Source organism: Stigmatopora argus, chromosome 4, assembly GCF_051989625.1.
Source record: "Stigmatopora argus isolate UIUO_Sarg chromosome 4, RoL_Sarg_1.0, whole genome shotgun sequence".
Lineage (NCBI taxonomy): Eukaryota > Metazoa > Chordata > Actinopteri > Syngnathiformes > Syngnathidae > Stigmatopora > Stigmatopora argus.
In genome coordinates this window covers 11,300,973-11,515,706 of record NC_135390.1, presented here as the reverse complement: position 1 = coordinate 11,515,706, position 214,734 = coordinate 11,300,973, and the positions used below count along the sequence as shown (strand labels likewise).

General features: G+C 37.5%; 1 protein-coding gene across 3 annotated transcripts; it reads left to right on the top strand.

Annotated features, from left to right (window-relative positions):
* The first annotated feature begins 50,834 nt into the window (after positions 1-50,834).
* LOC144072859 (CUB and sushi domain-containing protein 3-like) lies at positions 50,835-206,800 on the top strand. Of its 3 annotated transcripts, XM_077598220.1 has the most exons (70): positions 50,835-51,407; positions 69,695-69,917; positions 76,657-76,769; positions 79,644-79,838; positions 85,287-85,515; positions 90,650-90,762; positions 91,665-91,742; positions 92,461-92,545; positions 93,577-93,701; positions 94,095-94,216; positions 96,854-96,957; positions 97,162-97,274; positions 97,543-97,725; positions 98,245-98,571; positions 99,121-99,315; positions 99,407-99,545; positions 99,749-99,936; positions 101,406-101,594; positions 104,780-104,896; positions 105,771-105,986; positions 107,171-107,359; positions 107,983-108,152; positions 108,937-109,093; positions 110,953-111,144; positions 111,394-111,520; positions 112,205-112,407; positions 113,445-113,636; positions 114,267-114,405; positions 115,619-115,806; positions 116,103-116,297; positions 118,437-118,553; positions 127,066-127,179; positions 127,689-127,784; positions 128,141-128,344; positions 133,350-133,474; positions 133,589-133,685; positions 134,627-134,731; positions 141,132-141,250; positions 142,951-143,020; positions 144,238-144,354; positions 144,863-145,072; positions 145,694-145,882; positions 146,910-147,087; positions 150,135-150,280; positions 150,612-150,692; positions 151,059-151,172; positions 154,874-155,062; positions 155,269-155,415; positions 156,470-156,658; positions 158,126-158,311; positions 158,544-158,738; positions 160,076-160,249; positions 161,348-161,521; positions 161,839-162,012; positions 164,309-164,494; positions 165,230-165,403; positions 171,134-171,316; positions 174,347-174,523; positions 177,874-178,056; positions 184,275-184,448; positions 189,603-189,776; positions 190,414-190,487; positions 191,157-191,268; positions 195,994-196,173; positions 196,902-196,967; positions 200,136-200,294; positions 200,870-200,982; positions 201,778-201,865; positions 203,447-203,588; positions 204,052-206,800. In XM_077598220.1, the coding sequence occupies exons 1-70, from the start codon at positions 51,245-51,247 to the stop codon at positions 204,209-204,211; spliced, it is 10,824 nt and encodes a 3,607-aa protein (XP_077454346.1). In that variant the 5' UTR covers positions 50,835-51,244; the 3' UTR covers positions 204,212-206,800. The 3 variants fall into 3 exon arrangements, with proteins under 3 accessions (XP_077454346.1, XP_077454345.1, XP_077454344.1); XM_077598219.1 differs by lacking the exons at positions 50,835-51,407; positions 69,695-69,917; positions 76,657-76,769; ... (7 more) ...; positions 96,854-96,957; positions 97,162-97,274 and having other exon boundaries at positions 97,547-97,725; positions 141,138-141,250; positions 155,269-155,427; XM_077598218.1 differs by lacking the exons at positions 50,835-51,407; positions 69,695-69,917; positions 76,657-76,769; ... (7 more) ...; positions 96,854-96,957; positions 97,162-97,274 and having other exon boundaries at positions 97,547-97,725; positions 155,269-155,427.
* The last annotated feature ends 7,934 nt before the right edge of the window (positions 206,801-214,734 follow it).

Here is a 214,734-nt window from a genome sequence, read left to right as displayed (position 1 = left end):
GCAGCACGGACTGAATCATGTTGTCATGACAGGACTCAAGGATGCTAGGGGAGGTGCTTTTGAGTCCAAGTGGTGAATTAGACCCCTGCCACATAAATCACGGCATAAACCTCCGACAACTCGAGGAAGCAAAAGACGATTGACCTTTTGCAAGTTCATCACAAGCCTTGAACAAGAACCACACACGGGTCCCTTCTGGGATTAGACTCCCATTAATAATAAATAAACGGTGTAATGAAATCACATTACATCTACCGCTATTCCTTATTGCAAGCGATAATTACATTTACCATTCCATCATTATTACCCACAGCAGTAGAAATACCAAGTCTCTTCTATTAATTTAAATTAATAATATAAAAGGGAAGTGAAGCTACTCAAGTGATGTCGGCAACACAGGTTGAAAGGAATGTGACATTTGTTGCTCACTTATGATACTTCATTAAGAATTAATGGAGTATTAGACAGTTGAATTGTTATGCTACTTATTGATGATGGATCATCACTGCAGTCATGATTATTTAATCGCAATCAGTCTTGTGACTAAATACCCATAACGGATGCTTCAAAACAGGAAGAGGCTGCTTATGTCCTTGTAGAGTACCTCAATGTGGTTCAAAGCTTGTCATTTGTCTGTATTTACTTATTGTCATTAAAGTAATTGTAAATATGGTATAAGTTCCATCTACCAGCATTAGTGATTCTGAAGGCCTTGGAAAGTTGAGCTTGTTATAGAAACTTATACAGTAAATGCTGAAATTATATACAACAAACATACTGGAAGCACTGACACTAAACCATATTTATTTATTTTGCTATAATGGTAAAGTTTTTGATGAACCTGCTGACTAACTAATACAAAATAGACAAAGATATCAAATTTTGTGATCCTGTGCACACATGCCAACTTTATGACAGGACATCCAACATATAACACAATATTTAGAATTACTGCAGAAAACGCTTATCTCTTTATAGGTGTGAATGTGTCAGCCTTTTGTGCGGATACACAAGTGAAGGTTTGTGGAGCTGCACTTGTTAAAAGGTAGGGCGAAAAAGCCGCAGCAGCTGTGGTTTGCGATTCCCTCTCCCACGCTAACCTGCTAAATTGCCCGTGACATGACTGTGAGTCAGTGAAAATGAGAATAACATATTCAGATGCTCAACCTAGTGAGGCAATACTTTCTGTGATGTCATGTCTTATTCTGCATTTGTAAAGATTACCCATAAACTGCTTGTTTGAACTGAGCATTTGAAGCAAGTGGCGCCTTTTTCTCTTGCCTTTGCTGCAAAAGGGAGAAATCCTTAATTAGGATTATGGGATTTGTCAAATTCCCGAGGAGGAGCCTGAAAGATGTCAGAGGGATATAAGTTTGGTCTCATTTAATCATCGAGCGTGGCCTGCCTGGCTCTGACCCCAGTAGTCATTTATTAGGGCTCCAATGCAAACAGCAGATCTTTCAGTGTGCCTGCCACTACCTTGCCAACGGTGATAGAGGGATTCGAATGGCTGAATATAATGAAACCAGTTATTTCCCTGTCAGCTCTAAACGTGTTTCTCTTTCTTCGCTTTCACATATCGCCATTTATATTGCCATGGCAACTAGATTCTGTGTGGAATACTTATCTTCAGGATGTAAAGTCGTTGTAAAGATAGTGTTATGGATTCTCAAAAGGGAAGAAAAGCGAGGTCTTTTTTTCCGTACAGAAAGCAATGCGTGGGGAATTTATGGGATTATTATGTACACGAATCCAAACAAGCCTGGGAAGTTACTGCAGTCATCCTGTGAAAACACTCCACTTGAGGTTGCCTGCGTCTGCCTTATCTCTCCTTTCCTCCTCTGAGGTCAACAGATCTGCTCTGTGATTGGCAAGTGTATAGATCGAGGGTCGTGTTCTCGTTGCAATTCATCTTTGGCTGCCACCCAGTTCGATGGCTGTCACACTGCAGACGCACAAATCCCACAGGCCGTTATGAGGCAGGTTTAATCCTCACAACAGCGGCAAGGGAAGCCATTCAGGAAGGTTTTCCAGGCGTGACACTTTGTCTGTCACATGCATCCGTGGGCTTTAGGTAAGGCTACAGTGTATTGTTGTGATCCTACTCCATCATTAATGTCTGCTCCCATCTCAAAAGGGGCAAGACAAATGTACTGGATGTCCTCCTCCCGCAGATCAATCACATGTTGCTCGTAATCTGTTCCCTCTACTCTGTTGATCGTCACATTCAGTCTTCCTTGTTAAAGGCAATGTCATTAATCATTTTTTTTATTGATGACTTCATTATGCAAGTAGCAACAAATGTAAAAATGTGTCGGTTGGTCCATTTCTTTACTTACAGCTGTTGGGTTTCAAGGTTATTTTCTGGCAGGAATAAAGGGAGCCCATTGGTTATTTATGAATCTGCTTTGTGTAAACAAACTGACAAGGGCTCATCAATTCTCTAACTCATACCCATGTTGTCAGAACGATTTATTGCGGCGTGTCTTTGTTTTAACAGGTTGTTCTCAGAGATGGCTGAGATTTAAAAAGTGTGTATACGGCGTTCATACCTTTAAACTCAATACGGAAGCAAAGAGAGGAAATGGCTTGCTTAGCTCAGCAGTAAAACAGAGAAAGGCAAAGACCCTTCCCCGATGAATGGCTTTCTCATCATTAATCTATAGGAAACCTTTGTACCAGATGTTAAATATAAAATATATAATCCAGAATGTCTAATCATGATTATGTATACGGCTCTAAATCAGAAGTAGTCAAACTATTCCATAAAGGGAACAGGTTTTCATCAAGATGAAGAGGGCATCTTTTCACCAATCTGATGTCTTGCAACTGTAATCAGTTGATTGCAGTCAGGTTGCTGCTTGTTTCAGCAGAAACTTCACTTCACTCCCTGTGCTGGATCAGTTTGAACAAAAACATGCATCCACAGCACCCCTTGATCACTTGTAAGGACACCTCTGCCCTAAATAATCATTGAACATTAAATTTACTCCTGTTTTAATTGAAAGCCTATCACATGAGTGTCAAGTAAAACACAGTAAAATGATAATTATTATAACATCATGAAATAAATAACTAAAGCATAGTATTTTTGTAAGTAAAATTGAATGATCAGTCATGAAATCCTCTGATTTAAGGATGTAGAGCCGCTCCATGCTTGGACAAACAAAACCACACCACCCAATCGTCTTAAATTTGAGATGCAATCACTTCTTCAATACCCTTAAATAGATCTTAACAGGAACTGTTAGGAGTGTGCTTCCCGTATATTGTGGTAGAAGCAGTTATCCCACTTCTTTAAATGTCCACCCTGGTCTGCCAAACCAAAGGTACTGTCTGTGATATCCACACAATGTTGCTAAGTCTGGGGCCTGTCAACCAAGACGACCCAACATAATTCAGAGGCTTTAAAAACTCTGCGTGGATACCATCCACCTCTTAGTCTTACATCTCCAGAGATGGGAGAGGTTGTAAAGAGTCCCTAGAATCTGCTTCTAAATGGAAAACATGTTGGCAGAGTTGAGGAGGTCTTCAAAGTAGTATTCGGCCCACTGACTCACAATATCCAGAGTTGAGATCAAACAACAATACACTACATATGGGGCACTGCTTTCCAGTCCTGAAAAGCTCGAACCTGCTTCCCACGCAGTGTTTTTCTTTTTTGGGAGCAAATCTATTTATGTTTTATGGACACTCTGTGACTACCACTTCCTTGTTTATGTTGTTTTTATAGGCTTACCACTCTATTCAGATATGCAAGTAGGATTATCAATCATAACCGCTTTCCATTCTTATTTATTTAGCCTCATCTTAATATCTTCTAAATGAAATAAATGCAAAATCGGGTAATTTATTCTCATTCATGATCAACTCTCCTCTGTTCCTTGAATTTTGGAGATGCTTGCCTTGCCCCAGGTTTAGTGATTGATGAGAGCTTTATGACCTGCAATAGACAGAGCCACAATTAAAGCTTATCTTATCTCTCAGACAAGGATCTTGCAGTTAAATGCTGAGAGCAGTTTCCTGTTTGATGTTCTGTCACACCCTCCTTGCCTTGGTCTCTCCGGCTCGTGTCCTTAGACTGATTCATGTGCATTTGACAATTTTGAGCTGGCTGATAAACAACAATATTCAGATTCCCTCATCATTCATCTCCACTCAATATAGGTCCAATGTGAATTTTAGTTGCAATCACACCAAAGCCTCATATAGGTAATCTACCTAAATTTTGGGTCCTGGACAATGTCACATACATTTATGCTATAGTCTCCGTCACGGTTAGTGACAATATCCTTTGTTTTAATCCACTCGGAATTCAGTTTTTAGATTAAACGTCTCCGAAACCCTCCTTATCGATATGAGTTCTGAACAAACAAAATAATTTATTCATTATTAAATTAATTGTTTGGTCTCCAACTTTTTTTTTTATACATGGACTCTCTTGTGGCAGGAAACAAGTCCACCCTTAGGAATAAACAGCATACATATAAGATTTCTTTGGCAGATTGCAGGCCAAACAAATGTGACTTGAAAAGGGAAAGTCTTGTGATTTATTTATGTACAATATTCTATATCATCCACATTTGAGCCTGACTTGTTTACGAAAGGAATGCTGTTTCCATTGTTAAATCTTGTATGTGCCTCTAATACAATTTAATGAAATATTCATATTTTGCTTTAAAAAAAACTGAGCCACATGAGAGGGATAAACGAGCCGCACGCAGCATGCTCACCCCGGGCATAGCACTCCCGATAAAATACACACATATTTATCAAACAGTATTATCAATTGAGTTTAGACAAACAGTCATCACATGGTTGATCATTTATTTTAAATTGATTGTCGTGTATTTGGCCTGTCGACTGACTGGCGACCAGTCTAGGGTGTTACACATTGATGAATATTGATGGCACACCTCTCCAAACAAGTTGTATTGCTTCTTTTAAACTACAAATATGCATCTTCAATATAAAATACAAAATCTGAATGAAATCAACACATTAGTTATGAATCATTGTTTTTCTTTATTTTGTGAAATGCCGCACAAAATGTCAATTTACAGTAATTGTTGCTTATTAATAGCATTGTGGTATTATTTCTTAAGAAATCCAACGAGGAACAGCCAGAGAGCAAATTTAGCTCATACAAGGAGTGGGGAAATTTAGGTGATGTCATATAATTCAAGTTAAAACCTACAAAAAAACATCCTGGAAAAAAAATCCAGAGAAAATAATGGGTTTCTGGCTATTTCTCAGAGAATCAGCGCTCAGTACTTCTAGTAAGTTTGTGCATGTTATTAGTATTTATCTTCAAACATTCTTTATGTTTTGAGAAGCAAATGAACAAAATTAATGGAGAGTCTAGCTTTTATATGCTAATCTTTAAAAATAATAATAGTCCTGAGCCTGTTTTTGAACACATGAACATAATTAGGCTTTATGTTTTCTGACAAAGTGTTCCAGTGGTGAGGGAAGTAAACTTGAAAAGACCTTTCTGTGAGTTTGTCGTGACTCATGGAACAACGAGCCGGAAAGGGGCGGGGACCACAAGGGTTTTGAAGGTAAAAGGAATTCTGTAAGAGTGATTCATGTGCATTTGACGATTTAAAACCAACAGCTAAATCTCAAATATTTCTATGAAGTAACTGAAAAAAAAGCCTTGAAAATTTGAAACGTTTTGACAGTTTTTAACGTACTGGGCATTCTCTTCAGTTTCATTAGTGTTGAGTACCTTTTGCCTTGTGGATGCTCAGTATATAAATTTTTGCAAGTTAGTTGATAAAGACTGAAGGCTGTCTGTTCAGGCACTTGGTTCCTATGGAAACCAGTCAAAAATATACACTTTAAAAGACCATATGAAAGCGCTCCTTGAACAAAAATGTCTTTTATGACTACAAATCCTCACGAGGCTTGAATGTATACCATTTTTCATGTAAACGCTTGTTAAACGTTTGCTCGTTTTAGTTGCGCCTCTCAGTTCAAATGTAAACCCAACACTTTGGGCCTGAATGATCCTTTTTCTTACTGCTCATACATTCTACGTTTATGAGCTTTTATTCAGAAAAGAATCTTCAACAGTACTTCCATCAGAAGCAAAAACAAATAGCACAGTTGGTTTCCTACATTCCGAGTGCATTGATGTTGAAAAAATGCAATTTTTGCCAACTGAACTGTTCCCAAATATGCTTCACAGTGTTAGCGCAGGTACAAACTGACAAAGAGGCACACCGCGGCTGTCACTGACCTTTTACCAGTGTGAAAGCCTTATTTTTCACTCGACAAGACAGCTTAGTAGCCTGCATCAAATCTAGCCTTTTTTTATTTTTTTATTTATTACAAGATTTGTTTTAGTTTGGCTTCCTTTGCTTTTCCAATCTCGTTTTGAAGATACAAAATGATGATGTTTGGGCCCTGAAGCTTGCAATTTGATGTCCATGAATTTCCTTTGAAGGAAGCAGCAAGCTCACTGACATTCAATCACATTATTTTGGCACAATGATTTGCTGCGTCCACCTGTGACCTGAACCACACAACATAGTGCATGACAAGCACGCTATCAATCAAACTCCCGAAACAATCACATACACTCAATCACGCTTTTTTTTTGCTGCACAGTGCCTAGCTACACCCTTATGATCAAGATGGTCTTGGATTTATGTGCAAAGGAAGAAATTATTGAATCACAGTGTGTTTCAGTGTGGACTACAGTGTATTTATATCATGTGTGTTAACAGCATTCAATCTGTAAAGGTTGCAGAGAGTAATTTACTTTGTGTTTCATCCAAGTTACTATATTAGAATAAGAGATCATTTAAAATGTTTTTTTTTTTATTACTACCTAAAGGTAAAAATTTCAATTTATTTTAAGTTATTATATTAATCACAATTAATTGACATTAATTGACATAAACTGTGCCATTACAGGCCGCTAATATGAACATTATGAAATTGCCCAAATGCATGTGCCTGTCAATCCAAGAAAGCTATTGGCAATGTTGATAATAATTCAATTTGTCTCAAGACCCCTGCGAGGTGATGCTGCACTGCTTGTCGATGCGGCTGCTGGTGGACTATTATTGCTGCCGTTAAAGTACGAACCATCTTACAGCAGTCATAATAGTCTTGTGGGCTGTCAATGACCTGCAGGCAGACGATTTAGAGAAAACAGGTAGATGCTCAAATGCAGCAACCGCAGAACCCAAGGCCAAACAGGAGTAAATTTTCTTCAAATGTCAGCATTTTGCTGAAAGTATCCCCCAGGCTCATCTTGAATACAGTCTGAAACGATTTTCACGGCTGGAATTGGTCATTCTTTGACTGGCAGACATCTGAAAAAGGTTCAGGGAAGCCTTTTGTACCATTTTTACTCTGTATTTGGCCTTGTAACTCATTCGGTTAAAAAATGTTTGCTTTTAAAAGCCCACTTAACTGTTTACTAAGTACATATTAAATGCAGCAGTGCAAACATTGGACAAAATGCTCAGGAAGCAACGGACATAGACAATTATGTTTTGGATTGAATAATTTGAGATTTGCTTTCTTTTTTTTATGATGCTTTAACAATTTCAGCATCACAAAATTAGCCTTAACAGGAAAGTTTTTTAGTAATCAGCCCGAGTTTTGACTTTGATTTATTCTTCTTCCTAGTGTCTGCTGTGCAACAGTCAACATAATGACTGCAGGCCTGCTTAAATGTTTCATGTTTGAATGTTTATCGAGTACTTTGAGTAAAACTGATCGCATTTCTGCCCATGATTGATTGGTTTAAGGTTTCTGGCAATTGTTTTGGTTCAGGACAGCTCGGCGATTGGCACAGTAGTACAACTCATCAGGCACACAGCCACTTTTGACCCACATGGGCTTACTTTGGTCGCCAGCTCCGTGTCACAGTGCCATTTATTTCTAACAACCACATTTACCACTTTAGCCATGGCTGTATATTGTTAGCAACTTTGTGCTGCTGCACAGTAATTGTCCATCTATCTTAACTAAGTACGGAGCCTAGAAGTTAAGAATACTGCAGAACTGAACTGATAAAAACGAATGTAGCTTTTCTTTTACTAGTGTTGCAGCACTGAAGTGAGAAAAAAGTGACTTCTCATTAAGATCTGTTCTTAAACAGGGGTCTGACAGAAAGAACCCCCTCATTCACACACCCACAGGGATGAAATGTACTTCTTTCTGAAGCAATCTTCTTTGGCGATTCATTGATTAATTTACTTTCAGTACCGTCTAACCTCTCGAGAGTCGTCAAGTGCTGATATTCCTGCTAGCAACTATACTTTAATATCCTTCTCTGCAACAACTGTAATAAAAGATTAGCCATACGTGAATAAAACATTTCTGTTTCTCTTAAAATTATTTTACAGAGGATGACAAGAAGGGTGTAATCGTGAATAATTTAGGTTGAGGCAGAGATTCAAAATTTGTTCACTCACTTAAAGACTGTAAAACCCATTTTGATGATTTGCTTCTAAATATATGAGATTTGCTGAGAACATTTGAGAGTGCAAGCTCTGTGTTTTGAGGCAGAAATGTTGTTTGTCTGGATTTTTGCCAGGAATGTTTTAGTCTGGTTTAAAATTTGTCACAGCTGATGCTAGACAAATACGTATTGACACTTACGTGTTGACCGCAGTAATCAAATCTAGTCATCTTTGAGGTCAATTTGATGTCAATAGTCTTTCATTGCGTTTTTCAAAATCTCTTTTTTTGCTATTTTAAATCCAACAATAGTTTCAGCCATACATATTTGACTCGCTCCAGTTTCTGATATACTGAATAAATCAATTTGTTGTTCCAGAGCGTGGTTAAAAGCATAAAAAGCAGAATGAATTGTTTCCTAAAGAGATCTTGATTATAGATTCATTCACTTTTATATTTTTCAGCTTGACTGCTGATTACGTTGAACTTTGGGAATGAGTACAAACAGGAGTGGCTGTATCTTTTATAAAGCTCTTTGCAAAACTGTCGGTGCACTTTTTTTGTGGGTAGCATATGGTTACAAAAGGCGACCATGGGGATGGTAGATTATGATGGTGATGAAATGCACAATGGAAACAATTCTGACCACCCTCTGCTCAGTGAAATTTTTAGTTATAAAAAGGACCCCAATCTCAATCTACCCCGTATTTGTTGCCAGCTAATCGCAGGGCACAAGGACACGAACAAGCATTCACGCCCACACTCATACCCGACACAATCTCACAACTGTGAGGCGGACGTGCTAATCACTCGCCCACCGTCCTGCCTACAAATCCATAAAATTTGTATTATTAGAATTGCTTTCCTTTGTTGATGGACTGATTCACATCTCTCAGTTCTAACTCCTATGAAGTAAGAAGAGTTGCATCAATTTAAGTAACTAAATATAGTTTTCCTTATCCTAAAATAAGAACATCCTACACAAAGTTTTAACGCTAAAGTACATCAGCTTTATAAGTCTGAGGTTGGGGGTTTAAATCTGGGCTTTGGTCTTCCTGTGTGGAGGTTGGATTTTTTCCCTCTGGTTTTCCTCCCACATTTTTTTTTTAAAAAAGGACATCATTTCTAATTTTTCCTTGGATGTAAAAGGTTACTTTGTACTTTATATGCAGTCTCAGGTGTACTGTGCCTTTTACCAAAAGCCAGCTGATAAAGGATACAGTTCACCCGTGACTGTTGTAAGGATGAGCGGTATGGAAAATGAATGTCGGTTCAGAATGATAAAATGGTGCTTTAAACTATGCATGCACAGTTCATAAACCTTTGACCTTGAATTGAATTAATTTAATAACTAATTTAAAATCCATCATGGGCAGTCCTCTTTGACTAAAAACATTTACATTTGCAGAGAAGAGAGCATTCCATCCACATTGACAGTAAGTCGAAAGTCAGGAATAAGACGGACAACTACAGTCTTGTCAACGTAACCTTGCAAACAGACAGACAAAATTCGACTCAGAACTGTAAAACAGAACGCGCTAACCAGTTGTGCACCCAGCCGTCGTTAGTAATAGTGTGAAAAATTTAATTGGGTTTCTGTGGGGGAGTATTTGTGAACGTGTTTGCCGGTAAACATTCCTGAATTGAACAACATTTGGCTCTGACTACCGTCATTTTCCCCTTGATATTATATGAAATAACAGGACTTGCTGAAGAAAAAAGGAGATTCTTATTTTCCCTTAGATTCTACGCTCTGACACCAACTGCACAACTTAATGGGATACTTACTTGTCATTGCTAAATGTTGCCTCAGTTACTTGATTATTTCAATTTTAAACGGCCGATCTGGTATCTGATTCATCACGCATTATGCGTTTAATCTCAAAGTGATGAAGGTCACGGTTCACCATACATATTCTGATATTTAAAATGTTCTTTTTTAATGTGAGATGTAGATAATATATTATCAATCAATATTTGATTCGTTTTTATGAGTATTTTTTTCTTTTATATCAGCACTGCCAAAGGTCTTGGCTCAGTTGCTAGCTCTTTGTCTCTTTGAAATAAAATAACAAGTCAATATAGGCAGAGTAAACATATTACTATTGAATCCTAGTGCGAATGTTCACCCATGGTTAGTACTGCTCCACCCTGAAGCTACTGAGATGCACCAGCTCAATAAGCAGATATAATCCCATTTGAGCTTTTACCAGAGATCATAAAATTGAAGTGCCAAGTAATTACTCAGAGTTATGATGGCAGTTGTGATAAACATGCGTATTGCTCACTAAAAAGGAAGAAAGGTGGGAACCATCATTATACAGCAGGGAAATTTCACCAAAACAACCTATATCAAGTCCTGCTGTCTGTAATTTACTTAACGTGTATACTAACTATCGAGGGCGCATCTAGAATTACCTCGCACTGGCAGTTGGGCTCAAATGACCTCGTTTGCACATATTATTGTGTTCATAACTGGCACAAATGATGCATTAAAATGCTTCGATCAACATGAAGCAGACCTGATGCCATTGGCAGACTTTGCCTTCGGCAACCGAGACTGTGTGCCGCTGATAAAAGGCAGACAAAAAGAAAAACGACGACGTCTCGGAATAGAAATTAGGGGCCTCGTTGAGATGCCTGAATGAAGTCCCTTTAGGACCAAATGGTAAGTGTAAAGCTTCAGTGAAAGGACATTAACACACATTCCTTCATTACTTTCAGTAGAATGATGCGCTTCTATCCTACCCAACTCTATCCATATACACCCATGAGAAAACACAATGACAGCGCTTGAATGGTTTCATAACCATCGATTCAAATGCATCCCTGTTGCGACGACAATTTGTTTGATAAACAGTAGCGAGCTGGGTATTTCATCTATTTTTCATTGTATACAGAAAAGAGTGTTAATATGCGCACTCAGTCACTGCTGCCAAAATGAACAAGCAGCTCTTATGACAACCTAAAAGAGCTTACTCACTGTACACAAATATGAAATGGGTACAGTGATGAGAACTATATATATATATATATATATATATATATATATATATATATATATATATATATACACACATGTATATATATGTGTGTGTATATATGTATATATATACATGTATATATATGTATATATGTATATATATATATATATATATATATATATATATATATATATATATATATATATATATATATATATATATATATATATATATATATATAGTTCTCATCACTGTACCCATTTCATATTTGTGTACATTGAGTAAGCTCTTTTAGGTTGTCATAAGAGCTGCTTGTTCATTTTGGCAGCAGTGACTGAGTGTGCATATTAACAGTCTTTTCTGTATACAATGAAAACTAGATTAAATATCATATATCATATATCAGGTCGGTCCACCTGTGGGGAGTTTGCATGTTCTCCTGGGCCTGTGTGGGTTTCCCCTGGGTACTTTCCACCCACATTCCAAACACATGAATGGTAGGCTGGTTGGACACTAAATTGCCCCTAGGTATGAGTGTGAGCGTGAATGGTTGTCCAATTCAGGGTGTCCCCTGCCTCAGCTGGGATAGGCTCCAGCACCCCCCGCGACCCTAGTGAGGATAATGTGGTTCAGTAAGTGAACGCATTTAACATTATTTCCACTTAAGTTTAAATGTAAACAAATAAATATTCATACCATAAATGTGCTACATCAGGGATGTCTTACCTTTTTTTCTCTGAGGGTTACTTTCAGTAAATTTATAGGATGCAAGGGCTAACTTGACTTCCTTCCACTTTCATTTGAGGGACACAACCAAGTTAAAAAAAAATGGTTTCAAAAATGTATTTATTTTGTGTTCAATCATTGGCTGCCATTGACGGTGATAGATGTCCAATTTATTTTGACCATTCAATTACATTGGATGAACTATATTGCCTTCACTATGTTTGTGAATATTTATAGATATGTATATAGATGTGTGTGTATATATACATATAAATATGTATATATATATAAATATGTATGTGTGAGTTATTAGTGAGCAAGTGAGCTCAAGAAGAAAAAGTGAACCCTTCAATTCCACAAAGACCTTTCATATATACCATGAGTTTAATTTCAATTAAAAAAAACTTGTTCTCGAATCACACTCCACATGCAGATGACAAAATTTCAATAGTCTTTTATAGGTGGGCTTGTGTGCTGTTGCAAACTGCATGCAGTGAAAGGTAAAGCAAATGTTAGGGGCTGCATGCAGGATAAAAAGAAATTCCTGCTGTGATAATCAAGGAAATTCTTAAATGCAAAAATGTAATTCCCAGTCCAACACACTTCCTTGGACAGCCATGTTTCTAAGCAGGAAGCAGGAAGCAGGATTGATTGCACACCAATTTCACCTGATGTTGTGCAAAGAGAAAAAAAAACAGCAGGTGGAACTAAGAAGCGATTAGGAAGACAAATCTTCCAAACAATGCTTTCTTAGTTGTTGACTTTGGACTACCATCTTTTTCCTTGCTGACTGATTTTGTTCACAATTAGATTTTACCACTTTTTTCACCACTAGAGACATTACTTTTCTACAGGACATGCAACTTGCTCAACTATCTTATCCAGGTCTCAGAGGAGCTTCCACTAAAATGTTTGTTTTGCTGCAGGTAAGATGCTACTTCTGCTTTATCCTGTCACCAAAGTCATTGCATTTGAACTGTGACCAGATCCTCAGTTTATTCATTGAATTTATTGTTATTATTTTATGGTTCATGATATGAGCACAGTAATGTGAAGAGATTGCTTGTGGAATGGCTTGTACTTGTATTGAGCGTCCACTGCATATACAATGGGCCAACACCCAATCATTTTAGCATAAAACTGATCAGATATACTTGAAGTTGTATGCATATAAAACTGTTTTTATCATTGATAAGATACGAGAGAAAACTTTAAATATTCATTTATTTGTTTTGATATGTCATTGTTTGTGACATCATGCCTCTTTGTCGCTCCAAGGTTTTCCCTCGTTATAAAAGAGTTTCTGGGCCAGCTGGATAATCAGTGTTGTTTTATTTATTTTTATTCTGCAGCGCTCACAAATCCTCTTTGTCGTCACATTGTTGTCCAGCCTCTAAATGGAGTCTTGGATGCACTGTTGGGGCAATAAAAACAAGAAGAATTTGTGTTTTATGGGTTATAAGTACATTAATTACCAGAGATGTATTTTTATCAGCTAAAACGCCATTGCCTGCGACAAATTATTTTCTTATGTCATAAATATAACCTCTGTTTATACCAAGAGACCGTGCGCTTAAACTCAGTTTTCACAATTGACAGTATTATATTATATTCCTACCACTGCTTGTTCATATCAGCTATCTTAGAAAAAGTCATCATATAGACTAATCAACTGGTTCAACAACTTTTCTCTGTTTTTATATATAATTTATGATGACTATATTGACAAAAATGCAATGACTGCCCACCCACCACACAGCTTTTTTTTTATTTTTTAAAACAATCCTTTCTAGTTTTCCGTGATCTAAAAGAGTTTCAAATCCACACATTCAAAGAAACTTGATAGCAGTGTGTGAATATGGGAGATTTATTTTTATTTTTTAAATCTATTTATTGTTTTATGAAGGTTAGGTAAGTGGTTAGCACATTTGTCTCGCAATTCTGAGATTGAGGTTCAATGCCCGGTGGGTTCCAACCTTCCTGTGTGTTTCCCCATGCCTCCCTGGGTTTTCTCTGGGTACTCCGCTTTCCTCCCATATCCCCAAAACATGTATGATAGGCTGATTGTTGTTCGCCTTAATGTACAATTCAATTTCGGGTGTCCCCCCCCTACTGCCCACAGTTGGCTGGGCATACACTCCAGCACTACTACGACCATTGTGAGAATAAGTGCCACGAAATATGAATGAATTAGTAAATAATTATAAGGAGCTTTTAAGATACCACAACATTAGATGACTACGTGATCATTGGCCTTTGAGGGTTGATGTCCTTGAATGCAGAACTCTGAGAACAGCCATTTTCTCGAATACTAGTAACCTTTTAAATCTTGTCCTCTTTGTGACATCCTTTTGAGGAACAGTTAAATCGGCCGTGATAATAGGTTGAAAGGGGGTTGCAACTTGAAAGTAGGGTGACATTACTGGACTAATGGCATTTTTCAGTAGATTGGTCACACAAAACCTAGCTGTTGTCAACGTCAAATTGTCCTTTAGTAGTAAAGCTATGTCCTTAATAACATGTTGCATCATATCCCCGTGTGTATGTGTGATGGTCAGGAATGTGTATATCTCCTGAATCCCCATGGAAATACTATAAATTCATATCGATTTCTTATAGAACAGTTATACGATCTTGTGCTGATGGTGCAACCTTGAAGGATGCTTCTGTCAACACCCAAGATGCCCCACACGACAATTAGAATATGTTATCAAGAAATATAATTCATTCGGCTCATCTAATACTCTACAAAACAATGTATTTATAGTTTGAGATTTAACACCACTGGAGTTCCCTTCCATTAGCAGATTATTGTATTATTGTTATTATTATTATCATTTCATTTTCTGAACCGCTTTTATCCTCATTTGGGTTGCAATTTTTTTAAATTATCATAATAATTCTTATTATTCCTTTTTAAAATGTTTTTAATGTCACATCAGGTTCATCAGACAATTTTCAACAAATGTCCATAACATCTTTTTTCATTCAATTTTATTTTGGTTTATTCCTAGTCGTTAAACACAGTAGGATGGTCGTTCATGCTTGACGGGCTCAGATTAGAAAAGTTTTAATTTAGCCTATTCACTCTGATTGGCTGTTGGTGAGTGGATGAGTCAGTGGAGAAGTGTTTAGAACACACAAAGTGGACAGTTATTTGCAGAATAAGTTATGGTGTGATGTCACACACCATTACCAATTTTAAATTTGATTTATGTACAGAATTTGGCCACCTGTGCTGGTACTCCAGGATTTGTATTTACATTCTGAACATAGAAAACATGATATTTGGCATAAGGTTACCTTAACATTAGTCGTTTGGGGTTGAGGATGCCTTGGAACTGGTGGCAAATACGATGAAAGTGTAGAAATATTTTAGTACAATACCTTCCTAATCGAGCCACCAGCTGAAGTGACAGTGCTGAGCCTTTAACAAGTGAGCAAATCACTTTTAAATCCTTCTTTTCTGAAATGAACCAGACAACATTTGAGGCACAATTGTACAATATGAGTAATCTAATCCTCTCACTCTAACCAACACCTCAATACCTTCCTTGTGTTATCATCCAAAGCTAAAAATCTTTAATGATAGCCTGCCACAGTCCCACTTTAAATCCTGCTGAGCTGGTTTGGTCTTTCAGCTCTGATGATGAGCAATCAATATTTCTCCAGACTTGTTTCCTATCAAGCGACATCCTGTGCAAGATCCCACATTTTAGGTCACGTTTTACTCTTGCACGGCATCGACATGAGTCGCAAATAATAGCGGCCTCCTCAAGTAATGAAATGCGTCTAGTGTATTTCCAGTTGGACTCTTATGAAGGGGTCAGGATGGAAAACTAGAGAGGACCTGTGTGACTTGACGGTCCCAGACACAGATGGAAAAGATGAGAGGCAAGCAGAGGTGCAGCTGAGCCCTCCTAACACGGCGAATCCTAAGAACGGGAATTAGGCTGTGCACTGATGACACTCACTCGCACTTATGACCAAGATTAAAAACATTTCTCCCTCTTCTATCGAAACATTTTGCGATGTTGTGCCAACAGTATCTCCAGCAGCGTTGCAATGGTGCCCTTTTGATCGTTACCCAAATGCCCAAAGCCATTAGAAATGGAGGAAAGAAATGTGACTCAAAGCTAAGCTTGTCAAAATAATGGGAATGTTCTAATTAAATCGAGGTTTATTAAGTGCATCTTCCATCTGTTCAGGCACAAATCTTTTTGGCTGGCTTTCTTTTTTTGTGGCCCCGGGCCAAAATTACTGCACCAGTTGGGAAAATCTCTTTATAGATGGTTAAACTTCCATATGTCCACAGTCAAAGGTCAGAAGGTTAACCCAGGCAGTTTTTTTTTTAGACTGATGGATTGGTTGGTGGATACGATGAAAAGCATTTGATTGTTTTCTTTTTTTTTTGCATTATCAGTAGTCTTGCTTGACAGAATGAGATGGAATCTAAATTAACAATTAATTTGGGATGCATTAAAAATGTTCGGAGTTAATGAAATCATTGCTCTTTTACTGAGAAATGTTTTATCATTTTCCACAAATTTGCAGGACGGCGATCAGAGCGCTGACTGTCGTGGGCGGAAAGATGTTCGTGTGTTAAACCTAATTTGAAGTCATTTGGATCCTTTCGTAAATCACTGCTTTTGTGTGGCAATGGTACTCTTCTCAAGACAGTTCACATAACATACAGTAAGTACTATTTAACAATACACCTCCACCATAGCTCAGTTTAATTTTTAATTGTCAGTCAATAGAATTGTGCAAAAAGGAATTTAAACTAAGCTTTGCAGGAACTTTCCCTATCTTGACAAAGGTTTGTATAAATGATGTTTGATTTTTCACTAAATGTTATCCTTTCGTCTGAGCCACTGTTTGAGGTCTAATTTGTTAGCTAGCTCATTGTTGGATATCAATAGTCATTTTCCCATATTTTGTCTTCTTTTACAGTGCACTTGCAAATACTTATTATTGGTATTTAAATATTTTTTGCGTGTGTGTATAGAGAGAGATATATAGATGGAAATAAGGTTACCCCCCTGCTGTTTTTATGATGCTGATGTTCCTACTTGAAATATGCTATTTATGTAATTTCCAGCAGAAGGCACCTATTCGCCTAATGATAATTTGGAGTTAAGCTATCAAGTTGTTTTACGATACCCACCATTGCTTGGATTTTATGACATTCTCCTGTAGTACATCTCACAAAAATAGTACATTAAATCGCTCAAGTGTGTTTTGTGTGTAATGGTGTAAGTCACTCTCAGTAATGATGTTTATCACCACTGTCATAATGGACAAAAATTGAGTATAGACCCTGGTTTAAGATTTTGTTTTGTTTTTCTTGTGCTGAATATAGTGGAAACAAGTCCTTACACTGTCTTCAACTTATTGTCTGCGAGCTTAAGTAAGGGCAGAAAGGGTAGTAATCTTGTGCAGAGAATCACAGGGGGCGCACAATAGTATCATCAACGTCTGCTTTATTCTGTAAAGGGGAGAGCAGTGTGACAACACAAGGAACACGCTGTTCAAGCTCTATAGTCACAGGAAATGGAAACGGAGATGGGAATATAACACTGACAGTGGGAGCTATGTTTACATGCCAGTAAATAACGCTTTCATCGGAATCTTGGCTCTAACTTATATTAAGCAGCAACAAGCATTGTACTTCTTGGACTGGAAAGACTCCTGGCGAATGACTGCAGGCTCAGAACAGAAATTGAATACACCTTTCAAAATAGATAACCACCTTCATGACTAGATATTTGGGTCACAAATGGTTAATCCGGGGTTGGTTTTTATTTTTTTAAAGTCAGATCATGAACATACTAATTGGGTTTTACATGGCCATCTATAGTCTGGTTATTGTCAGCGACTTGCTTATGAAAGTGTTATTGACAGCATAGTAACGTCATGCTCAAATACGTATTTAGAGGCACTTGGATGCTTGAAAATCACACTTCAATATTTCTTGCCTTATCAACTTTACTAGATTAATAACAAGACTTAGTTTATCGAGTTCTTTCCTATTGTTGCCCACTAGACTTGTTTCATCCCGTGTGGTAAAACTAACAGGAAGACAACATCACACTTTCTGCAAAGCTGTAAGGGTTGTCATGGTAACAGAAAACCAGGCCTCTTTGGCTGGATTGCGTAGGTCCGTTCACGTTAAACTATGAAATGAAAACAGAGTCAAAGTGAAAAAAAATTATCCTGTATCTATCCTTCTGTTTCATCTTACATTTCGCCTACACTTACATTGAAGTGTATCGTGTTGTATCAAGTGAACTTCTTGTGTAAAAAAAAAAAATACTTTGCTCCCTTGGGATGTGCATAGTGCAATGTGTTAAACTAAAGGGGTACTCAAAGTGGTCTTCTAAAACATGTTGCACATTGGCTTTTCCTTTCGTCTTTTTCGTGGCTGTTTGCCTTGTTTCAATTCTATCTGCGTCAAGTCCAGCCTCCAAAGCAATCATCACTGCCATTTCATTTTTGTGTCATCTCTTTTGTTCTATCTTTTCCTTTTTTTCACACCATAATCCACATGAGCTGTCATTTATTTTCTTGCTCTAGCCACCCCTCTGCTTTGCCGTCCCTCCACATCCTTCACTGAACTCTCAGGTGTGTCTGTTCATGCCTGTCAATCTGTCACTTTATCAAGCCCCGAGAACCCACCCAGCACTTCTCTTTATAAATAGTGCACTGTCCTACACAGAGAGTGACACCATGAATCTAAATTATGGATGCGATGTAAATAATTCAATTTTACATTTCAAACCTTTACAGAATGTGTAGAACAAGCCTCTATGGAAAACTGTCAAACTAAAGATGTTTTTCAAACATATCATATTTGTACACATCTACTCTAGTAATTTTCTCGGAAAAAAAACCCTCTTGCACTCTTGCACTGAAAGTGGTTTTGCTGCGAGTTCCTTTCAATGGCCATAAGGACCGAATATTTAATTGTATATGCATAACAAACACACATTTGTACAATGTCAGATGTGTATAACAGCTTATTCTGAGTTAGTAGAAGAAGAAAAAATTCTATTTTTTAAATGTTGAACAACATTTCCTCAGTGAAATCAAATCAATCTGTGAAAGTGGGCCTTTAAGTGTTAAAATATCCCTGCTAGCAGCCCCCCCTGAAAGAGAATTCCCCTGACAGTCCATTCAAGGAGTTCATTGATAGTCATCGCATCTGGTCCCCGTTAACATTTGTTCTGTCACTGAGTAAATCTACAGTATATCAGCATGTCATATTCACACAGTGGGGCTTAAGTGCCACCAAATAGACTGAAACGTTCTAAATTGGTCATTATGAATGTACACAGTCAGCCAACAAGATGATTGTTGGCTAAATAATTGTCCCACAGTTGAATAATGCTTCTTCTCCATTTGCTGAATAAGAACAAACAATAAATAATCCTTGGAAACATTTGTTACTGGTTGTTCTACAAATTTAATCTCTGTCCCTGACCTTTTGAAAGAGCAATTGTGATACGCTTTCCACCATTACATGTCCCGGCCAGCGGCAATGTAACCAAGCGTGGCATCGTGGAATGTGTTATATAAAAGTGTTCAGGTCAAAACTAATCTAATATTTTAGATTGCTTTTAATTATCTAGCAGTTAATTTTGGCCCAAAACTTTAAGGAACAAATTGAGATCACAGGGGGCAAGGTAAGAAAAATGGAATGTAATTGATTGGCACCCAGTCAAGGGTGCACCTAAGCGCTTGGTTAGAATCTCGTGTGACAGCAAAATCGTTTCACTTTGACGGAACGTTTTGTGCGGAGTATGAATTGTTGGTGTGGACAAATTCAGAATTGAAGAACATCAGAAGACGAAGTCACCATGTCCAGCGGATTGTTTTAAAACTTATATGTAGCAAATCAAAACCAAGCATCTGTTATGACTTGCTTTGCATTGCTAGCGGTTAACTGTTGTTTTCACGTATTGTACCGAGAAATATTTGGATTGATTGAGGTTCCACTCTATCACAGATTGTATAAATGGCCCCAACTGTCTCCACAGCAAGGCTGACTAATTACTAGTTTATTGTTCGGTGTTGACTTTGTACTCCTTCAAGCAAAAGCTTTGCCATTACAGCCGTCTAAATCAATGATGCCAGTCCACACAGATGGCCTGCTTGGTGCAGTTTGTGCATTCTGGCTCGTGCCTTTGTTCAGTCTTGGGGTGCATAACAAGCAGATAGTTACTGGGGCAGCTGGAGACCTTAACCTGATGGTTCATATAAACAACTGCCTTTCATGTTAAATATTTTAGGCAGCAGTAAGATTTGAATCGTCAGTCCCCTTCCATCACTTATTCATTTGAGCTGTTATTTATTGAGTGTGATAAATGACTGTTTTGAGTGTTTATGGAGATTTATTCAACCTGTTAACACTTCTTTTTTTGAGTCCTTGAAAGGGCTGTCACACTTGGATTGTTTGATGTTACACCACTCACATGTAGGTTATTGTTCAGACTAGAAAAATAAGAGCAGTCGAGAGCTTTACCTATTTGAAATATACCATAGGAGAAGGCTTTGGTACTATATTTGGCAGTGTGCGCTACTTTCTTCACCATGCAATTGTGAGTTTTTAAGTCGCTAATAAACTTCCTTTTTTTACGTAACAAACTAACACTTGTCAGCACTGATTTACAATCAACTGGAGAGAAAAAAACTAATTAAAGTCTTGTATTACCGCAGACTCCTGTTGACATCAAGCAGCAATTTACCACTTGGAAGAAACACTCGGAGCAATCTTGTATTGATGAGTTGTTGAGCTCAAGGCATGCCGATGATCTGACTCGAGGCAGAATAAATAACGCCCTATGTTCTGTGCATCCACTTAAACAAAACGTGATGCTTTCAAATGAGTAACATGTTGGAGGCAAAACAGCATTTCAAGATGTGTATCTGATACCAGCTTCTCATGAGATGTGGGGACCACAATCACAAAAGGTTTTGGATACTTTGTGGCAAATACAGCAATCTAGGAGGGTGAATTGGCAGCTTTACGAGAGTGTCGCTGAGCTGACTGCTAAACAAGATTTATTGTTGTCCAAAAGAAAAAGTCAGGACTGTGGTGAGGTGAGACAAGATGGGACAAGGCATATGGAGGAGGAGCAAGAGCAATTGAAGGAGGCAAAATGGCTGGAAGGGTGGAGGGGCTTTGGCTTTTCTGAGACTGTGGTTTGGGCATGATATTCTAAGGAAAGTTGGTAGCTCAGTGCGTGCGAAAGGAGCACCTTTTGAAAATCAAGTGGCCGCTCCATTCCCTTGAATAACAGCATGGGTTGCTATGGCTGTCTGTTCTGGTGCTCTGAAAACTCCAATGTTATGCGCTGTAATGGGATTGTGCCACTGCGGATTGCATGTGAACAGGTGGGGTCCTTGAGTCTTCCTGCCATCAGGTTGCAGCTAGAGACTGGATTGAACTGGTTGTGTAAAGGCAAGGTTTGGTATTATGCTTTGTACTTTTAGTCTGGTAGTTGCCATAATTATGCCCACACCTAATTTATTTGGTTTCTTCATTCTACCTCGACAACAAGCCCACTATGCATCTAGCCGAACAGGTGCAAAGTCCTGTAGAAAGGACCAAGGTGACCTCTTTGGGTGCAGACCCTTGAGATGGTAATCTATGATATATAATGTAAATGTTTTTTTTTGTTTTACATAGTGAATTTTAAACAAGCAGTTTTTACAAATCAAATGCAAGTGTATTTAATTGTAGCCTATCTAATTTCATCGCTTCTCATCCTTGTCATGGCCCAGGGGGGCTGTGTGCCCAAACTGGTCACCCAGTCAAATGTGGGGCAAACAACAGAGTCAGGCAGCCACTTGCACTCACAATCACATTACCAGTGAGTCGCAATTGAACTCAGACTGAAGAAAGTTAAATACAACTGAACTGTATTTGCGCAGAGACCCCTTCACATACCACTAGGGAGACATTCGTTGCAACTACTTTTTATTTATTTATTCTTAAACTCAATTATTCTTCCAAAGGAAAGCTTGTGTAAGAAAGTGGCTTAAACTGATATCCCACATGGCCGGTGCAATTAAAAGACAAAATGGCCCACAAACAGGTGCAATATCAGCACAGTTTGGGCTCTTTTATTATAAGGTCAAATTGGAACCAATTGCACAGTTTTAAGTAACAATTTACATGATAAACTAGAAAGATGCTTTGCACCTTAAGTCACTGTATTTAATTCCAGCGCACTTGTGTGGTTAAGACCTGTCGTCATGTATGGTCCAAACATTGTCACATAAATATACATATGAAAATGTGAAAAACTCAACTCAAAGGGACACAAAAGACAAAATATTTGAATAATCATATATATGGTACGAAACATGCTTTAATTTCTGATGAAGTAATCGTGTGCATAGTGCTGCTGCAATGCTTGCATTTTTTTTACATCCCATATTTCTGCCAATTTTGAAGAACATTTAGAGAAGTGAATCAATTGCCTCCATAGGGATGTAAAGTTTAGTTACTGTAGTTCACACAATGTCACTCCAAATTAGCAATCCTACCGCTCAAGTAGCCCTCACCCGCCGCTTTGAAGCCCTCGTGCAACATGTCCTGCCGGTGCTTAAGCTTGCATTTAGCACGTCCCATTGCATTAGCCTCACTCTGTCCCCCACCTTGCACTACAGTTCAAACTGTTGTCCTCCAGCCATTTAGACTTCCACCAATATTTGCCCATCACAAAGACTTTGAACACAGCACGTTTGTGTGGTTTCAGGGGGTTGTGTTCAGATGCTTGATTATTTCTTAGGAGATGTGCAGGCACTTGTTAATATTCACCATGCATGCTTCTGTGATCTGTAAAATTATTCAGAAGTTTAGGTTGCTACTCACACTCTTGCCTTATACCGTCTGAGTCTTCTGCCAAATACGTGGCTGAGTAGCCATGTTTTCCCACCAGAGTTTAATGCATTCACAATTACAAATGAAGCCGGACTGACATTTTGCTTGGTAATGTTACAATACTTAACTGATGTACAGTATTTTATTCTAATTATTCCCCTACGGCAACAGAATTAATTTTAAAATTCTTTCATATTCCATCATATTTAAGGTCCATGACATGTCATTACTCTGGATTAAGTAGTTTAAAGTGCCAGTGAGGGGGGGCAGCAAAGAGGAGAGGAACTCCCAGCAGCTGCCTCGACCCTATATTCACAAGGGCGTTAAATTTCCTGTTATGAGAGTTTTGATGTTGTTTTTATATTTTGTGCAATTTACTTGAAAAAGAATGAAATCTCAAAGCATAGAGAGGTAGGGGCAGACCAAAGTGGAGCTCGTGATGATACAGTAAAAAAAAACCCGCCTTTCTGGCAAATATCAGACAGAGTGTCTCCTTTATAACTCACAAATTCCACATTTGTTCAAATTGTTCTTAACTTGCGCCCATGCATTCAAGTTATCTCCAAACACATTTCATTTATTTAGAAGCAAATCATCAACATGAGTTTATTCTTGTTGATAAGCACTCAACCTGCTGCTGAATTTTAAATGATTCCTCTGTTCAAAACAAAGAATTTGCTTTCAAAAGAACAAAACGCTGAGTCATTGTGGACACATCCAAATAAATAAGAATGACAAAGAAGATTCAACATTAATTAAGTCAAATGTAAAACATAGTGAATCACTTAGTTGTATATATTCATCCGAGTTTTTTTTTAAATGATTTAAATAGTTCTGATGAATATTGGCACTTACTTTACAGCCCACTGAAGAAATTTGAACATTTTGTAAGAAAAAACAAAGTTTCTTTTTTTTTTAACATTGTCAGTATTCAACAAACAACAGAAGATTTAGCTGGGGACTAGACCGACTGTTGCGTGGGCTGAAATGGGGTCTGTCAAAGGCGGAAGAGACCAAGCTACAGTACACACTGGCTGGATCTGGGATTCACTGGCACTGACACAATGTTCATGAGCGAGAGAGCGCTGTAGTAGCTGGACAAACAGGTTGGGTCAAGGGCAAAGATCAGTCGAGGACTGCAAATGAACAGTAACAGACTGATTTGCAGACAAACTAGCACTGAATATTTGGAGGCTGGTGCATAAATGCATGCAGCCAGAGCCGCTGGGAGCAAGGTGCAGGTGGTCGTGATTTGGAGCAATGAGCAGATGAGTTAGATAGGCAGAGTGGCAGCAGGCAGGGTGTAGTGGAATATTACCAAATAGCGGAGACTCATGACTAATATACCGTATTTATTCGAGTATAACATGCAAGTGTATAGCGCGCACCCATAATTTGTGACTGAAAATTGGTAAGATTTTTTTTGCATAAGTGCATTGGACATGACCCTCATTGTTTCATTGTCTTTATCTTTTATACACTTCCTGTGCTTCTGACAAACAGCACCATGTACCACTCCAACTGAAAGGTTGAATAGATGCTTTTAATACCTGCTTTCCCCAGGTACGCACGTTCCAATAGCTGCGTGGTGTCCTCACATTCTTTTGTTGTTGTTTTTTCTTTGATTGTATCTTTTCAACCCTCAAGATTCTAAGTCCTACTTGGTTTTATATGATTTCAAATCTTTTGGCTAAGAAAAGAATGAATCATGGTGATAGATCTTTCATTTTGCACTGCCATTCTCATTTCTCTAAATAGGTGCTTCATTTCTTGCTCTAAAAGTTGATATTTTATGAACAGCATTTATACAGACTGAATTTTCCACCCATTATCTACATTATACCACTTATCCTTCTAATAGTCATTGGTGAGCTCTCTGTATTCAGCTGACAGCTATGACCAGTTCTTTACATGCAGTTCTATAGACTGAGGTGGCCAGACTGTTTTGATCGACCAGCCACAATTTGAACTCTTCAATCCTAATTAGCATATTTTTGAAGATTAAAGATTGAAATCCGGAACTGGATTTGGCCACTGAACATCACAAGAAAGTCAGACCTAAACTTTGAGACCGAAAAGGCTTTAAAGCATCTTTAAAGTCCCGCTCTTGTCCTTGAAGTCAAATGCAAGGTAAAGTGTACATACATTTACTTTGCCTTATTGGAATTGAGACATAACTCCCTCAAGCAGTATCAGAATCCTTGAGGAGAGGTTTCACAGTCACTGTTAATTAGACTGGGGGGTGGATACATTTCATTATGCCCCGGAAAGATGTGGCTAAGCCCTGTGTTCCCCTGTAATCCTTCCACCACGCTGCCCATTATGACTCAGCCCCAATCCACCATAGTAAAAGTCATCACATTTCTGCAGCCACACCGGGCCAGACAAGCCAGCTGCCTCAGGCACACTGACACCAGGCTTGTCTCCGGTGACGGAAATTGCCTCTGCACACAACTGAAGTTTTCTTTCTCTTGGGTTGAATAAGAATTGGCCAGCGCACCATTTAGCTGCCCCGGTTCAAAGACAAGGCTAACGACTGTAATAGGCCCTGGGGAAAACAGATACCCTGGGTAATTGAGATCTGTCATTGCTACCAGTCCATTCACATTCAAGCAGAGCAAAACGCCTACTCACTAACGCTATATACGACGTATACTATGCTTTATCAGGATTGGGACTGGGTATTGTTCCTGCTCCTTATACAAGGTTTTGCACAAAAGTGTAATGTTTACTTCCTCAACCATCTGAAGACTGCTATATACGACATACTATGCTTTATCAAGCTTGTGACTGAGTAATAATAATAATAATAATAATAATAATCGGACATAGGCCCTGTCGTCATTATCACAACACAAAAGCCTACTTGTCATCACACGCAGAAACTGCGTGTGACGAAATTGATGGTGCTTCTCCATAAGCTACGTTTAATCGGCAAAGACCTAATAAGTGTAAGTTACGGACTTGTAATTTGTCATTGTACCGTTCCTTATACATGTTTTTCTTGTACCAAAGTGGAATGTTGACTTTCTTAACCATCTAAAGAGTGTTGTGGACAAGGTAATCGGATTGTGTTTGATCAAATCCTTGTAAATACAGCCCACTCCACTCTATAATGGCAGCCTTGTCCTTCATGATCAAGAGAGAAAGCTCTAGTGGTGGTTAACTTCCTTCCCCAATGATTCTAATCAATCAGATCCCAATTCCACTGTTGTCTGGTTGGAAACATTTGATGGGGACAACTGAGGTGGTGCTTACAATCGCTAATGATTAGTGGGCATGAAACAACTTGGCATGATAGGGAAAAAAAAGGAATTAAAGAAGCAAGGCTTGGTGTAAAATACGTGATATTTTTGACAAACTGATATTGCACAAAATCAGTATATGAGTGGGATAAAAATAGTGAGGGGATTTGTAACGGAAGCACATTGTGCTGAGTGATGAAGTGATGCAGTGGGAGAAGAACTCGTGCACAACTTGCACAATCTGAAGGGAGAGGAAAAGTTTAATATCATGAAGGGACGGCAGCATGGACTGATGGAGAGAGATGGAGGAGATTATTTGGATCAGGACATTGTGACACTACGACAGATGATGAAACTTCAGAGGTCTTTGAGAGTGAGAGAGCATTTTTCTCTTATATCACACCCAAACATCTGTTGTCTATGTTCCTCCTCTTCATGAATCTTTTATAGGGAGCAAGGATTTTTCAGCAAAGTCAAGATTTTGTGAGCCAAACGCAACTGACAAGTTTTTTTTCCCCCTCTAAGAAGATTCCTTCTCTTCCTCCTTTTATTTTATATCTTTATTGAGGTGTGTGAGGAAAATGTGATGGCAATAAATATGCCCCTGAAGCTTACTCAATTATAACAAGAGACAAACGTTTGATTACTTAGAAATCCAAACGTGTGTTAATGCCTCGTTAGAGATTTCCTGAACACACTCATAAAGTGATATTGGGAAGCGTGACATCAAACTCACACTTGATTTCTTGTTTGCTTGTCTTCATGTGTATGTATATTATTATAATTAAAATGTCTTCTGACAATACATCATTGTAATATGATTGCATTTCCCAAATTAATGACTCATTTGCTGTCATTGGCAGTGACCAATCTCCGATGTCCAATCCATTTGCACTGTAAGTGAAGGATTTTTTTGTTTTTGTTTTATTGAGGGTGACAGATGGCCAATACATTGATTTGGGAGATCTAGCAGTGATTTCTTATTTTTTTTCTTTAATTTACTCTGATGTTTATTCTTGCAGCTCACTTCCTTCTCTTGTGGCTTCTTGTGTAATTAGTCTGCTGTCTTAAACCCTCTGTTTTCTTTCCCCTTGTCAGGTCCTCATCACATGTTGACATACAGTTTGCTCTCCTTCTCATGAATCATCCTTGTTTGAACTAGTCTTGCTTTGTTTTTGGCTTTGTGGTTTCTTGTGCTGTTTCTAGGTCTGTCACTGACGGTAAAAAGAATTAGGGCTGATCAATTAATTTTGGACTCATTGTTGTCTGTAGCTTTGTTTGCCAGCTGAGGGAATGCAGACTTTTCGGTACAACCTTTGGCCTGTTGTAGCACACTAGTTCAAATTACAGCTAATATTGTGAAGAAGTAAAGCCTTGAATTTTGAAAGTATTATCAGAGCCTGGCCTTGTTTGTATTTTTAAACGATTCCACATAGTTTTCCAAATGCTGGCTATCGTAGGCAACCCTTCTGCTGACCACTCTTTTCACTCTGTGTCATCAGTGATAATGGGATGCCTTTGAGCTCTAATGCACCACCAACCAATGTCAATATTGTCACTAAAATAATGTATTCTAGCTTTGTGCTAGAGAAGTACTTTGTTGAGCAATGACTTTGAAAGGGCAAATTATTGAAAGAAAGGTGGTATTATTTTTGCCTTAATTCCATGTCACAGCTTCACTCTCTCAATAACTAGCTATAGTGACATTTTACACACACTATATCTAATGGGGATTTAATATAATTCACTTGTGGAGATGCTATACTTTGTCACTTAGATGACCCTAAACTGATCTTAAAGTTTTCCACAAACTTCACTTGCTTAGACAAGCATGGTTATTAAGTTTTGCACAGCAACTACAAAGAGGCTACTGTTGATAGTTCCATGGAAAACTTCATTGGGAGGAATCCCCATTGTCAAATTAGCTCATCTATTTTTTATTTATACTGCTGTTCACTGTGTTCATTGTATCAATCTCAGACACAGCTGTTAAATCCCTTTGGAAGGGCAGATGCAGTATGGAACAGGAGCTTGAAAGATCTTGAAACTCACATGTAAGTTTATTTACATGGCTAAAATGACATGGTGACAGTGTTTGGTATTCTTTATTACACTTAACTGTTACATTTAACTCACCTTCTCAATTCATTACTTTTCTTATTTAAGTATTTATCTAGCTTAGTGGTCATATGCATTTATAAACATCTAAGTAAGACTCACAAAAAATTGCCAATGAAAAATGCACTTCCACCACCCAAATAAAAATTAATAAGACAGCAGGGCCTTGTACTTAATGAATTAGGAAATTATGGTAAGCATACTACGAGATTAGTAAACCTATGAGGGGAAAATAAATTCTCAACCTTGCATATCACTATAATGCAGCTTAGGCAATTATAGACCCTAGTGCAAAATATTACAACCCCTAAATAAGTGGCTGAATGATTATATGATTTATTCTTAATATATATTTATTTTCAGTGTACTGTATGCTTGGCTATTGTGTACCTTGAGATTACTTGACTCTTTTTTGTGTGTTTTTATAATATGCATGATTCACAATTAGTAAGACCAAAATTAATAGATCATGTATGTTCATTTTGTCTTGCAGCACAGTTTTATTAGTGTGCACAACGGTGGGCTATGGTTGTTTCATTTCCAAGTGACATAGATTGACAAAATAAAGTCTTTCTATGAATGAAGCACAGACTTGTGGGTACACATTCTGAGTGGCACTGTAACATATAGCTAAGAATTAGTGGATTCATGGCCTGCGTGGGTGTTTGGTTAACGAAGGTACAATATACGTCGTGCAGACCCATTTTTTTTGCTTATAAAAGGGAAGATGAATTCTTTTGTTAGATATCTTTAGTGCGTCATAACTTTTTATTTTATCAAATAATCTTTTATTGTAAAAGCTGAGGGATCAAAGAGCCGTGTGTGGCTCCTGAGCTGCGGGTCGTCTACTCCTGGATTAGACCACGGGTGTCCAAACTCTGATCTTCGAGGGGAGCATGCAGCAAAATTGAAAGACACTAGCCAGCCTAACATTGCTCAACATTAACTTTTCTAAGCTGCTGAAGCATCACTATGTGGTATCAAGTAGGAATAAGTTTATCGCGACTTTATAATTGCAGCAAAAGCAAGTCCAACATGTGTGTGTTACAATTTTTGTAAAAATGGAATCGCCTGGCCACCGATTCAGGGTGTCTCCCGTTTCTGGCCCAAGGTCAGCTGGGATAGGCTCCAGCAACCCCCACGACCCTAGTGAGGATAAAGCGGTTCAGAAAATTAGATGAGATGAGATGAGAATATTATGGTTCCATTGTTAAATTCAACTGTTGAAATGCCATATGCAGGATTTCTCTCTCTCACACACACACACACACAGACACCAATGACAAAAGGGCACCTTGGGCATCAAGCACCTAACCCCTCCCCTGCATGTGCTCGAGTCTCTGACCGCGGGGCCTAGTTGACATTTAGACTGTGTTCACACTTGCAGCTCAGTACTCTTTTCTGGACTAAAGCACCGTGTGTTTTTAAATAGCATTTTACTATTATCTTGTGTCCTTAGCCAATTGGACAATTTTTATGATGATGGTCAAACCTTCAAACAATTGTGCTGGGATCATTTTTTTGGGGTCTAAAATAATAATTCTAATTATTTAATAAACGTAGTACTGCATGTGGCCATTGTCCATTGAGCCAAGCTTGTATTCATAGTTTAAACAATTGATAACACAATCTATGACCCCAAAACAATTTAATAGCATTTCAAATTCCTACAAATATATATACAAACAATGTTCACATAGTTAATACAGCTATAATCATAGATACTGAAGTGCAAGTATTAAAATGATAAGACCGTAGTAGTTAGCGCTTCATTGTTCACTGACCTGAAACGGATTTGTAGAAGCACTGCCAACATGACCTGCTTATTGTACATAGGTTAAGCAATCTTCCACAGTTGTTATCGCTTCAAGTAGTTTTGATGCAGTGTTTAGTTCTAGTTTATTTACACTATTAGAAGTCAAAGCAAATACTGTAAATGCAGCCTTGACCTCAATCACATGTTGTGGGAACTTTTTATTTTATTTTTTTATAGGTGTAGTTATGCCGACAGTTACTGTTTAAGAATCTTTCTCGTTCAACTAAATGGTGAAAAATCTGTAAATATAATTCCGACGTTATACAATAAATTGCACACATACCGTAGACCAGGAGTGGGGAAACTGCTCCTCAAAGGCGGCTGTGGGTACAGGTTTTTGTTCCAAACGATCCAGCACAGACAGTTTAACCAATAACATTTCTGTCGAAATAAGAAGCGCCTGACTTCAGTCTATTGAGGTGCAGTCAGGACACTAGATTGGTGAAAGGGTACCCTCTTAATGGGTTGGAATGAAAACCTGTACTCACTGTGGCCTTTTGTGGAATAGTTCACACACCCCTGCTGTAGTCTGTTTTGCAAAGAAAATGAGATGACTTTTTTTCACAAATAGCTAAATTTATTGTGACTTGTGGAGAATAGGTTACCTTCTAAAATGCCAAACCACAAACAAGCATCCATTATCTATGAACCATGGAGTAAAGCTAAACAATAAAACAGCAAGAAATTATTGCACATTGCTGAAGCTCGGGGTAAAGGTTTATTCTTAAATTAATATAATAAACAACTCCTTCAGAAATATTATACAGTCATTCTAATTGAAAAATATAAACCCATTTTTATTCTGTTCTATTATCTCTACTGCTTATTTGCATGGCTACGAGATCTCCTGCATGTTTTATTGTTGTCTGAAAATTCAGTAATTAAAGTATTTGAATGCATCAATCTCTAGTGTATACTAACATTCATCCAAAGTCAGATTGGATCAGTACCATTTTTTGGACCAGGTATTTAACCACACACACGCATAAGAAAACGATACAAAAACATTTCTGTGGCATGTCAATGTGTCCCTTGATTAACATGTTTGTACCATTAAATGCTTGTTAAAAGACTCTTATTTGAACAACCTTAGAATAATTGCAAATGCATGATCAGGAATGGTGAACTTTCTTGGCCCACAGGGACGTGACGATCTCTGTCAGTGTAATTCTTTGATCTTCAAAAGACACGTTCACACTGTCATTCACCCCATTCCACTAGAATGTATTTACATAATTTCCTAGGAGCTGTTGCACTAAATCCCAGAGTTGACATAGTGTTCATTGTTTTGGATACAAGTTGTTTTTTTCGGTAATTCTGACGACTGCTTGAAAGATTTGAGGGCTCATGTTGCGGTCTTTAATGCTCAGGCAATTTCCTGCCAGTGAGCGGTTTCACTATCTGCACTCGGTTAAAATGTAAAATGTCATGCTGTTTGGCAGACCTTTTGGTTGCACGCCTACAAAACCTTTCTCAGGTGCAAGTTGAGCTGCTTTTTTTAAATTCACTTGAACATGATTGCAATGCATAAACAAAACCCACCAACTTGACCTCTAGTGTATGAATGACACATAGACAATTGCAGGAAGTACACCATTTAATTCTTAGTAATTTAACGGTCAGTTTACCCTTGAGAAAACCCAAGAAGGTACAGGGAGACGAACTCCCCACAGGAAGTTCAGAAACCGCTGAGATTGAACCCCTTCTACCACCATTCCACCTATAAGAAGGTATTCATTATCCCCCACAATTAAAACCATACATTATTGTTCTCAATCTCATATAACACAGGACTACCATTCAATTATAATTCACAGTGCTGACACTTTCTGCATTATCTCATCCACGTTTCAACAGCCAGCCCTTCCTCCCCCTCACATATACACACGCGAGTACACAGGTGTAGGCAGGAGTTGACTTGATGTCAGCTGAATATTTAAAGTCTAAAGGTTTACAACAGCTTTTCACCTCACTGTGCCTTGGCTGTAAGGTTCATTTCGAGTTACCGTAAAAAATGCACACGCAAATAGTGGAGTTTTGGCTTATCCTCTTAAGGGTCGCTGTATATTTGTATTTTGTGGATGGCAATTATTGATGATACATGGCAGGAGAACCAATTAAATTAAACAACAAACATTGGGCTCAAAAGTGTACTATTAAACGCAGCAGTCCTCCCCAAGCAACTCAGTGACCTGCTATAGTTGAGTAAATTCCCAAGGACTTGTGTTGGCTACACATGGTGTAAACTGTTGGTCTGAATGCATTGCCTTGAACCACATCAAATTTGATACAATCTGAAGTGAGTGTAGAGGTGTTATGTTGGGACTAGGGTTGCCAACTTCCTGGAAAAAAAACAAGGATCACCCGTTGATAGGGCCAACTGGCCAAAAATACCCTTCACCCTTCAGTTGGTTTTTGACTCAAATGTGAATTAATCAGGTTCATATTATGGTGACATAATGCATGGAAAAACAATAGTTATCACCAATGTATTTTTAATTTCAATCAGAGAAAATATTAAGTTAAAATAAACATGTAAATGGAGTCTATTGGACTGGATAGGCCCCCCCATGGACTGGAGTTGGTCACCCCTGTTCTGGATGTTGTGGGGTTTTCATGGTTGACACGCCTCTGTAACATCGGGGACATTGCCTTTGGATTGGCAGACTCTGGTGGTGGTTCCCCTTTTTAAAATTGTAGTTCGTAATAAAACCTCTGGACGCATTTTTGTTGAAATCCAAAATGGAACCTTTTGTCAGTCATGTACCACGGCTTCACTTCCCACTCAGTGATGGAAACGAAAGTGTTAAAGGTTGTCTGTCTCATTATGTGCCCTCTGATTGAGTGGTGACAAATCCGGTGTGTAGTATGCCTTTTGCTCAAAGTCACTTTGAATAGGCTTCAACTCTCCTTGACTGTAAACAATCCTAATAAGTGGATGAGAAAATACCTGGACAGCCACTTCAGTTTTTCTTCTCACCTATGTCACTTGAAATGATTTGATGCTCAGATGTGTTTACAGTTGATCAAAGTTGAAAAGTGATATTCCAGATTTCTTTTTAAACGATTTCCATAATCTTTTATGTTGAGCCTGTATATGATTTTGAGGGTACACAGTAGTACTATGTTATATTGAAGTAAAATTAATGGACTGTAAAACGACAGCATTACAATCAAGGATACAAGCTCCAGAAAGATCCCTTTGGTGAGAATAAAGGATAGTGGATATTATACAGATCTTGCTTTGCTTGCTACATTGTAGATGACAATCTATGCTTAATCCACATTGTTTATTATAAATACTTAAGTATTGTTGCAAAACACAATATATGCACAGTGAACTGACTGTATTTGTACTGCTTGGTGATAGCAGTTTATTTTTCTCACTTAAACCCTGAGGTGTAATTTCACAGTGTATGAATGCTTACATTCCAGAAGTAACCCTCCACAGTAAGTACCCAAACATGGCAGAATTCTTGTTCTGAGATACATTGGAACTTCTCCAAAAATGAATTGGAGCCAAGCATTCAACTCCTACAAAGTTGGCAGGTGGTGAAAAGTTTTTATTAGGTGTGCAGACATCTTTTTGTCTATTACTATTCGTATGCATTATGAAATGCATTTTTTTTCTTTTACATCACAACAATTTAAAAATCACACCCACTTGATTTGCAATCAATCAACTAACCGCAAAGACTTCAAACTTGGACTGTGACAAAGAGGCTTTTTGACCTGTTATAATTAAAATGGTGTGGGCGGAGGGAGGACTTTTAATGGTATTAACATTCCAATCATTTTCCGTTTGTTGGCTGAAAATAAAAACCTGTGCATCGATCTGTTGCCATTTGTAGAACATAAAAAGGCATGGCTTTCTATGAGTATACATCCACTTTGTGGTCAATTAAACAGGGTGCATATTTCCCGAGTTAATATGTGACTGAATGGTGATGTATTCTACTTTCAGTTTCATACCTTTTTATACATTTTTTGGTTTATTGTTGCTACCGTAAATCGTTTCGATGTATATTTGGTGCCGTGACTCAAGAAGAGATTGGGAAACACTGGTATTCATCGACGCTCCACTCGGTGTTTTTGAACTCGACAGGACTGCTGAGTCATACCACTCTGACGTGCATTTGACAGGTCGATAGCTGCCCAATACCAGTGGGAATGGACAGAGATGACAGAGGTCATACCTGTAATCATGTGGGAGCCACACAGGCCATTGACAATTTGATGAGTGTCCACAGGCAATCGGGCAGGACTGAGAGAGGGGTTGATTGCTCCTTATTTGGAAGATGGAGTTGGGTTGTCATGAATGGTGCTGTCTCACAGATGGAGCCATGCTTCAGTAAGCAAGCCCCCCAGACACTCGATGACATCTTTTCACCAATGCTTGTTCAGCTCTGGTTCGATGTACAAGAACTATTATAATAGTCACCTGAAGAGTAGGTTTTAAAGAATATGTTAAACTGTAAAGAACCATATAATTGTGGTATTTTTTATATAGTTGTTACACTATTGGGAGCTGTTGATGTATGCAAGTATGACCCAATAGATGGAAGTAAATGTGTGTACCTATTCAAGTATATATTGCTGGTAATGGCGTAAATTGGATGGCTGTCAGTCAATCCTGAGACAGGAGTTGATTATATACTTCTTGAGGGAACTAATTGCAGCTTTGTCAGGGAGGGTAATGAGCTTGGTGAGTGACAGCATTTGATTTGCCAGCTTGTTTTCTGCAAGAACGTTTTCCATCCACAAAAATGTATTGTGTTCTTTACAATGCCAAAAAAAGACATTTTCAAAAATCACAGAAATCTTAATTAGCTGTGTGGTGATGAACATATTCTGTTAGTTTTCGTTCTTTCTGAATAGCATCAACAATTAATCATTGATCATATTCCGTTTCATTAACATATCATCCTTTTACGAATTAAAAAAAATCATTTTTCCCATCAAACCAAATTAATACAAAAAGAATGTTACAAACAGGCTACTCATGGATTTCATTTCAAAATTGCAAAATAAACGCATTAAAACATAATTTTCCAATTAGTAAGAATCAGAAAGACGGCAGGAAAAGGAATTTTAAAGAGAGGCTAAAAATAAATGCCCTCTTTTCTGATTGCAAATGGCAAAAGAATAAATGTTATTTATGATGGGGCTATCTCAGCAGCTCATTCAATATTCTGCAGACTGACTATTAACTAACTAAACCATTTAAACTCCAATTAAGTGATCTCCAGTGGCTCTCTATAAAACAGAGAATTGATTTTTACATACATCTTGCTTTTAAATCTTATGCTGACCTCCCTCGCACATTGTTCACATGCAAGCTGAGCACAAACAGAGCGCGGTCCTTACATTATCTCACAAAAGGTCGCTGCATTGTCGACAACAACCCAATTTGTCACAAAATAAAATATACTACACTACACAGCTTTTCTTTCCTTCAGCTGCGACAGTATTTTCCTCAGTAATGTGTTGTCATACTCAAGATTTGATTTTGTAAACATTTCAAATATTGGTTGGCAAACCACAATATTTTTTTCTTCTCTTGGTTGATGCTAATTGTAAGATTATTAATATCATGATTGTTATTACTGTTGTTCCATTGTGTGCTCTTATGAAAATACTATTTTACCCTGCACTTCCTTTTTGCACAAGTTGAGCCCATTTCCATTAAGTATGTTGTGTGGAAGGGAAGATTAATTTCTTAAAATACAAGTCTCTAAGGGTCATGAGAAAAATATTTTCTTGTATGAGAGTTTGTAGCACTGCTGCATCTTAATGCAGATGTAGGGGGCTGTCCATTCTTGTCTGCTCTTTAACATGATGCTGATCGAATTGAGGGATTTTTTTATGAATATGAAACCTCAACATTCACCTCAGTGAGAGCCGGTTTACTGTTAAGCCTCATGTAAATGACACATTAGATTGTAGTAACCTTTTTTACAACCCTCCTCTGTCCACTTCACTCCAATTATACTTAACAAGAGCGTACGCTGAGGTTATCATGATAGCAAAACACTCCCACATCGGCATCTACACTTCCTTTCATTGTCATTTTAAGAGCATCAATGGAGCAGCAGACCATCACACATCTGTCTTCTGGCAGCCTGTTCTGTACAATTCTGTTCATATCCATTTTTACATGTGGCTGGCTGGATGAATGATCAAACCAATAATAACACAAGCTGCCTAATTTCCCAAGAAGTGTTCTCCTTAATGTACTTGTGTTCTCCCTCTGTATGCCCTCATCTAAAATAATGGTAGCGTTCATCATCTATAGCCTAAAGTGGCATATACAGTTGAAGAGCGATTCACTACCACCATTTTCCACGTCTTCCCTTTGCCTGACCACTTAGTTCCTATTGGAATCTAGAATCTTAGTAACTTGTAAATGAAGCACTTTAAAAACATTTTGTTGAAAAATCTAATTGCATTGCCAAATGACTCCAAAATACCAAACATTATTAAGAATTATTGGATTTTAGTGCATACGCTTGGCTTGCATTATCAGGTTATATAACAATATTATATTTCAGAGTTGCATAAAGTTCATCAATCTCTATTTGGATTCGGCACTCATTTGTTTTTATCACATAAGAAAAGGCGGCTGGTCAGAATATTACGTGGCAATAACTGGATTGCTTTTGTTATGAGCTTTGAGCAACTTCACTGCCGTGATGGTGCCAGAAATTGAATTATTGTGGCAGGATAAGAGAAGACACAGTGTAAGTTAGAAACATACCATTTCTTCATGACTGCCAACAAAAGTGCCTCAGAAGCCACTATCTCACACACAGCGTGAAGTAGTAAATGAAAGGCAACTGACATGTTTTCTGTTTACACCTGCTGTGTGAGAAGCCTGGTTTTCTAGTCTACCTAACTATGTGCTTTGCCAGCATTTGACACCAGCTAAATGAACATTGTCATGGGATTCCGCTAGCATGTATTATTATTATTATTTTTTTTAATCGTGATCAAGGAAGATCCCAACATTAGACATCCCATGTTTATTTTATGCGTGTTAAAATTAAACACATTCAGAAGTAATGCTTTAGAAGGTGTAGAATGCTTTCCCCTTGGTTATTGTATTTTTTTAAATTGGCTTTTCCAACCATTTTCATTGTATCTCTGTTAACGCACCAGTCAGCTTTGATATCCGACAAAGCAAGAGCAACAAATGTATCAAAACAAGGCTTAAAAAAAAGAAAATCAAATCACTGCTTTGTTCGGTGTTGTTAAAGATTTTAATCTGAAGCATAGTGGAAAAAACATTGAGTATGCTCATCCCAATGGCCAATGTGGGCTGCTAAAATAACAATGCTATTCCCTCTTTTGACACTAACACTCAAGTCATGGAGAGTTTAGTAGCTATTGACAGCTGCTAATTATTTAATAGATTCTCTTTGTACAATGGCACTTATGCTTTTGCGAGATCAACTAGAGATCGACTCCTTCAGATCCACATTAGTCCGCTGCTATTTATTCACAGACATTAAAGGTAGTAAAAATGAGCATGCATGCACACTGGTAGGGTATTTTCTTACTTTCCAAGCCCAACACAATGACAATATTTACAATGAAAACATCTGCCACTATTTGCTATATTGTGTAGAGTGCAATTTCAATTGACTTTCCATTTACTAGTTACCTTGTGGTAATTGTTTTAGGGAGCACTAGATGGCCTCATTACTCTCTCTCCTTTGTGAGAGAATTCAAACATCCATTTTCCGAACTACTGGTCACGGAGAATTCAATCAGATATTACCTATTTACTCAGGTGACACATTTGGCTCATGTTCAAACTGTTCAAGCATTAAAGTCCCACTATTAGAGATTTTACACAGTAAATGATCAAGTATTGTCAAGGAGTATTCAAAAACAAACTATTTAGATTCACACAAATCCGTAACAATTAAAATTGTCCCAAAAATATAGTTAATTTATCGTTGTGGGTCACTGTTCTTAAAAGCTGATGCTGTAACAGGAGGATAGGCAAAGTGCATATGACTCGATGGAAAATGAGTTGCATACTCGTTGTGTTTATGTTGCAACGATTTGAAATAAGAAATGTATAGTGGGTCAGACGATAGAGTAAGGACGGAACGACACAGTTGGACTACCTAAATTTTGGGGGTTAGAGATCTTATATGATATAACAAATCTTCAGAAAATGAATGTATTAATTTTCTCAAACCTTGTGATTTTCTTTTTGTAACCTAAAACACTGCTGCTTTCAATATTGGGTAAATTAAGTTGGTGTATTTTTTTTTTAGTTTGGAAAGGAACAAAATATTGCATGAGCAGTTTAAATATACTCTTGGTTCGCAGCTAATGATGAATGTTTTAGAATAAAACAAGATTGATTGAAATATTTGGCGTGCGGTATCATAAAAATTGAGATCGGTCGGTAATTAGTAAAACTTATGATTGGTGCAGCACTCATTGTATGAACAAGAACATTTTCAATGTTTTACACATACTGCAAGTTTCAACTTCACAGTGCAGTTCCGTGAGCTTCACAGTCATGGATTAAAAGCGTAGGGGGTCTGATAGGGACATTGGGGGTTGCAGTGCTGTCATTTCCACCCCCTAACTATACCCCTGCTTGTCTGACAGTGCTTCCAGAGAACTCGCTTTGGATTCTATGCTATGCTGTCAATTTTTCTTTGTCAACTGAGGACACAAGTTTTTTTTCATCTACTCCACTGTGACTCCAAATAATATAAAAATACACTGAGATGAATTCACCATTGACTTTGCCACTTCATCTCCCAGAGCCTAAGTGAATTACTACAGCCTTGAGCAGTGTCTGTTAGGTCTTTTGAGATTTCCATGAAGGACCAGTAGAGGTCAAGGTGCAGGAATAATGGTGCGAGAGAGTTAAAATTCTGCAGTTGCTTCTTTTCCCCAGGCTTTCTTTTATGACCTTCCTCTGCCTTCAAACTCTTTCTGCTGCTTTGGTTCTTTTCCTCCATTTCTAATTGATTTAAAATATCTTTTAACTTCTTTTTTAACTTCAATCATTGCAATAATTGAACATTATTTACGTGGTACATAGCCCTTGATATATGACATTTTGTCTGTGAGGGAGTCAAGACACAAAAGATAAACACACACACATGGGGGGAAAACATAAATACCAAGAGACAGAAGACAAAAATAAATAAAATAAATGACTAGTGTCTCACAAAAAATCAAAAGTAAAGTTTATTGCCACTGTCTAAGCATTACTGTTATCCTATTTGTTGTTAAGAGTGCACACGCAAGAGCATTCTGAATTGGCCATTTATGATGTAATAGGAGAAACCTTTTAATTTTGTTATAGTGCACCATAAGAAATTGGTCTATTACTAAAACTATGTCTTTGGCACTAAGATTACAACCATGTCACCTTACAACACGCATACAATAACAAAGAATGAACTGTTGGAAATAGAATGAAAATAATAATTTCCGATTGCATTCGGATCTAATTTTTTTTTGATCAGGAACGAGGATTCTAAATGCTAAGTGATGCTACAAAAAGAAATATGAACATGATGATGTTGAAAGTCAGGTTTTTCCTTTGTTTTGTTGTGAAATCAAACTTAAAACTCTTGAGACATCAAAGTTTAGGAGAAAAAGGCTTAATGCTAGCCTTGCCTCTATACTTATCTTTAAGTGCAAGTCAATTTCTAGATAATATTGTGCTGTGAGACCTACTTTGAGATGCTTGTCTGTGCATTAAGGACTAAGGAGAAATGAAAAATCAGAAAGTGTACAGTGTAAGCTGTTATATGGCATAATGACATTTAGGACACAAAGCACAGGTGCTAGACCATGTCCCTTCAATTATAGAGGGCAGTTGGTGGTCTGCTTTTTCATGGTCTGAAAATAACAGCTACAAAACTATAATTGACCGGATGAAAGTTCTATTCAGACATGAGTAATTCTGCTTGCCCCATTTTTGGCAAAAACTATTTTTTTAATACTGAAAAAACTCACATGAAGTTAATACTCACGAAACATCAATGGTATGAGCGCAAGGGACATTCATGGATTTGCACATTTTAAAATTCTATTTCATATTTGTTGAAATTGTTTGATTGTGTGTTTTGGTATGGTGTGAGTGTGTTGGCGTGTGATTATCTTCTCCAACTCCAATTCTCCTCTCTTGCCGCTGATTTCCAACCTTCATACATATATAGCGTCATGCCTGTTTCCTCAGTTCTGCTACGAGATTACTCATGATGGTTGCTATGGTTACATACCATTTTAAGGATTTCAAAGCAAACTAACAACATTTGTCAGCACAGATATTGTATACTTTGATGACATTGTTACATCTCAAACTGTTTTCTGTTGTCAAATGCCAGGCCATCAGAAGGCAAAACATGTTTCTTATTTTGCAGTGTGTCTAAACTCCTGATTCCAACTGTATATTAGCTAGGTTTCAGTAGGAGAAGTAAGAAAACAAATAGTTGTCTTTTGATGAGTTCACATTGTTTCGTGAGGTGCTGCCCTCTGGGCTAAAGAGGAAAAGCACCATCCAGATTGTTACCAGTGTGAAGTTGGAAAAATGAGCATCTGTAATGGTATGGGGAGTAGGTGTAAGTGCCTATGGCATTGTATGTAACTTGCACATCTGTGATGGCACCATTAATGCTGAAATGTTTTGTAACAACATATGCTGCCACCCTGATGACATATTCCTCAGGGGCGCCCCTGCTCGTCCTCGTATTACGTTACCTAGATTCTGCATGTATTAGAGCTGCACGGCTTTCTTTGAGAAGAACATAACAATAAGAGAGGAATGTGGCCTTCACGTGACCCGTGCCATTTCTAAAAAAATAAGTGTTTGCCTAACTGAAATCTCATGATTTTCTCGTATAATCACTTAATCCCTTAAGACTAACAACACGCTTATAATTTGACAGTCAACAGCGCTCAACTCAGTCTTACAGTTATGTACTGTACGTATGTATTTTCATTTGAAATCACTTGCTAAAAACAGCAACAATAAAATCACTTTAAATGACAAACAACATACATTGGTTTAGTTGGTATGTACTTATTAAGACGGGGAGTAACAGGTGTAAAATGTGTTTGTTTGATATTTGGGCAAATTCTAACAAAATGATGGAGCACAAAACTAAAATAGAACCTTCAGGGAAGTTTTATCTGATGCCATGACCTACAAACCATAAGGTCATTAGTCTGGAGGTACAACAAGATGTCTTCTGGATAAATTTTCTGGTTGACAAATGATCCAAAACATGGTGTCCTAGTTCTCTTAAAATTAGTGTTTATAGTCTGAAAATTTCAGTAAACTTGGAGCAGTAGTAGTAATTATACTCCAAGCTATTAGATCCAATTTCCACCCTGGTGATTATATTGAAGATTTTAATAGAATAATGGCAGAAGAATAGAAGAGTGCTAAGGTAATTAGGAGACAGTGGGTCATCTTCTTTTCCTACGGGTGAATGAATACATGGGGAATGAATAAAATTGAGGAAGGTAAGCCAGGTATGTATAGGCGGAAACAAAAAGAACAAAGTCATTGAAAACATATGAACAAACAAATAGAGACTGAGTGTGGCTGAAAAAGAGAGAGAAGGGCGACAAGAGACGGAAAGAGAAAAATGAGACTTGTTTCATTTTGAAATGATGGAATATGTTCCCAACCTAGACCTCCGTTCAATAAACCACCGTCTGTCGACGAGCTCTGGAGGAGACGGGAAGGCAAACGAACAATATTTTAGTGTACGTGTGTGTGTGTGGAGGGGGGGGGGGGGTGTTTAGGTCAACCCTATAAATAGTACATACCACCTACCCATCTTGCAGCTTTTCAGGATTTCTATTCATCTAAATATTGAATATAAATATTTAGGGATCTCAAAAGAGAATTTCATATGATGGCAATCTAGCATTGGTCAAGTATGTTTACTGTATTTATATAATTCAATAAGATTGTTTTTACATTCCTGAATACATTCTACATCCAAAATCAACTGGCTTAATGATATAAATGGATTTCATTTATCAAAGTAGTATATAGTGGATAGTTTCATCAACATTCAATGTTAGTAAAGGATGTCATTACACTGTCAAACTTGTTTGAGAATCAAATGACATTCAAAACATTTTTTACCATCATTATAAATCCTCCAAATATATTTAAAATAATGTTTTTATAAGACCAAATCCAAATTTGGGAGCAACTGTTTCTCCTATTGACTTTTCCCACATACCATCAAGAAGACAAAAGTCTCTAGATGTCATGTTGTATTTTCTATTGATTTATATATAAATAGATAATAATGTGAAAACATGAATTGAACCAGTTCACAATATCTTCCACGATTACCAACTTAAACCTGGCTCAATGGTTTAAAAAAATTAATAAATAAAACACGCCACAGCCCTGCTCATTTAAGATTTCATGCGACCACTCTTGCATTATATATCACAGTGTCAAAGTAATTAGACATGTAGAGGCAAGGCCATTTGTAAAACTCACTCAAGCTTCACCCTTTTTTCTGAGGTTGCCACTAGGCTCTAACGCTAATCATACATTATTCCAACATGACCATTTGCGCTCTCTTAGCAGTACCAAGACCTCCTTGAATCTGTTACCACATGTTAAGTTTTCCTTGAACAAATATTTGCAAACAGGTCCTTTGAATGCAAAAGGATAATTCAAACATCAGTTATAGGCTAATGCTTTGTCCTGCTACTAATGCAATTTATTATTATTTTTATTTACACTGATACAGATTAATAGTAAACCACCAAACTAATTTCAAATTGGTGTTGGATTTTCTGTGCGTGTGTTATTCTGCATGCAATTTGTGATTTCTTAATCAAGAAGAAGCTGTAAGATGTTAAAATTAAGTGGCTATTTGAATTGAGTAGGAGGAGAAATGGTGCCATGTTCAGAAAAACGGTCTGGAAAATATATTGTCCTATCTACATTTCCCACAGACTTGGATCTGTACAGCATGTACAGAGTCTGTCTCTCAATGTTTTAGATTACCAATGTTCCTGTCTAGCGGAAACTTGACTAATGCATGATTTATTTGATTTAAGACTTAAAACAAAATGTCTCACCACCCTGACCAGGATAAGTGGTGTTGAAATGGAATAAAACCAAAAGGTAATGGAAAAGGTGGCATCAACCACATTGAAATATTTCAGATATGACAAATGTGGCCAAATTAATTGGGCTGGAACATTAGTTAACAAAAAAACATTTTTTTCTCATGTTAATGTTGGATACTGGTCATTTTTTTTCATTTGTATCTTGGCAAACAAACATGAAAAGTGTATAAGTTCACATCACTGTATTCCTGGAACATTAAGTCATATTGGCCTTGTAAAAGGTAATCACAGTGGGAGTGAGATAACTGCTCTTGATTACTGCCATGTATTTCTAATTAGGGAAAGGCAAAATAAAAATCCTCCTTTCAGAGGAGGCAGTATTAAATTGGTTTATAATGAAATTCCCCTCACACTCCCACAATCAATGTTGACACTTGTTGTATAGCCTTGCACCATAGTTGTTTTGACTGTTGCAGTTTAATAAGATGAGGAATGAAGACAATCTCCAAACACAAGCTTAACGACATCACATCCCCTCCTACCTACTGATGCTTTTTGTTTTTCACCCATTACAATCATCATCATGATCATTTTGTGATTACGTCTCTCCTGAGATCAAAGGAAACCAATTTGTGAGCTGCTAAATTTCCAAAAGAGTTTGAGAAATTAGCTGCATTGCGTTATTTTATATTTCACAATCTAGAATGAAAAATGCTTAGAGTAGATTATTAAAATGTAAATGTATGGCTTTAAATCTAAGGATTCAGTTGGTCTCTGAACTGTTTTTTTTTTACTGCACATATCGCCTGCAGATTAAAAGTGCATAATAGTACTGATATAACAGAGTCAAGTCATTTGAAATGACCTAGATTTACGCATTGGTTCCACACTCATCATAATGGAAAATATTAGTTATTATATATCATGATATTGGAAAAAGAATCACGTAGAGAACAGCACATTTTATTCTCTTGGCTATTTCACAACGACATGTTGAGCTACCACCTCTTAAGATTCAGACACAGAACTTCTATGTTCGAATAGATTTTCAAACACCCGTCCATAGGATTTCTGGCTAGTATTTCTGCTTGTGATTCTTTGACTTGAAAATAAATTATAAGTACAAATGTAATCATAACCTGCTCCATCAGCAGCAATGTTCATCCCTGATGAAATCATGCATCTGCTGTACCATCAACTAAAACCCTGAAGAGGGAACCTCCGCTCATAGAACGTCTTTATTTGATTAAATTTCAGCTTCATTTAATTACGGCTATAAATTTGTGAACGAGCTTTACACAGCAACTCAGCAACTGTTGATTAAGTCGAATTACATGAGCTAGATGGCTAGCGAGAACAACAAACTGATACAGTGAGATTTATTTCATGGTCCTACTGTACACATGTAAACCTACAATGAAATTATATGTGGTACATTGATTTGAGATAGTAAATAGTCATGTCATTTTTATTTATATACTTGCAAAGATTCTGTAAGGCGGCCTGGTAGTGACTGGTTAGCATGATGGCCTCACAGTTGTGGGGTCCTGGGTTCAAATCCAGGTCGGTCCTCCTGTATGGAGTTTGCATGTTCTGAAATACTCTGTGATTGGTTAGTAAGCAGTTCAGATTGTATGCTACCCTGTGCTTGAAGTCAGCTGGGATTGGCTCCAGCACCCCCATGCTCAGGCATTCATTATAAGATTGACATAGTGGAATATATATATATATATATATATATATATATATATATATATATATATATATATATATATATATATATATATATATATATATATATATAGTACTATACACTACTTAGCTCTCTGCGTTTCAACATCTTCCTCAAACTATGTAGAAGATCTCTATCTTTTACCCCACCACTTTAACACATTCACCTGCAGACAACTTTCCAGCATCCTGAGGTTCTGTAAGTAACAATCTTTCGTATAGCAGCAATAGAACACATCTGAAGATTAGCATTCGTGTGTGAGGAACCAGAACCAGACACATTCCTCTGGGGTAGTCCAGTGAGCTAATCTGACCCTAGCACTTACTTTATCAGCCCTCGACCAGCTGCATGTTGCCTCTGCACATAAAAAGACACATTCACAAATAAAATCTCACTCAGCTGTGAAGATTTCAAATCATATCATCTGATGTGCACAGCATTATGCAGCCCTCCTGGCAGGGAACACAGGCAATGTGCAAGTAAACACACCCCGGCAGCTAAATACACCCCAGCATTATTATTTTTTCTTTTACACGTGCAGGCACTCTTGCATAGAATACAAATACTTTATACATATGAATCACTTGAGCTCCAAAAAAGCCAGGATAACTTTCCATTCGTAACATGAAAATGTTCCCAGGCATCGCCACTCATCTCTTGCGTGGCCATGACTATAATCACCAAATAAATATTGCCTGGATTCACATCCACAACAGCGTCAGTCCCAGAAGGGGACACCAGTCAATGCAGTTTTCATAGCAGCAGCTAATCTTGTGCCCTCGGTGGACACATACCTAACGTACAAACTCAGGAATATATTATATTGATGGCTGCTTTGGCTCACTGCTTTTGTTCTTTATTCCCATTCACCTGGGTACAGTACATCAAACATGTGTATGAACATTCTTTAAAAAGCTCGGCGAATTAGTTGAACACTAACTTATTGTCTGTTCTTTATGTAAAAATGATATTAGGACTTAAATTCAGTCCCCTAAAAAGACAAATTCCGATAAAGATCACCTTAGAGGAGAGGGCCTAAATGTGGAGTAAGAAAGATACTTGGTGTCGAAATATGAGAGAAAGGGAAGGAAAAACTTTTTGATTATCATTTTAACGCTGATGGCTTGGACTGATTTTACTTTGTCATTGGGAAAATCCAAATACAAAATGTTTACTGAGCTAAAATCAGAGACTGTCTTGCAGATAAAACATGGCTGTGAGAGAGTTATAGCTTACTGTGTAGTAATGCCATTGCCTACAGTCAGAAATATGTATAATCAAGCGTCAATGAAAAGTGTGTGCACGTCTACGTATTCCCACTTAAATCTATGAAAATAACTGGGCTGGTATTTCATGCCATTTATTGCCAAAAGGCAATTTTTATTTAGCTTTTTTTCCCTGAAGGGGCTCGAGCGCTCTGTAATGTTTCAAGAAAATCTATTGTGCATTTTTTTTTGTTATGCATACTCATGCCCGCAGTGTTTGTGCTGTTTTTTATTCGACTTTTTAAAAATAGCTGCTGTAAAGTTGAGAAAAACAACAAAATACAAGTGGGGTAAAACTTTTGAACTGGGGAGATTGATGCGTAGGTACTTAATTTTATATTCATTAAGCTCATCATCCGGTCCCAGGTGCAGTTTTTACAAGCTTCATGAAAGCTTCTGCAAAGACAAAATTCAGCAAGTCCTGCTGCAACAAATTCTGAAATAGAAATAATTTTTCAGGTCCATATTTTGGGTTTTATACCGAAAAGAATTGCATTTTCACATTTATTTTCCCAATTTCCCTACAATTTCTATGTATTTCTAAATCACATTAGATGAGATAGACTTAAAAAGTACATAAAACAGCTTCATATTTAATATTTTTTCAGAAAGTTTTTATTTAAAATAATCTTGATTGCCCTTTCAGGAGAGCAGACTTGTTTGTAAACTCCCTTACTCGTGTTTACAATGAACCACCATAATAATATGTAAACATTCTTTGACATGAACCTTGACAGGGGAGTTTGCAGAAAACGGGTTTTAGTGATTTGCGTCTTGAAACCATTTTTCATTGAGATTATCTTGCTTGCCCTTTCGGGACAGCAGATTTGTTTGCAAATTCCTTTACTCGGCTTTACAATGTACCACCAAAATAATACGGAAACATTCTTTGACATGAACCTTGAATTTCCAGCTTGACAGGGGAGTTCAGTAAACAACTGTAAAACATTCTATTTCAACAAAAGAAAAATGTCCATGGCTTCTGCCTAAACCTTCCACTAAGCACAGTGAAGTACCGGTGTTATGTATTGCATCATTCATTCATTTTACGAACCGCTTATCGTCACTCACAGTAATCGCGGGGTGCTAGAGGCTTTCCTAGCCAACTGTGAGCAGTCAGCGGGGGGCACTCCGAACTAGTTACTAGCCCATTGCAGGTTTTGCGTCATATGGTAGCTATTCCTTTCCATTTAATCTCACTTGAGTGCCAAAATATTAACTTTTAACATTTTCATTAAATTCTTCTGCAAAAGTTATTGGCAGCCCCTCCTGAGCGCGTCCCATGCCCAATTGAGTACATCCGTCAAGTTCAACATACACACCCTTAAACACACAAACTGTAGTTGCACTACATCAAATGAACAGGAGGAAAGGGCATGAGCCACTGTGATTGCTCATCAAGTATCCAGTGAAGACGGGCGGCAGGCATCAATATGACCCAATCCCGCTCTCCTGGGCCCACCTGTCGATTACAGTGGTAAAGACAAGCTGCCCGCTGTCTCAATACATTCTCAGTAGCCTCCAGCAGGCCCGGAGACACACTAAGAATCCTGATGCCGAGGGGGAATAAGGGACCTTCCACTTCACGCTGCAGATACACAATAGTTTTCCTCTGCTGCATAAACCATGGAGATGAACAGGCCCACTGAGAAGAAAAACAAACACACGCACACATCACTCTCTGCAATTCAGTTAGAATGAGGTGAATGTGTTTAATATCAGCTGCTCTCCCAAATGTAAAAAAAAATACTACACTTAGTTGTAAAGTGAATAAAAAATAGTCAGGAGCAATGTTCCCTCTAATTTTTTTTTTGTCTGGGCAGAAAGACAACCTCCCTGAGCACACTGAGTACCGGTGTGAGCAACATCATCATTGCTCGCTATGGGCACACACCAGTATCACACCTGCCATAAGCAGGTGCAGGTCTACTACACATAAATGATTTAGTAATAATAAAATGTAATGATTAATATCTATGAATGGGCGGCCCGGCGGATGAGTGGTTCGCGCGTCGGCCTCACAGCTAGAAAAATAAATAAAAATTGGGATTTTATTTTGTGCGCTCCATATGATTTGCTGTGCGCAGAGAAGACGAGAGTAGTGCGCAATTGCGCACGCGCGCAGTTTAGAGGAAACATTGATCAGGAGCAAGTTTTGCCGCTACCCACAAAACACACTGAAAAACCTCAAATCTTATCACAACTGTAACATTTAGTAATATTCTACCATGAGTTCATTACATTTTCCTAAATATTTGGACATTGATCGCAAACAAACAATCCCATAATATCTCGGAACCTTCATTTTATTTGAAATCACATGTTCCCATGATGTTAAACGTAATAAATTAAAAAGGGAATGTTCATACTGCAAAATGAGTCACTATGCCTGAGGTTACAACCTCCAGAGTAACACTCAACAAATGGGAAAAATACTCCTATTTAACATCATTTTATAGCAGTGAGATGGTAATTCAAGTGCATTACAGTTTGCGCATTTTTTGTAATGAATTAAACATTTTTACAAGATAGCACAATAGGAAGTACCTCACAAAATACACAGCTAATGAAACACTGCATTTATTTGCATCGCAAAATTTCAAATAAACACCCTAGGATTATAATTAAAGTTATAATATTGAGACATATTTAGCCTGCAGATTTTAATGATATTTACTGAATATCTACCTAAAGATGTGTAATTACCATAATGCCCATATACATGCGATTAGACTTCATCAACTCTTTCCAGCCACAAGCATTTGATGCAGAGTAAGAGTTGGCCATTGCAAAATATACAAAACAAAAAAGATTTTTACATTTGTTGTTCTTCATTTAGTTTTTACAGTGCATTGGGGACATTGAAGAAGATAGTTCCATAATTCATTCCCACAGCTGCCATTTGATCAGCAGAACTTTATCTCAGATATGCAATAAATGTTTATGGTCAGGCCTGTCTGATTTTTAATCAAGCTTTGTGTAATGTATGTGTCTAATTTTGTGCAGCTCGTCTTTACCGTTGTATGCCCTACTATTTGCTGTGCATCGAGTTAAATTTAGGTTGTTTGTGACTCGTTCACAGGTGTCCTAATGAGCTGACCCAGCTGACTTCATGCCTTCTATTGCTGCGCCAGAAGATATTGATCTCTACAGAGGTAATTTCATACATGTCATCATTAATAGAGAATTTTTTAAAATGTCAGACCATTCATTGAATGGATGAGCACAGATATCCACTCATCTGATATACTGTACAATCTGTGGGTTATCCGCAACAGGATGAGTTATTTAAAATTATTTCACCAGATGGCTGAAAGTACAATTAACCCATGTCCACATTTGTAATCCCTTTTAATAGAGACCATGTCTCTTTGTAAATTATACATTCATTTTCATTATTCTACAGTGTAAACATGTGAAAATGTTGTGTGGCATTATCTTGTGAGGATGACTCTGGAATGACTCATTATGGGGTCTCAACCCATTTCAGGGCACTCACTTAAAGGCAATGGCTGCCATCGACGGGGACTCGCGTCCAATCTATTTAGACTGGGAGAGCCTAGAAACAAATGATCTCTAGCAGGCACCCAGTCAAAAGGGAATGGATGTCTGGCACGTCAATGGTGCTGAAATATTAGCAATCACAGCGAGTCTTCCCAAATTTTAACAATTTAGAGGTCTGTTATTGGCAATTGCAGGCAATGAGTTAAAGGCAATGATATTTCTTTTAAAATGAACCTAAATGTCAGTTAGGAGGGCCAAATATTTCTGTTTTTAGTCATTTTAAATTCAGGAATTTTATTTTTAATAATATATACATTTAAAAACATTTTATTCATGAAAAATAATGAATTGATACAAAATCCAGTTTACTTTAGCCATATTTGTTTACAACCGTGTGATATTGTATGCAACCTGTGATGTCCATGTATGTTGATTCCAGGTCTTTATGGGGTAAAGTAACACACAATCATTTGATTTTGTTTTTTAATTACCCGAAATAGTCACTTTCCCTATAAAGGGTTAATCAATACACTCGATGCTGCATTCCTACTCTGCTTCCCAATAATTTGAAAGCTAGATGGCAGAAGAGCCCCACTGCAACCCGCTCGGGGTTTTGGTTTTAGGCACGCTTCTCTCATCTTTGCAATGCAAATGTCCCAAACGCTAATTCTGACTACATTCTGGACCAAGCCCCACTCTCTTTCAAATTAAGTTTAAAATGAAGTGCGAGAGGTTCCTTGATATTCCAGACGGGACGATGCCCTAGGAATCACCACCTTATTTCTATCCCGACACGCACACCTCATTAACGGTTCCCTTCACACCGGATGAAGACTTGCATCCTCCTCCTCATCTGCATCCTCATCCGCATCCTCATCCTCCTCATGCTCAAACTCCTTGTCCTCATCTTCATCCTCATCATCATCCCCCTCTTCCTCCTCCTCCTCCTTTTGCCACCCACATCCACTTCATGATTTGTTGCTCGGCGCACATCACACTGTAGTTCTATAGGACGTCCCCCCTGCCTCCCACCTCTCCCTCTCTCCTTCTCTCTCTCCCTCTCTCTCTTTCTCGCCTCCCCCTCTCTTGCTCAAGGCAGACATCACTATTGCAGATCAATAACGGCACCGTTCATATAGTCTGAACGGGACGTGCGCGTCCATGGAGGCAACCATGTGCAGCACCGGGGGTCGCGCAAAAGCAAAGCCGGAGACGCGCACACTTGTCGCCCCTCTCGGCAGAAATGCTCGAGCCCTCGTCCAGGTTGCTTGGGTTCTCTCCTAAATTGGACTCTCGCTCACTTTTTCTGCCTTCAGCGTACCTACAGCACGGGGTGCCTTATCTCCCGAGAAGAGGGAATCTCCCCGGAAGAGGAAAAAACAAAAAAAAACCAGAGATAAATAGAAGAAAATAGGTTAGGGATTATATCGTCCGAGTTCTGACAATGACGCGGATTTACCGGGAAGAATGCTACGAGGGATCTGTGGAAGTGAGGGACGTCTGCGTTAAATGTGGCCGAGCTCAAACCAGCACTACCACGATGGGGATTAGGACGGGGATTGTTTTTTGGAATCTCTTTTTTTCTCTCATGTTCACCTGTGTCAAAGGTAAGGCGCGTCGCAGGAACTCGCCATCATGCGCATGTAGTGTTTGCGCGTCCCCCCCAAAAAAAGGAAGAGAGAAAAAATTAGCACGTCTTTGCTCAGCGGATGGAGTTGAAGAGACGCATTTCAGCGGTTTTGCTCGCTCAATGCAGTCTTTGAGCGAGCTCGGAATAAATATTCTTCCAGCAGCGTCTCCTAATAGCCTACGTGAGCTGCTTTGATTAGAGGGCGAAGTACTAATTTGTTCAGGCGCAATGACCTGCGCTTTTTTTTAAATTTGGCTTAAGTCGCGCAAATTCACTGTTTCTACGTCGAGGTTTAGATGTTGGATATTTTTTGAAGGGTTTTTCTACACTGGCTCTCTTAGCAGGTGTTATTCTGAGGGGGGTTCTGGTAAATAGTCAAGTGGAAGCGGGTTATTGCCTGGTTTAGGACCAGTTACAGTATACAGGTGCAAGGTGGTCTAGTTAGTATTCATCTGATCATGGTTTTGGAATTGCCTATTTGAGGAATGATTGGCTAAAGTGACTAAAACTCTTCCTTAAAATTGGACTCCTATGTTTTCACCGTGACACCAATGTCAAATTGTTGGTGAACATTTTAAGACTTTCTGTCCACCTTTTTTTTCTTTTTAATGATATTCCTGAAATTAATAACTGCCCTTTAACTTTATTGTAGGTTTTAAAACATTGAATATTTTAATGAATGGTCTATAAGTAAGAACTAAGTGTTAATTAAAAAATAGATTTGGAAAAAAAAATACATTTAAATAATTACCTGCCACTGAAAATAATCAATGACCAATTCGTTTGCACTGGGAAGACTGGCTGCAAATGCTCCATTGAAGGTGCTAGGCATCCACTCCATTTTGACTGTTAAAATAGATTGGACGTCTAGTGCTGTCAATGGCAACCAATGAGTTAAATGCCCCCATATAAATGGTTAGTTGAAATGAACATGTTAATTAATGACAATGGTAAGTAAGCTGTTTTGGATGTGCACAATGTCTGAAATATTCTTTAATGATTAAAATGATTGCGAGGTAAAATGGTTAAACCCTTAAATGCCATTACAGTTTTTCCTGCATCTCTTCCCAAATATGTATTTTAACACTATGGGAGTGTGCAATGTTTATCTGTTTAGAGTTTGTGCGTGTGTCCCCACGGATTTCAATTTCCATGCAGATTGTTTGCTCTGAGTAATTCTCATGTCTGTCTGTTGGGGGTGGGTGGAATGTGCTGCATGTAGAGTAGAAGCGCCACCCAAGTATGAGCCGAGTCGGCCACAGTGCTGTTTTATCACCACCCACAATGTGGCAATGTCAAACCTCGGGGCCACTGCCAATCCTCCTCGTTCTGTTACTCATTAAGGAGTCAGGCAGCCAGGAACTGAGAAGGGTGGGAGTTAGGTAAAGGGCGATGATGAAGCTTGGGTGGTAAAGTGGAGGAAGTCGGGGGGGGAAAAGCTGATTGAACTGTGGTTTTCTCTTGATGCTGGCCGGTTATCATGTTGTATACATAATTGAATATAAACTAGGTATGACTTCTGACTCATGTTCTGATCTCCTTTCCAGAGTGTTTTAGAATGAAAGTTTTTCCCTTTTGTTGTATTGTTATCTATTTCCTGTGAGTGATGCACAGTTGTTCCGCTCCAGTGAGCTACCTAATTCATTCTTGTCACTCCACCAATTATGAATAATGGAATTATGGCAAAGTGAGTCACTTGGAGTCAAAGTTAATGGTACTTGGTTGTTTGGCTGCATTTCTCACCTGTCATCAGAGGGTATCGACCTGTGGGGACAAAATACAATTGATTAACAGGAACACACATTTGCAAAGAGAAAACTTGGGGAATTCAATTTATTTCTAGCTGACAGCATGAGCGATCCTAATCTGTTGTTGATCATCAAATTGGCAATAGATAACCAGATATTCTTTCTTCTGGGTCTACTTGATTTTCCACTACACAGAACACTCCGCAATGTAACTTGTTGTCATGGCGACAACACATAAAACTGCCATTTAACTTACACAACAGCTCACAGTTCTCATTTCAGGACGCTCCGAGCAGCCAGGGCCAATTGTAAAACAGATTTACATCTTGTTAATTGACTATGGCATGACTTTGCTGTCTGTAATCAAGTAGTCATGAAGAGAAAGATTGTCATTGACACAGAGGCTTGACACTGTCGCAGTAGCGACCAAGAAATGACAAAACCATGCCTTGCGGATTTTCTCCAATCAATCAGTTGTCCGCATTGTACTTTTCGCACACGCTTGGCTTGGCGTGAAGCCATGTGATGTCAAAAACAAATGACCGATTCTGCCAATTTAAGACAACTAGAAACTGAGACAGTGGAAGAATAGTATCTTGAAAATACTGCATACCCACATTTTATTCGGGATTATAGCTTTTCTGGCTAACAAATGCCTTGTTACAAAGTTAGAAATAACTTTTTAAATAATTTCTATCAGATCAAATGCACTGCATTTAGCAAATACTATTCATTTTTAAAAATAGTACACAAAACACATGGGACTATAACCCGCTGGTGTCCGTCCACGTTATACTATGGAATATTCCATAAATTAGCTGCAATGGATTACAAAACACAGGTTTCATAAGGGGAGGTTGTAGTCGCTCATAGTCCAAATTTTACATTGTATGGCTCCTAGCACCACAGAACTTGGGTCTTTCAAGCCATCTACCTCATATTTCATGACTGTTACAAACATAACAGGCAATAGGTTAGTTGAACTAATAAGTTAAACACCAAAACACTTTGAAACAAGGGTCAATTGTAAATGTTGATGATCGTTTAATGAGCCAGTATGCAATAAAAACAGCACTTCATACGGTACTAAACTACATAAGGTTCATGACCTGATTTCGTGGCGCAGACATCCAGTTGAATTCCCCCCGCCCCTTTTCTTTCACCAAGGGCAGTTCAGTGGAGCTTTTAAAGACCTAGTTCTCATCGTGTTGCTAGAAAATAGTTGAGATCGAATATGATGTAATGTGCTCGCTTTTCAATCGTTTCCATTTAGATTCTCTTGAGTACACGGAGCCTGGACATCAATTGTTGAGAGGTTGAAGAAAAAGCATAGATATGTTTTTTAAAGCACTATACACTGAAAACTATATTTTAGATTGCCGTGGTTGCACAATGGTTTAAGATTCATTTTTATTTTAAGTATTCACTACACAGCCTCCAATTGCGGGGTGGCCACATTTCCATTTTATTCATTGACAACTTTGTTGCAATGTGATTATGTAAACAGATTGCAAAGGATGCTGGGTCTGATCAGGATTACATTTTGTCTGTGTAATTATGGGCTAACTGGATGTTGGGAATCATCCCACTGGAATCTTTGATCTCCTAAGAATTAAAAATATGTCTTAAGTAGGCGGTGTCTTAAAGAATCCTTAGAGTTCCGTTGAAATAGGAAAGAAAATTAATGCCATCATTACATAATGTGCTGAAATTGTTGATCCATTTGTTAGAATTGACATCTCCCTAGTTTAAGTTTAGCAAATCTTTTAGATTTTCAGTTCATTGTTGGCTTTGATTAAATCAGTTTTTCTTCAGTATCAGTGGTAATGTAAGCAGTTCTCTTTAAACAAGAGACTGTCAATAACTTGTCTTGGGTAAGAAAATGGCTCATCCTTGGTGGAGATTAAATGTAATAGATTACAGAGACGCGCCTTCTAGAGTCAAGGCCAGAGATTCTAGATGGACTGTCCATTTTACAGTGGCGATAAGTGTTTAAAGCCTGAAGGCATTTCTGCTGATAACAACATATGCATCCATTTGTTACAAACCTTGACTGGGTTATATCTAATGCAATGCCTTTCCTTGCAGTGCATGCAACTCAAATGAAGTGAGGGAATTTGCACTTCGATTTGGACCATTTCAATGATTTACAACAAAATGAAAAATTTATCTGTAGTATTTAGCTTTTTTCAAACATTTTATTATGGCCACTCTGTACAGAGCTCTGTTCGTAGTTTATGGTTTTGATACAAAATAGTGTATACAAGATTGGCTGGTAGCTAGCTCACTTTGTATGAGTCACGATTACACCAGATCATTTAAAAGATCCAGGAATTAATTAAAAATTATCACTTTTTTTATCTGTTTTGTTTACTTACCAAATCTCTAGCAGGAGTACTGAAGGAGGTTCTAAGAGGAATTCATTAGTTAGTCATTAAAAATTATATTTTATGTGTGGTGTCACCAGGAGTTTTTCATTCTTGCTTAAAGAGATGCTAAAGTTTTATCCTATTTATTTTACATTATCTTTCATAACCTTTGGTAACAACGTTTTCAGGACAATTTTAGTTTTGTTCGGAAGTGCATAGAATGTTATTTTCCAAACTATTTAGTTCTCTTTGCTTGGGTCATGGGTTTCTGCAAGAGTAGAATGCTTATTAAAATACACTGACTGACTGAAATTCAATTTGAATAATAGATATTTCAAATTCTTTTCTCTGATTGGCTTTTGGTAGAGCGGTTGTGTTGCTCGTGGGCTTTGGCAATGTGTTTGGTAAATATATCACATTGCAGAGAGAGACTGTGTCGCCGGATTGGGCGGGGTCAATTGAGCTATTTTCAAAGAATCAATGTAGGGAGACGATTGCTTTGGGTGGAGTGATAAAATCTGGGCTACTTTTGATCAAAATAAGAGTTTGAAAAATTACACTTGCATGTCTACACTTTAAAGTTTAGTTTTGTTGCCTGCTTATAACAGCACATTGACTCAAATTATGACATTATGAAACTATGGAACTGTCCTTTCAGCACCTCATAACACGTGAACTGTGGACTGCAGTAAATTCTGGTTCATACGTATAGTTGTTCGTTCATTCATTCTCTACCGCCTATCCTAATATTCAACAAATGTACGTTTAAAATTCATCAGACACTTAAATTTGCCTCTAGGTATGAGTATGAGCGTGCATAATTGTCCGTCTCCTTGTGCCCTATGATTGGCTGGCCACCAAATCAGGATGTCCCCTGCCTGGTGTTCATAGTCAGTATGAAAATAGGCTTTAATAAAGAAAATCTTGAATGGGAAGCTTTGAATTGGGCTGCTTTTTATTGAACTGGGTAGGTTTCATGGTGCGATTGGGCTACAGACTGTCTTTCTGTTCTTAGATGTCCCGGACATGGCATACAACTGTTCTATGACACAAAGCTTGGCTTTTTTTCAATTATACAAAAATAAAATATTCTCTCACTTGACATTCTACTTCAGTGGGGCTGCGTGAGCGCATCCGAGGTGTATTTCAGTTAGGAGACAAGCTTTTGTGATGCTTTCCTTGCTCCAAAAATATTCCTTTTATTCTACTCCAATAAAACATTCACTCATTTAACGCCAAAACACTCACACGTTGCGTCAAGGCTGGAGACCAATTTCAAAACCTGCTGTTTTCAGAACGAATTCATTTGAAACTGCGCTGGAAAAAAACAAAAAACAACAACAACAACAACAAAAAAACAACTTTGCAGATAACACACTTCAACCAGCGCTCGCTCTCATTTAAACTTATTTTATGCATGAAGCAGTGCCTCTTTAACAAGCTCAGGCAAAATGGAGTGCAAAACTTGGCTCCACCCAGGAGAAACATTTTTAATTCTCTCTGAATTAGTTGTATCTTGGCTATTATGTGGCATGTAAAGCTATGCTCATGCAGGCCTCAAAAGCTTTATTCTGTTCAGTGGCACTGGAGTAAAAGTAAGAAGTCTCATCTCCTGAAAAATATTGTTGAAAATAAAAATGATTGACACAACGTTGATTCTCCTCATAGTCAATTAAGAAAACTTTGTAAAATCCCCTTCTTCAGCTGCTCTTTCGCGGATTGGTCTGCAACCCTGAAATCTCCTTCTGAAATCAAAGTGGTTGTGATGATAATCTAATGCAGACTACGACTGTCAAAACTAATAGATTAAATGACAACTAATTGCTCATACAGTTAATCTGCCACTATTTCTATAAAGGATTAGTCATTTAGAACAATTGCATAATTTTAAAATTTCCCAAATCCTCAAATTTATGCCTCTAATGTATCCAGATTGATTATCTTTGTAAGGAATCAAAGTAAGACATTTGCAAACATCTGTTTTTGCTTTGGACAACTATGATCAACGTTTTCATCTTTTTTTTTTCTGACAAGCTATCGATCAAGCCATTAACTGAATCATCGTCAATTGATGAAAAAAACATAACTTGCTAGATTATGAAACATGTGTAGCCTTAGTATGACTAACCTGCAATTAATATGTAATGATGTCGAACCTGAAAATGTCTCAGAAGTGTTTATCGAATTTATAAGCATGTTTATCAAGTTCCTAGAAGTAGCTAGAAAATGTTAGTACATTTTTAACTCTGTCTCAAGTGATGTTGTTTGCCATTCATTTGGTTGCATTTAATCATTAAATAACTAGTATCAAATGAAGAACAATATTTCATTAATGAACAGTCCTTTCGGAAAGAATGATTCCGTAACAAATTTTAATTTCAACACAATGGCATCTACTTATGATGTGGACATCATTTTTCTTAGAAACTAAGAAAAATGTAAAAAGATAATTCTTTGTTTTTACACTCATCAGGCCCCAATTAGCCTAAATAAAAGAAAATAAGAATGCAGGCCTTGCAAGAGTCTGGGTCTTAGGAGGTTAACATAAAGTATCATATATCATATAAAATGCATTAAGGTAAAATCTCAATTTAAAAAGAATTTCAATGTCTGTGTAGGTGTCTAATGTGTAACTTTAATGACGTTTACTGATGTCTATTTTAATTTATTGGTAAGCAATTATTTATGCAGTGACCTTTTTAGTCTTGATGAATTTCTTTTTTCATTTTTTAATGAGTTTTTGTGGCATTCATTCAGCTCTGTTTCCCCCCTCTCTGTTCAAATACACGTCTAATTTTGACTTTGAACTATTTTAGCTATATGACACAGCCTTGCCCGCCTCAATGTCTTCAAATAGCTGCATCAGCAGTTTAGATCTGTAGTTACACTCCAACAGGAAGCATCTAATGGCACTGAAACTATTAGCATCTCAAGGTCAGAGCTGCAGTGCTACACTTTTGCACAGAAAACGATCAATGTAATGGGATTTTTCTTACACAACTCTTTGTCTTTTGCATGTTGCTATAATTTTTAGTTCAGCCCATCTTATGCCCCTGAAAACGTTGAGGGAATGAGAGCCTGTAGATCAAGGTTCTGACAGATCCTTGAAAAAAGGCATTACATTTATTAATTCGTTTTCCCTACCGCTTATCCTCACAAGGGTTGCGGGGGGTGTTGGAGCCTATCCCTGTAAAGCAAGGGTGTCAGACTCGGGTTGGTTCGCGGGCCGCTTTAACGTCAACTTGATTTCACGTGGGCCGGACCATTTTAGATATAATATTTAGATTTTTCTTTATAAATGGATTTAAAGAACTAGATTAAAAGCCCTGAATATTCAGTATTTTACAGATCTAAAACAATGTTTATTTTAGCTTTTTTGTATATATTTAGATTTTACAAAATGATTTTTGAACTAAAAACACAGAAAAAATGGATTAAAAAATTACAATTATTGATTTAAAAGGAGGAAAATTTAATATACATCTATACTCTTCATTTTAATTTGATCCTAAAACAGAAAGTCGGCACTCATGATTTCCCGGGCCACACAAAATGATACGGTGGGCCAGATTTGGCCCTCGGGCCGCCACTTTGACACCTGTGCTGTAAAGTATGGGAAGCAGGCAGGGGACACCCTGAAATGGTTGCCAGCCAATCCGAGGGGACAAGGAGACGGACAACCATTCACACGCATACCTAGGGACAATTTAGTGTTCAACCCGCCTACAATGCATGTTTTGGTCGATGTGCAAGAAAACTGGATTATACTGGGAGAGAGCCCATGCAGACACATGGTTATCATGCAAACTCCACACAGGAAGGTTGAAGCAAAATTTAGATTTACTTTGGGGTTGTATCATGCAGACAGTTGCAAAAGTACTTGTTATGTTTAAAAGTGATAGAGAAAATGAATGAATATAGAAGAGGTTGATGGATGATGTAGATTTGGCACTGAATATGGAGTCCATAAGGTGGTTTATGATTTCATCAAAAATGTGAAACTACTCCTCCCTCTGGAGGAGTCCCAACATGACAAATATGAAGCAGGCATTAGCAGGGCATTTACTCGAATAATGAATAAGGGATGTTGTTTTAGCTACTTGAAAAAAAAGATGTGTCATTGCTCTGTGGCTGTTTTCCCTTTTTGGGGACAAAATAAATTGTGATGTTATTGTTTTGTAACATTGGGGGAAAGAGGCTGGAGTAATATTGGATGAGATGTTGGCACAGTGTTTTGTGTGTAAAAGTGCAGCTTCCACAGTGGCCTGGCATCAGCTGCAAGGTGCAAAATGGCACAGGAGTACTTTTGTGGTTTTTTTTTTTTACACCACAAATTTAACATGGCTAGAAAGCAGCTAAAAGAGTACCTATGCTTTCAAAGATTATTATCCTTAGCCACTTGCTATTTCCTTGTGCAATGGAGTGGATATTTGTGCACATGCCAGTTGGTACAAGCGTGTCGCTGTATTTGATTGGAGCATTTTTCATCTCAGTGGTGGGCAATTTAAAACCACTGAATCCAATATTCCAATGCTAGTTTTTGCATTTGAGTGGCACACTGTGGAGGTCATAGTAATTCTTTAAAGAGCATTGTTTCAGGTTCAGTTGCTTAGTTTCTTTTTCATTAAGCATGCAGCCACGCATAATGCACAACTGTGGTTATACCCATTTATTTGTATAATTAGTGAAGGTATAGGAAAGCCACAAGGATAAACTGTATGCTGGGGGCATAAATTTCAGGGCTCGGTCTTGGCCTATGTTTGCATGCATTGCTGGTTATGCTGAAGAGGGAATTCTTTCTCATCCCTCCCCATTTGATCTTAGGCACAAAGTGCAGCTCACCATCAATAGGGGAAACAGGTTTTCATTTCTAAACGATGTTTTCTGAATAGAATGCAGTGGTCGTTCATGAGCTTCAAAGGGAAACATGACCTCTGATTTATTTAAATTTACATTTTTGATTCAGAATTTGTCGTGTGTTTATTGAAGTTCTTTCACTGTTTACAATACTCCAGTCCGTGAACATCAATCACTGCACTCTTTAATCATTTATAAACATTAATTATAGAGTTGAATTTTTATTTACCAACTGATTCAAAACATATTTGTAATATACTTTGGTCTAGATCTGTCTGTTTAGGTCTACCGTTCTGAACTCACTTTAAAAACAGAAAGCCTATTCTTGCTCTAAAAAAGTGTTTAAAAATAAATAAATGAATGAATAAATGAATGAATCAATGAATGAATCAATGAATAAATAAATGAATGAATAAATAAATAGAATTGAAAGACACCCCCCAAAAAATAAAGCATTGTTGTAAATTGGACACAGAGAACAAAAGTGTTAATGAGAGTCACACATTTGAATGAATATAATAGCTGCCAGGTATCTAAAATAGGGCTCAAAAGTACTAATACAAATTTGAGCAATGATTCCACCAGCAGGAATAGGCATGTCATCTGAGGTCAAACTTTAGTTGTTACTCAACTTAGCAGCCCTCATGATGCAAGCATGCCTGTGCCCTTACAAGCCACAGAAAGCTAGTCTGTGACAGCTCGGTTAAGTCCAGGCTGACATTACCCCTCGATTGAAATTCATTCATTCAGTTTTGGCAATATGGTAGCCGACAGTGGTGCCCTCAGAGTCGCTGCAGCTTGCTCGCTCGCCTTTGTTTCCTCTTCTTTAATTCCTCCCTTGACAGCGCGAAGATCACGGCCTGGAACTGGTCACGCGCTGTCTGATGCGCATTTGAGCACGTGGCCAAATAACACATCAGGAATGGGGAAGATCCCTGTTTTGGGGTTTTAGGGAAGTATCGACATACTGTCGTGCAGCAAACCCTCAACCTTAGTTCGCAGAATAGCCCTTCTAGGCCAGCTAATTAGGACTTCTATCAATGGCATTGACCCTGAAATCATGATAATTCAGTGCCAGCTGGAATGGGACTTAATTCATCTTCTCTGTTGCTCATCAGTATTAGGTTCATTGAGACTATCCCAGCTAGCTATGAGCAGTAGACTAGGTTATACCCTGGTTGCCAACTAATCTCAATTCAAGGCATCCCATTTCAAATCACTCATTGCTCATTATCAATCAAAAATGAAGGTTTATTGGTTGAATAGATACACTTGCATTTGCAGGTGTGCCTAACTACCTAGTGATGTTTACATATAACTAAGCACCATTTCTTAGGGATGAAACAAAATTATGAAACCAAAAAACCCATATGAAAAAACTGAGGCATAAAATCCAATATATATATATATATATATATATATATATATATATATATATATTCCTATATATACAATAAAGTCAGCTATTATTCAAATGTTTTAAAATGTATCATTTTTGTTATATGGAGAATTAATGGTTTGAATTAGAAAAAATATATTTATTTCATATAACAAGTTGGTTGTGGTTGCCCACACAAGAGCAAGAGCTAAATAAAATTTCCAACGCTGGAAAGAAAACCAGATTGTCTCGTTTTTAGCTGGTCAAAGGGAGTGAAAGAGAAGATCTGTTGGTGTTCAGTGCATGTCACGGGTCGGGTCCACAATCAGTGGAAAATTCTAATAGCAACGCTGAGCCAGCACACACACATCAACCTCCTAGTAGCAAGTACAGTGTATTCTACTGAGAAATTTGCTCAGATAAATCATCTTTTTGATTTCAATAATATAATTTTGATTTAAAAAAAATAATTGAGACCAAAACCACTTTTATTTTCTTTGTTAGGTATTGGCCAGTCGGGTATCAGCCAGAAAGTTTGGGCCACGGACTTTCCGGTACATCGCTATTATTTCTCATTTTTACGACCGTTGTCAGGATAAGCAGTATGACAAAAATGATTTTTTTTCTTTTGTAAAGGATTGAGTTTGTAGAGGGTATTTATTATAGGTAGGTGTTGCAGCAAAGGCTGTAATTTATTGACATTTTTTGCCACCTTTATCTTTCCTCCATGTGCTATCTAAGCCTAACTGATGGATAATGGCGTGTGTTGTTTCCTTTTATCTATGGCCAGGTGCAAACTGCTGCAGACAATGTAAACCACGTTTAAGCATGAGGACCTTGTATTGTATTATATATAATATTGCAATTGTAGGGAGAAAATGTGTGGAAAAATATGTCAAGTTGAGGAGCTTGAAAGTGCATGGCTCAGTACGCTGTTGGATGGTGGGCTCCAACTGTCTTTGAAGAGACACCCTGTGATGTATGAGGGTGAGGGCAAAACACTAAGGATCAAACAGTGGCCTTTGTGGTACTTAAAGCAAACCTCTATTCCTTACAGACTAATTTAATTTTTTTCAAATGTGTGATATTTTATGCTAACTTATCCTCCCTTGGTCCTGCTAGTGTTAACTTTACTTTACAAACTATAGTGGGGGTCACATGCCGTTAGTGTTCAATGTCTTGGTATAACAAAACAGCATTCATTATGCATCATGACAAAAATGTGCAATCAATCTGCTGTTACCAGTGATACAACAAAATGTGTCCTACAAAAACTTACCTATCAGTTTAGTATGGCAAATACTTCTGAATGTCTCTATATACAAAACATTCTGGTTGGGAAACGCGCCTCAGTGTTTCACGAATCGTGCGATCACCCAGTTGAACGACATTTCCCTTGCCAAACGTTTGCTTCCGCCCTCACCCAGCACCAACGTTTCTTTGCTATGCACTTGCCCTTCCATCTCAATGGAAAATGCCTTTACATGTCTTATTCATTTTAATGGCTTCATAAATAATTCTTCTTTTTTCCTATTCTAAGTTTTGGGTCACGAATTTCACGCGAAATTGGTATACGTACTTTCATAATTTTTAAAGAGTTTAGTATTGGGAAACTGAATAATGCTGATGATTGATGACAATAATAATAACACTGAAGTTGAACCAAAGAAGTTGAACCAAATTAGGGGATTTACATATAAAATAATGCATGTTCTTGCGTGGGCTTCCTCCGGGTACTCCGGCTTCTTCCCACATTCCAAAAAACATGGATGGTATGCTAAATTGTCCCTATGTATGAGTGTGAGTGTAAATGGTTGTACGTCTTCTCGTTTCCTGCGATTGACTGTCCACCAAAGCGACCCTTGTGCGGTAAAACGGTTCAGAAAATGATCAAATCCAAACTACTTAAGACTTATAAAATGCGAACAGATTGATTCACAGCGATGCTTAGTAAAATTTAATTTTAACAAATAATAAAAAAATATCTTCCGTTTTATTCAACTTCTGGAGCCTATGCCCACTGACTATCGGCAGGAGACAGTGTATGCTCTGAACTGGTTGCCAACCAATTGCAGCAATGAAAGAATTTATTGATAGATTGTTTTTCTTCATGAATTTTGCAATGAAATGGTTTGATGCTAACATACTGTGAGCCCTGAAAAAATACCCAAACTGTACAGGCCCAATATCTGTATTTCATCTTTTGTCTCTCTTCCATCATTTGCCCCTTTTGACTCCAACATTGACACATTGGCTGTAATGATGTCCGTGGAGGGTTGATGCTTCAGTTACTGGCTCTTGAGTTGAAATTCAAAATGCCCTAGCTTTAAAATGTCCTTGGCTTGGAATCCCAAGTTCCTCCTCAAGTATTTCTATTGCGGTACGTCTTTCACTGTGGTTGAAAGCTTCCATCAAATACATTTAATATTTCTCAAGGTATCACTTCTTTTATATTACAGAAACAGAATATTTTGTCATAATGCTCTAGCCTCACCTCACCAATATAGTGTAAAGCAGCTTAAATCAAAAACTTCAGCTTCAGCAGTGTAAAAATAAATGTTTCAAAATTTAAGAAATATATAAATACATGTGAATTTGATCATAATTTGATTTTTTAAAATTGATTTGATTTTAACTTGACTCAATTTCGACAGAAACTTGGGCCAACCTTCTTACTGTCCTATGTCCTTGCCTTTTTTTTTCTGGTTAGTGTACAGTGGTACATCTATTTACAAAATTAATTTGTTCCAGAAGTGGTTTTGGAACTTAGACTGGAAGTAGAGCCACATTTCACATGCAAAAGCTTTAATTCGTTCCAACCGAAAAAGAGAATAAAAGATGAGAAAATGATTAATAAGCCATTAAAATGAGTAAGGCATGGAAAGACATTTTCCATTGGGGTAGATGTGTGAAGGCGGAGGAGGAGGCAAATCTTTTGCAGCTGAGTATACATGTGTACACCCACACTTTAACACACAACTTATAAACTTAAATGCTGTTACGTTTGCTGAAATATTGAACCAGTGACGATTGCATTTGAATTTTTTTTTAATTTCCCTAAAATGGGTAAGGCATTTGTCACCAAGCTGTTTGGACTATCCATCCTCTCAACATGAAATGCTGAGAGTCATTATCAACTCCAAATTTGTATTCTAGTCAGAGAGAAACTAATCGGAGGCTGTGTTTTGCTTTATGCATTAGTGAGTGGCTCTACAAGGTGCAAGGGCAACAATACACACAAATGAATGCCTCCTCCCAGGATGCAATGTGACCACCTGTAAAATATGAGGTCATTCAAAATGAATGACACTATTGCTAATTTCACCTTACTGTGGTCAAACATTTAGTTTTGGAAACACTGACAGACATTTAATAGCATGTTATGTGGGCAAAAATTTCAAACAATACATTTGTAGAAGATTACACCCACAGTAAAGGAATAGACCTTGTAAGTCTTTCATTAATTTTTCATTCGCTTATCCTCACAAGGGTCACATGGGGTGCTAGAGCCTATCCCAGCCAAATAAGGGTCGTAGGCAGGGGACACCATGAACTGACAGCCCACCAGTCGCAATGCAGAAATTGACCATTCACACCTATGGATAATTTGGACTGTTCAGTCAACATATAACAATCACTAAGCATGGTAATAATGCTATTATATTTTTGTATTTTTATCTAAACAAACGTAGTCATTTCTAAAAACTGAATGTGGAACGGAGAACTACCTGTGCAACAGCTGTGACTATTTAGGCAGTCAGGGTACCTGCTGAGACTCCCGTGTGTGAATCTGGATTATTTGTACATGATACTGATTCATACAACTGAATCACCTTTTCCGCACTGTGCATTCCCAGCATGTAGTTAATTTGTTTTTTCATCACACTGTATGTTGGATGTAGCACGCATATGCAGATTGCTGAAAGCTCCTCTTAGCAGACAGCAAAGCAAACAAAGGAAGGGGGTCGGAAGACAACTGAGCCCTGACAGCGGAGTTCAGAGTAGACATGGTTTAGGTTTAAGCAATGAATGCATTTTATGTACAACCTGTTTCATGCACATGGAATCATGTACTGTGTGTCCTTTTAGGTAATAACATGCGTGCATAATATGTTCTTTTCATAGCTCATGTGTTCCTGCAGCTGGCAGTGCTTAATGTATTACAAGCCTGTGTGTTGCGTGACAAGTCATTGATTTTGATTCATAAAAGATGGTTGAGCTGGGCACAACGAGAGAAAAGAAGAATAAATGCAAACGGAGCTCAGAAAAAGAGAAAAGGTATTGTTGAGAGGAGAGAGAGGGATGTAGCCAGCCATGAAACGAATGTGAGAGAGCAGATAAAAAATAACAAATGACAGCGTTTTGATAGTTACAAGGAAGATCAATTTACTCATCTGAGAAATGTGGGTTACACCACTATTTTGAATGGTAAATTATATGCAAAGTTATACTGGCACTGCCTAATTTGTTAAAATTATTTTAAACTTGGTTGTGATCTAGGAACATCCCTTAAATTCACTTCATGTTTATGGCACTATACCTTAACTTACCAAAACGATAGTGTAATTTATTTAGCTTGTTTCAATTCATTTGTCACTGTCCATAAAAACAAGTGTTTAAGATGTGCAGCAGCATTGAAGGCCCTTGAATCAGGCAGTGTCACTCTGACTTTATGACCCAAGGAGAGAATGAACAAGAAATTAGGCAAAATGATCTATTGATCAATATAACAACCTACCGGAGTGCCTATGTAACTTCCTCACTTTTGTAGTACTATTGGTTTCCTTATAACCGCCATAGTTATTTCCGAGGCAAGTGTATTGCTACACATCCAAATAACGTATCGGTAGCCTGCATTTAGTCCATTGCGGAGTAAAGGACAGCATGGGGAAAACTAATTTGGCTTTCTGGAAATGCTGTTACGAATTACGAGGTGATCAGCCAAGCAGCAACCAGATGGACTAAATTGCAGGATCAAATTGTGTCTTGACAGATTGAGACTAAAGTCTGCTATTGAGTTTCAGGTGATTAGAGTACGTTTGGCCGAGAAAAATGGATGATCAATTTTGGTCAGAATAGCCTTTTAATCAGCACAAATGATCAAATGATCCAGCACCTAGTACCATAATCAATATTTGATAAAGTGGCCCAGTGGACAAGTGGTTAGTGTGTTGGCCTCACTGTTCTGGGTCGAGGGTTCAATCCCTGGTCGGTCCTTGCTCTGTGGAGTTTGCATGGGTTTCCTTCCTGATCTCAAAAATATGCATGGGAGGCTGGTTGAACATTCTAAATTGCACCTAGGTATGAGTTTGAGTGTACGTGGTTGTATGTCTCCTTGTGCCATGTGATTTACTAGTCACCAATTCAGAACTGCCAGAAGTCAGCTGGGATTGGCTCCAGCACCGCCCGTGACCCATGTGAGGATAAGTGGTTCAGAAAATGAATGAATGAATGATCTAATCTGAACTATTTAAGAGTTAGTAATATTTAATTTTAGTAATAATACAAGAATATCTTCCGTTTATTCAACTTCCATACCACTGATTCTCATGGGGGTGACGGGGTGGTGGAGCCTATTCCCAATCATTATCGGCAGGAGGGGGTGATAAAGTAGATTAATAAATCTAGAGGACACTCAAAACCAGGAAAACCGAGATGGCAACCAACTTTTTAAATTTGAATGATTTTTGGTAAAAGTACCTCTTCTTGAACACTAAAACTGGCCCTATTGGTACATTTATTTTAACCAAACATTTTCGAAATTGGGGTTTACGATGGACAGGGATTTTAAACTGGACTGGAAAATGGTGCAAAACCCAAGTCCAGATTTTTTTAAAATCTTATGCAACTGACAAAAATCAAACTTTCTCTCAATAAAAACTTTGGGGCAGTAATCCATGCTTTAGTCACATCCCTGCAGGATTAGAGTAACACACTTAATTTTGGCCTCCCCTGCACGTCTCAAGATGGTCCAAAATGCAGCTGCTTGTTTTTTAATTGGAGCTTGTAAATCTGAGCATGTAACTCCCATTTTTATCCCCCCTCCACTAGTTGTCCTTGCATTTTAGAATTCATTTTAACTAACTCTCTCAACTCCCCTTGCTTGGTGCTTCAGTTCAGCTGATCAGCTCCTCCTGGAAGTACTGAGATCAAAACGGAAGCTCAAAGAGGATAGGGCTTTTTCTGTTGCTATTCCCAAATTGTAGAACGGTTGGTCGTTGTACAACCGACAAGCCTCTTCACTGTCAACTTTTAAAACCCGTCTTAAATTCTAGTTTTATTCCTCGGTTTTCAGCACAGTATGGGACTCACCTCATATTTTATTGTCTGTTTTATTTGTTTCTTTTTTCATTTACCTATTTGTTTTTGCTCAATGTACCTTGTGTTATTGTCTTAGTGTTTTTATTTTTCTCGATTTGTTTCTTTTATATGTCTTGGTTTGATATTGATGTCCCATACTTTGTATTCATCTGCTGAACATGCTTTATGAAAAGTTGTGTTGAGTTACTTTTAGAAAACTATTTCAAAGTCAGTGCATATTGATTTGCTGCAAATAGGGCATTGTTGAATTTAGTTCTGAAAAATTCCAAGCCTCTGAAAGTAGTGGCCACAAAGTCAAATTTTTCTGACTTTTCATCCTTTACTTTGAGGGAATCTTTTAGATTGGAAAAAAAGATGTTTCGTATTAGTACAAATTAGCTGTTATTACAGTACTAAATTATATAAGGTTGAACTTTTACTCGGCAACAATAACAATAGTTTGGTTGTATTGGATATCAGTGCAGTCTTCAATCTCGTATATCAGGGATGTCCAATGCATCAGTTGCAATTTGTCAACCTTAACCCTTTGAGTCCTGATTGCCCCTGTGTGATCAATCTAGTGGCATGTTTAAAACGATGTAAAATGTAAAATATTTCCCATACTTCCACCCTCTCTGAATTTTGGACTTTGACTGATATATTAAGTACATCTCTAAAACTCAGATCTTGTGTAGGCACAAGTTACAATACAGTATAAGCAATTTTAATTCTTCCTAAACAGCACACAATGCAGTCCTTTATCTCATGTGCCCAGAAGGAATACGTACTTTCAACTAGTCTGAGCCCAATGACTGCAATGGTGTGATCAATCATCGGCCATCTTTAAAGCACCTTAAAAAAATTATGTCTTTGCACATATACTGCTGCTGTCAACATACTACTCATAGTGCAGATTGGAGACCAGTTTAACAGTTCTTATTTGGCACCAATAAAGCGAACGGAGATTTAATTGTTTTAATTTGATGGTTAAAATCTATCTTTTCTGTCCATGAGTCAACACTAGAGTGCACTCGTGCTCCTGAGACGGGACGTGACAGCTTTCTCTCAGGGTTAATGAATCGATACTTTTGATATTATCAATTTAATGTTATAGTTGCTACTTTTTTGCTTGGCTTTCCACTTGGCAACCAGCTATTGCAATTGTACATATTCTAAATTGCCATACCTGTTTATTTTGAATTTTTAAAAATGTATTCAGAACTTTTATACTGTAATTATACAGCCAGAATCTTGAACCCAAATATCATTTCTAATACATTACTGACGTATCGGACTGAGATCGTTATCGGTAGATCTCAAGATCAGGGGACTCAGACTCATCTACAAAAATATGCGATAGGGACTTCCTTAGCAGTAAAGGTCAGCCAGTGTAATAATGTAAACAAAACTGTCTTACCTATAACAAATAATTATGAGCAATAAGCTATAATAATAAGTGACAAAATAGAACCACATTTTAGCTCTGTAAATCATTCATGATACAAATACTGTCCAATATCATTCTGTGACTGACTCTTTTCGTTTATTCAGTAATGAATTCAGTCATGCACTTTGACTATATCAATTGAATGAGTGTTTTCTTCCTTTCCAGGTTTTATCCATACTTGTGGAGGCACTTTAAAGGGGAGGAACGGGACAATAGAAAGCCCTGGCTTTCCATATGGTTACCCCAATGGAGCAAACTGTACCTGGGTGATTGTTGCAGGAGAGGGCAACAGGATTCATATAGTTTTTCAATCTTTTGCTGTGGAAGAAGAATACGACTTTTTATCTTTGTATGATGGACACCCACACCCAACAAACTTCAGAACAAGGTAAGTCCTGGCAATATTTTTACTTAACTTAAATCATTAAGAATAAACAGTTGATTTACATTCAGGTGTTGCTTGTTTTAGCAAAACCTCATTGGTTAAACTGTCTTTGTTGGATCACTTGGGGAAAAAAACACAAAAAAAAACACATTGAGCACCAGTGTGGAGACCCTGAAGTAGAGTATCTGTTCCAATTACACTTTTGCTGCACCACTGATATGTTATAAAACGTGGCTTGAACCTACTACTACCTATATATCAAACAACCTGTTGAGATACTTTAATGCAGGGGTTTTTCCCCAAGATCCACTTTTCAGGGAGTCAACCTCAATCAACAATCACAATCTATTTTTTTCCAGACCGCTAACAAAGCTCAGCAGTTAAGTATGTTGGTATACCTGTCAATGTGTGGGAGTGGGAGAGAAAGGAAGTAAAAATCCACTCAAATCCTATTGTTGTGCAATCTTGCAATATTATCTTGGCAATCTACATACAAAACAATAAGAATGGAGATAATTTTGATTTGTAAAAAAAAAAAAAAGTCTTTAATTGATCGGAACAATATTTAGTTTCGTCAAAATCAAGTTACTTGGAATGGAAGTAAGACCATTTTGATTGTTCGTGTAGTGAAGCAAAGAATTCTTTGGTCTTGTGTCAACATTTTGCAGGGGCATTCAAAGCCAACATAAAAGCTCACCTCCTCACCCTACAATTTACAGCTCCCTGCCGTTTTGCCTTTTCATGCCAAACCTTATTTTAGTTTGGTCTATGAATAAATGTGTTTATTTCAGTCACGAATAGCAAAATCCAGATAATGAAAAAAAAAATTCTAAATACTACAATAGCCAAAGTAATGTTGAATATTTTTAAAAAATGTCTACATTTCTGTTTTTTGAAATAAACATCTATATATTTTTTTATTTAGCCAATGGTCACAATGCCCCAGAAAGTGAATGGTTTCAAGGTGTCTGAATACTTTCCGTACCCATTGTTTGTTTGTCAAAAGAAAAAAAAAACTCCATCTTCTTTATTCATTCAGACTACACCCTGACTCAGTTCCCAGTCAGGAGCAGTCACATAGAAAGGAACAACAATTTACATTGAGATTCATCCCATCACTCGGTGTGAACTGAATGCACGCTGCCAGCAACAAAGGCTGATGATTGTACCATACACAATTAGTAGCTCAATCGGCACCCCATCGATCTTTATTAGTGTATGCTCATATTTAATTTAATTGTGTTTATGTGCTCACAAATGATTTGTCTACCTGTAAGGTAGAAATGTTGCCTGGAAGTGAGGATGATTTGCAATTCCTAACAGTTGAAAAAATGATTGTGTGCCTGACCCCATTGTGGAAATATTAATGCCAAATATGTTCGTCTTGCAGTCTTGGTTTTTCTTGCTATTTTTTTTCACACGTCTGGAAACCACTCTTCCAAGCATTGTCTCTGCATCCATACTCCACAATGGCTGCTGCTATTGTTCAGTCTTCTTTGTCCACAAATGTATTGGTTTCTTATGTACAGAATCATTAAACAATGAAAAAAAAAAAGTTAACTTCAGTTGAAATGCGACACAAAGCAAATGGAAACGAACAGACATTTTTTTTAATTAATAAAAACTTGTAATGTCAAAGCCGAATGTAGAAAGAAAAAGAAATGGAAAGCAAAGACATATTGCTAAACAATAAGTGACCATTTATGCAGCTCTCATTGATAACACTGAAACAAATAATCCAATATAACATTAATTTCGATCAAGTTTTTTTAATGGGATAGTCTCCAGCACCCCGTGACCCTGTTGTGTTGAATTTGAATAATTTGAATTAATGGATGATTTAACATTTTGTTCTACTTGAGGCAAAACAAAAGTCGCCAACATTGATTTGTTGCTCTCAACTAAAAAATTTTTTTTCTCTCCTCATACGCACCTAGGGCAACAGGCACAAGTGTGCTACTGCACACCACAGGCTGAAGGCCGTCTACTGGTTATCTGGTATCCAAAAACATAGGAAACAGAGGCACTAATAAGTCTGCAATTAATGAAGCAGCAGTGACAAAAATAAATAAAAATACTGTCCGAGGATCCATACAGTTTCAAGATAATCAGTTGACAAATATCAGAGGAATAGGACTTATAAACTAAAGTTAGTGTCCACCAGGAGAACAGCAACTACTACTTGAGTGGTAACTTAACAGACCTTCAGCCTGTAGTAATAAAAAAATATAGTTGTGGTTCAATATATGAGAATTCAGTTTTATTTTCTATAAAAAAAGACTCACAATAGTGTTTTGTGTCTTTTGTAAATGTTGTCATGTTCTATGAAGTATTTCTTTCAAATAATTTTCATGCTGTAAATCCATACATGTCAACTCATGAATCGAATGTGAACACCATCTTTCTGCTGTGCCTTTCCACATTCAGGCCAATTGTAAATAGAAAGTGAGAGAGAACAAACATGCCACAATTGATTTTTAACATGAAAAATGAAGTAAACTCCACAATGATATTGATTAGTTTGGTTTCTCCCTGATTTGAGGTTACTCTTTGGCTCGTAATGTTATGTCTGTACTTGTGTCATCCTTAATGGTCAAGAATGTTAATTTGGAGTTTGCGGTCTGCTGAGTTTTTGAGGTAGAAGGAAAAAGACATGAGTGATGACTGCAAACACCAACGCTTACTGAGGTGATCTACTGGATGTGTAGCTGTCATTTTTGCCTCTGCTATGACAGAACACACCATTTGTAGTGGGTGTATGACAGTTTGTTGTGGCCCTAAAATCGATAGGAATTACAATTTTCTCTGGTAGTTGGCTGCCTTTCCTTGCCATATTATTCACTGGGAGTGGGAAAGGACAGCCTGTTCTGTTGGTGTCACAATGACAAAATGATAAAATCAGTTTGAAAAATGAACTTTAGGATAATTAGCCATTTTAGCTTGTACATACACAGCTGGTCTTAAACTGTCAACCTGTAGTTCCAAAGTACAACACACAATGAACTAATTTTCTTCTTAAACCAGAACAATCATGTAAAACTAAACAGTATAGTCACTATAGAGTATGGAAAATGACTTTTATAGTCTGAACAATAGCAGTAATTTGGCTGTGCTGACATTTATTTAAGTGATTATGAAAGTAAAATGTTGTGTGGCCATTGGAAAGAGGAAGGACAAGTCTTTAAATCATGTCGTGCTGTTTTTTTTCCTCTAAAGAATTGACTAGTGGTAAAGCCATTATTCACATGAGTTATGAGTCTTATTTGGCTCTGACACTTGACAATAAACTAAACAGAAATGCTTCAATTTAATCGGTGCTTACTGTAAATTAAAGACATTTGATCTACCTAATTTAGCTTTCCTCTTGAAAAAAGGTTAAGGCCATTGTAGTCTCACATTGACATTGCCCGCAATGAGGGCAGTTTGTTTGAGTAGCTTCCTTGATAAAAAAAGTAAATAAATATACAAATAGGAAGAGTAAATTAGAGAAACCTCTTGCTAGGAGAAGCAAATAAAGTGTGAGAGAGTTTGAGTGGCCAAAAGAACAACAGCAACAAGGGAAGATGCATGAAAAAAGGGCTTTATAATACTATCATTCTGTTTCTTTTTTCCATTTAGTCCTTCTTGGTGTCATGCTGCTACCAAGCCTCACTAATCGGATGGTAGGAATGTGTGACAACTACCTTTAGGGCTGATGTAGTGTGGTCAGTTGGAAGGAAGCACTGCTGCTGTCCAGGCAATCATGTGGGATTCTTTCCAGACACAGCCATTTGGCTGTCACTTTAGACCTGACAAAGTATTATAGCAACCTATGTATCACCATAGATTTTAAATTATTTTCTAAAGCCTGATACTTTTGTAAAAGAAGGACAGTGCTACCTCTACTTACAAAATTAATTCATACCAGAAAGGGTTTCATAACTTGAATGTTTTCCTGAGTAGAAGCATACTTTATCATAATTTGTTTTACTGTCTTTAATACTACACCATAAACCCATTAAAAATGATAAAAGTATACCAATTTTGTATGAAATATGCATCCAAATGTATGTCGCACGTATGCAAAAAAGCGAAATAAATGAGAAAGGTATTACCTTTCTTCATTTCGAATCAGCTAAACAGGACAGGTTTAAAATTTTAAAAAAATACAGCGTGATTGACAGACAGACACAGTTCCAGAATGGGACCACTGCATTATTTTAAATAAGAAGCCAATGTAAACCACTGTAAATGGCAGTCACATCATAATACAGCTTCAAAAAGCATATTTATAAATCAGTATGTTCAATATGCTGCCCCAGTACTAGAACATAAATATACAGAATTGTTCAAACTATACAAAGGAGTACAGATTCCATCTCCATTAATATGTCATCAGAATCGGGTTTCTTCTGTGATTGTCTGAGGTAGAGCAGTTTCCGCTTTATGTCTCTCTTATTGAAATATTTAACAGCTACCATCTTACCAGCGGTTGATATGCATAATGTGAAACTCTCTCAAAAATTACTAGCATTAAGACAAGGTTAAGGGCGCTCCTTGATGTGTGACAATTTAATCCATGTGGAGATATTTTGCTGCATTTTTCTTACAGCACTGTGTTTATCATTGATTTGATTTTATCAGTGAACAAGCACATGAAAAACATTTTTTCAATAAGTGTTTTCAAAATTTGAATGCTAACAACTTTGGCACATTTTTGAGCACAATAATGGTCTTAAATAACAGAAACATCTCAATGTAGGAACACAAACAGTGAAATTACATTTGATTTAATTTGATGATATAACAACCTTTTCATTGAATGAAGCTAAACTATTTAAAATGGTGAGTCTGGTGCTCACTATTTTACTGTTGCCTCAGTTTGCAAGGGTGGGTGGGGAATTTTTTTATTGATATATTTTGATGAGCGCACCTGCATTTTGTCATCCAGCTCCAGAATAAATCCAGATTACATTTGTCTGGAAAGGGGTTTACCTTTACCACAAAAAAATAAAAATAAAATGTATCTTGTTAAATTATGTTTTTAGGAATCAATCTTTAACTAATGTAGTTTTCTTCCATAAGAAATTGAAGGACTACTGCATCAGAAATGGGAAATTTAATTTTGCATCTGTCTGAATTTTTATCGATTAGCTCACTCCGTTTTGAAATACATAGACGTTTTTACCTACATTACCATTATAAAATTCTTATTCTCTACATTCTCTAGATGTTTGATGGCGGACAACTCTGCAATCTAGGAAAAAATGGACTGGATTGTCAGGGCTAAGATTTTTTTCCCCCTTCTGTTTCTGTCTGTCGGTTCTTCTGGCCATCAATAAACGTTTGACAGCTGTAAAGAGACTTAAGTGCAAAGTCTCTAGCTCATCAAGACCAATTCATCATGGCAGTCCACACAGTACTGTAACACGGCATCTGTTTCTCGCACTCTTTCTGCAGTTTGCTGCCAGAAGCACATCATAACCTTATTTTTTGTGTTATCATGGTAATTTCCCCTGCAACATAATACAATCACTTTGTATATTTTTGGGATTAATGTACTAAATAATTCAAACTAAATAATTTGCCAATGTTATTACATTGCAGGTCAGTGCTTTTTAGTATTATGTTTTAGTGCGTCGCACATTAACACTTATCCTGGTGGGTGATACGAGACGTGCAGACTGCAATCACTGTTTGTTCTGTCCACCCTGCTTTTTATTTTTTTTCCTCAGATATTAGTTGCTGTTGAAATGCCTCTCACTAATTGGATTGGAGTATATCCTGCATGTGTATTTTTGAAAGGAGGATATGTGTTGATAGTGCTTTATGTAAGATGGCTTTTTAACTGATGCCATTTCCTGGATGAATAAATGACTTACATAATGGACAAATCAGGAAAACAAATTCACGAGCCAGAGGACTGACATACCAAGCAATCTAATCGAATGATATCTTGGCATTGCTGCACTAACTTGGAAACCTAACCCTGCAGTAGTACTTTTATCAAAGAACTTAAACACTTTACTTCCATTACATCCATTTTTGGGGTGAAATTGTAGCTATAGCTCCAGCCGCATTTATAGTAAAGCTTTGGTTGCACCTACAAAGCAAGAGAAAACCACATTACAGAATGGGATAACAATAGCAAAGGATACATTTGTTTCATGCTCAAGTTCTGCTCATGCTACACACACTGACTTAGAGTAGTGGAAGGTCGATATAACGCCAGCAAGTGATGCTGAGGAATGGCCTGCTACACATCTTGTTTACGATGTCGTGAAACCAAATGGATTTGTTTGGACCTGCACCTAATTTGAAATGCAGTAATGAAGCAGTCTGTTACAATACAGTGGCCGGCCTCTTCACACCAGTCTGCAATAGGATGGGTTCTTGCATGCGTTTGAATTGTCTAATGACCATTATATCGCAGGTGGACAAATTGCACGCATATCATCGAATGCTGTATTTAATTAGATACATAATGGGGACTGACTTGTGGTGTTAGGTGTTCACCTTTTCATTTGAAGCAATTATAGTACTGCATACAGAAAGCAAACCTTAGACATACAGACCTAGCCAAATTCTAAATCATTGGTTACTTTTCACATCACATACTGGAAATGCACAGCTTTCATCTCACTCTCCTTGTGTGCAAATTATTTGATTGCTTTTGTGCCATTGTTGAAAATACATACTTTTTTTCCATAATATTCTTTTTGATCATTGAACATGTAATTGAGGCTTTGTCTTGTGTCCGTAGGTTAACAGGATTTACCATCCCTACACCTGTTACCAGTTCTGGCTCTATATTTTCACTAAGGCTTACTAGTGACTTTGCAGTAAGTGCTCATGGATTTAAAGCATCCTATGAAGGTAAGAACATTATACCTGTCTTCAACTGATCAAAGCCTTTGAACATTACATAAAACAAATGAGAATGACCACCATATTGTGTGTTTGCCAATGATCAAAAACCTACTGTAAGTTGTCCAGAGCTCAGGATAAATGGACCCTAGGAACAGACACAGCATGTCTCTGAACTCTATATGAGGAGTACTAATTTATCTTATGTTTTTAATCATGGTCACTGGGGTCAATCTCCAGAGTCAGGTGTGGAGAGCTTAATGGCCTACACCTATGGGACGTGCATCCCAGAAAGACAATATGACTTATCGATTCAGTACAGCAAGGATGGGCAAGGGGTAAGGTACAGCATAAGCTAGGGAGGGACTGAAAGCAGCTAACTTGGAGATAATGTTAGGACCCGCCGCCACGTGGTGTAAAGGTTCACTCGTTGTCACTTGTTATATGTAGTTTATCTTGGTGCTTGCAAGTCCCTGACAGGACTCTGCATAGAGGATGTGAATGTGCCCTTTGTGTATTTGCATCAATAATTAATTAAAAAAAAAAAGAAACAAAAGGTTGAAGATGACATTAGAAGTTTCCAACGTGACTTTTGATCACAGGCCATGATCCAAACATCATAGGTGTTCAAGCCCTAGGAAGAGAAACACGGTCATTCGAGAGGGGGTTTTGAATAGATTCAATGCTCATAGAAGGAGCCAGATGAGTTGTCTCAGGCATCTGGTTAGGATGAGAGGTGAAATATTCTGGGTATGTCCCATAGGGAGGAAGACATGCTGTGAAGACGGAATGTCTGAAAATTGGATGAAGAGGCTGTTAAAAGTTAAATCAGGGCTCCCTGCTTAAGCAGTGGCCCCATGAGTAGAAAGAAACAGGGGAACAGGGACTGATTTTGAGGCTATACAGTACACTGTTCAGCAGATATGTTGTGTGTAATATGATTGCTCTTCCTCTACATGAATTCCTAGGTGGCTTCAAAATACCACAGATTTTAATTAACTAAGTTAATCTCATATTGCGCATATTATATTAGCATTCATCCCTCTGAAATCTTCAATTTGTTGTGTCACTCCAGAGGTGTATCCGGAATTGCTTGGCAGATGGCAAAGAGAATTAGTTAAACTAATGAATTAACCGAGGAATATATGATGAAGCCGAGCTGAACAAAGTGGGGACCTGTTGAAATATGAATTATCCTTCTTTGACCTTGTATGCCCCCTTTCCTGTACACTATCACAGTTTGAGAAATCCCTATTTCCTACATACATCCATGGATCCAGATGCTACACAATGTTACCATTAACATGTCAACATTTTTATGCTCTTCCTTACCATTCTGGAAAATAACATAGGAAAACTCAAACCTACATCTTTCTTGCCAAAGTTGTGCAACTTTGGTGTTTGTCATCAAATTTTATCTCATTATCATAGTCCCATTATTTGAAGGCCTCTCTAATGCATTTCCTGATTTAGTTTCAGAATTTCTCATGACTCAAACATTGGGTTCGGGATTTTTTTTCTAATGGTACATGATATAATTAATTCTGACTTTGAACATTGTAGCAATATTAGTTTACGTCAAATATGCCCAAAGACACTGATCTCATAATTGGCTGATGGTGGAGAACGGGACATTGTTGCAAACACAGAATCAATAACGACTTTTCGTGTGTGAAAATCATCTTTTAAAATGAGAAAAATCTCGTATTTTCAAAAAATGCTCTCTTTAATGAGTAGTTAAATATTAGGCCCATTTAATAAATAATTGAATGCACACAAATCATTTTCTGCAATTATTCCCTGCTGATTTTCTCCCTCTGTCAAATGGTGGCTTTGATTATTTTGTAACCTCTACAATACCTTTACAGTTTTGAAGATGACATACAGAGAGTTTATATTTGTGGCTTTGTGCCTAGGGTATTTTGCTGTAAGCATTTTTGATGTGTTTATCCAGGAAAACTCTGTTTATAGTTCTAAGTTCTATTTTCTTGGTTTCTGAAGTCTGTGCCTTTTTAATATTGAATATAGGTACATCTTTTGGTGGAGGCTATGTGGGGGTGTGAGGCAATATTCTCATTACCAGAAAAAAAACAAGGATTGCAATTATTAAAGGTACCTCAATGCAGAAAGATGCTGAGGTTAGATTCTGCAGCCTGCCTGCTGGCAGTCAACCCAATTGAACAATTTGTGGGAACACAAGCACGTTGGCTGACTTGCAATGACTCCTGAACTGATGATGCACTGAGCAGTGTAAAGCCATCCCTGCAGTAGTTGTGTAAGCACGGATTGGAGTTGTTGTTGTTGTTCCACATTTCTACTAGGTTCCTGAATAAACTGCAAAATTGCCAATATGTCTTGTTTCTTGTTGCGGATAACACTTCACTTGCCAATCTGACAAAGAAGACCAAACAAGTGAATTTCAACAGAAGAAATAGCTGTTTGTAAATAAGCAGTGACCTCTATCTTTAAGTGAGATGAAATTGGATGTGGTTGGTCAACTTGAAAAGTAATGGCACATCCACATGACTTCTATAACCACTTTTGTTTTGTGACAAATGATTTAATCCATTTCTTATTCACACCAGTTAAAGATACTTACTATGTATTCACATTATCATTTGTATATTTTTGTGTATGTGCATTATATTCTTCATTTTTTTCATGTAAAATGGCTTTCTGCTCAAAATTCCAGTGTTAAAAAAATCTGCCTGGTTTTCTGACTCTTTGTGTACAAGCCGGACAATGATAAGCATTGTTGAAAATAGATGGATGAAATAACCATTTATGAAAGCTGACTAGTTTTGAGCTCGACACAACCACCAGGTCTTCATCATCTCTTTGAACTTTTTTTCTTCCTCTTTTTCCTTTCTTCTTTATTTTTAGAGCTTCAAAGCAGCTCATGTGGAAATCCGGGTATTCCACCTAAAGGTCTACTGAATGGGACCCAGTTCACTGTGGGGGCAAAGATCCGTTACAGGTGTATCTCTGGTTATGTCTTAGATGGGCACTCACTGCTCACCTGTGTCACTAATGCAGCTGGTGTGTCAGTGTGGGACTTCCCTGTGCCAATCTGCAGAGGTAAGACTGTCCTGTCATGTTCTGTCCTTTTGAAGTGTGATGTGATCATCGTAAAATGGTTGCCCAAATCATCTGTTTTCGAGGAGTTGCAATATACTGCAGAAAATTGGGCAAAAAGTAATAGCTATAAAACACTGTCCATTTAAAGTTAAATGTTCTAATCTAATCTAAAGATGAATCTAGTATGTTTTGATGCTATGAAATTATTCTGCGCCATTTATAAAAGTAATCATAAATTGTTGTATTTCTTGGAAAGTCGCCCATTTAGTTTGGTTGACAGTGTTACGTCAGGCTTAACATATCACTCTTTAATTGGCAGTAATTTAACGTGACTCATTCAGCTGGAATTAATGCTAAACCTTGTCAAATGTGATTGCTAGGCGAGATGAGGGTGATTGGGTCTAGAGGGGATATAATCAATCTGTTGTCAATCGGATGCCTTGCCAACCTGTTTGGGCAGTTGGCCTCATTACGCAAAGGTAATATCTCAGTCATAAATCTGTTTTCAAGAGTCGCAAGAAGTACAACACATCCTTATCATGCTTCCCAGCTACTTACTTGCCCGATGAGGAAAACTTTTAGACTCAATACCAGATCATAGGTGTAAGACTTTTACTCAATTGATCAAAAATCCCTTACGTTTTCGTTATGTTTATACATATATTGCACACCCAAATCCTTCAGATGAATGGCATCTTGGACTTATTTACATAGCAGAGAGAAAAGGCCTTTCTAAGATTTGACACATTATTCATTTGGCCTTGGAACATGTACAGCTAAAATATTAACTATCAGCCTTTCAATCTTCCCGGGGCTATGGCTGCTTTTCCACAACTCGAGTGAGTTTGTGGGTACCAGCTGCTGGGAACATTTCACCCATTCTATTTTTGGGCAACTGCAATATCTATGACATGCTCTGCTGTTTGCTTCCTGGACTTGTCTGTAATTGATTATTCATAACCATGAGACAGTTGATCTTCTTGTTTCAAAGGCTAAACTTATTGTCAGAGTCCATTACCGATCCATTGTCTGTGTATGAATGTTCTTTTTATGTTTTATTTTTTAGAAGTAACGGTGCAGCACAAAAACTGTACAAAACAATTCATGTGACTGTCTCGTTGCAGACACCTTCTCTTCTGGGTCCAGTACACGTTCATTTTAGTGCATGAGATGCATTACAAAAAAGAAAAGGGCAATTAGTTCAAGATTTTTTTCTGCATGCGTCTGTCAGTTATATCTGCAGTGGGTGACCAGTTGCGTATGATAATTGTTCATTTTGCGTTCAAGGGTAGCTAAAAAAAATCACTTTTTTTCATATTGCCAGATCTCGATTTGTATTTTTTTTTCTCCTTGGTATTTCCATAGGTTTTTTTTACCTGATAGATTAAAATAATCCATAATACTAGAGTTGAACATTTCATTCGCTTATGAAGTAAATTTTTTTTTTTAAATATATGAACAAGGACACTGCCCTGATTAGCTGGCCACCAATTCAGGTTGTCCCCTGCCTGTTGAACATAGTTGGCTGGTGATAGGCTCCAGCACCCCGTGACCCTTTGGAGAATAGGCGGTTCAGAAAATGAATGAATGAATGAAATCAAGGACACGATCAATTGTTTTCTTTGCCACAAGCGCTCTTCAACGTCCGTCCGCCTTGAATTTCACTTTCAAGGCGGGCGGACGTTGAAGAGCGCTTGTGGAAGGTTGTCTTTCCTCTTTCCTCATGCATATTTTTGTAGATGTCAAATGGCAAACCTGACAGATACATAGTAATTTATCACTACTGAATTCCATTTCAACAAGAAAGAGTAAATATACATCCTTGAGAGGAGTAATGTTGAAGCGGTCTAGGAGGGTTGGTGAAAGAAAGCTTGTTAAACAACAGGCTAAGGACACTAAAGGGAGCAGCTATGTAATGGAAAATTAATTATTCTAATAATGAAATGCTGCAACCCTTTGGACCATTCCATTTCCTTCATCTAAATTGTCTGGACATTCATTAAACTTGGCAGTGGGACAGCAAATTGGGGCTGTGTGGCACACAGTGTGTCTGTAACAATGTAGTCTATTGATACAATGTTAATTTCGCTGAGGCTCATATCAGCAGATTAAAACATCTATTGGAGAAATTTTTGTAGTCCTTTTACACCGTTCATTTTTTCCCCTCGATAATTTTTCAAGGTTATTTCCATGTACATATGTTAGAAAGCCTCACAATGATTGCATACATAGTTGAGTTGGCTTTTGTATGTGTATGTATGTGTGTATGTATATGTATGTATATGTATGTATATGAATATGCATGTATGTATATGTATGTGTATATGTAAATATGTGTATAGATATAGATGTAGATTCTTAGTTATCTTCATTTCACGAATCTCTTTTCCAGTCTTTCCAACATTTAAAGGTCTAACAGTCTGGAAAAGGAGGATTTAATTTAGACATAGGGATTATTGTAAAGGAAAAAACACCTTTGGTGTTATAAAATATTAATCCCAAGTTCCTCTCTACTATCGGGGTGAACAAGTCTGTGTAGGAAGACAAGTGTTGTATATCTTATCAAAGTCAATTGAAGACTGGTTTAATCCGTCCTCAAGTAGCATTAGATTACTGATGGCGGAGATGCAAATGAGCTCAGCTAAAGCAGTTCTAATCCTCATGATCTTTTACTCTCCACTACACAGATTTTTTATGAGACATTTCCTTTTTTTGTATTTAAAACCACATTATGCTCTAATGGTTTTCTCATGAATACATGTCACGTCCTTCAGCTGCAATTTTATTCTTGCTGAACTATGTAGGATATTTGCACTACCTTCAGAACTCCTATATACTGCCAAGCAACCCTGTAAATACTTTTGGATATCTAAATATGAATATACAAAACCTGCAAGGCAGTATTGTAGTGAATCACCCATTTACAACTCTTTGAAAGATTTTTGTGCTGCTGGAAAGGGCTACTGGCTCATGATTAACAGAACCGTGGCTTACTCTCAAAGAAACTCTAAGAAACCTGCCTTGCTACGCTAGTCAGGCAATTACTTCCAAGGATCTAATACCCTTGCCCAATTTGACTAATCTTCAACTCCAGATACATTTTATTCATGAGTGAGTCTTCCTTTCTCAGTACTGGTAATTGTGGTGGTAGAGAAATTCTTTTTTGCTTTACAGTTCATTTGATGATAGACTGATTAATTCAACTTTTCATGAAACGTGTCTTGATTTCCAAATTTTTAATTGTTGGCAATGTGCCTGTCTTTGGGGAATTTAATCTTATCTTTTATAGGCCTGGGAGATATGAATTTTTTTTTATCACGATAAAAAACAATATTAGTCCATGGATGATAACTGTTACATCTTTTTTATTTCAAATTTTAAACTTCAAACGTTTGTGAATACTTAAATACATTTCTTTCCTTTTATTCAATTATGAAAGTAACTACTTAACCTTACTTTATAAGAAAAGAGAATATAAAATGATGAGGATTTTAAAAAGTATTTTTTCTTGTATTGTTGTGCAATTAAGATAAGTAACTACCTCCTTTCACTAAGAATATTAATGAATAATAAAATCTAGTTATGTTCCTATTCTTTTGTTGCAGAACATTTTTATCTGGTTGAATACTCCGCTTGATAAGAGTACAATATATTTCTATTTAATAATAATAATAATTGTGATTATGGAGAGGTAAATCAAGTTTCAAAAAAATAAAAACAAATAAATAACTTGTTCAAAAGAAAGAGTTGAGACCTTGCTTAAAAGTATAGGTCGTGTTAAAAGAATTTCCTCCTGCCTGCTGTCATTAGCAGGTTGTGTACTAAATGTGACTTGCACACCAATTATTTTAATATCATTTGGCCTTAGGATAAATGCCACTGTTAATTTGTGGTTGAATTTTGAAAACACTTTCAGAAATATCCAAGGTGTATTTTATACTTATGACTTATAGCTGTGTCCCATGATTTCTTTTATTGTTTTTTTTGAAAGGCCAAGTACAATGAATAAATGAAAGTGCCTTTGGCGGAGGTTCTATTGGAGTCATGGAGTGAATGTCAAAGCAGCTTGTCTCATTCACCATCTCTAACCTCGTTATAGAGACTTTGATCAAATGCTATGATTCTGCAGGGATATATCTAACTACAACTCTTGCACCAGCCATTTTTTTGTCTATCTCTCTCCATCATATTCCTCGTTCCTTGTCCAGCTATGGAACAAAGTATACAAAATGATTCAAGGCTGGGTACTTTGACATCCACTATTGATCCTTCAAAGACTCCTGCCGCCACAGCATGACAGTTAAGAGTTGAATTTGATGAAAACTGGGAAACCCCTGTCATCATTAGAATTCTTAAGAGAATAATAACTGATAAAGGGATAGAGAAGAAGGTTCTGAAAAATATAGAGCATCTGAGGAACACAGGAAAGAGAGGAATAAGAAGATGAGTAAATTGTGGAAAGATATGCAGAGTGAAAGTCAGCCGCTACTATATTAGAATGCATTAAAATTCAACCGATGTGCCGTTTTCTTCAAATTGGAAAAAATGTACAATTACACGGAATTTTAAAGGCCTGTTAATCACCATTTGCTTGTTTCCTGCAACGTGGGAGTCTACTCGAATGACACTAATAAAACGTTCCATAAAAGTGGAAATTTTCTGCCCTTTCACATAATCTGCTGCAGAAAAATGATTTGACCACAGATGACAGAACAATAGTGTCTATTGAATCCCACTGTTTTATCTCATCTAATTTTCTGAACCGCTTCATCCTCATTAGGGTCGCGGGGGATGCTGGAGCCTATCCCAGCTGACTCCGGGCCAGAGGCGGTGGACACCCTGAATCGGTGGCCAGCCCCTCGCACAAGGAGACGAACAACCATTCACGCTCACACAAATACCTAGGGGCAATTTAGTGTCCAATCAGCCTACTATGCATGTTTTTGGAATGTGGGAGGAAACCGGAGTACCCGGAGGTAACCCAAGCAGGCGCGGGGAGAACATGCAAACTCCACACAGGTGGACCAACCTGGCCTTGAACCCAGGACCTCAGAGCTGTGAGGCTGATGCGCTAACCACCCGCGGCACCGGGCCACTCACTGTTTTATCTATAACTTAATTTCTGCTCTGTAGAAATACATGAACGCAAAGAAAATTAACTTGTTTGCTGCCATTGACAACGATTAAAGATACATCCACGTTAACTGGAAAATCTGGCTCGGATCATTCCCATTAAAGATAAATCGGACTTCCATTGGTAGAAGCTGAAGAGTTGAAATGAAAAATCTTGTCATTGCCAGAATTCACACAAGGTTTCCTGCTATTTTAACATTTAGTATCTCAAAGCCACGACACATTATATATTTTTTATATTAAACTTCATGCATTACTTTGATGACTTATATATTTTTTAACCCTCGTTTTTCTTTTCTCTTTGAAACCTGATAGCGGAAGACACATGTGGCGGAACCCTGAGGGGCTCCAGTGGCTTCATATCCAGCTTTGATTTCCCCAGTGGGGGCTCTCCTGGTGCTGGAGGACTAGGCAGTAGTGGAGAGTGTAAATGGACCATCCTAGCTGACCCAGGGGATACCATCTCGTTGGTGTTTACAGAATTCCAAATGGAAGAGAAGTCTGATTACCTTGAAGTAGAAGGATCAGAATCACCAACAATCTGGTGAGTAGGGTTTGACTTTTATTTAACTCTGAGTACATCACAGATATGTACTTAACAGCTGGATCAGGATTAGGATGATAATTTGTTAATACTGCATTTGACACCACACTAAAAAAGATTAGTTTTAATTCCAAAGAATTTAATGCAAATTACAAGGATTAACCAAACATGTTAAAGTCTTTGGATTATTTACATGACATGATTCCTTTCATTTAAGTAGTGAGTAAAATCCATGATAGTGGGACTTTAAGTGACAGACCAACATGTCTGCAGAAGAAAAAGAAAATAAAGGAAGAAAAAAATGGGATTGATTCAAGGCTTGTATTGTGATGGGATTCAGCATAATTTGTAATGGTCACTTTTAGTTACCAAACCCAAAATTTGGACAGTGTCACTTCAACAATGTGTGCCAATTTTCTGAAGTGGAAATATGATGAATTTTATTCATTGTACTTATGTTTATTTATCTTAAGGAATAAGAGTCTAACTCTAAAAGCATTTTTTAGTTTCGTCTTTAATGTTTCTCAGTTTCCCCTTACCAAGGTATACATTTACAATTTTTAACCAAATTTATCTTTCTTTAACTATGCAATTTATTGGGCATTAGAGACCACTTTTTCTTTTGAAGCCTTTGAAGACAATATGTTTGAATTTTAGGGTGTTGACTGCCTACTATAACTGTGTTTCAGAATACAAATCACAGAAAAATAGTACGATTATCTTTAAAATAGAACCGATTTGTAGGAATAAGTTCAAATTGTTAGGCACAAAAAAGACACCCAAGTAATCACACTGAGCAATTGTCCTCTGCCCATAAAATTAATTGTCCTTACTCCCACTTTTTATTTCTCTCTGACTGCCCATCAGCTAAATAGACGTTCAGATATCCTAGCACACACACATGCCGGTCATCAACAGCCTGGAAACATTAAAGTTGGCCAGCACACCAACTAGGATTTTTATTTTTTTAAAGACAAACGGGCATAATTTGCAAGGAAAGAGACAACAAAATATTCCAAAACAGGTTCGGCCATTTTACAACGAGATTAGACTATTGATTACATTTGACTGAATTCACAAATCATTCAAATACCAGATCAGTTGACCCATTTCATTATTAACACAACATCTAATCAACTGCCGGTAAGAACATTTTCTTGAAATTGAGTGGGAACAACTTGTTCTACATTCACCCTAGACTATATTCCCAGTGATTGGCTAGGAACCAATTATAAGGCTTTTAGTTATGTTACCACATCTACTGCCCATAGTTGCCTTGGATAGGTTCCAGCACACTTGCATTCCTTGTGAGGATTAGCGGTGAGAAAATTGAATGAAACAACACTCGTATTGTACGCACCCCATAAACCCTTCAAAAGCTAATTTGATTTTGTTCTCAAGTATGTTTTCTTTAGTATTGTCTTCATTTTTCGTTTTGCTGTTATCCATACTCAAGAACGGAAGTATTATCCACTTATAAAATTGATAGTCGTCAATTTCTTAAAAGGAGGAATGGATGCAAATTTCACATTTTTGATCTGTATGGCCATTCCCTGATTAAAGACGAACTAGTTTATTGATTTTATGGTCTTCACAAGGTTGGCATGAGGCTGTTTCAGTCAAGGTAAAATAGGAAGAAAAAAAATCAGTTTCTCCTGACTCTGAGGTGTGTGTGTCAGGTGTTTTTCTTGTGACCTTTTAATATGATTGCAGAGCTCTGATCACAAAGGGCAAAGAGAACAAGCCGTAGATTGCATCTAAGCGGTACATTTAATTGATACTGTGATTGCGAACAATAACCTATCTTTGAAGACAAAAAGTAAAATATTTTTTTGCCTTTACCCAATATTCTAATTAATATTAGTTATTTTTACTGTTTTACGTCGAATTTTGCTCCTGACTCCAGTATAGGATTTTCCCTATTGATTATTATGAGTTGGATTGACCATCTTTTTATCATTTGACACTTTGGCCTTAAGGCCTATGTACGTTTGTATTTTATTCAGCTAACTATGCTCCCATCCAGCCATCATTTAATCAAAATTTTATCTTTATATTTTTACACATCTACCTTTTGTTAAGTCCTACATTTTCCTGTTAGAGTTTGATATAGTTAAGATGACATGGCAAAAATAGTTTTTGAACCGTAATCCATCATTGGTTAAACCAATCTAAAAGCACTATATATTTATGCCCAGAAATTATAACTGCAAAGCTATATTTTATGTTTGTATAGGAACAAAATCAACAGCCAGACTGCACGAGTCAGTGATGGAATGGCAGCAAATAGCCTTTTTTCCCAATTGAACTTTTCATCTTCAGTCACTCAATATGCCCTAAAGGAAATACACACACTTTTTCTTATCTTTTTCAGGAAACTGGGCCCTTTATATCCCAAGTAATTTATTTCTTTTCATGACAGCGACAGTGGCAAGTGGCACACGTTGTTTAGTGAGGAAGCCTTTTCTTCTTTTTTCAGCCAATAGCTTCTCCTTTTAGATTTTGAGCAATGTACTGTAATGCATTGTTTTCTGAAGCTGACCATTTAACACATCCAATTCACTGAGTCTTTCTCACAGAAGAAGCAATACATGCCTCTTCCTCAAGTCCTGGTAAATGCTGCAATTTGCCTGCTTTTAGCACCACATTATTTTATTTGTATTTTTTATTTTCTTTATTGGCATTGAAGTAGCTCTTACTCAACACATCATAGTGTAGTAAATGAATGTGCTTCATATTCGATAACAAAATATCCCACAACTGCAAATACTAGAACAGACCAAAAAAAAACACGCGCTGGGTTATTCTGCCTGACTTTGGTACGGGCAGTGCAGGTTCGATTTCCGCTCGGTGGCAGTGTTATTGTGAGCGTTGTGCTCTGCAATTGCCTGGCACCTGTTTGGGGGAACTTGGGTGTGCAGTTAGAGTTAAACACTAGACATTTTGAACTATAAAGTTCGTTTGAATACAATCTCACATTTTACGAACAGTTATTTTTAGACATGGCTTTTTCAGGGTTCACAAAGTATTAAAGAGGTGTCTTTGCTATGAAAAGGACACACAATTGCTATCTGGGTGTCTCCTGCACATTTCATAGTGATTGTGCAAATTGCAAACAATGGCTCTCCATACAAATTTTCATGCACATTTCCGTCTTAGTTCATCATATATTATATCACATACATCAATATAATAGAGAAAACAAAGAATTATATGGGGTATTGATTTATGAAAATCTTCACATTATTAATACACATCGGAAGTCATGTGTATTAGTGCTAAAACATAGTTATTAAATGAACTGGCCTGGTGAATGATTTGTTTGTCATTTGGCTGCAGACCCAAAAGTGGAAAGAGCAGTCTCTTTCCATCTCCCGCTACAACTTGCATTTCTTTTAAATGTGTAGTCCAGAGGTCATTCAGCAGTAAATGCCAAATAAATTACAGACTATGGATAAACAAACATCTGACTCGCACACAGAATGACAGTGACCGTGTCTGTGCATACACATTAAACAAACTAAGAAGTTATCTTGTTGTTTTTAGAACCCTGCACCATGCTCCAACAGTCCCAAGCCTCTATTAAACAACCAGCATTTCTGTGTATTTGTGAATAGTTGTGTGTGTTTTTGATAGACAGTGCAGGGATGGCGACACAGAACAAATTCGGAGATGGTTAGCCAGAAAAAATGAAAAGGCCCCTGGCAGTTTTAAATCTCTACTAGAACATTCGCGATGCTGCAGCCAGCACGCTAAATAAAATGATTTATCTAGAACGCCGTCAGAACCAGGAGGATAGCGTACCGAGGTGTACACTGACAAAGATTTTCAGTTACTTGCATACAGTCTCTGATAGGCAACGTAGATTACATTTGTTCCAAAAGATCCGTTGTTAGCTGGGCTATAGTAATGGAACAAATAAGCATCAAGAAATGGTCATCAGCAAGCTTGCATGGATTTTTGTGATGCTTTTCCAGGCATTGACCAAACTTTCATTTTTTTCTATGGGATTTCTCTCTCCAGTGTACTCTTCTATAAAATGTATGTTTAATAGGGTTTTGGTTGGTTTGCCAGTTCAAGACCTTTTACTTTTTTACCCTGTCAAACTCAGTGGTACTAATTTCTGGCAGGAGGATTTTTCGTTTAGATTTTAGTAAATGATACATGGGCTCTAAATTGATTGCATCTGTCAAGAAATTGGCAGGCATTTTTTTAATACTCCATTTTTTCGGCACCGTGGGTCAGCTGTGAGCAGTCATATGGTTTCCAGCCAATCGTAGGGTTTTGGAGACGGTAAATGAAATAATAATGGAATGGATTTATGCTTATACTACCATTTGCTTTTTTCTTTTCGTTAACTGGAGTGATGTACACTGTGCATTAGTATGCAAGACCAACCTAAGACATTATCTCTCTAGCGTGCTTCAAAGATGAGGCTGCATTTTTGGGGGGGATCATGAGATGTTTTCCTTATGTATATTTTATACTTTTAATTACTTTGCTGGGAGTTATTCTTTGTCTCATCATTCCATGAAAAGAATATAGATATTTTTGCGTCTCTAAACCTGAAAACACTATTTGAACCTGGAGAAATTTGACAACATGGATATTAGAATTGATCTAGTGGATTGCATAAAAAATGTACATTGCATTGTTTATCTCTGAACATTTGGATGTTTAAAATAAGTCCAAATTGATTTCACGTTATATAATGTCTGTATTTTTTGGGTAATCCACTGGTGTTGATAAACACTTTACTATGAGTAATTCCAAATAATTTAATGATCTTTATTGTTTTCTCTACCCCTCCCCTCTCTTGCATACACTGAACTCATCACATTATGTTAATTATATACAGATCTACAGAACTGGGATGAGCTACACCAAAACTTCTCTAGAGGACAATACACCACTCCATAGGCAAACAATCAGATGACATGTATGCTCAGGCACAGGAATAAAGCACTGAAATGTTACATTTTATTTGTTTCTGTTACCACCGGTTGCTGTGGAAACATTACCAAAATGATACCACATTTCGGTACCCATGCCAATTTGTTTATGCACACTTTTTGTGTTTAAATTACACAAAATGTCATTAACCTGACTCTTTTCACATTGTGTATATCTTTAGGCTGACCGGGATGAATATCCCTGCACCCATCATCAGCAACAAAAACTGGCTGCGGCTGCATTTTGTGACTGAGAGTAACCATCGCCACAAAGGCTTTAGGGCGCAGTATCAAGGTGAGAAACAATTGCTCAATTCGCACAGCACTAAAATGAGAAGCTCTACACGAAAACGATGGCCTAGCATAATTTAAGAAAAATATATTTACAAAAGAGCGTTTTTGATCTTTCTTAGCTACATGTTAAGCAGTTTTATTAATAGCCCTTCTGTCGCTTTCGCTATTTATTTCTAGTGTTGACATCAAGGGGCCTTTGTAATTTAACATTCTATTGTTGAGCTCAGGAACTTGTCCTGTACTGCATTCATATATTTTTGGACTGTATTTTAACATCAACTTTAAAGCAAGCAAGGCGTTTAAGCCCAGAAGTTTAATGATTAAAAGAAATACATTTGAAAAAAAATTCCGTTTTTGCAACTCAATCTGAACTATAACACAGTCATGGTACCGTCCCAGGTAACTGACCCTACACTGTAGTATACATGAATGTACTGTTTTTGCATTCCGGAAGCCATATTTTGCTCCAGACATTATATTCACTGCTGGAGGTTATTGTTCATATTCGTCAACATGATGACAGAAGATTGCATCACCTGGCTTTTATATGCAATCGTCTCTACTGCATTTGATTAATTGTTGCAATATAGTCCTGGGGCACAGCTTGGATTTTATATTTATATGTAATTTGTCCCTTTGATCTACATAAAAGCCCATCAGTTGGCATTAGATGCCAAGATCATTCTTTTTGTTTTAAATTGAGTTACAGTGTAATAAGTGATAAGAGAAATTTGGCATAATCGTGTACTTAATTCACTCCAAGATATTTATATTTATTTAAACATCAGACATGCGTATCCAAAGAAATACATACTAGTATAATGCATTTATGCATATAATGCAATTACATCTAATGCTCTAACTTATATCATCATATAAGTTGTCTGTGTTATTTTTGACTAGTGAAAAGCTCTGGAGATCTGAAATCCAGGGGAGTAAAATTATTACCAGAGAAGGACAACACTAACAAACTGTCTTTAAGTAAGTATTTTTAACTGTAGTTCTAGTTGTTTGATATTTTTTTTCTTATTTTTTTAGTTTAACCACATCATTTTCTCGATTTTACTCATTCATTCAGCTCTTTATTTTTATTGACTCTCTTACCTCACCACCACCAGGTGTTCCGTTTGCCAACGTTTCCTTGATTATCATAAATTTAGAAAACGATAAGCTTTTCCAACACATTAAGCATTTAATATATGTGATTACATGTACAGATTGTTACACAACCTTACACCATATGTTTAACATCACGCTGAGACCTCAATAAGAGAGACACTAATATTTTCAATGAAAAAAATACAGTAACAATGCTTGGTTTTGGATTGTATAGAGGCCCACAGATAAAACATTTTAATAATTAACTTGATAACAGTTAAGTTGCGCTACCAAACCTATCAATTTCCATATTATGGTCGCTGTTGGCGATTATTTTTTAAAAGTTCATGTTATCCTGTTACTTTGTATAGAAAAGGAGTCTTATTTACCTTTGACGCTCTACCGTGAAATGTCTATTCACATTGCTGACAAATACATGACCTTTTGAAAATGTGAATCTGAAAGATGGAGCCAATTTTTTAAAGGCTTCTTAGCCTCACACAGAAAAGAAACACTAATATTACCGCTCTATCACTACTTGTGATGATGTGTATGGAAGAGCAAAGCCAATTTAAATGTCTACCTTTTCGCTGGTTTTCAGTGAATGAAGGAGTCAAGCAGTTGTCGAATTACTGTCCTGACCCAGGAGAACCAGAAAATGGCAAAATGATTGGCTCAGACTTAAGGTAACGTGGGACCCCTTTGAGTTCAAGATTTTTTCAAACAGTGACAGGTTAATCTCGCATTGTCATCAGATACGAGGGTTGCGATTTTTTTTAAACAACGTACAATGCCATTATCTATAACTTTGAAACTACTCAAATCAATAAATGTATAAAAGGTTTTAAAACTCGTATGTAGACATGGGATTGAGTTTGTCAAGGACTACAATTTTGCTCATCACACTGATTCATTAACAAGATGACATGAGCTCAGCAGTTATTATTTCAACAAACATTTTGGCATCAACATTTGGAAGTACTTTATATTACTGAGGTGGTCTGACTAAGGAAGGAATTTCCAGACCAATACTTGCTCAAAGAATTTATTTTTCTAAATGTAGAGGGGGTTCATCTCTTTATTTACATTTGTATGATAATCCCCACCATCACTAATATTTTAATCAGGACTATATATGCTTTATAAATTTAAAAGCATACTGGTACATGTGGATCAAGAGCTGGAGATGTTTCCTACCGCCATGATTTACTGTTCATACATTTCTCTTCAATTCTGAAACCTTATAATTCCCTCAACTCTGGGACGCTTAAAATACATTTAAAAAAAAAAAGCTTTAAACATTCTAGTTCACAAATGATGGAACCATTGATGTTCATACCCTCTGTGGTCAAGAACACAATGTACCGCTACCTATCTCTTCTCTTCCTCTCTATGGTTAAGAACACAATGTACTACTACCTCTCTCTTCCCTTACTCTGCTGAAGCCATAAATATTGTTTTTATATCGTCATGTGAGTAATGGTGATTTTTTTACACACGCAAAACAGACGATGGCTTGGCGACCTCCTTTAATTAATCAGAAAATAATAATAATGAAATGGTATCCTATTTATCTACAAAGATATAATGATTGATTTTCAGTTATAATCCCTGGCATGGAAATAAATAATGAATTTAACATTTTATCAGGAGTCAGTTTTTGGGGAATTGATTTTTTCTTTTTTTTTTAAGGCGTTAATGATGTTTATCTTCTTAGCATTGGAGCAACTGTGCAATTCATCTGCGATGAAGACCATGTGCTGCAGGGTTCCAAAACGATTACCTGCCAGCGTGTTGCCGAAGTCTTTGCAGCTTGGAGCGACCACAGACCCGTCTGCAAGGGTGAGAGAGGCATCTTAAGAATGAATACATTGCTTTGATTGATGTACTGCTGCTGAATACAAGCTCTATACATATAGGAAAAAAGGAAAATTACGTACCATGAATTATGATCTGTAACTTAGCAACTACTGTTACGTTTAAAATTTTCCATTGACGTGGAATACCTCTCAAAGTTATTAATAGTTCTGTCACTAATCAACCCACTTTGGGTAGACATTAGATTATTTTCTTGTCGCCCTGCCTAATAAAATTATTATTACCTTACTTTATTATCATTTTGTTAATGTTTTCTTTTTCTTTCTTTCTATTCTTGTTGGATAGTAAAAAAACATTTCTCAATTCACTCTTAACTTTCTTAACATTTTCTATGGTTCTCTTTTTATTTTGTCACAGTAAAAACTTGCGGGTCAAACCTACTGGGACCTTCAGGAACATTTACATCACCTAACTTCCCTATCCAGTATGAGAGTAACTCCCAGTGTGTGTGGATCATCACTGCCAGTGATCCAAACAAGGTAAAATCAAGAGATGACATGTGTTAATCTTTGAAAGATTTTTAGGCATCATTTAATGTGCATGGCTCGTTTTTATTGCATCTAATGAAACGACAACAATGACACTGCAAGCAGCTCTTTTCATACAAACAGGAAGGCACCCCCCAAAGTACTAACAGAAGTAACTGTTTGCAAATTGGAGTTGCATTGTGGGTAATTAATCTTTGAAACTACCATATATTTTGAACAGTCTGTCTTTTGGACGAATTACTAATACATAGATTTATGAATCATAAATAAATAACAATCCTAGTGTGTTCCAAACTTAAGTCAAGGTGTGGCCACGAAGGTTGGTGGCCAAAACCCATCCAAACCCAAAACTGAATGATCTATTATAGATGGCATTGTCCATGTGGTATTTTTACACAATGTACTTTTATTGTAGATACACACTTCTCAATCATTTATTAGTTATACCTTGTCAGGATAGTTACAAATCACTGTGTTTCACTTTGTTTGCAGTTGAATCCAATGTTTTTCGGAACTGTGTTGATAATCCTGGGTCTTCTGTTAAGTAAAAACTCAGCATCGTTCCCTAAAAAGATTCCTTAACGAAATTCAATGCTGTGTGCATCTGTTTTCCCAAGATGCTTCGAGGTGGTAAAAGGTTACGATGAATATGTTTATTGTTTGCCTTCAGTCTCAACTGTCAATTTATATACATAGCTGTAGTGCATTGCTTTGTTTGGAGTGTCATTTTGTTCATGGCTATTGGCAGTGAAACAATTCTGCCCAGTTGTCGGAGGTAACACAAATTGAGATGAATAATGATTGAATGAGACCCACTTGTCCCCAAAGTGAAGAGGCCAAAGCTGTTTTCCTAATCATCATTGCTGTTCTCCTACTTCAGATCAGTCTCACAATTGGTATTCTGTCTAGTTTTTCATGTGAGCAAGGGTTGGTCATTTTGCTTCATTATTGTTTATAAGCACAAGAGGACTAATGGCCATTCAAAACTCGCTAGGACTGGCAAGCACTGAACCAATGTGCCACCATGCTTCCCCTAAGTAAACTAAGCTCATGTCTTGGCAGAGGAAAGTTGATCCATTAGTGTTATTATGGTAATTATGCTAATGCTTGCATTGTGTTATAAATGGATACAGTACAGAATTTTTTGTTCCGATAGCTGGAGAGTAGAGTCATGTGTCTGTCATCGACAGATGCAACATTTATTTTTATTACAACATGCTTTCATTTCAAACCAATGTAAAAAGATTGAATTGAGATAATGACACTTATATGAATTTGTGCTGTGATAATGAAGCTTTTAGATGATTGAAATGCTCTCCACAGTGGAGTATATGTACGTTTGATTATTGAGAAAATGACATCACTAACAGCAAGGGAGGTGGAAAGTTAATTATGCATTTTGATAGGCAAATACTTATTATGGACCAATTTATTTTTGCCATGAAGTAATTCATTGTTGCTCGAAAGTAATGTGAAGCGGTTTTGACTGCCATGTTCTGTCGCGAATTGAAGAATATTTGTCTTTTTTATGAAGTGGTGTGTGTGTGTGTGTGTGTGTGTGTGTGTGTGTGTGTGTGTGTGTGTGTGTATATATATTGTGTGGGTGTGTGTGTAGATTGTTTGTGTGTGTATATTGTGTGTGTGCGTGTGTGTGCTACAGAGTGTTATGTTTTATTCTGGTGTGCAGGCATGCACTGTTTGTTAAAGGGTTATGTGAATAGAACGCAAAAGATTTGATGTCATTCCATTTCTAAGGGATATTGCTGCTATTGTCGAAGAATGTTTCAGGAGGAGAGCTTCTGTGCTGCAAAGAAGTGAGAAGATTTTGGTTTCAAAGCATTTTAAGATTAAATGTTATTTACAGTCATTAGCTTTTTCTTGTCAAGCCTCTCTTAGGCACAGTAAAGCTGATTTTAGAAGCTTTTGTTCTGTAGGCAATATATGGATGCAACAAAGTCTGGAATGAATTTATATACATTTGGTGGTTGGTAGTGAATAAAACATGTTAATCATTTTGAGTGTAGTGCTTTTATGATTAGTTTTAAAAATGCATTGTGCTCCTCTAATTCATCTTGTATTTGTGTGTTATATGCCCCACTGTGTATTATGAGTTTCAATGGTGTGCGTTGGCGAGATACCCACTTGGTGGTTATGTTTGCTCACTTTAAATTGACCAGTTTAATTCATCCTTCCTTCAATCACCTCCTATGGGGACTGTAGACACTCTCTTGGGATTATAACTTGGGGACATTTAAATCCAATTGCCAATTAGAATTAAACTGGTTGTTGGAGAGATGCAAGTTTGCTGCTACTTTGCAATGAAAATCACCTCACCGGTATGAATCATATGTCAAGGAACCTCTCTTGTGTTTGGTAAAACGGATGCATCAGAAAATTTTAAACATTGCCAAATTAGCACTGTGTTCTAATTTGAGACAAATGTAAAGTTTGAACCATTAGTCTACTATAATAGATCCTATTCCTACGTTTAGCCTAATGATGCATGACTAGAACATTGACAATGGGTAAAATCACTCTGTACAAATATGTATCAGCTTTTGAAAATATTTTATATGTATGTGTGGGTTTTTATGACTGAAAAATAGTTACGGCATGTCCTTTTTGCAGGTTATCCAAATCAACTTTGAAGAATTTGACCTGGAAATAGGGTATGATTCACTTACAATTGGAGATGGCGCAGAAGTAGGGGATTCTAAAACAATAATACAAGTGTAAGTAGTGAAGTTTCTCTTGTATTGCAAATACTCTTCAACAAATGGCTTATTTATTTATTTATTTATCTTTAACATTTTCATACACCATTTAGTAAACTTGCTTATCGGATGGCACTTTTTGGATTTCTGCATTTTATAGCGTCTCATTGTGAAATATGTTTCAATGATTGTTTTAATAGCCTCTTTTCCCCCCCCCTAAAGACTAACTGGGAGCTTTGTACCTGACCTGATTGTCAGCATGTCCCATCAGATGTGGCTTCATCTGCAATCTGATGAAAGTGTGGGCTCCATTGGCTTCAAGATCAACTATAAAGGTACAATGGGTTTAGTGTTGACACCACTATCTTGATGCATAGCTGTGATCAATGGGAGACTCCATTAGTAAAGCAGTCAGACATTCCCCTCTGTCACTCTTTTTGGCTGTTTGACACCCACGGGGCTTACCTGGATTTACTGATATTGTAAAAAGGAGATATTGGTCATATAGTACTTCAAGCTGCTGTACTTGGCTTTACTCTGTTCTTTATTTCTTATCTCGTCTATTTCCATTTCTGCATCCACCTGCTCTACCCTTACACACAGAAATTGATAAAGAGAGTTGTGGTGACCCTGGTACACCACTCTATGGCTACCAAGAGGGAAGTGGCTTTTTAAATGGAAATGTTCTACGATTTGAGTGCCAGTTTGGATTTGAGCTCATTGGGGAGAGGATGATAACCTGCCAGAACAACAATCAGTGGTCGGCAAATATTCCCATCTGCATATGTAAGTTTTATCCATTCATTTATTTTCCGTACCGCCTAGTCTCACAAGGGTCGCGGGTGTAAGTTTTAAGTGCATTCCATTTGATGAGGACAAATGAAATAATTATGTGCTTTGAAAGTTTACAATGACACAAAGCTTTTGAAAGATTAATTAATGCTGCAAAATACTTGCATGTAAACAGCAACTCACAGAATGTCAAAGGGCAAAGTGATGCTACGGTAAACAAAGGGGGAAAAATCATTTTTTACCCATACTCTAGTCAACTGTTTATAATCCTCTGCACATTACATTTTCAGACTACATTTTTTGAAAACTAGGTTTCATGTTTTTCCAATGCATCAGGACTCGTGGGCCCAGTACTTTCTCTCCCAACTAGTCATGTAGCTCATACAAAGTTCAGTTTTCATCTTAGTGGGAGAGAATGGACAGTCATGTTGCTGCTGTTAAAACAAATTGCCTCGCTTGGGATACATTATATTTGTATGAGTTATTAATCTATTTCTTGCCTTTGTCATTCAGTTCCTTGTTTTTCCAACTTCACGGCTCCCATGGGGACTGTGCTATCTCCTGACTATCCAGAAGGCTATGGCAACAACCTCAACTGTGTATGGTTGATCATCTCAGAGCCTGGCTCCAGAATACACCTGGCATTTAATGACTTTGACCTTGAACCACCCTATGACTTCCTCACTGTTAAAGATGGTGATCAGTCAGGATCCGCTATTTTAGGACGTTTCTCTGGGGCAGAAGTGCCCTCCCACCTGACGTCCAATAGTAACATCTTGCAGCTAGAGTTTCAAGCTGACCACTCCATGTCCGGGCGTGGTTTCAACATCACCTATAGCAGTGAGTTGCCATTTGCACAGTTTGTTCAAAACAGTAATGCTCATACATGATTACGTATACCCTTACTTTATTTTATTACTTCCAGGTTGGGCAATGTTAAAAGTATTGTAGTATTAAAATGCAAATTGATGTGTGCCTTTGGTATGATCAAATGCTTTCCATGAAATTTGAAGTTGTAGTAGTCAACAGCATATTTGCTGTCTCAGAATGTCATAAAAGAATGTGATAAAAGAAATGAGACAATTTTCAGAAATTACTTCTCTGGAGTACTCTTTACGATATAAGGTTTGGGGAAAAACTAGCATAAAGCAGCATGCTGTGCTTAGTTTTTATGCCTTATTAACACTGTAGGTTGTAAAAAACGCGTTCTTTCTTGGCAAAACCCATTATCAACATTAGGCGAACAGCGAACATGCTGTTTCAGGTTTCTTGCTGTCTTAAAGACAGCTACATTTATTTACCTTATCTGCACACCCCTTAAAGAAGCCATTTTTCATGAAAACAAGAGTGCTTGTCGTCAGATTGTGCTATCTCTCTCCTCATTACAAGCTTTTGGGCGTAATGAGTGCCCTGACCCTGGCATACCGCTGAATGCCAGACGCTTCGGGGACAGTTTCCAACTGGGCAGTTCCATTTCTGTGGTCTGTGAAGAGGGCTTTATCAAGACGCAGGGGGCCGACACCATCACATGCCATTTAGAGGAAGGAAAGGTGATGTGGAGCGGCCTCATCCCTAAATGCGAAGGTACACAAGAAGGATACAACAATGTTTCTGTGTTTCCACACGCACACACAAAAACAAAATTTCTTTCAATTTCATTTTTTAATCCATACAGCTCCCTGTGGTGGTCACTACTCCGGCCCATCTGGGGTCATTCTGTCTCCAGGATGGCCTGGCTATTACAAAGACTCACTTAGTTGTGAGTGGGTCATAGAAGCTGAATCCGGCCACTCCATCAAGATCAGCTTTGACAGGTATGTACATTTAATACAGTATCACACATGTTTAAGCATGCGTTGTGCCTTGGAGTGTAACAATTGGTTTTCACAACAGTTCCATTTGTATTATCATTTATGGTGGGTAAATTTAATTGAACTATGCAAATTGCATGGCGTTGAGAGTGCAAATTTCTCTTTCGGTCTATACACTTCCTGTTTAATCTCCATTTATCTTTAAGGTTTCAAACTGAACTCAGCTATGACTTTCTGGAAGTACATGATGGCCCAAACCTGCTTTCACCTTTGATTGGTTCATTCAATGGAACCCAGGTTCCTCAGTTTCTTTTTAGTACCAGCAACTTCCTATATTTGCTGTTCACCACGGACAATAGTAGATCCAACAGTGGCTTCAAAATCTTTTATGAAGGTAACTATAATCGGATCCCATATTTCTTGCACGAATCAGTGAGCAAATGCAAGTGTAATTTTTCAGACGATTGTCTGTACCTGTAATTCATTTATTTAATACCTGTAGTTCTTGTTCAGATTGAAGTGTGTTTATCTTGCCTCATGTGACCTGTTTCGTGGTCTTTTGAGTTGCAAGGAAAAAATGTATAAGTCCAATCCGTTTTTATTTTTTGAATCAAAATTGTCATTGATAAATATCTGCAAATGATTAGGTGCTAGTCATGGCAGCATGAAATGTGTCTATTGTTAGAAAATGTTGATGGAAGAATATCTTTACAGTGCAGTGGTACCACTGCATACAAAATATGCAGGTTACAAAAGGCTTCAGCTGTAAAATTTTGTCTCCAGATAGGAAAGAAATTCAGAGTTACAAAATGTGAAATTAGAAAATTCTAATATCCGCCAAGCATAGCGTTCTGTATTTAATTTTGAAAATGTCATGATAGAGTTACTCTCCCATTAGCCATCTCTGCTGGCTTCTCATTGGCTCTGAAAGGCTGTGTCTCCATGAAGACCGATTAGAAAAGGGCGCGCTCTAGGCGGCCACCACCAGAGTATGAGCACGACCATCTGACCAAAAGCCTCCTCGTGGCACGTCATCTTTTTCTAGCACCATGGCATAACCGCTGCGGCAGTGAGTTCTTGATTCGTGTACCTTCGACCTCGTTCGACACAGAGTTCTGACACATTTCTTACATTTTTCTTAGTGTGCTTAATGCATATTTATTCTTTGCCAATTATCACTTTGACCCAAGAGAGTTATGGTACGAGGGGAAAGAAGAGTCTTGCTATCGCCAAGATTGACGACGAATGGCTTTGAAAAAGTATTTTACTATCTTATTAATTTTATTGGCTTAATAAATAATGTTCACATCTTTTCATCTTTTTCGTTTCACACATTGGATACAAAATTGTTATGATTTTATTTTTTAAGTTTGAATGAGTGAACATTTTCCCAAGTAATATGCGCTTCTCCTTATCAAAAATCCAAGTTGCGAAACCACATCTGAAACGCAATTTCGTAAGTACTGGTACCAGTGTACATGAATGAAATAACAATGTCTGGACAAGGGATGCTCAAATTCAAAATTGCTTGCAATATACCATAGGTGATTCACATACATCACTATGTCATGAAGGCACTATTCACTTAAATCAGACCACAAGTATCTTTGTCTTATTATGTTTTTGCTATCTGCGGGTGAATCACTCTTTTGTGATGGTGGTGCTACAAAGCAATAAGACTAAAATCACATTCGTTTCTTTCATTGCAATTTAGGTCTTATGGTATGTGTTATATATTCTTTGCATGATTCAGGCTAGGTTCTTTAGTTTTTTAACGATCGTGCTGTAATTTACTCAAACAACACGACATTCCATATTCTACTATTATCTGAGACAGCATAATTAACGAGCACTTTTTTTTAGTTGTCACAGTGGACACATACTCTTGTATGGATCCTGGTATCCCAGTCAATGGCGTGCGGCTAAGCAGTGACCTGTCCATCGGCTCATCAATATCCTTCCAATGTGATCCGGGATACAGACTAAGCCTAGAAGAACCACTGGTTTGTGAAAAGAATCACTTCTGGAGCAACCCTCTTCCCACTTGTGATGGTATGTCTACTCAGAAGTTAAATGAGGGGTGGGCTATTGGATTTCCAAAGGGTCTAATTTAGCTTTCGACTCCTATTCCCCTCATGCAGGTGATGTGTGTTGGCCCACGTTAAACAAAGGTCAAACTAGCCGAAAACCTTGAGTTTTCATTTTGCCCTTCATGAAAACTATTACAGCTATCCAGAGGTTAAAGCTGATGTAACCTCAATGTTAAAATGAATAAATTGTTGGATTGGGCAAAAATAAGGACTATTATTTAAAACTCTGACAAATTGATGCATTAAGTTAATGAATTAAAAAAATAATTACACTATTCTTTTAAAAAAAATGTCGTCATGTTAATCCTTGGATTCAATAGGCCGAGCTAGAATACAACTCTGAAGGAGACGGCATGTCTCTGACTCTTTTTCTTCAAAGGAATAATACAGTATTTTATGTTTTCCTTTTAACATGATCAATATCCATTATTGTCTGCACATTTTGCGTCGCCAGTTTTAAATAGTGAATTTCCATCTTTAGTGTAATATATAAACCAGGGAATGAAATAAGAAAAAATAATGATGAATTGATGACTAAATTTTTCTATAAAGAAACAAATGTCCACTTACCCATTGGAATCAAAATGTTATGGCTGACTGGCGGGAGCTGAGTCAAGGTGATGCAGCTGATACGAGATGATGTAATCACGAGAGAGATGGGTGATACTGTCCCAGTAACCAGCAAGAAATCTTTTTTTTTAGCGGGTCATAGAGAATGATATCAGCGTATCACACAAACGGAGCATACGCTCTGGTCTAATAAGTGAGTGTAGATCCCGTAAAATAGGTCTCCATTTGTACGGCTCTTGATAAAGTCTTTTTATCTCCTAATAACGTCGCCATGTTGTTTAGTGGGATCCAAAAAATTCAAAGGCATTGCAGTGTTGTTCCTTGCTGAAATGGAAAATCGACTGACAGTGATAGGGGCCGGCCAGAAAGCATTGACATCACTGGGCTTCAAGTCGACAACAGCTGGCATTTTAAACCCCACCTAAAACAAAAACAAAACAAAAAAATCAGACCAAAAGAATTACCGCCTATATTTTAGAGATTGGGCACTCATTTATTCTCAGCTTGTGCCCATATTTAAAGTTTTCCTGTATTTAGAAGAAAATCTTCAAGTTGAGTTTACATGTTTAAATCTTTCTTTTGAATATAGTTATCTCTGTCAGTAAAATATGAAAATATCAATAAAAAATGCAGAACATGCCCAGCAACATCAGGCACAGCCTGTAAGAGTAAACATATCATTTAGCTGCTATTTGAAATTTTCATAAATAGGACCTTGTACATCTTCGCTTTAAGGCTCTAAACTTGTTTGCTTGTCAAGCTGCTTTTCCTCAATAGATTGACCATGTCTTTCTGTGAAAAACTTGGATGGGGGTTGTTGTGAATCATGTAAATGAGAAAAAAAAAACGATTTATCCCAACTTCAAAGGAACAGCTTCATCGGTTCCCTGTAGCTGTGTTGTCCCACATAATCTCTCTGAAACCTGTCTATTTGAACATTTTAGAAAGAAAAAAGAGATTGTGGTGATTTTACCCTACATTTTTCACACTGATATTGATGCCATAGATGACTCATTTGCAGGTAGAACACAAAGTATAACAAAACAAAGTGCAAGAGTTGGCTGTGTGTAATATATTGGGGATGAAATAGTGCTGAGTTTGCAAAAGCCTTTGCACTCCCTTTATAACCAAGAGCCTTTTTCCTGCTTTGCTTTAAGATAGACTGGTGCCAAAGGCTGCAGCCTTCTGTTTATGGACCCTCTAAATAAACACCTTGCCAAGTGTACTCATTCACTTTTAATGACTTTATGTAATTTTGGCTCATTAATAAAATATTTGATATAATTTTGTTGGTGGATAAGGATTCAGGCCTTGATGTGGTGTGTTTGCTGGAGGGCCCAAGGGGGAATGAGTGAGGAAAAGAGGGGGTGTATGTGTGCTCACAGCTGTGAGGCCTTAGGCATTACAGTGATCTTCCAAAACATCGTCTGACATTCATAACTTTGAATATGCGTACATTCACAAGAGGCGTATACTTCTAATATTTAGAGAGGCTCATAGGCATTTGATAGTAACGTCATCTGCAAGATATTTGGACCAAAGAAAATATAGGTACAAATGCAAACATGAACACTAAACTCCAGAATGAGGTGAGAAAACAAACAAAAAAAATCACGTGCTCGACTGTGTTCATGTTTTACTCTAAACAATAACGAAAACTTTTATGTGATTTAACCTTACGGATAGATAACAGATATTTGGACCAAAGACAATAGAGATACAAATGCAATCATGAACACTAAACTCCAGAATGAGGTGAGAAAACAAACAAAACAAAAAAAATCACGTACTCGACTGTGTTCATGTTTTACTCTAAACAATAACGAAAACTTTTATGTGATTTAACCTTACAGATATATTGCATTAGCTCTCTGCAAAAAAAGCTACTAATTGTAACAACATCCAGTTCTACCAATTATAATTTTCAGAGAGAGGTAGCATGAACCTCTAGATTCATAGCAGCCGATAAGTGTAGAGAATTATCTTATCACTTTTACAAAATTAGAGGCGTTGGTGGTATTAAATTATATAATCATATTACATGAGAATCATGTCAGCAAGGTGACATATGTCTTATTCTATTCCTTCATAGGAAAACACTACGGGGTCTTTTCGACTTGTTAATCTTTTCAAACTGATTTAAATAGAATGCTGCATTGTGCTAATCCAATTTGCGTGGAAATAATTCAGAATCTCTTTAAAGTAATGACTGCAATGAACCTGATTTAATCCTCCAAGTCTGCTTGTGTCAGTTAATTGTCAGTAAATGCTGTTTTCTAACCAGATTTTAGTTTTAAAATAATTTATGAAAGGTGACTATATGGCCGGCTGCGCGATCAATGAATGATTTATTGTCTAGGTAGAGAGAGAGTTGCTTTGAAACAAGGTAGAGAAAAAAATATTGTGCTGGCAGAATTACAGGTGCTCATAAAATAGTATGATAGGATGTGATGTGACTCAAATACATTATTCATGCAAATTGCTCCTTTCTCTTCACGTGAGGGATTTATTGCTTCATTTACAGGTTTCTTTTTCCCCATCATCATTTATCATTCATTATCTTTCCTTTCCTTTCAGCATCTTGCGGCGGGGATATCAAAGGGCCTGTTGGTGTCATCCTCTCGCCTGGTTACCCTGAGTTGTATCCAAACTCTCTGAACTGTACATGGACTGTGGAAGTTAGCCACGGAAAAGGTTTGTTGTAAACCACACATATATTGAATCTCCTGTGTGCACGTCTACGGTATGTGCACATACACACACTTGCCTGTCAAGGGCACACTTCTGTTTCATAAACCACATAATGGGCCTTTTGTTTAAACTGTCAAATCAAGGAATTTAGGAAGTACGTATTTCAGTGCTGAAACTATTATTGGCAACTTGATCGACCTTTTTTTATCAGCAGCGCCATTAAAATCTTTGTATTTTATGTGTTTGTAATTAGTAGAAAAGAGCCTCAGATAAAAATATACTAACGATTACATCACATAAATATTTTCGGACAACGTAGAACAGTTTCTATCTACAATGACATAGAACAATTTGAACATGCGTATATACTTGTCTGATAAATCTATTAGACATGAATTTTCCTCCATCCCAAAAACATAATGGGGAGGCTAGTTGAACACTCTAAAATGCCACTAGGCATATATGTGAGCATGAATGGATGTCCGTTTCTTTGTGCCCAGTAATTGGCTGGTCACCAATTCAGGGTGAACACTGCCTGTTGCCAATAATTAGCTGGGATAGGCTCCAGCACCCCCCACTTGGGTGTTAAGTAGTTCCTTGTCAAATGAAAAGATTCAATTTGTGGCACTCCCCTGGGAAGAAACACTAGACAGACCAGTAAAGAACGTAAAAATGTTTTATGAAGGTTGTTACTATGTAATAAAGAATTCAGGTTTTATTCTTGCCATTACACATTGTTCCATTGCATTAAGATAATGGATGGAAAAGAAATTTATTTGTAAAAAATTACGAGTTAAAACATATCCTCTATCTATTATCTATCTATAATTTGATTGACATTTTGAGATCACTAACAGGACTTCTGTCCTTCTCCAAGGCGTGCGATTCACTTTCCACTCCTTCCACCTGGAGGATCACCATGACTATCTGCTTATAACTGAAAATGGCAGCTTCGCTCAGCCACTGGCTCGACTCACAGGCACGGAAAGGCTGGCTGCGCTTAACGCTGGCCTGTATGGCAACTTCAAAGCACAGCTCCGCTTCATTTCGGACTTCTCCATATCTCTTCAGGGATTCAACATCTCCTTCTCAGGTAAAGGAGCACATGAGTGTTCTGTCTGCATGAAGTAGAGATAGATGGAGAATAATTTGGTTGACATTTTAAAAAGGAAAGGCACAAGACACAAGTGCATAGTGTTAAACATTGGTGCAGTTAAGGCTGGTATAAAAGTTCAAAGATGGTCAGATCAATAATAGAATCCAAATGCTAAGTCCCTCTAACGCATGTCTAGTAAAAAGCAACGTGGGGCCTTACTGATATTAAAATACACGGTGCTTCAGGCGACGTCAATCACAGTGGTATAATTAAGAGACGACAAGGTTACACAGGTGGGCACTGTCTGGCTGTGATGAGAATTATCATCAAAGGATACCATGTGGGTCACTATCCTTAGGACTGAAGAGCTTAAGGGATGTAGTGGGGAGATAAGTATTAATGCCACCCTCCCCTTTCCGAAACCAAGAAGTGGGTAAGTACAGAGATATGGAGGTGCATGAGTAAAATGGAGAGGCAGGAAAATGAGGCAGATGGTGATGACCAGAGTGAGGAGGAATGATGGAGAGAATGTGGAGGAAAAGAAAACAACAGTATATAGAGAAGAAGAAGGGCAAAAGGGGGGGGGGGGGGGGGTATGATTTCTCAGCCATTTTGGCAAAATGTTTTCCTGCTGTGCACTGAAATGAAGAATAACTTATGCGGGTATTAATATGCATGAAATGTTCTGTGTGAGAATGGCTTTGTGGTCTTTCTGCCTGTGTGCATGCATTTGTCCTTACATGCTCTCCAATTAGCATGTATAGATTCCCTTATTAGAAATCACGCATAACCTTTTACGACCTTTGAAAATATGGCACATTGTCGGGCAACATCCCACGAGTGTTACGTTTTAATCTGTTGCACTGAAATCAATAAGCCGGCATAGTTTTTACCCTGTTTAGAATGTGAGGGACATTAAAGCAGCAACAAAACAAGTGGAGGAGTTACGCAAATCGCATTCAGCAATAAATTGAATCTAAAGCACTTTTTCTGTTTTTCGTACAATCAAATAATATTAAAGACATAAGGAATGGAAGTGCACTTTCTCGATTACCTTGAAGATCAGGCATGTAGTATATATATGACTGTAATTTATAACTTACAAAGTGGGTGAGTATAAAAAGTGACGGATATTGTGAGGAATTACAACGTTGCGAATTGATTTATGTCATGGTTTCCAGAGTATGACCTTGAGCCCTGTCAGGATCCTGGAAAACCCCAATTTGGGTGGCATGCGGGCTCAAAGTTTGGTATTGGTGACACTCTGTTGTTCCATTGCAACACTGGCTATCGGCTGCAGGGGGCAAAGGAGATTGTGTGCCTGGGAGGTGGCCGCCGTATGTGGAGTGCCCCTCTGCCAAGGTGTGTGGGTACGTTGCTTTCATTCTGTCTTCTCTTCCTGTTTGTGTGCAGCATATTGCTGAATTTCCAGATGTTCATAGACTTCATGGTCACTCTTTTGGTTATTTATAGAAAAATACTATAATGGATTTAAATGCAATAGTCCACAAAGGACCCCAATTCCCACACACAAACACACCCACCCTTCGCATGGACACCCAAGCACACACTGATAACTGACTCTCGAAATACTGTGCTGACATTTCTTCGCAAAGGCAGTTTTTCATTTGCTGTCTCATCACGCTCTGAATTATTTTGCGTGAAATACGATTTCAAAATCTGAATTCTGGCTCACCAGTTAACTGCCGCGAGTTCATTGAACTTATACATTTAAACATGTCTGCGATGAGTAATTAATGTTAAATATTGTAACAAGGGTATACAACTGAACTGCACCATAGTGAAACTAGTTTTGAAAATCATTTTTGGCCCATCCTATTTACCTAAAGAATACCTCATTAATTAATGTGTTGTTGCATAGAAGCCCAAAGAAATGGTGACCTGTAGCACACTTTTTAATTACTCATGAGATTATTATTTTATAACCTTATGACTTATTTTTAATGCAATTATGCATGATTTTTTTTTCTAGCCGAATGTGGATCGACTGTGTCCAAAAATGAGGGTGTGCTTTTGTCGCCAAACTATCCATTGCCCTATGATAACAGCCACGAATGTGTATACAGCATTCACGTTCAAAGAGGCAAAGGCATCAACATCACAGCCAACACTTTTCAACTTGCACAAGGTGACATCCTCAAGGTAAAAAGGCTCATAATGCTTCTATCTTTCTACAAAAGCCTTACTGAATCAGCTTATCATTTTCAAATGGAATGGAGCAGATTTTTTTTTATTTGATGGCAAACGGGGAGAATACTTTTTTTTTTGCAAAGTGAAAGGTACTTGACAGAAATATGTCTTAGAAGTCATAGCATTACTAGATGGATCAAATAGCTGATGCAAATAACCCTCTATCTCAGCTGGTGCTCCGTCTTTGTAGTGCATATGCCTAATGGTGTAACCAGTAGCGCATGTCATCCCACTCTCTTTGTCTCTCTCTTCATGCACTGGTGTCAATGACAATACTTTCTTATTCGCTTAAAATGTATTTACTTATTTTTGTTTTCTTCAAGATTACTGCAGGGAAACACATGAATGCCTGCAAAATGAAAAATAAAATTCATAAAATGGAGTCATTCGCAAAAGCAGGAATATTACATAACTGTTTCAAAACATGATTCAATGCATGAAACATCTCATTGGTATGGTTCACTCGATGTTATACATTATCAAATCTAGTTAAGTCAACTTCACTGATTAGTGATATCAGATAAAAGAAGTTGGTCCCATTAATCGAATCTATTTGTTACATCACAGTCAGAAAACAAAAATCAAGTGCTACACAAAGCACAGTATTTTCTGTTCTCCAAATTGCGTCATTTTTTCAATATTAACGTTCAATATAACCATTCCAATTGTCAGTGGTTAATCTGTTTTAAGCTACTATATTGCATCCACAGTTGAGTTGCTTTTTATTTCTGAGCAGGTGTATGACGGTAAAGATGGTGCGGCTCCACTCCTCAGCACATACACCGGTACAACCATGCAAGGTCTGTCTTTGACCAGCACATCAAACTACATGTGGCTGGAATTTTACTCGGACCAGGATAGCACAGCAGCTGGTTTTCACCTCAAATACTATAGTAAGTTCTGGGGTATATAGCACATATTCATTAATTAATATATTTTCCATGTTATTAGTCATATTTAGGGGTGTGAGGGACTGTAATATGGTGGGACAGCTTGACTGAAGTAAATGAGGACAGTAGGGGCGGGCTAGAAAACAATGAAAAGCTCTGACAAGATGAAGAGCTACTTGCTGTAATTCTGAGATTTAGATGTGATTTTTTTTTCCTTAACCTGTGCAGATTTTCAACGGCTTTGTCTAAACATATTTCATGTTTTAGAAATGAAATCATCAAAATTACTTGATTGTCCCTTTTTAATTGACCCTCAACCTTTGTTGTGGCGGTTAATCAGTTTTCAGAGCACAGTTCTTTTGAACAGACAATTAAGAAAGTGTTATCTTTTGCTCATTATTGGGGAAATTAAACTCATTCCATTTTCTTTAGAACAATACTTTTTGGTGACAGTAGTGTTGTGAATATACCATGCGGATAGTCCTATAGTGGCTCGTTCCTAATTTAATGGTCCGAAGCAAATTGTGGTTTGGCAACAAATGGTATATGTTGCTCTTGCTAATTACTAATTTGGCATGGCCATTTAATTGTTATATGTATTGTAATGTGTCTTTAACAAAGAAGAGACAACAATAGTTTAACTTGTCTTTTTCACCGCAGGTACATTCCATTGTTAAAATGTGGTAATTCCAAGACCCAATATGACAGTCCAGTAAATGAACGAAAAGATTATTTTGTTACTGTGATTAGTTGTCTTGATTTTTGTGCTGATTACACAGAAGGTTCTTAAAGGACTATTTCTTTATTCATTCGCTTATTTTTCCATGTTTTAAGTCAGATATTTCAACTTTCAGAGAGTTTAATAGCAAAGTGAAAATGTTAAACCTCTACCTTTTCAAGTGCGGTCTTTTCAAGCAATATAAATGGCCCTATTCATCTCAGAGAGGGTTGAGTGATCTATGAAAAAGGTGGTAATATGGCAAGTTTATATCTTCCTCTCAGTATGAAATCTGGGTACATATTTTGCTGACTCTTAGACCAAAAGTTCAGACGACATTTTCTGAATGTGAGCCATAAGTGCTCAAGATTTATACTCGGCATGACGCTTGTAATTCTACCATAACATCTGGCATGGGCAAAGACCTCATGGCGAGGCGAGGGTATAAATCAGTGCTGGGTTTATATGAGGCCGCTGTTGCCACGTGGCTGAACACTTAAGTTTAGTACCTCAAGATAGGCAATGCATATCGAGGCCTGAGTCAAGTTCAAAGACTTGCTGCGACATTATTTGGGTTTGCTTTTGGCTTTGGCTTCATTCAACACTTTCTATTATCTCTATAAACATGGCTCACAAGTGTTTAAAGTTTCTTTGTCACATTTTATACTCAAAAGTATGAACTTAGCTCTGTGTTGAATTTAAATTGTTTGACTTCCTTCCTCCCACATTCCTAAAGCATGCATGTTTGGTGAGTTGAAGGCTCCTTAAGTGTGATTTCAGTGTGTGTTTGTTGGTCTTATCCATCTAAGTTTCTACATTTTAGTAAGCAAGCGTAAATGTAAATGAGGTGTCAAGAAGATGGATGTTAGAAGGATGAACGAATGGCTGGGTGAATTGGTGACCTTCAAGTTTAGCCTTTTAAGTGTATATTGGTATACTATCAAATGTTCCCTTTTAATTCAGATTTGTCCTGTGGGAATTATTCACGGCAAGTTATAATAATGGCTAGTTAATTGTCAAACAACAATCAGTGTCCATTAACATTGACAAAGAATGGTGCTCCAAAGTAGAATTATGTGGACTTTCTGTAAATATGCATTTTGACCAAATTTGAAATGTTCAATTTTCCTATCATGTCCTCCAGGCTTTGAGCTATCCCATTGTGATGAACCAGGTGTGCCACAATTTGGCTTCAAAGTCAGTGATCGGGGTCACTTTCCTGGGAGTGCGATATCCTATGGTTGTGACCAAGGTTACACTCTGCATGGAAGTGGCATACTCAAATGCATGACAGGAGAGAGAAGAACCTGGGACAGCAACCTACCATCATGTATTGGTAAGGTTACTGACCCTTCTTTTGTATATTGCAAACCCAGGCTGTCATTCTTTTGAACAATGTATGTAACAATGACAGTCCAATAAAAGGTTGTGTATACATAAAGGGCCAGTTCTGTGTACCTTCCTCTCCTCTATTCACCTTGAAGCATGAAAATATAACAGGATCTGTTGCATTAAGCACAGTTGTCCTTCAATATAAGGAAAAATATCTCATTCCATTTATGTTGTTGGTTGTACGTGTATTCAGCGGAGTGTGGTGGCAGTTTTAAAGGGAAATCTTCAGGGCGCATCCTCTCACCTGGTTATCCCTTTCCCTATGACAACAACCTGAGGTGCACGTGGACCATTGAGGTCAACTCTGGAAACATTGTCAGGTAACTTCACTTGCCAATGCAGTAATTGGGCATACGTCATATTTTGTGGAATATTTGAAATGGTTAACCCTCGCTTTTGTTGTGGGAAAACAATCACCATTAATCATAATTTTGCAGAAATGTCTGAATTTCAAAGTCTTTATATGCTAATATAGCTAAAGAAACAATGATACTTTTGAGCAAGCAATGCAGCTGTGTGACGATAAGAAATTAATTACACATCGTTATGTATAAATTGATGGAACAACTGAAAATTCTGAATATTTGATCAAACTTAGACTACATTAGTGGGTTTGGTGAACTAAACATAAATGTATTCATGCATTATTTAAAGAAAACCTTTCCTGATATGTCAGGGGGAAACTGCTGATTCAAAGCATCTGTTGATGCATTTTTAAATCAAGCAGATATAGAACAATTGCACCAAATCACAACAGGCATTGATTTCTCATTTGACCCGATTATTATCTTGCCAAGTCCAATTGAACCTCAATTTCTCCGGTTAGGATTTGTGCAAGTTGTTTTTTCCTTCGAGGCAGTACTCTTTGCCTTCTAAAGGCACTGATAATTAGTCCAACGAGATATAACTGATATCAATCTTATTATTTAGTAATGAAAAATGTTCTTTCCATAGTAGAAATAACTAGAGCAACCATAACAGTATCATTTTCCTGCTTCTTTCAGCCTCCAGTTTCTTGCTTTTGACACTGAGGCATCCCATGATATTCTGAAGGTATGGGATGGACCTCCTGAAAATGAAATGTCTCTGAAGGAGGTTAGCGGCTCCCTCCTGCCTGAGGGAATTCACTCAACTCTCAATGTGGTCACCATTCAGTTTGAAACTGACTTTTATATAACAAAGTCTGGATTTGCTATTGACTTCTCAAGTGAGTATTTACTTCAGACTCGAAGACAATCTGTCTCAACACATCAATTAATATGATGTGGGCTTTGTCAGAATTGCGATGCGTCGGATATTGCTTAATGTGAAGTTAGAATTGTTAGAAATACAGTATGTGTCATAATGGTGCCTGGAATGACTATCTTAGAGACCTCAAACGCTATGTGATATCATGCGAAGAGAAAAAATCCTCAACTATTGTCTCTTATTTTTAGAAGTAGCATACTCTTTTCTCTCTTTATTTCACTTTAAAAGCACACACAAACACTCAGACATTAGATTTACAATAAAATCACATTTTATTGGTTTCAAATATAGTTTATTTTTTATTGTAATTTAGGTTTTGCTCCATTGTTTGAAAGCAAGCATTGATCCCCGAAATGCATCTTAATACTTTGCAACATTCATAACATAAAGTATTGTTATTTTGTTATTTGTCCTGGGGCAACACATTTAAGGCGCATGGAGTATTTTATTTATTTTATCTTTTCTTTTCAATTGGAAGTACCCACATATATGTAGGTAAAAAAATAGACACTCTTTCCTTAACCAGCAACCACACATTAACTACTTCTTCATGTATATTAAAACCTGCCTACTAACTATACTTTTAAATGCTTAGAAGAAAATAAAACACTGACCTGTTCATCGCTTTCCCATGCTGCTGAACTCCTGATCAATACACTAGTTCCATTAACACTTGACCATTTTAGCTACTCTTTAACTCATCCTCCAAAATCAATTCTCATTGTCAAAGTCCTTCCGAACTCCACTCTTCACACCTCACAAATGTGTTCCAATCCAACATTCCATCCTGTTGTTTCACTCTTTGCCATCCCACCTCCTGAATCGACATAATAGGAAGGAGCAGCAAACCTATGCTGAAAGAGCATTTTCTCCAGCATTAGTACATTATAATAATCTGATACAGTTCTTATACAGTAAATGAAAAAGTAACAATTATGAAACAATATTCACAATCTGTATGATACAAAATTATTGTGTGTGTTTTCCCCCCCATAGGTTCCCTTGCCACTGCCTGCAGGGATCCAGGTATTCCCATGAATGGCAGTCGCAATGGGGAAGGCCGGGAGCCCAGTGACTCTGTGACCTTCTCTTGTGATCCGGGATATGAATTGCAGGGGGAGAGCAAAATCACCTGCATCCAAGTGGAAAATAGATACTACTGGCAACCCAGCCCTCCAAGCTGCATTGGTGAGAAGGACGGGAGGGGTGGAATTGCTTGAGTCAGAGAGAAGACGGATGAGTGAAATTGATGGAGTGATATGTGGTATAAAAGTAAGAGGGGGGAGGCAGAAGTGAAAAAGGATCAATGTGAAAACAGCAAAGGGAGATTTCGATTTTAGCAGGTTAGCACGGCATCTATTACGTGCTCATACCTTAGACAAATATATTATTCTATCTCGGAACTGTAATTAGCTCTTAGGTGGACACATTCATTTTAGGACACTACACACCCCTACCCATTGTCTTACTAGGGCTTAGCTGTTAAGTACTGGTACTCGACAATGCAATTAGAAATAATTACACTAAGTAGGTCTAAAGAAATAAATGTTCTTGAATCCCAGCCAACTAGTCTTCTTTGCGAGCTACAAGTCTTTGGGCTCCCTCTCGCTTTTTTAAGTTGACGCCGTGTGACTCATGTATTTGTTCATAAACGCAAGAACACTTGTGTTATTACTCAAGGAAAAATATTTTCCAAGCCAAATGCTTGTCCTGCAAACAATATATAACTAACTGTGTTTGGAAGATATTTACTGCAAAATTAAAAACTCTTCTTTTTATGCCAATGTCTGTTATTCTTTTTTTGTTCTTATGTTAAAGCTCCATGTGGGGGAAATGTGACTGGATCTTCAGGATTTATCCTTTCACCCAACTTCCCGCATCCCTATCCTCACAGTAAAGACTGTGATTGGCTTATTGCTGTCCACTCGGACTATGTCATCTCATTGGCATTTATCAGGTATATTCATCTAAACTTATTTTCACTTAATTACCAAAAACAACTCATTCCCAAATGAAAACATAGCATATAAGACATGGATTTGTTCAGAGCGGCTCTACATATTAATGTTCAGGATTTAATTAGCGGTCATTAAGGACGATTTTGGGCTATACGCCTTTTAAAAAATGGTATTTTTAGTACCTTGGGATAAGGAGAGAAAAAGATAGCTTGTTGTTATTTCTTTTTATATTCATACATGGCTCAACACCTCACATAGCAGAACTTAATCAAACGGCGCAGTGTGTTTTCTAACCTGAACCCAAATGCAGGTCACAGTGAATGCACCATAGCACAAGTTGCCTCTTGCAATTGCATGTTCTCTGTGACGGAACCAGTTGTATCACTGGGCAGAGTTAGCCGTTTCTCTGGAGTCATGCACATGGGTTTGAGTTTAGGTGTGCTGGTAGATGGAGAATAAACAGCATTTCAGTAAGTAGATATTCCAGTCACTTTTCTGAAATAATATTTTGGGCACTGTATATTGCAGAAAGAGGTGCGAGATGAGTGAAACTCATTTACGGTGCTGCATGATACTGAGAAGCTTTACATTATTAATTACATTTTAGGCATCTAGCTGCAAGTCTGGCAGGATATGCCTGAGGGTAGTCCTACTCTCTGCTGTTCAGTCATTTTTTATGAAGGGCTCAATGTGGTAATGAAATGTTTTATTTCTATTCTTTTTCGTCTATACAAATAAACCTCAACTTTGGCACGCTTGACCTTGGATTGCCAGTTGAAAGAGTAAATGTATCATATTGAATAGTAGATGCCCATTCAACTGAAAAGCAATTTCTTAGCTATTTTCACTTTTGCCCTAAAGTATGATATCTGTCTCACTGTAAGAGAAGATATTTAAAATGCAAAGCAACATTATTGGATGATCTTTTTACACTACATTTCAACTGCCATCTGGGAGGATTTCCTGCCACCACGTTGTTGCAACAATTTAATCTCTCCCTACCTGAGAGTCATTCTTTTTGTATTTCATTTTTGAAAATATTCCCCCTAAGACAGCAAAAAATATTTTGCGTCTCACTCCTCACACTCACGGATAGGCTGTAATTTCAGAGTAGGAGCATTTTTCTCATGTACTTTATTTCATGTGTGCTATTGGCATTCCAACTTTGCAAATATGACAAATTTTATCTGATTTTGTCTGATTTTGTTGCAGCTTCAGTATTGAGCCCAACTATGATTTCTTGTACATCTATGATGGACCAGACAGCAGCACTCATCTGATTGGCAGTTTCCAGGATAGTAAACTTCCTGAAAAGATTGAAAGTTCCTCTAACTTCATGTACTTGGCATTTCGTAGTGATGGCTCCGTGAGCTACACTGGCTTTCATTTAGAGTACAAAGGTACAGCGAAAATGTTGGCTTTCTTTGTACATGCTCTATTTAGTCGTATTTAGTTGCATGCATAAAGATGCATGAGATTCAGTGCACCTTTGAGGTTGTGAGTTGGATATTGCTTCCTGATTGCAGTTCTCTTTTATCATCCGCATTTACAAGTCTTGATGTATGCTTCCACCGCAGTTTAGTTTAATGAAATAGTCCCTTGTGATGCTAACCAGTATTTTTATTTTTTCATGTTTATACCTTCTTTAAAGTGTAGCCATCTTCCCCCTCTAAATATTTGCTTTTTTGATTGGCAGCCAAACTGCGCGAGGCCTGTTTTGATCCAGGGAATGTGATGAATGGCACAAAAATGGGCACTGACTATAAACTTGGATCAATGGTTACATTTAATTGTGAGTCTGGATACTTACTGCAAGGCTATTCTACGCTGACATGCGTCATGGGGAACAGTAAGAGACCAGAATGGGACCGAAGCAAGCCAAGTTGTCAAGGTGAGAGAAAAAGCTACAGGGTCAGTATGCAGTGTTTTCTGAGTCTTTTGTGTGGAATAAATCACTTAAAGTACGCACAACAGACGCAATGGATCATTTTGAAATTATAACTAAAACGTACTTGAGCTGAAACAAAAGGTTTTGGGTGTGTAAAATAGATTGTGTATATATATATATAATGTATGTGTATATGTGTATATATGTATGTGTATATATATACATATGTATATATATATATGTATATATGTATATATATGTATGTATGTATATATGTATATATATGTGGTATATATATATATATATATATATGTTTTTTTCAGTACAAACCAGTGTGTGTTACTTATACAAGCCTTAAACATACAAATGCACGTATATAAACCTTCAATATACTTATATAGGCCTTAAACATAAATTATAATACAAAATATAGCACTGAGCAACTTACGAACAAATTCAACTTATGAACAATCGCTCGGAACCTAACTCGTTCGTAAGTAGGGGAGCATCTGTATACATATATACATATGTATATATATATATATATATATATATATATATATATATATATATATATATATATATATATATACATATGTATATATATATATGTGTATATATATGTATATATGTATATATGTATAAATGTGTATATGTATATATGTATAAATGTGTATATATATATATGTGTATATATATATATATATATATACATATATATATATATATATATATATATATATATATATATATATATATATATATATATATATATATATATATATATATATATATATATATATATATATATATATATATATATATATAAATTCGTTCATCTTCTGCACTGCGTAGGAAGGGATTTTGCTCTGCATGGAAGGCACGAACAAGCTATTCATGACTTTTTCATTCTCTGAACCATGCTCTGTTTATAACTATAACCGACATTCAATTTAGTAGTTTCACCTTGAAGCTAAATTTTAACTGACATTTCCAAGTTGAAGTCTAATGGCCTCAGCTGCCCAATCAATGTACGGCTTTTAGATGTCCATCTGCATAATTCGGCAAGTAATTAAATAATTTTCCAATAAATTGAAAAATAAATGTGCAGTTACATGCAGGGATGCGGTAACCCCACACACCCTTTCTATGTTGTGAATTACGGAGGAACACGCATACTATAGTTAGCAGCCAGCCCACTGACAAATAAAGTTACCGTGGTCAATTGAACCCAGTGCCAAACAATTGCATCACAGGGATGTCATCTTTTTTTGTATTCAAAATGCAAAATGGCCATATGGATAAAAAAATACTGTCCAACATATGTTCGTGTTTCCAAAGTCCAGATGTCTTTTGTTTAGGTCTGTCTTGTCTATTCCAGCAATGTGTGTTTGTCACTGCATCACAAACAGGTTACAGAATTTCACTTACGTACCCATACTATGTTCTGTGATCTATGGTGCTGTAAGGCTCTTGCAAGTGTAAAACACCTCACACTGCAAGTGTTTTAAAAGGGATCTGTCAGTGTTTAGTAGGTCTTGACTCAAAGACTTTGTTCAATCACTATGTCCTTGTAATGTTTTTGAATTTCACTGATTTATAATTTTTTTTTCCAGACAATACCATCACCAATCTCCAAGAATTGGTTGCAATATTTTATTCTTAGCTTTAGTAGAGACCCCTTCCCCCTTTTTTTGTAAAGGCATTTTTGACCATTTTCATATTGAGTCTTGCAGCCATGCTGCATACATATTTGGAAGCATTATTTCGTGGTTGTTGAAGGATGACATTTTGATGTATTTGGGGACTGAAACACTTTCCAGGCTGCCTTTATTCCCCTTTGGGTTTTAAACATGTAAACATAAATCAGCCCTCCTTGTCTATTTAGAACACACAGTGGTTTTTGAAAAAGTCCCAGACGTGTCTCTCAAATGACAAATTGTTTTGGCATCCCCATACTATGCTGTATATATGTCAGCAAGTAAAAAAATCCAATGGTGACTTCTCATCTCATTTTGTGATATAAATGCTTACGTGTGCACTTGCTGATAGCACAATATCACTTTATTTCCCCAGGTATTGGAAGCTGATTTTTTACATTTGTTAACTGTATCGCTCTTTGTTCCATTCCTGTCACCAAAGCTCCCTGTGGTGGTCACTTTACTGGTTCAGAGGGCACTGTGCTTTCCCCCAACTATCCACATAATTACACCAGAGGCCAGAGCTGTGTGTATGACATCTTTGTTCCAGGGGACTTTGGTAAGCCTTTTAAAACATTTTCAAAATAGTTGAGTTTGGAAAGTACTTACTCAATGTCTATAGCCCATTTGTACAGTCTGTATATTTTAATTGTGTGCCGTCTTTTGAATATGGGCCTTCACAAAGCTATGAGGGCGGCCTGGTGGAGTGAGTGGTTAGCGCGTAGGCCTCACAGTGGGGGAGCTGGGTTCAAATCCAGGTTGGTAGACCTGTGTGAAGTTTGTATGTTCTCCCCAGACCTGCGTGGGTTTACTCTGGGTACTCCGGTTTCCTCCCACATTCCAAAGACATGCATGGTAGGCTGATTGGACACTCTAAATTGCCCCTACGTATGAGTGTGATTGTGAATGGTGGTTTGTCTCCTTTTGCCCTGCGATTGGCTGGCCACCAATTCAGGGTGTCCCTCGCCTGGCCAGAAGTCAGCTGGGATAGGCTCCAGCACCCCCCACGACCCTAGTGAAGATAAAGCGGTTCAGAAAATGAGATGAGACTACTACCCACATACAACCCAATATTTTTGTGGTCCATTTACGCAGGATATACTTTTTTTTTATTGTGTCTACATTTTAACACGATATATTTTATTTTTATATACATATTTTGAGGTAAAGTTTATAGGATAGTGTTTGTTTTGCTGTAACTTCTACCTGGAATTTATGGTAGTTAAGCATTTGTTTTTTCTGAAATATGGGTTTATCTATCCAACTTGGGGGGAATAAAATGTGCATACTACCTGAAGTGGCATGTCAAAATGCTAAGTAGTTACAAGCAATAGACACTGGGGAAGCAGTACTTACATTGAGCCAACAGGTCATCTCTGAATGCAAGGTTCAACTCTACAATATGGTCCACCAGTTTGAATTGCTCATCTAATAACCTGACAAAAACCTAAAACATTAATAAAATAGTTCATACTCAGCGGAAATGCTAATTATTTAGAAAAACTCCACAACTTTGACACTTGTTGGGCATTTGAGACTACATATGACAATGGCCAGCAATTCTAAGTCTGAAGGTCGTGGGAAGATTATATTTACATGACAACTCGAAAGAAGCTGAAATAAATATCTCTCTTTAGGTACATGGACAGTGTAGAAACAAACTAGGGTTTCTTTTAAAGACTCCTGGAATTTATTTACCTGTAAGGCAAGCACACTTTATCAATAAAGGCAATTTACTGTGCTGCATAGAAATGATAAAAGAAAGCAGATAATATGAACACGGTTTGAAAGAAATAAGGCATACATGGATTTATTTTGGTCTGTTGTGTGGGCAAAACTGTATTAGAGCATTTAATTCATCTATCATCATCACCCTTTCAGCCATACCCATTACAATGTTGCCTGTTGCCATGCTCTGTGTCAAAAAAGTCATACAAGTGATAAAATAAAGGTTGGATAAAAAATGGGCTTTAAAATCATGCCGGCAACTGAGTTTGAACTTCGAAAGTCATTTCCATCTTATTCCCCAAATAATTATGCTCTTCTTTTAGTTTTTAAAGATATTCATGCAATCTGTCCAACCTCTTCAGCCTAATTATGACAGAGGAAACCCACACTGTAATTAAAAACACAGAATCAGGTTAGGAAAGTCACAAGTGCGCCATCATTCTTTGATACTCAGCACTCATGGCTGTTTGGTGCTTTCCACCATTCCAAAGCCATTAAGGTACAATGTGCATCTGTTTTGCCCTTTAATTTTTAATTAATGTCTGAAATAATACGTGCAGTCACATTTCAAACAATACTGCTCCTTCTTTTTTGAAATGCTGAATTATTCATGGCACTCAATCTTTGCCTAGGGCACTGCTTGTAAACATACGTGCATACACGTTCACTGGTCAAAAGGAATTCACTAGTTCAGCTTTCAGTGTTTCATCTTTTGTGCTAGCATACATCCAATAATGTATGATGTTTGCATATCACCAATGTTGGTACCAAACAACAACAAATAAAGACAAACTCTTTGTCATGGAAAAGATTCATCCAAGTGCCAAAGAAGCACGTTTTATTTTATTTATCACTTAGGGAATGGTTTCTGTGCAGGTATTTTTTTCTTAAATCTTCAAAATGGACCGATTGCGCTAATAAAAATGTAAGATTTTTCACCAAATGATTTGAATAGTTGTGTTTGGGAAGACTTTGTGAAAATCACCATGACCAAATTGTATTCATAGAATGCGGTTAAATCCAATATTCGGAGATTGAACTAATATTAGGGGACGTAAATTTAAAAAATGAGATATTAATGTTGTCATATAAATACTTTTAAAAAATGTATTTAATTCCTGTTGATAAAACTGATAAGGGGCGTTTGAGCGTGTCGGGCTCACAGTTCTGGGTCCTGGGTTCATATCTAGGCAGTCCCAGAACATAAACGAACTTGTATTCATCCTTAAGTATATGTGCAAAATGTATATAGTAGCATATGCATAATTAATTGCCATGTGATGTCACAAAGAACTGACGGATTGTACTAATAAATATGAGCTGCAACTAGATTGGCACAGAAAGACTGAGTGAGCTTGTGCAAGGCAAATTGTGTAACTGCAGGAGAGAGACTGCCGCAACGAGAATAAGCAAGATGGTGAGGCATAATGAGTCAGTGGCTTTTAATGAAGCAAACTGAAAGAGAAAAAAAGCACTGCTGAGAACTATCATGAAAACCTTCACCTCAAGTATGACTCTTGTGTGATGTTATATGAATTCCATGCATTCAGCTTTGCCAGGCACTTATAGCAATATATACGAGACATTCCATTTTAGGACTTAATCTTAGGAAATCTGTTTTCTGTTTTGATAGAATTTTTATTTTTCATCATTTTTTTGTATTCATACAAAGGGAAATACAGTCCTACATATACTACAACACAAAAGCAAATTCACTTTTTCTGAAAACTGCCAACTTCCCAATGCCCTTTATGTGATCAAGGATGCTTGCAATTACATTCACCTCAGTCACTTTATTACCATGAAAGGTATAAGAATGAAAGCTCATACAGAACAAGAGTCACGACTCACGCCCAAGCATACAGATGCACACATTCACACATTCACACACCCACACTGACAATGGCTGTTTGATCGAATTTTGAACCTAATTATATACGTCTTTGCACTGCCATCTGAACTTTTCCATTTTTTTTTGGTATCACTATTCCTGTAGCTCGTATTAATACTGTGGCTAAATATATGCGAGGAAAAAAAGTTGCCTTAAACAATGAATCTGAATAACACCCAAAAAGTTTCGTTAAACAATGATTGACTAAAAAGTCCCCTTAAACAATGATCATGACTAACACCAAAAAAAGATTGCATTCAACTACTGAGCTTCTACAGTGGTACAATTATTTGTACCTCATGTGATTATAGTCAACATTTTCAACAGATTGCTGAAGGATCAGAACTGATGTGGAAAATTGACTGATTAGACCAAACATAATTGTTTCTTATCAGTCTTTGCTTACGTATGTTCTGTCAAGGTGATAATCATAACACCACATGAAGTGTGAAAATCCTAAAGTATAGTAGTAGTATGTATTATGTTATTAGTATGTATACATATTTTCTACACTATAAGGCACAACTAAAAGACTTAAATTTTCCCAAAAGCGAGGAGTTTGCCTTATAATCCAATGCGCCCTATACATGGATCCATATTGGTAAATCATTGTATGAAATTCCGTTTAGCACATCTCCATCTTATTTATGTATAAATATATATGGGGGCGTGTGTATGTATGTACAGTTGCAAACATTAAGGACTTTTTAATATATATAGTGGGTAAAAAAAGACAGTAGTTGGCAGTTATCTTCGCAGAAGAAGGAGGGGTGAACTTTGCTCAAAACTGAAGCCAAATGGGGATTGTGCAGTGTGTGCCAAGGTGAAGCCACTAACCCTCTGTCAAATATACTGATGCAAGTTTGCTGTGATAATGGGCCATTAAAATTATATGCCTCTCTGCTTGCTTTGGTTTTGGCAAATGAGTCTCTGTTTCATGTCAGAGCCCACAATCTCGGAAGGCTTATGATGCCATACAGCAAAGATGACAGGTGCGTCTTTATGAACTTCATTGCAAGAAGGGCTAACATGTGCTGCCTCTTTAAAAAAAAAAAACTTTTAGCCTTCGTCTGTGTCTTGTTATTTAACGCCTTACTTGTGCTGCCACATCATTTTCTCTGTTTTGAGCTGCATACCACTATTGCATCAGGTATGTGGTACCATAGTTTGCCATGAAAAATATTAAAGCTGCCTTTTTTTTCTCTGTTTTGAGATGCATACCACTATTGCATCAGATATGCGGTACCATAGTTTGCCATGAAAAATATTAAAGCTGCATTTTGATTGATTCCTACAAGCTTTTCCAGCCTCACTAATGTAAGACCTGTGTCGTTGGGGGAAAAAAACCTAACTCAACCCCACTGAATCATGGGGCGAATTAATGCTTGTTATACCTTAGGTGTGTGAGTCAACCTTATTTATTGCACATTCTTTTATTCTGCATTTTTGAATAATTTGTAGCTTAGGTTGACAAATATCAAATGAATATTAGTATTCTCAAGATGTCATCTCTTTACAGCACCCACCTCTAGAATTGTGTGCTAAATTCCCTTGGCACCCTTATTTGCAGGAACCTTTTAAGTTCAGTTTCTTCATGCCTCTTAAGTTCTCATCTCATCTCATTTTCTGAACCGCTTCATCCTCATTAGGGTTGCGGGGGATGCTGGAGCCTATCCCAGCTGACTCCGAGCCAGAGGCGAGGGACATCCCAATCGTAGGGTACAAGGAAACAGACAACCATTCACGCTCACACTCATACCTAGGGGCAATTTAGAGCCTATCATGCATGTTTTTGGAATGTGGGAGGAAACCGGAGTACCCGGAGGAAACCCAGGCAGGCCCGGGGATAACATGCAAACTCCACACAGGTGGACCGACCTTGACTTGAACCCAGGACCCCAGAGCTCTGAGGCCGACACGCTACCTATTAAGTCACTATAGTTATTTTACCTCCTCAGGGTTAAAGAGCTGTTATTCTTCAAATAATTCTTAGAATGTATTGTGTAAATGCCAAATATACTGATAACATAAAAATCTCAAACTTTCCTTTTCATACAATACTGTACTTTACAAATCCCCAAAACTACACTGTTAAGGGTTTTCTCAAATGAATACATTTATTACAACAAATGTATTACAAAAATTGGTATATTTAAGCACAATTCACATGCCATGCTAAAAATAAAAATTGCACGGTATATTCCTTGATGAACACTTTTTTTAAATTTGATTTAAACTTTATGAACAGGTCACATCAGTTCAAATTGGCTGCGCTTCAGGAGCCATATAGAAGTTTACTTTCTAGGGCAGAACAAAACACATTCTTCGTCTTTCAAAATTACTTGGGCTGAGATGTTCACTCTTACAGGCTGTTCACAAGCTGTATGATTAGCATTTACGTAATTTTCCGCCTCAGTGGTATACACAAGCTTTCAGTTAATCCATCAACAATGCCCTAAAGCGAATGAAAATTCAGAAAACACGTGTGATCTAGGGGATGATTTTCTTCTGCTCTTTAGGAGGACGATCAAATGGATGTGGGAACAAGAATAGAAATGGAAAGAGCTTTTATAAGATGATGACATTTCTCTTTCCTGTCGTACGTACTTTGATCAGCTCATCTGCAATATACGGTTTTGTTGTTTGCAAGGACATCCCTCTTTTTACCCCTTAATTGGTATTATAATAGAGTAATTAAAATAAAATCTGAAAGTGCAGTGAATGTTTATAGCACTGAAATAGAATCAATCCGAAACGTTGATTTCCTTTTCCTTCCTGGTCTTTATTTCACCTCAATGGCTCTCCGTTGAATTGCACTAATGTTGAAACTCAAGTAATTTCTTCTACTTTTTAAACTATTGTTTACTTTTTTGTAGCCTTGTATGTGAAATGTTGCTCTTCAACTATCCACCTTATCTAATACTCTAGATGCAAACCTGACGGAGCTGCTTAAAGATTTAAAGATAATGTCATTTTCAGGGACGTGTACTCTAGTGTTTTCTTAGCAGATGCATTGGTGTTTGTCACATGTACATAAAGGCATACAGTAATTATAATAGAGCATTCTTGCACCAGCATTTATTTTTTGGATAAACCCCACCAATGCACCATTCCTATATTTAGGCAGTCATGTAGACACAGGAATGATGACATGAAACGACAGGTAAATCCACAACATATTGGAGGATTTTAAATTAAAAACATTTCGTCATTTCTTGAGTTACATTTTTTAGGGAATGCAAAATGGTAGCTTTTCACAGACTGAGTGTTGAAAGAAACCAGGTGCAGTCCAGGAAATGAATGCATAATGAATTGCTTAGAAAATCAGATGCCAAATGCACACATTTGCACACCACCCATTTTGTTCTACTTTTGCCCTTCATGTATAATATATTTTGTTCATGCTTATGAAACATGCTTACAATAAGAAACATTTCACAAACTACTAATATTTACGTGGAACCTATAGTACGTACATTACTTTTATACATACCTGAATCTAATACTGTGTCCAATAAATGTTGTTATGTGAGTCGGAATAAGTATTTTTAAATATGGTTTTAATAATAACACATACTAATATAGTATAACAGTTAGAGTATATACCTAGGTATTAGTATTGTGGGCGTGAGTGGTTGTTTGTCTCAGTTTGCCCTGCGATTGCCTGACAACCAATTCTGAGTGTCCCCGCCTACTGCCCACAGTTTGGATAGACAGTTGGCTGGATAGACTCCAGCACCCCCATGACCCTTGTGAGAGCATGAGAGATAGTATTTTCCTTATGTCATTATATGATTGGCAATTCTGTATTTCTGCATTAGCTTATTTCTTTCTTTAATAATATAAGTGAAACATTCCTCACTCTATGTGGTCCAGAATGTTTTCAGCAACAAACACTAATTGATACATTTTTTCTTCCCATTTTTGAAAATGATTACTTTCAAGTTAGATTGATTATAAGAATAAGGTCAACTTAAAATTCCACATGATTGCCAAATCCAAGCTCTGCTGGGATATCAGTGTGAGTTTCAGCGATGCATAAATATCAAGATTTGACACCCAGCTAGGTGTGTAAATGCAATTGGAGAGACTTAACTGCTTTGGGATAAATCCAAGTGAAGATGCAAGCGTGGAAATGTTTTTCATTTTCCAACTGCATTGCACTCTATAACCATGACTATGCCCAGAGGACAAAAGATTCGTCACAGCCCTGCATAAATTAGGCAACAAATTTACAATGATTTATTGACTTAATATGTGGACGTGATTACGGCAGAGGAGCAGATTGGAGACACGCATGGCTGGCTTTAGATTAGCTGTAGATATGAGCGACATTTCTCTTCTGAGAGTGTGTAGTAGCTGTGAATAGTAGGGAGTGTGTTCAAGATAGTACCGCATGCTAATGCCTCTGCACTGAGCCATCCCTCTGGGTAAATCTATCTTCTATTCAGATTCTGGCCAAGCCCTGGGCACTCCTATCAGATATAGAAATAGGGTTGAATTGGGCTGCTCTAGGTTAATGTTCTATGTACGGTATATATCATCTGTCCAGGTGGATATTTGTATTTGATTTAACTTTGGGAGTCCCTATGGTTGTTCATATGTAATTATAGTGACATATCAGAGGTGTTGAGACTACCGCTAGGGGCCCCTTAGCACATTTTCCCCCTACAGCCTAATGTTAATTGTCCAAAAATATTTGGGTTGCACAGCATGAAAACTTTTGGGGTTGAAAAGGTAGTGTGGGTGTGCCCCAGATAACGACTGCCTCCTACTAATTCATAATAACTATAAAAAAGTGTTTAATATGGCACCTATTAATAACATCCTGATGAATAATGACAGTTCAACCCAGAAGAAAATAAATCACATTTCTTCACTTTCTGCTCTCTGTCTACTGTAAGTGCTACCTGGTCTACTTTTGTGTCATGTTCTCTATTTCCGTGACCGGCGCAAGTCTGGCAACGAAACAAGTTAGCTAATGCACTAACATGAAAAGCAAAGATTAATTCTTTATGAAAATCTAGATGCAGCAAATTTTTTTGAATTTGAGATTTTACTAAATCATAGGTCTGAATGACTTGGGGAAGAATTATCAAGACAATATTTGCTTCATGGGTTCCTTTTTGTTGGTTTGATTTAATAAAATGCTCCAATGTCAGGCTTGGCCCATGCCTCCTTTGATTTTTCTGTACATGCGTACTTGCGGGGGCTTTGGAGGAGACTGTTTTGCAACACCTAGTGGGCATGTATCTTGGACAAATGTCAAAGCATGTATTCTAAGGTAGCCAGAGCACTCACTACCTTTATGACTATACTCTTAGTTTTCTTTGGCATGCAATTCAGATCATTCTATGTAACATAAGGTAAATCATTGTTTTGTGCAGAGGTTGGACAACACATTTTCAGTGTATTCTTTAATTGTATATATTCTTCATTTTCTTGCTTGCAGTGTTATTTGGCCAGTTTGTGGTGTTTCATACATTGCCCAGTGATGTTGTGGATATATATGATGGTTCTTCCACGGATGCTTCACTTCTCTCTTCGATTCATGGATCCCATTCAGGTACAAATATACAATGCCATATGATGTTCTTGAGTAGTTGTACGTTTCACTGCATCAAAGGCGTCTATATTTGTGAAAATCAAATATTTCTTTCTCATAAAGGACAGAATCACACCTCAAATAAAACATCTCACCAGATGAGTAAAATAATAAATCTGAAGCACTTCATTCATACTGCTCCAGTAATGTTAAAATAATAATAAACAAGTAATCATGAGAATAAAATAAATTCTTGGATCCCTAATAAACAATGCAAGTCACCTGTTGACGATTTTTTTCACCCATTGTTTGAGACTATGATACAATACAAAGACAAATGTATTTTGTTTTTTTCTCTCCTTAAATATTTGAATTTTTAAATGTAAATCATTTTGGAAACTACACGTTTGTTCAATCTGGCTGAGACATCAAACACGAGAAAAAAATGGGATGGCTATTCATGCTTTTTGCATTGAGACATATTGTGTAGTAATAATGTTGAGCATGTCTAATATGCTTCTAAATTACAGGGGAAACACTCCCGTTGAGCTCAGGAAACAAGGTAACACTTAAGTTTACCGCAAATGGAACCGACACAGCAAAAGGATTTCATTTTGTTTACCAAGGTATGGCTTCTTCACAAAAACTGTTTTTTAAATTTTGACGTGTCCTAGTTGACCCTCACGGTGCAATAAATAATATTGCTAGATCTTTTTCCTTATTTTTTTAAGTATACTTCAACTTGGCACCATTTCTGAATTGGCAGAAAACACGAGATAAATCCCATGCTATCAAAGTACTTATCCAGGCACACCAGAAAACAATAATGCATAACACACGTGGCGTCTCGTGATGTTCTAACCATTCCCCTCTGCCTTCTTTGTCTTTCTGACTCATCCCCCATTGTCTCTGTGTCAATCATGCCTACCCCCTCCTCTCCAATTTCTATATTTGTCTACTCTTGCTTTCATCTCCTTCCTAGCCGTCCCCAGGACAAGCGCCTCTCAGTGTAGCTCGGTCCCGGAGCCTCGTTTTGGGAAGCGTTTAGGGAATGACTTTGGCACGAGTATGGTTGTCCTCTTTGAATGCAATCCAGGCTATACGCTACATGGCGCCAGTGCCATCAAGTGTGAGGCTGTGCCCAATGCACTGGCCCAGTGGAACGGCACTGTGCCCACATGTGTTGGTAAGTGGGCTCTTCTTCATATAAAAGGCCTTTCACCTGTATCAAAACATTGATTGTTTTCTTTTTGGCTGGAAATAGTATGGGTTATATTTTAAAGCAAAAGTACATTTAAAAATGGAAAAGTGAGGTCACCCCAACCCAATGTGAGTATTTTTACTAATTTATACATTATATGTAGATGTAATCTATTAAAGTGACACATGGTTTTTATAGCATAATTTGATTAGCAATCTATTGTGCAATCTATCTATAACTGTTTTTTTGTATCTAAGGAATTAATTTTAATATTCATGATTTCATTTTTTTTATTTTTACCAAAACTCTCAAATGTGTCTTAATTTTTTGGCATGACCTAGTCATACCATGCCTACACTTTAGATGCTTTGTCAGCACCCAGTTTTTACCAAAACATAGCATATTCAGCAGGACTTGCACTCTGTTTGACAAGGACAGTGAAATTTAATGGTGGACACGTGGATAAAAAGTGGCTGTGTCAGCCAATGAAATTTCCTAGTTGCGCGAGGTAGACCTTGAGCCAGGGATTTTCAGTTTTCACAGCTACATAAGAGAAGCAGTGCAATAAGTGGATCCATTCTTAATGTTTCCATAATTAGCTGAAGGTCAAACTTTCAATAAATGGTTTCACATTCGGATCATCATCGTCATCATTATGAGAATATCACAGGCTATATCTCGTGAGACAAGATCGCATAGTGTACAACTTTGGAACTGTTCAAAAACATTTTTTTTAATTGTATACTGATAATTGTGATAAATGTGATGAAACCCAGAATTTGAAATTATGCGTGTAAAAACATTACATTACTTAATTTTGCATCACTAGAACCGGAAGTTGTTCGGGGTCCGCAGACGTTAACTTTTGGTGACATTAGGTCAGTGGTGAAAATTTGATTTTGGAATTACTTTGGCGGTTTATGTCATTCCTGCTGATAAAACTTTGATGAGAATGACGATTGTTAATATAGGGAACATAGTTATAAATGAAAAGATTTTCAGATGGTGGTGTCCCTTGAAATTATTTCAATGCAAAAAGTGTTGGGAAACACTGGTCTAGTGAACTGACATTATAGTAGTTTAATGTGTTGTTGTCATTTAATACTCAATTGGTTGCTTGAAAATGGTTTGTTCTTTGAACAAAAACAAAAAACAAAAAATTGATGGTTTGAAAAGCACACACACTTCCATTATTTAGTCATTCATTTTCTATTCTGCTTATCTCAGCCAACTTTGGATAGTAGGAGGGGGACATCTTGAATTGGTTTCCGGCCAAATGCAGGGTACAATGAGACAAAGAACCATTCCCTCTCACACCTAAGGACAATTTAGAATGTTCGAGCAGCCAACGATGCATGTTTTTGGGATGTGGGAGGAAACCAGAGTACCTGGAGAAAATCCATGGAGGCGCAAAGAAATCATACAAACTCCACACGGAAAGGTCGGAAACACCAGGGATTGAACACTTCCATTTTTGTCCTGTTGATTTTATTGTGAAGATTAGTCTATTCTCTTGTAGCGAGACACTAAGAAGAAATTGTACATTCCACATTTTAACATTTAAAGCATTGCAAAAGATCTTCCCTAGACTCTTTAAACTATTGCATTTACTACACTTCTTGGGAATTAATTCGCAATCATTCTAAGTACTCACTGCTTATCTCAGTTCTCATTTACTTGAAATTAACAAGGATATTTTACGAAATAAAACTTTAGGTTTTTTTTTAATTCTTGGCTCATCTTAAATGCTTAGGTAGCAGAGCATAAACAAATAATAAATCATTTATATTGTGGGTGCTAAGACATGCATAAATGTGCAGCATGCTCTGATTCATTTTCAGCAAGCCAGCACCATGGAATTCATAGTGACACTTGCGTAAACAATTTAGCAGTCCCAACCAGTGCATCTTAACATTTTGTTTTGTTGCTCTAATTTTAAGAGTGAAGGCTATTTAAAAAATGTTTGTATGCACGTTTATCCAAAAATGAAGGCAACATTCCCATAGTCTTTTCCCATACATTATTTCTTTTTCACATTTAAGCCTTTTTATTGAAAGACGACATATGCTGCTTTGTTACATTGCCTGGGAGATTATGAAGGGGAAATTGTCCCTTTAATGCTGAAAATTTAGAGCCTTGAAATAGTGCAACTAAAGTAAATGTAGGAATTTGCATTCTCAGAAATATCCAATGTATGATAATGTAGGTATTACGTACTTTGATTGCTTACATATCCAGCCACACTCATTCTACAATGTAACTATAGAAGAGGGCATACATTCGCTACTATTTATGCAATAATAAATAACACAAAGTGAACTTAAATCATTCGTTAATTCACAACAGAGAAATATAAATATCCTTTTGATTCAAATAATTAAAAGTCACTGTGAAAACACATAAGACAGTTCAAACAATGTTTCATCATATGAAGCCTCCATGCTCGTCTACGTGCAGTAACTCTGAATTATGAGTTTGTCACAGATTGAGATGGGTAGGGAGCTCTCATACTTTTATGAGTCTCATGATTTCTAATCTTGCGTTACAAATTATGTGAAGTGACAGCTCAGGGGACTCAAAGGAGCAGTTAAATCAAAGTGAAATTTCAAGTCTTTCTTTGAGATACATCTGCAGTTTCCTGGTAAGATTTTGAACTCAGGTTAGATGCGTTTTTGGAATCTTGAAACCTACATTTCACCTGTTCCTAAACAGTTCTCTAGGGGCAAACACAAAATATATGTATTGAACCTGCAGCTATTGGGGGTAATGCAAAAGAATATGTAACACACTTAAAGTATGTTCAGACCCCGAAGGAAAAATGGCCGAGTGTTTATTTTACCTACAATTAATAGTTGTCTCATCTTGTACATGCCTAATAGATACTGGAGGTACTTATGTAATTGGGCTTACCCAAATTTGACAATCCAGCAAGCATAATGACTTAATAATAAAAAGCATGGTCATGAAAACCAGTAGAATATTTAAAACGGTTCGTAATTATTTTATTTGACGCACTAGGAGAAATACTCTAGTGCTGCAAAGACATATTCAGCGTTGATTTATGCTCCCAGCAGGGGATAACATTTCACTTAAAGCTGAACTGTTTATGCATGCTGCAAGACACAGTTTTGTGGTGCCATATAAACCCTTCTTGGTATTAAATTATGTGGGAACGGATGTAAAATTCTACTCTCAAACTCTCCAAAATGAAAGACAGCTTTCCACAGCTCTAGCTAGTTTATTGTCTGTTGAGTCTTTATCATCTGGCATTAAATGGATACATTTTACAGATGATCATTAAGTCAATAAGTGTTGGTTTAAAGCAGATGTGTCAAACTCTTTCATTTGAAATGAGTAGATATGTGGTCTAATAAGCTATAAATAACAGCCACAACACATATACACAAGTACAATATTCACATTATGTAAATAATGAAACTGATCATCTTTTTTCATTTGGTACGGTGGTCCGCCTCACAGTTCCGACATCGACACCATGCTAGCGTGCATATTCTTTGGGGTCTCTGTTGTCCTCCCACATCCCAAAAAGATGCCTGGTAGGCTGGTTGAACACTATAAATTGTCCCTAGGTATGAGTGTGAGGTTCAATGGTTGTTCCTCTCCTTGTCCTTGTTACCCATCTCTGCCCATCGTTGCCCGGGATAGGCTCCAGCACCCTTGCAACCCTTGTGAGGATAAGCAGAATGGAGGGATGAATACTGTACATAGCCACATCTGCCTGAAAATTTGACTACTTCGTTTTTATTATCACTCCATAGAAACTCAAGTCCGAACTTTTCACCAAGAAAGTGCTGTATATTAGAAAAGCCACAGGAAGTACAGACGCTCCCCTACTTACGAACATTCAACTTACGAACAACGGTACATACGAACATGTCTGCAAATTGCGTTTAAGTCAAAAAATGTTCGTAAGTCCAATTTTGTATTTTTTCCGAGTAGTACTTCTTTCCGCCGCTAATACCGACGCCTGGCGCTGTGAGGGCTCAGCTCACCCAGCATCTACCTTCTTCGTTGCAATGCGGAAGTGCGTGAACGTATCTCCAGTGGGCAAAGAACCTTTTTCATTTGTGTCATTAAATATCTCGTGCATCCATTATTGAATATGGTTGGTAAAAAGCGAAATGCTTCTATTGAGGGAGTTGCAAGGAAGATGCAAGCCATTTCATTTGAAACGAGTGGCAATAATAACGAAGCTTGATGCGGGTGAGAGTGGTGAGGGTTTCACGGGCATACAACAGAAAGATCGAGCAGCAGGACCCAAATATTGAACGTTGCACAAAGTTTGCAAATCAATTGAATGATGCCATACAGTGCTACCGCATCATTTATGATGAAAAAAAAGAAGAAAACTGTGCAATCGTCGTTAGATCGCTTCTTTCGGCCAGTTTCTAGTAAATATCTCGCTCTCTAATGTATGTATACAGTACTGTATGTATTCTCTCCATTTTATTAAATGTTTTTTTCAGTACAAACCAATGCGGGTTACTTATACTAGCCTTAAACATACAAATGCACTTATATAAACCTTCAATATACTTATATAGGCCTTAAACATAAATTATAAAACAAAATATAGCACTGAATCAACTTACAAACAAATTCAACTTATGAACAATCGCTCGGAACCTAACTCGTTCATAAGTAGGGGAGCGTCTGTAATCATTTTCACAGGGTAAAGGTGACACAGCAGTGTTTTATCTGAAGTCAGCTTGTCTTGCCCCTGAAACATGCAATGTTTTAACCTTCTACAAATAGACAGTCAAATACATGCCCTTAGAGTAGTTTTCATCTTTAATTTGCAATCTAAAGCTTTTATTTAAGAATTAACTAGGCAGAATAATGGATTGGACCCATTGGCAAGCTGTTGCGGCCCTCGAGCCGTGCGTTTGACACAATTTGTAGTTGTATTTAAAATCTGTTTCCCTACTCCCACAGATGAGTCTATCACTTTCTGTATCAATATTTTCAGTTCCCTGTGGAGGAGTGCTGACGGGCCGCAAAGGCACTATACTTTCTCCTGGATACCCAGATCCATATGCAAACTATCTGAACTGTGCCTGGAAAATAGTTGTTCCAGAGGGAGCTGGCATCCAGGTAAACTACCACTGCCCTGTTTCATATTCATGTTTCAATTAACTAGACTTTGTGTAGCATTCATGTCTGTATTGAGTGTATCACAAACCTGTGTACATTTTGCCTTTTTATTAGATTCAAGTTGTGACCTTTGCAACAGAACACAATTGGGATTCGCTGGATTTTTTTGACGGAGTTGATGGAAATGCTCGGAGACTTGGAAGCTACTCAGGTAAAACTAATTCAAGTGAATGTCATATGGCATCTGGAATGGCAAGTCAGAGATCACAAGTTCGTGGAAGCAGCACAAATGTGGTGATGGACCATATGACATTTGATATGCTGTTTTCGAGCATGGTGTAAAACTAGATATATATCATAAACGTCACCCCTACAAAATCCTCCCCTGTGTGCAATGAGCCTGGAGCTCCAGCTAATGCCATTGGTGCTCTATCCTCACATTATATCAACAGATCACAGACCACAATCTCAAGTAAACCCATCTGAATTGTAAAAGTGAAATGAAAATTAGAAATTATCTTAGAATTTCATCAAGGAGTATATATGCAATTTAGTAAATATTTATAATCCTGAAGGGTTTGAACTAAGGATATTATACAAAATTACAATACTCAGAGGATTAATCCTGTTTCATGGTTTGGGAAGGCAGAATAATGCCACCCATTTTAGAACCCAGTTAAAACCGTATATTTGCAGATGTTGCTAACTCACAACATCCAGTATTGAGGCTGGCTTAGAATTTGACGATGACCTGTCATATTTACAAAATAAAGTTAATATGCCCCATTCCTGCCTCCATTTCCTGAATGCGGTCGTGACTGCATGCAGCAACGAGGCCCCAGAGAGAAACAGAGCACATAAGAATATTATAGAGAGGGAGGGACAAAGTTAAACAGAAATTGTCACATTTTGCCCTGAAAGTACATGTTCATCCAACCGCATGGGAGCAACTTCTAAATGTGCCTATTGTGAAACAGTTTCCACACATTTTTCTACTGACAAACGTCCACTCTTGGTGGTGATGTCATTGAAATTGACATATTATTCATTTGAAATTGTTTGAGTTGCAATTGGGTTGGTGGAAATGTAAATATTAAATGTTGAAAGACAATACAGATATTGTGATTATGTACTTCAACCTTTATAATACAGGCACGACAATTCCCCAACTACTGAACAGCACTTCAAACAACCTCTACCTGACCTTTCAGTCTGACATCAGTGTGTCCTCTGCTGGCTTCCATTTGGAGTTCACAGGTATGAGGAAAAATAGCTTATCTGTGTGTACCCTGTTGTATTGTTTGTCTACTGCTATACAGTAATACCTTGCCATTTCACACTTCAACTTTCGCGGCTTCACTAAATCGTGGGGTTTTTTTGTGGGGATTTTTTTTTTAAGTTCATAAAAATGTGAAAATTCACGCTGAAACTTGCAAGCGGAAGCAACCCTTGCTACTAGGACTCAGCACTGAAGATTTTGATTTTTTAATTTTTTTTATTGGGGGTGACACTACTTTGCGTTTTTTCGATTATTACGGCCATGTCTGGTCCACATTAACTGTGATAATCAATGTATTATTGTAGATGTTGGAAAGGAAAAATACCGTAAAAGTCCCATGACTTGTTTGAGTGACAGAATTGCAGTTGACAGTTAGTTTTTGTGCTCTTCCGCCATTCTAATTAAGCTGTCCAAAATTCATTGTCTAATACAATTTTGCTTCTGGCACAATGGTGCTATAGTAGTTGAATGTCTGTTCACAATGGTCTCAGAATTAGCTTCTGATAGTAATGCCATAATAGAGTGTGGTTAAGTTACCAATGTTGGGGATGGGTATCTATAGGGTGATGTCAGACAACATGTTATGTTCATTGACCAGTTAAAATTTATATTGGTGCACTGGTGAAGAAATACTGCATCTACTACTCATAACACAATTGGCTCATAATTGCCTGGGGAGTAGGGGTAGAATTTGGCAGTCTAAAGTAAACATAGCTTCATTCAGTGTATGCATCAGAGCACATCTGGAAGGGCGGCATTGGTTCCGCACAGAGGGTTCACATTATTCAGCTCAATAAACGTCAGTAGGCACTGTGTAAATTAAACTCTTGGCTAAGCTTTCGAAGATTTGAGGTGGCAAGTGTAGGCATTTTTCTTTGTGATGAACTACCTCCTCTCATTGGTAAATTTTCAGGTTACAGCTTTCATATCTTTTATTTCATTATGAAAACACATTTCTGATTGTAGAACTATTCCAATTTGCTGAGAATGTACCAAATTAGACGTTTAAAAAATTTTCTTTGGCAATCACTACTTTTGTCTAGGTCTGAATTCCAAACCTTCAATTTTAGATGAGTTGTGCTTTTGATTTATTTCATCTCTTTGCCTGAGAGTGTAGCATTCCAAGTAGTGCTTCTGCCTCCCAACATGCATAGCCGGACTACTGATGTAAACTAATGTTCAAAGTCCTTGTTCTGTACTACTTATATTTTCAACTGTAGGTGATTCACTAATTTCCAGTTATGCAATGTAGTTTGTTTTCATGCAAGAATTTTAGTATAGTTCTGCAACCCAAATTAATAACCTTTGATTTAGAGAGACCTTACATATGTCATTAATCCATGAGGGGGTGGAAGCCTTTTCTTCTGCTTACACACCTCCCTGCCTCATTAGGGCCACCGAATTGTCAAAGATTATTTGGGGTTAAATTGCTGAAGCAGTAAAATTGTTTCACAGCAGAGCACATAGCACCACTTATTTTAATTGATCAGATTCTTCACAGAACCGACCACACTGATCTAACTCATCACAGACTGATATCTGATTCAAATTGGTTCATCTTTACAACTCCACCCGCTTATTTCCTAGACTTGGGTCAAGTCAAAGCATGACGACAGCTGCCAGAAACACTCACCTGTAATAAAATAGATTAATCTGTGAAAAAAAATGTATCTGCTATGAATGGTAAGGACATTCCTTAAGCCATGGGGCACACTCCCAACCTTCCAATGGAAAAAATAAAAACACTACATACCACGAACAACATTATATTATGTTTGTTTGAAAGGAGCATGATTTAAGAAGGACAGAAAATAATTAGATCTTAACCATAACAAAATAGAACAAGACACAAGTGTAACAAACAATCAATTGCCTCAAATACATAAAATCAATCTTGTCACAGTATATTTCCGTGCCGTCTGGCTAGCTGCCTGGAATCTTGTTCTCACTGCTAACAATGATTTCACTTCTCCACAGTCACACTGTGCTCAATTCCACAATGCCCTCCACTTATGTAAAGCATCTCAACGGTCCCTGGTTATTTCTTATTTTGCACTCACCGCCTCCACTATCATTAGCCACCACTTAGACAATTCTATTCTCAATACAGGTACTTTATTGCATGCAATGGTTATGTCTCACGTTTGTGGAAAAAAAGAAAAAGCTCACATGTTCACATCAAAGGTTCCACTGTGAAGTTGGCAGCAAACGTGGAATCGTAGTGCCAAATTAGTGTGTAGGGAGGGACAGCAGCAAAGAAGACAGTGCCATGCTTGACATAGACTCTGTTGTGCTACATGTCACACTGCGGGAATGCCAGCACGACATCTAAAGTCATACACTATTTTGGCAGCAGACTTTATTTGTAAGTGGCTTTGAATAATCTTTTTAAAATTATTTACTCTCGGCATGCTTTATGAAATGCTTCCATCTGCTGCTTTCACTTTGATATTATTATTATCACTACTGTTGTTATTGGATGACCCAAGAAACATAGTTGGTTGGATATTTTTACTACACCTCAGACATATTTGGGAATCTGGATGCTTTGATATACAGTACAGGCCAAAAGATTAGCCACACCTTGTTCAATGCAGCACAAATGATTGAAATTAAAATTAAATTCCACCAATTAACCCTGAAGTAACATAACTCTAAAATGAAACTCATCAAAAGAATGCCAAGAGTATGTAAAAAAACGATCCAAGCAAATTGTGGCTATTTATACTGGAGTATAAAACACCTTTTCAGTTATTTTCTTTTTCTTTTAAGTACATAACTCCACATGTTCATTTTTAGGTTAATTCTGCATGATTCATCAATATATAAATAGTCATGAAAATATAATTTAAAAAGCACAAATGAGAATGTGTCCAAATGTTTGTTTTGCACATGATCTCAAGGTTAAAAATGGTTGAACTATAATAAAGAAAATAATGTTTAAGCACAGGCAGGTTATATTTGCTGCCATTTTAGAATGAATGCCATGTCAGTTATACCGAAGCACGTTTTATCTAGAGGTAATGTATGGGTTCCCAGCCAGGATGTCAGAATCAGGCAGAAGGCTGCGGACTTATCAGTTTTAGGCTGTGGGGCAAAATGAAATGGTGTAGAAAGTTCTTTCTTTCTTTTCTATCTTGGACGTTTCACAATAGAACTGTCATACTCCACGGTTTAGTCCCAGTGCCCCGACAAGCTGCAGAACTGGTGCCTATGTTCTTTTCTTTTCCCTATTGTCACCTTCGTTTTTGCTCTTTTTTTGGCTGGCAGAGACCGTAGTATCTAATTTGTCCACATCCATGAAAGTTTGACCGGAAATGTACTGAACAGGGGAATGAGGCTTTTGTTGGCATTTAGTACTTTCAGCCGACTCTTCAACAAGCCCTCGGCAAACTGGTGTCAGTAGACCTTTCACTATACAGAACACTCTGGTTTACTGTCAATGCTATCTGGCCGGCACCCCCTGTAAAACCCACCTATAGAAACAATGACAGAAATGTCTATAAAATAGAGCAAGCTGGGATCCACAGATGGCTCACCGAACCAAAGGGCCAACAGAAACACCTTCAGTAACAAAACATCAAGTACTCCATATGGGATGTTTGTTTCTCTACAGAGTATATGATGTAGAAAAAAACAAGGCTATTTTTTCAGCTTGATTCATCCTGCAGTGTTTGTCCCTTTCCACATTTTAGTTAAAAATGATTTATGAGATGATACTGTGTAACATTAGAGACAGACCCATTTATAATACTATACTATATTACTAACAGCTCACCAGCTACTGGCCACTCAGCACAAATACAGAATGTCGCCAGTTTTGACTGATAATTGGCACTTTGAGTTATTACCGGTACAAGCATTCAAGGTAGAAGTAGGAGATGCCGTAGTAGTAATAGTAGTTGTAAAATTGATGGTAGTAGTAGTGGTTTGAAAATAAAAAATACAAGAATAGTCAAGACATGCTAAAAAGTAGAATTCATTATATGAGGTAACGCGCATATTTTCTTGCATTTGCTCATTAAATTTCAATGGCTTTGTTGCTTACTCAGACATTTTCTTTGCACAAAGTATACACAGCAGTTTTGCTTCTAAGGCTGGCGCGTATTGTCAGCCCTTTCCAAAAGAAGCAGGACTTGTGAGTCTGATATGATACGTTACCAAATAATTTTCACACTCACAAAAGCCCACACAAATCATTCAGTATTTTGAATACTATTTCACACTATTGAACACAATGCTTTATTTGTTGAAATACTATTTTTAAACATTACAATTAAAAATATGATTTATTTTTTCTTATCAGCAGTGCTTCTATGAAAATGTTTTCATTTGGTCTCATTTATTCTTCTTTTTGAGTTTTGTCATGCCACATTTGATCAAAACCAACACAGTGTTTATATTTAATGGTGTCCAAAACCCCTCACAGCAAACCGTTTAATGTTCTTATCTGCTTAATGTGCAGATGCCGCTTACAAACAAAATGTGCAGTTAATCGCTTCAATTGGGTATACGAACAGAACCCAGTGATTTTGTCACTGCTCACCTTTAACCTGTTTCATTTTTCCCATCATTCTTTCATTCATTTTCTCTACTGCTAACCACACAAGGATAGCCTGGGGTGCTGGAGCCTATCCCAACTCACTTTGGCCACCATCATTGGCAACACAATTTGGAGCCTCCTAAAGTATGCTGTTTTTCCCCCAAATAAACTCTTTCCCAGCGGCACAGTGGAGGAGTGGTTAACATGTCCACCTCACCATTCTTAGAGGTTTCACTTCACGGATTGGATTGGGCCAAAATGTAATGCTGTACATCTGTAACTTTAGGGTTACTACATGGCCTCTGGCTCTAGAATGTAGAAAGTTTACTAAGCCCACTTTTCACACTTTTTGCAAACCCAGTTTATATGCGTCCACATTCTTAGTTGTTGTTAGGCATCAGCTCTCGAGTATGAGAGCAGAAAACAGGTATTTTTTTGGGTTGCTTTTGTTTCATTATTAATACAGCTTCTGAATATTTCATAATTTAATCCCAAATTGTCTAGAAACTCTTCTTCCTCTTGGCACTGAGGTTGTTAAATGTTCATGTCTTTTGAGGTCAAACTTGCGGGGCCTTTAATATGCATATATTTTATATATATATATATATATATATATATATATATATATATATATATATATATATATATATATATATATACATATATATATATATACATACATATATACATATATATACACATATATATACATATACATACATGCATTCATATACATATATATACACATGTATATATGTATGTATATGTGTATACATATATGTATACTAAAATTACCTTATTTAGTTTTAGATTTTTTTTTAAATTAATATTTTTGGTATGTCAGAGTACTACATATATACCCTTGGACACAAGTGCGGGTTCACCACCTCTCAAAACTTTAGCCTTCTACGTAGTCTCTCAAGCTAACAGTGGATGCTTGTGTATCCTCGTTAGGGACACCACCTCTGCAAATAAACATTCTCTGAAGTGGTCACAATATCTCCTATAATTACAGTAATCACCTCATCTCCATAGTGTTTTAAAGACAACTTTTGGAAAACAAAATTGAAAGTGAGCTTATATTTTAGTGTACTGCTTTTTTGGTGTTTTTTTAAGGATGGGCAGGTGTTGTAGCTTCATTGCCACAGAAGTTCACTTTACAAACCATGCGTGCAGTGTGCCAAGTGTGAAAGTTATTAAAGGCTGTACACATTACTGTAGTGCCAAACTGTTGCTGTATGCTTATAACAGTATTATGAATTTTGAGTTCCCTGTGTATTTTTTTTTCGTTTTCAAAAGAGGAAAGGTCAAATTAAATGTAATGTATTTCCCAAATCAAACATATGCCCTCTTATTTTCCCTCAAACATGAAATGTAAAACATGCCGCATTTGTGTGAACTTGGGATCCCCCATCACTTTTAATCCATTTACGCTGAGTAGCAGGCCTCTTCTGGCAAGTAATTATGTAATCACTTTATTCCAATGGAGCTCCATACGTGTGCCAAGTAATCCTTCTGAGATTGTTTTATAATTTCACTCTGATAGCTTTACACCACAGTTGGAAAATTGTTGCAATTAGATCCACTAGTTGACTAACTTTTTTCAACATTATGATGAGGGCGACGATTACACTAAATTATGTAATTAAAAAAACATTTAGGTGAACCACTGTGTAGTTAGACATTAAAACATTCGTTTTTTTAAATTGAATTCCTTGCCAGGAATTGGATTTATAAACCTAATATTTTCCAAGTGTGCTAAGCAGGTGTTGTTTACTAAATCATGCAGAAGAATAATTGCTGTCTACACGTGTGTGTTGTGACTCTTTCCTAAGCAATAGGTTTGGATTCGTGCCCCGAACCGCAGCCCCCCACTAATGGCTACAAAGTGGGAGACCGTTACACTGTAGGCGACATGATTTCCTTCCAGTGCGATCAAGGCTTCTCGCTCCAGGTAGGTGAAAATATTCTGTGCCAGTAAAGCAGTTCAACTCAGCTGTCTATGATAAGGGTCTTGTATCTACCTGTATAGAGTGACGATTTCATGAAATAACCTGAAGCTATTCTGCTTTAAGTCCACAATACTACAAATATTTTCTCTGTGTGCGTAGCGAAGGAGAGAGTGTCACTTGGGAGGGAAGATTTAGCAGAGAACAGGGATTTTAAAAAGGGTTGAATCAAATATGGATACTGTCTGTACACAATGCAGATGTTTTTGAAACTGCTCTTGTATGCCAGTGTGAATCTTTAATTGTGAATATTCAACTGCAGGCTATTTTGTGAGAAGGCTTGCGAATCATTTAAAATTCAAACCGTCACATGATTATTAGATTGGAGACGGTTGACTAGTTAGGTCTATAACCTTCTAAGGCCATGGGCAATGGATTGTATGACCTTGCTAATCCTGCAGCATTTTTCCTTGCTTCTTGTCAGGGTATTTTGTTGGTCTTTTTGTTCTCCCTTTGGTCAATCAACCAGACAGCTAGCCACATCATTAGGCTGAGTATAGAAAGGCCACACACAGACTAGAGGTCAATGTATAATCAAATGCATGTATGCATATGCTGTGTCAAATCATTTTGATTGTGTGTATGCATCTATATGTGCTTGAGAACATGACAATACTGAAAATAGACAAGTTTCATATTTCCACATTTTTAATGATAAAATGCATATAAAATAGAATAAAAACCTTTCCTAATCACCTGAAATAGAACATCTAAGGGGAAAAAATGAAAAATGTCTTGCATTTCATTTTAGTTTTAGTTGCTTGGTCATGAAGATTTTGAGAACAGCATCAATGAAGATAGCTGACCTGACTTGTTTCTCTTGTATTAAGAGCTAACTAAAGGATAAGGGCAGGTTCAAGAAATTATAGTTGTACTACTCTCAGCTGTTATTTATAATTTCCACACACGATAATTTTCATTTCATTCTGCGAAAACCCATTCAAAAATATGGTGAATTCTTTAGTATAAGGACTTCAAATACAGATAGACGCTTACTTTTTTTCCAGTATAGTTTCACAGCATTGGCAAACACTGTTTCCATCTGTGTTCTGTATTCCCGCAGCATAAAAATACTTGGATTGATGTCTCCGCTAGTTGCTCCCAAGACTTTTGACTTCATTGTTACTTTCAAACTTTGTGCCAACTACTGTGAACTACTGAAGTAGGTCAAGATACACATAAAGCAAAACGCAGGGGTCATCAGTCAGGAGGAGTAATCTTGCATCATGACAATGCATGGCCTCACACAGTAACCCAAACGGTGCAGACCATCAACGAGCTGGGCTGGAAACTGCGTCCTCATTTCCTTTACAGCCAAGAGCTTGCCCCTTCAGACTTTTGCCTGTTGGATCCCTTGAAAGTGTTCTCGAGAGACACAAAGTTTGAAAGTGACGAGGAAGTAAAAAATGTTGTGAGCGACTGGCTGAGACTTCAGTCTCAAGATTTTTACACTGCGGAAATATGGAAGCTAGAGAAGCTACAGATGGGAAAAGACTGTGAGGCTCCTATATGTTATATGTAAAAAGAAAACCAAAATATTTGTCGTTAAAAATAACTACATTTAAAAACGATAACTGCATTTGTGTGTGAGATGTTTCTTTTATCTTACATGTTGTTGTTTTGTTTTGTTTTTTTCCCCAAACAGGGTAATGCATATATTACATGCATGCCTGGTCCTGTCAGAAGGTGGAATTACCCTGTGCCTTTATGTCTAGGTAATGTATTTTGCACACTTGATTTTCACGACAGCAAAGATTGCACCAAACACCATGTTTACTGTTTCTCGTCCATATTTTATATTTGTCCACTACAATCGAAGTACAACCTCCCAGAAGACTTGTAATTGTGTTAGGGAAAGCAATAACGTCACAATGCACTCAAGCTCGGGGAAGATGTTTTGGCTGTGTGGGCCTGCAGGTTGAATATTATGAATTATCTCTTCTCCCGTAAATCAATAAGGCTGTTGCCCAATCATATTGTATTGTTTGATTTCTGATAGGAATGATGAGCATCCACAATATTTCCATATATTTCCTCAGATGTTATTTACACATTTATAGACTTTAGAGGACCACTTTATTCATTCTTCTGATGCCTCGTTGTCATAATTTCCTTCAATTACCATTGTTCACAAACACGCAAGAACACACAAACACAGACAAAGACTGCACACACCATGTAAACGGTCTTCCCCTGTGGTGTTTATAGTCCACTGAAGACATAAATCCTTGCATTAGTTGACACGCGGATCCTTCGTTGGCCTGTGTGTGCGCTCCTTTGCTTGATCTGCTCACACTGAATCCAACACTATACTGTGTTGCCGATAAACTCACATGAAAGGGCTGGGCTGTATGCCTACACAAAGTGCAAGTCGTCATTTAAGTACCTCTTGTCTGCTCTTGATTTTCAAACAAAGAGGTCAAGCAGGCATCCACTACCCACATATTTGTCAAGTCCCACGATAATCTTTTCCTATGTACTGCATTTCTGCTCTTTGCTAATAGTCCCTTAAGAGGTGGTCTCCAAATGCCCCAATGTTTCTAGCCATTTAACATATAAATGAGCCTGTTCTGGTATTGGGAAAGGGAAAGAGGGATGATTTACTGTACTTCCAACTTTACATTGATTCCTCCCAGGGATGCAATCACTCCTCACCTGTGTGTTTAGTATATAGGAGGGTGGTGGGTGAAGAAGTGTGAAGAAAAAAAGAGATGTGTGCATGGGGTGGCAAACACTGCTTAGCAAGCTGTGCTGCTCTCATGGCCATTCAAACCTTTTTGTCATTGTTATTCCAATCCAGCACCAAACAATGTTTTTGTTTGTCTTCGGGGCATTGTCGACAATTGTTGCGTGGCAGGAATACACCCCTCCCTCGGTGAAACTGCCCTGCAAAGACGTGACATGTTCTCTCCCCTTGGTTGTTCTTCCTCAGCTCAGTGTGGCGGCTCCATGACAGATTTCAGCGGTGTCATCCTCAGCCCAGGCTTTCCAGGGAATTACCAAAGCAGTCTGGACTGTAGCTGGAGCGTTCGCCTTCCTATTGGCTTCGGTCTGATATATTAATATACGTACATTATCTGTCTCCACTCTCACCTCTCTAGAAGTGTCTCTTGCCTATTGTGACCTCCTGTGTCAGATATGAAGCTTTTACCTTTATTTAATCTCTTAATATCATACGTATAAGTCCTAAGTTTAGACATATACACTAAGTTCTTAAGTGTTTCCTTTTAAGAACTTGAAATTGAAGACATTTTACTGGTCTATTTACTTCAGTTTAAGTGAAATGGAATTGCCCACTCAATGTATATTCTTAACCATTCCTTTCTTAATTTAAGATTGTGGGAACAGTTTGCGAATCCAATGGGGTTACAAGATTCAGTTGATGCTTCTCATCAATATTTTTCATTGATAAGAGATTTGTTGAACCCCTCGACAGATGTAAAATGTTGCCATTCACATTGATTTTTGTGGATATTGCTTTGCAGTTGCAATTAGTGACTTGGATTCAATTTTCTTTGTTTATTTCCCCCAATTAACTCTCACTTGTACTTTTTCAGGAATCCATCTGCAGTTTTTGAACTTCTCCACAGAGCCAGTTCATGACTACCTTGAAGTGCGCAGTGGAAGCTTGGAAACTGGAACTGTGATTGATCGGTTCAGTGGCTCTCTGGTACCCAACTCTCTGTTCAGCACCACCCATGAGACTACACTCTTTTTTCACACCGACTACTCCCAAAACAAGCCCGGATTCAACATTGTCTATCAAGGTAACGTCAAAGAAATAAAAAAAGGGTACATTGATTTCATTGTTGTAAAAATAAAAAGCTACGTTAAACAGAACATTAAACAACACATCATTGTACATTGAACAGTTGACTGAGGGTCTGCTAATTAATAATTGTAATACTTGTAATAATTATATTATGACTTCATTTATTACCAGTTCACATTGTCATGGGCACAGAATGATATTCCTGAATTAAGCACGTAGCAGCAGTGTAGTGTGCAGCTTGGTGAAGAAAATTCATAGGGCGTTTCAAACACATGACATTTCAAACCAAATATTTGATTTAAAGCATATGATTACACAATGATTAATATGCATGTTCTCATTGTTCCTATTTAATTTAACCTTAAAAATATTTTTGGGGGACTAATGATTTTGTCTGACTGAAATTTTGTTTTCCTATCACTATGTGCCAAAATAGTCAAAATGTATTCCTCAATTTTATTTTGAGCTCAATAAAATTGTCAATCATTGTTTTGCAGTTTAGTCTTCTACTTTCGATGCTTAACAATGAATAACTGACAATGATGTCAAATAAGAATGAATTCATTTTAGGTCCTCATTTCCTTCTGTGACTGAATTTCAACATTATCTCTTACAGCTTATGAGCTCCAAAGGTGCCCAGATCCACGTCCATTTCGTAATGGTATAGTGATTGGCCAAGACTACAGTGTGGGAATGACCATAACTTTTGAGTGCCTCCCAGGTTATACATTGCTTGGAGAGCCTTCACTTACTTGTCTGCATGGAGTCAGCAGAAATTGGAATTACCCCATACCTCGCTGTGAAGGTGAGTGGCAAGCATGTCTATAAACACCCTTTTGGTTGTCTTTACCAACTGCAACTACAGATTGTCTCTAGTCTTTTTTTCTCCTATGCACACGAGGGCATCTTATACACTTTTACCACCCACATAGCAAGTTTATTGCACTATAAACTGATACAGTCCATTATAATGATTTATGAGTCATTTGCAAGTCTTTTATTGCAAGGCCAATCAAGCCCATCTCTAGTAAATTTTCAAGGTGAATCCTCATATGTTGCTCAGGGTTGATTTATTATGACTTGCCCTAATCTTCTTAAGTGATCCCATGAAATACACAAGTGCTTTGAAGGTTTACAACATAGTTGGGAGTTTTAAAGGGGTTGGGGTAAACAGTTTTTTCTTGCGTTGTATAGCCTCACATTACTCCCTTACACAGAACCCATTAAAAAGTCAGACCATTGTTCTATGTTCAAGATACTTATGCATAATGGTAGCCTTAAAATCAACCCACAAAACATGATAGTCAGAACTTCCCTAGTGTGTGGAATTAGTCTAATATCCACAGGTGAGGCCCACAACTATTTTTATAAAAGTTATTTGTAGTGGTTCCTCTGACATTTTCCACACATCTTGTTATCCCAATGTGCCGAGCAAACTGAGAAATGTCTCTTTTTAGTTTTTTTTTTTGTCTGAAAGTAACAACTCCAATTCCAATTGTACTTTTTGGCTTTTGATGAACCAATTCACCATGAAAATAATTTAATAGGGACGGAAACATGTCTTCAGGGCAGTTCTTTGGCTTTTACTCCAAGTTTAATCTAAAAATTTAACAAGTTCCCTCTATAGAACTTTGACAGGAAATAGTGTCAAAATCACTCTGTGTCATCTCACTCACGGCAAACAGCGGCATCCATACCCTGAAGTTGTTTTCTGTCTACTGAATTATTTTTTTATCTCCTCTTTGATAGCTCAATATCTTGGTGCTATATTTACTTGAACAATTTTGATGGCAAATAGACTACAAAACCACAATTTGTTTTTGTAATTCCAGCTCTCTGTGGTGGTAACATAACATCAATGAATGGCACAATTTACTCTCCTGGACATCCAGCTGAATACCCCCACTTCCAGGATTGCTTGTGGACTGTCAGAGTACCTCCTGGTTATGGCATCTACATCCACTTTTCTACCATAAATACTGAGCCTATCTATGACTACATCTCTGTGTGGTAAGCATTCTTTCTTGTTTTTCCTCCTTATAATTTCCTTCACTTCCTTGCTTCTTTCCTCACTTTCTCCTTATGGAATTATCTTTATTATGGCTAAAACAGAGCAACAAAAGAATATACAATTTGAAAACTATTAAAACCATTGAACTAGTAACTAATGAAAACTAACACCAAAAAGATATTTGTATATTGAGCATGGAAAATGAATGAACCTTTTTGAATGATAAATTCTGCACTAGATGATCTTTTAATATGTTACAAACATGGTTGGTTGAACATATTCCCAAGTCAAATGCCAGGAGGTCATATTATTTTTAGTTTTAAATTGTATTTGTTCACTGGATTAAACACTGATCTCTCAGGATTTCAGATGATTGCCTTCTTCAGTGAACTAAATTCTTAGCGGTTCTATAACATGAACATGACGGTTATTGAATAAAATACAATCATACCTCTGCTTACGAAAGAGTCTTGGCACGAATTTTTCAGGTTATAATTTTTTTTATATTCAAATGAATGACTCGAGATAGAAAAAAGATCCAAGTTAGTTTTGATCTTGGCAGACAGACACAGAACAAAAAAGGCCATCTCTCTAGTAGCTGTCATTCTTTGCCTTGACCTTCCTTTTTGTCTCTCTCTGGTTTAGTGAGCCTTAGACAACCATGAAATGCCTACATGTTAGATGGACAACAGATATACTTCCAACCTTTCATAAGTTTAAAAGTGAATGTATGGGATGAGGAAAGAGTTGGAAAAGGCTGTTTCAAATGAATAACTATATTTATTTATTTATATCTATTTAAAAAACAATCTCCTTTAACGGCCACATTTCATTTCTTTTCCCTTATGGTTGTCTGCCATTCCGCTGATTACTCTGAAACTGAACTGCAGTTTGACTTTTTATTACACGAGATCTTAAGAGCACACATACACACAAACACACACACACACATATGCTGAAATGCATTTAAAGTACATCAATCAGGTGAGCACGACAGCAATGTGAACGTAATGTAATGAAATGCAATTGTCTTGCAAAGAAATAGTGTTAATATATCATACAATGATACATTTCACATTTGTCCTTTGAAAAAAGTAGCCACCCTCGTATTTTTCTGAGCGACAGAATGGATAAGTAGCTAAAAAAATGATCTGGTTTTGTCAGTAGAATGTCAGTTTTCTTCCGTTGATATTTTTAAATGATAGCTGAAAGGATTTTTTCATGGGAGCATTGTACTCGTGTGGGTTGCTGTTCAGACCATTAGTGCTGAAATGATTTTTCTTCTTCTTTTTTTAGCTTTGTCTCACCAAAAATCTTGCTAGTGTTAACCTAACTGATCTGTGCTCATGAACTCATGTAGCCAGCTCTGATGAGAAGTGAAAGCTTTTAAGACAATTGAGCTGTTGGAGTTGTAGATCAAGTTAAAAAAAAAAAATCCAATCTGACATCTGTTTCAGAAGTATATTTTTTTAGGCTTTATTAAAAAGTAAATTTTCCAAATTTGTATTTTCCAAAACGCACTAGTATTTTCCCTTTTATCACACATGAATAGTGTCTGTAAATAACCTCCTTTATTGCAAATCATCCATATCTGTACTGGCCGCTTTTAATTTCCTCAAACTCTACCTGAGGATTATGTGGTCCACGAGCGGATCATAAATGTTTAACGGTATTCTTCTTATTGCCATGAACCCCCAGGTCTAGATGTACACTATCTACAAAAGAGAAGTATTTCAGAAACATTCTAGCAATTACAGTTGAAGTCTGTGCTATCTCAACTGTCACACTGAGAAGAAGCACTGATGCTGCAGAAAGCACTCTGAAATTTTCTCAAATGTCTTCCTCCGCTTTGACCCCCAACCACCACAAGCACCTCATCTCACCTGCCTGTATCTTTGAATCACCTTCATCGTCACACTCAGCTGACATTTCAGAACTGTGCCACAAGTCATTTTCACACTCCCTTCCACTGTCAGTCAGTGGACCGAAAAAAAAAATCCTGTAATTTGGCTTTAACACCAAATGTCAAACGTAGACGCTGTCCAGAAGACACGTTATACCAGACAGCCCGACAACATTCACGGACTTGCTTTTTTTTAGAAACTGAACCACACTAAGGATTGTGTTCAACTATTGAAGTGTCTAGTATTGCCTTTTAATTTCATTTTCTGAAACATTGAGAGTCTTCCACTAAAATAATAATTTTTGTTTTTTTGTTTGTTTGAATACATTTCCCTTTTTTTGTCAGTTTGAATTGAATCTATTGCACTGTTTTGAGCAATCTGGAACCTTCTGGTTACAATCCTTTCATTTCCCTGGGAATTAAATTCCCTGAATGATTGAAAATATTCACAGGCCCATTTACGGAGACATCAAATTCTTTAAGTCAGTCACACGAATTGCAGGTTTACATCTTTTACATGATCTACAAAGACAGACTTTTGCAAAATCAGTACACTATCATATGTCTCAAGTTTATTGAATCATGCTAAAATAATCTATATGCATATACTTCACTGAGAATGTTGTATGCTGTTTAGAAATATCCCTGTTTTGGCAGAAAGATCATAGGTATGTGTTGCTAGCAGTTTAACATCCATATTCAAATGTGTTTGAGCAAACATTGTTATGTTTTTTGCTCAAAACCTTCACAAATGAATCCCACACGTCTTCATTCTTATGGGTATGACTATCCTTTTGCCTTTAAAATGGTAATGTCACCCATACCACTTATCCTCCTCGTCATGCCCGATCAAGAGACACTTTTCCATACCCATACCCATACCCATACCCATACCCATACCCATACCCATACCCATACCCATACCCATACCCATACCCATACCCATACCCATACCCATACCCATACCCATACCCATACCCATACCCATACCCATACCCATACCCATACCCATACCCATACCCATACCCATACCCACTTTCCTGTGTCTGTATTCTCACCCTCTTGCTACTGTGACAATGACATTTCCAGAATATGGGATGAATAAAGTTATCTAATCTAATCGCATTCCTGCTTACTTTGTAGGGATGGACCAGATCAGACCTCACCTCAGATTGGTCAATTCAGCGGTACTTCGGTGCAAGAAGGCATTTCTACCACTGCAAATCAGATCCTCATCAAGTTTCACAGCGACTTCAGTACCAGTGGCTTCTTTGTGCTGAATTATTATGGTAGTTTTCCCTTTCATATCGGAGTTGAGACTCTCTATAAAGATGAAGTAAATAAGTAATAAAGTAAAAACTTTGGCACTCTAAAAATGCCCTGGCTTAATGAAGTTAGAGAGATGCATTTCTATTATTTGACCTACTTCATTTTCAAATGCCTTGATGCATATTTTTGGCAGCTAATAAAGCACCCATTTTGAACATCACTCAATTAAAACGAAAATGTCCCGTATCTCAACTAAATTAGAGATTGGATTTTGATGGTCATGGAGAGTGAAAGATAGCAATTTATGTTGTTATCAAGATTCACTTATGATGACATTCATCTCCTCTGCAGCATACCAACTGAGAACCTGTCAACCACCGCCTCCTGTTGCCAACGCTACCGTTTTAACTGATGATGACCTCTTTGAAATAGGTTTGTCTTATTGTGGGATGTCGTCCTCTTTTTTTCTGCATTTCTGAAGTTTTGTGTCAACAACATTATTGCTAGCAAGTCATCCGTCATTTTTTCTATGTCCTGTCATTTTCTTTTTTAACCGTTGTGAGTGTAGTGACGTGAAAATCAAACCTGCTTGTCATTTTGTATGACGTGCCTGAGGAGTAGATGTCAATCTTCATTAGATGTAAAATGTGTTTGTGATCACTCTCCCTATAGTGAGGAAGGCATGTGCCTCAGCGTGTGTGTGAGGCGTGAATGTTTTTTTTATTACAAGCCCCCGATACACAATTCTAACCTATGTGCTCTGTGCGTCTGCATTTCTGGGTTTAAATTACCTCACAGGGGACATTATTCGGTACACATGCCTGCCGGGCTTCACCTTGGTAGGCAGTGACATTCTGACCTGTCGACTTGGAGAGCGCCTACAGATGGATAGACCCCCGCCAGTCTGTCAAGGTCGGTACTTTTATTTAGTATAAGGTCTTAATTGTATGTTATCACTGGACATTTTTTATATTATTAGTATTGTGTCGAGTCAAATATGGTAAAGTTCTGCAAATACATACAAATTTCAATGTGCCTGGTTATACAGCTCACAGTTCTGTTGCGTGCGTGTGCGTATTCATGTGTGTCTGTGTGTTCACACACTTGACACCTGCCTGCCAAGGTTGACTGCAGTCTGCAGCACCTCTGCTGATGCATCATTTAACAGACAACCTCTAGGGTCTCTTTTAGCAAGGTGTGGCATCAGCAGCTCTATTAATTCATTGACATAGATATAGACATCACTGACCCAAGATCATGAAACTTGCTTTTCCCCTATACTCAAACATTCAGGATTAGTAGCTTTTGTCAAATAGTATGAAATTAAATAAAATAAATAATGGAAAGACACTATTTCCATCCGTCTAAGACACTTGTTTTGCAAGGATGTACTGTACTGGGTTTATTTTTAATTTTTTTATTATTATTATTTTCATGTTAGACATCTTCGTCAGGGTCATGGGGTGCTAGAGCTTATCCCAGCTGACTTTGGGCGAAATGCGAACTACACTTTTGATCGGTCGTCAGTCATAGGGCACACAGAGGCAGACAATCCCTTTTTTCGTCAACCAGAATTGCCAGTCTTAACAAGCTTACGGATTTGATCCTTCAGTGTCAATCACATCTCGATTAATCACTCGTATGTTAATGTATGTACACCGTAAAAGTTTTATGATTTTACATTTGAACTATAATGTTCATTAAGTGAACTTCATTTCTGCTTTGGACTTCTTGGACTGCCAAAAACATGGAAAAAGCCTACCATTTGCATTTTTTTTTCAAATTTGCTGATGCCTGCGATTGGCTGGCCACCAATTCAGGGTGCCGCCCGCCTGGTGCCCATAGTTAGCTGGGATAGGCTCCAGCAATCCCCTCGACCTTTGGTGAGGAATGGCGGTTCAGAAAATGAATGAAGGAATTTGCTGATGCTCAAAACCTTCAATTTCCAAGCACATTAGATGTACTTATCAAATAAGCCTTGTTTAAATGATTCATAACTGTAATTTTAACCCAAGGCTTCTCAACTGTGAGAAGGATATGTCAATCAATTGGGCAATATGAATCTGATTTAATTGTCTGAGTAGCTACTAGAGGAGATTTCAGTCTATTTTGACATCATTATCATTTTGCCTCATCTTTTCAAGATGAAAAGGCCAGTTGCTCCTAGAAAATGTCAAATAGTCGGTATAAAATTAACTTATCACTTTTAGGACAGATGCGTGCAGTATTTTGGCCTCGTCAAATAAATTTTTTATATCACATTATAGAAGTGTGTCTGTACGAAAATGGAGGGAAGTGGGTGAAGCTCATTGTCAAAAAAATTGTCAGAAAACAAACACAAAAGTACAAACCTAAATCCAAAGTACAAGCCAACAAAGCATGAGGGAATAAACTTACTTTCAGAGAACACATGAGGGAAACAGGGCAAGTTGTGACTAAAACAAATAAAGCAAAGCCATACAAAAATGATCCATCACCAGGCTGTGTTGCAGTTTGGAATAAGGAGGAGATTATTATGATTCTAAACAGGTGTATACCTCCTCCACCAACTCCTCCTCACGCTCCCTAGTGTTGACTGTAAACATGGCAAAGGCAATACTTTAAGGCCCTTTTTAGAATCTGAAAATTTTATTTTTCATTTGATTTTAATGTTGCTGTATCACTCATATATATATGTTGCTGCATGTGTGATCCTTTTTGCCGGTTTCACAATTTTTATTCAAGTCAGATTTCTTTGCCCAAAGGCCTCGATATTAGGGGTGACAGACCCATTTTTGTCATGGGCTACGCATGGGTTTATTAAATATAAAAATATATAAAATAAAAATCTTCTTTTTGAGTCTCTGAAAAGCTTTTGGGATTTAATTAAAAATGAAAAACATTAAAAATTCATTCATTTATTTATTTATTGCAATAAATAAAAGGGGGAAAGAGCAAGCATTCTCAGTTTTATTTATTTTTCCATGACATTGTGACACGTGCGGCAGCGAGCATGCATTTGAGATCTTGGAGACATTCCCTACACTACATGTCACGTAATTCATAATATAAACAGCAACAGGGAAATAGTGGAATTGACGATAAAGATCCGGACATCATGTCCAGCAGTGTAAGCAAATGTGTTGACAAATTATGTGATCGCATGTCATGTTTGGAGGAATTATTGTCCTCTGCCCGCCATCCATTCCAAGACACAATACAACTTCATGGCACCATGTCTTGTAATCTAAGGCCATTGGGGTAATGTGTTTGTTCAAAACAGTATACGTAGCTGTCTTTCAAAAAAAAAAAAGGTTGCTGCGACATTCTATTCTACCAGATTTACCCCATCACAATGGTAATCAAATTGCAATGAAATAATTAGAAACTTGAGGTTGGCAAGACAATACTTCATAATGAATGAAACAGCGATCATGGCTACCTGCTCAAGGGTTTTTAAGACTGAAGAAAGGCAAGGTCCATAAGCCTAATTAGGTGCTTCGATTTTAGTCTATGGGACAATACAAAGGTGATCCTCTTATTAACCTATGGGAGTGATGCATATGGTAATTTCTTCAAGGTCCTGCAATCCAAATTCACCCAAATTGAACAGCTAAACTCATCAGCTATGATAAAATATAGTTTTTTTTTCTGACAAAAAAAGTTGCAATTAAATACATATCTATGCAAAAGTAATAGATATCAGTACGTATTCTGAATTGTGATGTGGATCCACTTACCTTTCTTGAGACTCATATTAGAATAGTAAAGCCTATTTTAAAAGGTGTTTGTTCCTTGACATTTTCATGGATCACCTCATTACTGTCATCAAGAATTCATTACTTTTCCTTTTATTGGATATGTTCTGGCCCCATGCAACCTCTTAGACAAAACTAATTGCTTTCGTTGGGACATGTAAAGTTGAACTTTATGAGTTGACCTGCTATTCACATCCACAAGAATGCTGTAGAAATGTTGTAAAGGCCCTAGGTTTCTTGCTGATAGGGCAGGAACAAACAGATCATTCTCCTGTGTTCTAACTTTTGTTTTCTGTTAACACTTCAAATTAGTGTCATTTTATGCTTACAGATTGACACTAAATAGTGCACGTATTGCTACCCTACTTTACCCTCAAACATATCTGAGTTTTAGGATAATTCCCCAAGACACATACCAAGCTAACACTACAAATTGAGTGCAAACACATCCGATATGTATTCACCATGAACGCAAGCCTGCCATCATCAATCCACATCAACTCATACCTACCAAATTCAATCTGTCAACTGAGAGGTTGCCATGTTAAACATGGTTCACTGTGCTGCTCATAAAAACAGATTCAGAAACTCATTTTTTAAAGTTCTAAGTTCGGCTTTCCTTATTAAATCATTGTTGTTTATAGCAACATTGAGTCAACCATGTTTCTTTTGACATTTTAGTTATTTTTAAAAAAAAGTTATGTTTAGTTTTGTGGTTTGTTTGAATGTTAATGTGCAGAATAAATACACTTTGGGTAAACTTGTTCAGTCAAGTACCTATGACTATTGAGCTTTTTTGTTTATCTGTTACATAATGGCCTCTAGTAAACAAGAACTTAAAGAATGGCTTTTACCTCTCAATCTGATCTGTTTCAGTTCAATGTCCTGCACACGAAGTCCGTTTTGACTCAACAGGGGTAATCTTGAGCCCTGGTTACCCGGAAAACTACCCCAACCTCCAGATGTGCTCCTGGCTAATAAATGTGGAAAAGGGCTACAACATTTCACTGAACTTTGAACTCTTTCAGACAGAAAAGGAGTTTGATATTTTGGAAATATTTGATGGTGAGTTTGCAGTACAAATTTTTAAGACTATTCTTTTTTTTCTGTGTACTGGATTTCAATTTCACCCAGTTGTGTTTTCGAACTCATTCTCTGATTTCACCTCTTTATGAATTTGAAATTCTGCACCCTTGGGCCTTTGCATGGGCCAAAAACAGACACAGAATCTCAGAACATATCTTTGTGCCTGTTCCGGTCTGTGTGTCCAGGTCCGAACATATATAGCCAGAGCCTTGCATCTCTGAGTGGTGACATTGAGACACCATTCAGTCTTACCACCACTGGCCATCAGTTACTGCTGCGTTGGTCCTCTGACCATGGTACCAACCGACGTGGCTACCACATCAGATATGTGGGTGAGTATCAAAGTATGTATCCAATTTATGATTATTTTCTCTTTATTTTATATCCAGGTCATGCATAGTAGAGTATGTCTCCAAACTGTAAGAAATCAAATGCAAACTCACTATATTTATTTTAACTGTGGTTAAACAGCATTGTTTTTAACAGCATAATGTCTTGAAAACTTAAGTTGTAGAGTACACATCAAGCAAAAAGTGGGTCGAATCTTATCATACAAGCTTCAACATATGCACTTATTAATAGTCTTATTAATAGAAAAACTTATGTACTCCAGTGGTAATTGTACCACTATTCCAGATTCCTTGGAGCACATTGTTGGCATTGAAATTAGTGATCATTTGCAAAAAATAAATACAATACAAAAGAGATACAGGCTTTATTATAGTCATAACACTAGGTTTAATCAGGTTGTATATTGCATATTTTTATTATTTTATTTTTGATATGTTCAGTTGAGCAAAGGTCAAAAACATCATCAAAATCATTGCGTATTTGTATTGTGTTTGGAGATATAATTATCTAGTAGTATGTTACTAGTTATTCTTCAAATAGTCATTACAGAGAAAGTTAATGTGAACCATAGCCATTATTGTTACATTTTAAACAATGAAGAAAAATAAGATTGTCAGGGGCAGGCTTGCATGTTGTTTTGTAGTCCATTTCAAAAGGCTTTAAATTTGTAATTCTCAGTTTAATAACGCAGGTGGTGCTCGGCAATTTGGGAATCACTCATTGGAGATGCATCACAAAAGATTCATTTTTCATGTGTGCTCCATTATATTTAATCCAATAAAAGTCAAGTCAGTGTGGTAAATTTGTTTAGATTTTTTTTTAAAACTCATCATTCACTTTATTGCCCTGAACTGTTGCGCAAACCAGTAATAAAGTGCAGGTTTAAGTCTATTTTAAAGTAAAGTAATATTTGGGATTGGTTTTCTTCTTTGTCTTTCTTTTTTTCCTACTCCTCTTACTTTCCCACTTTCATTCGTCCTTCATTGCCTTTTCCTTCCCCAATCCAATCTCATTGGATTTTTCCATTTTTTATAGCAACGTACTGCAGTACCCCTGACTCTCCACAGCACGGTTTTGTGGTCAGCCAAACTGGGGGTCATGTTAACAGCACAGTACGCTGGGCCTGTGACAGGGGCTACAAGCTTATCGGAAAGGGCACAGCAGTGTGCAAGAAGACCACCTATGGCTACTACACTTGGGACACGCAAGTTCCTGCCTGTCAAGGTGAGCTTATCGAACACAGGCAACTCCACACACATTTTTTTTTACTCTCTACAACACTCGCACTGAAAAATTGCATTGCCATTTGGGTTTATTTGACTGTTAGCCAGAGAGGAAACAGGAATCAATCCACTCATTCTCTGACACTCACCGCCTCTTTATATTACTTTGCCTAACTGCCCGTTAGTATGCAGAGTCCACCTCTGTTTTTTGTTTTTGTTTTGTTTTTTTTGTCGAATAAACTAATTGGATCCTTGGATGCTCACACGAGAATATCTGTGTTTATATTTGCATGATTCCATGCTGAAGTAGAGAAGCAAACTCTTCCAATAAACAGTGCAGATAGGGTACAACCACCACCCAATGAATTAGATAGTTACCCCCTATGAAAAACAATTGTCTTCTCAGCAACTGATCTTTTGACAGAACATGAATACTGAAGAAAATATGCAATGAATAATGGATGAACGTGAATTGAATCCACAGACAGTACAGATTACTTATCTGCTGGTGTGATACCAGTATCATAGTGTGAATGGAACTGTTTTTGTGGAATGGCTGACACTGGTGTCAGTCCAGTACTGTGACAGTATTGCTAAGTCATTATTGAGCATGCATGTGTTAGACTTTGTTTTTTAGTGAAAAACACTTCACACCTGGGATGTATTCCAAAAGCATAATAATTGCCCACTGCTTTTCCAAAACACATGAACTCAAACAGCAGCAAATGATGCAGATGTATTCATGCTGAGATTGTCCATCTGCTTTCTTCAAATTATAGTCGCATTGAATTAATCTATATATATGTATGAATAAAAAAGAAGAGGAAATTAAAATTCGAGAAAAATAATTACTTTGTTTTATATATATATATATATATATATATATATATATATATATATATATATATATATATATATATATATATATATATAACAAAGTAATTATTTTTCTCGAATTTTAATTTCCTCTTCTTTTTTATTCATTTTTTCTCTTGTCTAGAAGACGCAGTAACCTAAAATATTTCATGTCCTTTGATCTTGGAACAAAATTTAATTTGGCGGAATTACAAACCCTATTCCCAAATTGGCATGACGGACACTTTTCAGCCTTATAATCAGTATGTGTTGAATTGTGAGCAAGCAGAAGTCAAATGGATCTTGATTGATTCTTTCGGGGTCGTGAAGGGCAACATTGTGGCTGTAGGCCATATTAGCAGATGTACCTTTTGACGTCACTCAATATGCAGAACCACTGCTCCATTTTATTATCTGCTTTTTTCCATAATTTGAATTTAAGTATTAGTCGCAGGTGCAGCCAGACTGTGAAAAAAAGTGTGACCTATAGTCCGAAAAATACAGTACTATATGCGGAGACACATGCCAGGCAGTTTCCTTTCTGCAGAATCCATCTCATCTGAGTGTCTGCATAATAGACATCTTTCAAAGAATGTCGTCTTGCTTCCTGCAGCTGTTTCATGTGGCGTGCCCAGTGCGCCAGTCAATGGAGGTGTTCTTGCTGCTGATTATTCCGTGGGCACACGGGTGACCTACTTTTGCAACAGTGGTTACCGGCTTTCCTCCAAAGAGCTAACAACAACAGTCTGCCAGCCAGACGGTACCTGGAGCAACCACAACAAGATACCCGGATGCATCCGTGAGTATAAACACAGCTGGAGGAAGAGGCAGGGAGATTCCAAGAACGGGTAACAATGATTTCAAGTTCACTTGTGAGGAGAAGGTTAATCTTTGAAATCTCTTTTGGATATGTATCTCACAAAATCCTGTTCAGCTATGAAATTTCAATTTTAGAAAGGACAAAGGAAATTGTATGAATGGTATGAATATTGAAAATATCTTTTTTTCTGTTTTGGATTGGTTTGGCACAGTCATGATGTGTCCGAGTCTCAGCTCATTTTCGCTTGACCATGGGAAATGGAGTATCGTCAATGGGTCTTCTTATGAATATGGTTCCAAGATTATCTTTACCTGCAACGCGGGATACTTCCGTGCTGGTCCTGCTCACATGCAGTGTCTGGCAAATGGGATTTGGAGTTGGAGAAATGAAAGGCCTCGGTGCAAAAGTGAGTAACTTTTTTTATTTTATTTATTTATTTTTTACAGAAAATATACTTCATAATATAATTAGAGGAGATAAAGAACTGTACAATTTCTTTCGAAAACCATTCCATTGAAAGGCTCCTACACTACATGCTGAATGTTAAGTGCAATGGAAAGAATGGGTTATTAAATTATTATCCACCCTTCTTCAAGCGTCTCGCTTGACTTCTGTTTCTTTTTTATCTTTTTCTTTATTAGTCTTTGAGAATCAATGTGTTATTCTACTGGATCAACTATTCAGCGACTCACTTTTGTGGTCTTCAAAACAGAGCCAAAGCCTGGCATCAATATCTTTTTTTCATTAAAGAATATCAGAAAGAAAATCCGTTTTTGTTTGTTTGTTTGTTGTTGTTTTAAAACACAATCATTATACTCTGCCTGGAATACTAGATAGGTAGGTCCTGAATGACAGCTGGTAAAATGACTATAAATTCTTTGTACTCTTGGGATCTGTAAATGGAAAGAAACATCAATTTTCCTTTTCTTTTGTCTCTTACTGTTTGCATAAATTACAATAGCTCAAAATAACCCAATTGTGGCTCCAATACAAAATACAGAAACACAGACCAGACCTCACCTCTCCCCCCATTCTTTGTATTTTACAGTGAAGCAGTATCTAATGAAATGGTTTTTTTTTCTAAATGGCAAAGTTTTGAAGGGGACATATTTCCAACATACATAATGTAGACATAATAGTATCAATAGGCTCTTTGTATGTAATCTTCCAAACTGCAAAAGACTATCTGAATTTAAAAAAAGCCCTTTTCTAGATTTCCCGATTGTACTATTATATTATTGAATTCCTATTCAATTTGATGTTTTTATCACCAAGTTGGGAGGGAGACAGCTGAGACAGGTCCCGTTCCACTAATGGGTGCCGTACTAAAGCATGTAATTTCAGCACATGAAGTGTCTACTCATTTTTGTCACGCAAGGAAGCCATAAGAAGTTGTTAAAGCCAGAGAGGGAGAGAGGGAGAGAGGAAGAGAGAGAGAGAGTGAAAGAGAGAGCGAAAGAGAGAGCCAATTCTCTCATTAAAAGAGCAGGTATGTCTCGCGAACAATGACCTCTAACAAAAAAACATCGCACGTCTTGTGATGCAAGTATACTGCATACACATATCGCATTGTTGCGATTCAAACGGGACATCGGTCAGGCCTAATAAGAACCTTAATCATATTGTTTTCATGTGAAATTAAGCCATGTCAACAATAATGTTGTCCATGTAAAACACAACCTTGCATCCTTTTGGTATTTAATCCTCCCATGTCCTTTCTCTCTCCCATTTTATCTTTTACAGTTGTTTCATGTGGCGACCTGCCCATTCCGCCTAATGGAAAGAAAATTGGGACTCAGACTACCTTTGGCGCATCAGCCATTTTCAGCTGCAATCTTGGTTATGTTTTAACTGGATCAACTGTTAGAGAATGTCTCCTGTCTGGACTTTGGAGTGGTACAGAGACTCAGTGCCTTGGTACGATACTCGCCCCTGACCTTATTTACTATAACAAACGATTTTCTAGAGTGTGCCCAAATATTTTTTTTTCTGTGTGGCTTGTCTTTTCACCCAAAAACTGTAATCTGACCGTAATCAATTCCTGATTAACCTTGCCTATCTTTTTCGCCACTGTTAAAGTTATTCATGCTTATAATAGAAAGTCGGATGAGTGGAACAAAATATTTTTTTAAAAAGCAGTTGGACTTATAAAAGCCCTCAACGACATTGTTTGGTATCTCAGTAGCGAGCCACGTGACTGTGTTGATTGAGTGCTAGTAAGTATTGCATCAACCTCTTCTTGGAGAATGATTATCCCAAACCACCATTTCAGGAAAACCCGGTACCAACACCAAAGGTGTTTTATATTATTTTATCGCCAACACATAATACTGCCACAGTGCAAATTTGCAGTATGTTGTTTTGTTGTCAAGCGTCGACACTTTTTCTAGTCTCTCGTTCCTTGTATGCTTGATTATACCAACTATGGGTAAAGCAGTGGATAAGGTCAAATGTTGTCCATTGTTGGCCAGTCCTCTGACTGAGACCAAATTGGGGGAGTAGTAGTCTTACATAGCGCCACCATGTGTGACAGAATTTGTCTTGTAGTCTATTCCAGGCAATTGTTCTGACAAACTTCAAAACCAAAGTTAAATTTTGGGCCAAAAGCAGCTGGGGCTTAATAGTCAGCCAAAATGAGATAGAAACAGCTGGGGAACCAGTGGATGAGTGTTTATTAGTTCACTTGCCAAATGCTTGTGGCTGATGTTTGCAAATGATTTAGCAATATGTCCACTTTGCTCTAGTTCTGGACAGCAAGTGGCAAATCAACATCATTTAATTGAGCACAGTTCTAAATCAAAGAAACATGTCCTTCAACTGTTTGCATCCTTAGAGACATTGACAATAGCATTTCTTTTTCATCGTATGCTTTTACTTTCAGTATCTTTAAGATGTGCCTTATTTATTTTCTTTGAAGGTGACAGATTATGCAGGATTTGTCATTTTTGTCACAGTCCTGTCTGAGTCATTTTATACACATTTTTCTTTTCTTCTCTTCTCATCTTTGTGCTTCAGCTGGTCATTGTGGCATTCCTGAGCTAATAGTGAATGGACAGGTGATCGGAGAGAACTTTGGTTACCGAGACACTGTGGTTTACCAATGCAACTCTGGATTTAGGCTTATTGGCTCATCAGTCCGGATCTGCCAGCAGGATCATAACTGGTCTGGACAACTACCAGTGTGTATCTGTAAGTATTATCTGCACTCATTTTGCTAGTCTTGAAATGACTTTATTTTTTGAGGCCGCAGGGTCCATTGTTTTATGTGCATATCTCCCATAGCATCAAATAATAAAAATAAATATAATAATAAATAATAACTGTACTTACAATTTGAATATTTGCTTAAACAAACAATGTGTATGACTTACAAAAAATAGATTTCTAGTGTAAAACAAAAACAGGAGAGAATTTTTTTGCCAATTGTCTCCATCACCACACCTCTTCTTACCCTCTTTATTCCTCCATTTACTTTCCTCTGGCTGGATGATATTTGTCAACGTCAGCTGTCACGTGTGGCCACCCCGGCAGCCCCATATACGGGCGCACCAGCGGCGACGGCTACAACTACAACGATCTGGTGCGATTCTCCTGCAATAAAGGCTACAACCTATTGGGTCCTTCCTCTGCCCAGTGTCAGGCTAACCGTCAGTGGAGCCAGCAGCCTGCCACATGTAGAGGTGAGCATCAGCACATATAAATAAGATCTTGGTTTGGTTTTGCTACATTACACAAATGAAAGTGGATCTGTGGAAAGCTAGGTAAACCACTGATATAGTTGAACACTGTGAATGTTCATACAAATCATTAATACAACATTTTGCGTATTCTCCTTTGATACTGAATAGTAGAAGGATTGGCTACTCACCACCTAAATGTGCACAGTTGAGGAATATTGTTCTCATCAAGTGGTAGCGCATGACAATTTCCATAAAACTATGTAAGTGCAAGTGCAGTTATTTAGGTATATGTGGGAATTCAATGAATTATATTATACAGTAAGTTGTTTTCTCTATCTCAGGCATGTCCAAAGTCCGGCCCGCGGGCCAATTGCGGCCCGTGGACAAATTTTTACCGGCCCGCGGCCTCTATCATGAATGGTTTTTTTTTTTTTTTTTTTTTTTTTTTTTTTTTTTTTTTTTTTTCATCATGAAATCAATAATATGCGGCCCGCCAGCACTGTTGACCACAGTATAAAATACATGTGTACAAAAAGCTATTTTTCATATTTTTCATTTCACCAGAAGATGGCAGTAGCCCTGTGGCCGCACTCTGGCCGCCGTGACCCTTGACCTTGCGTGATCGTTTCAGCCCAGCACATTTCTAACATGGCGTCTGTAAACAAAAAAAGGAAAGTTGACCGCGAGGGCCGCCGCTTCCAGGACAAGTGGAAATTTGAGTATTTTTTCACTGAAATACGAAACAACTGTGTCTGCCTAATTTGCCAAGTGACTGGCTGTTTTCAAGGAATTCAACATCAAGAGGCACTACCAGACGAAACATGCTAGCTACGACAAGCTAACTGGGAACAAACGCGGTGAAAAAGTGAAGCAACTGGAAGCTGTTTTAACGGCACAGCAAAGCTTTTTCACAAGAGTCCGTGAGTCAAATGAAAATGCCACAAAGGCAAGCTACGACGTGGCAACGCTGATTGCAAAGCACTGCAAACCTTTCACTGAGGGTGAATTTATTAAAGACTGTGTAATGAAAATGGTTGAGAAAATTTGTCCCGCGAAGAAGCAAGAGTTTGCCAATATTTGCCTGGCTCGTAATACAGTGGTACGGAGAATTGAAGACGTTTCATTAGATATTAAGAGACAGTTAGAGGCAAAAGGAACTGAGTTTGACTTTTTCTCGTTAGCGTGCGATGAAAGCACGGATGTGTCCGACACCGCTCAGTTACTGATCTTTTTAAGAGGAGTGGACAATGACATGAACGTGAGTGAAGAGCTTCTGGACCTCCAGAGTCTGAACGGCCAAACAAGAGGAACGGATTTATTTGTTTCTGTTTGTTCCACCGTAAAAAAACCATAACGGTCAAATTTCCATGGTTAGTTACTACTACTACATTCAAAGAATGTCAGGCTAAATAGTCGGCCCCCACACATTTTCACCTTACCAAATCTGGCCCTCTTTGCAAAAAGTTTGGACACCCCTGCTCTATCTCGTCCGCTCTCTCACTCTTTAAATTTGTCCAGTCAACTCTAATACCCTGTATTGTATCATGGAAACATATATAGCATTTTGATGTGGATCTACTAGCTATATAACTTTGCAGGAAGTGTTGCTCTGAGTTACCAAAATTCTTTTAATCAATACCTATCAAGATATGATGTCATCCTCCTTTTTTCCAAATGGAGTTGAGAACTGCTTTTTCCTGTACTGTCGCTCAAAACTATTTAAATTTTAGTCAACTGGGCTGCCAGACGTAAGAAATAAAAAAGTTATGAGTGTAAATAAGTCCATGGAGAAAAACATGGTGAACCATAAAATTAGCTGACATTCATGTGTCATTTGGCCTTACTTTGTCAAAATATGCCTTGAAGAAGCAATATTTACTCATGCTCAGTCAGTGATGCAAAGCATTTGCATTATTGATGCAATGTGATGTTGAGCTGAACTTAAATTCACCCTGGTTGTCTTTTGGGGGTCTGAACATTTTTTGTCAGCAGTATTGTTTTGAAGATTTAGGTTCTATGAAAACGTGCGCTTGTAATTTTTTGGCAATTGAAGTGTTCAGTTCTTTTGTTTTCAGGAACTAGTGTCTGCTCTGCCCATTACTTGTCTATGCTTAATATAGCTCAGACCCAGTTGTCAGTCTCGAGTCATGTCATTTTTATTTTAATGATAGACTGTGGTTATATGCGGGACTATTATAATTAGACATAAAAAAGGGTGTCTGGGTGTTAATTGATTTTCCTCAATAAAATAAAGATGAATATATTGTAAAACATTTTCTTTCAATGTTCCATACAGTGGTGAACTGCACAGACCCTGGTATTCCTGCCAATTCTATCCGTGAAAGCAAGATTGAGCATGGGAACTTTACATTTGGCAGTGTGGTGTTTTACGACTGCAACCCTGGGTATTACCTGTTTGGTTCCTCCGTGCTCACCTGCCAACCAGCTGGTCATTGGGACAAACCTCTACCAGAATGCATCGGTACCTTATTTATTTATTTATTTTTAAAAAGAGTTGAATACAGGAATGTATTCACAGAATGAGAAGACTTAGTTAAAAAGAAATGTTATGAGTTTCAGTTTGCAATGTTGCTTTGAGATACACAGCACACAGTGTTTACAGGAATTAGACTTGGGACATACATCATTCATTTTATGAAATGACAATGCAGGAGGTTTTTGCACGCTAACTACTTTTGTTGACGGTGATAAATTATTATTGGTTTCTTGGGAAACAACCATTTATTTGGATCTCTGGATTAATCACAAAACCCAAGATCTGAATATCCTACATCATGTATGTTACCCTGCATTTTAATATGCCTGACATCAAATGTGTAACTAGTTAACCAAGTGGAGTATCTTTAAAAAATGTTTTTCAATGAAGAAAGAGATACTTACGTTGGCCTATTTAGTTTTATCAAAACATGAACTTTTTTAAAATTATTTTTGTTAAATCTGCAGCCCGTCAAGAACAATCTTACCAGTGCCTTTTAAACCCAGAGCACACTTGTGGCACCAGATAAAGGAAAAAACAGAGTCAAGTTTTTATTCAGTAACAATCTGGTAGGGATTTAACAAGCGTAAAATACCAACATCAGCGGTTTTGTTAATTCTTATTTATTAAGGGTATCGAGCCATGTAAAACCAATTCCTCCATCCATGTGATCTTTCATTGATATTCCTATTTTTGATTGCCCACCTTTCTGTAATCCAGAGGTGGAATGTGGCCACCCAGGTAGTCCTCCACACGGAGTAATGATTGGAGAGAAGTTCACCTTTGGCTCCACCGTGCAATATTCCTGCTCTGGAGAGCGCCAGCTCATAGGAGACTCATCACTCACCTGTCAGCTTAATGGCCATTGGAGTGGACCACTACCCCACTGCTCAGGTACACACACAAACACACACATCTCTATATCTCATTGTACTGCATAAACAAGCATATTTGCACACATTAATGAGACTGGACAGTCTTTGTTTCTCTTTGTCTTCCTCTGACAGTGACAAAAATGTTATGTCAACTATCTCCAGGCAGCCAGCATGTTGTACATTTTTGTTGAAGTTGTTAGAGCAGATGATTTTTCGAAGGGACATTTATGCTTGGAGAGACTGGTGACATTGTCGGGTTTTTGTTGTTGCGGTGCTGTACGACCTAAGATGTTGTTACGCTGCATTTCACATTGGTTTGGAAAGGATGAGCATGGCTTTTCTTTATTTTCCTGTTATTGCTCCGCTTCCCCCTCCTTGAGTGAAAATAATATTAGTCCGTTTTTTTCTTTTTTCTACTTCATTTCGAGTTGTTTCCGACTAGCTTAACTTTGTATTTATATGACAACAACACTTTCTCTCCCTTCCCTTATTTTTTAGCCATTTAGATGTTTACTGGCTAAGTGAAGTTGGGTCTTAAAATCGATTCCTACAACTCGTGTACTTTTTTTCCACAATGCTAGTTGAGCTCATGAGAACACAGTTGTTTGTAGGAGCTATAATTCTAGTGTTGTTTCACTCAATGTGATTCACAACATTGTACAACATTGGTATTTTATCTTTTGGGTATTTTTAAATAAATTGTGTCCACTGTTATAATTAATTTTAAAAAAGCCTACAGGTTAAAACTGTTAAGTGAGTGCACCTATAAAATAATGTGACCAATACATAATTATTCCCTCCTGTCTAAAAAAACATAATGTAAATAACATTCAACATTTTAGGTAGAACCCTGTAGCTAGAAATCTTCTACTATTTTACAGATTGTACACCAACTAGAAATATTACATTTTGCTTGGGAAGTGACTGAAAAAGGTTAAAATGTATAATGGACTATCGCACAGTTATAAGCCATTTATTACCCCAAAAGACATTTGGACAATGCAAAGTGTAAAGTTCAGATAAATCAAGGTCTAGAATTGCTAACAGCTGACTGAGCACATTTATCAGCCCAAACTATTCCCCTGTGGAGATTTTTACAGATTTTTGAAACAGCGCCATTGTGAAAAAAATTGGCACATTACTGTCCACAGGGTCCCAATGGACCTAAAACGTATCAGCATTTCCCACTTTAGCTCTCGTAGACTATTTACTATTTGATGTGTCTGCAGAAAACAAAAATTGGGAGAGGGTTGGGCATGTGCTTTGATGACCCCACCGTGGAAAAGCAAATGTTGATTCCTGCACCAAACAATAACAAAATAGGAGATCATATCCTAATCTATCTGATAGCAGACCGTTAAAAATGTTTTTAAAAAATCCATATATAAATAAAATAAATAACTAAGACTGTCAGAATCCACCCTCCCCCATCACTCTTCTCTTCTTAGCATTTAAAATGTTTCTCCTTCCTCCAAATGCCTACTTATTTTGTTCTGGTCACCAATCCAGGATTAATGTTTGTGCAAGCTAGCTCACTTGCCAGTGCTTTCTTCTTCATGTGACAGTGTGAATTCCACCCTTGACATTATTGTTTTGTGACTCAGTGTCTTGACACAGGAGAAGTTGGTGAGTAACACTGGTAATAGGAAATGCATGAATCTACTTGGCATTATCTAGGCGAATAAACCAAGAAATGTTTAATTAGTCATCATCTCTTATTTGTTTCTGTGCATGATTGTTTGTTTTTGTGTGCTAATTATAAATGTTTCCTAATCCCTTAGTCATAGAAGCCAATTAGATGATACAGTATGTTATTTTTATTATTTGATTAGCACCCTGTTGTCATGACAAATTAACCTCCTAGGAAGTGGTACAAGTTTGTATAATTTCTTTTCGCTTCATTTCCTGCTTTCATTACGGTGTGTCGCCAGCTTGGACAACAGCAGCAAAAAATTACCACATTAGATTCAGTACATTAACTTTGACGCCTCTAATATTTAATCACACGAAAGTAAGATAATTGTATCTTGTTTTTTTTAAATAAATATTTTAAAAGCCATTTTATTACTGAGAGGAAAAGGTTGTTTTGGATTTAATGGATACAAGTTTTACTTGAGTTAATGTCTGGAGTATTTAATCATAATTAATTATTAATAATTCACTGAGCAAAGGAAAATATTTGTATTGTGGTAAATATTATTTACAAAGTGTTTTTCAATGTCAACATCTTGTAGACTAAATTTGTGAGACAACACACTTTTTTTTAACTCCGATACTTTTACTGTGATGTTACTAGTCAAATTATTGATTTACATGTCACATTTTTTTGTTTTTTTATATATATTTGCATATTTTGGGCGGAAATTAACGTGTATGCCGCTCCATTATGAGGGTTCATTCAAGATTTTTGGGGGGTGGTTTACATTTTAAATGCATGCTAATTATACATCTGTTGTAGTTTCTGATCCCTATCTGCAGGAGTCATTAGTTGCCTTTTATCACCCATCCCCAAAACAATTGCAGTTCTGCATTAAACATTACATTGTATTATGTAGATGTTCAAAATGCATATCAGTGTAGTTCCCACTTGTTTTTTTCTTAATTAACAAATTTTCGCTAATAGACTCCATTAACAATTATATGAATGTGCGGAAATGGTGGCTATTTCTGGGCTATTTTATGTTAGATAGGCTGATTGTGAACTGTTCAACAAGGAATTCACATTTTGTTGGGCAGCCAAAAAATATATATAATTGGAGCCCAAAGCAAACAAACAGATCAATTTACAGGTTTCATTAAACATAAGAGCAGAAATGGTAACTACAAGTTAACTAAAACAGATGTCCATTGAATCAATGCAAAACTCAATACTAAACATGCGAAAAATTAAAAAAAACAAAAACTGAATTTCACAGTAGCACTTGCTAGGAAAAAAAATATTAACAAGCTCAAAGTAACATAGTGGTGAGGGAAAAAAACTCTAAAATAGTTCATTTTCTGGAACTATAAACCTAGTTCAAACGGTTTAATCCCTTCCTTGTATCATGCTTATATTGTGAATTGTATCTCATTGATCATTGAAAAAAATGTTCACTGTCAATATTTTTTCACTTTAATTTTACAAAACTGTAGAATATTTGCACTGCAGGAATGCGTTAGATATGGCTTTATCCATTGTAGACGAAAACATTGCATCACATATCACCAGGAGCTACATTAGCTGTTTTCTCAGCATTTCCGTTTCATTCCCAGTTCCTCTCCTCGTCTCCATTTATCTATATGTATTGATCTGTATCCTTGTCTGTCTGTCTATCCAGATGTCCCTGGTTGAACTCCTCACATTTCTCTTGTATAGGGGGTTAAATATGGCTTGCCAAGTCATTCGTCTCTTGCACTCATCGGGTGCACGGCTTAATTTTCAGGCCTATAATTTCCTTACAGAGGTTGAATGGACAAGACGTCAAATGCAAAGTAAATCCTCCCCAATTAGTAAGATTATAGCTGTCACAGTGCATGTGTTGCCGGTCTGCCTCACCTAAACGAAGGAGTCTCATTAAGTCCTGGCAGATGCTTTAGGTCACACACACACAAACACGCAAATGACGATGCACGGCTCACATGCTGCTTGACTGGGGGCAGGCACTTTGGCGTATGCCTATCTTTGCAATGTACGCTCAAATGGAGAAAGAACTCAAGAGCACTCTGTACAGACGTATTCGGTTGCAGAATAAAGGAAACACATGTTAGCTCATGATCAAAGCTCACCCTAGCAAAACACAAGCTTATCATCTCGAGCTGACGTGACAAATCCACTTGCGTGCTTCGGAGCATCGTGATGTGCATAGAAGATACGGGCTTTGCGCAGTTAAACTTTGTCAACACGGTGACTATGAGCACAGCTGCTTGCTGCTCTGTAGTCATAGAGCAAGCAGTCAGCACGAGACGAAATGATGCACAGCTCAAGGAACAGAATTCCAAAGCCAATAAGTAGCACATCCCTCATGTACCGAGCCACACTGAACTCAGCATTCTGATTCTCACTCTGTATGCCAAGTAAATCTTATTGTGCATATAGTATTTGAACATCTTATCCATTTTTCTCCCTTCATCGCTTCTGTTTTTTCCCCTGCTCAGCCAGATATACCGCATTTGCTTGTCTCTTTTGTATGATTTTTAATTCCACGTTTTTCCGCACCAGCAAAAGATGTGAAATCTGTGTTTATTGTTAGCTTCATTATGCACTCATGTTTAATACAACACCAAAAGCAGGAACTGCCGACCTTACACCATTATTTATAAAAATTGTTCAATGTATTTGTATAACCGACCTTTCATAAATTAGTCATTCAGGTCATATAGTTTGTATTCCTTTCTAGACTGTCATATGCCCGTGTACCAAGGTATAGTGCATTCAAAGACCAACTCTTATTTCTTTTATATTCTGCACTTCATTGTTACTTTTTAGACACAAAAACATTGAATCTATCATTTACAGTTATACTTGTGTTTGGTGCATTTGCAGCTGAACTTACCTAAACAGTGAACTAAACTAATGTGATGATATTTCATTTGATACCTTAATTTAAAAAAAAGAAATGTGTGTGTGTTTTATACAAACCATTCAGAGAGAGCACACTACTATCACACAGTTCAACTCTTAACTTCATTTCACCAAAAAAAAGCTATTCTTCAGGTTTCATGCTCTTTCTCCAACTTTCTACAGCACAATGTAGAGCAATGACATTAACATTTCTATGGCTGAAAAAAAGAAAACATACATGTGACCTTTTCTTTAACAACTGGACAAAGCCCTAATAGAAACAAAACTGGAAATATAATTAGTAATGTAAAACCATTTTTTATTTTGTTTTGCAAAACACACCTTAGAGGTCATACTTTTCAGCTTATACTACTATTTCAAAATGTTCAGCTTTCACTGGTGAAACTAATGAATTGTTGCTGCCGGATTGTGCGTGTGGTCTTCGTTTTTTTAAAAAGTGTAAACGACCTCTGTATATATATTTTTCTCGCAAACCTTCCCAGTTTGCTAATTTCCAAAACCAGCTATACAATGAAGGAAAATCCTTCTTAATCAGCTGAATTTGATCTTGGGTTATTCGGCAATTTGAATATGCCTATCTTAAACACATTCCCTGAATTTCTAGTTTTTTATTTTATTTTTATTCTTGTCCTATATCTTATTTTACCTGTTTGTATAATTTCTAGTATGTATATATTACATACTTTAGACAAGATTTCCTTTCATCTTTTTGACTTCACTTATCCTTTGCTCACAATATTGTATGTTCCATCCTGACAGTGACGAGAGAGATCATTTGTAACAGTACCATTAAACCAGGCTTTCGATATCAAAGAAAGATGGGGAAATAATGCGTATTCTTTACAACCGCATTTGGTTGCCACTTATATCTGTCTGGCCGTCTTTATAGATCAAGAGCGACCAGTGCTGAAGCACTAAAATGTATTAGTAGTACAGGTTTTTGGCTTGGTGACAAGTGCTCATTGGAGTGTGTTGTGTTTTATTGCAGCCTTCTGGACAGCTCACAAGATGTATAATCTCACAGTCTTTTTCATTCGCTGTTCCTATGCTGCTCAACAGACAGCAACACTGTATTGACAGTGGTACAGAGCAAAAGAGTCCATCTGTGGGAGCATTTACCCATCTGAAGAGACATCAATTTGTGATTTCCGCTTTTATGACGCTCTGTGTGGTTATCTTTCACTGCAGGCAACACTGTGGGCACCTGTGGGGATCCTGGCACGCCTGCACACGCCAGCAGGGAGGCAGGGAACTTCAAAGTGCGAAGCAAGGTGCGATTCACCTGCGCAGTGGGACATACGCTGTATGGCTCAGCAGAGAGGATATGCTTTCCCAACGGGACATGGTCAGGCAGACAGCCTTTCTGCAAAGGTAAGGGAACGCTCACAATAACTCTCTCATGTTATGTTTGCAATAGGCTGTTTGTGAAAGAGCCTAGGAGGAAAAATGCTATACAGTTTACACATTTCCACCCGCTCAGGGAATGGTACATTACATGTATGGGCCCTGTTTTCTTACACCATCTAAATGTCAACTAGTTCAAATCTATTTAAAGTGATTGGATGTTTTTGTGTTTTTTGTGTTTGCCCATTTTTTGGGGGCTTCAGAAATAGGCAGGGTGAACGTAATCCTCGTGAATACTGCCAACTCTCGGACCAGTAAGCTGGTTTCTTTATATTCTTTCCAACAATGGCGCGTTAGTTGCCGTAGTTCCCGATGGGCTGAAAATGGTTTGTTCAGGGATGGTCGAAATGATGCACACTTTTTAAGGAGAACTAATTATCTGGTTAGGATTTGAAATTTACCAAAGCAGAATTGAACTGTTAAATCAGCACTCCAATCACTGCCGCCTCCACTACCAAATGTACCCTGGTCTGGGGAATGATTTAAAAAATATAATAAAGATGGAAATATGAATTATGAGCTAAATTAATTGATCTATTTAATAATTTGGAGGTTTCATTGATGCTGTTCACTTATATTTAATAATGAAACTGCCTACATGCCTGTATTAGTGGAAGCCAAGCTACCAAATTCCAAAACACTTGCTACATGGGCTGTGCTGGAAAGAACATTCACTGATGTCCCAATTTGTGCCAAAGCATATAATAGGGCCCCAAATGGTAAATACAGTTCGTGGGATAAAAAGATGTGTGCATTTAAAAAAAATAATTTAAAAAAAAAAAAGGGCCTGGAGTTACTAAAATTCCCCAAAATATCAAGCTCTAGTTATCACTTTATGCAATTTATATGCTTCCTGCAGGCAAAAATGTACATGACTTGCATGCTGTAAAGACTTTAGCTGGTAGAATCCCAGTTTTTGATCTTGCCAAGTAACCTCCAGGGCTTCGACTGAAAATTGAGGCACATTTTCAAGTCCTTTTCTCTCCTCTCCCCTACTGTTGTCCAACTCGGCGTAGCACCAGTGTCATTTCTAATATGACAGACCAATGCACCAGACCCTCTGAACTCCTTTCGAGATGTCTGTTTTTGATTCAATCTCTCTATTTTTTCTGTCTCGCTCCATCGCTCATTTCCTCCAGTCAGCCTTTTTGCCCACTTTTTCTTAGATATCCCTCTTCCTTAATCTTATTGTCTGGCTGGCTCTTGTATCATGTCTATTGTTTCCTCTCTCCCCGGCTATTAGCTGTATTCCAAAATTGTCTTCACGCGTGTAAGTGTGTGTGTTTCTAATGAGCATTGTAGCACCTGGTGGCATGTGAGTGATGTATTGGCACATCCATGAGCGTGTGCTTGAGCATATGTGCTAATTGTCAAATCTCCACAGTCGACACAACATGTTTGTTTCCTCTATAAATCACTATTTCACATTTTCCAGGCAATTAGCTGATTGAGAAGGCAAATCAGTTTTATAATTAGACTTTATCTAAAGGAGGGGGAAGCAATCAGTGTCTCCCAGGCACTGTCTTAAAATTCTAATATGTTACCAGCATTCTACTAGTTTTATTTTTCCCTAAAAGGCTGTCCGAGCTGCACCTTAAGTTGGAAAGTTGAATAGATTTTGTTATTAGTTTTTACTGTTGAACTTTGGAAAAAAGTCCAATTTGATTCTAGGCTGGTTTGGCATTGTATATCGGTAATTTAGATGATGAAAAAGGGACAATGAAGGCAGACCACACTGGCATTATCCATGTATTCACTGGGTTTATGTTGTTGATCTAGTAAGAATATAGTTTTATTAACGACTGTTGTCTCCAAGAGTTTAAGTGACTTTAGATTATTTGAAATGTTTGCCTGCTCATGAAATAGCACCTAGATCAGGGATGGACAAATGTTTTTGCTCCAAGATCAACTTTTCAAGGCCCCAACCTACCGCAGTCTACCGTTTTTTCCAGGCCACCGACAAAGCTCAGCAGTTATGTATGTTGATATACCTTGCATCCCTTGAAATTTTGCAGTCCACGTATTGTGGATTCAGTGCATTGTGAGGTGTTAAAAGATATTCAAAAAAGAAAAAAATGCATTGTTTTATGTTGAGTTGCAAGAGAGTACGTTTTCGCAGCATGGCCAACAGGACTCAAAGGCATCCACCGCAGCCTGCCCCGTTATGATTGTGGTTCCACGAGCCCGCTCATAAGAGTGGCTTTATCCTTTGGCCTGATTGGTTGCAGACAATCCAAATTCATATTAGCCTAATTAAGGAAACTAACAGACTAGATCAAATCTTATTGTCGTTTGATCTACGTATAATAGATTGGTGATATATTAATAGATCGCAATCGACGTATTGAGCACGCCTGACCTACTAGATGATAATGGTCATACACTGTTATTGTTGTTGTTGTTTTTGCCACTTGTAAAAAAAAAAGCAAACATTATTAGCACTAAAACAATTAAAATATATTTGTTTAAAAAAATAGCATTTGTTTTTCTCCTGTGCTGAGAAGCCCAATCTGTGGAGTGATGAGTATATGCTCGGCACTGCTCCTGCTCTGCTCATTAGTATTCCCAAATAAAGCTGTGACACGATGGATTAAAGGTTCTTTGCTGGTTCACAGCCTCTTAAAAGAAAAACAAGGCTTTCCTGCATCCGCTTATTTGAGGCAAATGGCCATAATGGGCCAACAAGCCAATGAGCTCAAGTTGCTCATTTCCAACTTTTTCTAAGTGAGCACAGATAAGACTTTAAAAAGAACACTCCACTGGGTACAAACAAGAGATCAATCATCTCATAAATAAATGTTAATATTGATGTAATGTAAAAAGCGATTTTTTTTTCAAAGCTCTTCAAACACCTGGAGACCACCACAATTTATTTCCCAGACACTCAAGAGGTTCCCAAAACATCGTGGTGTGAATTCAAGATATGGGAAATTATGAATTCAGCTATGATTGTTCACCTCTGATCTTACTGCGTCTTTTGCTTCATCTTTAATGCAGCTGTGCAGTGTGGAAACCCAGGAACACCTGCTCATGGCCGTATTTCCCGTGTGGATGGTACAACCTTCTCCCATCACATTGTTTATTCTTGTATGGAAGCCTATTTCATCTCCGGCTTGCCCACACGTCAATGTCTGGCCAATGGCACGTGGTCTGGAATGGCTCCAAACTGCACAAGTGAGTATTTTCCGCACCTCCTGTTGTTTAATTCCCATTAAATGTTTCCAAAGCTTTAGCACAATATTGAGCATAGAAAGAACTGTGACATGTAAAACCCCATTTCTGCTGTTGATAGTGGAAGAATATATAAATGCCCATGACTGGCTGGTGAAATGTGCTCAGTTTAAGTTAATGAACCGTGCATCAACTCATCTCCTCATCACTCAATTTTTTATATGCATGCTTACAATTGCTCAATATATTATACTTTCTTTGCCAAAACATGACTGAGTTCCTTGAATTAATTTCTGACATTTGCATGGCTCCAGCAAACAGAAATACACAAACACACACACTGATTGTCCTAGTTCTGACTGTCAGTTCTGCACAATTACCTCAGTCAGTCATAATACTGTCTATACACGATGAGTTTTGAAAAGTGGATGGGAATTACAATAGGCACCTAAGATTTAAAGTAGCACATAAATCTATTAAATCTTCCATGAACTGTCAAGCTTCTTTTTATTGTTTATATCCCTGCAAATGAGCCGTTGCAATATTATGCCAGTAAGGCAAATTAATGATATCATCAAATACAATACAATACTATCAAATACATTTTGCAGCGCATGCCTCCAGAAATCCAAAATATTCTTTCGTTATTTTGTCTTTTGTTAGTTACACATATTGATTAATCGTCTTCAAGCATGCAGAAATAGTGTCGAGTCCTAATTATCGCCAAACTGCTTAGAACTATTCTTACCAGCATTCACATATTAGTTCAGTCTTCACTGCAGTTACATCAGCAATTCAGGTACCGGAATTGTTTCTTTGACTTGTTTAAGGAGTCATTATTTTTTATGAAAACTTCGTAAAATGATCCAATATTGTACTCGCTACTAGCTTGTCACAGAGCTTTATATTTTCTCCTTCATGCCTATCTTCCTATCTTCTCCCTTCTCCTGGAAGGAGACTTCCCTAATGCCCCCACAAACTTATTATATTAGCGCGCGTTAAGATCTTCACTTATTCCCCACCATCCATCTTGCAATGTCCTGTTTATGTAACTACTGGACATGTCTTTTCCCAAAAACATTTTGCCATGATTCTCGCCCTGACAAGCAGGCAGATTCTCGCCCTGACTAATCACTCCTAGAGAAATCCCCAACATTTTCATTTCCGCAATCTCCAGCCCAGCTTCCCGTTGTCTCCTTTTGTTTTATAAATCATTCTGTTCATATTCGCAGAAACTCTATTACATAACAAACTATAAGTAAATATGGAGTGTTGCCTGGACTGTATTTAAAGTGCTCCACCCTCAGTATTTCTTCTCCACATAGCCTCACTGTTACCCCTGCATCTCTCCTAATCATACACATTTATTGTTTGTTTCCTTCACCAACAAATCCATTACAATCTGCCAATTAATCAAGAGACTATTTCTACATGAGATTTTCAGGGATTCTCAGTCCTCCCCAATGGGTTATATTTGGCAGTAATACACTAAGCCTGTCTCACAGTCTAAACCGTCTGGGTTCAAATGTCTTCCCTGTTCGCAGTTTGTTTGCTTTCCTACCACTTTTTTTTATTTGAGACCCTTTTACCCCTTTCAAAATGAATTTTTCGGTTTTAAATGTATGGGTGAAGTGGCTCGGAGGTAGAGTTTTGCTGGTTCAAATTCCCAGTGATGTGTCAAATCGCTTTGCATGCCTTTAAGGTGGAACATTTTGAAACCGCATTTTCCACAGACATGGATGTGAGTACAAATGTTTGTTTGTCTGAAACTGCCCTAAACGATAAAACTCATCTTTCACCAAAGTCGGCTCAGATCACCTCGCTCACATATTACAACTCTAATTTAGTTTACAACTTTCGCTTTGAGTAGGAGTTGTAAAAAGTGGTAGGTTTTGGCTTCTGGTTAGTAAATGTTGCTTTAAACTGTTGGTGGCTGACAAATTAAATTTGCATAGCATATTAAGGAATTAGTGAATTAGCTGGAGTGTGCTAGAAAAGAGACAAGCTCAGTGAACTGTGAAGTTATGTCATGAAGTGTTTTTCAAAATAAATAGTATATGCCTAATTATTACACTAGGCTGTCTAGTTAAGAGTTCTGTTGATTTTTGTCTCTTTGCAGTCATTTAGGTTTATTTTCTGTTTGAGGTTAAAGGATGAGATTAGATGCCGCCTTCATTAATTAATTATCTATTCTTGTACTGACACTACATTCACTCATTTTATATTATCTATTCTTTTAGTAGAAAATGTAGGTTTCAATCTAAACAAAGTGTCCATGGAAGGCTTTGATTTCATTGTAATATTCTAGTTGATGCCTGATAAATTTGGATAACAAGAAGTCAAAGAGAACCTTCATGATCAAAACATCCTCTATAAAGAGTTCAGCTTTTTTTATTCAATTTATGTTTTGCCTATTTTTTTTCCATTATATCTGTGTTTTGTTCTTTAATTTAAAAAGCATATATGTTTATTACTGTATGAAAGATGTACTGATGCAGTGTTCAAAGACAGACATTGAATTATATCTCATCCAACATAGATGGGGGAACTTATGATGAATAATTTATTATTAAAAGTTGTTTTCAAACATTAATTAATATTGTGTCAGAGGTTTCCACAAGGACAACCATATGCATCAAACCTCAGGGTGAAAAAGCCAGACAAGAGCTTTAATAAATGAGTACAGATGAAGGCTGAAAGGTGAAATAGGTGCTGCTAAATCCAATTTAACATATGTTAGCATCTTTCATAACCCTCAGATGGAATGAGGTCGGTCCTTGGCATTGCAATGGATAACACAGTACTGTGCTTGTGTTTTATTATCGTCGCAAGTAGCTTTTACAAAGGCAGGTGTTGAAATTTCCCATTTATATTAAATGTTATGCTGTATATTCTTTCATCAAAGCCACAATCCTGAAGCTCAGATGTTTGTCTAGGTGTATGCGTCTGTGTGCGTGCGTGTGTGTGTGCGTGTATGCGTGTATACCTGTGTCTATAACAGCTTCTTTATGGCACACTAGTGGATCGTTGAACCCCACAAACTTTATAAATAAAAGTGCATGTGAGACTATTATTCTTTTATGTGGGACTAAGAGACAGTGAGATTGGGAGACTAACGATAAATTGGTAGGAAAAGTTGCCCTCCCTTGTTTTTACAACTTCAGATTGCTCTGTGAAGTCCAAGAGAAAGAATATAAGTGAATGCCTAATGGTATTTGTTTCAGGAGGGACCCCACATTGATAAAATGGAATTGTTACCAACAATGATCAGCTGTTATGGTGTTTTGTGAACAACATTTTAATGTTCTTCATTTCACATTGCTCATTTTTCCATCTTTTATCCCCCATGACAGTCATCACCTGTGGCGACCCCGGAACCCCAGCAAACGGACTTAGATTCGGGGATGAAACCACTGTGGGCCACAATGTAACCTTTATGTGCCAGCCGGGCTTTGTCATTATTGGAGGGGAACACAATGTCACCAGGACCTGCACCAAAAATGGCACGTGGTGCGGCACTATTCCGACATGCAAAGGTAAATTCCACTCACTATCACATCACGGTTAAATCTATGATATACAGTAGTTTGAAGTGAGAGAGAACCAAGTGAACTAACAAGGGGTTCAGTATGAGCAAATACTTGCAATCCATGGGTTCAACACTTTAAGGATCAGCTACTAAAATAGACAAAGAACTGAACTCAAAGTGTATTGTGTAATATCAGACTGAGGAGGTAGTAATTGCAAGAATTTGAGCATAACAAGTGAGAACTAAAGAGCAACAAAGCAGGCAATAGTGTTCAGGATATAGGGAGCAATGATATGAGAGTGTTTTACGCAGGAAAGTAAATGAAGCACGGTAGAAAATAAGACTCATTGGGGGAAATATTCCAAATGGAAAACAATTCTACCATCTTTTAAGAGAGAGAGAGTGCAATGTGCAGCTCACCTTGATAATGTGTATAGTGTGTTGTTTCAAATTTGGCAAGCGTCCATTTGCCACCTACAATTAAATAATTAAAAAGTGTACCCTTACATACTGGGCTCTTATGACATTAGTGAGCAAGGTGACTCTGAAGTTCCTATGTAGGCGGCACACATGTATTACTCTTATATGGGTAGGCATGCAAGCAACACAAGGCCATGCGTCTGTCAAGAGAGTTGCACACTCTAATCAAGGCATATTTATGCACATACCTTATATATGATTCTTTTCCCTCAGAAAAATACACGTATTTGCATAATCACTAGCACAGCTTACATTTCTTGGGAACAAATCTGATCCTCGGTAAAACAAAGCATACCAAATTTACAGCACTAAATAAAGGTTGTACTGCAATTGTTGACTGTAACACAGTTCATCAAGAGGTCCATGTGGATTTGTGTGGCACAAAGCCAAAGCTTAAAGTACCTATGGCTCTTAATGATGGATGGCCAAACAGTCACCTTTATTACAACCTGAATCACCGTAATTACTCTCTAAAAGTTACATCTAAAAAAACTAATAAAAAAACCCTTGCTCTCTGCTTGTTGCTACAATCCACATCAAAGTATTAGGATGTATATCTAACAGGCGTGCCGGTTTCTGTTGGTCCATGAGTAATAATATATCATACCATGATTTATGATCCACAGATTAGTGTGCCTATTGTCGCAACATAGAAGTAGTAAGTATTTGCATGGAAGATTAGTAAACAGTGTAGCAAACAGTTTGGAAGCCTCACTCGCAAAGAAAAAAGTCTGCCGGGCAGAAGGCAGCCTCATTGTGGCAATGTGTCCCGAGTTGCTGCCTCAGTTTGACAGAACAAAGCAAATGTTGTTTTTGCCTCTTGAGATTACGGAAAGATAAATGCAATGGTGGATCAGTGGTTAGCGCGTTGGCGTCACGGTTTCGGGGTCATAGGTTTGATCCCAGGTGGTTCCCCACTGTATAGATTTTGCATTTTCTACCTGGGCTTGCGTAAGTTTTCTCCGGGCACTCGAGTTTCCTCCCACATCCCCAAAACAGGCATGGTAGGCAAGCTTGTGATTGGCTGTCCACCAATTCTGTGTGTCTGTCACTGTTTTTAAAATGTTGTTTTATTATGCTATTAATATGTGGCATTGCCACAGCCATTTGTAGGCTCTTGTCATCTGTCTACATTATATTACCATTGTCAGTTTGCATAACTATAAAGTTTTAAGTGGAGAGGAATTAAATGTGTGGGCATATTCATTAGGCAAACTTTCACAATCTAATGAACTCTAAAACAAAAGCACTATGGTTATTTTTAGGATTGTTCAGACTACCAATGCAAATGTAACATCAATTTCTTCGACAAGGTAGTTTTGATATATCTTCATCGTGTGGAATATATGTAATTCAAAGACTACAAATAATCGAGTTTGCATTTAGTAATTTGAAAAATTATGTAACAAGGAGCTTTTGTTTAAGGATACACTTTTTTTTTACCTCTTCCTTGTGGATCTTGGAAATTGACACTAACTTCAAATTGTGGATGATAGTGGTAAATTATTCATGGATCTGGTTGTTGGATGTGTAAAAGCTGTTGGTTGCACTGATGATTGGGCACCTGGTCCCAAAGCTGTTGAAATAGACAGCCCCAAAATAATTTAGATGTTTCTTTTTCCAAGCAAGCACATTTTCCATCCTGTCTAGGGAAAGTGTACAGTGATTCCAACCCAATTTGTTGCTTCTATAGTACAGGCTGTAAACAAAGTTTGCCCCTGTTGCAATGTGTAACATTGCTGTGACGAAAATGTTTGCGATGCAATAACCGCATATTTAAGCTCTCAAATTTTTCAAATTGATCCCAGGTGGCTGAACATAATAAACCTTAACTATATGTCATAAAATGACAATAAAATATTATCCAGTATGTTCACAAACCTAACACTGAAAACACAAGAATAGTTGCTTTCAAAATATTAGTAGCAGTGTTCTTAATAAACTAAAAAGTTTTTAATTTTATGCATAATTGCAGTGGGTATCATTTTGAACCCAGCTGTATTTCAGATAGATTTCAGGAGTGGTTTTGCAAAAGCTAATTAAGTAATTGTGGGCCAGTCTGTCAACCAGCATGTCTCAAAGAATTCCTTTGGTGTTTAGCTGTTCACTGTGTTCAGAGAGGAACAAAATGGGACAAGACAACATGTGGTTGCTTCACTAACAACACAGCTGCTACTTCTGTGAGCATGCAACAGTTCCTGACTAAGAAGAAAATTACTCTGTTGGAGCAATTTAATAAATATCAGGAAGACTGGCTATGGAGCTGCAAGAATCCAGTAGCTATGTGCAGTAGCGCATGAAAATGTAAGAGGAAAAGTCATAGACTTCAGGAGGGACTTGAATAGAAAATATTGTAAATATACCAACCATACCTGTAATTCTTCTGAGAAAATGTGCTCATGAAAACAAATTCCCTTGGACTTAAAAGTTGTTTTACTTTTCTAGTATCTGCACTCCCACCACCATTTTTCATTTCTACTCACCCTTAAACAACACCAAATAAAGGATGGTCTTTCCGGGAGATAGTGCACCAGCCCCCCAGCATTGGCTCACCAATGCAACTTTATAAATTGTATCGTTTCCGATTGAATTTGTTTGTATTATCCACTCGACAAAACTTTGATTCTTTTTAAATTGTTTTTTTTCGTCAACTTTAAGCTGCACTGAACTTATTCCTCATGCATTTTGCAGCAGGAAGTTAATAACGTTTCGCCATGGAAGCGCAGCCTAAGAGTTTAGCCTTCTTCATTGCACAGATGCTTGCACACCACGCACACATTCACCCACATGGGAGCGTTTAATTGCCCAGCTGTCTCCCTCGAGCACAGGCAGACACTGAAGTGAACACACCTTCGCGTCTGCTTGGACCGCGGCGCCTGCCAGAGCGCTGTCAGCTCCTGCTGACCTGTATGCATTAGTCAGCCAGCCAGAGGATCCCTCTGACTCACTCCACTGCTTTCGCTTCTGCAGCAGCACTTATTTCTCTCAAGAGGCAAATGAATAAAAGAGTGACTAAAGAGAGGACTCTGATTACTAAATGGGTTCTTTATATTAATTTAGACATTTCTCCCCATCACGGGTCATTAGGAATTGACGCACACTCATTTTTTACCTTGCCATCACCCATTTCCTCCATTCCCTTGGCCTATCTCAGAAGGTTTCTGAGGACAAACCAAAGATTTGATTCCTTATTGAATGTGAAGATATTGCGCCCGAGGCAGTGCTGCCTTATGTCTTTTTAGGCAGCTGTCATTTCTTGTTTGATTTATCACAAAGTTTAGAGCGAGCCAGCCTTTTGCTTTGACATAATATTTGAAAACATGTCGTTTTCTTTATGCTAGGCTCTTTGGTTCAGAGACAGATTTTTTTTAGGATGGGCGAGATGAGATTGGAAGGATGGAAAACTGTCACTTGTGCATGTTTTTGTTAGGCAATAGTAGGCAGTAGTCTGAATCCCATATCTGTTGCAACTAATAGTAACTTAAATAGTCACATTGATGTCCAAGAACCTTTAATCACAATGTGTGTGTCATCATGGCATTGTTTACTTGGTGACCCATTGCTAATGTGAGTTTTGTTTTTGTAAAATTAGTGATAGCAGCATATGTCAGAGGTAATAATGAATTCAATGGGCCTCACACCCGTTTGCCCCCTTTTATGTGCTGCTATTCCCCTGTTGAAGAATGTTATTTTTTTCCAGAGGAACTGAAAATGTGTTTTTTTTTTATCAGAAAAAGTTCATACAGAAGTGACACCTTGACTGCCTGTGCAAAAGACATTCAGCACAACGCTGAAAAAGTCAATTTAATTAGAATCCCTAATCCACGCTTGGTTTGTTTTTCCCAAGCAACCATGTGTTTCTATATCCCTTCCGTCTGTCTCATACAATCCTTTGCATAAGCAGCACAGTTGATATTGACATACATATTTCGCATCCGGATCAATGCTCGACTTTACAGCTTCCAGCTGGGCATTTTAGAGAGGCAATCCAAATTGAAGTACTTCTGCCTTGAGAAGCAAGCTCATGGAAATCACAATTTCAAGAGCATTTTCTTACTCATTAGCATGAAAGAGAAACAATTGAAGGTATAATTGTTTTGACTACAAAAAATGAGGGAAATGGCTTCACACAAAAAAAAGAACTCCATGAACTGCAGCAACATCTGTACACTTTTATCTTATGTTGATTTTATATCAAGAATTTAAAAGGTATAATGTTTCTCATGCGCTGTTGAAGTAAAATAAAAGATTTAAATCACATTTGGCATGAATGCCTGAAAATTCACCAGCGGTGCATTCCACATTTACTGCTAGTAGTTTCTGTTGAGGCTAAAATGTTAAAAATATCCTGAAACTGAAAAAATGTCTATCTTCATCTCCTATATGGTACAAACAAAATGCCATTCCCTTTTTTTTCTCACAAATAAGATTTGAATGCATAACTTCTGGTAGCCTTATGTAGTAATTTAATTCAAATAATACACAGAGTACCATTGCCAGATATGTACAATTGCAGTACTGGTGTTTTGCTATCACTAGTATGCATATACCAAAATATGCAATATTACATTGCATTGCCATTCTATGGAGCTGTGTTAAAAACGTACTCTATTTTGTTGCACTTAGCCAAAAGATCACATGATGAAGAAAACAAAACACAATTGGTGTGAATGCTTTTCTATATATGAATATGACTAGGAGAGCGAGGCATTGAGGAATGATGGCTACATATACCAACATGCAGACTATTGTGGCCCCTTATTTCTTATTTAAGTATTTGTTTGGACAGGAGAGCTTTCCAAGCGGACCATTTTCTTGAGGCAAAATATTACAGTTTTGACTCAAAGTACACATTCTAAAGAGTGATTGAATGAGAGATAATGGCCCTTAGATGCCTTAAGGAAATGTTTCAATAACCTCAACCTGCGTCATTGTTGGGTTTATGGCATTGCCACAATTTAAAACATCCATTTTAATGATCTTATGATTCATACAACACAAAGGTTGCTTTAATCTTGCTGTGTCTTACATGTGTGGCAGTGTAAGACGTAATCAGGATGCAAAAGTGCTTCGAAATCCCAGCAAAAAACTGTCACTAGCAATATAAAAATTTATAAGGCATACAGTTTAGGCAATAAAAATAATGTATACATACTATTTAGCAAATGTTGCAACACCCACTCTGTTGGCTTAAGTACTCTTCTTTTAAGAAATGAATGAACTAACTGTGTATTGTTTCTTCATATTCATTGGCATAATTTTAATGATATCGAAGCCATAAAAAATGTTGCCCTTGTTATGGCTTTATCTTTGTTGAGCACCAACAGTAGTATTTGACCACATCATTTAATGACCTTTGTACTTATGCCAAAAGCTGTATAGTTATTTTTATTTTTTATTACCTATTATTAGCATCTAAAAAGTATTCACACAGTGCAGATTTAAGAAAATCTTATTGGATCCTGTTGACTTCATTTAGCTATTAACATACTGCTGTTCTAGTTTGACTTTTTGAAATGAATTTTTCCTATTTGATGTGCTTTGTTACTTTTCCCCATCTTTGTGGGAGTGCTCTTAAAAGGACAGACAAGACTTGGAATAAAAGGCCTTCGTGCTCATAGAAGCTAAATATGCAAATCAGGAATTTCTTAGAACTGAATTTGGACCTGATCAAAACATTCTCTGTGTCTTTAAATAGAAACACTTTGAGAAGTAAATAAGACTGTGCCTTTCGATTTCCTCCAGTGGTGACATGTTCAACGCCTCCATCCATTCCAAATGGCCTTCTGGAGGGCTCTGTGTGGGAATGGGGCACCAGTGTGAGCTACAGCTGTCTGTCGGGCTACGAGCTGTCCTTCCCTGCTGTGCTTACATGCGCAGGGAATGGGACGTGGAGTGGAGACCTGCCTCAGTGCTTACGTGAGTAATAACCCAATCATTATCACATGATGTGTGTAGAGGTCCCCAGGGGGGGTTGGAGGAGAAAAATGTTACGCTGTTGTTATGCCTCACCACTTTTTGTAAACAGGGCAAGCAGAAGAACCGAATACTTAGAGAAAACACAGATGGTGTTGATGCACCTCCGTTAAGAGAATACCTGACTGAAAATTCACTTCACATACCTGGGCAGCCATTTGTCAGCTTTGAGGTTTTTTTATCAATAAGAATGTTGGCATTATCGTACTTGCCATGTCGTTTAACCTACCATATGTATTAGAGTTGCATGGGATTGTTGCAGCACAAAAAAAAGCATATGGTAGTTTTCCAAAAAGGGAAATATATATATATATATATATATATATATATATATATATATATATATATATATATATATATATATATATATATATATATAAGATATGCCAACTTTTTCTACTTCTATTCATTGTATTTGGAGTTAAAACTGATTAACCAAATTATTTCAAGGTTCAATGGAAATTCAAAAAAATATATTTCCTGTATAACTTAATTTCCGGTTCTTTTGTCTCGTCTGAGGTTACACACCGGTATTGCATTCCTGCTTACCCTTTTGGAGGTTTTCCAACTTAATGCAATTAGTGCAAGTCATGAATTACTAATGAGGTTTTAACATGAGGCTCTTTGCAGGAGCAATGAATTATTGTCCAACTAAAGACAATAACCACAATAAGGCAGTTGAATGGTAACTGTTTGTTTTAATTCAGCATCTTATTCAGTGACAGGGCAAAAACTGGAACGTTATATTTCACACGATAGATTCTTTTGTAGCCTAGTCAAAAAGATCTTAAATCACAGAGTTTGTACATACATTATTCAAGTTCTGTTCATTACTGTCAGAATTTTCGGGGTCTCATGTTCTTAGAATTTGTGGCACAATAGGTAACGGGCTAACGAAATCGTAGTTCTGTTATCAAGGGTGTAATTATTGTCAGTTGATGAAACACTCCAAATTGTCCACTGGTGTGAATGAATGTGAGTGTGAATAATTTGTTTGTGTCCTGTGCCCAGCAAATAGCTGGCAGCCAGCTCAAGGTGTCCCCTGCTTCATGTTCGTAGTTATAGCGAGCACAGGCTCTGTCACCCTCACCCCTCTCCTCATGATAAGTGTACAGATAATACATAAATGTTTTGCAAGTCATTTAATTTAAGATATTGAGTGTACCTTGTCATTTTTGTTATGGGTGTAGCATTTCAGTCGCTGCACTCAGGCTCAGGTCATGCAATCATATATAAGGTAATGGCTGTTTTACTGCACAACTTAGTGCAATTAATTGTGCATACAATAACAAGACTATGGAATGCTGACTCAAGGTGAGCGGTTGTAAAATGGTTATAAAATTGAATGGTTTGCACCATGTCTCAGAATCATAATGTCTCATAAAAGCATGTGTACAATCACTTTGCACATTTAATGCTAACTATATTTAACGGCACACCTTTGGCAGACAAAGTGTGTTATTGGTACAACATTAGCGCTATCTGGTAGGGATTGAGACCAAGTTGAGAGCCATAATCTACAACTCCGCTTCTGCTTGTCAGCGTTAGGGCCCCGGAGCCTATCCCAGGTGACATCGGGCTCAAGGCGGAATACCCCCTGAACTAGCCATCCATCAGGCGTCGGGCACACACAGAGATGGGCAACCATTCACACTCACATTCACACCGCCACTGAGTGATCCATGCTGTCCGCACCGAAGTCAGGCAAATGAACCACTACATCAGCAGTGCCTGAATCTACAATGTTAGACATGTGTTACATATGGGTGCTCCACCAAACTCCCCATGACCTTGAACAGGACAGAATATGGATGACTGATTGAATGGATCTTTTTTTCTCTTTACTTGGCTCACCAGTGCTGCACTACATTTAATGTTTAAGCCCCTCCCATGCCATGTTTAAGATAGAGAAAATTGTCAAAATTCTTGTTCTAATTACTTTGTATCTTACTCTTTTAAAGTATGAGAATAGTAAGGACAAGTCATCTCTGTATATGTTGATTGCTGAAATGAAATTAGGAGCAAATAAATAGTTAAGCTTGGAAATCCACACATTTACCTAGAACAGATGAACAACTCCGAGAACAGCGCCTGTTTATGTAAGCCAAAGTATTGCAATCTGCGGCTGACAGGTGTCTCGTGGTTTCTCTTGTATCTGGTTCGAAAAAGGAATGTCATTGAATTTCAGAATTGGATTGTGCCTGAGCATAATAAGTTGGAGGTATGACCAACATGAAAACCAGAGAGCTGACAATAGATGGAAAGTAATGTTAATGTATAAAACATCACAATAGCCAACAGAATCATTCGGAATATCCTGAAGACCGGAGGAACTGAGAAAGAAATACCTCAGAGATACCATTACTGACATAACATACTCAAGTAGATAGTGTTGACAATGTTACAATCTACTACATAATTGGATTGGATTGGATTGGATAACTTTATTCATCCCGTATTCGGGAAATTTCGTTGTTCCAGTGGCAAGAGGGTGAGGATGCAGGAATAGCAAAGGCATTTTAGACATGAATAGATAGGTAATAAGTAGGTCAAGAAATAAATACATGAATAAATATATAATTAAATAAGCGTGTTGCTTAGCACATATATACATACATACATACACATAAATGTAGATGCATGCATACGGTAGGTCTTAACACACAGCCATTTTTTTGTTAAAGAGCCTGACAGCTGATGGGAGGAAGGATCTGCGGAAGCGCTCCTTCCTGCAATGAGGGTGCCGCAGTCTATTGCTAAAGGAGCTTCGGAGGGACTCCACAGACTCCTGCAGGGGGTGGGAGGTGCTGTCCATGATGGACATCATCCTGGTCAGCATCCTCCGCTCTCCCACTTCCTCCACAGAGTCCAAAGGACAGCCCAGAACAGAGCTGGCCCTCCTGACCAGCTTATTCAGCCTGTTCCTGTCCCTCTCCGTGCTCCCGCATCCCCAACAAAGCACTGCATAAAACACTGTAGATGCCACCACAGTGTCGTAGAAAGTTCTCCGCAGTGTCCTGCACACTCCAAAGGACCGTAGACTCCTCAGTAGGTAGAGGCGGCTCTGGCCCCTTTTGTACAGGGCATCTGTGTTTGTGGAGTAATTATGGTGTAACATAGCTTCTCCCTCAACTCAAAAGGTTTTTACTCAAAGACAAACAAATGAGTTGTTCCAAAAGAATATAGTACAATAAAGAAGGAAACCAAAATAAGCCAACACAAAACACCCATTTTATATTACCATAGAACCATTACAAACAACAATACACATCAAACCTTTATGTTCTATAAAGTTACAGTTTTGTTCATTGTGTCTGATCACATAGTTGTTTTCTACGTATTACTCGCGCTGCTTACAATTACGATCAATAAGCAGCTCTGGTAAAGAACCTGATTCTTGTAAACGTGTAGTTAAGCCAGCCTCCTGCTGCAGTACTCTAAAGAGGACGCAGCTTGGTGATAAATTACAAAGTTTTACGAAGGCAAATAAATGGAAATTAAGGAAAAAGAGCTGATCTTGGGTTTAGAAAAGCTATTATCTATGCATTAAAATGTCAACACGGAATTATGTACAACAGTCTTTGGTACTGGTCCTCATAAATTGCGAGGCTATTGTTGAGAATTAAATCCGCCTCAGTTCCTGTACCTGTACAGTATTTGAAGAACACTCACCTGCATAGCTAATGCTATTGCATGCATTGCATCAAAGAACCAGGAACATATTGCACCTCACAAGTATGGATTTTGTAATTATCTGACATATCGTAAGCTTGAAATATGGTACTTCATATAGTTAATACACAAAAAAACCTACTTAACTAGATGTCTAATTTATATAGTACGTTAAATATACACAAAAGCTGAATGTAATTTTATACATTTACTCTTGCCCTTTTTGCTGCATTGAAATTCTGAAATCATTCAAATGATGCAATTAGTTGCATTTAAAATTAAGAAAAGCAAGTACCAAATCCTAATTTATGTCCACTGCTAGATTTACAAACTTAACACATAGAAAGCAGGAAAATAACTGCTTCTGAGGTTGTGTGCGTCTGGAAGAATGGCAACTTTGAATATGGCCGCTGCATATTGATTACTTCAGAGGCATTGATAATTCATCAAGTAAGGTAAGAGGTTAAACGAGGGAGTGCGCAAAGAAAGCTAAGGGTACCAAGTTTCACTGGATGCTCACTTTGTTTTTTCTACTCTGATGCTCTTTCCACCGCACCCTTGCACACTGACACAAAAGCATACTAAATATGCTGCTTGATTTTACCTGAGGATATTTTTCCCCATGTATACAGTATAATGTTGTATTTAGAATGGAGTGCAGAATAGTAATAATACTAATAATTCAGTTAATAACATCAACAGAAGTTTTCTGGGATTTTACAATTTTCTGTAGCTATTCATGACTGAACTCTATTTCATTTCTGAGAATGTTTCTGTCAAAGTATTTGCTGCGTGACATCCCTGTTGCAATTTGTCTTTGAGGATGAGCATCAGCAAGAACTTACCTTGTTTTCCAATCCTTCCTTGCGGCAGAGCATGTAAAGCCTGACACAGCTGCCTGCCTCATTATTGACTTCATAACACAGTATTTTCACTACCTATCCACCTGACTGCTGTGACTCTTGCTCTAGGCTTTTTTCTCTAACACTGCTATAGTGGTGTCTGTTTTTTTTTATAAATAGATTGAAAGATCTAGAAACAAAAACAATAAAATGAGAGATGTATACATGTCGACACTTATGTGCCCCAGGTTGAAGTAATCAAACTCATGTTTATCAAATATACATAAGAGAATGCAAAATTTGAAGAATTATCATTGGCTTCTGCCAACCTATTAAAACGGCTGCTTCAAATTGATTCCATTTTTTTTGCCTTCTCTGCTCAGTTCAGTATTCGATTCCTTCAGATTTAATACAGCTTTTCTCCAAGATGAAGGAATGAACAAGTGTCACCCAGTTTGACTGTTCAAGTACAAACAACAAAACTTTGCTCCACACTTGCCAACGGAAATGCATCAACTACATTAGACGTTTGCCCTCAGATCATCATTTCAGCAGTTTTTTTTTCTTATGTGTGCCTTTGCAGCCAAGTTCTGTGGAGATCCTGGTGTACCTGCCAAAGGACATCGTGAAGGCCGGAGCTTTATTTTTAAGTCTGAGGTGACATTTAGCTGCAGCACCCCCTATGTGCTGGTCGGATCGACAACACGCAATTGCCAGGAGGACGGCACCTGGAGTGGATCTCAGCCCCGATGTATAGGTACTAAACACTGCTCCAACCGTGTAGATTACATATTATATTATATATTATCATTCCTGTCAACCTTGGCCAATTGTTCCCCTTGTTAATGATTGCATACAAACACAATGCAGCACATATTTATACTCATATAGGGCTCTTCAAAGTCTGAATTTAATTTGGCCCAAAGTGGATGGGGTGCCCAATCAGTCGGTGCGCCTTTTGTATGCACTAAATTCACGATTCTGTACATGTCGCTGACAGCTTGACTGTCTGAGTACACTGCTTGCTGACGCGGTATATTTATATAGTGAAAAGGGTGGAATTGACTGATGAGTGTGCGCATAATATGCTCATTAGCAATCGACGATGACGTTTTCATCTCCTTCCAGTGACCGAGCCGATCCGGATTAGAGCCGAAATGGGGAAGACGAAATCGGTTTTACAAAAAACATCCTTTTTAAAACATTTTTTCCCATACAAAAGTTGCTATATGGCGTACACAATTTGAAATGATCAAAACAATTATAAAATACGGGAAAAACAAATAAATTGACAGGTATGTATTATATTTAACTGCCCGTTGCTTTACCGGCTTGTTTTCATTCTTTAGCCAATTCACATTATCCCTAGAATAATATTTTTTAAAAATTTTCAGAGCCCACAAGGACCACATGTGAAAATCCAGGAGTGCCTGGACATGGGTTCATGAATTATACTACTGGCTTCAAGGTAAATGACTACATTCTAATTTAACAATCATTCTGCAGCAAGTACTTCTTGAGTTGTAAATATTGTTCAATTCAGTAAATGTTGTTTTTTTCAAGTTGGGAATTTATTCTATGGCGATCTGGTTTGTCTTTATGTTCTGGATAAAATATGCAGTAATGTAAAAGAAGCAATTGGCTTTACTTTGCATGCTTGTGTGTATTTAAAAATGTAATGATAGTGCATAGTCCCACAAAGAATATACTAGTATCATGACCCTGCCATTGGCTTATCGTTCGTCGTGGCATCTTTTCAGTCAGTGCATTTCAATTCAATTTCATTCTTGTTGCTTTTCAATGTCACTTTAAAGATAAGTGAAAATGGTTTCTTTTCTTTCCAGCGTGCAGCAGAAAATCTGATAAGACACAGATCTTGTACTGAAACCAAGAGTAGCTTAGCTTTGTTGAGAACAAAAAATGGAAAAAGCCATTCCAAAGTGGTATCACGATCTGCGACACCCATGACACATAATCATTAAAGAAAAAAACAAACTGTTTCGGATCATTTAGTTTTCTGTGTGTTTGTTTCCAGGTGATCACCTAGTTTTCTGTGTGTTTGTTTCCAGGTGATCACCTAGCTTTCTCTGTGTTTGATTCCAGGAGATCACTTAGTTTTCTATGTGTTTGCTTCCAGGTGGGCAGCAGAGTGGACTTCCAGTGTCAACAAGGACACATACTGCAGGGCTCTACCACTAGACTGTGTTTACCAGATCTCACCTGGACAGGCACTCAGCCTACCTGCATCCGTAAGTAATTGTATTTGTGCTTCACGCTCCTCAAAGCCAATGTTTGCACATTTTATAACAGGTCCGAAAATGGCCTGACAATGTTCCATCACTTTGGATTAAAGCTGGGGTTGTAGTACGTCTTTTGTTTCCATGACTACTAGGGGTAGTGCAAGGGCATGTGACAACGCAAACAGCTTCTCACTGCTGCCAACTGAATGAATTTCTTGCTTTGTTTCAAATTCGTCTAGTGACTATTGGGGGGGGGAAAGGGAACTTTATGTGGAATTTTTTTGAGTTTTGTTCAATGGCTAGAAAATTGTCAGCCCGCAGCATTCAGTCTGCAAATGAATTGCATTGGTGCAAGTCATTTTACCATTTTATTTAAGTACTGTCACTCATTAACTTGTTGCCATGAAAATTACAGGCTCAATCTCGTGCCCTTCTCACATAGTGAGAAATGCAATTTCGATGGTTCTGCTTGAACAATTTTCTGAATTCTGATCACTACCCTGACAGGCGAAGCTAGGCCGACCACTTATCGATTATGTGATGTAATTCATTTATTGCTTAGACAGCCATTTCAGCCAGAGACTCTATGATCAAAAAGGTTTTACTACACTCACTTTTTGATTATGCACATGCAATTAAAGGTGTTTGGCATTAAGGGGTTCATCCTGATGAGTAGTCTTCTTCAATTAATTCTCCCATTTGATATTTTAACACAATCCCAATCTCATTTTAACTACTGTGGTACATCACCTTTCTTTTAATCACGTTCAATACATTTCTAGGTGGAATTATTTCCCATTCTTCTTGATGTACAACTTCACTTGCTCAAGAGTTCAGAGCTGCATTATCATATTTTTGCTTCATTTATTGGTGGCAGCATGTTGCCACAGTGGCTCCAGAGTGCTAGAAAACATGAAGAGAAATCATTCTTGTGGAAGAAATAACTGTCAGCATGTCTGGTACTGTGTTGCATTTGCAAACTTTATTCTACCCCTGGCCACATCCAACGCTCTGTCGAAGGCTGGTCATCACAGTGCTCGTAAATAAATGATCTATTTATACAATTAAATATGCGTGCGCGCATTTGGGCAAGCATTCATGAGCTAAAACTTGTGTCTTTAGGTCTTCAGTGTTGACTTGGATTTTGTAAAATGAGACTGGCGATAATGCCTTTAAAGGCAATTGGCAGGCCTAGGGGTTTTGCCGTAATAATATGCATATCAACATTTTCAGAGAATATTACCAATATATAATATTTTACAGATCATTAGTATTGTATCCTTCTTCATCACTGTAATGGCATGGCATATGCTTGAATCCTTTTACACGTAACACTGCCATTGTATTGGCGCCTCCTGAAATTGTCGGACAAGCGATCCACTTGTCATTCAGAATCAAAAGCCTCTGAAAGGTGTTTCAATTTTCTCACTTCCTGTGTTGAGAAGCTACACTTTCTTTGCCAGGTTTGTCTTTATCTGCTACAGCAGACGCTCAGCAGGAGCAGCTTTCCGGCTCTCATCCATCACCTGTAGTGTCTTGGAAAAATAAATATTGATTTTCATCTGCCCTCATCCTGTCTTTGTTACAAGCCTAAATGAAGAATAGAAAGGATGAATACTATAGAAATGGTCAATGTAGCTATTTGTTATCGGCGTACACAGTATATACGGTGCTTTCGAAAACTAGACAATTTAAACAAAGGCCTTCCCTATCGTCAAAGTACCTTTAGCTTACGTTATGTAAAACAATGTTCATGAATATTTCACCTTTTCTTTTTAGTTTCTTGATTTATTGGGTTTTAGTAAAAATATGATATTTGGCAATTAGCAACACTAATATTAGCAGGGATTCTTCCATTTTTTAAAGTGGTTGATCCTTTTATTGTTTGTGTTACCTGGGCTGCTGTATTCCTCTTGGGTGCCATAAATGGAAGTCAGATTGATGACCCAAATACCTGACTCAGACGACACCATTTCAGCCCCATTTTAGCCCGGCAGACTCATCGTGGAGCATTGTAGACTGTTTTGGCAGATATTTGGAGGTGGAGAGTGGGGGGAATCACGACGCCTCATGTAGTAGCCTGACAAGTCCACTGAATGCCGATTTGCCATATTGAACACTTCATGACCAAATCGCAGGAAATCTGGCGGGCCGGAATTTCTGCTTGCCATGCATGCCCTGCTTTTTGCTGTTAAACCTAAACTGTAAATGTCACATTCATTTTTTTCTTCCTGTATTATTTAGAGATGAGCACACAGCTACAGTTAGAATAATGATAATATATGTACTTAAAACATATGCTGTTTTTTAATGGTTTTGCCCCATTACATTGATCCCACACCATCATAAATCCGCTAGATTACCTTTCTGTTTGATTAAAACCTTTTTGTCCATGGAGTCATTTAAATGGATTCAATAGTTACGCTGGCCTAGAGGGAAAATGTTTTATCAATAATTTTGACTAAAGCAAAGGAGTCAAGTCTAGTGCAACATCAATTAACTGATCATGTTGTTTGGAGTGAGTAATCTCCAATGGGTAAAACAAGTATTGAATGCGTCAACTGTTTTCTCATTAGTTATTTCCAATGATGCATTTCAAATTAAATTTATAACAGACATTGGTATTAACTCAAATAATCTTCACATGAAATAACAATAATGTTTGAGTCCATAAATAATGATTATCTTGAATTAAGTCCAATACATTTAAACACACGGAGACTCATTTATTGCTTAGTAGAAAAGCCGTTGGTTGCAATGTTCACTTCCAGTGACTTCTGATATATTTTAACTCATCGTTCACAATGCTCGGATGTAATTTTTGCCCATTCATCCAGACATATTGTCTTTAAATCCTGAATATTTTCGGTGTCCTTTGCAGAACCCTTTTTTGTTTTTGTTTGAATTAAGGTTAGGAAATTGACTGCCCAATTCCAACAGTTCAGTTATATATTTTTTTTCTTAAACTATTTGAGAGTTAACTTTGCCATGTGCTTCGGATTGTTGTCGTACTAAAAGGTCCAGCCATGTCTCATCTCCATCCTGGCGGAAGGACGCAAGTTGATATTTTCCGATACATTTCTCTATTCCTGGTTCCTTCAATTACATGAAGTTTGCCAATATCAGAAGCTGAAAAACAATCCCGTGCCATGAAGCTTCCCCCTTACATCTGTTTGTTGAGTGATCTGGAGTATCATTTGTCCTCCAAACATGGTGTGCAGTACGATATCAGAAAAGTTCAATATTGGTCTCTCAGTATTCTACAGGCTAGTCAAGATTCTGTTTCACAAAACTAAAAACAAGCTTCATCATGATTTTTTGAGGGATAGAGGTGTGTGTGTGTGTGTGTGTACATACAAAAAAAGAGTAATTTTCTTTAAAAGTCTAACTTCAAAAAGTTACAATGCATCCGCTGAAAAAATGAACTTGGCTCCTAATGAGAGTTTTTTACTAGAGTTTTGTGAGTGTGTCATCACAGTTGATGTTCTAGGAACTCTTTAAGTACCCGGGACATGTCCCAACAGTTTGTCATTGTAATGCTTTACTCAGACAGTCAAGGGGTGGGGGCAGTTACTAAATTATTTACTTTCATCGTAGCTTTCATCTTAGCATGTCTGCATGCCTGATGTAAGACTAATACTTCTTCTTATGACATGTACCCACCAGTTGGTTGGGGGTGACTTGGATGGGCCAGGTTGACTGCTGTAGGTTCTGGGCCGCAGACAGTGCTCCATTGGCTTTGGCCACGGGCACTCAAATTTCCATTCTCTGTGTTCAACCTGTTGAAAAGGACAGGTTGTTCAAAAAATAAAAAATAAAAGCTCTGTTTGCTTTGTCTACGGTCCACTTAGGCTTTGACAGATTAAAATCAGGAATATCTTCCGCTTTGTTTTTAAATCCTTATTGCTCCTAGCCTCTAACAATCTATAGAATAGGTTAGGTGATTTAGTTTTGCTACTATCTCCCAGTGAGTATTGTCAAAGGGCACTCTTCATTTCATCCTCATAGTCATTGGGCTTCTTAGCAAGGTTCAATTCTGAAGCCATTCACAGCTTTATTCTCATTAGGGCACCATCAAACACCAATTTGCCAATGTGACTCTCTCGCAGCTGTTTCTCATTTGGCCGCTGGCATATACACTGTAGGTTTTTTCTCATGATTTCAAAGATATTTACCCTTTTTTTACCAAATATTTCATGCCTCTGAGGTCCAATTCACAATATTTTTGTCCTTTAATAAAATGAGTTCAAGTCTTACACTAGTTCCTGTTGATGCTCTAAGAATACATATACTGTAAGCATTTGCCTCCTGTTGTTAATGGCTGAATTTCCAGTAGTAGTAAATGTATGCTTACATCCCCGGACAGATTACAAAGTAAAATTAAATTCTACCGATAAAGTCAAGATCCAGCTGCATTCGAGTTACGTTCAATCTGTAGTCTGGAGTTCATTATTAAGCAGTGCTTATGGAAGACTAAATTTGTATCTGGGAAGAAATTAAACATTTTCACTTATCAATATGCAATTTTATCAATAGCTTCAAGGGCTTAATTAAATACAGAAATGTTTGTGCTTCTCTTTCTTGCAATTTTTACATAAGCTTCCTCCAAGTACTCCTCTTTCAGTACTGCCTAGCTCCTAATTATTCACCACTTAATGCGTGTATTCTTCCCCATTTGTTTTAATGTATCACAGGGTTTGTGTGTGTATTTATTGCCCTCTCTTTGCTCTCCAGCTCATTCGTGCAAGCAGCCACGCAGTCCAGCCAACTCCGATGTGACAGGTCTAGACCTGGCCTCCTACGGTTACACCCTTGTGTACACCTGTCAGCCAGGATTCTTCCTTTCCGGAGGTTCAGAGCATCGCTTCTGCCGTTCTGATGGCAGCTGGACTGGCAAGGTGCCTGTGTGCAGAGGTAAATAGCTGTAGTAGCGTGCAAGGGCAAATGAAGAACATGAAACAGAAAGTATATACATTCAATATCAATACTTTCCTGATAATATTGTTACTGCCATAAATATTCCGAATATTTTCAATTGTTTTAAGACAAGGCAGCTCGGTGGTCGAATGGTTACTGCATTGGCCTCACAGTTCTGAGATCTAGTGTTCAATTGACATTGGCCTCAAAGTTCCGAAATCTTGGGTTCAATCCCAGTTTTGGACCTTCCTGTGTGGAGTTTGCAATTCCTTCCCTGGTCCACGTGGGCCTTCTCCGGGTACTCCAGTTTCCTCACACCCCAAAAACATGCAGCCTTGGCTAGTTGAACACTCTAAAATGTCCCTAGGTGCGAGTGTGAGCATGAATACTTGTTGGTCTCAGTGTCCCCTCCAATTGGCTGGCCACCAATTCTGGGTGTCACACGCCTGATGCCCACAGTTGGCTGTTGGCTGTTGGCTGTGATAGGGTCCAGCACCCCCTGTGAGGCCACAGGTGTGAAAGAACCCTTAGTTATGGGTATAAAAATTCAACATTTGGATTCTCTGTAAATAGTCTAGATTAGTAATATTGTGTCATAGCAGAGCCAAGTCAAAAAGAGAAATGTTTTGGGTAAACAGCTTTACTTGTGCTTCCCCCTTTCAATCTGTGATTCCTTGTTGCAATGAATCACTGCATCTTTGTGATATATTTCTGTTCTTCTACAGCTGGATCCAAATCACAGGAAAAAACTGTCAAATTAATACCAGGGACACCAAGACCTAAAATACATAGTAAGTTCTAAATTATACTACTTTTTTAATTTATTTTTTTAAATGTGTTTCTCCTACCACTTTATATTTAGTCCCTATTAAATTGTTGGTTTAATTTTTGTGTCCTGCAGACAAAACTACAACCCCATTCTAAACGTTCGGATTATGTCAGGCATATTTTTTGGTTATCTTTGGTGCACATTTGTATTGTGGGTGTATGTCGGAAGTTTGTATGATTAATTTTCATAATATCAAAATCACAAGTGTCTCTTAAAGAGGAAAATCATTTCTATGCCCATAATACATTAGCGGCAAACAAAACTGAAATGAGCTTGGAGCACTGCGAGTGTCGCTGCCCCTGCATCAGTTCCATTATGCATGTGCAAATAAGAATATATGGAGTATACTTCCTCCATTAACCATGAAAATGCTAATCTTCAGATGTTGCACTTATCTCAAATTAGCACTCAGCCAATGTTTTTAATAAATTATTTATATATATTTTACTTTTCTTCAAAACCGTTTTCTGCTAATTGCTCTACATCACTAATCCTGCTGAATTCTCATGGGAACTCATAAAATGATTATACTCAGGAATCCACTACACAGTGGTTTAGTAATTATGGGTTGATATAAGCAATTAATTAGAATTCCAAGTGTAGGAGTGCTATACACCTGCTTTTTACAAATGAAAAGAACTTTTTACAAATGAAATGCAAAGGCAACAATAAGCTTTACAAAGACTTTTTTTTTTGCTACTTGGGTATTAAGCCTCCATTCCTTTTCACCTACTGGCCCATACTCACATTGGTCTATATTCACTTATGCTTCAGCTGTTTGCATGTGCCCTTATTAGAAGTGGTTGTAGTAGCCAAAGATTTCATTCAATTTTAGTACCGTTGAAAATGAGTAGTCGATATAACATTCCATTAATAATTTTGTAAGTGGTAACTCCTGATTAATTTGTTTTAAATGAACCATATAAAACCATTAGAAATGATACAAAAAGAAATACATTTGTAATTTCTAATTTCAAATATTTGTATTATTTTATTTCCCCCAAAATCACAAATTAAAATAAGAAGAAATATTATTCTTCTAGAAAAAGTGTGAGTTGAACTTCCTTTAGTTTCACCCGGGAAAAGCACTATATGGAATGTCATTTCTTATAGTGTAAAAAGTAAATGATGATTGAATGTGAACAGAATGTTTTTGACTGTGAGCCACATAAATTCTTTTTCTGTCATTTTGAAATCTTTGGCTTTCATGTATGTCTCTTAATTATAGCATTCCAAGCCCATCAATGCTTTAACTACAATACAAAGAGGCATCTTATTTGTCCAAAATGTGCATGGGAGCGCAATTGCGCATCCAATAGGTTCCACGGAATATCTAAAGTTAAATTTCCGTTTATTTTTAAGATCCTGGAAAGGGACATCGAGAAAAAAATAACTTTTCTAACAATCTGGGTTGAAAGTGGACCTGAGCTTTTGTCGCTTTTGAATGAACATAAATACTGTATGAGCATGAGTGCTATGTCGAGCCCAGTATCTATCGCCTCTGTATTAAAACCCCTGTCCCTTCCAAAAATGTTCAGTCATTGATGGCCTGAGAAAAATAGGATAACGGTATTTCTAAGGCGGTGTTCCCCGGACTAGACAAAACTGACAGTTAAAAATCATTAAGACCTCATCTTCATAAAACCTCACGCACACTGAGTAACAATCTAGGGACTGTTTTAAGACGTAGGCGTCATTTTACATATTTGGATATTAAAGTATAAGTAGATATTTTTTCAAATATTGTACTTGCATTCCAAATAGTAGTTTGGCGATAATCAATCCCCACCACTTGGAATAACACAGTTAGGAAACCCATGAATTCTTAATGCCATTTTGTGGTGTACACACCATTCAGTCATTTTACTTTTGGGACGAAAAAAAACCCCTATCTTGATAAATGCTATACTGACAATTTGATGAATAGGAATGCCAATGGTTGGTAAGCTAAGAAGTCAGAAAAGACTTTGCAACTAAACCTTTGAGGGAAATGACATCACAGATTTTTGTGCCAAGAGCCAAATGTAAACTTTTTGTGGCAAGAAAAGTGTACACAACTCCTCAAAAAGGGAACAGAGCATTCCCACTTGTCAAACAAGATAGACTTTGTGTCTAATCCTACTGACTACTCTACATCTATAACGCAGTGGTGAGGGGAAAGTACGCTTGTATCCATATTTTTAGACTTGCTAAAGGAAGCTCTCAAGTTCTTGCTCAGTTTTGTTTTTCTTCTTGGTGAGGACACTGATTAAAATTACTACTCCTGCATTATTTGTGAGCTACATTCTGTAGTGTATATGCGTCAATCTTGGGCCTAATTTTAGATTTTTCAGGACTAAATAGAGTTTCACAAAATGCTATTTTTTTATTAGTCTCTGTGAGTTCTGTGCTTAACCAAGTCTTGGTTCTGGAAATATTTGGTCATGAACACAAGAGTGCCTTATGTTGCGTGGACCCACCCGCAGTGCACTGAGCATTTGACAAAAAAAGCCACTGGTCTAAGAGCCAACAGCTTTGCTCAGTTCGTTGCGCACAACACACAACAGAGACACTTTAAGGACCATGAATGGTTTACTACGCTTGCAAACCAAAAAGCTACCTAGCTAGCAAGCCAGCGGACCAGCCGCAGGGTCGTCTAATTCATCACTTGAGAAAATTGAGTGTTTATTTACACACTCTGCTTTGAGCCTGTAGCCCACCCAGTAGCCTTTTAAGCTCTTGGCCTACTGTTTGAACATAGTTGTCTGCAAGCCGATGTCACGTTCACAGCATCTCAGGGATGGGAGGAGGGCTTCATTTTTGGTCTTAATTTATGAAGTTTACACACTGATTTTTTTTTTTACGAAAATGGTTACTGCCCCTAGCCAAAGGTATCAGAGTTTATCAATATTCTATATTTTGAGTAAAAATGTATTCCCAATGAATTTATGCTAAATTAAACTAAACAAATTGATCAAGGAAAGGTGAATACATGAAATCAGTACGTATTTGTTGTTGTTCTCATTATAATTCGCAGTTAATTGGACAACTTAATGCAAACATTTTTACAGATAAATGCATTGTAATGTCAATCGTGTTTATGTTTTCTTTGGTGGTTTCTGTCAAAATGAATTTGTCTCTTTTCCATAAGTTCCCGAGGATGTCTTTGCTCCAGATTTTCTTTGGAAAGGCTCCTATGATTACAAGGGACAGAAACGTCCGATGACGATGACAGTCTCAACCTTTAATACCACAACGGGCAAAGTGAATGTAACTTTAAACGACAGTAACATGGAGTTTCTGCTCTCGGGTGAGCCATCTATAAATCATCTTTTATTGCTGTCCTCCTCTATCCTTCCCTCACTACATTTATGTGTCACTTCCATTTATTTTGGGGGTCCCTGGTGTCAATCAGTCAATCACCAAATGAGCTCATGCATGAGAGTGGAAATTACTTATTGACTTTAAAGACGGATGTATTAGTTCGCATGGAATGACTGACAAACTGCTCACTCAAGTGTTCACCCATCTCCTCCTCTTCTCGACTGTTTTCTGATTTTTCCTTGCCTTTTCATGCCTTGTTCACAGAGGCATGCAAATGTCTCTCTAGCCAGCAGCATTAAAGCTTTTATATTGGCCATTCGTTTGGCATGTGGCCACGAGGTACCCCTCAGGATGAATTTCTTTTTGAGCTCATGGTTGAAGTGGTTTGATTTTACGGTATATGTAGAGTGTCATATTTACCTCGCAACTCATTTTTCTTCGCCTTGGTGGCTCTGAATTTTTCATGCTCATTACAAGATGCCAGCAGCTTACATGTAACATTTTATAAATGCAACTTCTAATTTACATTGATCTTCTCACATCGGGTATTTTCTTTGTCAGGGGTGTACAAGCACCAGGAGGTGAGGTTGACACTTCTGCTATACCACATGAGAGTGTTGGCCCACAGCTCCTTGAGTCGGATTACGGAGGAGACGTGGTCAATGGATGGATTTGTAAGTCTAAGCACAAACTGGGAATTGCTCACCAGTTTATTCTAAAAATAGCCTGGGATGCTGACTATTAAATACATCTCTGGATTATGGACATAGAGGCTGAATGAAGAGCACAGCCCTGAGGCACCTTTGAGCAAGGCACCTAACTATGTGTGCTGGAAAGATACCATCTACCTCTCTTTGCCTCAAAAATCATGTCTACTGTGAGAATGCAGCTGTCAGAATTTTGGAGTTATTTGTGAAAAATGGAAAGGAGGATGTTCTTAACTATTACATTCCTCCTCATTTCTTTTGTTCTGGCAAGACTATTATTTTGGACAAATGTGGCTGGATTTACACTTGCCAATGACTATATTTTTCTAATCCTATTTACAGAAACAGAAGAACAGCTGCTTGTGTAGAAACAATGACCACAAAGTAGTGAATCCTTTCTCAATTGTCTTTTTTTTATTTGCATACATTTACTTTCTCTCCCACTGACAATTTACTGACTAAGCTCAGTCCATCACTAAGGAAGTGTCCCTTATTTCTGCTTAACAGTTTTGCTGAAGTTTTTCTTTAAAATAAGTTAAAGCAAACATTACATTTATTTATAGTCTGTTGTTTGGCCCCAAGCACTCCAAAAATAGGTGTTACTTTGAATGCTTTATAAAAGGATGTGTTAACTGTACTAAATACAGGACATTTAGTGTTTGATGTGTTGGGTGCTGCAGAAGTAACATTGTCTAAGCTGCCAAGAAAAATCCCAATTTTACACATTCAGTTAAAACAAGTTCTGTTTTCCCCCTTCTCTAGGTCTCAGCTGAGCCTGAGGGCAGCAGCTTTGTGTACCAAGGCTTTATACAGGGTAAAGACTATGGACAGTTTGGACTACAGAGACTTGGTATGCCTAAGCAAATATGTGGGAGAATTACTGTCTACACATACCGCAATAGCTGCTTTTCATTTTGCAAATCCACTTCAGCGTGAAAGGTGAATGAGTGGTTAGCACATCCACCCCTCAGTTCTGAGATCCGTTTGCTTGTTCTTTCCGTGCCTGAGGAGGTTTTCCCCTAGGCATTCAAGTCCCCCAAAGGAAGGGGTAGGCTGATTGAACGCACCAAATTGTCCCTTGCTGTGCGAGTGTGTACGAAGGAATATCTGAATGTGTCCTGCGATAGGCTGGCAAGAGATTCAGGATGTCCTGCTTACTCCTCATAGTAACGAAGCTTGGATAGGCTCCAGCACCCTTGTAAACCCCTTGAGAAGCGGCACAGAAGATGAATGAATGAACATCAGCATGACACGCTCAATTCATCTGACAAATAGTGACCAAATATTGAGATGAAATCAGATTTTCCCATGACCTTAAGAAAAAATATTAAAACTGTCGGCTTCCCCTTCTCGTACATTAGTCTGATGAATGCATTATCTCACATTGATAGTTTTAATTTTCCGTGTGTCATGAAAGCTTGAATCTTGATTGACAGAATAATTAAACAATATGGTATAAGACTGCACAGCATATTTCTTACATTAGTACCATTATGATCACCATCTATTGTAGTTGTTTCAAATGTAAGGTTATAAGAAACCTGAAACTGCAGAGTAGACTTCTGCATCACTACTAAATACAATCACAATGAGAGGCATTTGTCACACATTGTCAGTTAAAACAAGGCAAATCTTAAATTCAGTTTTGGGGGGAGCGGAGACGGCTCTCATATTGGACCTAATTAGACTGTGCAGGTGGACTTAATGAAGTGTCTGATGAGTGTATAAAAACATTTTATTCCTCATTATTCATTTAAATATCATAATCTCTTTCCATCCTGTCTTTTCCTTCCTAATCAGTGAGCTAAAAGGACATTATCTTCCTCCATGTCATTGTCCTTCATTTCTTAATGCGGTGCATTTGCTGTTTTCATCATCTCATGATTGTGTTCTGCACGATTATCACAGTCACAGTGATCATTATCTGTACGCTCATTACAGTTTTCATCTTTATCAGATGCATGCTGTTTGTCGTCGTCGCCATCGCCACTGCCAGTGGACTGAATGTATTTTTTTTCCAGTTTCATTGCTATTTCTGTGTTATGTGCCATGTGACCCATATTTTCATTAATAAGGGTTCATTACAACGAAAATATTTTTGACCACATAAAAATGAACAAAGGTGACATGGCGGACAAGTGGTTAGCACGCCCGCCTCACAGTTCTTAGCTGTAGGGTTCAATCTAGGAATGTGTGAGTTGAGTGCATGAATCGTTATGTTTTCTTGTGCCCTGCAATTGGCTGGCAACCAATTCCAAGATTTCCCGTGCCTACTGTTAACTAGGATGAGCTCTAGCATCCCTGGGACCCTCGTGAGGCTGCTTCAACTATATTTTCAATTTTTTTCCTTCTTTTTATTATTGCCATGATATTTCTTTGCAGCATGCAGCATTTTCTTCTATCTGAGTTTTTTTGCTTGTCTTTTTTCCAGGTTTGAATTTAAGAGAGAATATCACTCTTCCTGACCCTGAGACCAACACGTCCAACAACAGAAGCTCTGTTGCTGTCGCAATCCTGGTGCCTTTCTTTGCGCTCATCTTGGCCGGTCTCGGTTTTTACATCTACAAGCAGAGGTATACATCTCATCCATTTTAATGAAATGCTAACCACATAAGAGCTAAGTGTATTTAAAACTCATCTCATCTCATTTTCTCAACCGCTTTATCCTCATTAGGGTCACGGGGGGTGCTGGAGCCTATCCCAGCTGACTCCGGGCCAGAGGCGGGGGACACCCTGAATCGGTGTCCAGCCGATCGCAGGGCAGTATTTAAAACTTTTGAATATATTAGACTCTCTATGCAGTGGAAAATTGTTCACGTATGCTATTTTTTCTTTTATGTAGCCTTTTTTTCCAGTCATGATGTTAGTTAGAAGTGAAAGGGGCACTGCTCTTTTAAGCAAGAATTACCAGTGAGGCTAATGTACTTCAGCTCTCCATGGAAACCTAATGGACACATGTTTATTGGTTCGGAAGAAGGCAGGATAATTGGGATGCTCTCTTTTCAACTAATTGGGATGCCTTTCCTTTGTCCACAGAAAAACGGACAAAGCGCAGTACACAGGATGTTCTGTTCACGAAAACAACAACGGACAAGCCACATTTGAGAACCCCATGTACAACACCAATACAAAAGCTGCCGAGGGTAAAGTCGTCCGCTTTGACCCCAATCTCAACACCATCTGTACCATGGTTTGATGCCTGCAGCTTCCCGCTGAAAGACTACTACTTTGTTTGCTGAAAATGAATATATATTGACATATTTAGACCTTTTCCAGGCGATGCCAAACAAAGTCAAGAGAGCTGCTCAGAAACACAAAGCACACGGTCACCAACACTGAGATTCCTTGCCATTTGCAGTGTAAACACAAAAGGTAAGAAATTGAAATGAGGATGAAGAGGTGCCTCGTTGCCTTCTTATTGGTTGGTGAAGTAAAAAACAAACAAAAAAAGAAATAAGAAATGGGGCTTTCTGCACTCTGTGAGTGTTGTTTTAATAGCCTTTGGTCCAATAGTGCTATGCTCTTTAGGGTTATTTTCTCACAATGCCAATGAGAAATGTTTCATTTTGATTCTCATGTTCACATTGAGACAAGTTTTATGTGAGTTCCAACTGCTTGCTTTTGTTTGCAACCTCAGCACTGCATTGATTAATTGATTTAAAAGAAAACAAAAACAAAAAAAGAAGCTTGTTCTTTCCTAATAAAGTGAGTTAACTTACTAAGTTATACGACCAGTGCACCAATTTAATTGGTCGCTGTATCAACTGACAAACTATTTGGCCTGGATTTAATTATTGAAGTGCAGTGCCATCTTTCCAGTTCCAATGGGAAAGCTTTTACTTTACAGTATCCTCAAACAACAAATTATTTTGTTTAATTACTGAGGCGCAGTCCCATCTTTCCAATTCCAATGGGAAAGCTTTTACTTTTACTGTACAGTTTTCACAGACAACTTTTTTTTTTATTACAACTCCCTTGTGTACCATTAATTTGTTTAACCTCAGACTTTTTTTATGCGAGTGTTCACATAAATGTATGAGTTCAGTCTTTTTTGTGCATTGGTCATAATATCTATACTTAAATATTCCAAAGTCATTTCTTTTCATGTTCTATGTGGATCATAGCTATCTGCTTCATTTTGTTACCAATAACCCTATTGTAAGTAAATGAAATCCTTTTGAAAATAGGCACAGATCAATATTCTCAAAGTAGAAAATCTTTGCATAATTTTTACAGGGTTTATTAAGTGTCATGTTTAATAATTAGTGCAGCAATGACAACCAGGTTTTGGGATTTAATCCATGATGAAAGGCAAGAATGCAAAATGTCAACACATCATTCAAGGTTTAGTCGATCTGTTATTTCATCTTTTATTTTTCTTACTTCCACGTCTTCATCGTGACGTGGAAGTAAATGAACGATCTTTGTTTTTGTTTTTTTCCAAACAGGGACTTCTACTGCATACACATTGTACCCAGCCAAATCATATAAAGTCACACACACACACACACATCCCTCCACATTTGTTGATCCTTCCTGTAGCAAACACATCATACATTTTCTGTTTTAGTAGTTTTTGTTTTCAAATTTCCCGCCCCACTCATCACATTACCTCATTAATTAAACGCTCAATTACTTCTGTGACTTTGTGGTCTTCATAGGCATAATTTCAAAAGCTTGACAAGTGCAAGGCCTTGAACTAATTCATTAATGCCCACTGACACAGAGTCATCTGCTGCTGCCAATAAATGTACAATAAACATGAACAAAGAATAATCGCACAAACATGAGCTGCCATCAATATTAGATTTTCCACCTGTCTGATTCCTTCTACAATCCATCATTGCAGTGCCTTGAATACTGTATGGGCATATGTTGTTAAAGGAGGCATAACACTGACTGCATTAGAAATCATACACTGTATTATGTGTTGGAGAAAAAAAAATGCCGAAAGGAAGCCCGCTTGCGAGTGCGCGTGGTCATACGTAGTTTCATTTTTCTCACCTGTGCATGCCAGCTCAGAGGTGATCTCATTGATCTTATTGAACTTTGGACCTCTATCATTGCTCTTACACTTTGTACATTTATACAGTTTTGATAGTAGATGGAATTCTTTGGTGAGATGTCTTGTGTTATCAATGTGTAATATATTTTGCGACGCGCATATTTCTAATGGATGGTCATTTAAAAAGATGCATCTGGTACAAAGCAGATAAGTTCCGATCAGTGATAACCTTCAAACATTATCGTACTCTTCAGAAATGGTATATATGAATATGTACATATGCCGAAATTTTGTAAAGAGATCTATTTTTATTCAAATAAAACATTTGTAAGTTATTGAAAATGTTGTGTAAAATTCACATGTACATGTCATGTAAGATTACAGAATCTTTTGTATATTTTTTCTTTAAGAGCAATGTATAAACCGTTAATTTAAATATAAAATAGAAAATGAGGTTCAGTGTTGCGACTTTCTTTTCTCATTACAGACATGTCTTTGTGATCAATGCAACTCTCCACTTTGTTCCACTTATTGCAATGCAAGCACTGCAATAGAACTAAGTGTTTTATTCTTCAGCTACCGTTGCCCGTTTTTCTTTTCTTTTATGACTTTTCCATTTGCTGACCGTTGCTCAGTTCAGCACTGATGTTATCACTATCCAAGGCACCCTCCACATACAGTTGTCTGTAACGACATTGTGTACCAATGATTCTTGTTAACAATAGCGCTGGTGCTCAGCACATATTTTGCCACCCATTAAAGCATTCGATGGTAACATGATTTTCATACCCACGGTGCATATTTTTAGTGTGCCCAAGGTGCAATATTAACTATTAAAAGTTTAAGCTTCTAAAAATGGTGATGCCACACTTATTTTACTTTCTGCAACACAAGTGTGCAAGAATTTTCCCTTTCAGAAACTGATAACAATTATTGATCAATGTTGAAATATCATTAAGGCAAATGGCGTGTATTGCATTGACAATGGCTTCCCCTGAAAATTTGAAACATTTTTGGGAAGTATTCAGAGCATGTAGTGAATTTCTGGACTACTCTGTAAGGCCTTACAGTAAATCTCAATTGATTGCTGTCCACTGCCTCAGCCTCCCTAGCTTTGGAAATCATCAGCAAAGAAGTGTGGCATACGCCTCTTAACGCAAATAAGAATAAGTCTTAAAAAAAATCAAATAGTCGGCAGTTGAATGGCAGGAGCTGGTCGGATTTTCTACTCAGGCTAAGTATGTACTTTAAGTCTAAGCTTGGGATTTATGTATGGATTTGAAATATTTGCCAGCAAGGTTTTTCTATGAAGTCTACTATGTTGAAGCCTCATCAAGCAGCTTTTTGCTAAAATGTGATGATATTATGGAAAATATTTATAGATCAGGATTTTGTTATTGTCTTGGCTGTGTGGTGTAATGCACTAATAATACCTTCTAAATATAACCACTTTATCCTGTTTTGTTGGCAAACAAAATGCAGACGGTGTGTTTTCCAGAGGAAGAGAAGGAAGCGATGCTGTGGAGCTCAGCATGTCCAATTTGAGAGTGAAAGAACAGGTTAGCACTGCATGCCAATTTCTACTATCCTACTCACTTATCTGTTACCTTGCGGAATGCGCACGTGCCTATGGGAGAAAATCAATTTGCAGAGGTGCATGATGGGATGACAATGACAGTATACTTCTGGCTGACTTCAATGATAAAACACCTTGTGGCATTTTGTTTCATCGAGTTGCAGAATGTGTTCCGTGAAATCAACCCCCCGAAAAAAAACACTTGCAGACAGAAATATTGACATACGGTATGACAGATGCAAAAGGAAGCACAATATATTTTGTTGATAACATCAGCTTTAATCACAAAAACGGAAAGTTTCATTTTATTGGCCTCATTTTTAATGGGTTTTCAGAGAGCACCGACCTGTGGTTTTCTGTGTACTACTCAACTGACAGTTGACTAACAAGCATCCCCACTGCATATTTCAGTCTCTTACTAATGAGCTTTTTTTCAGACATGTACTGATTGGTCATGTCCTTAGGGTGCTGGACTCCTCTTTATTGGATGGGATGACATGTCAAGGAATGAAAGCCCCAAGGAAATAGCAATTATTGACACACAGTCACACCTAGACACAAATGCAGGTACCGAAGTTATTTGCACCTTGTGTCTTAATTGCCTCACTCCCTAAATCAATAGTACAGTATATTGCTAATTCTACCCATATACTGCTTGAGATTTGTGAGCGTGCTGATGTTGTTCTGTGTCAGGATAGCAATGAAACTCGCGTAAAAGTTTTGTCCAGGAAGATTGAACGGGATGTTATTCTCTATGCCAAGAAGCAGTCTCCCAGAGCAGAACATGGGAGAGTTATATGTTTTAATATGCTCTTTTTAATCTTGAAGCGAATGAATAATGTAAATTCCTCCATTACCACTTCAGTAAAAATGAATATTTAACCTACTTTTAAATCACTGGGAAATTGCCTCCAATGGATCACACGGTCTGTGATGGATCTGATCTGAAAGATGTTAATCTGTGGTCAAAAAAACAGTCGAGAGTAAAACAAATTGAATTGTGTGCAGTCTCGTTAATCTTGGCCGAATAGTCTGTAGTCGGGTTTCAAGTATTTTTCATAAATTAAAAGGCCTGAGAGTGAGCATAATGTGCCCATGTGATTGAAAAAAATATTTTATTTATGTAGTAAACACAAGTATTGAATTAAGCAATGCAATGATACTTTGTTAGTATGTGTAGGGTGTTGTTTGGCCAGTACTAGGCTTTCAGTTTTGTGAGTATACCTTATCTTGCACCTTTGTTAGCTCGGATAAACTCCTTCCCAGATAAGAAATAAATATATAATAGGCAAAAAGACATTTGATCATAAAGTCCCTACATGCCCAGATGCTCCTGATGATTTGTCTGGGACAAATGAAAGTCAATTCACCATGTTCAAACTTTTACAACCCATTTTGAACTTTGTCATTTCTATCTTAAAATCAGTCAACAGACAACAGCTCAACAACATAGACAAAAGATTATTGCATTACTTATGTGTTCTGTCTTCCATTTTGGTTGGCTGGTTATATATCACCTCAGTGTTGTACCCGATTTTCTAAAATATTTTCTTCAACTATGGACATCACACAAAGATCCAATCACATTATTTAACCAAATTGGATGTCAGTATACTTTAATAACAGTAATACTGCATGTAGAAGCAGTGCTTTCCTCGCTGTTGTTCTCTACCCACTCTTTGCTGACTCACAGTTTCGCATAGGCAGGAGGGGATATTAGCAAAGTTTGTAGCAAATAGTTTGCCTGTATTCCCATTTAATAATAATTACAAAAACATTATGTATGTTGTATCATGTGTTGGTTATAAATCCTATCTGTGGTAAATGGTCATATATGATTTTCATAACTTGGGATATCGCATAAAAAGACTAATACGGACAGTTTAACCAATGGAATGGACAATGGCATACTGGAATAATAGTAATGCATAGAAGCAGTGATCTATTTGCTGTCATTCTCCACTCTTTGTATGACTGACAGTTATAAGTTTGGAGGAAGGGCTATTAGGAAAGTTTCCTCATGACTGTGTAAATGGAAATATTCAGAAAGAATCCAAGCGCAAATGGTTTGTCCTTAGCTATTAATTGGGGAACATTTCTGCTTGTTCAGGGCCTTGTTAGAGTAGGTTAGCTGGAGCTCACAGATGCACAGTGCAATGCAAAAAAATAGATTACAAATGTGATTTCAACAGCCAAACACACAATCACAAATTTGACTTTCCATGCAGTGGCAATATAGACGATATCAAGCTGGTAAGGAACAATAAGCTTTCAAAAGAATATGAAAGCAGTTACTATAGTGAATAGAAAATGTTAACATTGCAATTTCCGCCATTTCATCAGCGTTCTAAACCTCAATCACAGCAGTCCCCTTACATGCCTTCTATTTCCCCTTAAGAGAAACAGGATGTCCACAAGAGAACAAAGGCGGTTGCTTTTGATCAGCATTGACCGAGTAATTGGACATCACAAGCTATGCATCAAATGAAATATGAGAGTGAAGGTGAACACACCAAACGAACAAGGATGATATTTTTCTCCACTTTCTGAAATGACTCAAACATGTAAAAAACCCAACACAAGGCAAGTAGATTTTTAAATCGCTGTGTTCAGATACACATTTCAAATATACATATTTGGCAATTATTTATTGGTCTAACTTGTTGAGATCTTCAATGAGTCAAAACTCATTTTTCATTCAGTCTCAACAACAGAGTTACATTTGCACTTTTAAGACAGTGAGTGAGCTTTATCATCAGTGCAGCCGTATCTGACCTGAAAAACGGTCACATCTTTATTTTTTTGCAAGCACAACACTTGCAACACCTGTGTATTAATTTGGAATACCATCCCAAAAAATGGAAAAATTAATCTAGTCATCCATCGGAGCTAATTGACTGAAAATAATATATTTTTTTAAAAGATTGCTCTTCAGCACAAATTTATAGTCTTGAGGTTTTTTTTCTTTCCAAATGCTTGCCCATTTGAGAATGTTTTATGTTTCACTATCATGCCCAAGGCTTATTTTTTCTTACTTACCTAGAGCAATCAGAAACTTTGAGCCCTGTTTGCAGAAACTCCGAGTTTGTGGCTTCTCCTGACTTCCATTGTCCTTTTTTCAGCAAAAATTGAACATTTGATTTAAAATTAAAAAAGTTCATACTTTGTTCTAATGCAGATTTACATTTAAGGACCTGGTGCCAATATGTGTCCGGTCTCGAACGTTTTAAGGCATCCATTCATCCACCTTCTGTATTGCAGTTGTTTGGGACGTTCAAATAGGACAAGCAATAAATATTGAAACAGCAACAAAATGTAGAAACACTTCAATGTGTGAAATTCCTTAAGAAAATTAACAATGGAAAGTTTGACTGGAAATCACATAAAATAAACTCATTCCGACTTCATACTGATAAATATTCCAACCAACGACGGAAAATCATTACTTTATTTCTATACATTTTCCACCACGAGAGATGTCTTCTATGCTCGTGTAATGCTGATCAGAATATTGATCCATAGATATTTTGAGAAACATACTGGGAGTAGTACTGGGGCTGTTATGAGTTAGAATTAAATACGTGACATTTAAGCTCGTCAGCACAATGTTCAGGGTTGACACACAAGCTCTCAGTTAAGGACCTTCTTATAAATCACACCGTTGACATTTGGGATTTGTTATCATGCATGCTCTGCGGGAAGTCCTTTCCGCATAAAACAGAAAGGGAGGGGGTGTATAGAAGTGTATAGAATAGATGATGCTATCTAAGTATATGATTGAGCACATTTGTCCTGTGAGGAATACTAACAGGTCCTCTGCTGACGCAAGTGTATAGCGCCTTCTGAAGGAGGGCGGTTTAACTTGTCCTCTGCGTGGCATCCCGAGAGAACTCCTAGTTCGGCATGGCAGGGATTTGTCAGCAGACTGGTGTACACACGCACAGCTTTATTGATATACTTAATATATTTAGGACCCTTAAGTACTTTTGGCTATTTAGCTCAGTGGTTAACCATCTATGATAAGCGGCGTGTGAGGAACTATTAAGGGCTGCAGGAGAGGAAGATTTGAAAAATCATTGCATCCTTGTGTTTCAAGTACCATGTAGTTTCTCAGTCAAGGACACAAGAGGCAACTGCAGAAAACTTGGGCTGTTTTGGCGTGTCAGATGATTTGTCTCCAATAGAAAGTAAATGTTTGCAATGTTTTTCTCCAGAGGGATGAAGGTCAAATCTATTGTATTAATTGCAGGCCAATTAGTGTGTGTATTTTTTTCATATTTTAGCTGGACCGCCAACAGCTTATGTGGTGTTTCTTAGACTAAAGTTATCAACAACAACAAAAAACTGGATATATTTTCTCAATTCTCCATTTGATTTTTGTCCTGATTTGTTCTGTTTTAGGGGCCATAAAGCAACCTCGTAACCAATATATAATTAGCTAAGCATAATAATGATTTTCATTACTCTCACTTTTGCTTTAAAGGAATGGTTACTTTTCCTACTTCAAGTAAACACAATAATGTTCATCCTATTGCATAACGCTTTTTATCATAAAGATCAGTCAATACCTCCCAATTACAGAGATGTTATTAAAATCGGCCTTGATGGTGTGATAAATATTTTTTATAAAAACATTGAGATTCTAAAAGTCCCTAGAAGGCTTTTCTATTATCACTGGATAAAGTCTCTTTTCACCACATCACTGATTGGGTATATGATTCACCTACTTGTACACAATTGTCTCCTCTTCAGATTTGCTGCAGGTTTTTTAAACCAATTGGGGGATGTTTTTTAGTATTACTTGACTGAATTGGAAACAGAGGAAAAAATTGAACCCACTCAAAAAGGACGCAACGTCATCTCCAAAAAAAAGAATGATTTGTTTCCACCAGGGCGGCCGAGTGTTTAGCATATCGGCCCCACAGTTCTTGGCTCAAGGGTTCGATCCCAGGTTGGTCCACACTGTGGAAATTGGATGTTCTACCGGGGCTTGCATGGGTACTCCAGTTTCCTCCCACATCCCCCAAAAACATGCAGGGTAGGCTGGTTTCAACACTCAAATTCGCCCCTACGTATGAGTTTGAGCGTGAATGCTTGTCCGTCTCCTTGTGCCCTGCGATTGGCTGGCCACCAATTCAGGGTGTCCCCCGTCAGGTGCCCGTAGTTATCTAGGATAGGCTCCACCACCACCCGCAACCCTTGTGAGAATAAGCCGTTCAGAAAATGAATGAATAAATGATATGATTCCACCAGCTGACAAGAGATGGTTTACTGACATCCTCGACATGACAGTCTACAAGGAAAAGCTGAGTATGCGACTGGTCGACAAAAACATATCATGAAAGGCTTATGTAGAATCCCACCAGTGGAATCAGGATCATCGGTTTAAGAAACAAGAAAGGGAAACCGAAATTGCTGTCGCATATACTAATGTCCGGTACACAGGGGAAGCAATAATTTATGACGATCCAGTAGTGCCTTTTGTCAGCACAGCATCTAATCCGCCACCCACAAACTTGCACACGTAGGACTGCCTTTGCCAATATTTGACAATACGGCACATTATACATAAACCATGAACTTGATGGTTGTTAGCTATGAAACCATGTTATTGAACTCCATCTTGCAGAATATATACATCCCCACCCTTGCTACAAGAAGACTCATTCTATAGCACAAACCAAACTCAAAATACCTGACTTGTATTTCACACTTTGCACGATGTAACATCCAACAAACAAATAATGTATGAATGAATGTAATGCCAGCAAAAAAAAGGCTTTGCACACACATCACATGAAATCTTTGTCTGTAATATGGGCACAAAAAATCCTCTATTCATATCCACTAGAGCACAAACTAACAGTAATCCAAATCCTTCAAGTCATGGTAGAGAAGATTCCAACCGTCAGTAATGGAAAACAGAAGGAACAGACACATTGTAAAGGGTCCTACTGATTTCAAAGAAGGTTTTAGTCAAATCGAACAGAAGAGAAGTATGAAGGGTTCAAAATAGAATCTGACCGTACCATACATGGCTGATTTGGTTTCTGGAAAAGGTATTCTTGGAAATAATAATGCAAAACCAAACCCAGCCCACTCTTAGAAAAAGTCTTCCCAAGGACGACATTCAAATTGCCTCCAACTACCCCACACAAAGTACCGTATTTTCCAGACTAAAAGTGATACTTTTTTCATAGTTCGTCTGGGCCCACGAATTATACTCAAGTGCATTTTATGTCTTTTATTTTTTTTACTCTAACCACCAACAGCTTGTTATGCCGTTTTTTAGGCTATAGTTATCCAAAAAGCTGTTAATATGTTACATTAACTGATGCATATTTTGACTGGTTTCCTATTTTCCCATCACAATTTATACTCCAGTGCAACTTATATATTTTTTCCCTTTCATTGTGCATTTTTTTGGCTTGTGCGACTTAACGTCCGAAATATACATTATTATTTTTTTAAATCTAGCCCTGAAACGTCGAGGATAAGATACGGGATAAACACGCAGGTGCCTGACTTTTCAAAGTGAATATTACTGACAAGCTGTCACATTTTATTTCATGACAAATCTCCACTCATGATGGCATTCTTTCGGGTTTTGTGTTAAAGTTGGGAAGGAAAGCTGACATTTGACCGTTGGATGGTGGCAGCAGGGGCTCCATCTTGTCAGACCATACAAGCAGTGAAATGCCACTGTCGTTTCTTGTTCTCTATTGTTAGGGCTTATGTGAAATCCATTTTCTCTGTTTGAATACATTCTGTTAGGAAAGGAAAGTCCCCAAATCAAATCTTTTGGGGCTATTTTTGACAGGGCCCATGTGACTCCTTTGGGCAGTCGAAGACTTCCATTTGTCACTTGACTGCAAATGGTCTCCCTCGGTCCCCTTGATTTCCTCACACCAAAATTTACAATGCATTTATTTTATACCCTGTATTTTTAAATTGTCCTTTCAAGATTCATTCACTTTTTAAAACAAATACAATAACATCAACAACATTACATACCAACAGGCACACAATAAATGCATTATGTATTAGTTAAATCCAAATTATAGAAAAACCACAGATAGTTTTTCTATTCTTGTATATATGTGTGTGTGTGTGTGTGTGTGTGTGTGTGTGTGTGTGT

Excerpts from the sequence above, each read along its gene's own strand:
- LOC144072859 (XM_077598220.1), top strand. The coding sequence starts at position 51,245 with ATGACGCGGATTTACCGGGAAGAATGCTACGAGGGATCTGTGGAAGTG. Across the intron at positions 97,275-97,542 it reads CTTCAAGATCAACTATAAAG|AAATTGATAAAGAGAGTTGT; the intron begins GTACAATGGGTT and ends CCTTACACACAG. Across the intron at positions 174,524-177,873 it reads AATGGCTCCAAACTGCACAA|TCATCACCTGTGGCGACCCC; the intron begins GTGAGTATTTTC and ends CCCCCATGACAG.